General features: G+C 44.5%; 2 protein-coding genes across 4 annotated transcripts; one reads left to right on the plus strand and one right to left on the minus strand.

Moving 5' to 3' along the window:
- Window positions 1–3,638: 3,638 nt before the first annotated feature.
- On the minus strand, window positions 3,639–183,127 carry UBA6 (ubiquitin like modifier activating enzyme 6). 2 transcript variants are annotated; one of them, XM_077476136.1, is made up of 33 exons: window positions 183,024–183,127; window positions 174,887–174,945; window positions 167,804–167,898; window positions 165,758–165,786; window positions 165,578–165,672; window positions 165,206–165,317; window positions 164,867–164,947; window positions 156,287–156,409; window positions 150,580–150,703; window positions 146,729–146,832; window positions 146,550–146,612; window positions 145,121–145,197; window positions 143,146–143,212; window positions 136,221–136,364; window positions 109,821–109,888; window positions 106,607–106,685; window positions 105,378–105,458; window positions 103,491–103,568; window positions 94,029–94,210; window positions 89,913–90,018; window positions 79,281–79,370; window positions 77,776–77,856; window positions 77,074–77,202; window positions 68,964–69,015; window positions 67,566–67,629; window positions 66,342–66,411; window positions 65,485–65,556; window positions 52,929–53,046; window positions 50,566–50,759; window positions 32,707–32,834; window positions 30,133–30,220; window positions 12,608–12,702; window positions 3,639–8,723 (listed from the first exon to the last, which is right to left on the minus strand). In XM_077476136.1, the coding sequence occupies exons 2-33, from the start codon at window positions 174,925–174,927 to the stop codon at window positions 8,588–8,590; spliced, it is 3,066 nt and encodes a 1,021-aa protein (XP_077332262.1). In that variant the 5' UTR covers window positions 174,928–174,945; window positions 183,024–183,127; the 3' UTR covers window positions 3,639–8,587. The 2 variants fall into 2 exon arrangements, with proteins under 2 accessions (XP_077332262.1, XP_077332263.1); XM_077476137.1 differs by having other exon boundaries at window positions 183,019–183,116.
- Window positions 183,128–202,684: 19,557 nt separating this feature from the next.
- Window positions 202,685–214,926, plus strand: METTL18 (methyltransferase 18, RPL3 N3(tau)-histidine). Of its 2 annotated transcripts, none has more exons than XM_077476138.1 (2): window positions 202,685–202,796; window positions 213,749–214,926. In XM_077476138.1, exon 2 carries the CDS (start codon window positions 213,818–213,820, stop codon window positions 214,895–214,897), a length of 1,080 nt encoding a protein of 359 aa, XP_077332264.1. In that variant the 5' UTR covers window positions 202,685–202,796; window positions 213,749–213,817; the 3' UTR covers window positions 214,898–214,926. The 2 variants fall into 2 exon arrangements, with proteins under 2 accessions (XP_077332264.1, XP_077332265.1); XM_077476139.1 differs by having other exon boundaries at window positions 202,769–202,820.
- Window positions 214,927–288,358: the final 73,432 nt, after the last annotated feature.

Here is a 288,358-nt window from a genome sequence, read left to right on the forward strand (position 1 = left end):
TCTCTAAAATACAAGTGTCCCAGTTGGCATTCTTATCCTGCAGAGTCCTTTCTGTTTTACACAATGACAAGACCTTGGTGTCGAGACCCAGCACTTCCTTTGTAAGGTAGTCTCAGCCTTTCATCGCAGCCAGAATACCGTTTCTCTACCCCTCTGTGTGGCTCCAGTTTTTAGGAGACTTTCTTTCATTGCCTTGATGTAGATCAAGATGTGCACATTTTTCTCTCAGCCACTGCCCAATAACGTTTCCAATTTTTGTGGATTTTCAATGAAGGGTTATTACTTGCAAGTGTTAGGGAAGTTCCATCTTATTAAAAATTTACCAGATAGTTTTCCCCTCACAATCAGAAAAATGTTTCAAATATTCCCAAGACATTTACAAGTTACGTCTCTCCCATTTGTCCTATTATCCTCGCTTAGGATATTTACCACAGTACTGGGAGAAGCACTAGCAGCCATCAGATAGCAGGCCATATTGGTGCTACCATATTTGGGCAACCTTTCTTTCTCAAAGTTAAGCAGTCAGGTAGGGATTGATCCTGAAATGATATTACAGCCCTTATATTCTATAGGATGTGTCCTAAACCTAGCAAAATTACAGCTGATTCTTGACCTAAGATATCTAATGGATTCAGAATTTTTCTTTTTTACCAGAAATTGAGGTACAAGTCACAGAGTACAAAACTCAGTAAAGTGATTGGACCAATGTTGGCAGTGCAGTGTAGAACTACATTAGAGACGGATCCAAATTTCTTCTTGACACACAGAGAGGAAAAGTTAGAATCTTTAGATTCAAATATTATTCTACCCCACCAAATCTGTTTAAGCATTGAATGGTAGAATAACAATGGATACCTCTTCAAAGGCGGAGTTTAACATCCAATCCAACAGTTGCAGCTGACCTGGATGGGGACCATCTTGGAATAAACTGTGGTGGAGGGCACCTGGCACTAGCATAGTCCAATGTGAGGGAGCTGCAAGCAGTGGTTGAAGCCATCAAGAACTTCAGTAACCGGGCTGCCAATTTTAGAGTCTGATGGTTGATTGGAACACAAACTACTGAAAAGAAAAGGCAAATCCAAGATAGTGATCTCAACTATACTGGCTAGTCATAAGAAGGTAACATCAACGAATTACCTCAAGGTATGGAAAACATACTTCTTATGGCTACGGAGAAACTAGAATCCTTCCCTTTTAGGCTTGGGTAAGGTTTTGGACTTTTAAAAAACAGACACTGACAATATCCTTCTGGTAAGCAGGCCATTGTATTATTGTTTATTCTTGTAAACACAGGTGAGCACAAGAACATGGTTTAGAGATTCTTCAAATCCCTCAGGCCTGATTCACACTTGTGAGAACAAAATATGCAAATAAAAACCGATATGCAGTCACCTGCATTTTTATGTGCATTTACCTGTGTTTTATGCATTTTTTAAACTTGTATTGTGTTTAGCTGCTTTTGTTTTCTGTGAGTTTTCACATCCATGTCATCATGTCCTTTTCGCAAAAAATAATAAAATTATTATTAGTGGAGACAAACATAACTTACAAGATTCCTTCTAACTCTAAAAGACAAAGCTGTAGTGGGGTAATAAATAAAGCTGTGTGTGTGAATGAGGTCTTGGGAGAGGAGGAGAAGCTGCATTTCAGTTGCTTCATGGAGAGACATACAGGGTGATAAGTTCTTGTAATTGTTATCGCCACTGCCACCCCCACCTCGCGCCAATCACCCTCGACTATCCATTGGAATACCTCTGTGGCTGTTTATCTGTGGAGCAGTGCGGAAAATTGCAGCAGTGTTGCAGTTTTCTGCACTGCAGGTGAGAGCTGCCGGGAAGTGTGCTATGGGCACACAGAAAACCATTGGTTTTCTGTGTGCACTTGCAGAGAGCTGAGTTTTGCTTATGCAGAAAAACACAGCTTTCTGCTACAGTATGAATGGGCCCTTAAGAGGAACTTACCCCCTCATTATAAAAATTACAACAAAGGCAGCTTTAAACATGTTTTGCAATGGCAATCTTATTTTCATGGTGACCATTTTTACTAAAGCCAGATAAATCCATCTGCCTTTACTTCCTGGAACTCCTAGAACTCTGGGACTACCTCCTCTAATATATGACATTAACTTCCCAGGATGCATCTGTACACCCAGAGTGACATTACCAGTGTCTAAAAAAAATAACAGGAAGTAAAAAAAAACATTAATTGGAAGCAATAGCAAAAAATAAAATGTAAGATAATTTCATATGGATCTGTATGCTATTGTAATTTTTAGCAAAATGGGGAAAAGGTGAATTTTTTAAGAAACCAAGGCAACCAGTGATTTCTACAGGGGGATCTCCAAGAAATTATATGAGCCAATACAGAAGGCTCAAAAAAAATAAAGAAAAACATGCAAAAGAGCCACTTTAATGGCGCTAGGGTCAGAAAGTTAGTGAAATCCAAGCGCTGTCCATTGCAGAATTATTTTGTACCATATTCCTGTACAAAATCATTTTGTATAAGGTGGTATCTAGATTTCCCCAAGCACAGGACATGGTCTATTCATCCTTCTTCCCTAATTCTTCTAACACTGAAGGATCATTTAATTCCCTGGGCGTCACAAGGTGCTTCTAGAAATCACAAAAAAGAAGGATTTAACAGTAATTTTGCAGTTATTTCAGGTCCACAAGGGCTTAAATTCTCAAAAAACTAATCTAATCTAAAACTCAATCGTGAAAGCCCATGGAGTTCTAAGACAGCAAGGTCCTACTGGTGTAAAAGTACATTTACCAGGACCTTAGCCACTTTTTGGGCAGAACAAGCCAGAGCCTTAGCACGACAGATCTGCAAGGTGGTGAAGTGGCAGGAAAGTCTTGCAGGTTGTCCCTAAGGCTGGGTTCACACTGCTGTATGGAGTGACTCACAGCAGGGGTCCGGTACATCCCTGTTCACCATTTTAAGTCTGATTTTTGCTGAATTCGGACCTGAAACAGACCGGAAGACTCACAGGACTCCTGTGCAATTTTCTCTGGAGCACTTTTATTGCTGCCACATGAAATGTAGACATCTTTGTGACAGTTTTTTTTTTTAATGGAGAGATCAGGGGTCTATAAGACCCCAAATACCTCGTATGCACTTGAAAGCATTCAAAATACCAAGATCGGTGCTTTTGAATGCTTTTAAATTTTCAAAAAAAAATTGTTTCCATGCTGATTGTTTCCACGTAAACCTGAAGTGATGTCATGTCATCGCTTCCAGGCTATCAATACAAACAGCTGATCAAAGGCAATCCTGGCTTTACTTGGCTGTCCGGCCAGCCAGCAGACGCACTTGGCTGGTCACTCAGGTCTCCCTTTGGAACGGGAGAACCCCAGAGAGTGCTGCAGGGGCAGAGCAGATGGCATCTGCTCACAGAACACTGAGAACTAAGCAATCAGCGGCTTTTGATCGCTCAGTTCTCAGTCTTAGAGCAGCAGGGGACTGATGCTGCATTCACCTAGGCAAGTACAACTTTTTTTGACCCATACTTTTTCTTTTTTTTTTTAAACATCACACACAGCAATGCACCTCAACATTTTTAGCTGAAAATATCCTTAATATATACATTTTACTGGCGATATAAGTAATAATGCAAGAACTACTCTGAACAGTTAGAATATATTTACTGTTCTTTTATTCAAATATTGACTACCTTAGTTGTACTATGTACTGAAAAAGGCAGTCTTTCAACCAAATATTACATATTTAAAAACACTTTATTTTAGCTGCAGACTTGTCATTGTTGCAATGGTCTTGCTTGCATATGGCAACGGACACCCCTGAGCACAAAGGAAATAAAAAAATAATAATAGATACAAGGAACACATATTAAATGATAGTCTCTGGCTCATGTATTTGCTATCCATGCTGAATCCCTGGACTGTTCCAGTAGTGAAAAAATTTATTAAATTCAAGTGACAAGCAATTAATAAAACAGCAACCTCAATGTGCTAGTTACAAAGAGTAATCATTTAAATACTAGACAAAAAGTAGTATGATACCAGCTGTCATTGTCTTTCAATTAGCAAAGAAATGCAAATAATTTAGTTCAGTTGCATTCCGGTAAATCCTGGGAATCTGCCTGTTGTCTGCACAGAACAGTCCATGAATTACAGCAGTCAAGGACTGAGCTTATAAGAGAAACATGGAGGCTGCCACTTAGGATTTCTATGTCTAAACATACTAGTTGCCTGGTTGTCATGCTGACCCTTTTGCATTTGTTTCCAGTGCTTTCACAGCCACAGAAAGTGAGGGTCAGTATTTTCAGAAAGAGATGAACAATGGCAGTCAAAATACTAGATTCTCTACTGTTCTTGTATTGAATCGTATATTTAAATACAAAGAACCAGTAATCCTAAAATGCATGTGACTTTTATAAAAGGGCTGCTCAAAGCAAGCAAAAATATGTGGGTAATGGCTCACTTTTTCGGTTTAACGGTTATTTTTTAATTTAACCAACTGCTTTTAACCTTTCTTTATAGAAAACTGATTTGGACAAATGTCATTACATATCTATGGCCTGCATTCTATAAACCTGCAGACATAGGTAATCCAAACTGAGCATCAAAATAATGCAAAGTAAGAGTCTGCCATTGGTGGAAACCACATTTCAAAAATTATCAGTTTATAGTCAGCTGAGATTATAGTGAAACTTTAAGGCTGGGTTAACACCTATGTGAATTAGATGCAGGTTTCCCCTGCATCAAATTCACATGACAAGAGATTGTGACTGGCTCTGTATGAAGCCGGCTCACATATCTGTTGTGGCTTGCACAGGAACGCTTCATTTCAGGGCCAAATTTAGGCAAAAATTTGCTCCTGAAACGGAGAACAGGGACACACCAGATCCCTGCTGGGAGCCGCATCCGTCGGAGGTGTGAACCCAGCCTCAGCTTTGTTGTAAATGCAAGCTTGACCCCCAACCCTTCTGGCTCAAGAAACGTACGATTGTTTAGTGAAGCCTCCCAATACTAGAAAGTAACGAAAGAGAGGCTTGGGGAGTGGAAGGGATGAGGTCTACCTAAACTTTTACAGGAAATGTTGAGATGTGCATTTAAGATCATCTGCTTACATCTGATTATTGTGACTTGTAGTTTTTACTAAAGAAAGTCTGCTATTGCAGTGTTTTCACCATAGACTTAAGGGCCGTACACAAAGGGAGCATTAGCCAGTTCAATATAAACCAGCGGACATTCGGCTTGTGTATGGCATGGCCGAAAAAGGTCTGCAGATCAGCATCCAATCAGCGCTCTCGGCCAAGTGAGCTGACCGGTGTGTTCTGACGGGGACTGACACCCTATCAGAACACAATAGCTCAGAGTGGCACATCGATGTACTAACATTGCATAGTTAGTGCAGTGGCTTCCTCCAAGCTCTTCAGGTTTGTTTTTTTCTGTTCAGTCCGCTGGGTTTAAAAAAACAAACAAAAAAAAAAAAAAAAACGAATAGTGTGTACTAGGCTTAAGTTTCCATTGCCCATGTTTTTGACTACTTCAAAGGAAACCTGTCCTAAAGAAAAAAACAAAACAAAAAAAAAAAACCCAGTAGCACTCTACATTTGCATCTGAAAAGAAATTCTAGTTCTTGGCTGCAATAATAGCACAATGCCCTGAGTACACTCACCCAGAAAAAAAATAACTTTGTTCTTCTGATTTCACTATCCTTATGCTCATTACATGCCAGTGACTCAAAATGTGGAACACAGACAGCAAATCATCAAGTATAGAAGTTCAGCTTCCATATAATGTTGCTCTTGGTACAAGTTTCCTTTATGGCTCAGCATACAGAACATTAGCACATGTCACCGTTTTATAATGCAAGAGCTGCTTATTAAACTAGCTGCACTGTAGAATACTACCATAACATTTGTCACCAACTTTTTACTGCAAGGAAAATCCAGAACAAGGTCCTTTAGCACCCAAGGGGAAAAGACCATAATGTGTCTCCACCATGAGCTGTATGTGAATGAGCTCACATAACACAAAGGCTTCTGTGATTGTGCAGAAGTAGGGGAGAGGCAGGCATGGTGGCTGCATTAATTCTGAACTTGAAGGAGCCAAGACCAGAATGTCCATGGTTTGAGCTCAAGAAGTCATCTGTCTGGAGCACTATAAACCTGTCAGGTGTAAATTAAAAGAGACTTCACAAGGTGGCATGCACCTCATTGGACTTAACCCATAGTATGCCTGCCCTTTTTACAAAAATGGCTTGGCTTTAAAATAATTTACTATAACAAGAAGCAGGGTAGCCGGAATAACACAGGTTTCACTACAGATTCCTGTAAAGCACCTGAAACGTCTCAATGAACAGTACTGTGCAAAAGTCTTATGGCAACCATACACTAGACGAAAAATCGTTTGAAAATCTGCCATTTGGCCAGTTTGCTTGTTTTTCGTCCAGTTAATGGGCACAAATCTAAAATCGGTTGTGACGTTCTGACTCCAAAAAAATTAAAGGCCAATTTTGAAAAACTTCAGCCGATCAGATGATACATTGAAAGTTTAATGTGTTTCTCGTCTGTTAAAAATTAAACTGTTGGTACTGTGCATATGTGATGCAGGAGCAAAAAACAAGAAACTGATTCATTTATGTCCAATGAAGAATTTATCGTTAGAAATTCAGCCATTACATGATGGGAATTATGTTTGCTCCCACGACCATGTGTCCCTTTTTCGACAACGGATTTGAACGACTAGCATTAGACAGGTGCGAAAAAATGCTTTAAGAAATAGAAGTATAAATAGATAATTTTTTTATCAATTAACAGTAAATGAAGAGTAAACGAACAGAAGAGAAACCCAAATCAATATTTAGTGTGACCACTCTTTGCCTTCAAAACAACATCAATTCTTCTAGGTACACTTGCTGAGTTTTTGAAAGAACTCAGTGGGTAGATTGTTCAAAACATCTTGGAGAACTAACCACAGATCTTCTGTGGATGTAGGCTGCCTCAATTCCTTCGGTCTCTTCATGCAATCCCAGAACTTCCTTCTGTGTAAAGAAGAACAAGGAGTCCTGGATGCGATGGTTTGGCTCACGCAGAGGCCAATCTCAACATCTTCAAGTCTGTTTGGGTGTACATGAAGAGACAGAAGGATTTGAGGCAGCCTACATCCGGAGAAGATCTGTGGTTAGTCCTCCAAGACATTTGGAACAACCTATCTGCCGAGTTCCTTCAAAACATGTGTGCAAGTGTACCTAGGAGAATTGATGCTGTTTTGAAGGCAAAAGGGTGGACACCCCAAATATTGATTTGATTTGGATTTCTCTATTGTTTATTTACTTTCCATTTCATGTATTTCTGAAAGCATTCTTAATTTAAAATAATTTTTTCATACCTGCCTAAAACTTTTGAACAGTACCATACATCTATAAATACTACACAATGATATAAAATGGTTCTTTTGTACAAATCACACTGCAGTTTAGGTTTACTGGTCCTGTAATGGAGAAATTAAATGTGACAAATGTAGAAAAAAAAAAAAAAAAAATTGCCCTTTTAAAAGGCAAGACTTGTACTGACCACAAAAAAGTGACATTTTGAATGAAACAATTACAGTATGTACCAGTGCTGAATAACTCAGAACATCAGAAGACCTAACAGATCAACAAAGCTGAAGGCAGCAAAAGCTTGTGGGCTGATGCAGCACAGCTCCCATCCTATTTTAGCAGCCAGCTGAAGGCGCAATGTATGCCGACACAAATGGACACCTTGGCTAATGGTCTTCTATTACCAAGAAGTGCATGTTATCCATGTAAATATAAGCTGTACTGAAACCACTTAAGCATTTATCAAAATCACTGGAAAAACTATATAAAGGGTGCATGTTTTGCAGAAACATACTTAACGGTCAGACATACAGACCAACATTGCATCACTTGCTCACATCTTAAGATACTAAGGCATTGTATAGATCAGTAACTCTGCTTATAACATTATAGCAAAGGTTACATTATCTCACTTACACCGTTTCCAGATTGGAAAAGTTTCCCCTAAGGTAGCAATATCAAAAGAAGAGGGGCTTACATTTCCCATTCAGGAAACAGGGTACATATGAAATTGATACATATTAGTTTAAACAATCAAAAATACATACATACACACACACACACACACATACATACAAAGCAAAGAGCTCTCGTGTGCGCATACTTAGAGATAAACCTACTGCAAGGCACACAGACTTATTAGTACTAATATATACAATATTCTTCCACTTATCATTGCAGAAAAGGAGGTACAATAAGTTGAACTTGAAAATAGTCTTCTTGGTCCTCCATTCATTTTTTTTTCTTTTGTTTATTCATTTAACTTTTTTGGGGTTATAGCATGGAGTATTGCATCCAAAAAATGTTGTATTCCAGTCCACTGGTAACAAAGAAAAAAAAAAGAAAAAAAAAAAAAAAGTACAAGAAAGTATGAAGGAGACACTATATATATATGCAGTCTTTGTTATGCAAAATATTAGTGCAAATCACTACTTCCACTTGTTTCTCTTCATTAAGGCTTCACCTAGATGTGACAAGTAGTACCAACACATAGAAGATAACACCCGCACTTGTGCCATTAATTGCTCTCTTGGTTAAAGTGGTATCTCACAGGAGGCCCAGGTAAATCCTCATCTTCATTAGATTCAGGGGCAAAAGAGACCGTCAGATCGACATATTTTTTATCGGCTCCTGGTTTCACAAGCTTGTGCATTCTATACAGGGAATGAAAAAAAAAAAAAAAAAGAATAGATAAATTTGATTTAAAAAACAAAACAAAAAAACATTAATTGGATGTGACCAGCAGGTGACATCTAAATTTTGTGCTGCAGCCAAGAAATGCTATAACTCACCAAAAGATCCATTGTACAGTGTGTTTAAAAAAGAATGACCCAATTTTAAAACCTTATATCTGTGCAACCACGCACCACCAATGAATGAAACCTGTACTACTTGATCGGGGTGTGGCCTAGAATTTCAAATGGCGACTAGATACCACTACTGGCACCCAAATAGATGCCAACCTCAATCGCTAACAAGATGGCATCTATGCAACAAAAGACGTTTTGTGTTCTCCAATTTAGCAAAATGGAGTCTTAACGGTGCAGCGTGTGTTTCGACAGCATTTCAGGATTGCTCCACCAGTGGCAAATTACATTCGTTGTCGGTATAAACAACTTGAAGAATCAGGGTGTTTAAGTAAGGGCGACTATTCAGTTCAGAGAAAATGTGCAATGAATTCAAGAGGCTTTTCAGCTTGCACAGGTCTGTTCGTTGTGCTACCCGAGAACTTGCAATACCTCATACGACTGTTTGGGGTGTGTTAAGACGACATTTGCGTCTGAGGCAATACAGATTACAACTGGTGCAAGCTCTTTGTGTAAGTGACAGGAAAAAAAGGTTTGGATTTCTGCCATATGCTCTTAGACAGCATGAAGGAAGGCAGATTCTTAGAGCTGTTAATTTTTAGAGATTAACCGGTTCCCGACCAGCGCACGACGATGTACGTCGACAGAATGGCACGGGCAGGCATATTGGCGTACATGCTCCCGCGCTGGTTGGGACCCCCGTGAGTCCAGTCGCGGGACCCGCGGACTCGATCGCCGCGGGCATCCCCGCAATCGTCTCACGGGACGGCTGAATGGAGGAAATGCCGTGTAAACAGCATTTCTCCATTCTGCCTAGCAACTAGTGACGCTGATCTCTGCTCCATGTGATTGGAGCAGAGATCAGTGTTCACTAAATGAAAGCCCAACCCCCCCACAGTTCGTAACACACCCCTAGGAACACTTAACCCCTACACTGCCACCCACTGGTTAACCCCTTCACTGCCAGTGTCATTTACACAGGAATCACTGCATTTATATAGCAGTGATTACTGTATAAATGACAATGGTCCCAAAAATGTGTCAAAAATGTCCGATGGGTCCCCCACAATGTCACAGTCACAATAAAAATCGCTGATCGCCGCCATTACTAGTAAAAAAAAAAAAATGTGTTTTTTTCAATATCGTCGCTCTATTTTTGTTTATAGCGCAAAAAATAAAAACCGCAGGGGTGATCAAATACCACCAAAAGAAAGCTCTATTTGTGGGAAAAAAAGGACGTCAATTTTGTTTGGGAGCCACGTCGCACGACCACACAATTGTCAGTTAAAGCGACGCAGTGCCGAATCGCAAAAAGTGGTCTGGTCTTTGACCAGCAGAATGGTCTGGTCTGTAAGTGGTCAACCCGGAGTGCGGCTATCCAGAGTTTTGTCCTGTTTCTACACATCTGTAAGTGGTTAAGCAACGTTTCAAACAACAGCTGCGGTGAACTTTGGAGTTTTATTATTATGATACTTTGTAATATTTATGTTATCATCATGCTGTATTATTATCATTATTACCATTATCATGCATTGTTTATTACTTTGTTTATCATTGTATTTATTTATTTCTTGTAAATCTAATTGCAACGATCAATAAAATTCCTATTAGTTCACCTTGTACTCTCTTGCTACCACATACTTCATGTAAAGTCCCAATGTCCCCCTTGTTCCCCCCCCTCTTTTTTTGAACGTTTCAAACAAGCGGCAAAAGTTTTGTGTCACAATGTTCACATAAGGGGACTTGAGAAGCCATACGAACTTGTACAGCATAAACGAGATTCACCAAAAATGAATTTGTTATGTGTGGTTTCATTGACAAAGATTTATGGCCCTTTCTTTTTTGCGGGAAACATGGTTATGGGACATTTCTATCTTGAAATGCTCAAGGACTGGTTTTTCCCCACTACTTATTGAAGACTCTGAAGATTATTTTTAAACAAGATGGAGAACCGCCACGCTGGCACAATATTCGTCGGTTTCTAAACTATACATTGCCTCAACAATGGACCCAAAGACTTGGCACTACACTCTTGGCCCCCCAGGATCTCCAGACATTACATCCTGTGACTTTTTCTTGTGGGGAATGGGAGAACATGTTCCACCCTTACCCGCTGACTTGGATGAGCTCAAAAACAGAATCACGGCTGCAGTAAACTTCTGTGGAAGACGCGTTGAGGACAAATTCAGCTATTGTCTTGATGTTATACGTTCAGCAGGTGACAGTCACACAGAGCATTTATAAAATGTTGAGTGAAACTCGAGGACTTGCTTAATAGTTTGTAATTCATTATGTAACTGACCCGATTTCAAATAATTATATTTAATAATGAAAATGTGTTATTCTTTTGAAAGCACATTGTATTTCAATGGCGGAGTACAACTGGTCTTGTAATGAAAGCGACAGTAGATGCTTGTCTACAAGGGTGTTTTGGGAGGTAGGGTCACTTGCATATCCCTTTATAAACATCTGCTGAGAAAATATGGAGGATTCCATTGCCTTTAATAATTCTGAGTCATTGGGCAAACATGCAAATCAAATGTTAGGATTTTTCTTCTGACTTTACTAGCTGCATGCTTGCTGCAGGCAAGTGACTTCAGAATTATTGAAGACACACCCAGCCAAACAACTAACATTTTCAGGAGGTAATGACAACTAACATATCTCTCTCAGATTTTGAGGCACTCCAACTATGAGAATCTCCCCAAGCCTGGAAATTAGGGGGTGGGCTTTATATGATTTTTATTTATATTATATGTTCACAGTGCTATGAAAGCAGACTAAGCATTATTACTACAGGAGAGAAGACTATACAATTGTGGATGACTGAAGTTAAGGCTGGAGTTCAGCATTAAGTGTTTAACACTTTAATATACAAGATAGTTCCTCACTGTATTATTCAAAGTGATGTCGAGAAGCAGGGGTCGCTTTAGCGCCTAGGCCAACAAGGTACTTACACTGTACTTTATACTTTTTTTTTTTTTTTACAGTATTATTCAGCTTTAGTCTCAGAAACCCAATGAATCTAGGACTTTCTAAGATAAGAGTTGACTATTGAGGATGACTAGCCCCCTCAGCAACTAATTAGCACTACGCACCTTACATGTTCCACCAATTTTAGGGTGGAACATGTAACATGTTCCCAATGCTACAGCCGCTGCCCAATCCCCCCTCCCTGTGACTGCAGTATGGGAAGAAGTTCCCTGTACCAGCTGTCAGTTTTTTAAATAAGTGCAGGTCTGTGTGAATGAGCTACAAGCCCCAACATCCTTTGCAGCTGTCAGTTTGTAGTTCCTATTGAACTACCACAGTGATGTGGAGAACTGTGGCAGTCAATTTATTCTTCACGTCAGTGTCTCTGCTTACCCATACGAAATGTACGGCCACACAGATAAACCGACAGATCTGCTGATCGCTGCTGCAATGCTCCACAGGCTCCAAAATAAATAAATGCACATATTACCTACAAAAAAATGCATTTTTTTTTTTTGTTTTTATAGTGAACTTAACCTTTAGCTCACTTAATTAGAAAACCTTTAACATTTCTCAAAAGTGGTGACCAAACTGGGTCTGCAACATTTCAAAGCACACAGGAGATATCATAAAGAGCCACTATGTCTATAATTAGATTTGTACACACAGCACCAAGGGGTGGACAGGCAGTTATGTTCAGTCACAATATGTGAAGTAAAATGTATCACACAAAGACTATTATTTTATAATATACTTACGTAAGTTTCAGTCTCTTTGCATGACCAGGCATAACAGGAACATACAGCATTTTCACACCTTGCACAACCATTGTTGGTTCAATTCCATACTGCTCCTATAAAATGCATGGGATATGGCCATTTTATATCTATCATTTTATATTAATACTTTTATACACAACACTGATTATGCTGGAAAAAATATTTACACAATGAAAATTATAACCTGGAAAATAAATTAATCCTGGCTGTCAACCTTACATTTTATTATTATGTTTTAGGTTAAGACCTAGCATAACCCAGTTATGAACCATACTAGTAAATTTTAACAAATTTTCTGAATATAACAGCCAATTTCTTCTGTACCACCAAATCTAATTCTTCATACAGGTAAGGAGAAAAATATTGTAGAGGTCATTGGTAAACAGTAATTGGGCAAGTGAAGACATTTAAAAATTTAATTCTCTGGTAAACTGAACAGAAAAAGTTTCCCTCTAAAGTACCAGTAAAGTTATGCAAGTATTTCACAACCACCATAGAGTGAACATTAAGGCTCTGCAGGAATTTCCCAATTCGCTGGGCAGCACAGTAATATATGCAGGAAGTAAATGTTTTTTTTCAGTATCGAGACAAGGAGCTTTTTTGCCATAGTGACATATTCTAAAAACAATGTTATATAATTATATCAACTGCATTCATTAGAATAAGTGATGTACATAAACAGATGCGTAGTAAGCCTTCTCAAGCTCAAAAATATTCCTTAAGGTTTGCCAAACCCCCTGATCCCAAGGAGTCTTTAAAGCATCCAGCCCATAGGCGAGTGGACCCCTTGTCCTTGAAACAATGTTGTCCAACCTCTTGTTGAACTTAGAAATTAATAGATCTATGTCCGGGGGTACCCCCTTTCTGGCATATGGCTAGAAAGACATCGGGATGTACAGACTATTCTCCAGGGCGGATCAGAACAATTTGCCTGCCAATTCTCTACCTCTGGGTTAAAGATTGCAGATGGGCAAGGAACATATTCCTCTGCCCAAGAGAACATGGTTCACCTCCCTCTGGGCTGCGTGAGTTTTTTGGTGCCCCCTTTTTGACGATTGAAATAGGCCACTCCTGTGGCATAGTAAGACTATATCCCGATCGGACCATTCCGCAACCTGAACGTCCAGGCTATTAGAGCCAGACGTACTGCAGGAATCTTCAGGATGTTGGTGGGCAAGGACTTTGTGGACTCTGACCATTTCTTTTGAACAATGGTCTCTTCTAGGACTGCTTCCCAGCCCCATAGGCTGGCATCCGTTGTTACTATTTTCCAAGTAACCGGAATGAAGGATATCACTTCCTGAAAATCCCTGGTTATCAACCACCAACTGAGACTCTGGAGGACCCTTAAGTCCAGATTCACTGGATAATCCAAGGCTTAGGCCTTCCTGTTCTGAGCAGACAGAATACTGTATTGCACCAATTTTGAAACTGGACATAGGGACCTGCTTTGAATGAAGCCAGCATCTTTCTGAGCAAACTCATGCCAAGGCGAAGGGAAGAAACCTTCCTCTCCTTGACCACCTGGACCAGCTTCCTTATAGCCCTGATTTTGCCTGGGTCAAAAATAATCCTTACTGATCGCATGGATTTCTCTAGGTTGAGAATCCAGCCCAGGTGTTCCAGATTACCGATTGTACTGGACACCCTTGGTTTTATTGTGCCAGTGACAGATGACCTGCTGCTGTAGCTCAAGGTATGCCATTACCACTATACCCTTGCCTCTTAGTCTTGCTAGTACTGGGGACAGAACTTTTGTAAATATCCGAGGAGCGGTGGCTAACCCGAAGGACAAGGCCACAAACTGAAAGTGGTGCTGTTCCATCGCAAAAAGCAGAAATTTCTGATGAACAGGAAAAATTGGCAAATATAAATATGCATCTTTGAAGTCTATTGATGCTAAACCTTTTCCACCCCGTAGGGTGGATACGACTGAACTGACTAACTCCATGCGACAGGAGCGGATGTTTAGGAAGCAATTCAGATCTTTAAGATCTAAAAATGGGTCTGACATCTCCAATCGATTTCGGTACCGTGAAGAGATTTGAATAAAACCACATACCCCGATTCTTCTGAGGGGGTGTCTGTGATTACACCCTGCGACATCAATCCCTCCTAGACCGTGAGAGTCCAGGCCGGACGTCCCTCTCACAAAGGGCACTCGGGCTTGAGGCTTCCAAACCTTCCGAACCTCCTCCACCCCCTCCCGAGTAAGGGGCGGCAGGGCCCAATGCAGTACCCGGCTTGGTCTGCCGGTGAGTGGGTTCCCCTTTGCTGGAGGGGTGGGCCGCTCGAAGAGATTTAGTGCCAGACATAACGGCTTACCTTCATAAGGTCTTTGGGGAGTAGCCTAGAGCTACCACAGAGATGACTGATCCGTCAAGGATCTCTGCTTGCCAAGCCCCTGAAAGAAACATAGAAGTCTTCTTCCGCCTTGATTGAGCATGGGCGCCCCATCGTAAGGAGGCCTTGGGACTCTGTTTTGTAGGCTTCTCCACTGAGGCAGTTCAGTAGTTTTATGAAAATAAACATAAGAAAATAAAGTATCTCACAAAAGTGAGTACATCCCTCACATTTTTGTAAATACTTTATTATGTTTTCATGTGACAACACTGAAGAAATTACACTTTGCTACAATCTAAAGTGCACAGCTTGTAAAACAGTGTAAACTTGCTGCCCCCTCAATATAACTCCATTAATGTCTAAACCGCTGGCAACAAGTGAGTACACCCCTTAGTCAAAATTGACAGAAAAAAAAGTGTCAATATTTTGTGGGGCCACCATTATTTTATAGCACTGCCTTAACCCTCTTAGGCATGGAGTTCACCAGAGCTTTATAGGTTGCCACTGGAGTCCTTTTCAACTCCTCCATGATAACATCACAGAGCTGTTAAGAGACCTTGCACTCCTCCACCTTTCGTTTGAGGATGCCCCACAAATGCTCAATAGGGTTTAGGTCTGGAGACATGCTTGGCCAGTCCATCTTTACCCCAAGCTTCTTTAGCAAGGCAGTGGTCATCCTGGAGGTGTGTTTGGGGTAGTTATGTTGGAATACTGCCCTGCTGCCCAGTCTTTGATCATGCTCTGCTTCAGTATGTCACAGTACATGTTGGCATTCATGGTTCCCACAATGAACTGTAGCACCCCAGTGCCGGCAGCACTCATGCAGCCCCAGACCATAACACTGCCACTACCATGCTTCACTGTGTCTTTGTACTCACCTGGTTGCCACCACACATGCTTGACACCATCTGAACCAAATAAGTTTATCTTAGTTTCATCAGAACACAGAACATGGTTCCAGTAATCCATGTCCTTAGTCTGCTTGTCTTCAGCAAACTGTTTGCGGGCTTTCTTGTTCATAGGCTTTAAAAGAGGCTTCCTTCTGGGACAACAGCCATGTAGAACAATTTTATGCAGTGTGTGGTGTATGGTCTGAGCACTGACAGGCTTACTCCCCACCACTTCAACCTCTGCAGCTAGGCTGGCCGCACTCATATGTCTCTTTCCCAAAGGCAACCTCTGCATATGATGCTAAGCACATGTACTCAACTTCTTTGCTCGACCATGACCAGGCCTGTTCTTAGTGCAACCAGTCCGGTTAAACCACTATATGGACTTGGCTACCATGCTTCAGCGCAGTTTCAGGGTCTTGGTAATCTTCTTATAGCCTAGGCCACCTTTATGTAGAGCAACAATTATTTTTTTCAGATCCTCAGAGAGTTCTTTGCCATGAGGTGCCATGTTGAACTTCCAGTTACCAGTATGAGAGAGTGAGAGCAATAACACCAAATTTAACACACCTTCTCATTCACACCTGAGACCTTGTAACACTAACGAGTCACATGACACCGGGGAGGGGAAAATGGCTAATTGGGCCCAATTTGGACATTTTCACTTAGGGGTGTACTCAACTTTGTTGCCAGTGGTTTAGACATTAATGGCTGTGGGTTAAGTTATTTTGAGGGGACAGCGAATTTACACTGTTATGCAAGCTGTACACTCACTATTTTACATTGTAGCAAAGTGTAATTTCTTCTGTGTTGTCACATGAAAAGATATAATAAAAGATTTACAAAAATGTGAGGGTGTGCTCACTTTTGTGAGATACTGTAGTTCCAAAAGAAGTACATACGTATACAGTTTTAATGTATGCAGCATGTATGCAATATGCCTTTATGGAAGCGTGCATTCACGGAAGCATGGACCATACAAATATGCTTTTAGGCAAAAAATGTAAAGTGCACCCTGTAAAGCCGCATCCATGTAACACTTGCCATGGAACAAGCATCTTTTGCAAAGTAAGCATGCGTTTATGAAACATGTTATGCCACTTTACGCAACACGTATCTATGCAGACATGCATTCCTATGCGAACATGAGGAATCCTGTATATTTTAAGTGAACATGTCATGACTCATTATGCAACCATGCATGTTTAGGCGTTCAAGCAACTTTTAGGCGATCAAGCCTCTCTGCATGATCAAACATCCTTGTGAGATCAAGCACCTTTGGCCTCTGAAGCATCTTAGGTGATAAAACATCCTTTTGCGATCCAGCCTCCTGTGCTATCAAGCACCCTTGTACGATCAAGCATCTTATGCAATTATGTAAATACCACGCATATCCATCCAAACATGCATTTATATGATCATGTGTTTTCATGTGATCACTGCTGCTCCCTTGCTTGAGGGCCCGGTGTGGGGAAGGGAGATCTATTGAATTTCTTTCCACTCCGGGAAGAGGATGTGATTATACAGCTCACCTCTATAGTAATCCAACCAAAGCGGAGGACAAACTTCTTCAGTTTGAAGCTGCAGTAAGGTGCTAACTTTTCATGGAATATCCAAGAATCCCCCCCCCCCCCCCCGTAATATCCTCCCGGTGGCTGGGACTAAGCATGATGTCTGTTGATGACACAGGACGAGATCTGAGGAGCATGAAAAAGGTATGTGCATTTTTCCCCTCTACTAGAGAAATTAGGCATGACAACATTTACTCACAGAAGAAATCCATATGTGGACTTAAAAGTTCCTAGGATTCCTCACTTGCCTGATCCCTGCTGCATGATTCTGCCAATATCAGACAGATCCAACCTTCACCCATCACGGCGGGCTGCGTTTAGTAAACCTTCAAGGACCGGGTACCTTTTTATCGGGGTCCCACTCCCTTGGACCTGTATAGCACCCCGTCAGGAAAACTTTATGGTAATGTGAGCATGACCAAAGCACTGGGTCCCAGGGTCCAGCACTCCAAAGAGAGGCGTTACAGGCAAAACCTTGTTCTTCTAATAGGAGGCCCAGGTACCATCCACTTTGGCCTCAGTGGCCCTTTGGATGGATCCAGTCTGTAGAGGCTGTTTAAATTCAGTAAGGATCCCTCCAACGGTGCTCCCAGTAGAGCTGCACAATTAATCGTTAAATGATCGCAATCTCGATTCACCCCCCTCCCCCCCACGATCTATATTGCAGTGTTTCCTGATTATCTTAGGCCACGTACACACGGGCGGACTGTTCGCCCAACTAAGTTCGTCAAACAATCCGACAAACAGTCCGTTCAAAATTAGCATGAACGGACTTGACCACACACGATGAACGAACAGTCCGCTGAAAACGTGCGTGATGACGTGTACAGCACGTACGACGGGACTATAAAAACGACGTCCTATACACTGCAATGCAACCTTCGGCCGTGTAAACCTTTTCTGAGCATGCGCGATACTTAGTCCGTCCAACTTACCTACACACGAGCGGACTGTCCGCTGAAACCAAGTTTGGACGGACAAAACCAAGTTTGAACGGACTGTCTTACGGAAATTCCGTAAGACTTTGTTCGTCAGACTGTCCGCTGAAACAGTCCGCTGAAGCCCACACACTAAGTTGGGCGAACAGTCCGCCCGTGTGTACGCGGCCTTACAGTTAAAATAAGAAAATTGTTATAGAAAATTTCTTGGAACTCCCAAATTATACATGCATACCAAAAAAATAAATAGCGATTTTCATTTTAGCCAGAATCATGCAGCTCTATCTCCCAGTATGGGAGGGGTTATATAGGGAGTGAACTTCCTGTCTTAAGTGTCCATTACCTGAAGGTGGCCTATAACCAACACAGAAATTACTATGCTGCTCTGTGTCCCGTGATGTAAGATAAAGAAATTCTATTTTTTTTTCTCATTCTTTGAGGGGCAAAGGAAGTTTTATACTTTCGGCAAGTCCAACAGCAGTCCAAATGAGGGATGGGCAACTCAGCAAACAATTGCTAACAGATTCACAGTATAACACACAGGCAAAACCGTCCACATATTAGAATTTAGAGAACAGAAGACCAGGATGCTGCATTGATAAGCTACCTGATGCAGCAAGAGGCACTCAAAGATATAATGGAGTAACAGGAAAGGGAGGGAACTTGATCCTTGAGACCATAAGCTTGAATGATTGTCTGAGCCATCCAGAGATGGAAGAATGAGGCGCGGGGGGGGGAATGCCCATCCAGACTGACAAAAAGTCTTTCTGAAAAAAGTGGAGGCTGATAGATTTGCACAGCTCAAACTACATCCAAGCAATGGAGAGAGATTTATTTTTGATGAACCGGAGACAAAGGGATGAGTGGGTGTTTTTTTATTAAGCTTGAGGGTGCAAAATCTGGTGCAGCTCTGCATAGAAACCAATCAGCTTTTGGGGTTTTATTGCCAAAGCTTTATTAAACAAGCTGAAGTTGGAAGCTGATTGGCTACCATGTAGCTGCACCAGATCTTGAGCCCCCCGTTTTTAGTAAATCTCCCCCAATGTCTTGGTTGAGGTGAAAGACAAAAAAAAAAAAAAAAAACTATCCTAGGCCCGAAGGAAGTCCTGGGCCTAAACACCACCTTGTGCAAGACAAAAAAAGGCTTCTTTGTAAAATAAGGCTGCCACTTCAGACACTCGCACTGCAGAGGGTATGGCTATAAGGAAAACTACCTTGTGGGTGAGATTAGGGAGGAATGTCTCAAGTGGATTAAAACTGCAGGCTTCTGAAGCATAGATAGAATCAGATCCCACAAAAGCAATAGGGGACGGATAGGGGGAGCTACATAGGAAACCCCCTGTACCAAAGTCTTAAATCGGAGAATTTGAAATAAAACGCAAAAAGGGCAGAAACAGGACCTTTGATAGTGTTGAAAGCGAGGGACTGGTCCAGACCCAACTGTGGGAAAGGAAGGGGTCTGAACCAGGGAGAAGCTCCTGGGGTGAAAGCCTCAGACTCATACAAAGTAAACTACGGCTTCCATGTCAAAAAGCTAGAACTAGTGGAAAGAAGTTTTCCTAGTCTTCAACATTGTAGAAATCACAGACCACAATAAGCAGGATGGCAAACTGGCCCTTGGGACAAAAAATACAGACTAACTAGTGGGGCATGGTGCGGATGCCAAAAGTTTTACCATGTTTGCATAGCACATCTGCCTGGGCCTGGGAAATGAAGAAAATGGGAATTTCCATCTCAATCCTGTGGAGCGGGCAAGGAAGATGTTTCGGAGAAGGAAAAGCATAGATGTGTGCTTACCATGTATCTACTGCTACCACCTACTCCCTGCACCTGGATACAAATGTGTCCAGTTTGTTGTTGGACTGCATTCAGCGTCCTTGCACCCGCGTCCCCGCATTCAGCGTCCCTGCACCCGTGACAGACCCTGAACATCTCCAGGTGTAGAAATGCCCTTCCTGGGTCCAGGAGCTACAGGCACAATCTGCTTGCCAGTTGCCTACACCAAGAATGTTCATGGCTGGAACATGAAGTTTTGCCCAGGACTGAATCCACTCTACCTCTCCTGCAAAACCTCTAGTTCCTCCCCAATGATTGATATGCGCTACCGCAGTGGTGTTAGATTATATACAAAATTGGATGGCCCTCCAACAATTTGGTCCAACACTGAAGGGACAGCCAAATTGCTTGAAGCTCCAGGTTGTTTTAATATCAAGGGACAAGATTCCTGCTATGACCAAGTGCCCAGGACTCCAAAAAAATACTTCCTTGATTCCACACCCGGATTCCTGAGCCTCCAAGACCGGGACAGCCTGGTCTTTGGCTTTAAGCGAACCAGGGCCGATTTGCCCATTATGACAGAATGTTGCAATTTTTTTTCCTGCTAGTCTGCTCAGAAAGCTTAGAAGTGAGAAAGAAAGGAGGAGGCAGGGAACAAAACTCACGTTTGTATCCCTGCACTGGAATACAAGTTGCCTAAGCATTTGCAAATGTCAGCAGCCATTACCCAACACTGGAAAGTGGGGATGCCTTTCCATGCAGAGGAAGGCTTGTCTGAAGAAGATTTGGCAAACTTGGAGTGCCAAACTTTGCAAGTGGGCAGGGAGCAAAGCTTTAGCAGGCCTCAATGCTGAAGGTAAAAAAGGCAAAAGTGGTTGTAAAACCTTACATATAGTGAAGTGACTGGCCTCAGTTGATACACAGAGATTAAACAAAATCTCCCACATAAGACGCGTTTGTTTATCTGCAGTCTTCTCTACATCCATTCAAAGTCCAGGATTTTAAAGCTTGTCTACACAATCAGACAAAAAGGGGGCAAAGAGCTAAAGTTACACTCCGCAGAGATCAGTGATGAGCGCTCTGGGAGCTGACCGGAGGGGAGGGTAGATGACACCCCCACCCCCTTCACACAGCAACAGTCCTCCACCATCCCCCTTTCACTGATGCTGTGACCGCCTTGTAGGATAGTGTTCTAAAACACTGGGATGTCCAAAAGCAGTCCAACTGAGGGGTGCGTAATAACAAATAAAACAAGGAACTAATCAATATGTAAACAAGGGTGGCTTGAGGGAGCCTACATCTCTGCCTGAGGAACTTCATTATCAAAGCGAGCATAGGCACAAACATTCACCTAGGAAAACATAACAAACGTGTGAATTGGACACCAGGTAGCAGCCTTGCAAATCTGAGCAAAAGAGGCCCAATGTGAAGCCCATGAAGCACTAATCTAGTGGAGGGAACTTTGGTAAAAGGGGAACGTTTCCCCTGAGGTCATAATCTTGAATGATGAGCTGAAGAATTTACCTAGCAACAGTGGAATGAGAAGCAGGCTGTCCCCAAAGGGATCTTCGGGAACAACTAAGAGAGTCAGACTGATGATAAAGTCAAACAGCATGCACCATCAATCGATTTAGAAGGTTTAGAAGCTGGACAGATACAGTACAATGTCCTAGTTAAGGAAAAAGGAAGAAATCCCCTTGGAAAGGAAAGACCCTGGTCCTCAAGAAAACCAGAAACCTTCTAGGTTTGGCCTTCGATGCCTAAATAAAACAAAACTGGGCTCTTTTCAGTTTTACAAGCAGGGGTTTTGCCACTAAGATTCTTGCCTTTTTTGGGCAAAAGGGCTTTTTACCCACTTTCCCCCATGATTTCCTTCATAAAGACGTCCAGGGATTCACTGAAAAGGCATTCCCCTGCGAAAGCCTTAAGAGACTGAAAGCCTTTAAGAGACTCTTCTTGGCAGATTGACATGGCCACAACAGCAGGTTGTATGGCATGGTCTGCAAAGGTGACCAGAGCTTTAGACCCCTTTCACACTGGGGCGTTTTCAGGCGCTTTAGCGTTAAAAAAAAAAAAAAAAAAAAAAAAAAGGGCCTGTAAAGCGCTGGAAAGAAGCCTCATCTGCAATCCCAATGTGAAAGCCCAAGTGCTTTAAGAGCCCTTTCATCACAAGGGCTTTCATAAAGCGCCACCTAAACTAGCAGCTCTTTACCAGCATTTTTCGAGCGCTATTGGGGCTCTTTTAACCCCTGCTAGTGGCCAAATAAAGGGTTAAAAGCGCCCACAAAGCACTGCTGCCAAAAGCACTTTGCAGGCGCTTCCCATCAATTTCAATGGGAAGGGGCGCTTTAGAAGCGGAGTATTCACCGCTCCAAAATCGCTACAAAGAAGCTGCTTGCAGGACTTTTTTTTGATGCCCTGCCAGCGCAGCGCCTCAGTGTGAAAGCACTCAGGCTTTCACATTGGGATTGCAGTTGAGGCTTCTTTCAGGCACTTTACAGGTGCTTATTTTAACGCTAAAGCGCCTGAAAAACGCCATAGTGTGAAAGGGGTCTCCGTGTGAAAGCACTCTGGCTTTCACATTGGGATTGCAGATGAGGCTTCTTTTAGGAGTTTTCCATGAGCTTTTTGTAACGCTAAAGCACCTGAAAAACGCCCCAGTGTGAAAGGGATCTTCTAAAGAGCTGTGAATCATTTATCCACAGGGTCCTCAAACACAAGGATATCCCCAATAAGGACAATTAAAGTGGACCTTAAGTCACTTGTTCAACTTTCCATCTATTAAATCTTCTGCCCTTGTTGTTTTAACTTTGGATAGTAAAAATAGGATTTTTTGTACTCACCATAAAATCCTTCTCTGTAATTCACCGACCGACACAGCTCCTCTCTTAGCCATTGGGTTGTTATGCCCACCTTTAGGAGAATACTAGGCATTACTTATTATTATGGAACACTAAGAACTTTACAGTTCCGCCCAGGGGGCGGTCCCTTGGGCAACAACCCTCCAGCCTGCCATGCAGTCATCAGTACGTCAACAAGCAGTATAATGGAAAGAGAAAAAGGAGGGGCGGGTGCTGTGTCGGTCGGTGAATTACAGACAAAAGGATTTTACGGTGAGTACAAAAAATCCTATTTTCTCTTATATTCACTGACCGACACAGCTCCTCTCTTAGCCATTGAGACGCCCCCAAGCAGTGCCAAACGAGGGGTAGGAAAACAGCATAGAAAACTTCATTCACCATGGCAAGTGGGAACTAGTGAAACTTTACCCACAAAAAACAGTGCGTGGAGGAATCCACCACAAACCAGGGTACCCAAAACAGGAGTGACTACCCACAACTGCACCAAAACTGTGGAATGCAATGCAACCATGCATTACCAACGGTACTGCATTTTTATTGAAAATAAAAAATTATATTATATATATACACATTATATATACACATACATACATACATACATACATACATACATATATATATATATATATATATATATATATATATATATATATATATACACACACACACACACACACACACACACACACACACATTAATTTGCAACTATATGGCCACCTGCAAAACTTTGCGGCCAAAACAGGCATCAGCTGATGCACTGACGTCTACCTTGTAGAACTTGGTAAACATGTGGACAGACGACCAGGTCACCGTTTTACACACTTGAGTGACAGATGCTTGATGTCGGAAGGCCCAAGACGTTCCGATTGCCCTTGTGGAGTGGGCCGTGACCGGAAAGGGGGGCACCTGCCCCTTCAAGGAGTAGGCCTGTATTACAATCTGTCTGATCCACCTGGAAATGGTGGCCGACGAGACCGCCATGCCTTTCTTTGACAAACAGTGAGTCTGACTTCCGAAAGGGAGAAGTGGCAGACAAATACGCCTTAATGTCGCGTACACACGATCGGAAATCCGGACAGAAAAAGACTGATGAGAGCTTTTCATCGGAAAATGCGATCGTGTGTATGCTCCATCGGAATTTAGCTGTCCGAATTTCCACCAGCCAAAAATTTATAGCATGTTCTCAATTTTTCCCGACGGAAAAACTTTCTATCGGTAATTCCGATCGTGTGTATGCAATTCCGACACGCCAAAAATCATGCATGCTCAGATTCAACTACGAGACAGAAGCTATTGGCTACTGGCTATTGAACTTCCTTTTCTAGTCACGTCATATGTGTTGTACGTCACCGCATTATAAATGATCGGAATTTGATGTGACCGTGTGTAGGCAAGACAGCTTGAGCCGAATTCCGTCGGGAAAACCATCAGAGCTTTTTCTGATGAGAATTCCGATCGTGTGTACGCGGCATTAGAGCCCAAACCACGTCCAGAGCGTGAAGGGCCACTTCCTTAGGGTGTTTCGGCTTAGGACAGAGATGGCAACGTCCTCATTGATATGAAAAGCCGGAACCTTTTGGCAGAAAAGTCGGTTGTGGCCGCAACACCACCTTATCCTTGTGGACAATCAGATAAGGCGACTTGCATGACAAGGCCGCTAATTCCGAAACATCCTAGCCGATGCGATGGCTACTAGAAAGAGCACTTTCTGGGAAAGAGTCAACAGGGTAATCTCCCTGATATTTTCAAATGGCGGTTTTGGAAGCGCTGACAACACCAGGTTCAGATCCCACGGGGTTAATGGTGGACGCACCGGAGGGACTACGTCGCACCCCCTGAACAAAGGTACTCACTAAAGCGTGAGATGCCAGGGGTCGCCGAAAAAAAAAAAAAGACAGCCAAGGCTGACATTTGCCTTTTAATGCCAATTTCTGGTCTACTCCTTGCTGAAGAAACAGCAGGATCCTGGATATAGCAAAGGAGTACGGATGCCACCCTTTCTCCTCACACATGGAGATGTAAGCCTTCCAAGTACGATGAAATATCTTCGGGAAAGAAGATTTCCATGCCCTCAGCATAGATGGGATCACAGAGTCCGACAAACCCCGGTTCCTCAACACCTGGCTCTCAATAGCCATGACGTTAAAGCAGGATGGAGAATGAGACCTTGAGATAGAAGGTCCTCCCGTAATGGCAGTCGCCAAGGGGTGTCTGCCACCAGGTGCACTAGGTCTGCATACCAAGGCCGCTGAGGCCAATCTTGGGTGACCAGAATCACTGGGTTCCCCTTGACTTCAACTCTGTGTAGCAGACGTGGTAACAGTTTTGGTGGAGGAAAGGCGTAAATCAGCTGGTACTGATCCCACGGAGCAACCAGCTCGTCTGACGCGTCTGCCCAAGGATCTCTTGTCCTGGACACGAATCTTGGCACCTTCCGATTGAGATGAGAGGCCAGAAGATTCATGTCTTGTGTGCCCCACCGCTGGCACAGTAGCCCGAATACCTCCGGATGCAACGCCCATTCTCCTGGGTCCAGCATCTGGCGACTCAGATAGTCCACCTGCCAGTTCTCCACTCCCGAGATGTAAATGGCTGACAGGGCCGGTACGTGTCACTCTGCCCACCAAAGTATGTGAGCGACCTCCCATGCGGCGGCTGCTCTTCTTGTTCCCCCTTGATTGACGTATGCCACAGCCGTGGCGTCGTCTGACTGGATCCTGATCGGATGCCCCTGTAGTCTCATCAACCATGTGGAGAGGCATAGCCTGACCGGTTTTAGTTCGAGCAGATTGATCGGCAACTTAGATTCTTCCTTCGACCAGAGGCCCTGAGCCGACCGAAGCCCCATCACTCCACTCCAGCTGAATAAGCTGGCATTCGTTGTGATCACCGTCCATTTCAGAGATAGGAACGACTTCCCGGACAGAAGCACCAGGGACCTCAGCCAGGTCAGGGAATCTTTGACTGCCTGGCTCACCTGGATCTGCTGATCCAGGGACAACTGAGATTTGTCCCGTTTTGTCAAAATTTCCTTCTGCAGGACTCTGGTGTGGAACTGGGCATATGGTACTACCTCGAAGGAGGCTACCATGAGTCCCAGGGCTCGCATGCAGAAGCGGAGCGACGACCACTTGCGGTTCATCAACAGTTTTACCGTGGATCTGAGATTCTGCAGCTTGTCTAAAGGTAGAAACACTCTCGCTTCCCTGGAGTCCAGCAGCAAGCCTAGGTACTCCAAACGCTGGGTCGGTATAATAACAGACTTTTCTTGCAGAGTCTGCATGGTGATCGCCACATCCTCCTCTAAATCTGAGATGGAAGATGCTCTCAGGAGGAGATCGTCTAGGTATCCCACGATCGCGATCCCACGTTGCCGCAGCAACGCCAAAACTGCAGCCAATACCTTGGTAAAGACTCGGGGGGCTGATGCCAGACCAAAAGTGAGAGCCACAAATTGGTAATGGGCTTCCCTGACTGCAAACTTCAGAAATTTTTGATGCCGGAGGCATATGGGTACGTGCAGGTACGCATCCTGGATGTCCAAGGATGCCAGGGAGTCCCCTTGATGGAGTGCAGCGACTACTGAGCGAACTGATTCCATTCTGAACCTCTGCACTTTCACAAAGTGATTGAGGGGTTTTAGGTCCAATATTGGACGTACCCCTTCCTTCTTGGGAACTACAAACAGATTTGAGTAGAATCCCTGGAAATGCTCCGATTTCAGAACAGGTACAACCACCCCGCAATTCAGCAGGTCCCTTAACGCCCCCAAGAGGGCCTCCCGGAAAGCCAGGGATACGGGTATGCTGGAGGGGAAGAACCTGTTTTGTGGCCAAGAGAAAATATATTGTAGCCTGAAGAAATCAGATTGCAGACCCTTTGGTCGGACAGTCGAGATGACCACCGGGCAGCAAACTCCCGAAGGCGACCCCCCACCCGAGTCATGGGTGGGGGCAAACCTTTATGTGGTAGCACTTTTGTTCGCAGGCTTGTGGTTCCAGGGACATTTCTGTCCTTCCGTGGTCGTCTTGTCTGGCTGGGGGCGTTTAGCCAAAGTTACGGGCGGATGAAAAAGCAGTTTGTGAGCGGAAAATGAGGGCCCTTGCCTACGGCGTGGCTCCTTAGCCTTCCAGGCCTGTGGGAGTAGAGTACTCTTACCACCTGTGGCATTCTTAATAATGTCATCCAACGTGGCTCCGAAAAGCTGGTCGCCAAGGAAGGGAAGATCCCTCAGGGCTTTTTTAGATGCCTGGTCAGCCGACTAGCATTTTAACCAAATCTGAAGCGCTTCAGCACCACTGCTGACAATGAAGTCCTGGATAACAGGGGGAAAGTATCCAGGGCCATGTCACAAATGTTCTTAAGGCCTTGCACTAATTAGTCTGCTAGTTACATGCAGACAGGAGAAGCCTGTTCTCCCAATTCGCGTTGCAACAGTTTTGCCCATTCAGTGTATGCGACACAAGTGCGGATGCCAGTACTGGTCGCACGGCTGACCCCACAACCGTAAACAAGGAACGAGGCACTGCCTCAGCCTTCCTGTCTGTGGGATCCTTAAGTGCAGGAGTCCTCTCTACTGGGATCCTGGTTACTTTATTTAACCTGGATACTGGGGGGTCCACGACTGGAGGAGCCGACCACTTTTTGAGAAGGCTCTCCTCAAAGGGGTAGCGCACTGCCATGTATTTGGGGACTGAAAAGGTCCGTTGCGGGCGACCCCATTCCTTGTAAATTAACTTATGAAAATAAGTCAGATACGGGAACACCTTAGGTGAACAGGCTGGCTTACAGGACCCAAAAGGGACAGCTACCTCAGCAGAGAAATCTGCTGGCTCCTGAATATTCAGGGTATCATGCACAGCTGTGATAAGTGCTCCAACAAGCGATTTGTTGCGCACGGACCCGGACGGGGACTCAGCCTCACTGTCTTGGTCAGCATCATCTGACAAGACAGAACAGGGGTCATCAGCCTCAGTGGGCCTGAGTCTGCGTCAGAGCTCTCCCCAGAGGACGGGGAGCACATTTGCCCCCACGCACCGCCTCCATCTTGGCAACTAATGAATTAAGGACAGCTGACAAGGTGTCCATGGGCACTGCGCAGTCCGCAGGCGACCCGGTTGCAATTGCCTGGATTTCAGGGGAAGAAACACCAGTTTCTGAAGCCATGCTGACCCTACCCTGTCTGCCACCTGAAGGGGACTTAGGACAGTGACAGTCCCACCCTCCTTACTGCTGCTGGATAAGGGGCTCTTTCCCGCAGGACTCACCACCCTGGGGGGTTCTGTGCTATCCAGCAGGTAGTGCCTATAGTCTCTGTTGGTTTCCCGGTGCTGAGGAAACCGCTCTTTCAGTGGAAGCAGCTGCTAATGGTGCTGAAACCGCTCTGTAGTGTGCTCAGGCGCAAAGAAAATGGCCATCCAGCGTCCAGTATAAGGAATAAATCACAGGGAAAATAGCTGCCAGAGCACAGGAGCACATGCTGCCACTAGAGAACATGAAAAAACGTGTTCATGCTTAGAGAAAATGGCCGCCGGCGTCCTGTATAGGGACAATCACAGAGAAAATGGCTGCTGAAGCCCAGAGGAGCATCCTTTCATTTGCCCACACCTAAAATGGCCATCCAATGCAAGAACCCTGAGGGACAGAGAGAAACAATGGCGGTGAGCACAGGACACAAGCCGGCCTCACAGACACCTTCCAGGGACATGAAAAACAGGACCCAGGACTCAGCCAGCCAGGGCCACCCCCCTCCCAGATGAGAGCCGCCCCCGGAGAGCCCCTGCACAGACACACACACACACACACCGCTCAGTAGCATCCCCCCAGGGGGGGGAAGGGACAGGGAGAGAAGAGGGAGGTGAGGGACCCCCGAATGGACCTCCCCGGGAATGCCCAGCTGCTCAGCCCCACCGAAGCAGGGAGAGCTGTACTTACCAGTCCTGCAGAGCTGGGAGACATTCCATCACAGACTCACTTACTGATCGGTACAGAGTGGCTGTTGGCCTGGCACAGTGACACAGACATCAGTAGCCCGGTCATGTGTGTGCCCCGGAGCATAAAAGCTCACGACCACCTCTGGAGCTGAGGTTTTGTCATGGCCTGCCTAGCGCGGAGCTGCGGCCCGCACACGCTCGATGGCCAGACTGGGGAGACTACAATGATAAGGGTATCCAGCCTGTCACCCAGCCGGCTGTTGATAGCAGATCACAGGATCAATCATCTTGCGTAAAAAGTCACGCTTCTGCAGAAAAAAAAGCACGGATCGATGGGCCTGCAGGGTTCCTAGGTCCTTCTCCTTCACTAGGCAAAATAAAACTGATGACTGCATGGGCGTAACTGGAAGGTTCTGAGTGTTACATAACAAGTAATGCCTAGTATTCTCCTAGTGGTGGACATAACAACCCAATGGCTAAGAGAGGAACTGTGTCGGTCGGTGAATACAAGAGAAACATTTTTTTTCTGCCAGTAAATACTTTATACAGACCACTTCCTGTTTCTCGTCTGGTAAAAAGCCTAGGCTTATGACATCATGCACAGTTCTCTCACTCTTGTGAGAGTTTGCCATGAAGGGACATGGGATGGGTCATACGAGGGCCAATGAGAGCTGCAGAGCTGGAGGTGTGCCTCTGTGTAAATCTAGGAAGTGAACAGACAGCAGCTTCCGATGCCCACAGTTAAAATGGTTGCAGCCAGACCATGGAGGGAGATTTCTGCAGCATATTTGTAAAGTACAGAATTACAGTATATATAAAATAATATGCAAAGTGGTTGGAGGGAAGCTTCAGAATGGCAACAATGTTTTTATAACAAATTATGGGAGCAGACTGCAGTTCCTCTTTAAGGTCTGGCTTTAGAGATGGGTTAGCATTCTGACTCTTCTCATGCATTTCAGAACCGGACAAAGCACTATCCTCATCTTTCAAATGCAGGAAAGTGATGCACGTGGGTATACAATGGTCTTTTTATACAATCTCAGGAGGAGGAGGATTTGCACAGACTCTTTCATTGTATGTTTGTTTTACCTTCATAATTTCTAGCAATGTTTGGATCAATCACACAGAAATTCTGGTAAGATACAGAGTTTACATACAGAATAAGGAAATGTGAATAAGGCAAGACAATTACCCTGACACCATTGATGAAGTCCAGTAGAGTGAAGTCTTCCTTTCCATAGATTGTCCACCTGTCCCAGATCGTGAATGAAATTCCATTTCTGTGGCACAAATCATAACGAACATTCAGATTCATATCCACAAAGACCTCACACCACTCAAAAAGGCCCCAGTCACTTCCCTCTACTTCAGGAAACACTAGGGGCTGGCCAATGACCTTGTTGACACTCCATACAAATCCAATGTGAAAATTAGTGGGCTACACACCAGTGATGTCTTTTGGAACAAAATTTACGGAGTCAAATGGTACATGATGCAAATTGAAACCTGGAGACATCAGTCACAAAAGGTGAAACATATCAGAGAGGGGCAATCTTCAAACAGGGATGTGCAGCATGTCTGTTTAGCTCAATGTTTCTTTCAAAATAGTGACATCTTTGGTGTACGACATGCTGATTTTCACATTGGATTTGGTTTTTCTAGTCGGTGTTCAGTTTACTTTTTATATAGCCAGGTTGGCATGATTTGTAAAAACAAAACACTTAAAGTTCCTTATATTAAATTTAGGAAAGCATATGATCCATAATTGGTTTAACAGAATAGTAAACTGTGGACCCGGAAAAAATGGATACTTCTAGCACCTTAACATTTTTTTATTAATCACAAACTGATAAGATAGTAATGTTGGTAAATAGCCACATTCAAAAGTCAATCGCTCTTATTACCAGAGTGCACATTAGAGGTCATGCATGGCTGCTAGAGGACCACTTTCAAGTGCCAATAGCTCTTATTAGAAAGCACATTAGAGATCTCACTCTGTTAAAGCTGCAGGGCACTGGAGCTTCTAACTATAGCTATATAATTCTATAGCCATTTCCTAACTATACAGTTCCTATAGCTTTACCAACCGAATTTTGTTATAAAAACAGTATTGAAACAATTACTTCAAAGCTGGCTCACACTCGTGTGCATTGGTAATGTGCTGGACAGCGCAGTTCCAACAAAAAATGAGGTAAAAACCTTGCTCCCTACATGGCCACTGCACATCATCAGGCTGTAGTGGTGTACACTGAAAAAGTACTGCATACACTACTTTTGGTGCAACACAATCTACTGCCTTGTACTACCCTGGTGTGGTATTTTTTATCTGAAGTATATGATGGTCTTGTGGGTAGGGCAACATATTCTTTGATTACATGGTTGGGGGATCACTATGGTGTAGCAATGTTAACTTTTAAATAAGCTTTACCCCACAATGCTGTGCAGGAAACCTGTGCTTTGTTCCGGTTTCCTGCACCATATTCAGACTGCACTGCCCTTGAGATCTGCAGCGGGTGTCAGTGCAAAGCTAACGACACTCCAAATGCAGGTCACAAACAGTTTGCCTGCACCTAATCGTATGGTACAAAACTATGCAATCTGGTCGCAGTGCGTTTCCAAAAGTAGTGTATGCACAACTTTTATTGTGGTGCGATTCCATCCCACTGAAAATGAATGGTGCTGCGTTCGCACTGCACAGAACCTCATGTAAATCGCACAGCATTCCTGGGAGATTTACATGCAGTTCCTAGTGTGGATGGGCCCTAAAACAAACATACTAGGCGGCCAGCAAAAAATACTCATGTTTACTTACTGGGTGTTACAGCTAAGACAGCAAAAAAATGTGTCATAACACAACAGTGATCGTTACACTTGACTTCGGGAAGTGGAATTATTTTACACTGCAGACAAGCAGAAACAGAAATGCCTAACATACATAAAAGTACATATAACAACATTCTTCCACCACAAAAAAAAAGAAAAAAAGAAAAGAAAAATCACCATTGGAAAGCTAATAGCTCATTTAGTCTAGGGGCAGAGGATTAAGGCGTAAATGCTTACCTTACTCCAGTAAGCTTCCCCTGGCATTGTGACATTGTTTGCCCTGCAGCCTGCTCTCTAAAGGGGTCCATAGATGGATCTAAATTCGGCCAATTCTGCAGGGGCCAGTCAAATTTTAATCCATGTACCGGCACTGTGGTTGTACACAGAGGGAGGATTACCCCACCCACCTCAAACGTGTGGAGGTGGAAACTGGGTCAGTTTTTTTGTTCAACCATCTGAAAACGGTTAGAAAAAATAAAATATAAAAATACAAAAAAACTGACTCATTTATGGGCAGATTAAGCTGTGGTTGGTTGCACTCCAGTCTCCCAGCATGCTATGCAGGGTTAATGTTCCTGTATTGTACGCAATGATGTTCAGACTCCCGCCTACAGGCTGAAGCTTCAGACAGTGGGGGGAGAGTGTTGGAGCCAGCAGGAGCGAAGATGCAGGTAAGTGATAGAGCCCCTTGTGAAACCTCCAAAACATAACAAACCATCACTTCAAGTGTGCGGGAAGGTCCACTGCAAGGGTGGATTTTTTCCTTGAGGGGACATTAAAATATGACAATAGTAATTACACAAATGAAACAAATGTAATTGAAGTAATTACTTCAATGTCTCTTATAAGATCTGATAATGAAATATAAATGAGAATTCATATAAAATGCCTAATGAAGGGAAAACAAAGAATATGCCTTTATGACATTTGGTCAATACGTTACCTGATATGTGTTCTTTTTACTTCTGCTGTCTCTGTGAACACAATGATTGGAATTGCAAGGTTAAAGAAACAGTTCTTGTAAGCTTCAAATGGATGTCCGCCAACCAATTTAATCAACTCCAGGGCAACCTAGGATGGAAGTTAAATAAGAAGGCTGAGTAAGAATTGATGATTTGCATTTCCCGGCTAATACCTTCTTGTGAATGAATTATTTTGACAAAGAACAATAGACCAGTACAGATTTTAAAATAAGATATTACAATTACAACAAACATTAACATAAGGTCAGCTGCAGCTTAACCAAACTATGTCCCTTTAGTCAAATATCCCTGTACTTCAGGACATGGACTTCAACCGGCAAGCTGTCAAAACTAGCGATCGTAAATCAGGATGGAAGATTGGACCCGTGGGCACAGATCTGGTTGATCTGGAAGAGCCCATGGCTCGTCTGCCATGAGATTTACGATGTCTGCATACCACATTCACCTTGGCCAAGTTGGTGCGATCAAAATCATCAGAATGCCTTCCACCTTTATCCTGCATAACAAGTGAGGAAGAAGCTGCAGCAGAGGAAAGACGTAGATCAGGGAAGAACTGACACCATAGAGGTATCGGGGCATCCGCCACAAGTTTGAGGATCCCTGGTTTGGGACCAGTAGCATATTATCCATGGCTGCAACGTGCTCATTGCACACAGGCCCCAAGGGGGGTGGGGGCACTGTGCTCTGACATATACACTACACCCATGGATGCCAAGATGGGGGAGCAGTAACATGCACCTTAACCTGTGTAGCGGGATCCCCTAAACACCCGACCAATGGCACAGTGAGTAGGGGGGAGGCTGGTCCCAGAGAGAAGGTAGGAGTGGGGCGCTCCCTCACTAATGAGAAGCGCTCCTCATTTGAGTGGCGGGGATCCCAGCCTGTAGGTGGGTGGCTGGTGATCCATGCAGAGTGCCCTGCCACCTGGACGGAGTGGGGGGTCAGACAGGAGACAGCAGGGAGGAGGGTGCTGGGCATCGGAGGTGAGCATGGGGCACAGAGCACATGGCAGGATGGGTCTTGTGGCTTAGATCTCTCTGGCATGTCACATTTCAGTCAGGCTGGGAGAAGATCGGCAGAAGGAGTGGAGCAGCTGGACACCTGCCCCAAACCCTCTGCCTCTTGACCACCGCCATCCCTGTGGTGACCCCACCCCCCCAGCTTATCAGCACCTCTTTAACCCCCACGCTCAACCCCCTAATGGTCAACGTCAACCGAAGTTACTGCGGACTGAAGTGTTGCCCCAACCAGAGAGAAGGATGCCTTAAAGAGGGCCTCAAACATCTGTAATGTCTTGGAAGACCAGGACCATTAGTAGGAAATGGCTGGCTGGGTCAGCAGCTGAAGAATCCCCTTTTTGTAGAATTCGTCCTCCATAGGTACTGCTGAGAAAATCGCTTCAGGTGGAAACACCATCTTTGGTTGAACCCAATCATCATACATTAAATTCCTGCAAATGAGGATGCACAGGAAAAGATTTGGGGTTCTTAGGCAGTCGCTTGAACCCAAATCGAGTGACTGTTGGGAAAAAGAGCACCCTGGAAGCAGCAACTTCGAATTTGCGTGTGCCACGTAGGCCAGAAAGCCCACCATGGTCTTTTGCGACTGAGACATCCCCAGTGAGGATTCCCAATCCTCACTGGTCTTTATGGCTTCCACTTTCCTCTCATACTTGTTCAAAAGATGTTCCTCCAACACCTCATGCTATTGCAAAAGGGGGGTGGGGGGTGGGGGGGGGGTCTGTACAACATGGGATTGGTCTTCCAGCTGAGAGGAGCATCTGGCAAGAACCAAGACACCTGATTGTGACGCAAAAACCCCTGCATTTTGGTGCTCCGACAGTACTTGTGGGCTCTTATCAGTCGATGTAGCTGTATGTTAAATTTAACATGTGACTGCTGTAGGAGAAGAGTCTTTTAGGCTTGATTCACACCTATGCATTTTTGGTGCTTTTTGTATTTTGCAGGTTTGCACTACAGTCAATTTAACATGGTTTCCTATGGAACGCGTTCTGTGGTGCAAAGCTGCAAAATGCACTAAAACAGCATAGGTGTGAATCCAGCCTCAAAACACGTTCGGTATACACGTGTCACAACAGACCAGACTCAAGAGGACACCCACACACGTGTGGCTTTATGTCAGATAGCTGCATGTACATGATCCCACCTTTCCCAAACACCACTACAGCAGTATAGTGGCTCCATCATCCACACAGTACACCCATCCAACAAACCGTATACTAAGCACCATCTAGCACACTGGGAGCACTCTGGGGATCACCACAGTTACATAACTGGTAGGGACATTGCACATAGTACAAAAATCCTATTTTCTCTTTCGTTCATTGACGAACACAGCTCTATTAATCTTGACCGTAGGGATGTCCCTAATCAGTGTCATAACGAAGGGTGGGAAAAGCAAACATAACTTCACCCACAACCAGAGGTGGTCCCCAACGGAGGAGACACCCTCTGAACCAACCGCATCAGAACTTGCTGCTAACATATGCATCAAAATGCATTCACAATGTCACCCTTCATGGCCCAGGGGGTGGATGGATTACAGACCCCCACAGTATCACCTCCAAGTTCAGGGAATTTTTTGCGGATCTATACAAAACAACAGTGACACACCCGACGGACGTGCAGACCAATTTCCTTCACAGCATCACCCTCCCCCAGTTGACGAAAGATCAAGTAGAGTCACTTGAGGCACCCCTTACCACGGAAGAAATAGATACTGCGATCGCAAGTTTCGCCAGATCCAAATCTCCTGGATCTGACGGTCTCCCTGTTGAATTTTACTCCCAATTTAGAGAACTACTAACTCCTAAACTGCTTGCATTATTTAATCAACTATTTGAAAACTTCATCCTGCCCCCCTCTATGCGGGAATCGACGATAGTCCTTATCCCCAAACCGGGGAAGGACCCGGGCTACCCCGAATCCTATCGTCCCATTTCCCTACTACAGGTGGATATAAAAATACTAGCCAAGGTACTGTCCCTTAGATTAAATCAAGTTATTCTGTCCCTCATACATGTAGATCAAGCAGGATTCATGCCAGGCCGTAACACTTCCTTTAACCACTTTCAGACCGGACCATTTTGCTGGTAAATGACCAGAGGTCTTTTTACACTTTGGCACTGCGCTGCTTTAACTGGTAATTGCGCGGTCATGCAATGTTGTACCCAAACAAAATTTGCGTCCTTTTCTTCCCACAAATAGAGCTTTCTTTTGATGGTATTTGATTGCCTCTGCGATTTTTATTTTTTGCGATATAAACGTAAAAAGACCGCAAATTTTGAAAAAAAATGATATTTTCTACTTTTTGTTATTAGAAAAATCCAATAAACTCAATTTTAGTCATACATTTAGGACAAAATGTATTCAGCCACATGTCTTTGGTAAAAAAAAAGTCAATAATTGTATATTTATTGGTTTGCGCAAAAGTTGTCACATCTACAAACTAAGGTACGTTTTCTGGAATTTACGCAGCTTTTAGTTTACGACTGCCTATCTCATTTCTTGAGGTGCTAAAATGACAGGGCAGTACAAAACCCCCCCAAATGACCCCATTTTGGAAAGTAGACCCCCTAAGGAAATTGATAAGAGGCATGTTGAGCCCATTGAATATTTTATTTTTTTGCCTCAAGCGATTGAATAATGACAAAAAAAAAATTTTTTTTTTTTTTTTACACAAAGTTGTCACTAAATGATATATTGCTCACACATGCTATGGGCGTATGTGAAATGACACCCCAAAATAAATTCTGCTGCTTCTCCTGAGTACGGGGATACCACATATGTGGGACTTTTTGGGAGCCTAGCCGCGTACGGGGCCCCGAAAACCAAGCACCGCCTTCAGGCTTTCTAAGGGCGTAAATTTTTGATTTCACGCCTCACTACCTATTACAGTTTTGAAGGCCATAAAATGCCAAGATGGCACAAAACCCCCACAAATGACCCCATTTTAGAAAGTAGACACCCCAAGCTATTTGCTGAGAGGCATGTTGAGTCCATGGAATATTTTATATTTTGCCACAAGTTGCGGGAAAATTACAAACTTTTTTTTTTTTTTTTTTTTTTTCACAAAGTTGTCACTAAATGATATATTGCTCATGCATGCCATGGGCATATGTGAAATGACACCCCAAAATAAATTCTGCTGCTTCTCCTGAGTACGGGGATACCACATATGTGGGACTTTTTGGGAGCCTAGCCGCGTACGGGGCCCCGAAAACCAAGCACCGCCTTCAGGCTTTCTAAGGGCGTAATTTTTTGAGTTCACTTCTCACTACCTATTACAGTTTTGAAGGCCATAAAATGCCAAGATGGCACAAAACCCCCACAAATGACCCCATTTTAGAAAGTAGACACCCCAAGCTATTTGCTGAGAGGCATGTTGAGTCCATGGAATATTTTATATTTTGCCACAAGTTGCGGGAAAATTACAAACTTTTTTTTTTTTTCACAAAGTTGTCACTAAATGATATATTGCTCACGCATGCCATGGGCATATGTGAAATGACACCCCAAAATAAATTCTGCTGCTTCTCCTGAGTACGGGGATACCACATATGTGGGACTTTTTGGGAGCCTAGCCGCGTACGGGGCCCCAAAAACCAAGCACCGCCTTCAGGCTTTCTAAGGGCGTTACAGTTTTGAAGGCCATAAAATGCCAAGATGGCACAAACCCCCCCCCCCAAATGACCCCATTTTAGAAAGTAGACACCCCTAAATTTAGGGGTACACTAGTGAGACTAGGTAATAAATGGCGGGTGCCCTGAAACTATAAAAAAATAACTAACCAACCAGCGTCACCTGTAACAGTTATATGGTGATCACTGGTGAAAGGGTTAACTAGGGGGCAATCAGGGGGCTTTATGCGGTAGTATATGGGGGTCCCTGGCGCTATAAAAAGCTGCGGCGAACCTAAATACCTACCTGCCTAACTAGCGTCACCTGTGACACTAATACAGCGATCAGAAAAACGATCGCTTATTAGGCTGGGTTCACACTGGAGCGATGCGGGAACGCCACGAATGCGCGGCGGGTTCCCGCATCGCATGCCTCCCGGCGGCAGTTCACACTGCCCTATGCGAACTGCTGGGAGTGTCAGTGAAATGTTAATGACACCCCCAGATCAGTTCGCATATCGCAGTGCGATCTGCAAACTTGGATCGCATGGTGTGAACACCCATGCGATCCGATTCTGCTGCGGACCAAAAAAAGGGTCCCGTGCGAGTTTGCGGCGGGTGCGGCGGGTGCGACACGAATTCAGCCATACTATCTGTATAGCTGAACTCGAATCGCACAGAGATCGGATGTGATTTGCACTGCAGTGCGGTGCGAATCACATCCGTTCTCATAAACCGCTGCAATGTGAACCCAGCCTTAGTGACACTGGCGACGGGGGGTGATCACGGGGTTAAACCTTTATTGGGGGGGTTAGGGGGGTACCTTAGAACTAAAGGGGGCTAACCCTAACTGCCCTAACAGTTATTAGTCACAAATGACACCTGCCGGGTGATCAGGGGGTTAAACCTTTATTAGGTAATAAATGGCGGGTGCCCTGAAACTATAAAAAAATAACTAACCAACCAGCGTCACCTGTAACAGTTATATGGTGATCACTGGTGAAAGGGTTAACTAGGGGGCAATCAGGGGGCTTTATGCGGTAGTATATGGGGGTCCCTAGCGCTATAAAAAGCTGCGGCGAACCTAAATACCTACCTGCCTAACTAGCGTCACCTGTGACACTAATACGGCGATCAGAAAAATGATCGCTTATTAGGCTGGGTTCACACTGGAGCGATGCGGAAACGCCGCGAATCCGCGGCGGGTTCCCGCATCGCATGCCTCCCGGCGGCAGTTCACACTGCCCTATGCGAACTGCTGGGAGTGTCAGTGAAATGTTACTGACACCCCCAGATCAGTTCGCATATCGCAGTGCGATCTGCAAACTCGGATCGCATGGTGTGAACACCCATGCGATCCGATTCTGCTGCGGGCCAAAAAAAGGGTCCCGTGCGAATTTGCGGCGGGTGCGGCGGGTGTGGCGGGTGCGGCGGGTGCGGCGAATGGCTGAACTCGAATCGCACAGAGATCGGATGTGATTTGCACTGCAGTGCGGTGCGAATCACATTCGTTCTCATAAACCGCTGCAATGTGAACCCAGCCTTAGTGACACTGGCGACGGGGGGTGATCACGGGGTTAAACCTTTATTGGGGGGGTTAGGGGGGTACATTAGAACTAAAGGGGGCTAACCCTAACTGCCCTAACAGTTATTACAGTCACAAATGACACCAATGCAAAAAAAAAAAAAAAAAAAAAAAAAAATGACATTGGTGTCACTGTGACTGGGGGGCAGGGGTAATTGGGGGGGTGATCGGGGGGTAAAGGGGGGGTGTGAGTGTGCCTGGCATGTTCTACTGTGTGTGGGATGTGTTGGTGCAACTCACTGATCCGCTCTCCTCCGTGTCGGAACGAAAAATACCGACACGGAGGAGAGAATACATCACTTCCTCTCCTGTGTTTACATTACAGGAGAGGAAGTGATGTCACCGGGGATTTCCATTCGTCGGGAGCGATCGCGAGGGGGTGGCCATGAATGAATGGCCGTCCCCTCGTCCGGGATCGCTCCCGAACGAAAACCGACCGCCGCAGGCACCGGGCGGGGGCCCGATCGGGCCCCCGACCCGCGGGAGGCAAATCACGTACATCTACGTGCTTATGCCTGCCCGTGCCATTCTGCCGACGTACATCGGCGTGAGGCGGTCGGCAAGTGGTTAATCTACGCAAACTTTACATCAACCTACAGGCTACACACGCAGAAGTTGGGTCACGGGTGGTGGTGACATTGGATACAGCAAAGGCGTTCGATTCAGTGGAGTGGGGCTCTCTCTGGAGCTGCTTGGAGGGATATGGCTTTGGACCACGGTTCATTAAATGGGTGCAACTGTTGTACCAGGCGCCCCCGGCCAAGGTGGTGGCTAATGGCTGGCCATCTCGAATGTTCGACCTCAGTAGAGGCACGAGACAAGGCTGCCCTCTTTCACCACTATTATACGCCTTGGCCGTGCCCATCTGAGCTAACCCAGAGATCAGGGGATTGAGCCATGGCGCACTAACTGAAAAGATCAGCATGTATGCTGATGACACACTGTTATACCTGGCAGACCCGGGCCCCTCTCTGCACGCGGCTCTCCAAACAATTGAAAGGTTCAGGACCTTCTCCGGGCTAAAGATCAACTGGGGGAAATCCCAAATTCTTCCACTTGACAGCTTCCCACGACTGAATTTCAGGGCAGTTTGCAATTACAACGAGTCAGCATTATCAAGTACCTAGGGATATGCGTATCCAGATCACCAACGGATTATATACATTTAAATTTAATCCCTCTAATTTCCCACGTTAAATCCAAACTACGGGCCTGGGCCTGTCTACCACTGGGGGTTTGGGGCCGGGTAAACCTCATCAAAATGGTTCTGCTGCCCAAGATCCTCTATGTTCTCTGGCACTCCCCGATATACTTACCCTTGAAGCATTTTAAATCCCTTGAGGCCCTTCTTAAACCCTTTGTATGGGGAAACAACAGACACAAATTAGCTTGGCAGGTGCTTAACCACTTGCCGACCGCCTAACGCCGATGTACGTCGGCAGAATGGCACGGGCAGGCATAAGCACGTACATGTACGTGATTTGCCTCCCGCGGGTCGGGGGCCCGATCGGGCCCCCGCCCGGTGCCTGCGGCGGTCGGTTTTCGTTCGGGAGCGATCCCGGACGAGGGGACGGCCATTCATTCATGGCCACCCCCTCGCGATCGCTCCCGACGAATAGAAATCCCCGGTGACATCACTTCCTCTCCTGTAATGTAAACACAGGAGAGGAAGTGATGTATTCTCTCCTCCGTGTCGGTATTTTTCGTTCCGACACGGAGGAGAGCGGATCAGTGAGTTGCACCAACACATCCCACACACAGTAGAACATGCCAGGCACACTCACACCCCCCCTTTACCCCCCGATCACCCCCCCAATTACCCCTGCCCCCCAGTCACAGTGACACCAATGTCATTTTTTTTTTTTTTTTTTTTTTTTTGCATTGGTGTCATTTGTGACTGTAATAACTGTTAGGGCAGTTAGAGTTAGCCCCCTTTAGTTCTAATGTACCCCCCTAACCCCCCCAATAAAGGTTTAACCCCGTGATCACCCCCCGTCGCCAGTGTCACTAAGGCTGGGTTCACATTGCAGCGGTTTATGAGAACGAATGTGATTCGCACCGCACTGCAGTGCAAATCACATCCGATCTCTGTGCGATTCGAGTTCAGCCATTCGCCGCACCCGCCGCACCCGCCACACCCGCCGCACCCGCCGCAAATTCGCACGGGACCCTTTTTTTGGCCCGCAGCAGAATCGGATCGCATGGGTGTTCACACCATGCGATCCGAGTTTGCAGATCGCACTGCGATATGCGAACTGATCTGGGGGTGTCAGTAACATTTCACTGACACTCCCAGCAGTTCGCATAGGGCAGTGTGAACTGCCGCCGGGAGGCATGCGATGCGGGAACCCGCCGCGGATTCGCGGCGTTTCCGCATCGCTCCAGTGTGAACCCAGCCTAATAAGCGATCATTTTTCTGATCGCCGTATTAGTGTCCCAGGTGACGCTAGTTAGGCAGGTAGGTATTTAGGTTCGCCGCAGCTTTTTATAGCGCCAGGGACCCCCATATACTACCGCATAAAGCCCCCTGATTGCCCCCTAGTTAACCCTTTCACCAGTGATCACCATATAACTGTTACAGGTGACGCTGGTTGGTTAGTTATTTTTTTATAGTTTCAGGGCACCCGCCATTTATTACCTAATAAAGGTTTAACCCCCTGATCACCCGGCGGGTGTCATTTGTGACTAATAACTGTTAGGGCAGTTAGGGTTAGCCCCCTTTAGTTCTAAGGTACCCCCCTAACCCCCCCAATAAAGGTTTAACCCCGTGATCACCCCCCGTCGCCAGTGTCACTAAGGCTGGGTTCAGATTGCAGCGGTTTGAGAACGGATGTGATTCGCACTGCAGTGCAAATCACATCCGATCTCTGTGCGATTCGAGTTCAGCCATTCGCCGCACCCGCCACACCCGCCGCACCCGCCGCAAATTCGCACGGGACCCTTTTTTTGGCCCGCAGCAGAATCGGATCGCATGGGTGTTCACACCATGCGATCCGAGTTTGCAGATCGCACTGCGATATGCGAACTGATCTGGGGGTGTCAGTAACATTTCACTGACACTCCCAGCAGTTCGCATAGGGCAGTGTGAACTGCCGCCGGGAGGCATGCGATGCGGGAACCCGCCGCGCATTCGTGGCGTTCCCGCATCGCTCCAGTGTGAACCCAGCCTAATAAGCGATCGTTTTTCTGATCGCTGTATTAGTGTCACAGGTGACGCTAGTTAGGCAAGTAGGTATTTAGGTTCGCCGCAGCTTTTTATAGCGCCAGGGACCCCCATATACTACCGCATAAAGCCCCCTGATTGCCCCCTAGTTAACCCTTTCACCAGTGATCACCATATAACTGTTACAGGTGACGCTGGTTGGTTAGTTATTTTTTTATAGTTTCAGGGCACCCGCCATTTATTACCTAGTCTCACTAGTGTACCCCTAAATTTAGGGGTGTCTACTTTCCAAAATGGGGTCATTTGGGGGGGGTTTGTGCCATCTTGGCATTTTATGGCCTTCAAAACTGTAACGCCCTTAGAAAGCCTGAAGGCGGTGCTTGGTTTTCGGGGCCCCGTACGCGGCTAGGCTCCCAAAAAGTCCCACATATGTGGTATCCCCGTACTCAGGAGAAGCAGCAGAATTTATTTTGGGGTGTCATTTCACATATGCCCATGGCATGCGTGAGCAATATATCATTTAGTGACAACTTTGTGAAAAAAAAAAAAAAAAAAAAAAAGTTTGTAATTTTCCCGCAACTTGTGGCAAAATATAAAATATTCCATGGACTCAACATGCCTCTCAGCAAATAGCTTGGGGTGTCTACTTTCTAAAATGGGGTCATTTGTGGGGGTTTTGTGCCATCTTGGCATTTTATGGCCTTCAAAACTGTAATAGGTAGTGAGGAGTGAAGTCAAATATTTACGCCCTTAGAAAGCCTGAAGGCGGTGCTTGGTTTTCGGGGCCCCGTACGCGGCTAGGCTCCCAAAAAGTCCCACATATGTGGTATCCCCGTACTCAGGAGAAGCAGCAGAATTTATTTTGGGGTGTCATTTCACATATGCCCATGGCATGTGTGAGCAATATATCATTTAGTGACAACTTTGTGAAAAAAAAAAAAAAAAAAAAAAAGTTTGTAATTTTCCCGCAACTTGTGGCAAAATATAAAATATTCCATGAACTCAACATGCCTCTCAGCAAATAGCTTGGGGTGTCTACTTTCTAAAATGGGGTCATTTGTGGGGGTTTTGTGCCATCTTGGCATTTTATGGCCTTCAAAACTGTAATAGGTAGTGAGAAGTGAACTCAAAAATTTACGCCCTTAGAAAGCCTGAAGGCGGTGCTTGGTTTTCGGGGCCCCGTACGCGGCTAGGCTCCCAAAAAGTCCCACATATGTGGTATCCCCGTACTCAGGAGAAGCAGCAGAATTTATTTTGGGGTGTCATTTCACATACGCCCATAGCATGTGTGAGCAATATATCATTTAGTGACAACTTTGTGTAAAAAAAAAAAAAAAATTTTTTTTTTGTCATTATTCAATCGCTTGAGGCAAAAAAATAAAATATTCAATGGGCTCAACATGCCTCTTATCAATTTCCTTAGGGGGTCTACTTTCCAAAATGGGGTCATTTGGGGGGGTTTTGTACTGCCCTGCCATTTTAGCACCTCAAGAAATGAGATAGGCAGTCGTAAACTAAAAGCTGCGTAAATTCCAGAAAACGTACCTTAGTTTGTAGATGTGACAACTTTTGCGCAAACCAATAAATATACAATTATTGACTTTTTTTTTACCAAAGACATGTGGCTGAATACATTTTGGCCTAAATGTATGACTAAAATTGAGTTTATTGGATTTTTCTAATAACAAAAAGTAGAAAATATCATTTTTTTTCAAAATTTGCGGTCTTTTTACGTTTATATCGCAAAAAATAAAAATCGCAGAGGCAATCAAATACCATCAAAAGAAAGCTCTATTTGTGGGAAGAAAAGGACGCAAATTTTGTTTGGGTACAACATTGCATGACCGCGCAATTACCAGTTAAAGCAGCGCAGTGCCAAAGTGTAAAAAGACCTCTGGTCATTTACCAGCAAAATGGTCCGGTCTGAAAGTGGTTAAAAACCCCACGGACCTGGGGGGCATGGCCCTTCCAGATTTTAATCTTTATTACATTGTGGCACAATTATCCCAACTGTACCATATAGACAAAACGGACAGAGGGCGGTTTCTCCAACTGCTATGCCTGAGGTGGGCTTGATGCACCGAAGATTCAATTTACGCGCTGGCGATGGGCCTTAGCGGGGCGGGCCTGGGGGACAACAGACAGACTTTGTTATACCATTACAGACGCATATGGGACTTAGCTTCTGTCAAGCTAGGGATACCACTCTATAATGATTACACTCCATTATGGCATAATAAAGCTCTGTCAGAATTTTTACAACTTCCCGATGCAGACCTCTGGTCTACTCATGGTATTCTCTATATGCATCAATTGTTTGTTGACGGAACCCTTAAAACCTTTGCCACGCTTAGAGAAGAATTTTCACTCCCCAGATACATGCTCTTCCGATTTTTACAGGTGAGACGTGGCCCGGGCTCAGTTTTTGGAATCCATCCCGCAGTCAGCCACTAATGCACTAATGGCCATAATCAAGAGTACTGACCCCCGCAAATTAACTTCGTCCTATGACATGCTCACTACCCCCGTTTCCACCAACCTGGCACATAATCTCAGGCCCCGGTGGGAGAGAGAGATAGGCCCTTTGGAGGATGGGGAATGGGAGGAGGCTTTGGAATCCTGCAAGGCTGTCGCACCCAAATTTGCCGATAGACTGACCCAAATTTATATTATCCACCAGGCATATCTCACCCCCCTTCGGGTTGCCAGATACAGAAGCACTCAATCTACCCTTTGTCAGATGTGTGGGAGTGAGGTGGGTACGTTCTTTCACTTAATCTGGTCATGTCCTAAAATACAAGGCCTGTGGGCGCAAGTTATAACATTCCTGCACGATCACCTTAGACCCAAAACAATGCCTACTCGGGGTGCTTCCAGATCAGATACTATAGACAAATACGCTAAGATGTTCCTGCATGAGACCTTGTTCTCGGTGCGGAAGGTCATATAAAAAGGTTATGTATATTAACAGGGAATGCCCGGCCAAATACGACAGAATATGGGATCGTTGGTTACAAGACTCCGATACTTGTACGTAAGGTATTTTGAATCTATGTTGCCAGTTAGATGGTTTGCCCCTGTGTGTTTTGGTTTAGGTCTAGCTGACCCACATGGTCGGGACCAGCTACTGCTCTCTCCCTGTTTTTGATCCTTTTTACAAATGTTTGTTATTCATGACACCGGTTTTGAACCGGCTGTACTCTACTTACTGTACACCCTTCTGATATCAGTGACACTTTGGCTGTATGTAATATGTATGCACCTTTTCTTGTTTTATTTTTCTTTGACATAATAAAACTTGGTTATGGAAAAAAAAATGCATTCACAATCAAAATGTAACTTCCTCTAACAAGAAAGAGTGTATATTGCAACATTACATGGCTGTCTGCAAAACTTTGCGGCCACAGCAGGCATCAGAAGATGCGCTTACATCAACTTTGTAGAACTTTGTGAACATACGACCAAGTCGCTGCCTTACACACCTGGGAGACAGACGCTTGATGTCGGAAAGCCCAAGAGGTCCCAATTGCCCTGGTGTAATGGGCCGTGACAGGAAAGGGGGGCACCTGCCCCTTCAGGGTGCAAGCCTGGACCACAATCTGTCTGATTTACCATGAGATGGTGGTCGACGAGACCGCCAGCCCTTTTTTTCGGACCAGCAACCGAAACGAACAGATAATCTGACTTCCGGAAGGGAGCAGTGGCAGACAGGTATACCCTTAGGGCCCAGACCACATCTAGGGAATGGAGGGCCACCTCTATAGGGTGTGTCGGTTTAGGACACAGAGATGGTAACACAATGTCCTCATTGAGATGGAGGGCCGAAACCAGCTTCAGCAGAGAAGAAGGTTGTGGGTGCAACACCACCTTATCCTTGTGGATAACCAGATAGGGTGACTTGCAAGACGAGGCCACAAGCTCAGGAACCCTCCTGGCAGATGTAATAGCCACTAGGAAGACCACTTTCTGAGAAAGAGTCAACAAGGGGATTTCCCTGATGTTCTCAAACTGCAGCATCTGAAGCGCCGATAGCACCGGGTTCAGATCCCACGGAGGTAGGGGTTGTTGCACCGGAGGGACTACATGTCGAACCCCTTGCACAAAGGTGCTCACTAATGAGTGAGATGCCAGGGGTTGTTGGAAAAAAACACCCAAGGCTGATATCTGCCCCTTGATGTTGCTCAAGGCCAGCTTCTGGTCCACTCCTCGCTGAAAGAACAGCAGGATCCTGGAAACGGAATAGGTGTGTGGACGCCACCGCAGATCCTCACACATGGAGATATAAGCCTTCCACGTACAATGGTATATCTTCCGAGAAGAAGATTTTCTTGCCCTCAGCATCGTGGAGATTACTGAGTCAGACAAAGGGAAGGCGTAAATCAACCGGCACTGCTCCCATGGAGCCACCAACGCGTCTGACGCGTCCACCCAAGGATCTCTTGTCCTGGAGACGAACCTGCGCACCTTTCGATTGAGCCAAGAGGCCAGAAGATCCACAACTAGTGTGCCCCACCGCAGGCAAAGAAGCCTGAACACCTCCAGATGCAATGACCAGGATGCAATGACCAGGGTCCAGCATCTGGCGACTTACATAGTCCGCCTGCCAGTTTTCTACTCCCGGGATGTATATGGCTGACAAGGCCGGTACATGTCGCTCTTCCCACCGAAGAATGTGAGCGACCTCTCATGCTGCAGCCAAGCTTTTTGTTCCTCCTTGATGGTTGACATATGCTACCGCAGTGGCGTTGTCTGACTGGATTCTGATCAGACGCCCTCGTAGTCTCATCGACCATGTGGAGAGGCATAGCCTTATCGCTTGAAGCTCAAGCACATTGATCGGTAACTGGTATTCCTCCTCAACCAGAGGCCCTGGGTCGATTGTACCCCCAGTACTCCACCCCAGCCGGTCTTGTTGGCGTCCATTGTGATCACCGTCCAATGAAGAGGCAGGAACAATTTCCCGGACCGAAAGGCCGGAGATCTGAACCACCAGAGAAGAGAGAGTCCCTGACTGACTGGCTCACTTGAATCTGCCGATCCAGGGATAACGGAGATTTGTCCCATTCGGACAATATCCCCCTCTGCAAGACTCTGGTGTGAAATTGGGCGTATGGTACCACCTGGAAGGAAGCTAGCATGAGGCCCAGAACTTGCATGCAGAAACGCAGCGACGACTACCTGCGGTTCATCAGCAGCTTCACCGCAGCTCTGAGAGTCTGCAGTTTGTCTGGAGGGAGAAACACTCTCGCCTTAACGGAGTCCAGCAGTAAGCCTAGGTACTCCAGGTGCTGAGTCGGCACTAGTACCGACTTTTTGAGGTTCAACACCCACCCAAACTCCTGTAGAGTTTGCAGGGTGATCATCACATCCTCCCTTAATTCTGCGGCAGAAGCTGCTCTCAGAAGGACATCATCCAGATACCCCACAATTGCGATCCCACGTTGTTGCAACAACGCCAAAATTGGAGCCAGTACCTTGGTAAAGACTCGGGGTGCTGAAGCCAGGCCAAAGGGGAGAGCCACAAACTGTTAGTGCTCCTACCCCACTGCAAATCGCTGAAATCTCTGATGCCCGAGGTATATGCAAGTACGCGTCCTGGATGTCCAAAGATGCCAGGGAGTCCCCCTGATCAAGTGCACTACGGCTACGGAGCGAACTGATTACATTTGGAACTTTTGTACTTTCACAAAGCAATTGAGGACTTTTAGGTCCAGGATTGGACGTACCCCTTCCTTTTTGGGGACTACAAACAGATTGGAGTAGAATCCCTGAAACCTTTTACGGTTTTGGAACAGGCACTATCACCCCGCCGCTGCGCAGGTCCCTTTCTGCCTCAAACAGGGCCTTCCGGCGACCCGGGAATAAGGGTATGCTGGAGGGGTAAAATCTGTTTGGTGGCCAAGAGAGGAACTCTATCTTGTAGCCTGATGAAATCAGTTTGCAGACCCATTGGTTGGGCAGGAGGTCCACCAAGCTGCAAACTCCCGAAGGCGAACCCCCTCGTGTGTGTCGGGCGGGGGCAAACCTTCATGCGATAGTACTTTTGCTTGCTGGGCTTGAGAGACCAGGGACGCTTTTGTCCCTCCACAGTTGTCCTGTCGGACTGGGAGCGCTTACCTGAAGCCCCAGGCGGATGAAAAAGCCTCTTGAGCGAAAAAGGAGGGCTCTTGCCTGTGGCATGGCTCCTTAACCCTTCTTGGGCTGGGGGAGAAACGTGCTCTTCCCACCTGTGACATTCTTAATAACATCATCCAGCGAAGCTCTATATAGCCGCTCACCAAGGAAGAGCAAATCCGTCAAGGCTTTTTTAGATGCCTGGTCCGCAGACCAGCATTTCAGCCAGATTAGGCGCCGTAACACCACTGCTGACACCAATGCTCTGAAGAGCAATGGGAGAGCGTATCCAGGGCCGCATCACAGACATACTTAAGCCCGTGCACCAACTGGTCTGCTAGTCCTATGCAGACTGAAGGAGACTGTTGCTTCTCCAATTCACGATGCAATCGTTTTTCCCACTCAGTAAGGGTCTGCGACACTAATGCCCTGGCCAGTACCGGTCATAGTGCTGACCACACCACTGTAAACATGGACTGGGCCACTGCCTTGGCCCTCCTGTCGGTAGGGTCCTTAAAGAGGGAGTCCAGCGAAATTATTTTTTATGTCAGCAGCTACAAATATACTGCAGCTGCTGACTTTTAATAAATGGGCACATACTTTTCCTGAAGTCCAGGCCGAGCAATCGTTAGGCCATTCTTGGTGAGGGAATCAGGAAGTGAAGCGTTGCGGCTTCACTTCCCGGTTCCCTACTGCGCATGCGCGAGCCGTGCAGCTCAATGGGAATGGTCCGCGCTGTCTCTGGGACCCGTGTGCCCCCCAGCAGACAGCACGCCGGGACAGGAAGAGGCATAGACTCCCGTGGGAACACCTTAGGTACGGGCTGGCTTACAGGACCCAAAAGGGACCTCCACCTCAGCAGAGGATCCTGCTGCATCCTGTATTTTCAAGGTATCACGCACAGCGGTTATAAGTGCTCCAACTAGTGCTTTTTCCTGCGCAGACCCAGACAAGGAATCATCCTCACTGTCCGAACGGTCCTGTCAGCGTCCTCTGACACATCAGAACAGGGCCCGATTCTGAACCAGAGTTCTCCCCAGACGATGGGGGGGGGAGTGTTTTTTACCCCTTTGCACCTGCACACCACCTCCAGCCTGGCAACAAATGTTTCAAGAAAGGAAGAAACGCCAGCTTCTGACGCCATGCTGGCCCACCCTGTCTGCCACCCTTGGGGACTTAGGACAAGGTGCTCAATCCCACCCTCCTAGCTGCTACAGACTGAGGCTCCCCACTGCAGGACTCAGCACCCTGACCAAGTGCTGCACCGTGCTGTCGCTGAGTCAGCTCACAAGTGTCCAGGAAAAAAAAACAAAAAAAAAAAACGCAATGTTCTGAGGCACAGGAACCAGCACTGGGGAAAAAAACCACGCTGAGGCTACAACAAGCCGGCCATCCTTGTAAAGAAAAAAAATAAAAAAATCACAGGGAAAAAGGCCGGACCCCGAGAAAATGTCAGCCGACCATGCTTCTCACAGAGGCTAACAGAAAATGCCCAACAATCATGAAAATGGCGGTGGTCAGCACTATGGCGGTAGCACATGCAGAGCCCGTGCAGAGCCCCAAGACACCAGCAAGAGACAGATGAGACCCCAGGGACACAAACAGCCAACGCAGCCCCCAATCAAGGATCGGATCCCCCCGGAGGACCCCCGGCCCAGGTGTACACACCACAGTCACGTAGCTAGGGCCTGCACACGCTTGATGGTCAGGCTGGGGAGACTACAAGGATCTATATTATCCAGCCTGTCACCCAGCCAGCTGTTGATAGAAGATCACAGGACCAAAATCTTGGGCAAAAGGCAAAAATCCAGAAAAAAGCACAGGACCGATGTTCCCGCAGGGAGCCTAGGTCCTTCTCCTTCACTAGGCAGAAAAAAACTGCGCTGCAGGAAGCAGGCTGAGGGGTTATTGCCAGAGGGACAGTCCCCTGGGCGGAACTGTACAGTTCTGTTTTTCACATGTATTACATGTTCTGCCTAGTCCTCTCCTGAAGGTGACGTAATAACCTTACACAGTCAAGATTAATGGAGCTGTGTCCGTCAATGAACGAAAGAGAAACTGCATTTGTTTTGCCAATCCATTCACCTGAAAAGTGACAGCATAACCTAAGTAGTCATGAACATGAAAAACCCTGTGTTCTGTGATGTACAATTAAAAAGATCATTCTTGAGTTGGCTTGCAGCAACACATCAAACTTCCCACCTACTGTCTACCTGTATGGTGGCTATTGGGAAGTACAGGTTTTTTCTTTGATTTTACAGAACCCATAAAAGTTCCAATAGTCTTTCATGTTGGGTTACAAGCATATTTCCACTTACCAGGCCAGAGACAGCAGCTGTGGCTGTAGCAATAGCGGGGATGATCTTTCCGGCAATACGCTTGGTCTTCAGTCGGTCAGCTGGCTCAATATTATACATTTTGGCTCTCAGGTTGGAAGCTGCTGTGATGAAGTTGATATGTTCATTGCGGTCGTCATCTTTCTCAAATGATAACAGCTTCATATGGAGGTCATCTAGCAGAGAAAAAAAAGCAATTGAGATGTAAACAGAACAACCAATTAACAACACCCTCTATCAGTACAGTTCAATAATCCCTGCACTTATGCTCAACAAAAGTCAACAAATTGTTGCTAGGAACAAGCAAGCCAATACTATGTCATAAACATATGACTAAAAAGAGACCACCAGTTTCCAACAAATCAGTTTGGAAGTATGAATAATACCAACATTTTGTGAAGTAAAATTATATGGTCATATGTGGACTTTAACAGGTATACTCCAGAGCAACTTTTACATTTTGGCTATAGGCCTTTAAAAAGGTAAGTATATTAACTAATCTTTTCACCCATAGATTTGGATCTGCTTTAAATATATAGACATCTGGTACAAAAAGTGACAAGGGTATTTTCAAATGGTGTTTTTCAAAAATACTTTTATGGTCTGTGTCCTATTGTAGAGACGTGTTATTAGGTTTAATTAGGAATAATAAGGGGGATACATCCCTAGTGCTGGCATGTGATGTGTGGACCTCAGCAGTCTGTAGTGAAAACGCTGATTAGGAGTAATAGCAGTGATTTCTACTAGCTTAATGTAAAACATCTCCAAATGTTGTACTGTATTCTGCAGCATATCTCTAGCCACAAATGTAGCATGTCTGCAGTCTCTGACTATCATTTCCTATATTGGGTCTGCAGTCTGACAGCCCTCTTAAGCATTACATATATTGAACATTATGTGCGGCCCTTTGGTGAACTCAAGGCTCACATATGAGGCCCCCTAAAGCCCATAAATCAATAACCACTGGGTTGCATATGTCAAGTCCTCATCATTTGGTAGAAATCAGAATACTTAAACTTGAAAAGGACCTATGTATGACTACTTGTTATGGCTAGTGTTGCACATGAAAAGCAATTAAAGTGATTATAAAGGATTTTTTTTCAAATAACAAACATGTCTATACTTACCTGCTACATTTTTTACCTTAAAGGAATGCATTAAAGGTAAAAAATGTTTAGGCATTTAGAACCACTTTAATGCCGCGTACACACAATCATAATTTCGGCCAGCAAAAGACCGATGAGAGCTTTTCATCGAAAAATGGGACCGTGTGTATGCGCCATCGGAATTTAGCTGGCCGAATTCCTGCCAGCAAAAATTTGATAGCGTATTCTCAATTTTCCCGATGGAAAAACTTTCTATCGGAAATTCTGATCGTGTGTATGCAATTCCGACAAGCAAAAACGCACGCATGCTCAGATTCAACTACGAGATGGAAGCTATTGGCTACTAGGTATTGAGCTTCCTTTTTCTAGTCCCGTTGTACGTCACCGCGTTCTTGGCAGTCGGAATTTGGTGTGACCGTGTGTAGGCAAGACAATTTGAGAGGAATTCCGTCGGGAAAACCATCAGAGCTTTTTCCGACGAGAATTCTTTGCAGTTTTGTGATATTTGAGAATTCCGATATTGATTGTAAATTTTTGCAGTTTACAAGGTTTTTTTGTGATATTTGATCATAACTGAACATTAATTTTAACTTATCTATAGCTGCACATTAAAATCCTGGCGGGTTTATGCAAACCAAAAAGCAGAAAAAACCTCATTATTGTGAATTTCCAACACACCAAGTGACATTTACAGTTTCACAGTCTGTCCTGCTCCTGGAAGCAGTGTCAATAACTCATTCCATCAACATTTCCAAGGCAAACCCAAAAAAACAGAGAGGGTGTTTCTGAAAATTGCAGCTGGCAGCGCATACTGATAAAGCACTCTGGATTATCACAACACATGTTCATTTTGTTAGTATGCATGCAAAACATAACATTTGTAGACATATCCAGCTATTAGATAAAGGCCAACCAAGCATGTAAAGTAAATAAATGGTTTACAAATGGACACATATAATAGAGTTGTGTTTTACTAGCAGGGATTGAGTTATTTTGCTCCTTAACATATATACAATTCTCAATGTAAAAGTATACATTTGCTATGATGGAACATGGGTGTATCTAAGCCGGGAGGGATAAGTGTCTAAACAAAGTTTAGCCTTTAGTTGTGCAGCATGCCTTCCAGTGGCAAGAAGGGGGCACACCTTAGTCATCTCTAGTGCCTAAACATTCCTTTCCATTCCTTGCAGAGATTTCTTCTAATTTCTTCCACACAAAGAATCAAAAAGTAGAAATTACCTTTTGATGCCCGGTCTTCTGCAAGGACTCTTTCAAGTTGTAGAACTGCAATCCTCTCATCTTCACTACTTATTTGGATCTGGTCAGGCTTTTTTGCAGTTTCATCTGTTTCAACAACCTAAGAAAAAAAAAAAAAAGGACTCCTATTCTAAGTGCAATGTTAACACTTTTATAAAACTGAAAAATGAACAGCTCAAGGTCATTTTTGAGACTGCAATAAAGTTAATGCATACTTTGTGTACACATGAATTATAAAGGCCTCATTCACAGGCAGTTGAAAAACCTCCTCTGAAAGCTGGAAATTGACAGCTGATAAACGACAGTGAAAAACCTCCATTTAACAGCTTTTAAATACAGAGTTTAGCAGCAGGTATCAGCAGTTGAGGTTAGAAGCATTTTTTAAAGATAACCTCTGGAGACCCTCCCAAATGTCCACAATGCAAGAAAAACATGTAAATTATTAGCTTTTTCAGCCATTTTGTGAGAGAAGAGAGCAGTGTGCTTTAACTATGGATTCTCTCTCTCTCCCCGTCTCTCTCTCCCTCTCTGCCTGCCTCTCTCTTCCCCCTCCCTGCCTCTCTCTCCCCACCCCTGCCTCTCTCTCTCTCTCTCTCTCTCTCCCCACCCCTGCCCCTCTCTCTCTCTCTCTCTCTCTCTCTCTCTCTCTCCCCCCACCCCTGGCGATTTCCCTGCTCGTTTTGAAGGCTGCCGTGCCATATAAACGTCATTCGTACGTTAAATGTGCCTCTCTTTCCTATGCGTTTCATGTTTTTGCTGTGCTACATGTATAAGCTTCTACCTATAACTTGATGGATGTATTTGTACCGTCAGTCCTAGGCTGCTTACGCAGTCCCACTTGTATTGTGTTAAGCTCAGCTTCCCCAGTCTGGGGATGTGTGCTGTCAGTTCGTTTGTTTCCTTACATTTTCCTGCCACCTCCATTAAATGAGCTTTGTTGCCTAGCATCCGCTGGCTACATAGCAAGAACATGCAACAATGTGCATATGGGGACGACCCCTTGGACTGGTTTTTGTTTCTTCTCTTTTTTTAAATATGCTGGCTGCCGTTTATATTCTGCCCACCAGGTGGCCTCCCAGACCCTTTTTTCCACGCTGTCTCGCATACACACAGTGCAAGGTAGGTGGATGACGTAATGTTCCCCGTATCCGCCTTAGCCCTATCTGCATTGGGAGGAGCTTCAATGTGTCCCTGCCATCACTTCCCCTTGACGAGCAGGGAATCTCTTTCCGCCAGTGACGCTGTCACACCCATATGGGGGCGCGTCTCCGCGCCAGAGACACGTTTCGAGTTCCACCGCCAGCTGTTTGCTATAGAGCCGATTAGGTGGAACAGGGAATCTGATTGGCTCAAGCCAGTCGGTCTGGACATATAAGTGCTGACGCTCGGTTTTGAGTCTCTCAGTTCACTGGCTGCTGCCCCAATGTCAGCACCACCCACAGTCTCATTCAAGGTAAATTTAATAGCTATAGCAGGCATATTGAGCTCTTTGCCTCCTTGCCTGTGAATATCTTTATACTCCTTTACTCTCTTTTAAACTATATATTTTTACAAGAGGAGGACTGATTTAATCGCCTTACTGTCACAATTGTCCCCACAGTACAAACTTTGCCGCTGTTGGTAAATCAGGCGTCTCTTGTGAATGCGCGCCTACGACTGGCCCGTGGATACACAAACAATCCCATCTTGTCATGTGTATATGGACCCATGCAGCCAGCATGTATTTTCCTCTGCTGTTTATTTTTATCTTGAGCGAATCTAATATATGTGCGTACCTTTGGCCTTGTTATTTTATTATGATAAAAAGTCTCAGAACATAGTTTTTTGATGCTTTTCATATACATATACACACACACATATACATATTATATATATACATACATATACATACATACACACACACACATTATATATATATATATATATATATATATATATATATATATATATATATATATATATATATAAAATTTGCCCTGATGAAGGAAAAAAAAAAGTACCAATGAGAATTTCCAAAACATGTCAGGATGTATACATAAATCTAATCAACTGATCTCAAGCTATTTTGAGCAGCAGTCTGGATTATTAGCTTTGGGTATTTTAGGCATACATATGTCTTATTGATAATCATTCATTGGTGTACTGTCTATATTTCTTAAATGATTTATGTTTCTACATAATATAATTTTCTATTTTTGTATATCAATAAAGTTGGCACCTTTGTGCATTTTTTTTTACATACATTACCTCTTTATTGCTCTCCTCTGCCCTTTAAAGTCCAAGGGGGTGTCCCCATATGCACGTTGTTGCATGTTCTTGATACGATACAATATAGGATGCTGGCAGGCTAGCACACCATCCAATTCTCATTTTTTCGCCATCAGCTGGTTACACTGTGGAGTGTTATTTCAGCAGGAATATAGGGGATATCTGGGTGCAAGGTGTCTGTTTGCAGTGCTAGTTTTATATAAAAAGACATTTTACCACTGGTACACCTGCCATTTTCAATCTATGCCACTCTTTGGAACCATTGTTGCATAGTCAGCTAGGGGTGCTGAATGCTTAGAATATGGGGGGGGGGGACCCTTACTCTCCTACCAGTCAAGTGAGGTATTTGAAGCAAGTTACATGTTGTCATGTATAGCACCTTGACTCCTAAGTGTTAATATTTTAGGGGATGTTAGTGCCTCCTTAGCGAGTACATAGTTTCATGTTTTGTATCTTGTTTGTGTCCTGTTTGTCTGTAAAGGAAAAAAAAAAAAAAAGTAACATATAGGATTTTTTTTTCTCCTCTCTTTATGCATAAGTTCATAGGCTGCCGGAGGTACATATATGAATTTGGTGTACTTCCATGAGCCACGATTCCATCCCTATCACTTTCTTTTTCAGCTTGATTTTAGTATAGAATATCCTGACACCCCTTTTCAGGATTTGGTACAACCAAGTTTTTGTTATTAATTTATCATGATCCGTTGATTAGGTTGCGTGGTTTCGCATAGTCGACAACGTTAAACCTAAGCTCAAGTTGCCTAAATCAGTTCTTTGTTGGCCGGGCTCCATTATGAGTCTTTTTATCGTTTGTGGTGGCCATCTCGGAGATCAGCATTTCCATGTAAATGCTCGAAGCCTCATATCAGTTCATGCGAGTCATGTCATGCAAGCCACGTTTGTCTTGTTCACCTTACTGTCATCTGTAGAAGTACACGTGGTGTATTCGCTTGTCCTCATCTCCATGTCTGGTGCTGGGTGTATGCCCTCTTGGATTTCGGTTTCATTTTACTTCGTAAGTCCCAACCCTTCTTCAGGACAAATTGTCACACGTTTCAGACTTTGAAAACGCTGCCACTATTCCTGCTTACCCCGGAAGAGCCTCGGAGCAAGGCAGGGTGTCATCTTTATGAGCCTGGATGATCCCTAAACTTACGACACTACTCCACTGGCGAGCTATTCCCTATCCAGCCACAGCTAGGAAGGCAGCATTGTTTTGCCTGCTGTACCCTAGCCAGGCAGTTGCTAGTCAAGAGCCCATATCAAATCAGTCCATGGCCAAATCCTTAGCCCAGATTCACACCTTATTAAACGCTAGGTCTACCTCCATCTAGAATATTCAGGATAGGTTGGACATTGTGGAAGGCTCATAAGCCTCCCAGTGGCCCGTTACATCCTAGATGGTATAAAGTACTCATGTGGCGACATTTTCATCAGTATGAAAGCCAAGAATCCTAGCTTCACAATAGTGAATGGTGCTCAATGCTACGTTACACATCTGTTCCCTCCAAGTCCGTGGTCATTTCTGGAACTGCTGTGGTTCCTTCCCCATTACAATCCCCTGCAATAACTTTAATCACGGGGCGGACAGTTTGTGTAAAACGCAGGCTATTGCATATCTGCTCAGTTTGTTTAGGGCTCATTCTAGAACCTTATGCCCCAAGGTGGTTTGGACATCTAGTTCCTGACTAGGCAGTGTGCACATCAATTGTCTTGATTTCTGCTGAAATAGTCACCCAGCCCCGGGCTTGGCAAATTTTCTTTGCCAGGGGTTCATCTCAGGTTTCCACACGGGGTTGCTCGCTCTCCCATATGAAACATTTTAATGCAGGAATCTGCTTTTAGCCATATTGGATTCAGGTTCAGTGGACTTACTGCTTAATACAGAAGTGGACAAATGCTTCCCGATTGGGCCTTTCGTAAAACCTCCTTTCGATTCTTGGAGAGTCAGCTCGATTGGCGTAGCTCTGGGTTTTAGACATATGCAGTTCATTAAGTTTGGAAATAAATATCTGGCTGAAGTTTTGATTATTTGGAGATTTCGATTTATCCAAATACCGGAATTACACAGTATAAAACAAAGTTTACCGAATTCAAACTGTAAACATGTTTCCAAAATCAAAGACTGTGTGTGTGTTATTAGAGTACCATTTAAAAAAAAAATGCTGTTTTAGTTAAGACAAAGGGCTATTTAAAGGAGTGATTGTAATCATTTGATGAAGGTTTTTCTTTTGTTTGTTCAGTTTGCCTTATTGGAATCGGGGGGAAAAAAAAGCATCTAAAGTTTCTAGCGTTATTTAAACTTTTTCTGTCTGGTTCCATATTCCATAATGCACAGACATTATATTATATTTACTTATGGACACCATTATACCCATGAGTGTCTGCACATATATGGTTATAGAGTAATACAGTTTTATGGTATCTTTTTATAATATATATTTTTTTTTTTATTTTTTTTTTCCCCCCATTCATTTTTGGATATCAAGAAGGTGGCCACTAAGAGTATTCAGCTAACAGCTTCAAGAAAAGGGCCACCGTACTACTTTTCTCTTTTTTTTTTCTATTCATTATGGGCTATAATTTTATAAAATATATAATTTTATATAAATAACTATTAATTTTATGTAACCAAAAAATGGCTGAACTGTTATTGGAGACATGGTCTTAAAAAAATGGCCGTCGACCAACTTCCTGTTACTGCATATAAATATGATCGCTTGAGATCCAATCCAGTTCCCCTAAAGTCACGTGACATGATGTAACACGTAGGGCATGGCCGGAAGTAAAGCGTGGACTGGAAGCGGGGTAAGAGGCGTCTGTAACGCCGCTGTTTCATTTCACATGTGTTTTTTAATCCAATTTATGCAAGCTTCGATTTGGCTTTTAATAAATCTTTAGTTGTTTAAACGTTTTACGCTATAGGAGGCATTTATTTTATTCTCACATGGTATCTGGAAACCCTGAGTGACATATTAAGACCTGGTAGCTGGGAGCCTAGAAATGGGAGTTCGCCATTACCACAGTTATCCTGAAGGCAGATTTACCATTTCACAGAGGTGAGAGTTCTGTGAGCACTAAGCAGTTGTGTGAAGTCACTGATTGTTTGCACAAAAGTCTAATTTGAAGGACTGTTTGATACACTCCTGGAAGAATCTTTTTTGACTTTTGTTATGTCACTTTTGCACTTTATTGGTTGTGACATTTAGGTTGTGGAACGTCACTCATATTTGATAACTTTATTTCAGAATTTATACTTGTAATTTAGAGAGTGTGCTGATCATTTTAGATCTACATCTAAAATTTCTGATTCACAATTTATCGATTTGAACGCTTCAAATCAAAAATCGGTTAATTAGAAAAAAAAAAAAACTTGGAACAAATTCCGAATACGAATTCAATGAATCAACCAAATTTAACGAAACTAAAACATGTTTCGTCATGCACAGGTCTAACGTGCTTTCTTCAGGAGTCCCGCTCCAGCTCCCAAGTTTGCAGTCCTCAGACTAGATTCAAAGGCCTTAAGGAGACTGCAGGTCACTTGATTGGCGGTTCACTAGCTTCCAGTACATCACGCATGTATAGGTTAGCCTAGAGAACTTACACCCAAGTTCATGATACAGTTCCCATCACCATTGCCACATTCTATTAAGCACAGCCTAACCTTTGCTACTTTTTGCCACCTAAACCTTAAGCTGTCTCACGCTACCATTAGGGCATATTTAGCAGGTGTACAACACCACCTATCGCTAAACGATCCAAGCAGGCTTACCCTATTCTCCTCTCATCCAGTTAAGGCTGTTTTAAAGAGGTTGTAAACCCCTGAAGAAAAATGAATAAAATAAAAACCTGTAAGACACAGGCAAAACAAGCTAGTATACATCGCATATTAGCTCATTAGGAAATACTTACCTTAGAATGATGCCCTGCAGTGCTGCCCTCACTCCATTCCCATGGCTGACATTCACAGGAGTTACTTCCGGGTTCGCGGGCTCCATTGCTGTAATTGGCAAGAGCCACAATGACATCAATCCCGCGCATGCGCGTGGGTGCTGCCGGTCACAGCACGGGTACAGGAGATATTTATAGTACCTAAAAAGGCTTACCTGCAGGTACAAGTAGTGTAACAGTTTACAACCACTTTAAAAGGGCATTCAGAAGTGCCAAGGTTAAGCTAACATTTATGGTTCCTATCCCACCCCCCCACCCCGACATGTTCAAACAGCTTGTGGTAACCTCTAACTGGGCGGTACAAAAATTTAGTCTTGAAGGCCACCATGTTCCTGGTTTATTACAGCTTTCTCAGACTGAGTGAAGGACAGCGGGGCCTTAATTATTACCCAATATGTATGCATGGTACCTTGTAGCCGTTTTTGATGACCTGCTCTCTCTTACACACCATCTACCCTCAGGTAGCCCACTCTTGCCTTTCCCCATAGAACCCATGTCCACCATAGTGTTCATGTGCCATGTACGAACTTTCGCCCCTAGCGTAGGGATTAGACCCACACTAGGACATTCATTTAGGATTGAGGCGGCTTCGGCAGTCTCCAAACATAAGGTCCTCCGCATAGTGTTAAGAAGTTGGGTAGGTGGAAGTCCATCTGTTATGTTAGGTATATGCCCGATCCACAAATGAAAATAGCCAAAACGTTTAGTAGACTCGCAGAATAAGGTGTCCGTTTATTAATAAATCTTTAAACCATTCTGGTTCTGTCTCATTTTTGCCCCTTTCAGGCATACCTTCTTGTCTAGTCAGGGCATGCCTCAGGCCATATTTTCGTTACAGTGAGTATACCCGACCACAAGTTGTAAGGCTGAGGTAGTTATCCTGTATTTGTGGGAGGGGCCTATTCATCTTTTTACACCCCCAGACACTACCCTCTAGTGGTCACTGTGTTATGCCCCCCACCCTTTCAGGCATACCCTCTTGTCTACGGTCAGGGCACACCTCAGGCCATATTTTCGATAAGATGAGTATACCCGACTTAGTGTACACATGAATTCTAGTTGGCTGTTCTGTTACTGTACATAATGGCATTTTTGACTATTTTACAGCTATGTAAAAAAAATAAGGGAACCACTATGTGTATAACAGCACACACCTATTTATATCAAAATTTCTTTATGCTGTCACATAAAATATTGTGGAGATGCGACCCCATGTCACAGGTGCATATGTGCAGTGCATGCCTGATTTTGGCAGGAATACTAATTGCACACCTGTGGACTGGGTTCCTAAACTTCCCAGGAAGAGAAGTCATTGCTCAGACTTGGAGACAGCTCCGCCCGGCAGACAAGAAGTCTGGCCAGGATGGTTCCAGTAGGAGACGGCTCCAGGAGAAAGAGACAAGAGGTCTCGGAGTCTAAGACTGCAGGTGGCAGTCTGTGTGTATGTCTGAAGCAAGCAGGTGTAGCCTGTGACCAAAACAGCACGAAGCTGACAGTGAGTAAGCCAGAAGGCTATCGTTTGGTAATGCAGTGATGGTGGAACCCCCTACAAGGGAAGGTTACTGCTGCGTAAGCCAGGAGGCTAAGCAGGTAGATGTGGCCTGTGACCAAAGCAACACGAAGCTGACAGTGAGGTAAGCCAGGAGGCTATAGTTTGTTTATACAGTGATGGTGGAACCCCCTGTGAGGGAAGATTACTGTTTGTTTGAACTTTTTCCTTTCCTTTAAATAAAATGGGCTGCAGGCACCACTTGAACCTAATCACACCGGATCGTCACAATGTAGACAGTGCTAAATCTCTACGTTTTTTCCACACACACACACACACACACACACACACACACACACACACACACACACACACACACCAGCATTACTTACCAGTGGGTTTTAAAACACTACTACTTTGATCTTACTCTAAAATCAACTTAATAGTAAGCTGCAATGAAAGAGAGCACACTGCACATGTGCAGAGATTTGACTGAGGAACCACACTTGCTCAAGTAATGTTGGTGGGAAAAATACAATGGTTCTGTGTCCTAGCTACAGGACATGATGGGGTTTAGATAGGTATGTTGGTTTATCGATCAGGCATTCAGGGAAAACACCCCACCATATGGCATTTCCATTTTTAAAATTCTTAGACGTACAGTTTTTTAATTACCTCCTGGGGCCCATTAACTGCATAGTTTATTTTCTTTAAAAGGTGAACTTGGCCATTAATATTGCTGAGAGCTAAATGCTGGCCGATAACCAGCTGCAGAAGGAAAGGATTTGTCCCATGGAGAATCTCCTATAGTAGAAGCCCAGAGACTCACACAAGTGAAGTATACTTAAAATATACATGTCCAATAAATGATCTTGCAGGAAGTAGGCTTCCTAGCTTTTGGCATCAAAGGAATCACAGACTGCAAGTTGCCCGTCCATTAGAACTTGAGCATCAACAGCCATGCCAAAAAAGTCAGTGATCATGAGCAAGGATTGTAAATCAGTCTTCGAGACACAAGAGCTGTCAAAGCCCACTGAGTCTTACCAGGTCAGGGCACTACATTTGCCGGGACCAATGAGATTCACTGGAATGCCCTCCCCCTTGAGCCTGTGAACCAGATGAAGAAACCTCAAGGGAAGAAAAACAAAGTGTACTGATTCCATAAAGCCACCAAAGCTTTCACTGCTTCCACCAGAAGATCCCTGTACCTGGAGACAAAACTGTCCAGTCTATTGTTGACTCTGGAGGCCCACATCCGAAACTCCCATCTGCAACACCAGTCCTGGAACATTTCCTCAGGTATAGGCAGGGTCAGCTGAGAAAGTCTGCCTGCCAGCTGCTTACCAAATGTTGTTATAAATGTATTGCACGGCACTGGTTCTACGACAACTCTGGGTATCCTCACATAAAGATAAAGACAAAGACAGAGGACACTGGAAAGTGCAGGTAAAACCGCTTTAATAATGAAAAATTTAAAATTGCACTTACATAGAAGTAACTTGATCAGTGCACATCACCAGAAAAAAAATGAGAAATGTCAGGTCCTGTAAAGGTGCATTAGGAAGCTGATGACAGGAGAGGAAGCAATCGGGATGAATATTCTGAGGCATACACTGGAGAAAGCAAAAGGAGAGAAAACACAAAAGCATCCCAAGCTGGGACCAAGGGGTGAACAGAGTCTGCCTATGAGGGGATGCAGTACCTCCACTAATATGACAGTACATGGCATGAACCCATAAACCACAGATAGCATAGTCCTTGGCCTCAACTCAATCAGCCTGTCCACAGACAAAATATTGCATTATGGAGGCCTAGAGTGAAACTGGGCTACCAATATTATTATACAGGATTTAGATAGTGCCAACAGTTTGCGCGGCACTTTTGCAATATAAAAGGGAGACAATACAGCAACAATACAATTCAATACAAAAGAGTTAGAAGGGCCCCCTCCTCCTAACTCTCAGGTCCAAGGGCTCTCATATGAAAGTAGGAGAGTTAGAAGACCCGTGACTGGAGACCTTGAATCTGGGATTGACAAGACTAAAGTTTCTCCTGTGGGAGAAAGTCTTTGGACATAGATCAGGCCAGGGTCTATGTTCAGATACTACAAAGGATGAGCCAGGGCTGATTTCTGAATGTTCAGGATCTACCTGAACTGCTGTAATGGCTGGACCATCATAGCCAGGTTGTCTACCAGAGACTGGGGAACTGTACCCTCAACAGGAGGTCATCTAAGTACCCGACAATGGGGATGCAATGAATGTTCAGCAGGGCTAGTACTGGAGACACTACTTGTGAACTCAACACTTGATGTGCAGATTCTAGGCCAAAATGTGGAACCACAAGCGGGTAGTGCAGGGGCACCACAGCAAAGCGTAAGAAATGTTGATGCACTGGGAAGATGGGGTAAAGCAAGTACACGTCTGATGTCCACAGAAGCCAGATAGTCTCCCTAGAGAAGAAGGTGATGGCAATCAGATACAAACGCAAGGTGAGTAGGCACGGAAGCATGTGTCTGGGCCTCCATGGTCAGACTCAGAATTGGCAAGTGACTAGGTAATTCGGGCCACAATCTTTCATGACTGAAGTGAAAACCTAGCCAAAACGGCAGAAGAACAGGCCTCACCTGACAGACGCTAAAGAGGACTGATAGAAAAGACTGCAGACATTGGCACCATCAGTAGGCATGCTGCAAGCAGTCCCAGAGTGGTTCTTAGAGTGTGAGCTGGGACACCTGTTACACTGGTATAGAAATAAAGTAACAAGCTGCGGCTCAAGATGTTATACGACACCAACACAAATATACAAAAAAATGAGCTGGGCTAAATATGTGACCACACATTAATTAAACCAAAAATGGTAAAAGTGCTGCAAATATTGAATGGTAACAATGAATGAAATCTCAAAACGAATAAATTATCAATACTGAGTGAGAAAGTATATGTTATATAGTGATCGAAAAGACATATCATAAACTTAATATAAAAACGTGACTAAAGGAAAATCCACATATATTAGTGATCACGTGAATTAATGTGATAAAATGATAATAAAAATTGTCCTTATGAAGTTCTGTGCTTCTTGAATAATAGTGTAGCACCCAAACTTCCACACAAAATGACTTGTGAAGCACCTCCAAGTAAAACACACTGCCGCTTACCAGAACGAGGTGGTCCCTTACTACAGGGGGACCCACTGCGCGGATGGCTATAATCCCAGCCCCGGATAATTATGGCACCCAAGAGATTCCTCAGCTTCAATAGAGTGATCTGCAGATGAAACGCCACAACTTAACAGTTCACTGACACCAAAGGAGTTTTGGTGTTAGTCAGCTGGGAAATTCTTTTGGTGTCAGTCAGCTATTAAGTTGTGGCGTTTCATCTGTGGAGCACTATTGAAGCCGAGGAATCTCTTGGGTACCATAATTATCCCGGGCTGGGGTTATAGCCATCCACGCAGTGTAGTAAGGGATCATCTCATTCTGGTAAGCGGCAGTGTGTTTTTCATGGTGGAGGTGCTTCACAAGTCCTTTTGTTTGCTACACTATTAAAGAATCACGGAACTTCATAAGAACAAATTTATTATCATTTTATCATTAATTCACGTGATCACTAATATATGTGGATTTTCCTTTAGTCACATATTTATATTAAGTTTATGATATATGTCTTTACGATCACTATACAACATATTTTATCACTCAGTATTGATAATTTATTTGTTTTATTGAGATTTCATTTATTGTTACCATTCAATATTATTTGCAGCACTTTTACAATTAATGGTTTAATTAGTGTGTAGTCACATATTTAGCGCAGCTCCTTTTTGTATACCTGTTACAGTGGGATTGCTCCCTTTTTGTCTAGAAGCAGCCATGTTGCGCCTGCATGGTGATAGGGCTCAGGGTGCCAGGTAAGGCCTTAGGTCTTTCCACTTGGCACCTGCATGCAACACTCTACCTAGTGGAGGATGACGGTGCTCAATTCCACAACATTAATGCCCTCCACACAGAAAACCAGTAGGAAGTGGAAAATGTATGGGTGCCAAGTGACCAATGTAAAAGGAGAGGACTCCCAATGCCCATCCTGACTAGCCTACTCATGGAGCGAGTCTTCAAAAACAGTGCAAGCATTGCCAGCAGCTCTGAACCTGCAAAGCTCCTTATGTGGAACCCAATGCCCACAGATCACTTCCAAGTTATCCCCACACTGTGCAGTCCAACAAGGTCTGGACAGGACACTCCAAAAGACAGCTTGAGAACTGCTGCATAGGATGGCTGCAATCAAAAAGATAAGCTCAAACAGCAATGTAGAGAAGAGTCTTGAATAAAGCACCTTGCACACTTGTGCGACCTGAAAGTCACGCAACTTTGCAGTGACTTTGATGCAATTTAAAGTAATGTCTGTGTAATCTTGAGGTCTATGGACCTCAAGTCGCATCCAAGTCAGACCAAAGTATGCCAGGACTACCTTGAAGTTGCACAGATATGAATGGTACTCATTTTAAGTCATGGGGTAAGACTTGTCATGTGACTTTGCAGTCCCAAGTCGCAGGACATGTTGCACAAGTGTGAAAGGGGCCTAAGGAAAACATTTTTAAGAATAACAACAATTGGTGCTAATAAAAATAGGTTAGGTTAGTCTTTACACAGCTGAAGAAAAAAAACACAACCATCTTCCTAGGACACTAGAAACAAAACACTAAGACATGTATTTTCCGTGTAGGCAGCAGCATAACCTCAATAGAAAGAAAAAGGTTTTACAAATTGGATCAACTCGGCCCGCCATTTTTTTCAGATTTTGTCTTACAGGGAAAAATTAACATACATACCTTGTTGGAAGGTGTGAAATCTTTGATGGTCATCCCTGCTATAATGTTCTGGATGACATCATGTGTCACATCCTGCCAGTACAAAAAAAAAATAGAAGTAATTGATTATGAAGTATATGACAAACTGCAGACGACAGCTATCCTAAAATGTCAGAAAATTAAGTCCAGGGCACCAAGTCCAACCCCTTCATGATGAAGGTAAAAACAAATCCTAATGCCTGAACGCAGTTTTGCAACTTTTACATGTTTTAGTAAAAGTGTACTGTACAAAAAACTACTTAATTTATTCAGGTGAATTAGATCTTGATCTTTTCAGGACAAATTGGGCTTTCATTTGCTGCTAAATTGTAATGGATAAGTCCTGTACATAGGTTAACTTATAAATACAGATTTTTCATTTTTAAAATACAAAAAAACAATAAAAAAAACTTAGTTGTATTTATTTCTTGCCATTACCAAAATCTACCACCAAAGAACAACCCAAAATAAAGTCTACTACTTCTGATGATCACAGTGACACCACATTCATATAGATCATTTGTTTTCTGTACCCTTCGCAGCGCCCAGAAATAGCGTACATTTTTCTTTTTCATCCTACCCTAAACACACCGACACCAAATAAAAAAAATGCTTTATTTTTTTTATTTCTACCTAAAATACACTGACTCAGATTTTGACTTTGAACATAACCCTAAACCTTGACCCTCAACCCCAAATTAAACCCTGATCTAGCCATTTTCGTGTGTGTTTACTTATAATTTTATAGGTTATATACTGACTTTACCTAACCCAGTAGTTATTGGATGTCCAATTCTACCTGCAGTAAAAAGCATTCTCACTTTATTTTATACATTTACCTTTTCACTGAGCTGGATTTCATGGACTTCTGAAAACAGTTTCGCAGCGCTAATTATAAAACTGAGATGTCTAAAAATAAGAGACAAGCGGCATCAGAACACATATATATTTAGGACTACTATCTTAATATGAATACATAAGGGCATCTTTGTAAAGCCGTGAATGTCACAATCACTAGTACAAGTAAATCAAATCACTGTAATGTAAAAAGACTTGTAGCAGGAACATGAACATTCATTGAATGTTTGGCGAATGTCACATTCACTATTTTAACCACTTCAGCCCCAGAAGATTTTACCCGTTTCCTGACCAGAGCACTTTTTGCGATTCGGCACTGCGTGGTCGTGTGACGTTGAACCCAAACAAAATTGACATACTTTTTTTCCCCCCACAAATAGAGCTTTTTGGTGGTATTTGATTGCCTCTACGGTTTTTATTTTTTGCGCTATAAACAAAAAAGGGAGTGACAATTTTGAAAAAAAAAAAAAAAAAAAGCACTATTTTTTACTTTATGCTATAATAAATATGCCCCAAGAAAAAAAAAAAAAAATAAATAAAAATAAAAAAGATTTTTTTCCCCTCAGTTTAGGTCAATACGTATTCTTCTACATTTTTTAAAAATTTTTTTAAACCCAAATCACAATAAGCTTATATTGATTGGTTTGCGCAAAAGTTATAGCGTCTACAAAATAGAGGATTGTTTCATGGCTTTTTTATTGTTCATTTTTTATTTATTTATGTATTTTTTTACTAGTAATGGCATTGATCTTTGACTTTTATCAAGATGGACATGTCGGACAATTGTAACACCATTTTTACAGCGATCAATGCTATAAAATTGCATTGATTACTGTGAAAAAGTCACTGGCAGTGAAGGGGTTAACCACTAGGGGGCAGTGAAGGGTTTAAGTGTGTCCTAGTACATGTTCTAACTGAAGGAGGGATGGGGCTGTGCAGGGGAGATGACGATCTGTCTGTTCTCCCCGCAGAGAACCGGAAACTGTGTGTTTACACACACAGATCCCGGTTCTCGGTGTGCGCAGAGCAATTGCGTGAGAATCGCTCCGTGGGTGAGCAGGGGGCGCCTGTTGTACAGATGTACCATGACAGCGATTCGCGCAGCTGAGCCATAACTGCGGCAACTGGTCAGCATGCAGTTAAGTATACCGTACCCCTTATTGTTACAGTGTGCAAACCATTAATAGAAGAAATCCTGTACTTACAATGGGTCTGTTATATCAAACTGTACTGGAGTAGGGGGTCGCTTTGGAGATTGCCAAAATAAACCTGAATAAAGCAAAAGTATAAGACATCCACAAATGTTATTATAATTACAATGTACTACTAGAACACTATTTATATTCCAAAGGGACTTAAAATGATTGTAAAAGGAAACATTTTTATTAAAGAAAAAATATGTTATACTTACCTGCTCTGTGCAATGGCTTTGCACAGAGCAGTCCCGATCCTCCTCTTCTCGGGTCCCACACCAGCGCTCTGGACCCCCCCCCACCTAGTGCCCCCACAGTAAACTGCTTGCTGTGGGGGCACTCGTGTGTGCTCGCTCCTCAGCCGGTGTTCTGGCAGATAGTGTCCTGCCATCATATAGTGTCCGCCCCGTACTGCAGAAGGTTTGGAAAATCTCCGAAGCTGAACGGCGCCTGCTCCGTGAGTGGAGGTGGCAGCCCCACCACCCAAGCGGACATAGGGTTGTGAAAATTGGAGGGCCCCTCGCGGGCGAGCTTCGTTTGCCACGCTGCGGGCTTGGCCTCGCTGCGCTCGCCACGCTGCGGGCTTGGCCTCGCTGCGCTCGCCACGCTGCGGGCTTGGCCTCGCTGCGCTCGGCTCTTTTATATTCCTACTCTATATCCACTTGGATGGTGGGGATGGAACCTGGACTCACGGCGCAGGTGCCGTTCATCCTCGGCTATTTTCGGAATCTGTGTTGCTGTGTACTGCGCATGCACTATCCGATGGGGGACCATATATGATAGGACACCGGCTCTCTGTGTCCATAAGGACACAAAGAGCATGGCTCTGCCCCGCCTCCCCAGCCTCTCTGGATGCGATTGACAGCAACGGGAGCCAATGGCTCAATCTCAGCCAGTCAGGTGAGAGAGACTCGGGAGAGCCTCGGGTCTCATGCACATCTCTGGATCAAGATCAGGCATTAGGTGGGCAATAGTGGGGCTGAGGGGGGAGCTGCACCAAACATTTTTTTACTTTTATACATAGAATGCATGAAGGTAAAAAACCTTCAGCCTTTACAACCACGTTAATACTGATATATTGTAAACCTACAGACTTGCACTCACCACCTATAGACACACTTTTCAAAACCCATTTATACAGCTCAAAACATGTATAATTTAAATAGTTTTAGCAAAAAACATATTTAAAAAAGGAGAAGTAGGCATGTTGCTCAACTGATAGCAAGAGACAAGATATTATTAAATGGCATCATCATTACTTCTGCAATTATTAAAGTTCAATCATTACGAAGATTAACAACATCCCCTACTCCAATCAAAACAAAACGCAACAAAAGGAAAAAAAAAAATAAGAAGAAAAAAAAAAAATAAATTGTCCATAGTGTCACTGTTCCTATTTCCACTACTTACTTCCATCTTTTAATCGTGTATCCAGAGGGAATGAATGCAATAGTTGCTGAGCCTAGGATAAAAAAGGAGAATAAAGTGAGATCCTTGATCAAATATATGCGAGGGTTACAATACCCACACAAAACACAAGAATTTAAAGCCATATAATAAAAATCAAAAGAAAACTCTCATACGAGACACATTAGGATTTTAATAACAGCTTACCTGTAAATTTATTTTCTTGGAGTACATCACGGGACATAGAGCACCAGAGTAAATCACTATGTGGGTATATAGACTTGTATAGCTTCAGGTGATGGACCCTGGTATACCCAATACAGGAAGTTCACTCCCTATATAACCCCTCCTCCTACAAGGAGTACCTCAGTTTTTGTAGCAAAGCAATATACCTAAACCCCAGAAACCTCTGTGTCCCGTGATGTACTCCAAGAAAAGCATTTTACAGGTAAGCTGTTATAAAAATCCTATTTTCTTTATCGTACATCACCAGATACAGAGCACCAGCGTAATCACTATGTGGGATGTCCCATAGCAATGCTATATGTGGGGAGGGAGACAAAACCCGTAGGGCACCCCCAGACTTGAGGACCTGTACTGCTGCATGCAGCACACTGTGCCCAAAGGTGATATACTCAATGCCTTCTTACATCCACCTGATAAAACTTGGTGAACGTTTGTACTGAAGAACAAGTTGTAGCCTTACAGATCTGAGCCATGGAGGCCTGGTGACGCACTGCCCAAGAAGCACTAACCGCTCTGGTAGAGTGCGTTTTGGCTTGAAAAGGTGGAATCTTACCCCTTAAATCATAAGCCTGAATTATAACTTCCCGAATCCACTTAGTGACAGTGAAGTTCGATGCTGCCTGTCCTTTCTTAGGAAACTCTGGCAGTATAAATAAGACAGGCGTTTTATATTGTAGTCCTGTAATTCTTAGAAATAATTCACTTAAATCCACCCAAACAAGAGTCTAAAGCCGCGTACACACGGGCGGACTATATAGCCAACTTAGTCCGTCAGACAATCCGACGGACAGTCCGTCCTACTTTCGAATGAACGGACTTGACCACACACGGATGCACAAACAGTCCGTCGAAAGTTTGCGCGATGACGTGTACAGCACGTACGACGGGACTAGAAATAGGAAGTCCAATACACAGCAATGCAACCTTTCGCCGTGTAAATCCTTTCTGAGCATGCACCATACTTAGTCCGTCGAACTAGCCTACTCACGAGCGGATTGTCCGCTGAAACCAAAGTACGACGGACAATATTACGGAAATCCCGAAATACTTAGTCCACCAGGCTTCACGCTGAAAAAGTCAGCTGAAGCCCACACATGAGCGGACTGTCCGCTGAAATGTGTTTCGACGGACTAAGTTGGCCAGACAGTCCACCCGTGTGTACGCGGCTTTAAGTCCTTGTACACACGGTCGGACATTCCGACAACAAAAGCCGTCTGATTTTGTCCGAAACTTGTGTTGCATACACACGGTCGGACAAACTTGTCGGAAAATCCGATGGACCGTAACGTAGTAGCCAATAGCTTTGGTCTAGGAATTTGATCTGAGCATGCGTGGCACTTTGTCCGATCGGAATTCTCTACACACAATCGGACAAAGTCAACTTTGTCCGTCGGATATTCCGATGGAAACAGTCCGATGGAGCCCACACACAGTAGGATTATCCGACAACGCGGTCTGATCGGACATTTTCCGTCAGAATGTCTGACCGTGTGTATGAGACATCCCGGGTATGATAAAATTAGACATCTGAAATCATAGTATAATAAAATAAATAACAAATAATAATATAATAAAAATTATTCAATAATGTAATCAAATAAAAAAAACACTGAAATATGCAGAGTTGCAGAATTGTCGCTGTCATTACTTTTAGTGTTTGATGACGAATTTCCCCACAAATTACTATCGCTCAATTCTGCGAGTGATTCTAATTTATTATAGCCGTTTATTAGTTGGTCTATAACCACTTTTGATGTAAACTGAAATTTTTTTGGTTGCTATGGACAATCTCCAGTTTCCTGGCATAAAGAACAGTATTTATAATATAAAACTGCATGCAGGACACTGGAAAAACCACTAGGGACAAAGGGGATGTGTAATTATATGATACAGTACTGTAATCTATACTGTGTCTTTTACTTTTTGAATTAGGTGCCGAACTCCATCCCTGTACATCGCAATGCTCGCAGGGAATGGAGCTCTGTGCTGCCACAGGTCGAGCCAGACACGGCGGCTCGCTGATCACAGCAGGGAGACATCGCTGTATCCAAGGGACAAGGTAAGTAACCCCCTACATGGATCCAGCGATTCGATCCAGAGTCTGGCTCGGAAATACCACTTATGGTAATTAAATCTCACCCCAAGCCAGACTCAGGAATACCGCCAGGGAGGCTACATAGTCTTTGACCACTCTCACCACATCAAGACAATGTAGCGACTTCTCTTCCCTGGAACATGGTTTTGGAAAAAACGATGGCAGGACAATATCTTGGTTCAGGTGAAAACCAGAGACCACGTTTGGCAGAAAACCTGGACGAGGGCACAACCCCACTTTGTGCACGTGAATAATTAAGTATGGCTCTTAATGAGAAAGAGCAGCCAATTCCGAAAACCCTTCTTGCCGAGGATATAGCAACCAAGAACATTAACCTTGTCAGAAGGACTAGGGAATATGCTGTATGGGTTCAAATGGCTGTTTTTGTAACACTGACAAAACTAAGTTCAAGTCCCAAGGGTTCAAAGGTGATTAACTGGCGGATTAAGCCACATCGTCCCTTGCATAAAACCCCGGACTAAAGAACGTGAAGCAAGCAGTCTTTGAAATAAGAACGATAAAGCCGAGACTTGGCCCTTAATGGTACTCAAGGCCAACGTCATCTCTACCCAATTGTAGAAAGGCAAGAATTTTGCCTATGATATACCTCAGAGGGTGCTAACCCTTGGATTCACACCAGGAAACATAAGCCCTCCAGACTCTAATGTATAATTCTGGAAGCTGGCTTCCTTGCATTAATCAAGGTAGAGATAACTGACCCGGAAAGCCCACGTTTCTTCAGAATGTGGATTTCAATATTCAAGCTGTTAAATTTAGAGTTCGTAAGGTAGGATGGACTATTGGCCCCTGTGAGCGTAGGTCTAGCCGTAGCGGAAGGGACCATTGACCCTCCACAGACATCTTTGCGATTTCTGCATACCAGGACCTTCTGGGCCACGCTGGAGCTACCAGAATTACCGGCTTTCTTTCCAGCTTGATCCTGCAAAGAAGTCGTGGCAGCAACTGAATAGGGGGAAAATGCATAAATCAGTGAGAACTGAACCCACAGGGTCACCAATGCATCTGTTCCACATGAGAGAGGATCCCTCATCCTGGACACAAAGTTGGCCAACTTCGCATTGAACCTGGACACCAGAAGATCTACGTCCGTAGTCCCCCATTTCTGGCAAACAGCTCGAAAAATATCAGGGTGAAAAGACCATTCCCCCTGGAGCAACTGCTGGTGACTCAAGAAGTCCGCCTGACAATTCTCTACTCCCGGAATGAAAACTGCTGATAGGTACGGAACATTCCTTTCTGCCCAAGTTAGGACATGGTTCATCTCCCTCTGTGCTTTGAGACTTCTGGGTGTCCCCTTGGTGATCGATGGAAGCCACAGCTGTGACATTGTTGGATTGGATCCGGACAGGACAATCCCGTAACCTGAATGTCCAGGCCTTTAGAGCCAGACCCGCTGTCCAGATCTCTAGGATGTTCATGGGCAAGGTTCTTTTGGTTCTTGACCACAGTCCCTGGAAAGTTGTCTTTTCTAGCACAGCTCCCCAGCCTGAAAAAGGATGGCATCTGTCATTACCACCTTCCAGATAACTGGTCTGAAGGATTTTCCCTTCATCAGCTGAGGCTTTGGGACACCCTTAGGGACAGCCACATTAGCAAGTCTAAAGCTTGAAACATTTTGTTCCAAGCAGACAGGATACTGTTTTGCAACAGTCTCGAATGGAACTGGGCATATGGAACCACTTCGAATGAAGCCACCATCATTCCTAACAACCTCAAGCAAAGGCGAATGGAGGGATCTCCTTTCGACCTGACCATCTGCACCAGCTCTCTTATAGAGTTGATCTTTGCCTGAGGCAAGAACACCTTTTTCTGAGCTGTGTATGATCAGACCCAGGTACTCCAGCCTTTTTAGCGGTTTTAAGAGAGACTTATCTAGGTTGAGAATCCAACATAGACTTCCCAAGGTAACTGGTTGTAATGCGCACGCTTTGCTACAAACGAGCCACGACTGGTCTATTAACAATAGATCGTCCAGGTACGCCAAGACAGTTAAGTCCTGTGCCCTTAACCTGGCTAGAGGTGGGGCCAGACCTTTTGTAAACACCTGGGGTGCTGTAGCTAGCCTGAAGGGCAAGGCTACAAAAACTGGAAATTATGCTGTTCTACCTCAAACCGCAGAAACCTTTGGTGAGCAGGAAATATAGGGACATGCAGATATGCATCCCTGATGTCGATAAGATGCCAGAAGTTCTCCTCCTTGTAGGATAGAAATCACTGACCTGATCAACTCCATGTAAAAAAGAGCAGATCTTCAGGAATCGATTTAGATTCTTTAGATCTAGAATGAGTCTGACATCTCCATTCGGTTTTGGCACCTTAACGAGGTTTGAATAAAACCCCAAACCTTGCTCTTCTGTGGGTATTTGTATGATCACCCCCTAAGCCAGTAATCGGTCTAGTGCCCGAAACAGAGATTGCCTTATCCCTAGATTTTTTGGGAAGGTTTGACCTCAGAAAACGAGACGGTGGAAACTCCTGAAATTCTAGTTTGTACCCTAGAGACACTGTGGAGATGACCCATCTGTCCTGAATTTCCTCATCAGACTTCTGAGTATTGCAGAAATCTTCCCCCCAATCTGACGAAGGGGGACACCCCTTCATAATGAGGTTTTAGAATTCTGCTTTGCAGGTTTCCTCCCCAGGACTTCTTTTGTGCCTGGGCCTGACCTTGAGGCTTTCCTCTAGAGCAGGGATATGCAATTAGCGGACCTCCAGCTGTTGCAGAACTACAATTCCATGAGGCATAGCAAGACTGACAGCCACAAGCATGACACGCAGAGACAGAGGCATGATGGGACTTGTAGTTTTGCAACAGCTGGAGGTCCGCTAATTGCATATCCCTGCTCTAGAGTTTGACAGGAGAGGTTGTCGCTGATGTCCCTGGCACAGGAGAAGGAATTCGCTTAAATGGAGTTTATTCCTTCTCTTGACTGGCAAAAGAGGACTTTTCCTACTAGAAATCATTTGAATGTATTTGTCTTAATAGCATATTCCCATGAAAAGCAAACCCAGTCAGGAGCTTCTTGCATGGTGCTTCGGCTGACCAATTTGTTAACCACAGGATCCTACACATGTGTACTAGCACAAGCGCAAGGCAGGACGCCTGGTGAATAGACTCTTTAATGGCGTCTATGGCAAAACATAAAGCTCTTGGTTTTTCATCCAAATCCTGGGCTTGCTGTACAGGAACCTCTAAGGGCCTGTCTAAACTGATCATTTAGGGATTGACAGATGCCGATTGCAGCGACTGCAGGCTGAGTAACAGCACTTGCCAAGGAAAAAAGAGGATTTTAACAGGAATTCCAACCTTTTATCTGTTGGATCCTTAAGCATTTGTGCATTGTCTAATGGACAAGTTAGACTTCTATTCACACTGGAAATCGCAGAGTCAACTACTGGTACATTCCATCTTTTGGTGAATTTCTCCTCCATGGGATAGAGAGCTGAGAATCTCTTTGGAGGGAGAAAATGCTTATCCGGGTGATCCCATTCAACAAAAATAAGCTGTTCTAATAATGCATGTACAGGAAACGCATGCAAAGGCTGTGAAGGTTTTAAAGAACCCAAAGAAAAAACAAAAACTTTCAGCTGACTCCGTTAGGGGTAGCTTGAAAGTGGAACGAACCATCTCCATAAGAGTTTACACCAGTAATTTTTCATATTCAGAGGTTGAAAAGGGTTCATTCACCGTTGTTTCCTCTGTAGAGGAGTAATTGGTTTGTCTTTCCTCCTGATCGCCTGAGGGTAACATCTCATCCTCTACCCACTGTCTCCTTGGTAAAGGGTCTAAGGTGGGGGATGGGGATCTAACACGCTTCCTATCCTTTTGGATGGAGGATGCGATTAAAGCAGCTAATTTTCCTTCCAAGCCCAGCAGGGTGGAGGAAAATGCATCTTCAGTCACATATACAGGGGCTGAGATGTGAGAAGCAGCTGCCCCACCAATTAGTTACAATGACTCACCCTGGCTTGCCACATCTGGTATTTCAGGAGAGGATGACAGTGTGGAGGAACGACTGGAGTTCCCAGTGCCTGGGTGGAATTTTTGGTACCTTTTTTGTGGTGTCTTTTTTGGGAGCCACAGTGCTAAGCACAAAAGCAGAGGCACTTAGTAAATGCACTATTTGCTGAGCATAAAATGCCGCTATAACATTCAGCTTGGTGCTGAGTAAAATGTATTTCCTGTACTGGAAATGCCTGTATGCTTTGCCTTACATGCCCCCTGCATGCCTGTGTGTCAGACATCCATTTCTCCAGCTCCTTGAGGTTTTTAATGTCTCAGTTGCGAGGCTCTGCTTGGCGTCCCCTGCGTCTGCGCCACACACCAAGCCACGCCCCCTCCACTCATTAACCCATCCCCCCCCTCTTATTTAAAATTAACAGCAGTCCGCATTCACGGACGTAATTCGGGTCTGCCAGTGCAGACCCGTGAGAGGGGAGGAACAGGGTAGGCTGGGGAGGCGGTAATAAAGTATATTCACACACACACACACAGAGTCCCACCACAGTACATATACTGTATGTCATGGTGCCTACTAGGACTAAGGGGGATGCTGCATGTCTGGTGATTTATGTAAAAAAACAACATGGGGAAGCAACCGCTGTACCCCCCCCCATCACGGCAGGCTGTGTTAGAAAACCTTTAAGGACCAGGTCCCTTTCTATCGGGGTTCCACTCCCTTGGACCTGTATTAGCACCCCACCTGGGAAATCTTTAGGTAATGTAAGCATGACCAAAAATCCCTGAGTCCAGCCCTGCAAGGAGAGGCGTTATAGGCAAAATCTTGCGCTTTGTACTATTGGGTACTATCCACCTTGGCTTCAGTGGCACTTTGGATGGATCTGGTCTATGGAGGCTGTTTAAATTCAGCAAGGATCCCTCCAGCGGAGCTTTTCGGAGCACATCTTCATTTGTGACCAACACCTTAGACACTGGCGAGAAAACTGAGGTACTCTTGGTAGGAGGAGGGGTTATATTGGGAGTGAACTTCCTGTATTGGGTATACCAGTGACCATCACCTGAAGGTGCCTATATAACCACATAGTGATTACTATGGTGCTCTGTGTCCCGTGATGTACAATAAAAGGGGCATTTTTCATATCTTTTTAATATATATTATATAAAAAATTATATATAAAAAACACACACACACTTTAAAAGCTAGGTAGTACATGACATTCAAAATATAAAAAGGATAATTCCGTGTTTCCCAAAGTAGGTATGTGTAGCAATGGTGATGCTTCAAAGAATTGGCCATGTGATTCTTTGCAGGACAACCTTGTAGGAGATGGTGTTTGTTCTAGAATCAACTACCATCAGCACTAGAGGTTAAACAGCGATTTAAATTGCAGGACTACTAGTATTTTTATGTATATACCTCAGTGCTAACTTGGAGAAGACATGTTACTGGATGCGGACATGGAGGGTAGAATGTTTCTATGAAGAATGTGCATATGAGCATACTCAATTTCAGAAAAATATCAAACTGCATTAAGGACTTTTAAAATGATGTAGAAAAAAAATCGTTTTTGTATTTTAAACAGCCTAAACAAAAAAAACAAAAAAAAAAACTCCATTATCTCAGGGATAACTATGAGCTTTAAAAGGGGTATGTATACTCAAGAGTATACTGAAGGGATGGTCAAATTAAATATACAAGCACAAACACACATACATGCACCCAAAAAAAGAAAAATTCTAAAAATTGACTCTAATTTACTGAACATATATACTGTTATTTGTTCACTAACCTTGTGATTAAAATACTTTTCAAACTTTAACCTTGCTAATTGCACACAGTGAGACCAATTCCTGGGTTTCCTGCTCAGTAGCTTAACAATATGGAAGCAGCCTTCTAAGCTTTCGCCATTTCGTATTCTCTGCAATAAAGAATAAGCAATAAGGATGCAATTATTACATAGAACTGGCAGCAACACTAAAATAAAAATAAAAAAAAATCTGCTTTTTCATGCACATATATGCATTAGGATACTAGAAAACCCAATAATGTAAATATATAAAGCAATCTATGCCCTCATATTAATAAATACATAATTCAGCTACATGCATTGTTGCAGCTTGTTGAATGCTTGTTGTAAAATATGGACATTAATATGAGTGCTAATCAATGCCCCAGTACCCAATATAAAATACATAAATAATACAATTAACACATTTTAAATATTCAACAACCACTAAATTCATTGATTTGTTCAGTTTTAGGTCTCCACTAGTCATCTGTCTTTGTACAGGGATATCACTAAATTCAAGTACTTGTACATGTTACATTCTGTAGACATATTTTGGTTATCGGTACCAATAATTGGGAGCACTGTATTTTGGCATTACAATTTTTGTAGTTCATAAAATGCAGAGCAATACAAAATTTTCATCATCTTGAGAATTTATTTTGATAGGATTATGGCAACCTAAATACCATTTTCTGTACATACCTGTAGAACATCTTCTACAGAAGCATGCGTCTGCCAGAATTTGTTGTACAATGAAGGCTTATGTGAAAACGAACTCTCAAACTAATCAGAAAAGCAGAAAAAATAAATAAAATAAAAAAATCAGGTTAAAAGGCAGAAGATAAAGCTGAGTTTCAAATGAGTTGAGTTTTCATTTCATACTAAAGTGGATGTCTGCTTTAAACCCCTCCAATAACTCAACTGACTATTCCATTCCTTTCTTTCAGATCGGATAGCATTTATAAGCACCCAATTAGGCAAGCTGTAAAACGGATATGCATTAAAACTTTTTGGGGGGAATTTACTAAAACTGGCACACAGAATCTGGTGCAGCTGTGCATAGTAACCAATCAGCTTCTAGATTTTATTGTCAAAGCTTAAAAGAGAAGTATGGGTTTTCTTTTTGCAACCTTACTTACCTAGGTGGATGCTGCATCTGTCCCCCACTGGCTCCAAGACTCAGAACTGAGAGATCAAAGAATGCTGATCGCTCAGGTCTCAGTGCTTTGCGTGCGGTCTGTTCTTTGACAACGCATAAACTCCTCCGCCCGGGTGAGCACTAGGCTGTGGAGGGGGCAGGATTGGCTGGCTCAGGCCTTCAGTGGCTCGCTAAAAGGCTGAGTCAGGTGGATCCCGACCATATGGTCGTGATTTTACCCCAGCCTGGACTGGCTCTGTAACATCAGCCAACAGCAGGCTTCAGCCCGCTGTTGGCTGAAACAGGTCACAGGAGCGCAGAACAAACTGCTCTCCTGTGATCCACAGAAGTTTGGCTGTACTTCTTTGATTAAACAAGCTGATGTTAGAAGCGGTTTGGTTACTATGCACAGCTGCACCGGATTCTATGTGCACCAGTTTTAGTAAATCTCCTCCTTTGGGTCTCAGGAGAATATTGGAGCTTGTAACGAGCAGAATCATCGAGCTGCTAGACAAGGGTGCAGTTATAAAATATTGCAATATTCCTATGGAGTTAAAAAATAAATAAAAATCAAATAGAAAGGTGCCCCCACTAAGACACTTTCGGAACTGTTATGCAAAGAAGGCTGATCCACCCACAATATGATTTTGAAAAAAAAAAAAAAAAAAAAAAAAAGAAACATTACCACGCTACCATTATACAAAGAAACTTATAAAAACAAAAAAAGAGTGCACTTCTAAATTCACTAAAGCCTGGGAAGCATGTCTGGAAAACCCGTCCATAGAAACAGACTTAAAATTAGCCTAATCCCACCAACCAACAATGGGATTACACCTCTATACAATATCTTTTCCAAGAATATCAGAAAATGTTCCATTACTGAATATACCCTGGGACCTGTAATGGCACACATGAAAATATAGGGATCTACCTCCTTCATAAAACCATAATACTATTGGTGGGAGGAACTAAATATACCCCACTTCAAGGTTAAGTCCTCTAGGAATGGTTCTTTATATACTTTGACAACAAGATTTATAAAAAATAAATAAATAAAAAAATTGAATACCTTGTCTCTTGCCCACTGAATTGTGTGCTCAATGATTGCTGGAAATGACTTTAAAGTGCAAAAAGGAATTTCTTCATCTGGAGGATCCCGCTATGTTGGAAACAAGAAAATCAGTAAAGTTGTTTAACAGGGAGCCAAGATGAAGATATGATCTGACATTTCAGTGATAACACACAGATACAAATGTGGACACATTTTTGCTACCCTTAATCATAACAAGCATCTAGTGATATAGTAAGGGGCAATTCACACTGCAACGTCTGTTAAATTGGAGAGCAGCCAGAGTATTTCAGTGTTCCGGACACTCTTTTGCCTAGGCCTAGGGAGCAGTGTGGTGCACGATTCTGCACACCGCACCATCCTGTGTTTGTACCAGCTTTTTTTGAAGTGTAGAAAACGCACACTTCATTCACTGTAATGTCGTGAGGCACGCAGCACTGGGATGTTGCAGCACAACTTGGCCAGGTGTGCTGCGAAAAAAGTGCAGCATGTCTTCAATTTATCACGGCACGCAATAAAATATCTGTCACCCCACATTGTGTAAATTGGCCCCCAGTGTCAAGAGCTTTGAACATACAGGAGGCATATTAAATTTGCATCAGATCATGCAAGCTATGATTAGGGACTGCGTATACTGGAGGCGATATCACTGCTCCAAATGATAATGGTCTTTTGGCTAAATGACACACAGGAGCACCACAATGTGTAGCGTGGCATCCTAAAGTAACAAACCAGAATGCCTTTATTTTTCACAGAAAAGTGATTAGAGTCTGGATTACATCAAAATCTGTACTACGCTAATATTTAGACTGAATGCTGTAAGGAGAAGAAGAGTTCCTTTATAGCAGGTTAAACAGCATACTGTTTGCACGGTCTAATTTGTCCCTTCTATGCTATATATATTAAAAAAAATAAAAATAAAAAATGGTTGATCCTGCCTGTTCCTGTGTCTGCCTATGTAAACTGACCAAAGTAATTATGGCTGCTGATCCATGATACTAAAGTCAGTTTACGTGCCTCCATCATCCCACTGCTCTCCTCTCTCCCTCTTCTCTCCCTGCCTGTCAGCTACTGTGTGTGAGCAATCTCTTCCCAACCCCTCCGCTCCTGCCACTATTAGTAGCTGGCAGTAAAGTCAAAGAAGGGTTACTGCCAGCCCCACTGTTCTACCAAGCTATACTACACAATTTAAAAGTTTGTATAAAATTATGCAGCTAAATACCTTATTTCATATGGTTTGTTTGGTCTAGTGACTTCCGGCTGCTCTCCTTCCCCAATCTAAGAGTCCATTCACACAGGGGCAACACGACTTGTAGGCGACTTGAGTCAGGCAACTTGGACACGACTTGAGTTAAGATCACAGCGCGACTTGGGACGACTTCAAAACGACTTGTGATGACTTCAAGCGCGACTTGGGACGACTTACAAGTCGCCCCAGGCCAGGCGACTTTTGCCGTGGCCAAGCAGAGAATGAGCTCAAGGGGGAACTCCACGCCAAATTTCTGAAAAAAATTTGGCGTGGGTTCCCCCTCCGAGAGCATACCAGGCCCTTAGGTCTGGTATGGATTCCAAGGGGAACCCCCTACGCCGAAAAAACGGCGTGGGGGTCCCCCCCAGATCCACACCAGACCCTTATCCGAGCACGCTACCCGGCCGGCCAGGAAAGGGGGTGGGGACGAGCGGGCGGCCCCCCCCTCCTGAGCCGTACCAGGCCGCGTGCCCTCAACATGGGGGGGTGCCTTGGGGGAGGGAGGGCGTGCGCCCCCCCACCCCAAAGCACCTTGTCCCCATGTCGATGAGGACAAGGGCCTCTTCCCGACAACCCTGGCCGTTGGTTGTCGGGGTCTGCGGGCGGGGGGCTTATCGGAATCCGGGAGCCCCCTTTAATAAGGGGGCCCCCGGATACCGGCCCCCCACCCTATGTGAATGAGTATGGGGTACAATGTACCCCTACCCATTCACCTGTGAAATAAAGTACAAAAAAAAACACAACACAGGGAAAAAATATTTTATTGCACAGCTCCGGGGGTCTTCCGTCTTCGGGGGTCTTCTCGTCGGACTCCTCCGCTATCTTCTTGTAGCTCTTTTGCTAGCGGAGGAGTCCGGCTTTCTTTCTCCCCGCAGCCGGCCTCTTCTCCCGACTTCAGGGGTCTTGTCCCCCTCTTCGGTTCTTCTGCCGGGCCACCGCGCCTTCTTATAGCTCTTTTAGAGGCGGTGGCCCGGTCTTCTGTCGCCGCCGTCGCCGCCGCCGCCTTCCGTTCTTCTCCTTCTTCTTCTCCTGGAGATGTTGACTCGACGAGCTCTCCGGCCACAATGCCAGGGACGCGCTCCGCTGCCACTTATATAGGGACAATGGGGCGGTGTCACATGGGTTGATGTCACATGGGTTGGTCACATGGGTTGATGTCACATGGTGACCCCGCCCCCTTACCATGTGACATCAACCCATGTGACCAACCCATGTGACACCGCCCCATTGTCCCTATATAAGTGGCAGCGGAGCGCGTCCCTGGCATTGTGGCCGGAGAGCTCGTCGAGTCAACATCTCCAGGAGAAGAAGAAGGAGAAGAACGGAAGGCGGCGGCGACAGAAGACCGGGCCACCGCCTCTAAAAGAGCTATAAGAAGGCGCGGTGGCCCGGCAGAAGAACCGAAGAGGGGGACAAGACCCCCGAAGTCGGGAGAAGAGGCCGGCGGCGGGGAGGAAGAAAGCCGGACTCCTCCGCTAGCAAAAGAGCTACAAGAAGATAGCGGAGGAGTCCGACGAGAAGACCCCCAAAGACGGAAGACCCCCGGAGCTGTGCAATAAAATATTTTTTCCCTGTGTTGTTTTTTTTTTTGTACTTTATTTCACAGGTGAATGGGTAGGGGTACATTGTACCCCATACTCATTCACATAGGGTGGGGGGCCGGTATCCGGGGGCCCCCTTATTAACCACTTCAGCTCCGGACCAATAAACACCTTAAGGACCAGAGGTCTTTTTGCAATTTCGCACTGTGCTGCTTTAACTGGTAATTGCGCGGTCATGCAATATTGCACCCAAACGAAATTTGCGTCCTTTTCTTCCCACAAATAGAGCTTTCTTTTGATGGTATTTGATTGCCTCTGCGATTTTTTTTTTTTGCGATATAAATGGAAAAAGAGCGAAAATTTTGAAAAAAAAAGATATTTTCTTCTTTTTGTTATAAGAAAAATCGAATAAACTAAATTTTAGTCATACATTGAGGGCAAAATTTATTTAGCCACATGTCTTTAGTAAAAAAAATGTCAATAAGCGTATATTTTTTGGTTTGCGCAAAAGTTATAGCGTCTACAAACTAGAGTACATTTTCTGGAATTTACACAGCTTTTAATTTATGACTGCCGATCTCATTTCTTGAGGTGCTAAAATGGCAGGGCAGTACAAATCCCCCCCAAATGACCCCATTTTGGAAAGTAGACACCCCAAGGAAATTGCTGATGGGTATGTTGAGCCCATTGAATATTTATTTTTTTTGTCCTAAGGGATTGAATAATGACAAAAAAAAAAAAAAAAAAATTTTTTTTACAAAAAGTTGTCACTAAATGATATATTGCTCACACATGCCATGGTTATATGTGGAATTGCACCCCAAAATATATTCCGCTACTTCTCCCGAGTATGGCGATACCACGTGTGTGGGACTTTTTGGGAGTCTAGTCGCGCACGGCACCCGAAAACCAATCACCACCTTCAGGATTTCTAAGGGTGCAAATTTTTGATTTAACTCCTCACTACCTATCACAGTTTCGAAGGCCATAAAATGCCAAAATAGCACAAAACCCCCCCAAATGACCCCATTTTGGAAAGTAGACACCCCAAGCTATTTACTGAGAGGCATGTTGAGTCCATGGAATATTTTATATTTTGCCAAAAGTTGCGGGAATATTACAAACTTTTTTTTTTTTTGCACAAAGTTGTCACTAAATGATATATTGCTCACACATGCTATGTGCAGAAGTCAAATTACACCCCAAAATAAATTCTGCTGCTTCTCCCGAGTACGGGGATACCACATGTGGGGGACTTTTTGGGAGCCTAGCCACGTACGGGACCCCGAAAACCAAGCACTGCCTTCCGGATTTGAATATAAAATGCTATGAAAAACAAACTAACCAGAGTCACCCGTAACACTTATACGGTGATCAGTGGTGAAAGGGTTAACTAGGGGCAATCAGGGGGTTCAAATTTTTATTAGGTAGTATATGGGGGTCCCTGGCGCTATATAAAAACCTGACGGGGAACCTAAATAACTAACTGGCTAACCAGCGTCACCAGTGACACTTATACTGTGATCGCTGGTGAAAGGGGGTGAAAGGGTTAACTAGCAGCAATCAGGGGGTTAAAACCATTATTGGGTAGTATATCGGGGTACCTAGCGCTATAAAAACCTGGCGGTGAACCTAAAAAAATAACTAGCTACCTAGCGACACTAGCGACACTGATGCAGCGTTCAGAAAAATTATCGCTTAGTGACACTGGCAAAAGGGGGTGAAAGGGTTAACTAGCGGAAATCAGGGGGTTAAAACCATTATTGGGTAGTATATCGGGGTACCTAGCGCTATAAAAACCTGGCGGTGAACCTAAAAAAATAACTAGCTACCTAGCGACTGTAGCGACACTAATGCAGCGATCAGAAAAACGATCGCTTAGTGACACTGGCAAAAGGGGGTGAAAGGGTTAACTAGCGGCAATCAGGGGGTTAAAACCATTATTGGGTAGTATATCGGGGTACCTAGCGATATAAAAACCTGGCGGTGAACCTAAAAAAATAACTAGCTACCTAGCGACACATGCAGCGATCAGAAAAATGATCGCTTAGTGACACTGGCAAAAGGGGGTGAAAGGGTTAACTAGCGGCAATCAGGGGGTTAAAAACATTATTGGGTAGTATATCGGGGTACCTAGCGCTATAAAAACCTGGCGGTGAACCTAAAAAAATAACTAGCTACCTAGCGACACTAGCGACACATGCAGCGATCAGAAAAATGATCGCTTAGTGACACTGGCAAAAGGGGGTGAAAGGGTTAACTCTAGGGGCAATCAGGGGGTTAAATCTTTATTGGGGGGTGATAGGGGGCTACCCTGGACCTAACACTAACTGTCCTGACAGTTTTTACTGTCACAACTGACACTGAATGCATTGATCAGTAAAGAAATGATCAATGCAATCAGTGACACTGTGACTGGGGGGGGAGGGGGGGCGGGGGGGGGATCGGGGGGCGATCGGGGGGGGGATCGGGGGGGGTTTGTGTGCCTGTGTGTACCTACATGTCAGTGTAGTGTTGGTGCACACTTACTTTTACTGTTCTCCTCGTAGTCCGGTCAAAAAGACCGCCCCGAGGAGAATGACATCACTTCCTCCTTCCTGTGTAAACAATACACAGGGGAGGAAGCTTCTCATTGGCCAGGAGCGATCCAGAGGGGGTGGCCGAAAACCAACGGCCATCCCCTCATCACGGAGCGCTCCTGGACCGAATCGGACCGCCGTAACCAGCGGGAGGGGGTCCGATCGGACCCCCCACCCGCTGGAAGGCAATCACGTAGATGTACGTGATTATGCCTGCCTGTGCCATTGTGCTGACGTACAATGGCAATACGGCGGTCCTCAAGTGGTTAAAGGGGGCTCCCGGATTCCGATAAACCCCCGCCCGCAGACCCCGACAACCAACGGCCAGGGTTGTCGGGAAGAGGCCCTTGTCCTCATCGACATGGGGACAAGGTGCTTTGGGGTGGGGGGGCGCACGCCCTCCCTCCCCCAAGGCACCACCCCATGTTGAGGGCACGCGGCCTGGTACGGCTCAGGAGGGGGGGGGGCGCCCGCTCGTCCCCACCCCCTTTCCTGGCCGGCCGGGTAGCGTGCTCGGATAAGGGTCTGGTGTGGATCTGGGGGGGACCCCCACGCCGTTTTTTCGGCGTAGGGGGTTCCCCTTGGAATCCATACAAGACCTAAGGGCCTGGTATGCTCTCGGAGGGGGAACCCACGCCAAATTTTTTTCAGAAATTTGGCGTGGAGTGCCCTCTTGAGAGCTGATAATTCTGTCAGAGTCGCCTCCGTATAGACGGAGATCCGACTTGGAGGCGATCTCCATTGAAATCAATGGGTACCGGTCGCCTACAAGTCGGATAGAAGTAGTACAGGAACCTTTTCTGAAGTCGGAGCGACTTCAGTAGTGTGCATTAAGACGGCTCTCATTCACTTACATTGCTTTTTAAATGTTGTCCGACCTGAGGCGACCTGAAGTCGGATCAGGAGTTGCCCCTGTGTGAATGGACCTTAAGGGATACAGCGGGAGGGGCTGAGCGGTCATGTGACCCCCCAGCCAATGTCAGAGGGGGATCTCAGCCCTTTCCGCTGTAGCCCTTTGATCAGGGGAGAAGAGTGGCTGGAGGTCATGTGGCTGAACAGAAACAATCTGAAATAAGGTATTTAGAGGTATAATTGTATACAAACATTTACACTGTAGTATGGCTTGAGAAAATAGAGGGGCTGACAATAATCTTTGACTTTACAACCACTTTAAACTGGTTCCTGACCGGCTCATGCAGATATACTGTGGCAGAATGGCTCTCCTGGGCGAAATCCCGTATGGGTATGTCCTTCCTCTTTTCGGGCCATCATAAAGCGTGCACTCACTGCGTGGCGGGGGGACCTGATGCGCGTAGCCAGCTGTCGCGGACGCACGAGCGCCAGAACAGATATTTGTGCGTGTAAACACACAAATCCCTGTGCTCAGAGGAGAGGAGACATGTTGTTTGTTCTTAGTAAGTAGGAACAGCAATAGGTTTCCTCTCCTACTTAGTCCTAACCCCATACAGTTAGAACACACTGAGAGAACACATTTAACCCCTTGATCACCCCCTAGTGTTAACACCTTCCCTGCCAGTGACAGTCACGCATTAATCAGTGCATTTTTATAGCACTGATCACTGTCTAAGTGTCAATAGTGCCAAAAATGTGTCAAAAGTGTCCGATCTGTCCAAAGCAATGCCGCAAAAAAAAAAAAAAAAAAAAAGGCGCATGCGCACGAAACATGCAAGTTCCAGTCGGCATGGCAACCTGTCCCTGTATGAGGTTCTCTGCCTAAGATTAGCCAAGCGGTGGTTGCGGATATTACGCTGGCCGTTCGGGTCTCCCCTCACGCTGGCTTGTGCAGTATCGAGATCTCGGGCCGGATCTAGATCTCCCAGTGGGCATAACGTCATCTCTTGTAGACGGTGACCATCCCGAACAGTATCATTTTACATCTTAATGTTCCCCACTGGCTTATCGATACGGAGCAATCCTCTGCCTCTTCTGACAGTGAGTGCTATACAAAGATAGCTTTCCACTACTGGCTTTTTTGTGAGCATCAGACCTTGCTTTTTTAGCTCGTGCTGTCACCCCACTTCGGACACTGGGAATCAAGAGAGTATTAACCCCTTGTGTCCTGGTTGCTTGGTGGTATTGTTTATATTTCAAGTTGAAGTTCTATCTGCACAAGGTTTGATAATTACAACATGGACCTTATTTTATCTTTCTTCAGATTGACAATTGCTTTTTAGATCCCAGGATGGATTTGATCTTTGTGAAAGTGTTTTTTCATAATATTTAATAAATGACTTTTTCATTATATAAAGGTCCCCTTGGACCTAAGCTCCAAGTGGTTAACAGCTGCACAACGGTACTGAAGTAATTACATCAACATTATAAAATGTTTTTTTTTTTTTGTTTTACAGCAAACCATTCTTTGACAAAGACAGTTCATGCGAGCGCCGAAAGACTTGTTTTTGTGCAAAATTATTCGTCATTATAGCTCAATGGCAGAGGAGCTACCACAATGCTAAATAGATGAGCAGGTCTAAAATAATAGGATTAGTTATAATTTTTTTATTTTTTTTTTTGGAAAGGGGGAATTTCCGAATTGTAAATCTGCAGCAAAAAAGCTGTGTGGTAATCACTTTGGTCATTCAAAAAAGACAACTCGACATAAATGCATGTAAAGGTTCTCTGTTTGATAAGCATCTCAAAATTCACCTTGAAGGCTTAAATATGCAAGCATGTACAAATGTCTGCAGATAGAAATTACAGGTAGTGCCAGGCACTGTAAGATGTCAGCTGTTCACCTCCAAGTAGTTAGCTAGCATTCAATAACGACACCAATTCTCCCAATGCCTTTAAAAGGTCAAGTTCACCTTTATAAAAAACAGAATACATGCATATATTTTTCCAGGTAAAAGAATGTGCTTTTTTTTAAGCCTGTAGAGCATTGCACTCACAATCAGCAGATCGCGGATGCAATGTCAGGCTCCTGCAGAATCTCAGTATGTACTAAAAAGCAGGAAGGAAGATCAATGAACTATTAGCTCACCAGTGCTCTCGCAGTTCACCAAGAAATACAAGCTGACTGCTGCGGTGTCAGATGGTAGTTTTAGTTTATTCACTCACACACCGCTGTAATTGAATGACACAGCTGTGTGGGCTGAACACCGCACAGCAACGCTCTGTAAATTGTGACCAGTGGGTGCTGTGAGAAGATATCAGAGGGGTGCAGGCAGGTGTTCTTTGATAACAAGAAACACCCTTAAAGCGTTGGTTACCCCAACGTTTCTTATTCCTGATATGTGGCTGCTGTACCATGTACTTGTATGAAAAAGTATGGAGTTCTTTTGTATTGCTTCCTTTGTGTGAAATCCCTGGTGTTCCCATCTGCTTTCCTATTAAAACCCAACCCCACTAAACAGAACACACCATGGTCAGTTTTCTAGCTATGCTGGAAAATCTGTGCTCTTCTCCAATGATCAGACTTGTCCCGACACGCCCCACCCCAGCCATTCACTGGGATGCTCAGCGTGCTGCTGCTGCTTCTCCTCCCCCAGATTTTATGCAGCTGAGAACAGAGGGAATGTGATCAAAAGGTAACAAAGCACACTTTCAGGAGTTACAAAAGAAAAAAAAATGTATTTATAATGTATTTTTATATCTATACAAACGTTTTTTTTTTTTCAATTCTATTTGAAACTGAATGGGGTGTTTTACAAGGTGATCGTTTACAAATCTCATTAATACAAGTGTACCATGTAACGTTACCAAAAGGTGAACTTATTCTTTAACTGTCTGCAAATGCTTTACTAGCAACCACCCCCTCTTTTTCATTTCAATCTTCACAGCTGAACTGTATTTTCTCAGAAAAATTGGGATTCTAAAAACACACCCTCTTCAGACAGAGATGTGAGCATGTGAAGACCATTACAGCCATCCCAAATGGTCTACCGAATCCGTGACGCACCAAATCCAATTATTCTGTAATACTCAGTTAACCCAAACTCAAATCTAGTTGTTCCAAGTATGTTAGATCTCCCACCAGCTTCATTGAGCTGGCTATAGACATTATTGTCTTAAATGCAAAGACAATCTATATAAAAATATCTTCTTTTGGCAGACCACCTTCTTTAAGGCTGGGTTCACACTGGAGCAATGCGGGAACGCCGCAAATCCACGGCGGGTTCCCGCATCGCATGCCTCCCGCCGGCAGTTCACACTGCCCTATGCAGACTGCTGGGAGTGTCAGTGAAACCTTAATGACACCCCCAGATCAGTTCGCATATCGCAGTGCGATCTGCAAACTCGGACAGGAATCGGATCGCATGGTGTGAACACCCATGCGATCCGATTCTGCTGCGGACCAAAAAAAGGGTCCTGTGCAAGTTTGCGGCGGGTGCGATGTGAATTCAGCCATACTATCTGTATGGCTGAACTTGCATCGCACAGAGATCGGATGTGATTTGCACTGCAGCACGGTGCGAATCACATCTGGGTCTCCCAGCCGCAGCAGTGTGAACCCAGCCTAAAGGAATACTCTACGTAAACAAATGTTCTTGGTTAAGTTCTCATTTACATCAAAATGTATTCCATGCGTTGTTCTCACATAGCAGGTGAATGTGCTGCCCTTGAAAGTTGCATGCTGGTGTCACTTAGGCCCCTTTCACACATGCGGAACGTATGTCCGTATTTCATCCATCCATTTGCGGATGAAATACGGACATGCATGCATTCCTATGGGATAGCGGGTGTCTGCGGATGAACATCCGCAGACACCTGATATCGTCCGTCTCCGCAATGGTTCGATTCTGCAGACGGAGGAAAATCATATTTTTCTATCCGTCTGCAAAGCGGATTGGATAGACACGGACAGATGGTCCGTGTTCATCCGATCCCCCAAAAAGGAGAGCGGAGAGCTGACAGGGTGGTCCCTGCACAGTGTGCAGGGACCGCCCTGTCATCTGCCGGCTCAGCAGTGATGAATGGAGCGATCCCTGCTGGGGAAGCGGATCATCACAGGGCGGATCATTGCGGATCCGTCCCGTGTGAAAGGGGCCTTAATCAGCCCTAAAAAAAAAAAAAAAATAGAAGAAGAAGGAGGAGGAGGAGCACACAGACTGCCTGTGTGCAGATTTTCTTGGGGTAGACCAGATCGGTTTTCAATATGGAAAATAAAGCAGGAGCACGGAGACTCCGTGTAGAATGAGTAAGAAGCATATTATCCTTGTGGGGACAGCATACTACCGGAGTACCTAAAAATCAACAAAAGATTCAAATTACTGCAAGTGCAATTCAATCCTTTACTACTTACATAACTGTTGTAGGATTCTGTTAATCGAGGCACAATCACTTCTGTGTGTCCCTTCGTTCCCATTGTTCCTGAGTCAAGAAGTGGACGCAAGTTGGACACTGCCCGACTGTAAGAAAAAGCACAAATCCATAACTTACATCATTCAACTGGTGTGTATTGATGAAGCCTAGATGTATAAGGGAATTCCTGTATAGCAAAAGGTCTGGTACTAGACCTAGAATTATCATTAGGCCTCCTACAATTTAAACTTTAGGAGGGATTCAAATTCAACTTTTCAGTTAATGCGACTTTTATCTCTACAAGCAAACTTATACAGGAGCTCTGTACAATCTGCTTTCAGGATGTACAATATATTGTATTTACTGCATGCAAGTATGTGATCAGCTAAATGCTAAGAATATTGTCAATATGGCGAAGTTTTATTTTTAGGATTTTCATGTACATGTATGTGAGGTTCCCACCAACTTCATTTTATCAAGCCTCTGTTGGGAGCCTTGTAGATTGTAGAGCTTTTCAAAGTAGTAGTAGCCAGAACTGGCCAATGATCACAGTGGTAGTGTGGGGTTTCTCGTTACTTAGTCTTTTTTTTAAATGTAATCTGTTCGCAACAGCCGGTGAATTACAGACATTGTACTAGAGAATGAACCTAACTAAAAAAAAAAAACAACACACATTATGACGACATTTGGGGCCCTTGTACTCAGGACAAAAAAAGAAAATACTGTGGTAATAATTAAAGCAATATTTGTTATACAAAATATGTTGTCAGCTTATAAAAAAAAAAAAAAAAAAAAAAAAAAAAAATATTGAGCTGGTTATGTTGTTAAAAGCCTTAAATGTACCTGAAAAAGCAAGTAAAATTACTATGGTAGGCAAAATACATTTATTGTAAGAAAGTTTAGAAAGAGAAGAATTAGAACCCTTGTCAGGCTTTTATTGCGGTCACTGCCACAGTTAGGAATACCCACTCTCTATTTGCCATTATCAATGAAAGCGAGAGTAAAGAAAATCCCAAATTTTGGATAGTCCTCAGAACAAGAATTTTAGTGATATCTTCTAATGTTATCACTAGCTCTGGTGACACACACCGTAATGCCCTCACATTAAAAGGGATTTTCTCTTACTTCTCCGATCTCCCCAATGGGACACAGATGGGAAAAATAAACCTTAAATGGGGCCATTAACATCCTCCCTTACTCTATCCAAAAAAAAAAGAAAAAAAAAAAAAAAAAAAAAAAAGTTCTAGGACTCTTTTTCTAGGAAAAAAAAAAGATCTACTGAATGCATATTGAAATTTCTAAAATTTTGCCTGAACATCCAGATTTTAATGGCCCCTGGTCAAGGGTGAAGCAATGGAAAGGAAAGGATTATTTTTGTGGGCTTTTTTTTTGAGCATGATGGGCTGCAGTGTGGATACATTCAGAGTGTTCCAGAGTGTTTATTTACAATGGGTGACCTAGAGTATAAATAATTAGAGCTGGGCATCCATATGGAAATGTTACCTGATCCCTATAGTTTCAGCCTTATGCCGTGTACACATGACCCGACTTTCCAACAGACTAGGTCCGCCGGTCTTCCCAACAGACTTTTGGCAGAGTTCCAACGGAGCAACAGACTTGCTCACACACGAACAGACCAAGTCCGTTCGAAAGTCTGTTCGTTTTGAGCGTGATGACGTAAGATGGGACTAAAAAAGGAAGTTCATTAGCCAGTAGCCAATAGCTTCCCTTGCGTCGTATTTGGTCCGACCTGCATACAGATGAACAGTTTTCCCAATAGGAATTGAGTCCGTCGGACAGATTTGAAACATGTTCTATTTCTAGGTCTGTCCGATTTTTTTTTTTTTTATGAAAAACTATCGGATTAGCCCACACACAATCAGATTGTCCGACAGACTGATTCTGTCGGACCTAGTCCGCCAGAAAGTCCGGTTGTTTGTACTCGGCATTAGTCTGGGCATAGGTAGGTCTTTTTTTCTTTGTCTGAGAAAAAAAAAATACTGATTCCCCCATCCACACAAGCGAGGTGGATGAAGGAATGGCTGTGCCATTGTATTCTGACAGCTGGGACTACTCTGCCATCTAAATACACCGATTGACGCTGCAGGACTAGGGACGGCTATAGATGGATCAAAATCTGGCTGGTCCCTACTAAACTGGTTAGAATTTAAATTCTTCTATGGCAAGCTTAAGGTTTTCCCAGAAACTATTACAAATCACCAAAGTACCAAACCATTAGCAATATTAAATATTTAGGCTTTGGGGAATTTACATGCTCTGTTCTTTGTTCAACTGCATGTCCAAAAAAACAAACAAACAAAAAAAAACAAAAAAAAAAAAACTTTGCCCCTTAATACATTCTACAGCTTGTACTTACTAGAAAGTATTCAGTTGAACTCTGTTGTGCTCTAATGGTTGTAGTGAAACTATACATTTCAGCACACTTTCAGGAGTTACAAAAGAAAAGCAAAAAATGCATGTAACAATAGTACCATTATCCATGGCAAACAAACACATTTCTTATTAAACCTGACCTGTGATTGAGCCCCTATGACTAGGGGTTTTTGTCCTGATTTCCTCAACAACTGGTTCTTCAACCCCAGGACAGAGCGGACCACATATACAGTATATTTCAGTAAATTGTGTAAGCACTGACATACCTGCAATTTGCTGCATAAAGATAGATTATTAATAGGGGAGATGTAGGCCTCATTCACACTGCCACCCCTGTGTTTGGGTTTTTCTAAATGCAGAATAAGTTATCTGGGAAGTATAACCTTTTATATCTCCAAGATCACTTTTCCCTGCATCTAGATCAGGATCTCCCTGCTTTACAGCAAGTTTAGAGGAGTTTGGCCACATTTACATGCCTTTAGCCGAGTGTCTATTTGAGTCCTGGGTGCACAGAATTATATTTTCCCTAAACATAGCCAATTCTTTTAAGCAAACACGGCAAAAATATACAATCCCATTTGTGCATCTTTCTCATACATCATATGTAAATAGTAACAGCTGAAGTAAAAGCAAAATTGTGCACAACCATTTATGCATCTTCTCTTTGTGTCCAATGTCAATAAACTAGAGAGAAGTTTGTGTTACTAGATACATAGATGGTGGAAGTGGATGACCTAGACGGGCAGGGTGGGTGGAAGTAAGGAATAGGAACTGGGACAGGAAGGTGGAGAACTAAGCTAATCTATAGTTCTGATGAGTGAAGGAAGGTCAGTGGTATATGCTCATACAATGCATGCTGTGCTTACTATAAAAGACAAAATACAATGTTTGACAGCTGATAGGTGGAAGGAAGCGGATGATCTGCAAACCAGAATTTCATGAAAACTATGGGAATGCCAAATACATTGTAGTGCGAGTTGCACACAGCCTACAGTATGATACACTGCCCAGGTCACTGGTTACTAACTTTTCCATGATGAGATGCAGTAAGCCGCAAAATTTAAAAACAAATATTTTCTCAAAATGTACACAGCTTCATAGCTCTGCTTAAGACTGGCCTCCTCTGCACAACCTGGGTGTCGGCCATCATAGTCTTTTTCCACTCTTCACTGAAAATATGAAGAAAAAAAAAAACAAATCAGCTGCACTCCAATTAGAGCTTCTTGAAGCCCTTCTAAAAATCGGCGATTTGCCCGCATACAGTGATGTCTCCAGAACCAGCCTTCCTTGAAAAGTTTCACCACTTCTGGCTCACTCACAAGGATAGGGGGAAGGAAGGTTGGGTTTGGGTTGGAGACATCACTGAATGTAGTCAATTTACGAATTATTAAAAACGCTCCAAGAACAGCCAATTGGAGTATGGCTGATTTTTTTCCCATCTTCTCAAATGTGTTTTACTTAGACAGGCCGTGGCTCTTAACACGATCAAAGTCTTCTAGTTTATTTCTGAATTTGGACTGTTGCCAACTATACACACTGTAAATCTTTCCACTGTACCAGTTCAGCATGAATGCCGACTACAATTGCTGCAAATCTCTCCAAAAATTGTGGAAATAAAAAATATGATACAAAATATAGATACAGATATCAAAACATTAAAAACATGAATTACACATATGAATGAATTGGTCATCTCGGACATAAAACATCCACAGTATCTTACCTGTCTACATATCTTCTGGCCTCCACATTGTCCAGTGCATTCACAATGACGTCTTGTCTGAGGTAAAACTCATCTCTATAGGTATTCTCTGTGGCAGGACACACCTTATCCAATCGCGGTTCTATTTTCAACTCCGGGTTGATGTTTATGGTTGCAGCAGCAGCAGTACAACTTTTAGGTTTCTAGTACGGTGGAGGGAAAAAAAAAACAAAAAAAAAAAAACAAAAAAAAACAAACCCACAGTTTATATTAAGTTAACATGCAGAAAAACAGTTTTAAAGAATGTGGTGGTGTCAACTTTAAAGCCCAACACTGGGCCCTTTTTATTTTTAATTTTTTAATAATTTTTTCTGAAGTCTTCACTCCTGCGCATTGTGCTATGTGCATTTTGTGTTTTGCACTTTTGCATTTGTTGTGCAAAAGCACAGGGCAGCCCATTCACTTAAATGAGCTGCCCTACACATGACAAACATGCCAAAGTAGCCCCTGTACCTTTTTTGTGAGGGCTAGGCATTTTATCACATGTCGGCTAGCTGCATTTGATGCAATGCCGTTTCTGAAGCACTCAGGTGTGAATGGAGCCTTGAGGATAGCCATGTATATGCAGGGACTTTTTTTTTTTTCAATATGCCCCTGAGGTGAGCAGTCCTAGATAAAGCAAAGGTTAGCACTGGCATGATGAGGCTGTCAGTGCTTCTCTCTGCATCATTATACTATAAATGAAGGGCATCACGGTGATGCCTTTCCCCCAAAGGGTGATAGGGCCATGTCCCCGCATTTACATGATCACCTCAGTCGTCTTGGCTGAGTGGCACTGGGCAGCAGTCAACCCACCTTGTAGTAAAATAAGTACAGTGTGTGTTTTATTAAAATTAGGCTAGCCTATATATCAGTATAGAAAGGTTCACCATCAATAGTGATGTACCAATACTGGTATCGGTGCCGATACTAGGCATTTTCACGTGTATCGGTACTCGTGAAAATGCTCCAATACCGAAAACCGATACCGGAAGTGACATCAGCTGGGGGCAGGACGCCTCCGCCTCCCCTCCGGCAGTGGGGATCGAAGCAGTATGTGCCTTACGTCACCAGGACAAGGGGACGGGAAACTCCCCAGCCCCCGGCTGTCTTATTATGCAGCTCCGTCACGATCCTGCCTCTAAACAAGAGGGTGGGTGATGTCATAACTCCTCCCTTACAGGGGAGAGCGAGAGCTAGAGAGAGCAAGATGCTAGCTACGTTTCTATAGTGTGAGGCATCTGGGGAATCCCTGGAAGCAGAACTGAGTATTGAGGGGAGCAAGTCCTGCAAACAGGTTAGTGTAGTATGTACAGTACAGTGTCAGCAGTGTACATACCGGTCTTGTACAGTAGCACCATACAGTATATACAGACCAGTCTGTCCACTGACACTGTACTGTATATGTTATACACACACAGTCTGTATATAATGTACAGTACTGTGTCAGTGTTCAGAGTGGTCTGTACCTAATGCCTTGTACTGCACCCTCCTAACTCCCTGGTACTGTGCCCTCCATCCTGTGTTGCCTCCTACTTCCCCTACCTCTGCCCCCGTGTCTCCCAATGACCCTCCCATCCCCCCCCCCCCCCCCAGTGATCACTGCCCTTTTCTTCTCAACTCTCCCACCCCACAATCCCTATTTCACCCCATCCTCAACTACCCTGCCCTCGCCCAACTCCCCAGTGGTATCGGTGCAACCCTAATCATCAACTAAATATATAAGCACATATATAAGGGATAAAAATACAATTAGTAATAAACATTCAAGTGCAACTCTGTCAATGTTACCTAGCCTGACAACAGTAGACCTACAGTATAATAAAATTATACATATATGAAAAAAGACAAATGGAATGTTTATACACATGTTGCTTTATTGACATAACAAAACAACTCAACACTTGCCTCTGAAAAATACCCCTGGGAGTTATTTACAAAGGCAATGATGTCTCCTGACCACCAATCACGTACACCTGCACACTGCAACCACATTGGAAAATGTATCGGTACCAATGTAAAGTGCTGCTGCAGTCTACTGCACATCTATCAAGACTAAAAAAGTGAAAGTTGGCTAAAGATGCTCCATCGCAATATGATTAACAGCTTCCATGGTTTAAATCACAATGCCAGGAGTGAATCCCGCTATTCCCGGCTGAATTCACAGTAACATGTGTCAAGTGTTTACCCTACTTTAATGTGCACAAATCATGATTGCACAAGTTCAGCATAGCAATGCAGATAACAAACAGGCCACAATATAAAAACTATGTCAGCAGTAATGTAGCTACAAGTAATAGGGATTGACTGATGATTGGTTTTGGGCGATATCAGGATTTTTTTCACAAAAAAAAATAAATCGTTATCTGTTGCAAACTAGACCGATATTGCTCTCCGTGGCCATCTTTTTGGGGTCTAGAAGCCTGCAGAGTGCAGGGGTGTGTGGGACACACACACACACACACACACACACACACACACGTCATTACGCCACTGGGCCCGTCGAGTCTGACAGCTTCCCTTTGCCTCGACAGACAAACGGACATGACAGCCAGCAGAAAGCCACCCACCCACAGTAAAGGTGCCAGGCCACTGGTGTCAGCCAACAAGCCCACCCACAGCAGGGTGCCAACCAGCAAGCCCATCCACAGCAGGGTGCCAGCCAGCAAGCCCACCCACAGCAGGGTGCCAGCCATTTTTAACATTACTTGAAGTTTAAGTTTCAGTGCAGATGGATGCAAACAGAAAAAGTGTAGTCTGGGACTACTTCTCTTCTCAAATATCTCCAGGAAAAGCAGAAGTGTGCAACATGTGCACAATGTGAGCAGGGTGTCAACAACTGCAAAAACTAAAAAATACGTCAAATCCTTGGGCCCATTTAAGTGGCTAAATTCGTATGGAGGATCCAAACAGCTGGACAAAGAAAATCACAGAGATGATGTTTACGGATAATCAGCCATTTATAATGGTGTCCGACTCTGGATTTAGGGCGGTTGATGTCCATAGCTGAGCCCAGGTACCCACTGAAGAGTGAAAGGGGAAAGTGTAGGGCGTCGGCGCCACAATGAAAACCAAAAATAGAAAAATAACAAATTGACTATACCAACGCTGCACATAAAGTTAGTAGAAACTAATACACATTGAAGAAATTATATACAGTGTGTGTGTGTGTGTGTGTGTGTGTGTGTGTGTGTGACACAAAGGGAACAATAAATGAATTAACCTCTTGCCGACCAGCTGCCGTAGTTGAACTGCAGCAACATGGCTCGGCTGCGCGTCTCGCCGTCATGTTACCTCCCTTCTTTCTGTGGCCACGAGGGGCGTGCTCCCGCTCGTGACGCAGCAAGAACCAGGATCTCTGTGTGTAAAACACAGAGATCCCGGTTCTCTGAGGGGAGAAGAGACTTATTGTGTGTTCATACAAAGTATGAACAGCGAACTGTCATCTCCCCTACACAGTCCCATCCCCCCTTCAGTTAGAACATGTAGCAGGGAATACAGTTGATCGCCCCCTAGTGTTAACCCCTTCACTGCCAGTGATATTTTTACAGTAATCAATGCATTTTTATAGCACTGATCGCTGTATAAATGCCAATGGTCCCAAAAATGTGTCAAAATTATCCCATGTGACCACCAGTCACGATAAAAAGAAATAAAAGAAAACGCAGATTGCCGACATTACTAGTAAAAATAAATAAATATGATATAAATCTATCCCCTATTTTGTAGACGCTATAATCTTTGCGCAAACCAATCAATATACGTTTATTGCGATTTTTATTCCCAAAAATATGTACATATCGGCCTAAACTGAGAAAATAAAATTAGCTTAAAAAAAAAATAAAAAAAATTTATGGGGATATTTATTATAGCAAAAAGGTCAAAATATTGTGGTTTTCTAAAAATGGTCGATTTTTTTTGTTTATAAATACCACCAAAAGAAATCTATTGTTTTCTATTCTATTTGTAAAAAAAAAAAAAAAAAAAAAAAAAGTGTCAATTTTGTTCAGGCACAACCGCGCAATTGTCAGTTAAAGCGACGCAGTGCCGAATTGCAAAAAATGGTCTAGTCATTCAGCAGCCAAATCTTCTGGGGCAGCAGCAGTTAAATAGCAAATAAATCATATACAATGTGTATCTGTTTCATTCATTTTATTGTGCACTTTACTAATTAATCAGAAATGTCCATAATAAACATAGGTGATCAAATATTCTTGTGTCTACTCCAACACCGTGAATAATAAAGTGCAAACGTGCTTCAATAAACTTGCTTAAAGTGCTTCACCCGAAGTGATAACAAAATGCGCTCACCGGATCGCCTCGGCCACAAAGCATGACTTTTAGGAAGGAATCCTCAATTCAATGCTGTATCTCCTTCATGTATCCCATTCCAATCAAGCAATCATGTATGGAGGAAGCCAAATCCCAATCCACTATGCAGGTAATGAATGTAGGTATCGTCACCTTATAACAGCTCTCCACTGCATATATCAACTTGCATAAAGTATGTCTGTGAAAAAGTCCCATAACAAAGAGCCACAGAAGGCAGGATATAGTAATACCGTTTTATGGCTTAAAAAGGGCACTTACATAGTCCATGTAAAGGGAATTAAGCTGCACTAAATACAAAGTGACCTTTCAATAAACATATAAATGCGTGTATCACAAACACACAGTTAAGGGTGTAACAAATATTGTTCACCTATAATCAAACTAATAAATAGATAACAAAAAATTTCAAACAGTGAAATCCAGCGTTAACCAAATAAGTTGCAATGTTCCAGTATCTTCGACATCAATGATATAGACTGTTTCTACATTCATTTATCAAGATGTATTTATCCATATGGCTTATTTCACATTATAACACCTCATGTCAGGTCTTCAAAAGGCCTCAGAATGTGAATCCAGCACCGCACAAAGTCAAGGCTTACCAGCTATACAAGTTAGGTTAGCTCGTCACCCAACCCTGTGAGAAGGGCGTTCACCAAATCCCAGCTCAAAACGAGAGGTTGATCCGCGTGTGTCCGTGTTAACCAACACTCTGCACCTGAGAGGCTTGCTGCTGTGCCTGTGACTGGAACGGTCTCTCAGTGAGGGTCAACTCTCTTACTGCTGGTCTTTCCTCTTTTGCAGGGCTATAGCTACCACCAGATTACAGGTGTGTTGGATTAACGTGTCTCACACATAGCCAAGCATGGGATCACAAACAATTTGCTCAAGGGGAAGCAGAAGCCTGTCTGACGCCGGCATAAAACTCGAAAAATGTGCGGTGCATCTCATCTGTGCAGACAAAAATATAGGGCTCCTGTGGTTGTAGGTGTCAGGCCTCACTTCTATGCTTTTCACGCTAGAGCGTGCATCATCAGGAAGAGTGAAAAGTCTTACTGAGCCAAAATGCTGGGAAAGATTCACAAAAAGGTAGTTGAAAAAGTAAAGGCCATGCTGCAACCAGAGCATGCTTGCGACTCACTCTCATTCACGACTGACTGCTGGTCTGAACCAGAGTCAATAATGAGTCTTACATGCCACTTCATTGAGAGCGGATGGGCAAAAGGGCAATTGGTGTTGAATACAAAGGCGATGCGGGGATCCCACACTAGGGAGGGAGTACAATAGAGAAAATGATTCTAGACATGCCTGGAGAATAAAAAAAAAAGGCTGAGTAATGCTTGCGCTTCGTGACAGCAGCGCAAACATGGTGAAAGGAATGAGGCTTGTTGAAGTGTCAGACCTCAGCTGCATGGCAGACACCCTGCAACTTGTGGCAAATGATGGTCTCTCAAGCCAAAGAGCTTTGATGGATATAATTGGCATGATGAAGAGGCGCGCAGGCCATTTCCACCATTCAGTCCTTGCCAAGCAGCGACTTAGGTGCATTCAGGCAGACCTTGGCCTACCCAAAAACAACCTAATTCAGGCTGTTTCAATACTTCACATGCTGCAACAAATGCTGGAACAGAAGAGAGCTCTGAGCATCTATTCAGGCGAACATGGAGAATATAGTTGTCCTACTGCCGATTAGTAGGACATTGTAGCCAATGTAATTGAGACCCTCCTCCCCATAGAGGAAATTAAACTAGAGGTGAGTCATTACCACTCATCTGTGTCATCTGTTATCCCATGTGTGAGAGTGCTGAAGATGCTCCTTCAAGAGAATGAAGGACTCCGACACACGTGGCATTAAAACGTTAAGGCAGGTCATGAGGGATAGCCTCAAACGCTTTGAGAAGCGTGAAGAAAATAAAAATGTTTTGCTGGCATGTCTTTTGGATCCTCGATACAAGCATCATGCCTTCTCTTTTGATGATGTATTAGCCAAGGAAAAACAATGGCTGACAGAAGATCATCAAGAGCTGCTGAAGGTTCCTGCCGAAAGGTCAAGTGAAGAGCATGTTATTAATGTGCAAGAGCAGGATGCTGAAAAATCGTGGTCGAATTGATGCCACGTTCAGCCTGTTATTTGGGCCTCACGGAGGATTTTTCTGAATGTTCATCAATAATCAGCCTGGATGATGAACTTCATCTCTATTTGAAGGAACCAGTAATTGACAGAAGTGGTGATCCTCTTTAACCACTTCCCGACCAGCGCACGACGATGTACGTCGACAGAATGGCACGGGCAGGCATATTGGCGTACATGTACGTCCAATATTCGTTGCCGCCGTGCCATCGGGAGCGCGCCGCCGGCGGTGCGCTCCCGCGCTGGTCGGGACCCCCGTGAGTCCGGTCGCGGGACCCGCGGACTCGATCGCCGCGGGCATCCCCGCGATCGTCTCACGGAGCGGCCGAATGGAGGAAATGCTGTATAAAACAACATTTTTCCATTCTGCCTAGCAACTAGTGACGCTGATCTCTGCTCCATGTGATTGGAGCAGAGATCAGTGTACACTAAATGAAAGCCCAACCCCCCCACAGTTAGTAACACACCCCTAGGAACACTTAACCCCATACACTGCCACCCACTGGTTAACCCTTTCACTGCCAGTGTCATTTACACAGGAATCACTGCATTTATATAGCAGTGATTACTGTATAAATGACAATGGTCCCAAAAATGTGTCAAAAATGTCCGATGGGTCCCCCACAATGTCGCAGTCACAATAAAAATCGCAGATCGCCGCCATTACTAGTAAAAAAAAAAAATTATAAAAAATTAATAAAAATGCTATAAAACTATCCCTATTTTGTAAACGCTATAACTTTTGCGCAAACCAATCAATAATCGCTTATTGCGATTTTTTTTACCAAAAATATGTAGAAGAATACGTATCGGCCTAAACTGAAGGAAAAAAATGTTTTTTTTTATATATTTTTGGGGGATATTTATTATTACAAAAAGTAAAAAATTATGCGTTTTTTTCAAAATTATCGCTCTATTTTTGTTTATAGCGCAAAAAATAAAAACCGCAGGGGTGATCAAATACCACCAAAAGAAAGCTCTATTTGTGGGAAAAAAAGGACGTTAATTTTGTTTGGGAGCCACGTCGCACGACCGCGCAATTGTCAGTTAAAGCGACGCAGTGCCGAATCGCAAAAAGTGGTCTGGTCTTTGACCAGCAAATTGGTCCGGTCTGAAAGTGGTTAATGGTGGAAAGAAAAGGAGTCACGCTACAAAACACTTGCCTCTCATGCTGGAAGATACCTCTCTGCTCCTCCATCTGTACCAAGTGTTTTTAGTGAAGTGTCAGCAATATATGAAACAAACAGAACCGTTTAACAGGTGAACATGCTGAAATGTTATGCTTTCTGCACTATAATATTGTTCTACTTAACTGGGAGTATTGAAGAAAGTGTTGTAGTGTCAGTGCAGTGGGGCAGATTTTCCAAAACTGGAGCAGCTGCGCATGGTAGCCAATCACTCAGCTTCTAACCTCAGCTTGTTCAATTAAGTTTTGACAATAAAACATGGAAGCCGATTGGTTTCTGTGTAGAGCTGCACCAGATTTTGCGCTCTCCAACCTTAGTAAATCTCCCTCTGTGTGTCCTGTCCACGGTCTAGCTTTTTGCCCTGCAGTAAGTGTTATACTTTTTCTATGTTTTGGGAAGCCATTTATGAAGTTAGCATTTTTTCAAGCACTCTATTTTTCCCAGTTGTTTATTTTAAGATCTCGGTGGTCACACCATAGTGCACTGCAGACAGAGATGCCAGTTTTGAAATCCGTGTGCGTTTTTCTTGCAGGTATGGTGTGAAGACTGAGCCCTTAATGTTCAGTTTTCAATAAAGCTCAACATGTTCAGTTTATACATGATGATGTTTGAACAAAATTGGTGTTATTTCGTTATAAAAAAAAAAAAAGAAAAAAATCAGCTAATAATAATAATAATCGGCAGGAGAGGTGGCCGAAATATCGGCATCAAAAAAGATATCGGTCGATCCCTAATAAGTAATATATAGAATATTTCCAAAGCTAGTAGCCATACTGGATGCAAAATCCTGCTTCCAACAGACCTTATTTTTAAAGAGATCAATAGCAATTAACTAAATCGAACTTCAATCCCAATAACCCTTTCATGGCCGGAGATCACTGAAGCCTAGATGCCCACACAATATTTAGTAGTTTACATAAGCATTGGTTAACTTAACAATGCTAGGCAACACTTTCCAACCCAATTTTTTTTTTTGTATAAAATAAGTGGAACCTGTTGGAGAGATATCCATCATGTTCTGTCCTTGTAGCAGCTATTGCAGGGACAGGGGATGAGGGGTAATTCTAGCCAACCTGGCACACACACCAACCTAACAGAAGTTCTAATTCATCCTAATTCTCAAAAGTCTATCTATTGCTGTGTGATCTTTGGATTAAGCCTGGTACACACTACAACCTGCTGGGTTGCACGAAAAAATAAATAAAAAGTCAGCTCCGGTCAGAGAAAAAAATTGTACAAACCATGCAAGGTTAGTCCAGTGATCTCCCCTGCTGAGCTGTCGTGTTCCGACAGGGGGACAGCCCCCCGCCAGAACACTCCGATTAATGCTCTCTGCCATTGGCTGACAGCGCTGATCAGGAGTCGGTCGCTACTGGTTTTCCAGCATGAACTGTCAGACAGACCGACGGCCGTTTTTTTTTTTTTTTTTTTTGAAACAGCAAATATCTCCTGACATTCTGCTGGTGTGTACAGGGAATTACCGTCGACTGCAAAGGACCAAAAAGTAACAGCCTACAGAAAAACTGGCTGCTGGGAAAATTAAAAGCATGAAAAATCAGGTAAAGCCTGACTGGACACTCTACAGCTTCAAAGGCACAAAATACCTTTTCATTAAGAGATAACAAGAGCAAAATAGGTCAGGATATACATGGTCAGTAAATCAAAATAACCAATCAAGCTGTGTATTTATTGGTTTGCCTTGCGCTCCAGCATAAAAAGACATTGAAAACAATAATATGGCATCAATAATAAATGTGTTAACAGCTCAACAAGAAGTAGTCAATGTAAACATACCTGAATGTGGTGAGGTCGGAAGAGAAACTGCCTGTTCAAGTTTGATTTTTCAATCAAGTCAGGGTCAGTGACTGTGATCTATAAGCAAAGCAAAATAACTGAATATAATATTCAACTTACATTTTTTATTACTGGTGCATAAAGAAGAGATGTAAAAAAAATATATATATATATATATATATATATTATATAAGAAATTCAGAAGTTTAGGGGTATCTGAAAATACATGCTGAGCAAATACCAGAATATTTATACTGCTCACTAATGAGTTTCAAGCAAAAAAATAAAAATAAAATAAACACAAACACCATTAAATCAAGTATGAGCCTTTAAGTAACGCGTTACAATTCATATATTTTAGCTTCTCATATCATCAACGCAGACAATGGTCAGAAGTGGCCTTCTCTATAAACTAGTGTTTATAGAGAAGGCCACTTCTGTGTAAAATGTTTTCATCAGGTAACAGAAGATATTGTTTGTAGATGTACAAAATTGCTAGAAAAGCTGAAACGCATTAAAATCGACTTCATGTATATTTGGAATGGTCAATTTTTGCATGCTGTTAACTAAGGAGTGAATACAGATACTGGTGATTCAGTTCCTGGAAATCCTCCACATCACTACTATATGACTGCTACAGAAAGTGCAAAAGATCATGTACTACCAAACTCCGACTTCCCCCTTTACATCATCCACTGCTATATCATATTACATATAACTATGGTGAATGATATACTACACACATGTCACACCAATTCATTGATCTCAACATAGCCCCAAAAAGTGGTAAATGTAGAGATAATATGGTTCATTAACTAAAAGATAAATTCACTGTTCACCTTGCGAGTGAAGTTGTGCTCTGCATGTATATGTAAATCACAAACAGCCCCTCTATTATAGTTAGGCATACCACACTGTATAAGTCTTTCATAAAAACAAGGCATCTATATGTATTTTTTTTTATAGAGCGTCAGGTCGGTCACGTGACTCGCACCCGATGTACACCTACGATACATGGCTACTGCAAGAGGGGCCGAGATCTCCCTCTGATGTAAGCCAGGGAGGTCACATGGCCGCTCAGTCCCTCCTGCAGTAGCCCTGGAAACTGGCCTATATAGTCACATGACCTGCCTGAAGATTTCTCTAAAAAGATAGATATTTACATGCCTCGTTTTTATAAAAGACTTCTACAGGTTGGTGAGGGGGAGAGAGGAGAGCAGAGGAGAGCTGAGAATTGACAGCCCTGATTATCGTGGTCAGCACAGGAGGGGGGGGGGGGGGGAGACACAGAAAGTGGCAGGATCAGCCAGGTTTATTACAGTTTAGCGAGGGGCAGGTTACACAGCAAAAGCACCATGCGGTTTAATATGCTTTAAGGGAACAGGATCTCTATTTTTTAGGTTAACAAGCACTTTCAATTTTGTAAAGAATACCCAATCGTGTGCAGGGAAAATGTAAAAAAAAAATATATAAAAAAAAATTCATTTTTCCTTGCACATGATTGTAGAATGAAGGTCAGCAGAGCTCCCCTCATTCACTTATTTCTGGGGCCAATTGCCTTGCAGAGTCAACAGCATTTGCCTTTAGTAAGTAAACCTCAAGAAGTACTCCAAATATAAAAAAGGTGCTTATTGTCACTAATCTCTAGCAGTGGACTCTGGGTCAATAAGCAAAGGAAGCAACAAGATGAAGAATCCTTAAGAGAGATGGGTTTTGAAAAAAATAAAATAAAAATAAAAGCTACACAGAGGAAACAAAAAAAGTTATATGAAAGATTTTGGTTTTAGTAGAAATCCCCTTTTAAAAAGACACATAAAAAAAGTGTGTAATGGTCCCATTTATACTAAAAACCAAAACAAGGATACCCTCTATGGGTCAAATGCTTACCAATCCTCTCTCCGAGCCACAGCCAACCCCAAGAAGTGCAAAATTTTTCAGCATTTCACAACCAATAGCACCACATCCAACCTGTAAACAAAAAAACAAACCCCCCCCCAAAAAAATATTTAGTAGTTCTACGGGATGCCAAATCCTTCTTGAAACAGACCCTATTTAAGGCCAGCAATAGCAGTTAACTAGATGAAATTTACATGCCAATTCACCCTTTCATGATCACAGGCCACTGAAGCCTAGAGCCCCACACCATATTTTAGAGTTTACATAAGCATTGATTAACCTCACAAGAACTCTGATAATTATTGTTTACTTAAATCATTTTTTTTTAAAAAGACAATACACCTTCATTTGGCACATGGTTTTAATAAATATGCTCCTCTTTTTCAAAAAAGAGAACATGTACAAAAACAGTACAGCCTTTAAAGTGGTTGTAAACCATTACAAACCACTTTGACCTACAGGTAAGCCTAGATTAAGGCTTACCTGTAGGTCCAAGAAATATCTCCTAAACCTATACGGTTTAGGAGATATTTGCCCGAAGACGGGCACCGCTGTCTAGGCGCATGCGCCGTAGACAGCGGCGCGCAGGCGTACTGAGCGCGGCATTTCCAACAACGGAGCATGCGCACGGGAGTGACGTCATCGCGACTCCGCCGAATGACAGCGGCGGAGCTGCGAGACCCCACCGAAAAGATTGAATGTGCCGGACTACAGGGGACAGCGGTGACATCGCTGGTTCCTGTGTCAGGTAAGTGACACATAATGGGCTACTAAGAGATGCATTATGCTTTGCCTTTGCAGGGAATCAAAGAGGAAGTAAACCCATCAGGGTTTACTTCCTCTTTAAGGCATCAATATACAGATTGCTATATGACCAGCACAGCATATCACTTTTAATAGGAGGCACAGTATCACATGTAGTAAAAGATGTATACTGATGCCATAAATCATCTTTTTGTGCAGAAATGACAGAACATGAGAAGAGCAACCGGCCCTTTGATGTTAAAGCCTGACCAGAGTGGAGTTTTTTTTTTATAACAATTCATAATTAATATAATAGGATTTTTCTCTAATCAACATTTGTATTAGCCATAAGGCCATGGGGTTATTTCTTGTACATGAAATTCTATACAATATTTGAATTCAAGATTTAGGTTGTTTCATATATATGATTAATTTAACAGTACTAATTTACAAAAATAAATATATAATCTACATACCATGAAAACATTCAAGTTGTGAATCTTCTTACAAAATGTGTCTCCAATGCAAGCTCTGAGAGCATCATATCGATCTCCCCTACATAAACAATATATATATATATATATTACAATATCAACAATCAACTAAATGTATTTCTGTTCAATGATTTTGATTATTTTCAAATGGTAGCACACTACAGTCCAGAGCAAGATATATACATAGTGGGTTAGCAAGTAATGCAGGCAAGTCAAAAAGTAGACGTGGTAGACAAGATAATAGACACAATTTGACCAGTATATGAGAAAGGGACTGAGTAAAAAGGAGTAAGAAAAGAGGGAAATAGAGCGGGAGAGGGTCATAGGGTAGGGGAGGAGCATCAGAGAATATTAGATGATGGTTAATCAGCTTAAGGGGGATTGAATGGTCTCTCACAGGTCTAGAAGGTGGCGATCAAAGTCTGAGGGCATGAATTTTGACATTTATTGGTCCCTTCATTTGTGGAAAGTATGCATGGTGTTGGCAAGTTTGGCAGTTAATGTATCGTTTGTGAGAATCCAGTGAATTTTAGATTTCACAGCTTCAAGGAATAAGGTGTTAGTCAGCCTCTAGGAGTATATGTAACATATCATGGATCTGGTTCTACAAAGCATTAACAATTGGACAGGTTAACCATATGCGGTCACAAGTGCCCAACTCTGACTAGTCCCAGAAGTAGGTCCCAGCACTACGAGTAGAATGTGCAACTCGAGTCAGAATTAAGCACCAGCAGTAAAGTAATTTATAATTCATTTGGAGAGCGAGTATGTTATTGGAGCAAAAGTTAGTAGTTTCATATATTTGTCGCCATTGTGGTTCAAGGGTAATGTGGAGGTCCGATTCCCATTTCTGCATATACGTGTAATGAGGGGATGTGGAAGCAGTAAGTGAGTTAAGAGTACAGGCAGGAGTTCAAGCCTGGGGGAGTTGTGGGTTGTTACAACAATGCCTTTCAAAAGACGTCATGGATGTCACTGTGATATTAAAAAAAAAAAAAAAAAAAAAGATTAGAGACTGCTTAAAATGTTAAACTTGCAGGTAGCGAAACACGCCGTTAGGGCCACACAAGGTCAGGAGGGCACCTAAATGTATTTTAAAAAGGTTATTACTTGGACGATTTCTGCCCTAAGCAAAAATATTCACAATGCAGGATTTTTCTTTCAGCCCAGCTTAATCAACATGATTAGCAGATTTATCATCTCATGTGATCCAAGTAAGTGGCAGTCTGGTAAAACGAACTGTTTGTGCTTTCCTAGATAAAGCCTTACAAATAGGATTTGTGTAATAGTTGTTCTGCAGTCTACCACAGTTTATATGCATACTGGTAAAGCTATACAGAAGTTACCCATATGGTTTTTATTAACCTAGCCTCATCACGTGCCATGAACGTTGAAACTGAATTTTGCCATTCAAAATTATTATTATTATTCAGGATTTATATAGCGCCAGCAATTTACGCAGCGCTTTACAATATAAAAAGGAGACAATACAGTTACAATACAATAAAATACAAGAGGTTTAAGAGGGCCCTGCTCAGAAGAGCTTACAATCTAATAGGGTGGGGCAGGTGGTACAAAAGGTTATAACTGTCGGGAATGAGCTGATGGAAGTGGTAGGAGATTAGTTTGAGACGTGATAGGCTTCCCTGAATAGATGAGTTTTCAGGGATCGCCTGAAGGTAGCAAGAGTAGGGGATAGCCGGACCAGTGGAGGTAGTGAGTTCCAGAGGATTGGAGAGGCTCTGGAGAAATCCTGGAGGCGAGTGTGGGAGGAGGAGACGAGAGAGCTTGAAAGTAGGAGGTCTTGAGAAGAACGGAGGGGACGATTTGGGTGATATTTGGAGACAAGATTGGTGATGTAGCTCAGGGCAGAGTTGTGAATGGCTTTGTATGTTGTGGTTAGCATTTTGAATTTAATTCGCTGGGTGATTGGGAGCCAGTGTAGGGATTGGAGGAGAGGGTTGGCAGACACTGAGCGGTTGGTAAGGTGGATAAGTCTGGCAGCAGCATTCATGATAAACTGAAGAGGAGATAGCCTATGGAGAGGCAGTCCAATGAGAAGGGAGCTGCAATAGTCAAGGCGAGATATAACAAGGGAGTGAATGAGGAGCTTGGTAGTTTCATTTGTTAAAAAGGGGCGAATTTTAGAGATGTTACGGAGGTGAAATCTACAAACTTTTGACAACGATTGGACTTGGGGCTGAAATGACAAGTCAGAGTCTAGGGTTACACCTAGTACCTTGGCGTGAGGGGAGGGCCTGATGGTTGCATTGTTGATTTTGATGGAAAAGTCATGGAGGGGGGCATGTGCAGGGGGGAATATTAATAGCTCAGTTTTAGAGAGGTTTAGTTTAAGGAAGTGGTGTGACATCCATGCTGATATGTCAGTTAGTAAGTTAGTAATGCGAGAGGAGACTGAAGGAGTGAGGTGAGGAGTAGACAGATAGATTTGGGTGTCATCGGTGTATAAGTGGTATTGGAAGCCGTGGGCGGTAATCAAGTGACCAAGGGAGGAGGTATAACTAGAGAAGAGAAGTGTCCAAGAACAGAGCCTTGGGGGACGCCCACAGAAAAAGGCAATGGAGAGGAGGAGACAGTTGTACGTGACACTGAAGGAGCGCTGTGATAGATAGGCAGAGAACCAGGAAAGAGCAGAATCTCGGAGGCCAAGGGAATGTAGTTTATTGAGGAGGAGCGGGTGGTCAACAGTATCAAAGGCAGCAGAGAGGTCAAGTAGTAGGAGTATGGAGTACTGGCTGTTGGTTTTAGCAGTTAGTAGATCGTTAGTGAGTTTTAGTAAGGCAGTTTCCGTGGAGTGCTGAGAGCGAAAGCCAGACTGTAATGGGTCAAGAAGGTTATTTTCACTGAGGTAGGAGCTAAGGCGGTTGTAGACTAAGCGTTCTAGAAGTTTAGAGGTGAATGGGAGCAATGAGATAGGTCTTAAGTTGTTCAGGTTGGTGGGGTCCAGTGAGGGCTTTTTAAGTATGGGAGTGATCTGCGCATGTTTTAGAAGGGAGGGGAAGGTGCCACTTGAGAGGGAGAGATTTGAGTGAGGGAGCATAGGATAGAATTAAAGTTTTACAACCTCTTCAGTAGTAGCCAATTCAAAAGAGGAGAGTGTTGAAATTGCTTTCAATAGTACCCAAACACAAGCTCGTACAATCCAGCAGATAAATGAAAAACCCAAAAATGGTACCTTGGAAGGAATTCTTCTTTGCTGATTACTTCCAGTGGTTTGACAATCTCCAGGACATCCAGAAACAGCTGAAGAAACACCAAGCAATGCATCTAAATTAACCAAGTACTACAAGCTAAATGTATAGGAAGTATATGTGAGTAAGCAAGTGAATACATAGAAAAAAAAAAAAAAAAAGATAAACACAAACCTCTTCTACCTATGCAAAATTGGTACTTTTATATGAAGTTTTCTTGCAGATTAAAGCGACACTGTAATTACGTACATGATCTAAATCTATGAAAAGTTAATTTAACCTCAGAAGGATATTTACCTCAATAGGATTTTGGCTATGGCAACAACGAAAAAAATAAATGCACTGAAGCATATGTGCCTTTTAGGTCTTGGTCGACATGCAAAACATTGGGATTGCCAGTCAGGTTCAATGCATCTGGTCTTTACCAGAATGCAGGATATAAGGACTATGGGGTATAGCTATAATTCACGTTAAAACCCAACTCAAGAGCTGTCCCCCACAATATTTCTCTTGCAACAAGATGTCTGGGGTCGATAGATAACCAGCATCACTCAACCTGGGGAATGGAGAACTGAGTGTGCTGCATCATAAGCCTGGCCTCTAGGGGGTGTGATGAACGTATCCTTCATTCACTGTGCAATTAAGCAGCCTCTCTCTGCACCATCATCAAGGACTCAAGAGGCCTACCCAGCGAGTTATGTGACAGACCTAAAAGACTTTTAAAAAGCAAGCATAAGGGAAAAAAAATTAAATAATCAAACATGTTTTTAGGGGCCTCCAGGGTATGGAGGCTGGGCTTTAGGAGGATAAGTTCACTTTTTAAGAAAATAAATAAATGCACATTTTTTTTGGTAAGGGGAAAAAAAATAGCTTTTTTTTTAGCCTGTAAACCATTGCCCCACCGATCAGCAGATCGCTGGTGCTATGTAGGTCTTCTGCAGATCTGTCAGTGTATCTGTGTGACTGTACATCTTATACGGGCAAGCAGATACAATCTGACAAGAAGAATTGATGAACTAACACCGCACCATGGTTGTTCATGGAGATCTCACAGTTAGACTTTAGTTTTCATCAAATAAGATGTGTCATGTGAGGAAGAGGGCAGTTACATGGTGATGGATTAAAAGTAGAAGCAAAACGCAAAACTCCCCCCCCCCCCCCCCCCCCATTTTGGATAGAGCAAGGAAAGGTTATAACTGCAGTTTTGTATTGTATGGTTACCAATGTGTAATTTTTTATTGGAACTTTGATGTTTAAGCTTACTTTTTATCTTTACAATTTGTAATAAATATAGGATTGTTATAACAGCTTACCTATAAAATCCTTTTCTTGGAGTAAATCACGGGACACAGAGCCATAGTAGTAACTATATGGGTATAAAGGCACCTTCATATGATGGACACTGGCATACCCATTACAGGAAGTTCACTCCCTATATAACCACTCCTACCAGGAGTACCTCAGTTTTTGTAGCAAAGCAATATACCTAAAGACCGGAAAGAGGGGAGGGACCTCTGTGTCCCGTGATGTACTCCAAGAAAAGGATTTTAAAAGGCAAGCCGTTATAAAAATCCTATTTTCTTTATCATACATCACGGGACACAGAGCCATAGTAGTAACTATATGGGATGTCCCTTAGCAATGCTATTTGAGGGGAGGGAGACAACCCGTAGGGCACCCCCAGACTTGAGGACCTATACGGCTGCCTGCAGCACACTGCGCCCAAAGACGACATCCTCATGCCTTCTTACATCCACCTAATAAAACTTGGTGAATGTATGTACTGAAGACCAAGTTGCGGCCTTACAGATCTGAGCCATGGAGGCCTGGTGACGCACTGCCCAAGAAGCATTAACCGCTCTGGTAGAGTGCGTTTTGGCTTGAAAAGGTGAAATCTTACCCCTTAAATCATAAGCCTGAATTATAATTTGCCGAATCCACTTAGTGACAGTGGATTTCAATGCTGCCTGTCCTTTCTTAGGACCTACGGGCAGTATAAATAAGACATCAGTCTTCCGGAACTGAGCAGTCGTCTTTAACCACTTCACCACTGGGCACTTAAACACCCTTAATAACCAGACAAATTTTCAGCTTTCGGTGCTCTCACATTTTGAATGACAATTACTCAATCATGCAACACTGGACCTATATGAAATTGTTGTCCTTTTTTTCACACAAATAGAGCTTTCTTTTGGTGGTATTTAATCACCGCTCGGTTTTTTATTTTTTATGCTATAAAAGAAAAAATACAGAAAATTCTGTAAAAAAATGAATTTTTCTTTGTTTCTGTTATAAAATTTAGCAGATTAGTAATTTTTTCTTCATAAATTTTGGCCAAAATTTATACTACTACATATCTTTGGTAAAAATAAGTACAAATTGGTGGATATTATTTGGTCTTTGTGAAAGTTATAGAGTCCACAAGCTATGGTGCCAATATCTGAAAATTGATCACATCTGAAGGACTGACGGCCTATTTGAATTCTTGAGACCCTAACATGCCAGAAAAGTACAAATACCCCCCAAATGACCCCTTTTTAGAAAGAAGACACTCCAAGGTATTTAGTAAGAGGCATGAGTTTTTTAAAGTTGTCATTTTTTCCCACAATTCTTTGCAAAATCAAGATTTTTTTTTACTTTTTTTTTTTTCCACAAAATTGTCATATTATCAATTTATTTCTCACACACAGCATATGTATACCACAAATTACACCCCAAAACACATTCTACTATTACTTCCGAGTACAGCGATACCACATGTGTGAGACTTTTACACAGCGTGGCCACATACAGAGGCCCAACATGCAGGGAGCACCATCAGACGTTCTGGAGCACCCAGGACAATTCTGACATTTCTCTCCTACATGTAAAAATCATAATTTATTTGCTAGAAAATTACATAGAATCCCAAAACATTATATATGTTTTTTTAGCAAACACCCTGGAGCATACAATGGTGGTCGTTGCAACTTTTTATCTCGCACAGTATTTGCGCAGCAATTTTTTGAATGCTTTTTTTGGAAAAAAAATGTTTTGTGCTTAAAAAAAAAAAAAAAAAAAAACAGTAAAGTTAGCCCAGTTTTTGCATAATGTGAAAGATGAAGTTACGCTGAGTAAATAGATACCCAACATGTCACTCTTCAAAATTGCACACGCTCGTGGAATGGCGCCAAACGTCGCTACTTAAAAATCCCCACTGGTTATGTTTTGAGTTACAGAGGAGGACTAGGGCTAGAATTATTGCTCTCGCTCTAATGTTTGCAGCGATACCTCACATGTGTGGTTTGAACACAGTTTTCATATGTGGGCGGGACTTACCTATGCGTTCGCTTCTGCATGCGAGCACATGGGGACAGGGGAGCTTTAAAAAAATATATATATATTTATTGTTCATTTTACTTTATTTATTTTAGTTTGACATTTTTTTCCCCAAAAATAAATTTTTTGATCACTTTTATTCCTATTACAAGGAATGTAAACATCCCTTGTAATAGGAATATGGCATGACAGGTCCTCTTTACAGTGAGATATGGGGTCAATAAGATCCCACATCTCACCTCTAAGCTGGGAAGCCTGAAAAAAAAAAAAAAAAAAAAAAAAGAAGAAGATTCTGGCTTTGATCGTATTGGCGAGTCGGGAGAAGCACCGGAGGGCGGCGGGAGGGGGGAGGGATGTCTACGGCTGGGTATTACCGACCATGGCTGGGTATCTCAGAGCATGGCTGGGTATCTCAGAGCATGGCGTTGCAGAGTATTGCGTTGCAGAGCATTGCAGGGTATTGGCGGGTGTTGCAGAGCATTGCAGTGTTGCAAGGTATTGGCGGGTGTTGCAGAGCATTGCAGAGTGTTGCAGGGCATTGCAGAGTGTTGCAGAATGTTGCAGGGTATTGGCGGGTGTTGCAGAGCATTGCAGAGTGTTGCAGGGTATTGCAGAGCGTTGCAGAGCATTGCAGAGAGATTATCAGGGTATTGGCGGGTGTTGCAGAGCATTGCAGAGTGTTGCAGGGTATTGCAACGTAATGGCAGGGAATTGAGGGGTTAATTTTCGGTGAGCAGCGATGTGGGCACTGCAGATGCAGCCCACAGCGCTGCTGACACCGATCTCTTCCCCCTCCGCTGTACCGATCGGTGCAGAGAGGGGGGAGGGAGGAACCGGCGTCATAACATGTTTACAAGTGATCACTCCGTCATTTGACGGAGCGATCACGTGGTAAACGGCCGCGATGAGCGGCCATTTACCGTGATCCGCTGGGTCCTGTAGACCCGGCGGTCACGGATGCTCTCGAGTGCGCGCCCCAGGGGGCGCGCGAGAGCGGAATTCTGGGAGGACGTCATATGACGGCCTCCCAGAGTTAAACAACCGCCCTGTAGCCGTCATTCGGCTATGGGCCGGTTGTTAAGTGGTTAAATAGACTTTGACCACTCTCACCACATCAAGACAATGTGGTAACTTCTCTTCCCTAGAACAAGATTTTGGAAAAAACGATGGCAGGACAATATCTTGGCTCAGGTGAAAACCTGAGACCACTTTTGGTAGTAAACTTGGATGAGGACGAAACAGGACCCTGTCCTCATGAATAATCAAATATGGCTCTTTACAAGAAAGAGCAGCCAATTCAGACATCCTTCTTGCTGAGGATATAGCAACCAAGAACATTAATTTCCTTGGCCGAAGGACTAAGGGAATATGCTGTATCAGTTAAAATGGCTCTTTTTGTAACACTGACAAAACTAAGTTCAAGTTCCAAGGGTTCAAAGGTGGTCTGACTGGCGGATTAAGCCGCATCACCCCTTGCATAAAACACCCCGACCAAAGAATGCGAAGCAAGCGGTCTTTGAAATAAGACCGATAAAAGCTGAGACTTGACCCTTGATACTAATCAAGGAGAGCTTCATCTCTACCCTTATTTGTAGAAAGGCAACAATTCTGCCAATGTTGTACTTCCGAGGGTGCAAAACCCTTGGACTCACACCAGGAAACATAAGCCCTCCAGGCTTTATAATATATAGTTCTGGAAGATGGCTTCCTTGCATTAAACCAGGTAGAGATAACTGACCCGCAAAGCCCACCTTTCTTCAGACTGTGGGTTTCAATAGCCAAGTCATTAAATTTAGAGTTCGTAAGGTAGGATGGAAGATCAGTCCCTGTGAAAGTAGGTCTGGCTTTAGTGGATGGGACCATGGATCCTCCACCGCCATCTTTACAATTTCTGCATACCAGGAGCTTCTGGGCCATGCTGGGGCTACCAGAATTACCATTTTTTTCCAGCCTGAACCTGAAAAGAAGTTGTGGAAGCAACTGAATAGGAAGGAATGCATAAATCAGTGAGACCTGATCCCAAGGGGTCACCAACGCATCTGTTCCACGTGCAAGTGGATCCCTCGTTCTGGACACAAAGTTGACCAACTTCATGTTTAACCTGGATGCCAGAAGATCTACGTCCGGAGTCCCCCATTTCTGGCAAACTGCTGAAAAATGTCAGGGTGAAGAGACCATTTCCCCGGGAGCAACTGCTGGTGGCTCAAGAAGTCCGCCTGCCAATTCCTCTACTCCCGGAAAGAAAACTGCTGATAGGCACGGAACATTCCTTTCTGCCCAAGTTAGGATATGGTTCACCTCCCTCTGTGCTGCAAGACTCTTGCTGCCCCCTTGATTGATGTAAGCTACAGCTGTGGCATTGTCGGATTGGATCCTGACAGGACAACCCCATAACCTGAATGTCCAGACCTTCAGAGCCAGACCTGTTGCCCGAATCTCTAGGATGTTTATGGGCAAGGTCCTTTCTGTAACTGACCACTGTCCCTGGACAGTTGCCTTTTCTTGCACTGCTCCCAAACCTGAAAGGCTGGCATCTGTCATTACCACCTTCCAGATAACTGGATCACCCTCTGAGCCAGTAATCGGTCTAGTGCCCGAAACAGAGAATGCCTTTTCTCTGGATCTGTGGGAATGTTTGACCTCAGAAAACAAGACGCTGGAAACTCCTGAAATACTAGTTTGTACCCTAGAGTTACCGAGGAGATGTGACCCATCTGTCTTGAATTTCCTCTTGCCAAACTTCTGAGAACTGCAGAAGCTTTACAATTCTGTTTTGCAGGTTTCCATCCCCAGGACTTCTTTTGTGCCTGGGCCTGACCCTGGGGCTTTCCTCTAGCCTCTCTCGCCACTGCCTAGAGGTGGATGCCCCTGAAGCAGGAGAAAGAGTCCGCTTAAATGAAGGCCATTTATTCCTTCTCTTAACTGGCAAAAGAGTACTTTTCCCACTTGAAATCTTTGGATGCATTTGTTGAAATCATCCCCAAATAGCCGATCCCCATTAAAAAAAAAAAAACAGAGGTACGCTGTTTAACATAAAATGTGCAATTGTAAATATTTATGCCCCAAATGAGAATGCGGATACATTTTAAAAAAAAGTCTTGAATAAAATAGGTTTCAAGAAGGGGAAACTAATTCTAGCGGGTGACTTTAACCACTTCAGCCCCGGACCAATTAACAGCCCAAGGACCAGGGGTCTTTTTACAATTTTGCACTGCACTGCTTTAACTGGTAATTGCGCGGTCATGCAATGTTGTATCCAAACTAAATTTGCGTCCTTTTCTTCCCACAAATAGAGCTTTCTTTTGGTGGTATTTGATTGCCTCTGCGATTTTTATTTTTTGAGATATAAATGGAAAAAGACCGAAAATTTTGAGAAAAAAAAATATATTTTCTACTTTTTGTTATAAGAAAAATCGAATAAACTAAATTTTAGTCATACATTTAGGGCAAAATGTATTCAGCCACATGTCTTTAGTAAAAAAAAATGTCAATAAGCGTATATTTTTTGGTTTGCGCAAAAGTTATAGCATCTACAAACTAGAGTACATTTTCTGGAATTTACACAGCTTTTATTTTTATGACTGCCTATCTCATTTCTTGAGGTGCTAAAATGGCAGGACAGTACAAACCCCCCCAAATGACCCCATTTTGGAAAGTAGACACCCCAAGGAAATTTCTGAGAGGCATGTGGAGCCCATTGAATATTTTTTTTTGTCCCAAGTGACTGAATAATGACACAAAAAAAAAAAATAAAAAAAAAAAAGTTTACAAAAAGTTGTCACTAAATGATATATTGCTCACACATGCCATAGTTATATGTGGAATTGCACCCCAAAATATATTCTGCTGCTTCTCTTGAGTACGGAGATACCACATATGTGGGACTTTTTGGGAGTCTAGCCGCGTACGGCACCCCGAAAACCAATCACTGCCTTCAGGGTTTCTAAGGGTGCAAATTTTTGATTTCACTCCTCACTACCTATCACAGTTTCGAAGGCCATAAAATGCCAAAATAACACAAAACCCCCCCAAATGACCCCATTTTGGAAAGTAGACCCCAAGCTATTTACTGAGAGGCATGTTGAGTCCATGAAATATTTTATATTTTGCCACAAGTTGCAGGAATTTAAAAAAAAAAATATTTTTTTGCACAAAGTTGTCACTAAATGATATATTGCTCACACATGCTATGGGCATAAGTCAAATTACACCCCAAAATAAATTCTGCTGCTTCTCCTGAGTACGGGGATACCACATGTGGGGGACTTTTTGGGAGCCTAGCCACGTACTGGACCCCGAAAACCAAGCACTGCCTTCCGGATTTAAATATAAAACGCTACCAAAAAAAAAAACTGTTAGCGATCACAGGGATCAGGCCTGACTCTGCGAACGCTGCAGTTATGGGTTTAGTGTTTTGTAAGTGACAGTGATCGATCGATACTGCACTTGGGTGGGCTGGGCGGAGGGGCAAAACGCAGGTGCTAGCAGGTATCTGGGCTGATCCCGCTAACAATGCGTTTTTTTGGAACCCTAAACTGCTGGGGACGCTAGTATAGATCTGATCAGATATTGATCCGTTCAGATTCTATACCACTACGGGAGGTGTATGCTTTGCGCATGGGCGTTAGCGGTACTGGCACTAACCTAGCGCTGCCTGGGGCGACGCAGACCCTGACCCTAAAACCTAATTGATATCACCCGCCGGGTGATCAGGGGGTTAAACCTTTATTGGGTAATAAATGGTGGGTGCCCTGATGCTATAAAAAGCAAACTAACCAACCAGAGTCACCCGTAACACTTATACGGTGATCACTGGTGAAAGGGTTAACTAGGGGCAATCAGAGGGTTCAAATTTTTATTAGGTAGTATATGGGGGTCCCTGGCGCTATATAAAAACCTGACGGGGAACCTAAATAACTAACTGGCTAACCAGCGTCACCAGTGGCACTTATACGGTGATCGCTGGTGAAAGGGTTAACTAGGGGCAATCAGGGGGTTAAAACCATTATTGGGTAGTATATGGGGGTACCTAGTGCTATAAAAACCTGGCGGTGAACCTAAAAAAATAACTAGCTACCTAGCAACACCAATGCAGCGAGCAGAAAAATGATTGCTTAGTGACACTGGCAAAAAAGGGGGTGAAAGGGTTTACTCTAAGGGCAATCAGGGGGTTAAATCTTTATTGGGGGGCGGTAGGGGGCTACCCTGGACCTAAAACTAACTGCCCTGACAGTTTTTACTTTTACAACTGACACTGAATGCAGTGATCAGTAAATAAATGATCACTGCAATCAGTGACACTGTGACGGGTGGGGGGGTGGTTTGTGTGCCTGTGTGTTATTTAGTGTCAGTGTAGTGTTTGGTGCAGACTTACTGTGTCCTCTCCTCGTAGTCCGGTCAATAAGACCGCCCCGAGGAGAATGACATCACTTCCTCCCTGCCTGTGTATACAATACACAGTGGGAGGAAGCTTCTCATTCGCCAGGAGCGATCAAGAGGGGATGGCCAGAAACCAACGGCCATCCCCTCACCACGGATCACTCCTGAAGCGAACCGGACCGCCGCATCCAGCGGGAGGGGGTCCGATCGGACCCCCCACCCGCTGGAAGGCAAGCACGTACATGTACGTGCTTGTGCCTGTACATGCCATTGTGATGACGTACAATGGCATGCGGCGGTCCTTAAGTGGTTAACTGGAGAATGAATCCTAAAATAGACACTACAGGGGGAGGGCTCAGGACATCTGAACTTAAGCAGAGAATGTTTCTAAGGGCTTTGGCTTCATATCAGTTACAGGATACCTGGAGGGCGCTACACCCAAAGGATAGAGATTACACGTGTTTTTCCCCGGTCCATGGCTCCTTCTCTCGAATAGATTATATTTTTTTGGAACATTTGTTCCTGACGGCACTTAAGAAGGTGGAAATAAAAATAAGAACAGTGTCAGATCATGCACCAGTAATGATCCAGTTGGAGATAGAGGAAGATCATGGACCGAGGATGAACACAAAATATGCCGGAGGACATTGTGAACACGTTTTATGTATATTATAGGGCCCTTTATAATATCGGTCAGCTGGACAATGTAGAGAACAGAGGACAAGATGAAATAAAGGATTACCTGAAGGGGATAGATATATAAAGGGCCAAGCAAATAGAAATGGAAGCATTAGAAGTCCCAATATCAAATGAGGAAGTTGAGAGAGCGATTAAAAATACAGCTATGGGAGGATGCCCTAAACCCGACGGGTTCCCGATCTCATATTACAAGAAATTCCAGAAACAGCTAGTCCCAAAACTATGCGATTATTTTAACGCAGTGGGGAAGGGTCAAAAATTCAGAGAAGAGACACTGACACATGTGGTACTGATCTTGAGAAAAGCAAAGGACCCGATGGCAGTGGAAAGCTACAGGCCAATTTCTCTATTAAACTAAGATATTAAACTGTTTGCAAAAATGATTGCTTAACGATTAGGACCCTATGTGCCAGAGTGGATACAGAAGGACCAGGTCGGATTTATTCAAGGGAGAGAGGGGCGAGATAACATTTTAAAGACCATTATGCTAAGCCAAGAAACTATAAGGCAGGGTGCTCCCACGGTACTCATGTCTATAGATGCTGAAAAGGCATTTGACAGGGTTAGCTGGGGGTTCATATTTGAAGTGCTGGAACGGTACGGATTAGGGGAGAGGATGAGGGGCTGGATAGAAGCCCTGTATGCCCACCCTAAAGCCAAAATAAGAATTAATGGGGCCCTGTCCTGCCCCCTTGAACTTTTCAATGGGGCAAGACAGGGTTGCCGCTCTCCCCATTATTACTTATATTGTCGTTAGAACCCCTCCTGGCGGCTATTAGGAAAAATCAAGATATTCAGGAAATACGGGTGGACGTGAGGGGAGTATAAGATCGCTGCCTTTGCAGATGATCTTCTGCTCTATATCTCTAACCCCCGGACCTCTATTCCGGTGATCATGGAGGAATTGTCAGAATTCAGGAAAGTTTCCAATTTTAAAGTCAACATGACCAAATCTGAAATACTAAAATTTAAATATACCAGCAGAAGAACAGAGTATTCTCCAAACTAAATTACCTTTCAGGTGGTGTCCGAAGGAATTAGCTTATTTGGGAATAAGGTTGACGGCAGGGATGGGAGAACTGTTTGAGGTCAATTATATTCCCCTTCTGAACAAAATTAAACAGCACTTGGGAAGGATTCAATATAAAGCAGGCATGTCCAAAGTCCGGCCTGCGTGCCAATCGCGGCCCGCGGTCCGGTTTTGAACGGCCCGCCTGGTAATCTAAACATATATATCTTTTGTGGCCCCCGACGATCTCCCAGTGCCGGGGCCACAAAAGATATATAGTCTGGCTGCATTGGAGATAGGAGGCTGTACGAGCGCTGTGCACACAGGAGTATTTCCTGTTTACACTGCAGCCTCTGTAATAGGAAGTCCCATCTCCGCCATTGGACGACTGTTCTGTCCATCAAAGGAGGTGGGACTTTCTCTTAAAGAGGCCGCTGTGAAAAACAGGAGATTCTCCTGTTCTTTGGCGCTCGTCCAGCCCCCTCCATGTCCCCTCCAAGGCTGCACTAATGGCAATGGTAAGTACATTCCTGGCTAATAGTGAGTGAAATCCTGGCTAATGGTGGCTGCATTCCTGGCAATAGTATGTGAAATCCTGGCAATGGTGGCTGCATTCCTGGCAATAGTGAGTGAAATCCTGGCAATGGTGGGTGCATTCCTGGCAATAGTAAGTGAAATCCTGGCAATAGTGGCTGCATTCCTGGCAATAGTGGCTGCATTCCTGGCAATAGTATGTGAAATCCTGGCAATAGTAAGTGAAATCCTGGCAATAGTGGCTGCATTCCTGGCAATAGTATGTGAAATCCTGGCAATGGTGGGTGCATTCCTGGCAATAGTATGTGAAATCCTGGCAATGGTGGGTGCATTCCTGGCAATAGTATGTGAAATCCTGGCAATGGTGGCTGCATTTCTGGCAATAGTGAGTGAAATCCTGGCAATGGTGGCTGCATTCCTGGCAATAGTGAGTGAAATCCTGGCAATGGTGGCTGCATTCCTGGCAATAGTGAGTGAAATCCTGGCAATGGTGGCTGCATTCCTGGCAATAGTGAGTGAAATCCTGGCAATGGTGGCTGCATTCCTGGCAATACTATGTGAAATCCTGGCAATACTATGTGAAATCCTGGCAATGGTGGCTGCATTCCTGGCTAATAGTGAGTGAAATCCTGGCAATGGTGGCTGCATTCCTGGCTAATAGTATGTGAAATCCTGGCAATGGTGGCTGCATTCCTGGCTAATAGTGAGTGAAATCCTGGCATTGGTGGCTGCATTCCTGGCAATAGTGAGTGAAATCCTGGCTAATGGTGGCTGCATTCCTGGCTAATGGTGGCTGCATTCCTGGCTAATTGTGGCTGCATTCCTGGCTAATGGTGGCTGCATTCCTGGCTAATGGTGGCTGCATTCCTGGCTAATGGTGGCTGCATTCCTGGCTAATGGTGGCTGCATTCCTGGCTAATGGTGGCTGCATTCCTGGCTAATGGTGGCTGCATTCCTGGCTAATGGTGGCTGCATTCCTGGCTAATGGTGGCTGCATTCCTGGCTAATGGTGGCTGCATTCCTGGCAATGGTGGCTGCATTCCTGGCAATGGTGGGAGCGCAGATGGGCACTGACCCTTATTTTGCTTCAGAGTTTTTTTATTTAAAATTTTAAGTTTTTTTTTCCTGAAACTTCCCTCTTATTCGCCAATAAATACGGTATATCCAAATAACACGCCCAAGCTCATCTCTTCAACACACACAGCCACAAAGGCAAGAGAATTCTTGTTGGGCCATGTATTAGTGCTCGAACGAACACACTTAGACCGATTTTTAATGGTTCAAAGAATGTCAGGCAAAATGGTCGGCCCTCGTGCATGTTCACTTTATCAAATCTGGCCCTCTTTGAAAAAAGTTTGGACACCCCTGATATAAAGCTTTATCATGGGTAGGGAGAATAAATGTAGACAAAATGTTTATCTTACCAATATTTACATATACAGGTCAAATGGTCCCAATATTATTACCACAAGCATATTTAAATAAACTAAAAACCATGATTAAAAGATTTATAGGGAAAAAATAAAGCGGCGAGGGTGGCTTTTTACACTCTGACAAGAAGAAAGGACGGAGGAGGGTTGGCAGTGCCCGATTTTAAAAAGTATTAGGAGGCAATAGCAATATCACGAATCACAGATTGGATTCATAATAAAAAGGGGAAGGACTGGGTGGAACTAGAATTTAAGTTAAGTAAAAAAGGAAATAGGGGAGTTAATATGGATACCTGCAAGATATAGAGAATTAGGGCATAGCACAAGTATATTGACAAAAAGTTCACTTCGGGTCTGGGACACAATAAATAAGAGACATAATTGGGAGCACAACTCACCATTAAATTCCGTTACTGGACACTAAATTTTTCACACCAGGACAAGAGGAATACATATATTTTAACAGATGGGCTAAGAAAGATAATATTAAATTACAGGATGTTATGGAAGGAAATAGATTATGCACATATGAGGAAATTATAGGGAAGTGGGGACATAAGCCATTAGACAAATGGAGATATTCACAATTATACCATTTCACTCAGTCTTTACCACAGCCATTGCGGGGTAAGGAGCAACTCAGACCCCTGGAGAAGCTACTAGTGAGCCGTCAATGCCTTGAAAAAAGGATCTCAAAAATATATAAAATCCTAATAGATGTAGTAGATCATAATTACCCTTCCTATTTAGAGAAGTGGGAAAGAGAAATTGGCCCCTTAAGTAATGACCATCAGGAGTTTGTATCTGCCATTAAAGTTGCGCGGAAGTCGGATAGCGAGGACGTTGAGGAGTTGGCGCTTCGGGAGCGACGGGAGGCAGAGGCGCATGCGGATTCTCATTCTGAGGAATCGTATGGGGCCTTGTTGACGGCTAGGAGAGCTGTGTCCTTACATTTTACGGGACAGGCCAGGGTGGAATTGACGAAGACTGCTCAGACGGTGTTCGCGGAAGGGGATAAAAACGGAAAGCTTTTGGCGATGCTGGTGGCGGAGCGTCCTCCCCCTACGTGTATACTGGCAATCCGGGATGGGACGGGGAACTTGATCACCGTCCCTGAACAGATTCTGCGGGAGTTCGTGTCTTATTACTCCGGGCTATATTCCCCCATCCCTCCCTATGATCCTGTGGCCTTGGGGGCTCTGCTGGAAACCCTCCCGATTCCGCAACTATCCACTGTAGACAAAGAATTTTTGGAAGCTAAGATAACTCTTAAGGAGATTCAAGGGGCAATTTTTACATTTCCCCCCAATAAAGCGCCGGGTCCGGATGGTTTTCCAGCGGAGTTCTACAGGGCCAATGTGGAATTATTAGCTCCCAGAATTAACTCCCTTTTAGCCTACTGTCATGACAATGGTGCTCTCCCACAATCCATGATGGAGGCCTACATGGTCCTTCTACTGAAACCGGGCAAGGATCCTACAGAGTGTGCTTCATATAGGCCAATAGCGCTTCTAAATATGGATCTCAAAATTCTCACCAAAGTACTGGCCACTAGGCTGGCTACGGTACTGCCCACTATTGTTAATATTGACCAAACGGGCTTTATGCCGGGAAAGTCTACGGACACAAATTTAAGAAGGTTGTTTACGCACTTGCAGATTTCCCCACGGGACACTGGGTCGAGGGTGGTGGTTTCGATTGATTTTGAAAAGGCCTTCGACTCTGTGGACTGGGTATACATGTCCGCGGTGTTGAAGGCCTTGGGTTTCGGCCCTCAATTTAGGAAATGGGTGTCTATGTTGTACCGGAGTCCGAGAGCGGCTGTCAGAGTGGGCTCCTCCCTCTCTGGGTTTTTCGAGGTAGGTAGGGGAACCAGACAAGGTTGTCCCTTATCCCCGTTTTTGTTCGCCCTGGCCCTGGAACCCCTGGCGATAGCCTTGCGCACCTCTCCCGAGGTTGTTCCTATCACTGTGGGCACGGTGAGGGAGACCTTAGCACTTTATGCAGACGATATGCTGCTTTTTCTTAATGACCCGGGAGCGTCGCTGAGGGTGGCATTACAACTTATTGACCGCTTCGCTGGCTTCTCAGGGCTCAGGGTGAACTGGAGTAAATCCTCTATCCTGCCAATAGATCAGGGGGCCCGGGGGAGGGCGGATCCCGCGTTACCGTTGCAGTGGGTCGAGTCAATGAAATATTTAGGGGTGAGACTCTCAGCCAATGTCCGGGACTATTTGTCTTTGAACTTACTCCCTCTGATCCCATTACTCAAGAAAAAGGTTCAGGCCTGGGCTAAATTGCCGTTGTCCCTTGCAGGGAGAATTAGTCTACTGAAGATGAAATTTCTTCCAATTATTTTGTACTTCCTTAGACATGCTCCTGTGTGGGTTCCGAAATCGTATTTCCAAAAGATTAATAGCATTGTCACGTCTTTCATTTGGGCCCCCGGGACCCCAAGGGTGGGCATTGGAGCGTTGCAGGAACCGACTGACCAGGGGGGACTAGCGTTACCCGATTATCATAAATATTATTTAGCTGGTCAGCTGGTGTTTGCACATAGATGGCTGACAGCCGATGAGGGGGATGCTGCAAACGTGCTGGAGGCTGCTCAGCTGGGTTCCCTGGAGAGTCTCCGGTTCGCCCTGTTTAGGGGTCTCCGGTCTGAATTGCCCCTAACGGACACGATGAAGGCCACCATTAAGGCATGGGGGGCGGCGGTCAGGTTGGCATGCCCATCCTTCCGGGGGGTGTCCCCATCGACCCCTTTGTGGATGAACCCCACACTACCCCACTTTTATAACTTGCCGGATCCTATGCTATGGGCGACGAAAGGTATTAAAACGGTAGGGGACATAACCACGTTTGGGGAGTTGCTTGCGTTCCCTCAATTGCAGGCAAGGCATGACCTCCCTAATAGGTACTTATTCAGGTACTTGCAGATCCGACATGCTTATCAAGTTCAGTTTCGAGTGGTGAGAGTGGAGTCGCTCCCTTCTTCGCTCGAGACTCTGATACGGAGCGAGAGTCTGATAAAGCCTCTATCGCTCACGTACAAGGCAATGTTTGCATCCACACCTCGGGCGATTGTTAAATGCAGGGATAAATGGGCGGTGGAGGTCCCGGAGGTGAGGGGGGAGGACTGGGACTCTATGTGGCTCCAACCGTTTAGGCACTTGGTGTCTGCTCGGGATAGGTTAATCCAGTTCAAGTTCCTGCATAGGTGTTATTTTACTCCGGCCAGATTGCACAAGATTTACCCGACAGTGTCGGCGGAATGCTGGCGCTGCACCCACACACCTGCAGATGCGGATCACATCTTCTGGGGATGCCCTCAGATACAGAAATTTTGGGAGGTGGTAGTCTCTTGCATAACTGATTTAATACAGGTACCAGTCCCCTTAACAATCCGTGTGTGTTTATTGGGGTTGGTGGAGGAGGTAGTCCCTTCCAGGGCTATGCGCACAATGCTGAATGTGTTATTATTTTATGGCAGGAAAGCCATACTGCTGCATTGGAAGAAAGCCAGGGCTCCTGAGGTCTCCTTCTGGAAGGGTTTGATCAACTCGATGCTGCCCTTTTACAAGGCCACCTATATGGCTAGGGGGTGCATGAAGAAATTCGACAAAGTATGGCACACGTGGTTCAACGCTGAGTCAACAGTGGGATGAGAGGGCCTGAACTCACATGGTTGCTCGGGTGCTGGGCGTGTTACTGTTGAGATGGCTGGGTGGTGATTTCGTGACTTCTGTATCACATCTGGGGGAGTATGACAACTGAAGGTATGATACTGAGGATACCTTGCTAGGGTGATGTCAGACAACGGATAAATCCGTCAGATGATCGAGCTGTGACCAGGGGGGGAGGGGGGGTGGGGGGTTTTTGGGGGGATAGCTAGTTGTACGTTGTTAGTTAACGGCGGCCGGCCGGATGAATGCCTCCAGTTGAGGTGTTCACTGTTTGTATTGTATAAGTTTTATGACGAAATAATAAAAAGAATTTTATAAAAAAAAAAAGTAATGACCATCAGAGAAATAGGATTATCAGACGAACATACTCGGTCGCTATAGACTCACAAACAAGAGAGATGTCGTATAAACTTTTAACAAGGTGGTATATAACTCCACAGCAAGGAAATAAAATTAGTGGTGAGAACCCCTCAAAGTGTTGGAGAGGTTGCTCGGTACCTTTGCACATATTTCATGACCCTGAAAAAGGGGAGAGAGAGTATGGGCACTCTCTGATCCCTTGCTTATTGAACTCTGCTAAGGCATTGATACCGCGAAGATGGAGAAAACAGGATCCTCCCTTGATGAAGGAGTGGGTAGAAAGATTAGAAAGGATACGAAATATCGAAGAGACAATATACAAATCGGATTATTCAGAGGAGAGGTATCGGAATAAGTGGCGGCTTTGGATACAATTTGAAAAAACTGAAAAGTTATTTGAAGATGCTGTAATGTTAGTAAGAAATACTCGGGGAAGGATCGAGTGAGAGATGGGGGGGGGGGGGGGGGGGGAGAGGCTGGAGGGAAAAGGAAGTTTTTCTTAAAGAAACGATGTTGTATTAATTATGGTATATTGCTTATATTTTTTGTAAATGAGCGTAAAACCTGGAAAATTTGGAAAATAAAGAATAAAAATAAAAAAATAAAAAGGAAAACCAGTCAGGAGCTTTTTGCATGGTGCTTCGGCTGACCATTTTTTTTAACCACAGGATTCTATGCATGTGTACTAGTACAAGCACAAGGCGGGATGCCTGGTGAATACAATCTTTAATGACGTCTATGGCAAAACATTATGTTCTTGGTAGTTTTCCAAATCCCGGGCTTGCTGTACAGTAACCTCATTAAGGGCCTGTCTAAACTGGTCCTTTAGGGACTGATAGATGCCTATTGCAGCAATTGCAGGCTGAGTAACCGCAAACCTGCCAAAGAAAAAGATGATTTTAACAGGAATTCCAATCTTTTATCTGTTGGATCCTTTTTTTTTTATAAATTTATTTTTATTAACCACTTGCTTACTGGGCACTTAAACCCCCCTCAGTCCCAGACCAATTTTCAGCTTTCAGCGCTGATGCACTTTGAGTGACAATTACGCGGTCATACAACACTGTACCCAAATGAAATTTTTATCATTTTTTTCCCCACAAATAGAGCTTTCTTTTGGTGGTATTTAGTTACAGCTCGGAGTTTTATTTTTTGCTAAACAAACAAAAAAAGATGCAAAAAAAAAAAAAAAAAAAAAATCATGTTTTAATAGTTTGTTATAAAATTTTGCAAACGGGTCATTTTTCTCCTTCATTGAAGTGCGCTGATTAGGCGGCACTGATAGGCTGCATTGGTGGGCACTGATGGGCTGCATTGGTGGGCACTGATGGGCTGCACTGGTGGGCACTGATAGGCATAGTTAAGGCGGCACTAATAGGCACAGATAAGGCGGCACCGATGGGCACAGATAAGGCGGCACTGATGGGCAAAGATGGGCACAGATAAGATGGCACGGATAAGTGGCACGGATGGGTGGCACGGATGGGCACTGATAGGTACCACAGATAGATGGGACTGATGGGCACTGATAGGTGGCACTGATAGGTGGCTCTGATAGGTGGCACTGCTGGGCACTGATGGGCGGCACTGCTGGGCACTGATGGGCGGCACTGCTGGGCACTGATGGGCGGCACTGGGGTGCAGCACCTTTGAGGCAGATTTTTGGTGGCACTGCTGGGTGGCACTGTGGGTGGCACTGTGGGCACTGCTGGGTGGCACTGTGGGCACTATGGGCACTGCTGGGTGGCACTGACAGGGGGGCACTTACTTTATTTCAGGATGGCACTGCGGGTGGCAGGTGGGCACTGGCAGGGGGCAGGTGTCCGTTTAAATTGCTGGCCGTGATCGGGACTGATGTCCCGAACACGGCCGCCGGCGATCGGCTTTTTTTTTTTCTCCTCGCGCTGTCAGCGCGAGGAGGAATACTAGCCGATTACCGGCTCCGTTTTATCACATGATCAGCTGTCATTGGCTGACAGCTGATCACGTGATAAGGGGTCGGGATCGACCCCTTACACGGATCGGTGATCAGGCGAGTCTCACGGACTCGCCGATCACAGAGCGCGCCGCGTGCGCCCCTCAGGGGGCGCGCAGGCCGCTCGTAACCGGGACTACGTCAATAGACGTAGTCCCGGAAATGTGGGTCCGCGCTGTTGCCGTCATTTTGCAATAGCGCGGATCCCAAGTGGTTAAAGGTTTTCAATACATTAATAACAAACAAACATACCAAACATACCAAACGGTCCCAAAAACCTTCCCAACCCCCCCCCCCCCTCCCTTCCACCCTCCACCTCCCCCCACCCAACCAACCTCCCGCCTGTGCAGCCCTCCATCCTTCCGCTTAGTTCAGTCTATAAACATCAACAGTACCACATATATAAGAAACACATAGCCCGTACCGTAACTAAATAAAGAACCACTTAAAATGGGGAAATCCGAGGGAAAGCACCTCCCTGCCCCGCCCCTTGCCCGACCCACAAGGAGAAAACCCCTCGCCTAGCAATTAATTCACAGTATCTGCGGCATCAAGCCAGCACCGCCACACCCTCTCAAATTTGTTAGGGCACCCTCTGCTAAGATAGGTGGCTTTGTATAATGGCAAAGCTTTATTAATTAAACCTTTCCAATAAGAAACCGTAGGAGGTTCGGGTTTCTTCCAACACAACAGGATAGCTTTGCGTGCATAGAACAGCGCCAGAGAAATCAGAGTCCTCTGTGCCCTTCGAGGTGCCAACCCCTCCACCAGTCCGAGCAAACATACCGCAACTGTGACTGGAATCGGCACCACAAGGACAGATTGTATAACCTGTGTCACTCCCTTCCAGAACTCCTCAATCCGCGGGCACTGCCAAAACACATGGTCAAAATCAGCTCGGTCAGCTGTGCAGCGCCAGCACCCCCCCGCACCAGTACCGTAAATCCTAGCCAGTCTGGCTGGGGTATAATATACTCTATACAGAATTTTAAACTGGATAAGTCTGTCTCTAGTCGATACTAGGGTCTGAAACGGGTGTCCCCACATGTCGTCCCAATCCTCCCCTCCAAAGTCAGGTATTAAAGCACTCCAAACCTCCCTACAGTTCTAAACAGGCTTCGGCCTGTCCGGAAACAGCATGCTATACACAACGGAGAGAGGCTTTTCCAGGTCCTCTGTCCGCAGCACAGTCTCCAAAGGCGAGACTCCCACCCGCAAAACCCCAGGTCCGAACTGAGAGAGAAAAGCGTGCCGCAACTGCAGGTATCTAAAAAAATACCAGTTTGGAAGATCATGATTAACCTTAAGCTGATCAAACGTCAGGAGCTGCCCCCCACTCACCACATGCTTCAGTTGCTTAACGCCCACCCAGGCCCATATCACCGGATCTGGTATGCCCCCAAAATGTGGCAATTTAGGATTAAACCATAGAGGAGTGTCAGGAGACCAACTCCCCTCCGGCTGTTTCAACAAAGTCTGCGCTTTTTCCCAGGCCCGTATCGTTGCCCGCATAGAGGCCGTCAGAGCTAGTGAGGCCCCGGAACCTCTATACACCAGATAAGACAGGCTCTCATAGGAGCCCAAAAGGGCCGCCTCCAGTACATTCGCCGAATCCCCATCCTCCCGTGTCAGCCACCGTCTAGCGACCACCATTTGCCCAGCCAAATAATATTTAAAAAGATCCGGCAATGCCAAGCCACCTTGACCCCATGGCTCTTGCAAAACCCGGAGACTTATGCGGGGGTGCGCAGCGGCCCATAAAAAGGATCCGAAGAGACTATTAACCCTCCGGAAAAAAGAGCAAGGAACCCAAATAGGGGAATTACGTAAAAGGTAAAGGAAAACAGGCAGAACCTTCATTTTGAGCAAATTAACCCTACCGATGAGGGACAGCGGCAGATGCTTCCAAGCATCCAGCTGTCCTTTCACCCTGACCAGCAAGGGAAGGAGATTCAGAGACATAAAGTCGCCCACTTTTGGTGAGACTCTCACTCCCAAGTATTTAAATTCTTGCACCCAGGCGATGGGAACCCTAGTAGTCGCCGACTCCCGCGCCTCCTCGTCAATAGCCAGCACGTTGGATATCTCCCAATTGACCCGGAGCCCGGAGAACTCAGCAAATTTGTCGAGCACCCCAAACACCGCCTCTAAAGATGGCCCTGCATCCTTCAAGAAGAGAAGCATGTCGTCTGCATACAGCGCTACACATTCCCTAATGCCCCCCACCTCCAGTGCTCCCACCCCAGGTGATAGCCTCAGGGCTATAGCCAGCGGTTCTATCGCCAAAGCAAATAAGAATGGGGATAATGGACACCCCTGACGTGTGCCCCTGCGAACGCCAAATTGGGGTGAAACTGAGTTAGCCATCTTGATACCCGCCCGTGGAGAACTGTAAAGCAAAGAGATCCAGGTCACATAGATCTCCCCAAAGCCCATTTTCCGCAGAACTGTCAACATGTATTGCCAGTCTACTGAATCAAAGGCCTTGGCCATATCCAGGGAAACTACCACTCTAGATCCCCTGTCTGCATGTTCAATCTGTAGGTGGGCAAACAATCTGCGTAGATTAGTATCAGTAGATTTCTGCGGTATGAAACCCGTCTGATCTATATCCACCAGAGTCGTGATAACCTGAGAGAGTCGGGTAGCCAGTACCTTGGTTAAGATTTTTAAGTCCTGGTTCAGCAGTGCAATCGGTCGATATGACGAGCATAATAGGGGGTCCTTGCCCGGCTTCGGCAGCAAGATCACCTGTGCCTCCAGCAAAGAAGCCGGGAGACACCTGTGCTCTAAACAGTAGTCATATAGGTTTTTTAGTCTAGGAACCAATTCTTCAAGATGCTGTCTATACCACTCTATGCAGAAGCCGTCAGGCCCTGGGGACTTACGGGGAGGAAAGGACCTAATAGCTTTTTCAATTTCTTCCGTCGTTATGGCAGCCTCCAAAGAGTCCCTATCCGCCTCAGACAGCCTCGGTATCTGCAACGATGCCAACACCCCGTCTAACTCCGCCATGTCATAAGTCGGAATGGGTGCGTACAGAGTCCTGTAGTACTCCACAAATGTGTCCAGTATGTCCGTCGGGTTTGTCAACAAGTCACCCTGAGTGTTCTTGATACAGGGGATATTAGTCTGTACCCGTTGCTCAGCCACCAGCATGGCCAACAGTTTACCGTTCTTATCCCCTTGTTCAAAGATGGATTCAGCCATTTTTGTCCTAGATGTGTGTGTTAGATCAGAGTAATGAAGTGCCAGAGCACGCCTTGCCTCCAGCAGTGCGCCATAAGTGACATCAGACTGATTATTCGCGTGCTCCATAGCACACACCCTCTCCCTGTCCTGCAACTCCTGATCTATCTGATTATGGGATTTAATGGCTGAAATATAGTGCCCCCGCATGCAGGCCTTAAAAGCATCCCAAACTATGGCGGCGTCGGCAGACCCCTCGTTATCCTCCCAATAATGTGCAAAGTGTGGCGCTACATGAGAGGACACCTCCTCCACCTCCAACCACCCCGGGTTTAATCTCCACCCCCTCCCCGTAGGACCAACAGCGGATCCTATATGAATTGACAAAGGCGAATGGTCTGAAATACCCCCCGCTAGATATTGTGCCCCCCCCACTAATTGCAGCATAGAAGTATTTGCAAATGCTAAATCAATTCTCGAGGAGGATTTATGAGTTTTAGACAAATATGAGTAACCTCTGGTGACAGGGTTTTTCCAACGCCAAAGTTCCGTCAGGGAAGCAACCGCCGCCCAGGCAGAGAGATCGGCCGACGCCACCCTAGAGGCATTGGACGAGTCCAAGGCAGTAGAGAGGATAGCATTAAAGTCCCCGGCTATAAGGAGAGGGAGATGCATATAAGGCGCCAGTTTACCCAAAAGGTCATATAGGATCTGGATCTGAAAGGGGGGTGGGATATACACATTCACCAATACCATTTTGCACGCACCCACATCCGCCACAACCACCAAAAACCTACCACCCGGGTCTGAGATCACATGGTGAATGGTGCACGGTACCGCCTTACTGATTAAAATTGATACTCCCCTGGAGTAGGTAGAGTAGGTAGCATGTAACGCTCTCTGCACCCAGGCCCTGCGTAAGGCCAGCACCCTGCTCCCATCCAAATGCGTCTCCTGCAAAAACACCACATGAGGATGGAACGTTTTTAGATATTGAAACATTAAAGCTCTACGGAATTTATCATTAAGACCTCTAACATTCCATGAAATTACATTAAACCCCGATCCCGCCATCATTCCCCATATAACTCGTTAGACGGTGGATACAGTACCAACAAAAGCAGTAATACATACACCGGCAGACTGAATTCAGAGACAACATCAAACATATAGATAAACCATTTACCTTGGAGGGCTGCACCTATTACACCCATTACCCCGTAAACCCCAAAAACACCCTGCTGCCGTGTAACAACACAAAAAAACATGTACACGCAGCCTAACCCCAAACTGAGTCCAAAAACAGTCCCGGAAGGCATAGCCTTGATGGGTCAAAAAGGACCACAAGACAAAAAGTAAGAAAACCCCTATAACCAAGAAAAAAGAGGGGTCAAGAGTCCAAAATAACACGGACATAGTGTTCATGTGCCTGGAGCTCCAACTCCCTTCACAGCCCGTCCGACCCTCAGTACGGGTATCCGGAAAGCCCGTGCCGCCCAGATGGGGGTAAGCACAAAAAATGATAGAGGCGACCATGACAGGCTGCCCCACCCGAGGAAGGGAGCCTGCAGGAAAATGTATGGAAGAAGCTGCCTCCGACCGCCGCCCCCCACCCTGGCCAAAGTGCGTCATGCTTCTTGGTAGAAATCAAGGATATTCCAGCCAGGGACATCAGTGTAGAGAGGGCAGGCCCCCCCGACTGGGGGTACCAACCATACACGGCAACCACGAAGAAGAAAAAGAAAAAAAGAGGAGTAAGCAGCTACAAATCAAACCGCCACTTAATGATCAGGAGTGTCATGGCAGGCCAGTTACAGAGATTGCAGCCATTGATCCACTTCTGCGGGAGACTCAAAGAATTTCACCGATCCTCCATGTTGCACCCGTAACCGGCTGGGATAAAGCATAGAATATTTCATCTCACGCTCACGGAGCCTCCTCCTGACATCTGTAAAGGTCTTGCGTCGTCTCTGAAGATCCGCAGAGAAATCAGGATACAAGTGCACCACTGTGTTTTCAAAAGGCAGAGTCTGGATGTTGGCGGGCCTCACGTAGGATCCGATCCCGGTCCCGAAAATTGAGAAAGCGTACCAAAAACGGTCTGGGGGGGGCCCCCGGAGGACCCCGACTTGTCGGGACCCTGTGAGCTCTCTCGACCACATACGTTGGAGGGACATCAGTCAGATTAAGCAACGATTTGAAGAAACCTTCAGCGAATTCAGCCGGACGGTCCCCTTCCGCCCCCTCCGGTAGGCCCAAGACCCTGACATTGTTTCTGCGCAGGCGGTTTTCGGCGTCATCGGACTTGGCCACCAGAGTCTGGACCGTGCGCTGCAGTGCTTGGATGGCCACATCGTGGCGGTTAGTGGTGTCCTCCGTCGCAGAGATGCGCGATTCAGTCTCCGAGAGCCTGCCCCGGAATTTATCAAAATCTGCTCTTATAAGGTTGCATTCCTCCGCTAGGTGATCTATACGCACCAACAAAGAAGTTCTGCTTTGCTCAATCGCTGCAAGAATAACTGTGGTATCATTAGTGGGAGGTGCCGTGGGTGCAGATGCGTTAGCCTCTGGTGGGGCCGCCTGCTCCATATCTGCCATGAGAGCCTTAAATTGATTTAGAAAGTCACCAGGGGTCTGTAGCTGTAACGCTGCTTTCTTAGCTGCAGACTTGCCTTTGGAGGGCATGAGGAAAAGATAGCGAGTAAGCTGGCTGTAAATACACTGGTGAGTAGAGAGGGTGGTGCGGCCCTTTAAGGATAGGTAACCACTGGGATGTAGCAGTGAATGATGATGACAAAAAACAACACAATTCTTGTAGCCCACGAGCCACTCACTGTCATAAACAGAACTGGACAGAAAGCATACAGTCTTGCCAGATACAGGGAAGGTGGAGTATGGCCCTTTAAGACAGACAGTCAATGCAAGGCAGCTGTGCAGCAGGTTAAGCAGCAGAAAATGTCACCAGGGCTGCTACCCTCTCCCCCTCTCCTCTCTCCACCGCTTCTCGTGCAAGGAGCAATGCCCCCCAGTTAAAGACTCACCGGCCAGCAAAGTGAACACAGGGCCCCCACACAGCAGACAGTCCTCCCCGCAATGCAGGCGCCGCTGCGCGGCCGTTTGGGACGGATCGTGGCCTTCACAGCATCCGTTTTCGGCAGTGAGGCCCAAGGATGGTTCCCCTTCCCCTTCGTGAAGCGCGCCCGTGCGGCCGATCCCCGCACTCGGCACTCCACCGCGGCAGGTCCGGAGGCTCCACAGGCCGCAAGATGGCGGCCGGACACCGCAGAGCAGCTAGGCCGCAAGCCTTGAGGCCGCCTGGGACACCGCTCGCCGCTCCAAGAACGTCTCCCCGCAGCCCAGCGGAATGTCAGCAGCGGGCAAGAAACACTTTGGCCGTCCCTAAGGGCAGACAGGCGAAGGATGGCACAGGATTAACAATCAGGATGGCAGGAGCTCCAGCACCACACGTTCTCCTCGGTCTACATCCGGCCACGCCCCATCTGTTGGATCCTTAAGCATTTGTGCATTGTCTACTGGACAAGTTAGACTTTTATTCACACTGGAAATCATAGCGCCAACTGCTGGTACATTCAATTTTTTGGTGCATTGTTCCTCCATAGGATAGAGAACTGAGAATCTCTTTGGAGGGAGAAAATGCTTATCCGGGTAATGACATTTAGCATATATAAGCTGCTCTAGTAATACATGGACAGGAAACGCAAGCAAAGGCTGTAAAAGGTTTTAAAGGAACCCAAAGAAGAAACAGAACTTTCAGCTGACTCCGTTAGGGTTAGCTTGAAATTGAAAAACCATCTCCGTAAGAGATTTTACCAGCAATTTCTCAGATTGTGAGGCTGAAAAGCGTTCATCCACTGTTTCCTCCGCAGAGAAGTAATCGGTTTGTCTTTTTTCCCGATCGTCTGAGGGTAACACCTCATCCTCTACCCACTTTCCCCTTGGTAAAGGGACTAAGATGGGGGGATGGGGATTTAACATGCTTCCTATCCTTTTGGATGGAGGATGCGATTAAAGCCGCCAATATTCCCTCTAGCCCCAATATGGTGGAGGAAAAGGCATCTTCGGTCACGTATAGAGGGGCTGAGATGTGAGAAGCAGCCACACCAACAATTGGTTTCAATGATTCACCCTGGCTTGCCAAAAACCATAGGTGGACTTTCATAGTTCCTAGGCTTTTTCTCTTACCTTATCTTCGCCGCAGTATTCTGCGGATTTAACAGACAGATCCGACCTTCACCCATCATGGCGGGCTGTGTTTAGCAAACCTTCAAGGACTGGGTCCCTTTTTATCGGGGTTCCACTCCCTTGGACCTTTATTAGCAACCCGCCAGGAAGAACTTTAGGTAATGTAAGCATGACCCAAGCCCTGGGTCCAGCCCTGCAAGGAGAAGCATTACAGGCAAAACCTCGTTCTTTTTATGCAAAGCCCAGGTACCATCCACCTTGGCCTCAGTGGCACTTTTGAATGGATACATTCTGTGGAGGCTATTTAAATCCAGCAAGGATCCCTCCAGTGGAGCTCCTCAGAGCAAATCTTACCTTGTGACCAACACCTTAGAAATACTGGCAAAAAAAAAAAAACGGAGGTACTCCTGGTAGGAGGGGTTATATAGGGAGTGAACTTCCTGTATTGGGTATGCCAGTGTCCATCATCTGAAGGTACCTATATACCCGTATAGTTACTACTATGGCTCTGTGTCCCATGGTGTACGATAATCCACTTTTTTTTTTTTTTGCACTTATCAAAAGGATAAACCCAAGCAAAACCTAGAAAAAAAAAAACATACCCACTGCTGCAAAGGTGAAAACTTTCCAGTTACTGCTTTCAAGGCTTCTTGACTGGCAATTCCTCCCATGGCAGCTGCAAGGGGAGCCAAGAAACCTCTAGATGTCCAGGACAACCATTTAACCAACTGCTCATCCAACACAGGCTGAAAGACAGAATGTACATATTAAATGTTTATATACTTTTAAGGCTAGGTTCGTAGCTGTGTGGCTGGGGAACACCTGCAAAAATCACATGTCACAGGACCATGCAGTTCAGTGTGAAATGATTAAAAAAATAAATAATGGCGAAGGATTGGGGAATTCTTTCCATGCATTTCTCTTGTGTAGGGCAGCACTTTAAAATAAATGGGTTGCTCTACCTGAAACACATGTGCAAACATGCATGCATATTTGTGAACAAAGCCTAAGAGTCCATCATCTTTATTTTATTATGTACATAGGTTTTCTGACAGTCTTATTAGAACAAGTAATAAAAAAAGGAATGAGATGCATACGGTTCCTGAAGAAAATGCTTCTCCAGCTTTCCTCCAGTGCTACTGTTAGCATTTCATACCTTTTTAATGCACTTTATCCATCCCAGCAAGACTGACAACTTCACTTTACGCTAACCTGTAGAGATCCTCTTCAATGTGTTTAAAAACTTTACTTGCTAAGGGTGAATTGGTTATTTGCAGTAAAGTGTCTGGCATCCCAATTTTTTTTTATAAAATTCTGCCTGTGCCTACCATCTCCTCATGCTGCCAAAGCAGTTTTCATCAATCAGAATACTGGAAATGCCTACTGCATTACAGAATGGGAGCACCCATGGCCTTAAAATTACCTATGGATTGAGATCTCTACTAAGGTTTAACTAACACATCCAGAAAACAAATGTTAAAAGACGAGAGAAAAATCTGAATACTGGATTGTATGGATGGCTGATAGGGACATACGGAAACAAAACAGAGGAAATCCTTATAATGGGTAACAATTCTTCTAAGATACTGGGGTTACGCTATGCAGTCAGCTTGAATAGCATCTGTGCTTAGCCCTTTGCCCTTAATATTTAAGGATCTTTCCTTTCTGCTACAGAAAATTATATATAAAATAATAATAATAATAATAAAATAAATACACAGGTGTGTCTCAAAAAATTTAAATATCAAAAAGTTAATTTCAATAATTCAATAAGTGAAAACTCATATTATCGTATTTATGGACGTATAACACACACATTCATTTTAAGAGGGAAGTTTCAGGAAAAGACAAATTTTAAAGAAGACAGCTAAAATTGAAGTATTGGCGTATAACACGCACACACTATATGCACCCGATTTTCATGGTGAAAACGTGTTATACGCCAATAAATACAGTACCGTATATACTCGAGTATAAGCCGAGATTTTCAGCCTCTTTTTTGAGGCTGAAAGTGCCCCCCTCGGCTTATACTCGAGTCATCGCTGTCTGCCCGCTCGATCAGCGTGTCGAGCAGACAGACAGCGGCCATTCTATTCAAAAGCCGCGCCTCCGGCTCCGCCTTCGCCTGTGATAGGCGGAACACTGAATTTCCCAGCAGCCTGTGTTCCGCCTATCACGGACATCGTATCATCCTCGTACTACGGACGAGGATGATACGACGTCTGTGATAGGCGGAACACAGGCTGCTGGGAAATTCAGTGTTCCGCCTATCACAGGCGAAGGCGGCGGCGCAGCTTTTGAATTTTACAATGGCCGCCGACGAAGAGGGCACGGGACGGAGGCAAGGCAAGGCACGGCACGGCACGGGACGGGACGGGGGCAAGGCAAGGCACGACACGGGACGGATGCAAGGCACGGCACGGGACGGAGGCAAGGAGGCAAGGCACGGGACGGAGGCTCGGGACAAAGGTAGGCTGGACACACACACACACACACACACACACACACACACACGGATGGATGGAGACACACACACACACAGGGATGGATGGATGGATGGATGGAGACACACACACACAGGGATGGATGGACACACACACACACACAGGGATGGATGGACGGACACACAGGGATGGACGGACACACAGGGATGGACGGACACACAGGGATGGACGGACACACACACAGGGATGGACAGGCATGTCTCACCCTCGGCTTATACACGAGTCAATAAGTTTGCCAGTTTTTTTGGGGGTAAATTGGGGGCCTCGGCTTATATTCGGGTCGGCCTATACTCGAGTATATACGGTATATAGATCCATTACACAAAGAGTGATATATTTCAAGCATCTTTCTTTTAAATTTGACAATTATGGCTTACAGCTAGTGAAAACCCAAAATTCTGTATCTCAGAAAGGTAGAATATTGTGAAAAAGTTTAATATTGCAGACTCATGGTGTCACACTCTAATCAGCTAAATAATTCAAAACACCTGTAACGGTTTCCAGAGCCTTTAAATATCCTCAGTCTGGTTCAGTAGGTTACACAATCATGGGAAAGACTGCTTGGCAATTGTCCAGAAGACAGTCACTGACACCCTCTACAAGGAGGGCAAGTCACAAAAGGACATTTCTAAAGATGGCTGTTCACAGAGTGCTGTATTCAAGCTTTTTTAATGGAATGTTGAGTCTAAGGAAAAATTGTGTTAGAAAAAAGGTGCACAAGCAACAGGGATAACCGCAGCCTTCAGAGGGTTGTGAAGCAAAAGCCATTCAAGAATTTGGGGGGGGAGATTCACAATGAGTGGACTACGGCTTGTGTCAGTGCTTCAAGAGTCACCACACACAGACTTATTCAGGACATGGACTACAACTGTTGTATTCCTTGTGTCACGCTTCTCAACCAGAGACATCAGAAGCATCTTACCTGGGCCGAGAAAGGACTGAACTGTTACTCAGTGGTCCAAAGTCCTCTTTTCATATCAAAGTAAATTTTAATTTAATTTCATTTGGAAATCAAGGTCCCAGAGTCTGGAGGAAGAGTGGAGAGGCACAGAATCCAAGTTGCATGAGGTCCCGTGTGAAGTTCCCACAGTCAATCAGTGATGATTTAGGGAGCCATGGCATCTGCTGGTGTTGGTCCACTGTGTTTTATCAAGTCCAAAGTAAGCACAGCCCTTTACCAAGAAATTCTAGAGAAATTCATGCTTCCCTCTGCTGACCAGTTTTATGGAGATGCCGATTTAAATTTTCCAGCAGGACACGGCATCTGCTCACACTGCAAAAAAACGTTACACTTACACTTAAACATCCTTTTCCAGGAGTCCTTCAGGACAGCCACCACAGAGAGACCTTGGCTCCTCTCATCTCAGGAAACACTGCCTTATACTGCAAGATTTAAGCCTCAACGTGCCGCCGGCCCCTCAGTTCTTCAAGAGTAGCTCTGGCCAGCTGGGGAGACACAAGAATAGGTCATACTAACCTTTATTTTACCTGGCGGTCTTATGTGATGTGCTCTCAGGGATGGCCAACAATTTGGATGGGTACCAGTGCTGTCCTGAAAGACTCCTGGAAAAAGGACGTTACCGGTAAGTGTAACTCAATTTTTCCCCGGTTCGTCTTTCAGGACAGCCACCAAAGAGAGAGGATAAGCGAGCACCTTACCTTAGGGTGGGACAACTGCCTGCAGCACTTCACGCTCAAAGGCTTGGTCTTTGGCCGATAGCAGGCCCAACCTGTAGTGCTTCATGAAGGTGGCAAAGCTGGACCATGTTGCAGCTCTGCACATCTGCTCTGGAGAAGCACCACCCCCTCTGCTTGAAAAGTCGCCATTGTCCTGGTGGAATGTGCCTTAATACCCTCTGGGGGCTCCAAATCCCCCCCGAACAAATAACCACATAGGCTAACCTCAACCATCTGGCTATTGTACGTCTAGATGCTCTGGACTCTTTCCTAGCTCCTGAAAATAACAAAAAAGGAATCGGATTTCCTAAACGGTTTTGTAAAAAGTACTGAAGGACGCACCTTCTAACGTTCGGGAAAATCTGAAAAAAAAATAAAAAAATAAAAAAAGGTGCCCTTATGGAGAGGGCTCCAAGTTCACTAACCCTCCTTGCAGTAGTTATCGCCACCAAAAACACCATCTTGAGGTTGACCAATTTTAAGGCACAGAACCCCAGCGGCTCAAATGGCTCCACAGGGAGGGCCTGTAACACTAAGGAGAGATCCCACACGGGGAAGGGAGGTGTTCTGACTGGTCTCTGCCTAAGGCTTAAAAAAACCTGGCTATCCATGGATCTGTTGCTAGCAGCTTTTTCTGTCCTTTCAAAGTGCTAAGGGCTAACCCCTTGTCTCCTCCTGACTGCAGAAATTCCAACACTGCTACTGAGCTGCGCACGTCAAAGGAGCCTTCTATGCACCAGCTATTGAAGCATCTTCACACCTTTAGGTAGAAAGCCTGCATCTCCTATTCTGCAATCTAGGAGCGTTGTCACTATAAGATCAGAGAAACCCCTGCCCCTCAGCATTTCCTCCTCAGTAGCCAGGCTTCGAGATTCCACCACTCCACCTGGGGACAAACAGATCGCTCCCTGAGAAAGAAGATCCTCCTGGATAGGCAGAATCCAGGAAGGTTCCACAGCCAGGTCCCTCAAGATGGAGAACCATGGCCTCCTAGGCCAGTGTTGTGCGATTAGAATGAGAGTTGCGTTTTCGGACTGAAATTTTCTTAATACCGCAGGTATCAGTACAGGAAGAGGAGACATAACATCTGGAGAACCGCCAGCTCTGAGCCAGTGTGTCCACTCCGACTGCCCCATCATCTGCTCAGGGAGAAGAGGCACGCCTTTGTGTTCTGCCTCGAAGCAAAGAGTCCACACATGGCACGCCCCACTTTCGAGTGACCATCTCGAACATGTCCTGGTTCAAAACCCAGCCTCCCTCAGCATTTTACTGCCGAGAAAGTCTGCTACCTGGTTCTGTTCCCCCTTCAAAATGTACCGCAGAGAGGGATAGATCGTTGGCTTTGGCCCACTTGAGGATGGTTTCCGCCAGGACCCACACTGATCTTCTCCTGGTACTCCCTTGCCTGTTGATATAGGCCACAGCTGAGGAGTAGTCTGAGCGGACCCACACGTGCTGTCCCTGGAGTTCTTTCTGAAAGGCTCTGAGTGCCAAGGCTATTGCTCTCAGCTCCTGTCCGGAAGGGCTAGCCAGTACCCAAGATGGCGGCAGAAGAAGACAACCTGTGACCTCAGCCCCTGTCAGAACACCTCTGGTGCATCTGCGCATTGTCAGGAAGGGCATGCCAGTACTCAAGATGAGAATCCAAGACAGCTTATTTCCTCAGTCAGATTGCCGCCAGTGCGCCTGAGCGTGTCTTTGCGTGCATTAGCACGCACCCTGTGACAGCTTTTGGCACCCAACAGGCTATTTAAACTCTTCTGGTGCAGACTCTGTGCTGTCTGCTCTACAGCGTTCCTGTGTGTTCCTGTTAACTGTATCTGATACCTGTTCCCCAACCCAGCTTGCCTCTGATGATTCCTGCTATTTGCCAGCACCTGACCCAGCTTGTTAGACCACCGCATCTGCCCGCTCCTTCTGCTACCTCGCTGTCAGCCCATCACATACCCAGCTTGTATCCCGACTACTCTTCTGCCTCCACACCTGCTCCCGACGTGTCTGCCAGTGTATGACCGGACTGCCAATACCTACCCTCTCTTCTGCCTGGAGAATCCTGCTGCACTGTCATTTCTCCTGTCTACTCTACCAGGGGGCCTCGAGTCAGAGGTGTAAGAGAGGCCGTCTGCTGCATATCAGGCTCTACCGTCCGGTACGTGACAGCTCCCACCAGTTTGAGGACTTCTTTGCGTCCTCTCTCACCCAGATACCTTATACCATCAAGGAAGCTAGGTGCGCCCCCCCCAACCTGTGCCGCTCGCATCGGTCGTGACCGTTCTGGGGACCGGTAGGACCCACTCCAGGCCCTGTGACAGATTTGCCACCTTTCTCCACCACTAAAGGGACCTCTTGACTTGACTTTTCGGTGGAGTTCCGACGGACCTTCCGAACAAACTGACTAAGACGGGACTAAAAAAGGAAGTTCAATAGCCAGTAGCTTCCCTTGCGTCGCATTTTGTCCAGACAAAAGGTTTTCCCGATAGGAACTGAGTCCGGCAGACAGATTTGAAACCTGTTCTATTTCTACGTCAGTTGGAGAAGCCATAAATGCCTAAGCCCACCAGCGCTACCACAGAGGACCACCAGAACTGCACCCACCCCCCTCCCCGGGTTTAAGGTTTATCTGGAATTGATGCATTTATTTGTATTTGACAGGGTAATTAATTGGTGACTATTCAGTAACTAATCATTTCGCGCCCCCCCCCCCCCCCCCCCCATCACATTTATTTTCCACAGGCTGATCACCTCAATGCCATGCCGTATTGATGCAGTAATTCATGCAAAAAAAGAGCCCCGACCAAGTAGTGAGTGCATACTATTCTGTACATGGACATACTTTTCAGTAAACCAGCATTTCTGTACTGAAATCTTTTTTTTTTTATTGGTTTTATGCAATATTCAAAATTTTCTGAGACACTCACTCAATTTTGAGTTCTCACTAGTTGTAAGCCATAATCATCAACATTAAAAAGAAAGAAATGCTTGAAATATATCTGTGTGTGTAAAGAATCAATATAATATTAGGAGTTTCACTTTTTGAATTGAAATAGATCTATATTTTTTGTAACAAAAACAAGATGCTGCATTATTTGTATTTACCAAAATATGACCAGATTAGGCAGTCCTATTAGGCATACCTTGCTTGTTATTTACTTCCAAGCAGTCCTTATTACAGCAGGGAAGCCATGTACATTTCATCAATAAAATAAAAGTGTGACCTAACATTCTTTCGCCTATTCATTTGTAAATGCAACAAACAAAATATCACTTATAAGAGAAGGGATTAAAAAAAAATCAAAACAATAAAGCCTTTAACCTGGGGAGGCAGTCTCTAGGCTGTGAAACCTACTTTACTCTGCAGAGTTTCAGTTATAGATGCTGCGAATTTCTGCATCTCTTCAGCATCCTGAAGGCACCTATAGAAACAAATATCAAAATTACAAAATCAAATATGAACAGAGTGTTATTTAGATGTACTTATTATAAGATATCCAGAGATATAAGATGTTAGCTGGACATATAGATACAAGCTTTTCTTGTTCTACCAAACACTGACGAAAAGGAATATACAAATATAATTATAGCATGACTACTCAGATTGATCAGGGGAGCCACATGGAAAACGCCTTGCACAAAAGTCCTGATCAGAGCCAATGGTCTCTGTAAAATGAATGGCAGAGATCTGGCCCTTGATAATCTAATGAGCAAATGTCAGTCCAGACGAAAATGCAAGAAAGGGATCTTGTAGGGTTTAAGCCTCTGGACTCACATCAAGTCAAGCAAAAAAATGAGGATCCAGCTTCTCCAGACACACTGATAGCTACAGCAGCTTAGGCTTCACAAGCCTTCTGGCATCTCCACTTCCAACGTCCTAGCCACTCTCATCTCATTACTGTCAGCAGCTGTTCCTCCCTGGACTCCTGCGGTCCCATCCATCTGTGACCATGGACTGACATATTGCGACATGACTGCTTTGCGCCATTTCATGTGAGTGCATATCATCACTTTTTATCGTAAATCTAATAAACTGACTTGCTACATTTCGGGCTCCCTGGCACCTCTCCCTCCTATCCCTATATACACCAAGCAAAGTAAGCCTTCCAAGTACAAGGAAAGGCCTTGTGGTAAGTAGATTTCTTAACATTGATCACTGTATGGATAACATCTCTAAAAAAAAACAAAAAAACCTTCCCATAGAGCCTGTTTTTTTACAGCCATTCCATTAACCAATGTGAGACAGCCAATGGGAGACTTATCAAGCTATGATAGTTAAAGCCAGGCATGAGTGAGGGGTGAGAGCTTCCGGTGCTTGGCACAAACAGCCTACTCAGATGAATGAGTCTTCAGAGACAGAGCAACAGCAGAGGGAATGCTAACAGCTCTGGACCTGGAAGGTTCTCTACAGCTAAATCAAAACTAGTCTGGAAAGGAATGAAATTGGTCCAGTGACCAAAAGTCACTCCCAGGTTCATCCTGCTATGTCCAATCCAGCAGGGTCCAGTCGAGACTACGAACAACTGTGCTGGATAGCTATAGGAAAAAGGAAGAGACTTCCTGCAGCTACATGGTGATGAATCTTGATTGAAAAAAAAAATAAAAATTGATCTTTATGAAAGAAAAAAGTGGCTAGGAAAAAAATAAAAAAAAAAGTAGGTCAAGTCTGAAATCAGAGGAGCTTTCAAAAGACATCAATCCTCCTCGGAAACTAGCAAAAATCTTAGGCATGCTGGCAGAACAGTTTTTGCTGTCTGTGTACCATTGGGTAAAATTAATCTTCTTTCTTTCCAAATATGCAACAGGAAGTTACAGGAAATCTCCCAATACAAAGTTTGGATTTCTTCTCACTTGTTTTCTGGGAGGAGACAATGGTCACCAGTATAAATTAAAATGCAGGTTGGCTCTCCCAAATGAGGATCGATGGTAACAAATAAAATTAGGTTCTGTCCAACTATGGGTTACTTCACATATATACATACAAATAAAAATAAGTTATGCTGTAAACAGCCAACATAACACATAGTTCTGTCAACATTCAATAACACCTCTGAAAAACAAAAAGTGAAAGTGGTCACAATTTCAGAATTTTAGGTTCAATTCCCAAATTTTTTTTCCTTTACATCCACATTTTCTTCACCAATCCAGTTTATCAATTTACCTTCTCCTATGAACAACCCAAAAATATAGTTATATGTGTACGCATTGCTGTAAAATACAGCAGAATGTGTTAGCACTATAAAAGTAAAAGAGCATCCTAACAAGTCCATATTGCTTTGTAAAAACCACATTCACAATGTTACCACTGAAGAAGTGAAAATAATTATTACCTTATGTTAGGCAGACGACTGTGCATCTCTTGAAAATGATCCAATGCCAATACTGCTGTGTGAATGTTCAGAGGTGCCTTGGAAATCAGAAAGAATAAGATTTCATAATCTCACACAAATATTAGCATGTTACTCAGTTTAGTACAATCTACTGCATGTACTTGTACAGAAGGTGCCAAAGATCGAAAGGGGAAGGAGGAAGGAGGGGGACTAGCCAAAAAATACACAAAATCAACAGTAAACGAAGCACAAAGAAGCATGGAGGACTGAAGCACTATGGTGACTACAAACCTATCACCAGCACACCAAGGAGCTTCAAAATAATGTCCAAAACGTTTAATAAAGCGTTCAGATCACAGTTGTGAAAGCGCACTGTTTTGGAGCTTCGCAAGACCCCCTTCATTTTGGAAGGTTAGTTAAAGATGCCAAATGAAATACATAAAAGCGGTTGCAGCTGGGGGTAGATTTCACCGTTTGTGTCCCCAATGAATCTAGCAAGAATCTGGTAAAATAAGCAGCATCTGCACACTCCGTTATTTCACTTTAGTCAAACGGATGAAATTGAAACAGACTGTTAAAGTAGGCCAGTGCTTTACCTGTACAGGAAAAAGTAACACGTTTACTTTATTGACACAGCAGCCTCAGAAGCTGCATTTCATCATTCCTGGTTGAGGAAAAAGAAGGCAAACCCAGGAATATAATATGCTGCTTGGAGATGGGGCTTTAACCACTTGCCTATCGGGCACTTTCACCCCCTTCCTGCCCAGGCCAATTTTCAGCTATCGGCACTCTCACACTTTGAATGACAATTGCAGTCATGCAACACTGTACTCATGAAATTTTTACGTTTTCCCACACAAATTTATGGTGGCATTTAACCACCATTGGGTTAAAATTCAGAAAGAAGGATTTCTTAGTTTCTGTTAAAAATTTTTGCAAACAAGTAATTTTTCTCATTCATGGATGGGCAGCACTGATGGGGCTGCATGGATCATCGGGACACTGGTGATCAGTGCCCTGATTATCAGGGTAGATGTCCCCTGTCACACTTGCCAGTTACCGGCTCTCCTCTCACTGACAGCAAGTGAGGAAAGGAATGCCGATAACCGGCAGATGTGTTTACATTGTGATCAGCTATTATTGGACACAGCTGATCACATGATAAAGGGCCAAATGTGCACCGCAGTGGGCACAGGGGGGAGAGGTTCTGGGAGGACATCAAGAGAAGCCCTCTCAGAACTGGACAACCGTGATGTAGCTGTCATTCAGTTATAATGCTGTCAGCAAATGGTTAAAGTGAACCTGTTGCTTTACCATGCAAGGGAAAGCATTGAGAGGAGAGGATAGGGATTTTTACCACTGAACCAATGCATTCTGCTAAACACAGATGAGATAATCTATACAACAGCATTATGAAATGTTTTTCTACCTCTGGCTTACTGAAGTCTGCGGAGAGATACTGTGGATCAATCAACTGCTTTTCCAATCTTTGCTAAAAAAGAAAAAAAAATACATCTTATCTCTGCTGTACAGGACTAGGTGGAAAACCCTGACAGAGCTAGATGGCAAAACAGCTTGCCACATACATTTAATAAAATTGCTACTTACAAAGCAGAAAGACTTTGGCATTTTAATCTGCATAGCTATCCCCCCATGTTGATATGGTTCCATGCTTGATGTATCGCCAATGCTAAAGGAATAAGGTGATGTAACTGAAAATAAAAATCGATAAGCGGAGGTTAAGTTAGTTCACAGAAACATAGAATTTCATCAAGAACTTTTTTTACTTTAGCATTCAAGAAAAAAAAAAAAAACGGGGCCATCAATTTAATTACTGTGCAGTCAGTTGTAAGATTTCATATGCAATATACAGTAGAATGTAATATTTTAAGTCTCAGAAACCACAATAAAACTTGGCAAATAAAGTGATGTATAAGCCAATGGGAGGAACCACAGTGTGCTGCAAGGGAGCAAGTACTCCACAACCTCAGAAGTGTGAAATACTTGCAGAGGTCAGGAAGCAGCATAAAGGTTGAGTTTTGATGGGATGCCAAAAAGATAAGTATAGAGCCTCTTCTTTTACCGGTAATTATGCTTTCTGTTTTGGCCCTGCAGGGGCAATTTTTAGCCACTTGCTGATCACTGTCCATAAAATGTGTGCAAGTGGTTATTACAAGATCATGGCCACCTCAGAATGCACCGAGATTTCTTCACGCACAGGAGAGGGGAGGAAGATTTCATGTTCTTCTTTGTGACGAATGAAGCCGGAAGTGCCTATGATTGTCACTTCCAGTTTCATTCCCTGGCTGTTAAGTCAGGAAAGCAGTGGATTATCACAATCTGTGCTTCATTACAGTGATGGAAAAGGGTATTTGATCCCCTGCTGATTTTCTATGTTTGCCCACTGACAAAGAAAGGATCAGTCTATAATTTTAATGGTAGGTTTATTTTAATAGTGAGAGACAGAACAAAAAAATCCAGACGCATTTCAAAAAAGTTATAAATCGGTTTTGCATTTTAATGAGTGAAACAATTATTTGACCCCCTTCGCAAAACATGACTTAGTACTTGGTGGCAAAACCCTTGCTGGCAATCACATAGGTCAGATGTTTCTTGTGGTTGGCCACAAGGTTTGCACACATCTCAGGAGGGATTTTGTCCCACTCCTCTTTACAGATCCTCTCCACATCATTACGGTTTCGAGGCTGAGGTTTGGCAACTCGAACCTTCAGCTCCCTCCACATACTTTCTATGGGCTTAAGATCTGGAGAATGGCTAGAGCAGTGGTTCTCAACCTCAGTCCTCAAGTACCCCCAAACAGGTCATGTTTTGGGACTTACCTTGAAATAAAATAGTTCTCAACACCACCATGCCATTGATATTGATTTAAAGCAGCTGTGCAAAGTAAAGTAAAACCTGAAAACATGGCCCGTTGGGGGTACTTGAGGACTGAGGTTGAAAACCACTGGGCTAAACCACTCCAGGACCTTAATGTGCTTCTTCTTAAAACACACTCCTTTGTTGACTTGGCCATGTGTTTTGGGTCATTGTCATGCTCTTATACCCATACACAACACATTTTCAAAGCCCTGGCTGAGGGAAGGAGGTTCTCACCCAAGATTTGTACGTGGCCCTGCCAATTGTCTCTTGAAGTTGTAGTGAAGATTGCAGTCAAGTTGTCCTGTCCCCTTAGCAGAGAAATTACCCCCAAAGCATAAGTTTGCCACCTCCATGTTTGATGGTGGGGATGGTGTTCTTGGGGTCATAGGCAGCATTCCTCCTCCTCCAAACATGGCGAGTTGAGTTGATGCCAAAAGAGCTTGAATTTGGTCTCATCTGACCACAACACCTTTACCCAGTTCTCTGAATCATTCGGATGTTCATTAGCAAACTTCAGATGGGCCTGTTCATGTGCTTTCTTGAGCAGGGAGGATTTCAGTCTTTTTACGGTATAGTGTGTTACCGATTGTTTTCCTGGTGACTATGGTCTCAGCTAGAGATCATCGACAAGGTTCTCTTGTGTAGATCTGGGCTGATTCCACACCATTCTGATGATCATTGAAACTCCATGAGGTGAGATCTTCAGTGGAGTCCCAGACAGAGGGAGATTGACAGGTATTTTGTGTTTCTTCCATTTGTGAATAATCACGCCAACTGCTCTCACCAAGCTGCTTGGCAAAGGTCTTGTAGCTCATTCCATCCTTGTGTAGGTTTACAATCTTGTCCCTGACATCCTTGGACAAATCTTTGGCCATGGTGGAGAGATTGGAATCTGATTGATTGCCTCTGTGCAAAGGTGTCTTTTATACAGGTAACAAGCTGGGATTAGGAGCACTCCCTTTAAGAGAGTGCTCCTAATCTCAGCTCATTACCTGTATAGAAGACACTTGGGAGACAGAAATCTTGCTGATTAATAAGGGATAAAATACATCTCACTCATTCAAATGCAAATTAATTTATATATTTTTTTAAATGCGTTTTTTCTGGATATTTTTGTTTTTATTCTGTCTCACTGTTAAAACAAAACCTACCATTAAAATTATAGACTGTTAAATTGCTTAGTCTGTGGGCAAAAGTACAAAATCAGCAGGGGATCAAATACTTTTTTCCCTCCCTGTAGCTGCTTTGGAGGGCGGGGGGTAAATTGTGTGTCTAACAAACCCCTGTCACTGCCCAAAGCCATTGCATAGTGGGCTTGTTAGCCCCCCTGTAAGAACAACAATAAAATGGAAAAAATAAAATAAAAAAAATTTACACGCCTGCACACCCGCCTCCAGCACCAATACATACACACAGATGTAAAGTGCATGTAGGTATCATATGCCGAAGTAAACATAGTTTGTACCACACGTTCAGCATCACCGCAAACGTTAGCGTAAGGCCCGTTTCACACAGGCTTCAGCTTGTATAGCAATGAACAGCAAGCTTTGACAAAACATTTGCAAATCTTTCAGCAAACTCTGTTGAAGCTCCTAAAGAACCAGTCAGCTCCAGTTTGTAAGCGTTAAACACATATCCAAAAGGGAGTGCTGATTACCACTTTAAACATGCTGCAAGCAGACTTCATAACTTCATGAAACTCATTGAAAGCTCGCTGAAGTCTGCTAGCAGCTTGTTTAAAGTGGCAATCGGCATTCCCATTAGGACCTGTATTCAAAATTGTTTAAACTGGAGCTGAATGGTACTTTAAAAGCTTCTGTATAGCTTGCTTAAAGCTGTGCAGAAGCTTTGTCAAAGCTTGATGTTCATGCTGCTCTTTTACAAGCTAAAGCCTGTGTAAAAAGGGACTTCGAGTAATTATAGGGCCATTATTAATGATTAAAGGAGAACTCTTCCCTCCCCCCCATTTGGACAGAGTAAGGGAGGGATATAACCCCTGTTCAGTTGTCAGGTCAAAGTAGTTTTCTAGTAAAAAAAAAAAAAAATGGCAGTTTTAAAGTCTGAAAAATATAAATAAAATACCTCGGACAGCAATCGGTCAATATCTGGCTGCAGTTTCACAATGACCTGTGTTTAACATCCCTGAAGTGGAGCTAAAGAGTGACTTAACTTCAAAAAAGCTGCATGAAGCTTGCCAAAAGCCCTGCAAAAAGCTTGCAGGACACACCCTGCTTTTCTGCAAGCTTGCACATAAAAGTTCCAAGCACTAAGCATTTTGGCTGCACAATTCCTTGTATTGATGACTGTATAAGGATACACTCACACGTTCATACAGGGGCGGCCACAAGTGAAAATGTGATTCTTGTTGGTAGCTCTAAATGCCACAGCTAGTGTGCACTTCCAAGATCAGCGTTTCTGCTGATTTCTGGCCACAGCTACTCGGTTTCCAAACACTGCAAACTATCCACACTCATGCAGCCATGTAAAAGTAGCCTAAATGCTGAAGCTTAGTTACATGCAGAACAGTCACTGTGTAAATAAAATTTATACCAAGCTTTTGAATTGTTCATGCGATTTACCTGAAACCTGATGTGTGGACCCATTTAAGCCAGGCATTCCATGCACTTCACGGAAAGTTACGTATTGTCCAGATTCAAGGTTGTGAGACCGGTTCTCAAAACAAGTGACCACTCCAGGATTTGACTGTCAACAAAAATGGAGATTAGCAAAAAAAAATTTTAGCAAAATGTCAAAACACGTATAAGGCCTTGTTCACACGGGCTTTAGTATAAGAGCAGTGAGTAACTGCTTCATGTTAAATTTTGGCAGCAAATTTCGATTTCGTTTTAGTCTTAGGACTAAAATGGCATTTTAGTATTGGTCCCATTTTAGTCTTCTGCAATTGTCAACTAAAATCTCCAGCACATTTTAGTTGACCAAAACTCATTTTAGTCATCCAAAATCTAATAGGTGTAATTAAAATTGTAATGCATTAGTTAACATTTCTCTACAATTTCCAAACTCATTATATACTGCTGGAGTGAAAAATTGAATATGTTAATTATGGCATTGAGGTATGAACATGCACTACAGACCAATGTTAATTTTTGAAGTCAAATTTCAAACTTAGTTTTTGTCTTAGTCTTTTGACTAAAATGTAATTTTAGTTTTACTTGTATTTTAGTCATCTCAGTTGTTTTAGTCATATTTTAGTCAACTAAATCCATATTCATTTAGTCGACTAAAATGTTTTAGTCGACGAAATTAAGTGCTACCAAGTTTTCAGCAAGTTTTTTTTTACAAAGAATTTACAAAGCTTTCTGCATGCTTCAACTGGAATTGCTAAATCACTTCAAGAACTCCTCAATGCCAGCTTGGGAATGTTAACACATCTTAAAGCTGAAATCCAGGTAGAGAAATTTTACATAGTTACATTGGTACACCACTGTAGTTCTATATGTGCCATACCTTTGGGATCCCTCAAATCACTATAAAATAGTCTTGCCGATCTCAACTAGCTACATGGTCCCTTCCTGCACACAGGAGGTCAGGACACCATTCAGAGATCACTTTGCACTTCAGCGGTCACTGGGGTGCCAGGCTGTGCAGGGGGCAGGAGCAGCTGGCTTAGCCTCTCAGTGGCTCACTCTACACGGCGCCTCTCAGTGGCTCAGTGGCTCACTGAGAGGCTGAGCCAGCTGCTAGTCCAGGCATATGGGTGGATCTCAATATTAAAGTTGTGAATGCTCCAGAGCACGGACTGGTTGAGCGATGTCTGCTGACCAGTGCAGAGCAAAAAAGTGCTTTGGCTCCACTTCCCCTTTAATAATGTGACACATTAACTAAGCAGATAAACCGATTTCAGGTCTCCCTCTACCACCCAAGCTAATTTTTGTTTCACAATGAAAACAGAAATTGGCACAGAGTCCACTCCGAATTAACAAAAGGGAGTGCAGTGTACATATATAGAAAACCGGCCCAGATACCCACCAGAAAGGACCCATGTAAAGAATGCGAGCAGTACAGTCTCCGACAAGTCTAGTGAGCTGGTCATTTCTACCCATATGGCGGGACTGAAGTATTTATTTTATGCATTGATGCAAGTGTATGCATATCATGTGAGGTTTTAATCTTCATTTTATATAAGAAATTTGTCAGTAAGCACTATGAGAGGTTTTTGTCTCTATATGTACTGTATTTGTTGAAACAACGTGTGGAAGTTTGTGAAGGAGGCCAGACTGTCATTCTAATCCCACATGGTAATACATGCGCTTCTGACATCAAATGCAAGGCAATTTCTTTAAAGCAGAGTTCCAGACATTTTTGAGTTTATTAAAAAAAAAGAAGTCAGTAGCTACAAAATGTGTAGCAGCTGACCTAATAAACATCCACACTCACCTGTCCCACGGTACAGAGATGCGGCCGCCTGAACCCTTGGCTCTCTCCCTAGTCTCTCCCCAGCACTGCAATTGTGGGCACCCGGCTTTGACAGCTTGCAATTTCACAGCTGGGTGCACACGGCGCAAGTCGCGCTTCGCCTCCTCAATGGCCGGGCAATGTTCTGGGACCTGTGACGTGTCCCAGACGATCGGAGGGAGGGGAGAGGAGGACGTCCAATCAAGCCGTCTAGGTGGCCAGAGTAAAAGTGGGAGCAAGTACCTATCAAAACTAGGTACCTGCCCCCCCCAAACAAAAAAAATAATAATAATATTATATGCCAAATGTGGCAAAGAGTGCTTAAAGCGGAATTCAACTTTTAGGTGGAACTCCACATTATGGGGTTACTGCAGGAGGAGTTCTCTTCACTGTTTGTACCTGGATTGGGGTTTTATTTTAGTTTTTGGTCTGTGATTCACCATTTATAGAGTGCATGCACTGTATATGGGCTTTTTTTTGTTGATTTATTGCATTTTACACTTTTTCACACATATCTACTCTATATCTAATCAGTAATTAGTCAGTAGCACTGCATGGTTTGGTTATTAGATTTTTGTTTTAAGGTGGAGTGATATCAATTTTAGTGTGAGCTTGCTTCTATTAAATAAAATATATATATATATATGTATGTGTGTGTGTGTGTGTGTGTGTGTGTGTGTGTGTGTGTGTGTGTGTGTGTGTGTGTGTGTGTGTGTGTGTGTGTGTGTGTGTGTGTGTGTGTGTGTGTATATATATATTTTTTTTTTTTTTTTTGGGGGGGGGGGGGGGTGCTGGTTGATTTTTTTGTTATTTTTTTTATTTTGTTATTTTTTTTTTACATCTAAGAAGTGGTAAGCTGCAATATAATAAAGGTTTGCTTGTGGGTTTAATAGCACTTTAAAGCGGATCTTCACCCAAAAAAGGAAGCTCCGCTTGTTTCCTTCATCCTTTCCTCTGCTGCCACATTTTGCACCTTTCGGGGGGAGCAGGTACCTATATTTGACTTTGGGCCACTTTGCTGCAGCGAGGTCCCCTGGAAGTTCAGCCCCCCTACTCCTTCCTCCATCGCCAGGCCATTCACAAAGTGCAGCATGCTTCACACATGCGCAGTAAGGAACCAGCTGGTTTCCCTTACAAGGAATGCCGGTGTCCCGTCGAGAAATGTCCCCCATTGGATAGTGTCTGCCCTATACTGCGCTTGCGCAGTACGGAGGACAAAGGTGACACCGAAAGAGTCTCCAAAGATGAACAGCCGATAGTCAGCTCTACACGGTGCCTGTGCACTTAATACTACATTCTGCCCCGAGTCTAGGTTCAAGCCTCACCATCCAAGTGGATATAGAGCTAGATTATAATTATGCCGAGCAAAGCGAGGCTGTGGCCGAAGCGTGGCGAGCGGCCCTGTTACAAAGTGGTGTCTTACAACATCGGGAGCGTGTGACAGAATGTACTATTAAGTGCGCAGGCGCCGTGTAGAGCTGATGATCAGCTGTTCATCTTCGGAGACTTTCAGCGTCTCCTTTGTCCTCCGTACTGCGCAAGCGCTGAGCCTGCGCAGTATAGGGCAGACATTATCCGATGGGGGGGACCTTTTTCGACAGAACACCAGCAGTAGCGCTCGAGAGCTGATTACAAAATCGGTTGGGGTGCCAACATTGCGGGATCCCTGCATCTACAATATTTGTAGCTGCTGACTTTACATTTTTTGATGGGGCGGGGGCCTGAAGCTCCATTTTAAGGCTTCTTGCACATGGTACTGATGTTTGAGCATCTGGTTTCCTGGACGTAGTTTCAGGCGTTTGTATTTTTCATATATGCACGTTCGTGTATTCCTGTGCACAACACAATCCATTAATAATTCATTAATATTTATTCTCATTCAGTGCCTTGCGAAAGTATTCGGTCCCCTTGAACTTTTCAACCTTTTGCCACATTTCAGGCTTCAAAACATAAAGATATAAAAAAAAATTTTTTTGTGAAGAATCACCAACAAGTGGGACACAGTTGTGAAGTGGAACGAAATCTATTGGATTTTTGAAACTTTAACTAATAAAAAAAAAATGAAAAGTGGGGCGTGCAAAATTATTCGCCCCCCTTGCGTTAATACTTTGTAGAGCCACCTTTTGCTGCGATTACAGCTGCAAGTCGCTTGGGGTATGTCTCTATCAGTTTTGCACATCGAGAGACTGAAATTCTTGCCCATTTTTCCTTGCAAAACAGCCCGAGCTCAGTGAGGTTGGATGGAGAGCGTTTGTGAACAGCAGTTTTCAGCTCTTTCCACAGATTCTCGATTGGATTCAGGTCTGGACTTTGACTTGGCCATTCTAACACCTGGATACGTTTATTTGTGAACCATTCCTTTGTAGATTTTGCTGTATGTTTGGGATCGTTGTCTTGTTGGAAGATAAATCTCCGTCCCAGTTTCAGGTCTTTTGCAGACTACAACAGGTTTTCATCCAGAATGGTCCTGTATTTGGCTGCATCCATCTTCCCCTCAATTTTAACCATCTTCCCTGTCCCTGCTGAAGAAAAGCAGGCCCAAACCATGATGCTGCCACCACCATGTTTGACAGTGGGGATGGTGTGTTGAGGGTGATGAGCTGTGTTGCTTTTAAGCCAAACATATCGTTTTGCATTGTGGGCAAAAAGTTCGATTTTGGTTTCATCTGACCAGAGCACCTTCTTCCACATGTTTGGTGTGTCTCCCAGGTGGCTTGTGGCAAACTTTAGACAAGACTTTTTATGGATATCTTTGAGAAATGGCTTTCTTCTTGCCACTCTTCCATAAAGGCCAGATTTGTGCAATGTACGACTGATTGTTGTCCTATGGACAGACTCTCCCACCTCAGCTGTAGTTCTCTGCAGTTCATCCAGAGTGATCATGGGCCTCTTGGCTGCATCTCTGATCAGTCTTCTCCTTGTCTGAGCTGAAAGTTTAGAGGGACGGCCAGGTCTTGGTAGATTTACAGTGGTCTGATACTCCTTCCATTTCAAAATGATCGCTTGCACAGTGCTCCTTGGAATGTTTAAAGCTTGGGAAATCTTTTTGTATCCAAATCCGGCTTTAAACTTCTCCACAACAGTATTACGGACCTGCCTGATGTGTTCCTTGGTCTTCATGATGCTCTCTGCGCTTTCAACAGAACCCTGAGACTATCCCAGAGCAGGTGCATTTATACAGAGACTTGATTACACACAGGTGGATTCTATTTATCACCATCAGTCATTTAGGACAACATTGGATCATTCAGAGATCCTCGCTGAACTTCTGGAGTGCGTTTGCTGCACTGAAAATAAAGGGGCCGAATAATTTTGCACGCACCACTTTTCAGTTTTTTATTTGCTAAAAAAGTTTAAATTATCCAATAGATTTCGTTCTACTTCACAATTGTGTACCACTTGTTGGTGATTCTTCACAAAAAATTTAAATTTTATATCTTTATGTTTGAAGCCTGAAATGTGGCAAAAGGTTGAAAAGTTCAAGGGGGCCGAATACTTTCGCAAGGCACTGTATATAATATATTATATGTGGGAATGCAGTGGTGAAACCTCGTCAATGGCGTTCCAGCACAATCCCTATAGCAACGACACCACTTTCGCTATACTCTCCAATTGTTGTCATAAGGAAAGGAAGCCAGACAAATATCTACATCATCATAAGGGCTGCAGGAGAAAAGGATTTCAGCCTGTAGGTTGCAGTAGTCCATTTAGTACATGACTATCAGTTTTGGGTGGACTTTTATTTAACTGAATCAATTACAGGACAAAAGATCCTTAAGGCGTGTCAAGGTGCATTCTTATTGTGCAACAGAATCATACTATATACAAATATATAACAAAATAAAGTTAGAAGAAATGATTATGCTTTACCTGTGTTATATTGGAAATAAAGATCTCTTTTGGCTCTTCACCTGTAGTATCCAACACCTCAAACTCTTCTCCAAAATCGCAGAACAAATAGGAACATATGCCATAGACATCTGAAGAAATAAACTGAAAAAAAATAAATAAAAAAAAGTGTCATCGACCTTTTTAATGTAATTAGACAAACCTCTGTACAAGCTAGGGAAGGTCTAAAGCCGGTACACACTACAGTTGCATGGAAAAAAAACTGACAGCTCTGGTCGAGTTTGGTCCAGCGGTCTCCCCCGCTGAGTTGTTGTGTTCTGACAGGACACCCCCCTACCAGAACACTCCAATCAACGCTCTCTGCCATAGGCTGAGAGTGCTGAACAGGAGTCAGTCGGTTGCTGTTTTTTTAGCATGCACGTCCGACATGCACACGGAATGTCTGTTGTCTCCTGACATTCGGCCCATGTGTATGGGGGCTTAAGGCTGCATATATTTACATGAAATATATAGTACTTTACTTTTTTTTTGTTGTTAATGACAAGCAAAAACTCCGGAGTAAAATCAGGAACGTGCATGCTTAGAAAGTGCATGTTACAGCTTGCACAAACTTCCAACCTGGATTAAAGACTACCGTAATCAATCATTTTTCTACACAGGATTACGAGTCCTGCAGCTGGAAACATTTCTCTGCATGTCAATGGGAAGGCATTGAAAAACGCTGATCATATACTTACAGTGCTGTTGATATGGTTTTATCACAATGGCCTTGTAAGAGCCAACAATTTATTTCTACCACTGCTCATCAATTTCAAAGGCATCACAAACTCATGTTAAATGCATCCTAAACACATCTCTGTACACATGTTTTTAGAGATATTCGTTTAACTGGGTCAAGATTCTTTAAATCTTGAAGTCGGTGTACAATATCTATACAACTGGCCAAACGCTGTCCAATGGTCTCCACTGATGACAATCAAGGGAGTATATGAATTTGTGAGCAATCTAACAGATTCTTAAAAAGTGTTTAAATTATCAGCTCTTTCCTGTAAATAGTTGCAAGATGTTGCAGACTGACAATAAAATGTGTAATGCAGACCAGTATATCACATGTAGAGCATTACTTGCACTTGTAACTATGGCTGTATATGAGTTGAGGGGCAAAACTATAAGCCTGTAATTGGAAAATACAGAGAGGGCCACTGCTGACCTCTTCTCTGCCTGGCTATCATTCCGTTTTTTTTTTTTAACCAAAGTGAAGTTTATTGAGCATAAAAGAAAAAACATGACATTACAATACTCAAACAAAAATTAGGCGCAACAGGCGCCTCACACCATGAAAAGGGATACACTCCATGTTCGAAGTGACAGGTAGAGAAACACAGCGTAAACAAAAATCATGAATACGGGTAATACATGTATACACATAGTAAAGTGCCCATACAGAGTTGGTAGAGAGGATTGTTGCCACCCCCCAATATACATCATCTACCCAGTGCAGCTAAGGGGAGTATCCAGCCACACATCCCATATTTTATGGAACTTGGCAGGGCACCCTCGGTTGGAATAAATAAGTCTTTTGTAGGGTATAGTCTGATTAACAGCTCTCTTCCACTGCTGGAGCGTCGGGGGGTCTGGTCTGAGCCACAGTCGGGCAATCTGCATTCTAGCCGCGAAAAGAGTCTCTTGTAAAAGTATCCTAAGGTATTTACGTTCGTCCTGAAGGGGGAGAAGGCCGAGGATACACTGTCGTGGGCAAAGTGTGAGGGGGGACCCCATATGGTCGTGCAGGAATTGGATTATTTGAGCCCAATACCTCTGAATGGGGGGACAAGTCCAGATGAGGTGATAGAACGTACTGGCTGGGTCGCCGCAGCGGGGGCATGCAGGATCAAGTCCGGGTTTGTACTTAGCCAACCTTCCCGGGGTGACATAGGAGCGATGGAGTATATACAGGTGAGTCAGCCTATCCGACAGTCTGGGGGAGACCTCCGTCGACACCGACAGCATCTCACCCCAGTGCTCGTCTTCTATCGGTCCAATGTCAGCCTCCCATCTAGGTTTAAGACTATAAGCATGGGCCGTAGCCCGAGGAGTGAGGAGGTGTGCATAAATGGTGGAAGTAAGTTTATACGAATCACTGCCAAGAGCCAGGCTCGCCAGGGGGGTACGCACCAGAATCGGGGGCGCAGTACCAAACTGAGTTTGCAGTGCATGACGGACCTGCAGGTAGCGGAAAAACAGATGGTTCGGGAGGCCAAACTCATCCTTGAGAGCCTGAAAAGTCTTAACATCGTGACTCGCATAAAATTGAGACAGGTATATGACCCCTTTACATATCCATATTTTGTAGTCCGGTATACCCAGCAGCTCCGGGATATCGAGGTTGTCCCAGAGAGGTGTATGTGCATGCAAGGGGGGGGCCCCAGATCTGGACTGCACCACCCGCCACAATCGGCAGTGGTGCGCAATCATAGTGTGCTTATAAGACAGGTAGGGGACAGCTCTATGCCTGCAAAAGAGTATTTGGAAGGGATGCGCAATGACATCTGTAATCACGGCACACACCAGGAGGGAGTACCTTAGTTTGTCATACGTGTTCAAATAATAAAAGTGGGAAAGCTGGGAGGCCAAGTAGTACAGCTCCAGGTCGGGGAGGGCAGCGCCGCCAAGACGAACCGGACACTTGAGGGTCTGCCAGGCCAACTTATGCCTGGAAGAGCCCCATACAAAGGAGTTGAGAATCGATTCCATATCACGGAACAGTCGCGACGGTATATGAAGTGGGGCATGCCAAAAAATGTAAAGGAGTTTAGGGAGTAGAATCATTTTAACGAGACCCAGGCGGCCCATGACCCCGAGGGGGAGCCTGGACCACACCTGGGTCTTCCGTTTCAAAAGGGGGTAAAGGGGCTCAAGGTTGAGGCCAACATAGTCCGCGGGGGAGCGAGAGCAGTGTACACCAAGGTATTTAATGCGGTCCGTACACTCGAGAGGTAATAAGGTCTGCGCCCTAGTGGGGGCTGTGATATCGATGGGGAGAATTTGGGACTTGGACCAATTTATGCGGAGGCCCGAAAAAGCACCAAAGCTGCGAACCACCTCCAAAACCGCCGCCAGGGAGGGGCCAGCGTCCTCCAAATATAGCAACATATCATCCGCATAGAGGCTGATAACCTCCGATAACTGACCCACGCGGAGGCCGCGGATACCCGGGTGCGCTCTGATGGCAATCGCCAGGGGCTCCACCGCCAATGCATACAACATGGGCGAAATGGGGCAGCCCTGTCGCGTGCCCCTCGCCAGGGAAAAAGGGCTGGAGATCTGGCCATTGACAAGAACTCGGGCAGTGGGGGCCTGGTAAAGAAGCTGTATCCAACGCACAAATTTAGGGCCAAAGCCAAAACTGTGCAAGCATTCCCACAAATACCCCCACTCCACCGAGTCGAACGCCTTAGCAGCATCCAAACTAACAACAACCCTAAAGCCAATATTGTCGTGAGAGGCCTGTAGGTTCATAAACAGTCGTCTTAGGTTAAAGGCAGTATTTTTCCTGGGCATGAAGCCTGTCTGATCCGTGTGTATGAGATGGAGTATTACCTTGTTGAGTCTGAGAGCAAGAATTTTGGCCAGAATTTTAACATCCAGCTGTAGGAGCGAGATGGGTCTGTATGATTCGGGGGAGAGGGGGTCCTTACCCGGCTTGGGAAGAAGGACAAGCAGCGCTTCGTTCATGGAGCGAGGGAGTACGCCGGTATCAAATATGTGGGTGTATAGCAGATGGAGCTTGGGGATCAGGGCCTCTTGAAACTGGGTGTAAAACTCCCGAGGAAGGCCATCTGAGCCTGGGGCCTTAGAAGGTGGCAAGCAAGCTATCGCTTCTGCTATACACTCCTCTGTGATGGGAGCCTCCAGAATCTCCACCTGGGAGTCCGTGAGAACCGGGAAGTCAACCGTCTGCAGCAGGGCACGCAAGTCGTCCAAGGAGCCATCGGCTTCAGAGGTATATAATTCGGCATAAAAGCGCCGAAACTCCTGAGCCACCTCCTGTGGATCCGACAGCGTGACTCCCGCCGCAGACAGGAGCTGCACCACAACCGGAGGGCTGTGGTCCAGATGTGCCATGTAGGCCAGCAGTTTCCCAGCCCTCTCTCCATATTCATAAACTCTTTGCTTGCTGAAAAAGACCTTCCTCTCCGCCCCAGCCAGGTGCAGCTGATCGGTGAGTCTAGACTGTAGTCTCAGTTTAGAGGAGTTGGAGGGAGTGGGATGCGCAAGAAACGCGCTCTCCAGCTCCCCCAGCAACTCCTCGGCCTGCTGCAACGCCAGTCCCGAGGATTTCTTAAACTGATTAACACGAGTAGACATAAACATGCGGGCGTGCAATTTAAAAGCTTCCCAAACCAGCCCAAACGGTGCAGAGTCCATATTAGTCCGAAAATAATGAATCCACTCCCTCTGAACGGCCTCCAGATCAGGAAGGACCGTCAGCCAGAACGGGTTCAACCTCCACAGGCGGGATACCGAAGCGGAGGGTAGACGAAACCGGGCCCAGCAAGGTGAGTGATCGGACAAGACCCTAGTCCCAATCCCAGCATCCAAAAAGCAGGGAAGCAGGGTAGGGGAACATAGGATCAGGTCTATCCTGGACATTGCATCATGCGCTGGCGTGAAGCAGGAGTACTCCCTACGGGTGGGATAACTATACCTCCACACGTCTGTCAAGGCAAACTCGGCAAGAAAATTGCCGAATCTAGTCCGACCCGAGGGAGAAGAGGGACCAGGGGAGCGGGTAAGTCTATCCAGGACAGGGGACACTACAGAATTAAAATCACCCAGCCATAGAGTCGGCAGAGAGGGATGTTGCAGCATAAAATCAATTCCCTGCTGGAGGGCCTCAAACTGAAAAGGTGGGGGAATGTAGAAGGCTAACAACAAAAATTCAAGACCCCCGATCGTGACATGCAAAAATAGAAAGCGACCCCGTCTATCGGATTGTAGATCATGTAGGCGGAATTGGACAGATTTGGCCACCAGGACAGCAACACCACTAGAATTGTTAGTATAGGGAGCATGATACATCCATCCCACCCACGGTTTTTTAAGGGATAACTGCAGCTGGCCCGTGATATGCGTCTCAGTCAGAACCATTACATCAGCCCGTAACTGTTTAAGGTGGGATAGCACCGCAACCCTCTTTGATCTCTCCCGCAGGCCACGCACATTCCACGTGACTACCTTAAGGGTCGCCATAGCAAATGGAAGGCACAGTGCAGGATAATGAAACAAGTGGTACCCAGAGTGCCCCAGCCACCCGCCCGTGGGAGCCCCCGCGAGGGGCGGCATACAGGGTGAGTACACCACCACCACCCATCACGGGGGCTATCCCCAGAATACAAACACATACCAGAGGTAGCACAGGCAATACATGAGATACATGAACAGGTAGCAGAGTATCTGTCAGACATGGATTGGTAAATTCAAACAGAAAAAAAACATGGTGTGTTAGCAACAAACAAGAACTGAAAAAAACAAAGAATAACAGTACAGTGCCTACACTGGACCGGCAGGGCAAACCAAGTGCACAGTAGCCCGCAAAACATAGGGGAACTGAGGCCGGCCAGGGAAACATTTCTTGAAATGGCAGTGGGGAGTGCGCCCGGCCACCATGGGTAGCAGGAGAGGCGTCCAGGAGCGTAGAGCATATGTGACCGGGCACCTTCCCAGCCAGGATTGGGGGCGAACAGAAGTCAACTGTGCAGTGCGGCCGGGTAGGAGGGTTCGGCATGGAAGGGTCTTCGCCAAACACGGTGTCCATGTCCCCGGCTGCAATAATGTTTGTGGGACGAGGGGACCCAGGGAAAGCAAAGTCAGGGCGACATGCAGCACATGCAAGGGCATGCAAAGTACAAATAGAAGCACGCAGGCTCTGTAAAGTAGCAGGGGAGAGGGGGGGCCCAGCGTGCCAGGGGAGGGTGACAAGGAATCAAAGGTACTCACGGCTAGTGGCGTGGTTGACGGTTAACTGTTGCAGAGAAGGAACAACTGCAGGGCCACATAGATGTCACACAGAGACCAGCAGGGTCAGGCAGGGGCATCGTCCGGGCGCTGCTCCAACCAGGAAAGAGCAGCCGAGGGATCTTCAAAAAAGTGTGCCTTGCCATCACGCACCACGCGGAGCCGAGCAGGGAACATCATAGCATACACTAAATGACGGATGCGGAGTTGGCGCTTGACTTCCGTGAACTGGGCCCTCTTCTTCTGAATCTCTGCGGAGAAGTCCGGGAACACCGCGATACGTTTGTCATCATAGGGGATATTACCCTTCTCCCTGGTGAGGCGCAGGACCGCGTCCCGATCGCGGTAATTGAGCATCTTTGCGATGAATGTTCGCGGTGGGGCACCTGGGGGCGGAGGTCTTGAGGCTAGGCGATGGGCGCGCTCAACAGCGAAGGTGGACGAGAAGGCCTCCCGGCCAAAGTTGGCAATTAGCAGGCGTTCAAGGAATGCGGGGGGGTCAGAGCCCTCCGCCTTCTCCGGCAACCCCACAAAGCGAAGGTTACAGCGTCGCATCCTGTTCTCGAGTTCGTCCTGTTTGCACAGGACAGCGGTGAGCTGGTGCTGCAGTCGTTCAGTGGAGATCTGAAGGGGAGGGATGTCATCCTCCAGCTGGCCCAGCCTGCGCTCCGTTTCACCGACCCTCTCCCTCAATTTGTGCATATCCTGGCGGATGAGGGAGATGTCGACCTTCACCTCCTCTATCCTGGAGGTGAGGGAGGTTCGGCAGAGGGTTACGGCCTCAAGAATGCGCGCCGTGTCGCCTGAGGGAGGATTCTCGGCGGCCGGGCCCGGAGCGGCGCCATCTTCCTCCACGAGGTCCGGAGCATCCGCGCGAAACTTTCCCAACTTAGCAAGGGCTCCCTGGGATTTCTTTGGCGGCGACATGAACGCGGGTGGTTCTCCCGAGGGAGGCAGAGTAGTGTAGCGGGTAAAGGAGTCTCTCGGGTCCGCAAGGATGGTAGAAAGGATGATAGGCAGCCGGAGCTCACAGAAAGAGCGTCCTACACCATGCAGCAGCAGGCCACGCCCCCGCTATCATTCCGTTTTAGTTGCTTCAGTATACTCAGTTTGTTCTGTGTCAGTGACAATGCAAAGAAGCCAGAGAGAGCCGGGTAATAACTGTTCTTAGACAGATACACCAATGCCAGTCTGGCATCTCTTACATCAGATGGAACCAAGCTAATTGCTATTTTTCCTGTGTAGAAGGGCCGGTTCACACCTGATGCAGTCCAGTGCATTTTTGGCTGCATCAAAAACGTACAGACAGTAGGTTATATGGGTTCCAATGGCCTAGTTCACACCAGTGCAGAAAATAAAAAAAATAAATAAAAAGGAGAAATGCTGCATTTTTTTATGCACAGAAGTGTATTGGATCATGGTAAAATGCATCAAAAACATTAGGAGGAAAAAAAAAAAAACAAACACAAAAAACAAAACAAAAAAAAACACACACACACACATTGAAAACAGGAGGCACTCAAAGAAGAAGAGGAGGAGCTAGGAGCACTGGCAGGGGGACACCAGAAGAGGAGGCTTGGGATGCTCTGTGCAAAACCTTTGCAAACGACAGGCAAGTATAACATGTTTATTTTAGCAAATAAATAAGTAATAAATAAGTAGAAAAATCCAACCTTTAACACCTTCCCACCCAGCCTATGGTAAAAGTAGAAGGATGGCAAGGCGGGTGTTCTGTTATCCTGACTCGACATCATATGACGTGCAGCAGGATAAGCCACTCGTGCATGAGGCTATCCTGACGGGGGGGGTCTGCACTGATAATCATTAGTACTGCCCATCAGCGAAAAGGGGCGGGGGGCTGAATTACCGCTCCAAAACCAAATCCTCTTAAAGGCAAAGGCCCTGCTGGAACACTTCAGGTGCAGGCTGTGCAATGGATCAGAGAACAAAAAAACAAGTCCTGGATGGCCGCACATAGATGAGTCACTTTTATTGAAGATTAAAAATCCAAAAACAGACAGTTCATGTTGCAAAGGCAGGGAAAATATCTGACACGTTTCACACCATAATTTGGTGTTTAATCATAGCTATAATAGATTTGTTTTTTCTTCTCTGATCAGTGTAATCAGCGCTGCCCATCACTGCAGCCTCATCCGTGAAGGAGAAAACATACTTATTTACAACATTTTTATAACAGAAATGTTCTTTTGGTCTATTTGTTTAGCAAAAAAGAAAAAACCCAGTGGTGATACCACTAGAAGAAAACTCGATTTGTGGGGAAAAAAAAAAAAGAAGAGCATAAAAACGTCATATAGGTACAGTGTTGCGACCGTTAAATTGGCCTAGGCAGGAAGGGGTTGAAAGTGCCTGGTTTTGAAGTGGATAATATCGCTTTGACCATTTGGGAAAGGGCATGGCTATGATCTGTTCCAGGTGGCCAGAAAAAGGAACAGCAAAGAAAAGGAAGAGATGAGGTGAGTTATGTGCAGAGAGACAGGAGGCTGCATTTGTATATACAGCTCTCTATCTAGCTCTGTTTTTTTTTTTTTAAAGAGCTAGCATTTGTAATATTGAAAGCATTACCTTTATAGGTGGTTGTTGATCATGACAAAAGTTATTGATCTTTTTCCTTAAGGAAAGCCTTGTTTCAGTCAGTATGACACACTAAGTAAAAAGTAAAAATACAGAATTAGCAAGTGAACGCCACATACATATTTTTATATATATATATATATATATATATATATATATATATATATATATATATATATATATATATATATATATATATATATATATATATATATATATATATACACATACACACACACACACATACATATATATATATATACACACACACACACACACACACACATATATACATACACATATACATACACACACTGAAAGCTTATATACCTGATACTGCCTCAGGAAAGAAATATCAGCGGATTCATCCAGTGGTGCTGTAGATAATGTCACTTGGACATAAGGGTTAAGCTCTGAAATGTGGTGAAGGCATGCTTCGGCTCTGCAATAAAGGATTATAACTAGATTTGTTTCAAGATGGCTTTGTTCACAATACAAATATATTCTAAAACATGGAGTTATGAGGTATCCAAGCCAAAGCACGCTTGCACAACTGATTTGAATGATAAAAGGCTTTCTAACTTCGTTAATTGAAGCCTGCTAACTGCTAAGCACAGGCAAAATCATGAAGTCTGTATTTAAGACCATTCTAAGCCCATACCTGTAACAAACGTACAAGATAAGATATTATTGTTTTCTGACCTAGTTTTTTGATTCTTGACATCCTCCTCTTTGATAAAAAAATTTGTTCCAAGATCCCATAGTTCACAATGTTTGGTGTCATGGATTGTCAACGCCTGATAAAATAAACATTCCATTATAACCATCATCACCCAATCCATTTGATTAAAACTAAAAGCAGGCACATATGAAACAACTTACCTTTATCCCCGCTAAAACAATGTTCTTGGCTAAAATGAGAAAGAAAATCAGTTATCTGACTTATTAGCTATAGTGAAGCCAAGAAAAATCAGTATTACAAAATATTTAGAACTCATGCAGTGTCATAAACCAAGACAGGTGGCCAGGTGGCTCCCAAATTTAGCATACTAATGGCTGGTATTGTTTCAAATCCTAGCTTGAAAATGCAAATTGGCTGTTCAGGATGGAGATTCTAAAATGGACTTTGATAACCCCATTAACAGATTTATTCTGGCTGAGCTGATTACAACAAGGATTTTTACGGTTTTATGCATTTATCTCTAAAAGCAAACCAGTCCAAGCAAAAGAAATGCATTAAGCCAAGCCAGGGATTTAATCCATGCATGGGTAGCCTGACTGCACCCAAGTCAATCCATCGATCAGCTTGTGTACAACCAGCAAGTTGCATTTTTAGGATGAGATTATTGCCAGTGGCTGTAGCCGCCAGCAATAAGCACTGGTTTCTCCTGGGAGGGACAGCTCCCTGCTCCCCTGCATCCCTGGGAGAACACAACAGCTCCACGGGAGGGATTCTCCCATCAACACTGGCCCGTGGTTGCAGAAGAGAAAATCATATCATCTATGGCCTGCCTAACTTGGGGAGCATAGCTTAGTCATTGTGGTTAGCTTAACTCCTGTTACACTTTACATAGTTCTAGGTCACTCACTAACATGTGAGGCCACTCAATGTTTGGTAAAAACTGTACGTAGCTGAGGCTACATACAGGATACAGGACTTTGTTCCGGGTTCGAACCCAGACTTCCAGTCTAATACCTTGAACACAGTAGAGTCTATCTGAGCCATTTAGAGAAAGAGATGCATTCTATAAACGAATACAAAGATTCTTCTAACTGGCCATGTCAGAGGTTGTGACATTGTCAACCTGTCTCTGACTAAGCCATTCAGAAGAAGCTTTGGATTCATTGATAGGATACATCACTTTCTCTGAATGGCTGAGTGTCAAACGAACATGTAAAAGTGTAACAAAAGCTGGAGTTGAGCTTTAAGCCTCCTTTCACAGGAAAGATCCCAAGTAAAAAATAAATAAATAAATAAAAAAAATGAATTTGGTCCATATAGTGCTTGCATTTACATGCGCACAGAAGGATAAATATTCCAGAATGCTTCTTGTAGGAAGTGTGCAATTTTTGAAAGTATATATACGTAAAACACAGGCCAAATATTTATTTTACTGATCTGAAAATTGTGCTAGTTTAACGACATTGATGCGCAGCACAAAAAAGAAAAAAAAAAAAAACCCCACCACATAACAAAGATCAGTTTAAAAAATAAAAATATACATTTTGTTTTTCTTAAAAGCCTGAACAATGTTGCATTTTTGGTGCTATATGCAAGAGCCCTTACTCAAAACGAACTTCTAAAAAAGTTAAATATTGCAGAATAGCATTTATCAATAACATTCCACAACCATATATAACTTACACCTTATTATCTTTATATCTAATAACTTTTTACAACACTGCTACTAATTAAAGCGGGGTTCCAGCCTAAAGTGGAACTTCTGCTCATCGGAACCCTCCCCCCCTCCGGTGTCACAGTTGGCACCTTTCAGGGGGGAGGGGGGGTGCAGATACCTGTCTAAGACAGCTATTTGCACCCACTTCCGGGCATAGACTCCCACGTGAGTCTATGCTTCTTCCTGTCCCGGCACGCTGTCTGCTGGGACACAGAGGTCCCAGAGACAGTGCGGACCATTCCCATTGCGCTGCGCGACTCGCGCATGCACAGTAGGGAACCGGGAAGTGAAGTCACAACGCTTCACTTCCTGATTCCCTCACCTAAAATGGCAGTGGCAGCAGCCGAGAGATCGATCGGCCTCGGCTGCTGACATTGCTGGACCCTGGGACAGGTGAGTGTCCATTTATTAAAAGTCAGCAGCTGTAGTATTTATAGCTGCTGGCTTTTAATATTTATTTTTCCAGTGAAATCCCTCTTTAAGAAGGGTAGGGATAATAAAAAAATTAAAAAAAAACACACAACCTTACCTATCTCAACGCCAAGTCCTCCCATTCCACAAAGGAAAACATGGGACTGGGCCATTTTCTGCATGGCTGTGTCTCCCAAGACATACCTCTGGCGGCTAAAATGACAAAATAAAAGTCCCAATACACTCAAAATTATAAGTAGATATTAAAATACAAGATACAAGAATGAATTGAGCTTATCAAAAATGTAGTAGGGATAAAAAATAAATTATAATAATAGTTTACTTCCTTGTTTTAGGTTACGTTTTTAGACCTCATGCGCATGAGTTTCGGAAAATAAACACAATTTTTTCTTCCAAAATTGGATTTCGAAAGGGCGTAGTGTTAATTTACCTTTAAAAAGGTGAGCTTACACTTTAAATGACTCTGTGCTGGAGTGACAGAGGCCAGAGAATGGGAGCACAGTGTGCAGGGGGGACACAGGCATGTGGTGCTCCAGTAAGACCCCTTTCACACCACACCGCAACTTGCGTCGGCGGTAAAACGCTGCTATTTTTAGCGGCGTTTTACCGCCGGATTTGCGGTGCATTTCGGCCGCTAGCGGGGCGCTTTTACCCCCCGCTAGCGGCCGCGAAAGGGTTAAAACCGCCGGCAATACGCCGCAATAGCGGCGTTTTGCCGGCGGCATTACAGCGCTGCCCCATTGATTTCAATGGGCAGCAGCGGTGGAGGAGCGGTAAACACACCACTCCTTCACCACTCCAAAGAAGCTGCTGGCAGGACTTTTTTCTGACGTCCTGCCAGCGCACCGCTGTAGTGTGAAAGCCCTCGGGGCTTTCACACTACACACAATGGTGCAGCTTCTTTAGGGCGTTTTGCAGGCGCTATTTCTAACGCTATAGCACCTGCAAAACGCCCTGGTGTGAAAAAGGTCTAAGGATTGAATCCTGATGAGTCATAAAGGCTGCAGTACTGGAACAGAGGGAAGGAAGGAGACAAAGGCTGCTGTAGGGGTGAGCAAAAACAGCTCTTGCAAGCAAGTTGCATTTGGGTTTTGCAATGTGAATGGCAAGGTTGCTTTAAAGAAAACATGTTATATGAGAAATAGGTAATAAGACTCATTGTCGACCTCCTCTTAAACATGCTTGCTGCCTGCCTGGCTTTCATGCAGATCCCATGCCTTTAAGATTTTAAAAGTCACGGGCCCACAATAAATATGAAGCGAAGGTAATCAAACTCCTGTACACTTCTTCCACTTCAGTGACTCAGAACTCAAGCCAGAAGATCAGCATGACAACCAGGCAATGGACATTTTCAGAGGATTTTCAGCAAGGGGAAGTTCATTTACTTCTGCTATGAAAAAAAAAACAAAAAAAAACAAACAAAAAAAAAAAAAAAAAAAAACACAGAGTTCAACTTAACGGTAACTGTTTCTAGGAACAGCACTAGAGAGGATTAATGAGAACTTACCAGTTTGGGGGGTGGCCTTCCGCCTGGAAGACTTCTCTCCCAAACGCAGGTCCAGTCTATATGGCTTCATGAATGTTGAGTAGCTTGACCCTGTTGCCGCCCAGCACATTTGTTCTGGTGTCGCCCCAGCTCGCTCCACTCAAGAGGCAGATGCGTGTGTGGAGTGAGCCATCAGTGAAAAAGGGCATTCCTTCTTTAAAATCTTGTAAGCTTCCAAAATAGCTTGTTTGATCCACTGGACAATTGTGCCTTTTGAAGCTTTGAACCACAATTTTTCTCCAGAATGTAAAAGTAATATGCCATTTTATTTTCTAATGCCTTTAGACAATTCCAAATAACACAAGACTCAGGCCCTCACATTGGTGGAATTCCGCTTCTTTTGGAAGAAGCACAGAAAGAAGGCAAAACGATCTCCTGAGTCGTGTGGAATTTAGAAACCACCTTAGGCAAGAAACCCGGTTCTTTCTTTATGCATTATCAGTCTGTCCTCAAAAATTTGCAGGAAAGGCTCTTTAACAGACAGTGGCTGCAGCTCATTAATGCACCTGGCTGTGGAGATTGCCACTAAAAAAAAAAAACAGCTTTGAGAGTGGCCCACTTTAAGGATAGCTCTTCCTCTTGTGAATGTTTTATCCAACTTTGCAATACTACCGACAAATCCCAGAATCATGAACACAATGGGCCCAATTCTGGCTAACCCCTTAAAAGAATGTGCTGACTAGTGGGTCTAACACCAGAGGTTGCTAAAAAACAAAAACACAGACAAGGCCGATACCTGAACTTTCAATGTACTAATAGCCAGTCCTCCCCCTCGCATGGGGGGGGGGGGGGGGTCTCCCACCAGGCAGAACAGTGTGGAAAACCAAGGCCTTCGGCCAATACGGGTCCACTAGGATCATTGTCGACCTCTGGAATGCCCTATTTGTCTGCCACTAGCTGGAAGACACCCCTGTTCAGTGACCACTCTGATTCGCACACTTTGTGTTGACTCACAAAGTCTGCCAGATGTCTGTCCACTCCCTTTAGGTGTGCTGCACAAATTGACCTCAGGTTCCTCTCGGCCCAAGTAAAAAATGGCGCTTACAAGCCTGATTACGGAAGGACACAGTGTCTCCCCTGTTTGTTTATATAAGACACCACCATCACACTGTCCGAGAGGACTTCTAGGTGGTGCTTCTTCAACTCTTTGGCGAATGCCCTTAGTGCCTCCCAGATCGCCTGCAACTCCCTCCAGTTGGCTGATATTTGGGACTGTGTTTTGGCCCAGTGCCCTTGGGCAACTTTCAACTCCCAGTGGGCCCCCCCCCCCACATTCCCAAGGAACTGGCATCTGTGGTGATACCGACAAACGCCAGAAGAGACCACTAAAGACCCCACACCAGGTTTTCTTCATCCCTCCACCACCACCACACAGACCTCTTGGTCTTTGGGGATAGGTGGGAGGTCATGTCCAGCGATTCCCGTGTCCCGTCACAGCTGCTCAGGATATTGGCCTGGAGGCACCTCAAATGGGCCCTTGCCCACGGTACTGCTGGGATTGTTGCTACTAAAAAACCTAGACCCGACATGGCTGCCAACAGATTGTCCTGAAAATAGGCTGCTGTTCGCATTTATCATTACCACCTTCTCCTTCATGAGATTTATTTTTGCTTCATCTGGTTCACCAAGAAGCTTAAGTATCACAGAGCCTGCGCTGGGATTAGGTTTGATTTGTCTCCATTTATCAACCACCCCAGATCTTCCATAAATGAAATGGCTCCCGCAGATCCCCATGGAATTGGAGTGAGGAGGGGGCAAAAAATAAAAAGATCCTCTTAGGCTGCATTCACACCTGAGCGTAGCGTTTTCAAGCGTTTTTGCTGCGTTTATTTCAGCGATTTGTGGCGTTTATTTCAGCGATTTGCAGTGTTTTTTACCGCGATTTGCCGCAAATTTGTGCAGGGCAAAAGTTCACCAATGTTAAAAGAAGAAAAACGCCCAAATCAGCCAGATTTGCGCGACAAAAAAGGGTCCGGAACTTGTTTGAGCTTCAGGCGTAGGGCTTCAGGCGACTTGGAGTGGAGATGTGAACCATCTCCATAGAGAATAATGGATTTTTTCCCCTCCAGCGTTTTGTAGCTTCAGGCGTCAAGCTACAAAACGCTCAGGTGTGAATGGGGTCCAAGTATGGGATGACTGAGATCCTTTTTAGTCTCCGGGGGGCCAGTGCCGGGGCCTTCGTACAACTCCTGGGGGATGAGGACAGGCCGAATGGCAGGACTCTGAATTGGAGATATCGGACCTTGTTTCTCCACTGCCACCCTTAAAAACCTTTGCAATTCTTTGTGGATCGGGATGTGCAAATACGCGTCCCTCAGATCAAGGGAAGCCATAAAGCAATCTGGGGGAAGAATTGACTTTGCTGTAAATATCGTTTCCATCCAAAACCTCTTGTAGATCACCCATTTGTTTAGTGACTTCAAGTTCAATATTAGGCGGAACGTTTCTGAACCACAAAAACGTGCGAATAGAAACCCTGGTTTATTTCTCACTGCGGCACTGGAATAAGGAACCGCTGGTCTATCAGGTTGCCAATTTGGGACAACCATACTGTCGCCTCCTGAGGATCTTTTGCAGGGGAGGTTATGAACGTCCTTGCGGGCAGAGTGCCTTTGAACTGAATTCAGTAGCCTTCCCCCGATTACCCTCAGTATAAAATTCATTTGGGGTAATCTTTTCCCACTGTGGGAGAAACTGCTCCAACCGCCCTGCCACGGGGACTAAAGCCAGGTACACACAATCAGATTATTGGACAAATTTCCGTCCATTTTATGTATGCTGATAGTCTCACATTGAAAGTGAAGAGGTTTATTCACCATACGAAAATTCTCGCAGGACAGAATTAAACGTCATATGTGTTGAATTGTTTTTTTTATATGTTCTTTCGTTTCTGAGAATGCGTAGTCTTGCTCTTCCATTTTTTTTTTCTGCCGAAAACTGTATTAATTAAAATAACTAAAATCGGACGTTGTGTTCCCATCCAACGAAAATTTTAGAGCCTGCATATCCAGTTTTTGTCATCTGAAAATTCGTAATCGAAAGCATCATACTAATGATCAGAAAATCAGCAGATTGTTCAACGGACAAAATGTTACTTCCGATTGTGTGTACGGGCCTCAAGTCATTGGGACTTTGTGGTTTTCTTAGGAGAGGAAAACAGGACACCTTTCGGCTTCCCCCTCCCAGTATCTGGCCAGCAGAGGAATCCACTCCCCGCGCCACAAGTGCCGCACGGGGAGCAGCCAGCCCTCCCCAGGCTCACCTGGAGAAAAAATAAAAAGCACCGGCTTCCAGCCTGCCATCAGCCTGACCGGGGGACCCATGATCTGCCCACACCCACTGCAAGGTACCTGCCGGGGGGTGTGGTGGAATAGCAATATTTGAGTTCTTAAATTTGGAGAAATCTTACATTTCTCCCCAAAAAAAAATTTTAAGCACTTTTTGCGGGGGTGGAACTCCACTTCAAGTTGAATTTGTATACAAGTCAGAACAGGTATATTTTTTAAAGAGGTTGTATACCCTCTTGTATGATTTGTACCTACAGGTAAGCCATACTCTAGGCTTACCTATGGGTACTGTAAATATCTCCTAAACATGCATTATTTTAAGAGATATTTACTGTATACTCTTCTGAAAGAACGGTCGTTCGTGCCATTTCTTCAGGAGCGTGTGCAGTGATCGGCGGCTCCCACGAGCATGAGTGATATCACATGGCTCCAGCCAGTCACACAGCCAGAGTCCACGGCCCCAGAAGGAAGAAGGGCAAAGATGGATGTGGCCTGCAGCAGGGAGGACGCGGGCTTCATTTGCAGGAAAGTGTCATGTACTAGCGCATTATGCCTTTACTTTTGCAGGGGGGAAAAAATAAAAACAAAAACAGAGTATACTTCCTCCAGCCAAAAAAATTATGTTTAAGCTTTAAGCTTTTTGGATGGCATAGAGAAGGGTTAACACCCTTTTAACATTTGTTTTGCTGTCTGTGCCCCTGTTCAGAAGATTTCACCTCACTTTCTATCCCTGTGACAATTGGATTTTGAAAATGGTGGGTTGTTGTGGAAACAAGGATTGGTGATAAAGCAATCTTTTCCCCCCCCATGATAACTCTCACAGAAGTGAATATCCCTTCCTAGGGGTAGATTTACTCACTTCCTGTTGTCTCCCTCCCTTTGTAAGTCGGATGTTTGTAACCTGGGGACTGCCTGTAGTATCGAAACGTACACTTCAGGCTCTGTTCACACTGCTATGATTTGTCAGGCGACTTGAGAGTTTAAAGTCGCATGACAAGTTGTACCCCATTAACTGCAATAAAACCACCCTAATCGGCGCAACTCAATTCGCGGCAACTGACAAAAATGTTACTACACTACTTTGGGGCAATGTCATCACGAATTACACTGACTTCTGTTCATGAAGTCGCAAGCAAGCGGCAATCCAGTCGTGGCATTGTGAACCCAGCCCCAATCCAAAGTACAACAGTGAATTATCACAGTCCTAATGCTGGCTTTGTTTCTATAAATTTGATTTTTTTTTTTACGATCTTAAAAATGTTACCTTTGTTTTTATATAGTACTTCACAAAAGACTATAAACTGTTAGCATGTCATTTCCTTCCAAACCTAGCATGAACATTACTAGAAGTTCAATTTTCCCATTTTAACAACTTCCCGACTGATGCACGCCGATGTATGTACGTATGCAGAATGGCACGGACGGGCAAATGGGCGTACCTGTACGTCCCTTTAAATTTACCGCTGTGCCATCGCGCGCGCCGCCGGTCGGGACCTCTGTGAGTTGGATCGCGGACTCGCTGTCATCGGGAGCAGAGATCAGCGACGTGTCACACACAGCCACGCCCCCCCCCACAGTTAGAAATACACCCCAGGACACACTTAACCCCTACACTGCCAGTGTCATTTACACAGGAATCAGTGCCTTTGCACAGATTGCTGTATAAATGACAATGGTCCAAAAAAAAAAAAAAAATAAATAAAATAAAAAAATCTCTGATCGCCACCATTACTAGTAAAAAAAAATATTAAAAAAAAATTATAATAATATATATATATATATATATATATATATATATATATATATATATATATATATATATATATATATATATATATATATATATATATATATATATTTTAATAAAAATGCCATAAAAAAACTCTCCCCTTTTTTGTGTAAACCAATCAATATATAATTTTTACCAAAAATATGTAGACGAATACGTATCAGCCTAAACGGAGGGGGAAGAGAAAAAAAAAAAAAGCTTTTTTAGATATTTTATTTATATTTTTGGGGGATATTTAGTAAAACAATGTAAAAAAATAACGCTTTTTTTGTTTACAGCGCAAAAAATAAAAACGCAGGGGTGATCAAATACCAGCAAAAGAAAGCTCTATTTGTGGGGAAAAAAGGATGTCAATTTTGTTTGAGAGCCACGTCGCACGACCGCGCAATTGTCAGTTAAAGCGAAGCAGTGCAGAATCACAAAAAGTGCTCTGGTCTTTGGCCAGCAAAATGGTCCGGGGCTTAAGTAGTTAATAAACACTAAACATTTGTGTATTGCATTAGTGAATAACCTTTTAGTTTGTGACATCAAACCACATACAGTATATACAACACTCACCTATACAGCCCGTCATCAATTTCCATTGAGTCTGCAGCCATTCTGACTTTTTCCTTGCTCTGCAAAACATTGACATTAGAGGGCAGTGAGATAACTGCATGGTCATACCAAGGCCTGAAAATGAGATTTACTTTAACAGTTCTGTGACTTCTATTACCAAAATTATTCTGAAAACCAATTTTGACTGCAACCCGTGTATTTTGTCATATTAAACAACCCTAAAATTAAACTGATGACAAAAGAGTCACAAAATAACACCTTTTTTCTATTCAATTGTTAAATAGCTATTCGAAAAAAAAAAAAAAAAAAAAAGACAACACACAAATATCTCACTTTTCTAGATAAAATTTACAGCAATAATGTAGATTTAAAAAAAAAAAAAATAATAATAATAATAATAATAACGATCACTGCCAGCTTAAAAAAAAACTAAAATAAAATTGTATTTGTCAGGTTTTAATATAAAATCAATCAAAAAAGCATTTGTTTTACTCAGATCAGTGATCACCCAAGTCTCGGTGACTCGGTGATCACAGCACGTGGGAGCGTACACAGGGGAGGCCGTCATATGACCCAATTCACATCCATGCTGTGGCCATAATTCGAACATAGCGCGGATGTCAGGTGGTTGAAAAAAAGCAAACAAAACATTTTATACTTACTTGCTCTGTGCTATGGTTTTGCACAGACCGGGCCCTAGCCCACTATTATCAGGTCCCTTGCCTCCCTCAGCTGAGTGCCTCCATAGCAAATCCCTTGCTATGGAGGCACTCATGTGGGCTCACTTCTGTGTCACGTTCTGTGTTTCGATTGGCACACTGGGCTCAGCCCTGCCCCCCGCTCTCTGCTCACTGGCTCCTGCTGCTGTCAATCGGAGCCAATGGCTCCAGCTGCTGTGTCTGAGCCAGTGACGAGAAAAAAAAAAAAAAAAAGCAGTGATCCTGCTCTCATCCACAGCGCTGGATTGACATTGGCCTCTGGGAAGTATAAGGGGGGAGGGGACTTACTGTAGAGAGAAGGTTTTTTATCTCAGACATGAAGCATGAACAAAGCATATCCCTCTATAGTGTGAACTTGTCTCAATCCGGAGCACCAAGTGTGATTTTTGTCTGCTGCTTCATTCCTCTGTTACCACTTCTGACAAGTTTTCCTGACACAGAAATATTGTGGCAGGGGAGGAAGCTCCAGCTGATCGACAGCCTTAGCTCTGTTTCGGTGTGTAATGAATGTGTCCCTTTCCTCAAATCAGCTGTCAGAGCTTTCCTCAGGGAGCTGTGCAAAGTGCAACTTCAGCTCTCCGGACCCTTTTTTTTCTGACAGCTTAGACAAGCTTCATACATTTTGAACTTTAAAACGGATGTAGGGAAGAGAAGACCGCAGGTAAACAGGTACAACTAAACAGTCAAGCTGTCAAATGACTGGTGTCATAACTGATCACACGTGGAATACAATGGCAACAGCAGAGGACAGGATGGCAGCTTACCTGACTATAAAGGGTAGAAGGGTTTAGTTTCCACTTTTTTTTACCTAAAATAAGAGACAGATTATACTTACCTGCTTGGAGCCCTGCCCGCCTCCCCCCCCCCGCTCTCAGGATTTGACCATCACCAGCAGTGCCAATGGCTCCCTCTGCTGCCTCTGTGTCCTGTAAGAGCGGGGAGAGAAGACATAGCCGATGCAGATGGGCAAATCACTGGATCGTGCGAGATCCTATGATGGTGAACAGTAAGAGCTAGGAGTCTCTTAATAACATACTAGCAACAAGGAAGGACAAAATGATGTGATCTCTTGTCAGTCAGGCTTTCTGAGGTATGTAAATGGCCTACACCTATGTTGCCATATGTATGTTGGGTGGGTGACAGATAAGGATCCCCCTTCCCTTACCATTCAGGGCTTCTTCTCCCCACAGCAGATATCAGAACAAATCCTGTCTGAAACCACGAGAGGCGGACTTGTAGTTCTCAACGGAACACAAATATGATGATCAACGCACTTGTAGTCAACGGGTCCTTCCTCTTGCACTCTAACTGAAAATCCATTCCTCTGTACTAGCATAGCGCCAGAGGAAGGGTATGCAGGAGCCTAGCATTGCACCCGCCATCCATTGATCATGGGTGCAATGCCCTGCAGGCTCATTAATAATAATAATAATAATCTTTTTTGTGCATTTATATTTTTTTTTGCGAAAAGGTGGACTTAGCCTTTATGGATTTATAAATGAACACCTACCTGCATGAATTGGTGGTTCTCTTTATATGCCTGGAGTTTAATTGTGGGGTTTTTAAAGCTAAAGATATGGGAAAAGGTCTCTTGTCACTCCTTAAATTTACCCAACAGACAAAACATTTTCAGCTATTGCATCCATTATAAAAAAAAATATTTACCTTTTGATTGAAACCGGTCCACCTACACCGCTATGTCTCCCGGAGTTATTTCCAGGTTTGCAGGCTCCGGCGTGTGATTGGACGGAGCCGCGATGGTGACGAGAACCACCGTTCCAAAGTAATGCTTGAGGACTGAAGCTCTGTCTCCTATTGATGAGCCCCAGGTGCTGACCATTAGGCCGCGTACACACGGGTGGATTGTCTGCCCAACTTAGTCCGCTGAAACGTGTTTCAGCGGACAATCCGCTCGTGTGTGGGCTTCAGCGGACTTTTTCAGCGGACAGTCTGGCGGACTAAGTCTTTCGGAATTTCCGTAATTTTGTCCGTCCAAACTTGGTTTCAGCGGACAGTCCGCTCGTGTGTAGGCAAGTTGGACGGACTAAGTATGGCGCATGCTCAGAAAGGATTTACACGCCGAAGGTTGCATTGCAGTGTATTGGACGTCGTATTTCTAGTCCCGTCGTACGTGCCGTACACGTCATCGCGCAAGCTTTCAGCGGACTGTCTGTTCATTCAAAAGTTGGACGGACTGTCTGTCGGATTGTCTGACGAACTTAGTTGGGCAGACAATCCGCCCGTGTGTACGCAGCCTTACACACACCATGAGCAAACAAGCAGGACAAAACTCTGTATAGCCGCACACTGGAAAAAGACTTGAAATCCCATCTTTAATTGAAACAACGTGGGTCACATCAAAACAAAATCAAAAAATCCACAGCAAAAGAATAACAGGGTACAGGAAACTGACGTGTTTCGCACTGTAATCAGTGCTTACTCATAGATTTTCCTGTACCCTGTTATTCTTTTGCTGTGGATTTTTTGACTTTGTTTTGATGTGACCCACGTTGTTTCAATTAAAGATGGGATTTCAAGTCTTTTTCCAGTGTGCGGCTATACAGAGTTTTGTCCTGTTTGTTAGCCACCGCTCACAGCACAGGCCCTTTAGAAATGGCACAATTGAGCCATTCCTTGAGTGCTCATGTGACGAAGACGTCAGTCCACGGGTATATGGTAAATATCTATCAATAAAATTCATGAGCTATTAAGGTGCCAAAAAAAACACTATAAAAAGACACCCAATAGAGAGCGAGTAAAAAACTTGTCACACAATGAATACAGTCCATACAGTTCATAAGCTGATGAAAGGCGGAATACCGCTGTGAGAAAACACCCGGCGCACGCCACACTTAGTATTATAACATCTCTGTGGTAATTCCTCCACCATGTAGATAGGGTACTCTTACCAAATACGTAGGACCACTGAATGAACAAATGGTCAGAAAAGCTTGTTTCCACTCATAAGTGAGGGCGATGCTCCAATCCAGGAAAAAAAAAGCGTTCCCAAAATCAGCCATATAGAAAAAGAAAAGAAATGATCTCAGTGTAGACGGTCGCTGACGAAGTCCGTTCGGACGTAACTTACATACGGGGGAGGAGCTACTGATCATGGTCGTCACCCACGTAGCATCTGGAGCTTTTTTGCACTTGTCACCTTCTTAACGCTGCTTTTCAAAATACTGTATGCTGTGGAGCAATATTGGAAGCACTTTACTTTCCCAGCCGTTCGTTTGTTTGCTGCTATTTTTTATTAATAAATCGATTGGTACAGTCTACACTGAAATTGTTTCTTTTCTTTTTCTATATGGCTGATTTTGGGAATGCTTTTTTTCCTGGATTGGAGCATCGTCCTCACTTATGAGTGGAAACAAGCTTTTCTGACCATTTGTTCATTCAGTGGTCCTACGTATTTGGTAAGAGTACCCTATCTACATGGTGGAGGAATTATCAGAGATGTTATAATACTAAGTTTGGCGTGCGCCAGGTGTTTTCTCACAGCATTATTCAGCCTTTCATCAGCTTATGGACTGTATTCATTGTGTGACAAGTTTTACTCGCTCTCTATTGGGTGTCTTTTTATAGTGTTTTTTGGCACCTTAAAAGCTTATGAATTTTATTAATTGAATGAATTTTTATTTATTGCGCTGCACTTTTTCCATTTCTTTTATCAAATTCTAAGGATTCGTGATTTGCCTTATAGTGTTCAGCTTGCAATTTGTGTGTGTATTTTAGGATTTCGTGTGCGCTGATTGTTTCTTTTTATATCATATGGTAAATATCTCCTAAACCATGCACGTTTAGGAGATATTTACAATACCTACAGGTAAGCCTATAATAAGGCTTACCTGTAGGTACAAGTGGTGTAACAGGGTTTACAACCACTTTTAGTGCTCTGGAGTAAGACAAGTTCACACTATAGAGGGATATACTTTGTTCATATTTCATGTCTGAGGTTTACAGCCACTTAGTGCTACATTGTACATGGATACAGACTCTATTAGGCCCCTTTCACATGGGTGATCCGATCAGGTCCACCTATACGTTTTTTAGGTGGACCTGATCGGAAGGTCCATGCATTACCATGGATTGGTGGGTGTAAAGGGACTTGTGTCCATTTACACCCTTTCTACCTCTAGGTCCGATACAGTTTTCTATAAAACTGCAAGCAAATACAGGGGAAAAAAAAATAAAAATAAAAATTAAAAAAAAAACACATGGAAGGGGATCCAACCTCTTTGGTTTAGGTGGATCTGATCAAAGGGCAGTCGGTGTATTATTATTAAGGTAAATATATAGTGCCATCAATTTACGCAGCGCTTTACATATACATTGTTCATTCATATCAGTCCCTACCCTTAAGGAGCTTACAATCTAAGGTCCCTAACTCACATTCATATACTGGGGCCAATTTAGACAGAAGCCAATTAACCTACTAGCATGTCTTTGTCATAAACAGACAGCTCCCGGCTGCCCATAGTTAGGAGTGGGATCTGTCCGTGTCCATTCTGCAGAAACTGAGCCGACACTGATGGGTCATTTGCCCACTCTGATCAGCAGGGGATCTGTGAGGTGATTGGTGAATGGAGTCCACCCCATGTGAAAGGGTCCCAAGATTACAGTCACACTGGCAATTAGGGCCGGTGCAAACAGTAGCGGCAAGAATCAGATTCCCGCTCTGGCTCTCAGCCGCCTGACCCATTCTCTTCAATGACACATCACTGGTAGGTGCAGTTATTTTGAGGATGTCTGCACAGCAAGCGATTACCTGCAGTGCTCACTGTTGGCCTAGCTGTGGCCGCCAGCAACTTGTCATTAAAGAAAATGGGGCTTTAGGTCACATATAGAGATTCTTGCTGCAGCTATGAGTGGCCGCCAGCCCCATTCTCTTTAATGACAGGTTGCTGGCGGCAGCAGTTAGTTCAGCAGCGAGCACTGCAGGTAATCGCTGGCTGTGTGGACAACAGCAAAATAGCTGCGCCTACATGCAACCTGTCATTAAAGCGGATGGGGCTGGCGGCCACCCACAGCTGCAGCAAGAATCTCTGATTCCTGACACTATTATTTGCGCCAGCCCTAATCGCTGGTGCAAACGTAGCCTTAAAGTGATTGTAAACTCTTTTTTTTTTTTTTAAATAACAAAAACACATATCATAGTTACCTCCACTGTGCAGTTCATTTTGGTCCTGTACCTAATCATCTGGGGTCCCCTAGCGTCGCTCGTGTCTCCTCCTTGCATTGGTTAACCCCCTGGGAGAAGCGTTCACCTTGGGGGAGGGGTTACTTTGCGGGTGCGCTCCCGAGTCCTGCATTTGCGTGCATAGACACAGAATGCCGGACTCGACCCCAACCCCCCAGGTCACTGGATTTGATTGACAGCAGGAGCCAATGGCTGCGCTGCCATCAATCTATCCAATCAAGAGCCGAGAACCCTGGGCCGAGAGGTACCACACGTCTCCGCTGAGGGAATGAACGGGCTTGGGTGAGTAAAACGGGGGTCACTGCCAGAAATTGTTTGCACCTTAAAGAGGTGTTCCCATTATAAAAACAAAACAAAAAAAACAAAAAAAATGAAAAGTCAGCAGCTACAAATACTGCAGCTGCTGACTTTTAAATAATCAGTCACTTACCTGTCCCAGGGTCCAGCAAAGCGGGGGATCGAAGCCCTGTTCATCTTCCCCTCCGTTCGGCGGTGCCGGCACTGTAACTGCGGGCGCCTGGCTGTGGCTTCACAGCTGAGCCACGATTGGCTGTGCAATCATCTGGGACCTGTCACATGTCCCAGATGACTAACAGGAGGGAGGGGGCAGACCTGAGCCCTTCCTGCGCCGAGGGGAAATGACGCCCAGGCACTGAAGGAGGCAGACTACGAGGGACCCCCTAGCAATTCATGAATTATTTTTTTCGGGGGGGGGGGGGGGGGGTGGAACACCACTTTAATGCATAGGATGCATACAGAAGAATGAATGATCGTCTTTTTTTTTTTTTGCATGCTAGTCTCATATCCAAAACCAAATAGGTTACTAAAGTTAAAGAGGAAGTAAACCCTGATGAGTTTACTTCCTCTTTCATTCCCTGCAAAGGCAAAGCATAATGGACTACTATGCATCGCATAGTAGCCCATTATGTGTCACTTACCTGACACAGGAGCCAGCGAAGTCGCCGCTGTCCCCTGTAGTCCGCCGCATCCATCTTGTTGGTGGGGTCTCGCAGCTCCGCCGCTGTCATTCGGCGAAGCCGCGATGACGTCACTCCTGCGCATGCGCACGGGAGCCGACACGCGCGCGGCAGCTCCGTCGCTGAGAATGCCGCGTTCAATGCCCCTGCGCGCCGCTGTCTACGGCGCATGCGCCGTAGACAGCGGTGCCTGTTTTCGGGCAAATATCTCCTAAACCATATAGGTTTAGGAGATATTGCTTGGACCTACAGGCAAGCCTTAATCTAGGCTTACCTGTAGGTCAAAGTGGTTTGTAAGGGTTTACAACCACTTTAATAAAATTTTTGTATAACAGAATACAACTTTGTATGTGACTTAATGTATTCTGTCGTTTCCAAGCATGCGTGGTCTTGGTCACGTGAATTTCTTTTCTTCGTACAAATACCATACGAATTACACAGAAACCATTCATTCTATTATTGTACAAGAATTTTTTTCCTTGGATATTTTTGCATGAACAGCTCTCGAAAGGAGCGTGCTAACTATCGGATTATGAGACGATCGCTGCGAAAGCGGTATATTTTATCCGATTTTTTCAGCGTGTGTATTAGCCATTAGGGATCATTCATATGGGCACACACTTCCTCCATGATAGAAAGGTTCTTGCCGGCAGAGCTACAAGATCCTGCTTAAAATACGTGCCTAAAGCGTTTGCATTTATATATGTAGATGTGTCAAAAAATAAAAAAAATTTAAAAAAATCTGCAGCTGTGTCCTAACATTTGTGCACGGCTGAGCGCAGCACACGTTTTTGTGTGTACGGGCACATTGATTACTATAGTGCTGCGTTTAGAGGCGTACAAAACCATCTGTTGTATGGATCAAAATGCAGAAACGCTGCCCAGGTGAATGGGCGCTTCCTTATGAATGACAAGTCATCTTCTCGTGTTTAAATGTCCCCAAGTCAGTGAAGTGGAAGACAAGTTGGGATTTGTGAGAAGTCTTCTAATACAGCACAATGAGGAGGACTTCTCATCCAGCAATGACACCCAAGCACACCCACAATCCCGTTTCCTTCCTATTCTTGTGAAGGAGATTCACCCCCCATTGAAATGTGTCAGCAGGTTTGTGCTGCTCTGCACTGACAAAGCTATCCATACAGAGGCTGCTGTCCATACAGAGGCACTCCTCCACTGTCACACACATCCCTCTAAACTGCACCATCCCGGGCGCCCAAACAATTACAAGCTACTCACCTCACCTACTACTGCAGCTTCTACAGTTCCTTGTCGGCCGGGAGAGAAAACCTTTCCGAAGAGAGAGCGAGAAAGATGACAAACTACAACTCCCAGAGTGCCTTTCACCGGGGAGGAGGAAGCGGAAGACGACCAAGCCAACACAGCTTTATTAGAAGAGAGCAACAAGACACTTTTTTTTTCTTTTTAAATCTTTCAGTCCAGCGTTAGGAGAAGCTTGGCGGGTTTTCGTGGTTTTAGTTCTGTTTTATAGGTTATAAGGACGCCTGTAATGATGTTAAAGTGGTGTTGCCACCAACAAAAATAAAACTACTTAAAATTCGTAAAAAAAAATCAAAAAAAAATAATTGGCAAAAAAAAAATGTTTTACTCACCTCTAAATACCGGTTGCTAGGGGGTCCCTCGTAGTCTGCCTTCTTCATTGCCCGGGCTGGTGACATCACTTCCCCTCGCGCCGCACATTCACCTGGGACCTGTCATGTGTCCCAGGTGACTGTACGGCGTATCACGGCGCCCTGCGCCGCTCGCGCATGCGCAGTGGGTGCCCGGCTGTGAAGCCACAGCCGGGTGCCCACAGTATGCATGACGGCGCCGAGAGCGGAGCGGGGAGCGAGGGGGGGCTTCGTTCCCCCGCATCGCTGGACCCTGGGGCAGGTAAGTGTCCGATTATTAAAGGCCAGCAGCTGCAGTATTTGTAGCTGCTGACTTTTAATTTTTTTTTTTTTTAGGGGGTATGTTTTTTTACTTATAATAATTCATTTTTTTACATTTTAATTTGTTTAAAAAAAATTCACATTGCATTTTTAATTTTTTCACACTTTTTCACTTTTTTTACATTTTTTTTTATTTTTGGGGGGGCTTTGGTGAGAGCTCAGGGGTCTAAACAGACCCGTGACATCTCCCCTTTGAGGCAGACAAAGGGACTGAGGACACAGATTCCCCAGTCCCTTTCCCAGCACTAAAGATGAATGAACAGGAGACAGAGGCTCCTGTCCATTCACAAACTGAGCACAATAAACACAGTTCACTCTGCTCAGTTATCACAGGACACAGGAGCCATCTCACTCACTGTGTCCTATTGCTAGTTCCCCCCCCCCACCCACAGCTGGCGGGAGGGGAGCCGGTTACAGGGGACAAGGAGTGGCAGAGAAGGACACGATGGGGGAGGAGTATACAGAGAAGCTGGGATTGATCGGTGCGCAGCAGGAGGGATAGCCGCTGCACCGATCATTCCCAGGAGGCACTTGGGGGTGTGCGGGCGCCACCGCAGAAATGCAGGAGTAAACTTTCCCTATTCTTTGTACCTATAGGTAAGCTTAAAATAAAGCTTACCTATTAGGTACTGTAAGACGCCTTTCTCACTGGTGCCGCCTGTGTGCGTTATCGCTAAAGTGCTGCTCGTTTTAGCGACGATTTTCGGCCGCTAACGAGGCGCTTTTAACCCCAACTAGCGGCCAAAGAAGGGGTTAACCACTTCAAAATAGTTTTTTCCACACAAACAGAGCTTTCTTTTGGTGGTATTTGACCACCTCTGTGGTTTTTATTTTGTGCGCTATAAACAAAAAAAGCAACAATTTTGAAAAAAAAACAACAATATTTTTTACTTTCTGCTATAAAACATATCCAATAAAATAATGTAAAAAAACAAATTTCATCATCAATTTAGGCCAATATGTATTCTGCTATATATTGTTGGTAAAAAAAAATCCCAATAAATGTCTATTGATTGGTTTGTGCAAATGTTATAGCATCTACAAACGGTAGGATATTTTTATAAAATTTTTGTAGATTTTTTTTTATTTTATTTTTTACTAGTAATGGTGGCAATCAGTGACTTATAGCGGGACTGTGACATAGCGGACAAATCTAACACTAAGTGACACTTTTTGGGGACCAGTGACACTAATACAGTGATCAGTGCTAAAAAATATGCACTGTCACCGTACTGATGACACTGACAGGGAAGGTCAGCATCAGAGGCATTGGGTCACCCGGAAGCTCGACCCCTTCCCCCCCCCCTCCTTCCCCCGCCACCAGGCCATTGAGAAAGCCCAGCGCACTTTGTGCATGCGCAGTAGGGAAATAGCTGTGAAGTTGCAAGTCTTCACTGCTAGGTTCCTTTAGGAGCAATGCTGGTGGCAGCACCAGAGAGCCGATGGAAAAATCGGCTGGGGTGCTGACATCGTTGGATTCCAGGACAGGCAAGTGTCCTAATATTAAAAGTCAGCAGCTGCAGTATTTGTAGCTGCTGATGTTTAATTTCTTTCTAAAGGAGCCTGGAGCTCTGCTTTAACCACTTCATTACTGGGCACTTTTACCCCCTTGTTGCCCAGGCCAATTTTCAATGCTGTCACACTTTGAATTACAATTTTGCGGTCATGCAACACTGTACCCATATGACATTTTTATCATTTTGTTCAGTAAATAGAGCTTTCTTTTGGTGGTATTTAATCACTGTGTTTTTTACTTTTTGCTAAATTAATGAAAAAAATTAAATTTTGAAGACACATTAGTCTTTGTGTTATAAAAGTTTGCAAATAAATATTTGTTCTTCATTAATGTAAGCCAAAATTTAAGCCATTCTGCTGCATTTCTTTGGTGAAAATAATGCAAATCAGTGTATATTATTTAGTCTGTAGGAAAGTTATAAAGTCCACAAACTAAAGTATATATATATATATATGAAAATTGATCATTCCTGATGTACTGATGGCCTATATCATTTCTTGAGGCCCAAAAATGCCAGGACAGTAGAAATAATCCCCAAATGACCCCCTTTTTGGAAAGTAGACAGTTCAAGTTATTTAGTAAATGGCGTGGTGTTTTTTTTTTTTAAGTTGTAATTTTTTGGAAAATTAGGAAATAAAAAAAATCATATACATATATATATTTTTTTAGATACTGTCACCAGTGCAGTACAGCATCATCATAATAACGGGTCATATAACATTCTTTTTTATTACATTTTGTGACCAGAGTAATATAATGTTACCATAGTAATATTGTACTACTCTAGACACTTAAAGCGGGGTTCCACCCTAAAGTGGAACTTCCGCTGATCGGAACCCTCCCCCCCTCTGGTGTCACAATTGGCAAAGACAGGTATTTACACCCACTTCCGTGTATAGACTCCCATGGGAGTCTATGTCATTTCCTGTCCTGCCGCGCTGTCTGCTGGGACACACACGGGTCCCAGTGACAGCGCGGACAATTCCTATTGCGCTGCGTGACTCGCGAACGCGCAGTAGGGAACCGGGAAGTGAAGCCGATTCGCTTCACTTCCTGATTCCCTCACCTAGAATGGTGACGGCAGCAGCCGAGAACAGAGCGATCGATCGGCCTCGGCTGCCGGCATCGCTGGAACCCGGGACAGGTGAGTGCCTATTTATTAAAAGTCAGCAACTGTAGTATTTATAGCTGCTGACTTTTAATATATTTTTTTTTAGGTGGAATCCCTCTTTAAGGACGAGCCTCTTTCTGGGATTTGGTATTTACAAGTTAAGAACTGCTTTTTTTCATTTTTTTGCTAGAATTTTTTTTAGAACCCCCAAACCTTATATATTTTTTTCTAACACCTAGAGAATAAAATAGCGGTCGCTGCAATACTTTCTGTCACGTCGTATTTGCGCATCGGACTTAAAAGCGCACTTTTTTTTGGAAAAAATACACTTTTTTAATTAAAAAATAAGACAACAGTAAGGTTAGCTCAATTTTTTTTATATTGTGAAAGATAATGTTATGCCGAGTAAATTGATACCCAATATGTCACACTTCAAAATTTCGCCCGCTCGTGGAATGGCTACAAACTTTTACAGTTAAAAAAATCTCCATAGGCGATGTTTAAAAAAATTCTACAGGTTGCATGTTTTGAAATACAGATGGAGTCCAGGGCTAGAATTATTGCTGGCACTCTAACGATCGCGGCGATACCTCACGTGTGGTTTGAACACCGTTTTCATATGTGGGCTCTGCTCATGAGCTCAGCGGGACGGGGCACGTTTAAAAATATATATTTTTTCTTATTTATTTTACCTTTTATTTTTACACTGTTCTTTAAAAAAAAAAAAAAATTGTGTCACTTATTTCTATTTTAAGGAATGTAAACATCCCTTATAATAGAAAAAAAGCATGTCAGGACCTCTTAAATATGAGATCTGGGGGTCAAAAAGACCTCAGATCTCATATTTACACTAAAATTCAATAAAAAAATAATAAAATGTCATTTGAAAAGAAAAATTAAAAAATGTTGCTTTAAGAGCTATGGGCGGAAGTGACGTTTTGATGCATTTCGCAACAGCATCTTGCACGTAATCATGGATTATAGGCGCTTAGATTGCTATTCCCAGTGTGGCGAGCCGTCATCGGGGTCAGTGTTATGCTAAACTAATGGACACAGCGAAAACCATCTATAGCTATTCAACGCTCCGCCGGATGCCTTAAATGTCTGTGACTTCTGACATAGCAGAGGAGAGTACTACCTGAACGGAGATTTCGAAAAATGCTGACAGCCGACCAGTATCATACTGAGACATCGGCCAAGTGAGATCAACTACTACACCAATAATTGTCTGCATATTGGCTGATTGGATAGACCAGTGGTGGCAAACCTTGGCACCCCAGATGTTTTGGAACTACATTTCCCATGATGCTCGTGCATTCTGCAGTGTAGTTGAGCATCATGGTAAATGTAGTTCCAAAACATCTGGGGTGCCAAGGTTCGCCATCACTGGGATAGACTGAGCAGCGTTGCAGTGGACATTGTGCTACCCTCTGTAAATTTGAAGGGTAAATGAGGATGTTTAATCACGGCTGCTTGTCGGCAATCAAGCAATGTTCCGTCAAAGTGGTAAGGTAACAAAATCTTGCAAAACGAAATAGCTGAAAGTGAATTATGATGGTCACAAGATGAATGATATATAAAGTCATTGTTTCTACAGTTTGCTACTTTGTTTGTGATTAAGGACTTGAACTCTGATACAGGAGACACCTGTGGAAGCTATCTGTGACTTTAAATTTATCTTTGTTTACAAAGGAAAAAAAGGTTTCTTTCCCATCAGTATCTGAATTAGACATTGCTCTGTCTTAATATTGTTTATAAAATCTTCAATGAGATAATATACTTCATGAAATATTAGAACTTTAGAAAGATTTGGTGGAGAGTAAAGTGACCTGTTCAAGTGGTATGAGTCCATAAGCAACACCTGACATTAATCAATTGGCTGCTCCGCTAACCACGCTATATATAATAAAATAAGCCTGACTTTTTTTAGATATTTATTTTGAGAAATCACTCACACACTGAGCTCTTTGTGATAACTAAAATTATTTAATCTTGCTTATAAGGGAGACTACTCCCATCAGGGAACTCAGTGTGTGAGTGATCTGAGTGGCGCCTCGTCCGTTTTGTTTGTCTTTTATGTGAGTCTCTGTGTTTAAATGTATCTTGATTATTGGTTGTAGAACGCACTAAGGGTGCACGTGTTGGACTTTTTGGCGTGTCACTATCTGAGGCCCAGCAGGGTCGGATGTATTTTAGTCATAGGGCAATGTGATTTTAGATTTATATGGTCTTTTTGTATTAATAATTAAGTTTGAACTAACTGCAATTACTCTATATTTGTCCACTTTAACCATAGTAGCTGTCCTTTTCTTTTTTGGACATGGTTAACCTTTGACCGTACTTGAAAGAGAAAAAAAAAATCCTTTTTTTGTATGCTGTTTTTGGCTACGGCCGTAGCCTCCAGTAAATGGAGGAGAGACATAATAGAGGGCACAAAATATGACCAATTTGATTGCTGTAGCGATGATAAGAGTTCCGATTATCTTTTTTTGTAAGTGAAAAAAACTAGATAGTAGATAATTCAGTTTATTTTCTTCATTAACCAATGGGCAGGTAGACTGGCTAATGGAGGTTATTTGTTCAGGCACTATAACTTCAGTTGCTGCAATTGTTCTTCTAACTTTGTTAGGACAATTAACTGTGTCATGACCAGAGTCCCCACAGTAAAGACATATGTTCTCAGAATGTCTTGCTTCTTTCTCCTGAATGGAAATGGATCTCGTAATAGCATCAACCTAGTGTTAGAATCTGGAGAAACTTTGAAATCCTTCGGAACAAATGTACTAGCAGAGAAACGCATGCCACCCTTACTTCCTAACATTCCCAGCTTCTCCTTCCTCCTTTCTGTAAGTCTCTGATCAATTCGAATACATAATGATCTTGAGGTCTTCATCTACTCTGGCAAGTTCATCCTTTACCTATTCAGAAAGCCCTTGGTGGAACTGGCTTTTGCGCTGCTGGGTTCCAAGTGGTATCTGCTACCCAACATCTGAATTCAGATATGTACTCAGTGACAGAGCATTTACCCTACCGTAAACTATGAAACTTTGCTTCAGCACAGCTGTTGGGATCATCGGAAACCTAAATCATTGCAGTCAAAAAAATCTGAAAATGATTCAAAGTGGCATTATCTTGTTCTATATATATATATATATGGGGGGGGTTAAGGTTAGAGCTTCCCCAGTCAGAAGTTTGAGAATATATGTTTCCTTTCTTTTCTTGTAAGGAAATATAGCACGAACCATTTGGAAATATAAACAACACTGATTAAGGAAACCCCTGTAATGGCAGCGGTCTCCATTAGGCTGGCAGTCTCCATTAAGCTTAGATGGTTGAGGCTGAGGCATATGTGTGTGTTAGAGCTGCACAATTAATCGTTAAAGAATCAAGATCGTGATTCCCCTGTGAGCTTAACACAGGATTTTGCCTATTCAGTGCAGAGAGTTCTCTACTCACAGCTGACATCGGTCAAAAAGCAAAAAAAAAAAAACAGGCAGTCTGCCAACTTTATCACAACATCACTTAGGAGGAGATAAAGAGAAACATTTTAACATTTCATTCCTTAGATCAAGGGAATGAACTTCAGTCTGTAAATTAGGTCAGTTTAACCACCTAAAGACTAAACCCTTTTTCTGACACTTGTTGTTTACAAGTTAAAATCATTATTTTTTTGCTAGAAAATTACTTAGAACCCCCAAACCTTATATATATATATATATATATATATATTTTTTTTTTTAGCAGAGACCCTAGAGAATAAAATGGCAGTAGTTGCAATATTTTATGTCACACTGTATTTGCACAGCGGTCTTTCAAATGTAATTTTTTTTGGAAAACATGCACTTTAATGAATTTAAAAAAAAGCTAAACAAGTTAGCCCAATTTCTTTGTATAATGTGAAAGATGATGATGATGAAAGAATCACGATCTTTATTCCAAACAAAAAAATCGTTATTCTCATTTTGACCAGAATCGTGCAGCTCTAATATGTTAGTATCACCTCGGTCCAGCAGTTGCCTCTGCAGAGCATGAATCTCCTCTTGTTGCCTTTTCACTATACTTTCTAGTTTGGCAATGGTGGGCCACACCAAATTCTTGTAGCTCAGCAGTTTTCCGCTTAAGAGTAGCCACAACATTTGCTATAGCGGCTTTCATGTTTGTACTAGATTATTCTGTCTTGATCAAGGTGTCAGGCTTGGAGACCAGTTGCTATGGTAGTGGGAAGCTCACACAGAAACAAGCAGGATAGGAAAACAATCAGGTCACCTTTACGGATGACACGGGCTCACCTGAAATGCGAAGTCTATGTACTAACTGGTGCTCACCAGACCTCCTAATGGTGGAGATAGATTTCGCTGCATGTTAGTACCAGGTCACGGTCCTCAGGGTCACGGCACGTCACCGCTCGTTTTTTAATTTTTTGTGCTATAAAAGAAAAAATACCGAAAATTCTGTAAAAAAATGAATTTTTCTTTGTTTCTGTTAGAAAATTGAGCAGATTAGTAATTTTTTCTTCATAAATTTTGGCCAAAATTTATACCACTACATATCTTTGGTAAAAATAAGTACAAATTGGTGGATATTATTTGGTCTTTGTGAAAGTTATAGAGTCCACAAGCTATGGTGCCAATATCTGAAAATTGATCACACCTGAAGTACTGACGGCCTATTTCAATTCTTGAGACCCTAACATGCCAGAAAAGTACAAATACCCCCCAAATGACCCCTTTTTGGAAAGAAGACATTCCAAGGTATTTAGTAAGAGGCATGATGAGTTTTTTGAAGTTGTCATTTTTTCCCACAATTCTTTGCAAAATCAAGATTCTTTTTACTTTTTTTTTTTTTTCACAAAATTGTCATATTATCAGGTTATTTCTCACACACAGCATATGCATACCACAAATTACACCCCAAAACACATTCTGCTATTACTCCCGAGTATGGCGATACCACATGTGTGAGGCCGCGTACACACGGGCGGACTGTTCGCTCAACTTTGTCCGCTGAACAGTGTTTCAGCGGACAGTCCGCTCGTGTGTGGGGCTTCAGCGGACAGTTTCAGCGGACAGTTTGACGAACAAAGTTTTTCGGAAATTCCGAAAAACTGTCCGCTGAAACTTGGTTTGAGCGGACAGTCCGCCCGTGTGTAGGCCACTTTCGAAATGAGCAAACTGTTCCCGCTCGGAGGAAAGTCTGCTCATTTCGAGCGCGTGTGCAGGTAGGCGGGGCCCGCGAAGGAGACGTCGCGGGCCCCGCCGCCTGGTATGGACTTAAAGGGGAACCCCCAACGCCGAAAAAAATTGGCGTGGGGGTACCCCCAAAGTCCACAACAGACCCTTGTCCGAGCACGCTACCCGGCCGGCCAGGAAAGGGGGGCGAGCGAGCCCCCCCTCCCGAGCCGTACCAGGCCGCGTGCCCTCAACATGGGGGGTGCCTTGGGGAAGGGGGGGCCGCGCGGCCCCCCCAACCCAAAGCACCTTGTCCCCATGTTGATGAGGACAAGGGCCTCTTCCCGACAACCCTGGCCGTTGGTTGTCGGGGTCTGCGGGCGGGGGGCTTATCGGAATCCGGGAGCCCCCTTTAATAAGGGGGCCCCCGGATACCGGCCTCCCACCCTATGTGAATGAGTATGGGGTACAATGTACCCCTACCCATTCACCTGTAAAATAAAAGTACCCAAAAAAAAAACACAACACACGAGATAAAATATTTTATTGCACAGCTCCGGGGGTCTTCCGTCTTCGGGGGTCTTCTCGCCGGACTCCTCCGCTATCTTCTTGTAGCTCTTTTGCTAGCGGAGGAGTCCGGCTTTCTTCCTCCCCGCCGCCGGCCTCTTCTCCCGACTTCGGGGGTCTTGTCCCCCTCTTCGGTTCTTCTGCCGGGCCACCGCGCCTTCTTATAGCTCTTTTGCAGGCGGTGGCCCGGTCTTCTGTCGCCGCCGCCTTCCGTTCTTCTGCCGGGCCACCGCGCCTTCTTATAGCTCTTTTAGAGGCGGTGGCCCGGTCTTCTGTCGCCGCTGTCGCCTTCCGGTCGCCTTCCGTTCTTCTTCTTGTTCTTCTTCTTGTTCTTCTCCAGGAGATGTTGACACGTCGCTCTCTCCGGCCGGAATGCCAGAGCCGCGCTGTGCGGCCACTTATATAGGGACAATGGGGCGGTGTCACATGGTATATGTCACATGGGTTGGTCACATGGTGACCCCGCCCCCTTACGATGTCATAGTCCCCATGTGACATCAACCCATGTGACCAACCCATGTGACATATACCATGTGACACCGCCCCATTGTCCCTATATAAGTGGCCGCACAGCGCGGCTCTGGCATTCCGGCCGGAGAGAGCGACGTGTCAACATCTCCTGGAGAAGAACAAGAAGAAGAACAAGAAGAAGAACGGAAGGCGACCGGAAGGCGACAGAGGCGACAGAAGACCGGGCCACCGCCTGCAAAAGAGCTATAAGAAGGCGCGGTGGCCCGGCAGAAGAACCGAAGAGGGGGACAAGACCCCCGAAGTCGGGAGAAGAGGCCAGCAGCGGGGAGGAAGAAAGCCGGACTCCTCCGCTAGCAAAAGAGCTACAAGAAGATAGCGGAGGAGTCCGGCGAGAAGACCCCCGAAGACGGAAGACCCCCGGAGCTGTGCAATAAAATATTTTATCTCGTGTGTTGTTTTTTTTTTGGGTACTTTTATTTTACAGGTGAATGGGTAGGGGTACATTGTACCCCATACTCATTCACATAGGGTGGGGGGCCGGTATCCGGGGGCCTCCCGGATTCCGATAAGACCCCGACAACCAACGGCCAGGGTTGTCGGGAAGAGGCCCTTGTCCTCATCAACATGGGGACAAGGTGCTTTGGGGTGGGGGGGCCGCGCGGCCCCCCCTTCCCCAAGGCACCCCCCATGTTGAGGGCACGCGGCCTGGTACGGCTCGGGAGGGGGGGCGCGCTCGCTCGCCCCCCTTTCCTGGCCGGCCGGGTAGAGTGCTCGGACAAGGGTCTGTTGTGGACTTTGGGGGGACCCCCACGCCGATTTTTTTCGGCGTTGGGGTTCCCCTTTAAGTACATTCCAGGCGGCGGAGCCCGCGAGGTCTCCGTCGCGGGCCCCGCCTACCTGCACACGCGCTCGAAATGAGCGGACTGTTGCCTCGTGTGTGGGCGAGTCCGTTTATTTCAAAAGTTGCGCGGACTTAGTACGACGAACAAAGTTTGCCGTATTTGTCCGCTCAAAAAGTGCCGTGTGTGGGCGTGTTCGTTCATTCAAAAGTTTGAGCGGACTGTTTGACGAACTTAGTTTCGTCAGACAGTCCCCGCGTGTGTACGCGGCCTCAGACTTTTACACAGTGTGGCCACATACAGAGGCCCAACATGCAGGGAGCGCCATCAGGCGTTCTGGAGCACCCAGGACAATTCTGACATTTCTCTCCTACATGTAAAAATCATCATTTATTTGCTAGAAAATTACATAGAACTCCAAAACATTATATATGTTTTTTTAGCAAACACCCTGGAGAATACAATGGTGGTCTTTGCAACTTTTTATCTCGCACGGTATTTGCGCAGTAATTTTTCGAATGCTTTTTTTTGGAAAAAAAACAGTTTTGTGCTTAAAAAACACAGTAAAGTTAGCCCAATTTTTGCATAATGTGAAAGATGAAGTTACGCTGAGTAAATAGATACCTAATATATATCACTCTTCAAAATTGCACACGCTCGTGGAATGGCGCCAAACGTCGCTACTTAAAAATCCCCATAGGCGACGATTTAAATTTTTTTTACTGGTTATATGTTTTGAGTTACAGAGGAGGTCTAGGGCTAGAATTATTGCTCTCGCTCTAACGTTCGCAGCGATACCTCACATGTGTGGTTTGAACACCGTTTTCATATGTGGGCGGGACTTACGTATGCGTTCGCTTCTGCATGCGAGCACATGGGGACAGGGGCGCTTTAAAAAAAACATTTTTTTTTATTGTTCATTTTACTTTATTTATTTTAGTTTGACATTTTTTTCCCCAAAAATATTTTTTTTGATCACTTTTATTCCTATTACAAGGAATGTAAACATCCCTTGTAATAGGAATATGGCATGACAGGTCCTCTTTACAGTGAGATGTGGGGTCAATAAGACCCCACATCTCACCTCTAAGCTGGGAAGCCTGAAAAAAAAAAAAAGATTCTGGCTTTGATCGTATTAGCGATTCGGTAGAAGCACCGGAGGGCGGCGGGAGGGGGGGGGATGTCTATGGCTGGGTATTGCAGGGTATCACCGACTATGGCTGGGTATCTCAGAGAATGGCGTTGCAGAGTACTGCATTGCAGAGCATTGCAGGGTATTGGCGGGTGTTGCAGAGCATTACAGAGTGTTGCAGGGTATTGGCGGGTGTTGCAGAGCATTGCAGAGTGTTGCAGGGTATTGGCGGGTGTTGCAGAGTGTTGCAGGGTATTGCAGAGTGTTGCAGGGTATTGCAAAGTGTTGCAGAGTGTTGCAGGGTGTTGCAGAGTGTTGCAGAGTGTTGCAGAGTGTTGCAGAGTGTTGCAGAGTATTGCAGAGTATTGCAGAGTGTTGCAGGGTATTGCGGAGTATTGCAAGGTGTTGCAGAGTGTTGCAGGGTATTGCAGAGTGTTGCAGGGTGTTGCAGAGTGTTGCAGGGTATTGCGGAGTGTTGCGGGGTGTTGCAGGGTGTTGCAGAGTATTGCGGAGTGTTGCAAGGTGTTACGGAGTGTTGCAGGGTATTGCAGAGTGTTGCAGGGTATTGCAGAGTGTTGCAGGGCATTGCAGAGTGTTGCAGGGCATTGCGGAGTGTTGCAGGGCATTGCGGAGTGTTGCAGGGCATTGCGGAGTGTTGCAGGGCATTGCGGAGTGTTGCAGGGCATTGCGGAGTGTTGCAGGGCATTGCGGAGTGTTGCAGGGCATTGCAGGGCATTGCAGAGTAATGCAGGGAATCGAGGGGTTAATTTTCGGTGAGCAGCGATGTGGGCACTGCAGATGAAGCCCACATCGCTGCTGACACCGATCTCTTCCCCCTCCGCTGTACCGATCGGTACAGAGAGGGGGAGGGAGGAACCGGCGTCATAACATGACCCCGGCTTGTTTACAAGTGATCACTCCGTCATTTGACGGAGCGATCACGTGGTAAACGGCCGCGATGAGCGGCCGTTTACCGTGATTCGTGATGCGCCGGGTCCACTGGACCCAGCGGTCACGGATGCTCTCGAGAGCAGAATTCTGGGAGGCCGTTAATTAACGGCCTCTCAGAGTTAAACAACCGCCCTGAAGCCGTTAATCGGCAATGGGCGGTTGTTAAGTGGTTAAAGGGAATTACACCCCCCCAGCAGCAGCCTATTCACTAGTTTTAAGCACTTAATTTTATAGCCATTTTTCTTACCTAGGACATCAGGTCCTCAGGATCTCCCCACCAGGAGGTGAGCAAGCCACGGTCCAATAGCCAATTAAGCAGGTAGGGATCAAACAGAAGTGTAGTCAGTAAATAAGCCAAAAGGTCAGTAATGAGTAGTTGCAGGTCGAGATTTGGCAGAAGCATAGTCGAGCACCAAGCCAATGGTTGATAATGAGTGGTAGCAAAGTATGGACAGCAGCAGGGAAGACAAGAGCAAGATACTGGCTGAGAGAGCACAATAATCTGGCAAACAGAAACATGGCGTAAATCAGGAAGTTCATAGAAAGAGCAAAGAGTTCAAGGTTCAAGACAAACCAGATTCAACTCAGGATCATTCAAGTAATTGTCCAGGGAACTGTCCAGCATTCCAGGTGGCTCAGCAAGCAGTCATTGCCAAACACAGCAGAGGTCCCAGGTGCAGGTACAGGCCTTGACAACCACCTACCTGATAAATAAGTGATTATATAATAAATCAGTATTTGTTGAAAGGAAAATATGTGGTGATATTGCAGCCACCTTGCTTCAGTTGAAGCGTGCACGTCTTAACAAGGCAATATTCAGACATGCACACTTCAATTGAAGCAAGATGGCTGGATCTGTAGACCTAGAGTTGAAAAAAGATGGATCAACCATGACTGGATATGCACCTGGCATTTGGAGTTCTCCTATTCAAAGGGATTTAACATGCACATTTGGCCATACTATATGATGGTGCACAGGATCCAGTAAGAGGCTTGTGTATCTGGTGTCATCCGGTGGTAGAAGCACTGCAAATTGGAAACGTGAGGACACTAATGGAACAATTGGATTGCAAATTGTTTGTCCCTTTTTGAACTTTGTTTTTTTACGCTATTTCCTTTTTTTCCCCCTGTTATTGGGCTTTTAGGGACTGATTACTTTTGTCCCAAAAAAGTTTGCTGTCACTTTTACATTTTATGTTTGTCACAAAATTAGTTGAATGTCACTATATTAACACATATTTTGTTTCAACAAATATTAGCTTAGGATATATTCACTTTATCAAGCTAGCGCTGCTTCCATACAGTATTATAATGTACAGTATATGCAATAAGTAACATCTTCCTTCTATTTTTATCTGAACAATAAAAAAAACGTAAAATTGTTAGTCCCTAAAGGTTAAATGAGGGATGTGGTTTAGCCAATGAGGCCTACAATTGATTTTTGAAATCCTGAGTATGCAGTGTGTACTTTATTGATTCTATTATAATCTGAAAAAATATAAACCTAAAACATAAACTTATAAAGTGTTTTTTTGTCTTACAAAGGTAAATTATAGATATAGTTTAGTCAAGTAGGTTTACAGGGGATTTTGTAAATACTGTACATTTATTGTATAACGTATCCCTTTCTATTTCAAAAATACTAACTTTATTAAAAAAAAATTGTAAACTCTCGTGTTTTTTCACCTTAATGCATCCTAACTTCTGTCACTGACCAGCCCCCCCGTTTCTCCTGAGCCCGTTTGTTCCCTCAGCAGAGACGCGCTCTACCTTTCTACCCAAGGTTCTCGGCTCTTGATTGGATAGATTGATAGCAGCGCAGCCATTGGCTCCTGCTGCTGTCGATCATATCCAATGATGCGGGTGCCAGGGGCGGGGCCGAGTCTTGCATTCTGTGTCTATGGACACAAATACTGGACTCGGGAGCGCGCCCACAAGGTAACCTCCAGGGAGAGTGCTTCTCCTAGGGCAGTGGTTCTTAACCTGGGGGTCGAATGATGATTTGCCAGGGGTCACCGAATCCTGGGCTGTTCCTGAAGCTGCTGCTGCTGCGCTGCTCTCCCAGGCTTTTGTGGCCATCCAGCGGGGCTGTTCCTAGAGCCCATGACCGCCCACTCAGCCTCTTCGCAGCTGCCCATTCAGTTCACGGCGTGGCTGAGGGACAGAAACTAGAGGTCAGCTGAGTAGTGAGGAATGTGAAGTGGGAGGGACTGGAGGAGACCCTATCTCCGGATTTTGCCATAGGTGTCACTGCTACGAGACAACACAAAGTCGGAGAGACGGTTAGTAACACTACCTGTGATTATAGTTTCCATTAAAAGTCCCTACTACAGTTCTCAGATCAGCAGATGACCTTGATCAAGAGCACCTAAGTTAGCTGATCAGAACTCCCCCCCAGCACTGCCACTGATCCCATTCCCCCCACCAGCACTGTCACTCCTCCCAACTTCCAGCCAGCACTGCCATTCATCCCATTCCCCCCACCCCCTCCACCAAGGAGTAAGAGAAGGAATAAAAATTGAAAATACATGGAAGGGAGAGGAAAAGAGGGGGAGGAACTAAGAAAGGGGGAGAGAAAGAATAAGAGAAAGAACAAGAAAAACGGCTAGGGGAACAAAAAAAACAAAACAAGAAATTAGCATAGAGAGAGATAAAAGGGAAAGAAAGGAGAACAAAGAGAACAAGTGGTAAATCATAAAATGTACCATAAGGGGTTTTAATACTGTACGAGTGGAAGGACTCAGGGAGCGCTAAATGTTTGTGGGTTAGGGGCGCAAAGTACTTGTCTTGCCTTGGATACTGACAACCCACGCTACGAAACTGTTAGGGGTCCCCACAACTTGGAAAATTTTATCAAGGGGTCACGGCACAAGAAGGGTTGAGAACCACTGTCCTGGGGGGGAGCCACGAGCGCTGTTGGGGGGACCACAGAAAATGATGATCAAGGCCACACTGTGCAAAACGAACTGCACAGTGGAGGTAAGTATGATGTTTGTTATTATTTTTATTTTCTTAAAGCGAGGGTTTAGTGTCAGTTTAGTGTGTCAGAGCAGGTTTACTGCAGTATATTGAAGTGTGTAAGTGTAAAGTGTCAGGGCACTTTTACTGCAGTATATTGAAGTGCGTTAGTGCACTTTTACTGCAGTATACTGAAGTGCGTTAGTGCACTTTTGCTGCAGTATATTGAAATGCGTCAGGGCACTTTTACTGCAATATATTGAAGTGTGTTAGTGCACTCTTACTGCAATTATTTTACTGCAAATGTGCATCGCCACTTGCTCATTGACGATGCACAGACGTTACTTGATTCTAATGTTCCGAGATTGAGGAAGGCAGGAACATGAGCCTACAGAGAGGGGGAGTCCCACTATAGGGTTACAGTGTGAAGGCACCACCAACACTCAAAGCCCAATTTTTCAGCACCTGTTACTTCTATCCAAAGTTTGTAAAACAGACACCATGGATTGTATTGTATTGAGGACGGGAGCACAGTTAGTGGAAGCAACCTCTCAATAGCTTCCAAAATGGCTCCGGTTTCGGGAGGAGCAGGGGTGAAAATTATAATTTTTTCTGATTACTAAGATCTGTTTTAAGCTTTCTCTGCAAGACTGTTCATTTCAGTAGAATATTAATACACATACTTGTGTATTGCACTGTGCACTTCTTAGACCCCGCACACACGGTCGGAAATTCCGATGGTCCGATCGGATTATATTGTCGGAAAAACCAATCGTGTGTGGGCTCTATCGGACTTCTTCCGTCTGAAAAAATTTCAGAGCAGGACCTAAAATTTTCCGCCTGAACGTAGTCCCGTCGTAACGAACGAACGTCATCACGTTCTGAATGATCGGATTTTCCGACAACTTTGTCTGACCGTGTGTATGCAACACCAGTTTCGGACAAAATCCGTAGGAAAAAATCTGACTTCAGCATTTCAGGATTTTTCAGGATTTTGTTGTCGGAATGTCCAACCGTGTGTACGGGGGCTAACCCCGAGCTCTTCATAGTGTATAGAGTATCCATGTGTAAAACTATCCAGTTTCCAGTAGGAAGTGAGATGAGTGGATGTAGAGCCCAAAAAGACTCCTGCAGCTCCTGTGACTAATCTGGGAAGGATCCATGTCAAATGTCAAAAACTTTATAACCAGCTGGGGATGGACTGAGGAAAAGGCCACAAACAGCCTATGTTGACAGCTGGCTGTCCCTGCTTGCGGGCATAGATTCCTCTGGTCTGCCTGCCTTCCTGGCTCCTTCCCACGTTGCAGATACCATTGCTGCTGTTTGATAGACCATAGCCTGTTCTTATGCAAGCTATTAGTTGCCTTTTCCTTGGGCCATCCAAAGTTTTTGACATGTAAGATGTGTATATATATATATATATATATATATATATATATATATATATATATATATATATATATATATATATATATATATATATATATATATAGTGTCCAACTCTACCAGGTAGGGGGTGCGCATGCACACTGCTGGCAGCTCACTCCTGCTGTGTTTACACACAACAGGAGCTGATAGGCAGGTACCATGGACTCAAAGTCTGCCATCATCAGGCAGGGATGCAGAACTCTGCCTTTGTGAATAAGGCAAATTGCCATTCTGAAAGGAGGGAAGGGATGGAATTTGTGTCCTTGCAAAGGAATGTAATTCTGCAGCCCCCCCGAGTCCCCAGTGTCTTGGGTCCTGATTGGATAGATTGATAGCAGCACAGCCATTGGCTCCCCCTGTTTGCAATTAGATCCAATGACGCGGGTGCCAGGGGGTGGGGCTGAGTCCTGCTTTCTGTGTCAATAGAAGCAGAAGCAGGACTTGTTAGCACACCCGCACGGGTGTCCCGAAGGAGAGTGCTTCTCCGATGGGACACTCAAGAAGAGGAGGAGCTACTAACACCGCTGAGGGACCCCAGAAGAGGAGGATTATGGCCACTGTGTGCAAAACCAACTGCACAGAGGAGCTAAGTATGACATGTTTGTTATTTATTTAAAAAAAAAAACTGAAGCTTTACAACCCCATGAACCGCCCCTGATGTTAACCCCTTCCCAGTCAGTGTCATTGGTACAGTGACAGTGAATATTTTTTAGCAATGATCACTGTATTAGTGTCACTGGTCCACAAAAAGTGTCATTGTCAGAATGTCTGCCGCAATATCGCAGTCCAGCTATAATGCCCTGTACACACGGTCGGATATTCCGACGGGAACGGTCCGACCGGATTATGTTGTTGGAAAATCCGATCGTGTGTGGGCTCTATTGGACTTTTTCCATCAGAAATTCAGATGGAAAAAGTTTGAGAGCTGGGTCTAAAATTTTCCAACAAAAAAATCCGATCTGACTTTTTCCGATCGTTTGTAGAGAATTCCAATGGACAAAGTGCCACACATGCTCAGAATAAATTTCAAGACAAAAGCTATTGGCTACTGGTCTCTACGTAGTCCCGTCGTACACATCGAATGTCACCGCGTTCAGAGCGATCGGATTTTCCAACAACTTTGTGCGACCGTATGTATGCAACACAAGTTTCGGCCAAAATCCGCCTGAAAATATCCGACGGATTTTGTGGTCGGAATGTCCGACCATGTGTACAGGGCATTAGTCACTAATAGCCGCTATTACTAGCAAAAAAAAAAAATCCCATAGTTTTTAGACTCTATAACTTTTGCGCAAACCAATCAATATACACTTATTGGGATTTTTGTGTGTCGAAATTGTCCGACATGTCCGCCATAATGTCGCAGTCCCAATAAAAGTCGCAGATCGCCGCCATTCTACCAAAAATATGTAAAAGAATACCTATTGGCCTAAACTGAGGAAAAATATTTTTGGGGGCATATTTATTATAGCAAAAAGTAAAAAAAAAATATTTTTTTTTCAAAATTGTCGCTTTTTTTTTGTTTATAGCACAAAAAATAAAAACCAAATACTACCAAAAGAAAGCTCTACTTGTGGGAAAAAAAGGGCATCAATTTTGATTGAGTGCAATGTCACACAACCGTGCAATTGTCAGTTAAAGCGATGCAGTGCCGTATCACAAAAAATGGCCTGGTCATGAACAGGGGTAAATCTTCTAGGGCTAAAGTGGTTAAAAGAGAAGTATGTTTTTTTTTTGTTTTTTTACCATCATACTTACCTAGGTGAATGCAGTATCTGTCCCCTGCTGCCTCTGCACTGAGAACCGAGCCGCCGAACACCTCCGATGGCTCGGATCAGAGAGGATAGCTGCTGTCAGTCAGCAGTTCTGTGCTCTGCCCCCTCACTGGAGCGCTGAGCTGTGGAGGGGTGGGAGGTATAGAAAAGCACTTATTGATAAAGAAATTAAAGCCGAGATAATGTTCAAGAATTATATTTTTCATCAACATAATGTAGCCGAGGATAATATCTTTAATAAAGGTGTCTCAGGCTCTCAGCGAGCCACTGAGAGCCTGAGACACCTTTATTAAAGATATCCTCGGCTACATTGTTTTGATGAAAAATATAATTCTTGAACATTATCTCGGCTTTAATTTCTTTATCAATAAGTGCTTTTCTATACCTCCCAACATTTTGAGATGGGAGTGAGGGACAGCTACTAACAAAGGTATGAAGGCATAGGACACACCCTCTGCCACACCCCCTTAAAGGGAAATTAACCCAAAAAAGGGTTAATTAAATCCACAAGGACTTTTTTTTTTTACCACTACTATTGCTTTATATTGGCTCTTAAAATTTAAAAATGCAGCAGTTTAGAAATTGGATGAAAGGTTTAGCACTGGGAAACACTTTTTCAAAGATAAAAAGTGAATTTTATATACAACTATATAGATCAGAGCAAAATGAGGGACAGATGAAGAGCAAAGAGGGACAGAGGGACATTGCTCCAAATCAGGGACAGTCCCTCGAAATCCGGGACAGTTGGGAGCTATGGCGTTTAAGGGCAGTTAAAAAATACCCAAACTTACAAAAACATAAGTTTCATGCCACGTACACACAACTTTGACGGACTTGGTCCGGCGGACAATCCGACGGACTTTGCAGCTGAGGTCCGCCGCTATGCTTTTCGTCTTTGTCATTCTATTCCTAAAGCATTTAGTCTATTTTTGAGTTGCCCTGTCAGTACTTATAGTTCAGCACAAGATGGCGATATTGCACGAATTTTGTATATGGATACATTTCTTTGTGGCGCGTTGTTTATCGAGGATCCATAAGATGGCGCTGTGCTCTCTGAGATGTCCCCATGCACTTATCGTTGTTTATTTCATGTTGTTGGTTTAACATGGAGTCGGGACATGCTTGTTTCTGCTGAAAGTTCTTGTCTGTGTAGGTGATTTGGGGTATTCTAAGGTGCATTTACATTGTATTGGGTGTCTGTTTTTTCAATCACACTGTAGCTTCAGTAATTAGAAAACAGAGAAGATTGATTATCAGTACAAAGGTTTATTGGGCTCAGACCACGTGTATACTGATAGCAGCTTTTCTTACCAATCCAGAGTACAGTGTTTACATAAGAATATGTTCTCTTCACTTTGTTAGCTTTGTAGGTGTTAGTTATGTAATAGTTTTATAAACCGTAAAATCTAAATCACACTTATGTTTTCTGCACTGTATGGAACCACATGTCAATGCACAGCAATGCAATACACCACACTGCTGAACAGAGACATAGTATTAAAAAAATAATATATATATATTATTAGGGTTGTAGCGATATCGCTTTGTTACCAGCTAGTACGATCACTGGTACTTACAGTCAAATATAGATACAGAGTACTGCTATGTTTGTGGTGTGATTTGAGCCCATACAAAACAAATGGGCTCAAATCACACTGCAGAGGATCAAATGCGATTTGAACAGGAATGTGGTGCAATTCGTGTTCGAGTCACATGTGGTTTCTACCACCGCTCCTGTGTGATCCCAGTATAGAAAGACAGAAAGAAAGCTCCAGTTAAGAAGTGCAGCAATGGGATAACAAACGTGATTGTAAAGGCACACATTTTTTTTTTTTTTTTACTTTTATGCATTAAGGCCCCTTTTACACTGGGGCGGGAGGCGCTTCGGCGGTAAAACAGCGCTATTTTTAGCACCACTTTACCTTTGTTTTAGCGGCAGTATTCGGCCACTAGTGGGGCGGTTTTAGCCAAGAGTTAAAACCTCACCAGCACTTTGCCAGCGGTATAGCTGCGCTACTCCATTGATTTCAATGGGTAGGATCGATGTATACACCGCTCCAAAGATGCTGCTAGCAGGAATTTTTTTTACCGTCCTGAAAGAGCACTGCCCCAGTGTGAAAGGGGTCTAAGGTTAAAAACAAAACAAAAACACACCTCTGTGCAGCAGCCCCCTCTCGATCCAGCAATGTCCACTAGTCTTGCCTCTCTGGGACTTGCACTCCTGATTGGCTTTTGGTAGCAGCTTCTGAGTCCACCAGGAGACTGAGAGGGCGGGGCCGAGCCACAGCGCGTGGCTCGGGAGCACGCCTGCTTGGTTGCCCCAGAGCAAGCTGCTTGCTGTTGTGGGGCAGGAGGGAGAAGCGCCAGCAGGGGGACCTAAGAAGAGGGTGATCTAGGCTGCTCTGTGCAAAACTACTGCACAGAGCAGGTAAGTATAACATGTTTGTTATTTTAAAAAGAAAGAAAACAAGGCTTTACTATCGCTTTAAGATATGACACAGCTCACATGTTAAAAGTGCATAATATATGTGAAATCCAAATCCATGGCCTCTTGCGGTGCTCACAGGGCTGAAGGAGATGTAGGAAATAGAGATGGGCTTTGGCGTGTTCAGGATCCTAGTCCCAACCCACTTGCCTTATCCTACTAGGAAGCCGACATTTCCCATTCCGCAGCTGCACAGACTGGTTAATGTCTCACTACCTGTGATTAGCGGTGTGCAGTGTCAGCTTCCTAGCACAATCGGGCAAGTGGGTTGGGACTAGGATCCTGAACATGAGCCCATCTCTAGTAAGAGGTTCCAAGACCCCTGTGGTATAGGGCGGAAGTGATGTCAGCTTGGGCGCGAACCGCCCATGCATCTCCTTGAACCCTGTTGGCCTCCAGGTTGCCATATCGCATTGAATTTTAAAGAAAATTGCAGCACCACAGATTGAAAAGGAGAGATCATTTAGTAACAATAAATTACAATGTGGGTTGTGTAGTAATTGTGTATGAAATTTTATTATTATTTTTTTCACAAAAGTGGAGTTACTCTTTAATGTCAGCATCCAAGCACATACATACTCCACACTTGAGCATTGGCATAACTTTGTACACCAGCTCAGAGCTGGTCCTGATTACAGTCAGTTTCCTAATCTTTGAGCTGGCCGTAGTTCTTTAACCCCTTGCCACCCATGCCAATTCTGACATTTCTCTCCTACATGTAAAAACCATAATTTTTTTGCTAGAAAATTACATAGAACCCCCAAACATTATACATGTTTTTTTTATTTTTTTACCACAGACCCTAGAAAATGCAATGATGGTTGTTGCAACTTTTTATCTCGCACGGTATTTGCGCAGAAATTTTTCTAACATGCTTTTTTTTGGGAAAGAAACAGTTCTGTGCCTTAAAAAAAACAAAAATTCAAGTTAGCCCAATTTTTTTGCATATTGTGAAAGATGAAGTTACGCTGAATAAAAAGATACCTAACGTCATCCTTCAAAATAGCTTTTTGAAGTCACACTTGTGGAATGGTGCCAAAGTTCGGTACTTAACCACTTCAGCCCCGGACCATTTTGCTGGCCAAAGACCAGACCACTTTTTGCAATTCGGCACTGCATAGCTTTAACTGACAATTGCGTAGTAATGCGACGTGGCTCCCAAACAAAATTGACGTCCTTTTTTTCCCACAAATAGAGCTTTCTTTTGGTGGTATTTGATCACCCCTGCGGTTTTTATTTTTTGTGCTATAAACAAAAATAGAGCGACAATTTTGAAAAAAACGCATTATTTTTTACTTTTTGTTTAAATATCCCCCAAAATAAATATATAAAAAAAAACGTTTTTTCCCCTCAGTTTAGACCGATGCGTATTCTTCTACATATTTTTGGTAAAAAAATCGCAATAAGCGATTATTGATTGGTTTGCGCAAAAGGTATAGCGTTTACAAAATAGGGGATAGTTTTATGACATTTTTATTAATAATTTTTTGTTTTACTAGTAATGGCGGCGATCAGCAATTTTTATTGTGACTGCGACATTATGGCGGACACATCGGACATTTTTGACACATTTTTGGGACCATTGTCATTTATACAGCAATCACTGCTATACAAATGCAGTGATTCCTGTGTAAATGACGCTGGCAGTGAAGGGGTTAACCGGTGGATGGCAGTGTAGGGGTTAAGTGTTCCTAGGGGTGTGTTAATAACTGTGGGAGGCTGGGCTTTCTTTCAGTGAACACTGAACACTGATTTCTGCTCCAATCACATGGAGCAGAGATCAGCGTCACTTGTTGCTAGGCAGAACAGGGAGATGCTGTTTACAACGGCATCTCCCAGTTCAGCCACCCTGAGACGATCGCGGGTATGCCCGCGGCGATCGAGTCCGCGGGACCTGCGACCAGACTCACGGGGGTCCCGACCGGCACGGCAGGGCGGCATTTAAAATGGGATGTACCTGTACACCAATATGCCTGCCCATGCCATTCTGCCGACGTACATCGGCGTGTGCCGGTCGGGAAGTGGTTAGAAATCCCCATAGGCGACTCTTAAATTTTTTTTACATGTTTTGAGTAACAGAGGAGGTCTAGGGATAAAATTATTGCTCTCGCTCCAGCGTTCGCGTCGATACCTCACATGTATGGTTTGAACACCGTTTTCATATGTGGGCGGGACTTACGTATGCGTTAGCTTCTGTGTGTGGGGACAAGGGTGCTTTAAAACTTTTTTTTTTTATTCTAATTATACTTTCTATTTTTTATTTTGACACTTTTTTGCAAAAAAAATTTTTTTGATCACTTTTATTCCTATTACAAGCAATGTAAACATCCCTTGTAATAGGAATATGACATGACAGGTGCTCTTTATAGTGAGCTATGGGATCAATAAGACCCCACATCTCACCACTAGGCCTCCGACGACCATCTGGTCCGCCGGAAATCTCTATCATCAACATCCGGGGCCAGTGGATCCTGTGTCCGACTCACCAATCGTAACGGTGAGTCGGTAGAAGCATCGGAGGGAGGGGGGAAACGTTCCTCCTCGCCTCCCGTAAGAACGATCAAGCGGCGGAACAGCCGCTATGATCATTCTTATGGTGTAGGGACTCGCCGGCTGAAAACGGCAATATCTGAATGTCTGTAGCTACTGGCATCATTCAGATATCCCCGCTCAAAGTCTGTCACATCATATGATGGCGAGTGGGGCGTGAGGCAGTTAAGAATGTGACGCTGCCACAGCGACAGATTCTCAAAATGGCAGTAGTTTTACCTGAATTTGTACCCTGTAATGGTACTGAAACTGACAAATATGCTTGCCTGAATTATGTGCAGGGAGTTTTAACCACTTGGGATCCGCGCTATTGCAAAATGACGGCAATAGCGCGGACCCACATTTTCGGGACTACGTCTATTGACGTAGTCCCGGTTACGAGCGGCCTGCGCGCCCCCTGAGGGGCGCGCGCGGCGCGCTCTGTGATCGGCGAGTCCGTGAGACTCGCCTGATCACCGATCCGTGTAAGGGGTCGATCCCGACCCCTTATCACGTGATCAGCTGTCAGCCAATGACAGCTGATCATGTGATAAAACGGAGCCGGTAATCGGCTAGTATTCCTCCTCGCGCTGACAGCGCGAGGAGAAAAAAAAAAAGCCGATCGCCGGCGGCCGTGTTCGGGACATCAGTCCCGATCACGGCCAGCAATTTAAAAGGACACCTGCCCCCTGCCAGTGCCCACCTGCCACCCGCAGTGCCATCCTGAAATAAAGTAAGTGCCCCCCTGTCAGTGCCACCCAGCAGTGCCCATAGTGCCCACAGTGCCACCCAGCAGTGCCCACAGTGCCACCCAGCAGTGCCCACAGTGCCACCCACAGTGCCACCCAGCAGTGCCACCCAAAATCTGCCTCAGGTGCTGCACCCCAGTGCCGCCCATCAGTGCCCAGCAGTGCCGCCCATCAGTGCCCAGCAGTGCCGCCCATCAGTGCCCAGCAGTGCCACCTATCAGAGCCACCTATCAGTGCCACCTATCAGTGCCCATCAGTCCCATCTATCTGTGGTACCTATCAGTGCCCATCCGTGCCACCCATCCGTGCCACTTATCCGTGCCACCCATCCGTGCCATCTTATCTGTGCCCATCTTTGCCCATCAGTGCCGCCTTATCTGTGCCCATCGGTGCCGCCTTATCTGTGCCTATTAGTGCCGCCTTAACTATGCCTATCAGTGCCCACCAGTGCAGCCTATCAGTGCCCACCAATGCAGCCCATCAGTGCCCACCAATGCAGCCCATCAGTGCCCACCAATGCAGCCTATCAGTGCCGCCTAATCAGCGCACTTCAATGAAGGAGAAAAATGACCCGTTTGCAAAATTTTATAACAAACTATTAAAACATGATTTTTTTTTTTTTTGCATCTTTTTTTGTTTGTTTAGCAAAAAATAAAACTCCGAGCTGTAACTAAATACCACCAAAAGAAAGCTCTATTTGTGGGAAAAAAATGATAAAAAATTCATTTGGGTACAGTGTTGTATGCCCGCGCAATTGTCATTCAAAGTGCATCAGCGCTGAAAGCTGAAAATTGGTCTGGGACTGAGGGGGGTTTAAGTGCCCAGTAAGCAAGTGGTTAAAGAGATCTACCCTTGTTTACAGGGTGTTCCATTTTTCGATACCCAAACAGAGAACCCAGCTTTGTCCAGCTGAGATCCTCTTGTTCTCTGACACTCTTGGTCCCTCAACGTCATCATGCGGCCCCTGGCTCTTCCTGGTTCAGCCGCCATGCCTCCTGATTATGCAGCACTAGGCCCACCCTCCTTCCCTCCTTTCTGAATGAGGCACTTTACCTCCTGGGATATGCTTGTCACATATCCCAGGTGGCAAAATCCCTTGTTTAGAAAGGAGGAGGGGGGCCGGCCTAGTGCTTCATCATCAGGAAGGAGCACAGTGCAGGAAAATGATGTGCAAACGGGGGACACGCTTTTTTTTTTTTTTACCAAAAAGTTAATAAAAAATAAAAAAAGACAGCCCTTTTCTGCTAGTGGAGGGGAAGAGGGGTGAATAGGAGGCAAGTGTCTTGTAAAGGGGGAAGATCGGCTTTAAGGCTTTATTGAATCCCCCTGATCTTACTATAGGAATATACTGTATTTATCTGTGCATTTTGGACTGTCATATGCACTGGAGTGCTTACATGTAATAACAGCTGTATTCCTAACAAAACTGTGAAAATGTGAGCTAATGAGCTGTGTATCTGTCAGTGGGACCTTGGAGGAAATCTGTCACTTGGAAGCTACAACCACAGGGGTTGATTTACTAAAACTGGAGAGTGCAAAATTGGATGCATCTGTGCATGGTAGCCAATCAGCTGCTATCTTCAACTTATTTAATTAAGCTTTGACAAAAAAAATGGAAGCTGATTGGTTTCTATGCAGAGCTGCACCAGTCTTAGTAAATCAACCCCTCAGTCTTGTAATGAACACTGGGAAATTGCAAAAATGTCTGTTTTTAAATGAATGCTGCAAATGTCAAATAACCAACATTGGTAAATCTTCAGTTTTTGCTCTTTTAATTTAAAAAGGTTTGCAGAAAGCTGTGTACAAGCTTGTAGTACAATCAGAAACAATGCTACTGCCCTGACCCTGGACATTGGAAGTACTTTTGTGAGATGAATGTGTCCAGAGCACATTATAACATATTAACATTGATCCAGTCTGACTGCAGAAGCACTTCAATACTGCTTCGTGTCTAGTTAAACTGTTGAAATGTTTTACAATTCACTATAGCATTAGATTTTAGAAGAAATTGTTAGTACCATATGTCTTTGCTTTCATTTGTTGTATGTAAATGAAAGCTCTAAACTTTGCTCAAAAAGATTTGGTTAAGTTTTGAGCAGTGAGATGGGGTAATTCACACAGGCGCTCAGTCCCATAGAGCCATTTCTTTATGTTTCTGCACTAGCGCTGAGCTCCGTACATTCAGCCCACTCTAGGTTGAACTGGCATCAGCTATACGGACTCAGCTGCACAGCTGAGTTTGATAGATACACAAGGATAGTTGCATGGAGCCATATGCAGAGCCTGTGCGTCTTCATAAAGTATCACTGATACAGTGGAAAGTGACCCTGGGCTAGTGCAGGCAGAGTAATATTCAAGCGGGCTGAGTAATTACTAACATATTACCCCGCCCGCAGTAGCCCAGGGTCACATCTTCTGCAGGATTGAAGTCCAATTGATCTATGACTAGGGATGCACCGAAATTTCGGCCGCCGAAACATATCGGCCGAAAATGGCCCTTTCGGCAAAAAGCCGAAAGAGAATTTCCGCCGATACTGGTGCCGAAAATGGGGCGGGGCTTGCGGGGCGTGGCCCCGCCCCCGGTGCCGCCCATCACGGGGGGGGTGTCCTTCTATCCTTAGCTCTCTTGGTCCCCTCCCTCCTCACCTATGCTGCAGTCAGCCTGTGGGGTCTCGCTCTGAAGTCCCCCTCTCCACAGCGGTGGCTGTATATGTCTCCTCAGCCGATGTGTAAATCGGCTGTGCAGGAGCTGGGCACGATGTTCACTGTGAAAGTGAAACCAAAGCAGAGGCGTCTAGCAGTGTGTGCTGTGCTCTCTGCCTCCCCCTAGAGTGCAGTACCCAGCATGGAGATTAATGAAGAGCTGCAGCTGCCAATTTAAAAAAAAGACTGTCTATATATGTTTGTATGCCTGTGTGTTGTGTGTGTTGTATGTATGTGTGTTATATGTGTGCATGTATGTATGTGTGCATGTATGTATGTATGTATGTATGTATGTGCATGTTTATATGTATGTATGTATGTATGTGCATGTTTATATGTATGTGTGTTAAGTGTGTATGTGCGCATGTATGTGTTATATGTGTGTTGTATGTTTTATATATGTGTGTGTGTGTGTGTGCACGCGTTTTTATATGTGTATGTTTATATGCACTGGTGAGGCACAGGCAGGCTACATGGCGGGCACTGGTAGGCTGCTGGCACAGTGAGGCTGCATTGATCTCCTGTAGCATGTACGCAATCTCTGACCAGCTCCTGTAGCATGCCTGCAGTCTCTGACCATCTCCTGTACCATGTCTGCAGTCTCTGACCATCTCCTGTACCATGCCTGCAGTCTCTGACCATCTCCTGTACCATGCCTGCAGTCTCTGACCATCTCTTGTACCATGCCTGCAGTCTCTGACCATCTCTTGTACCATGCCTGCAGTCTCTGACCATCTCCTGTACCATGCCTGCAGTCTCTGACCATCTCCTGTACCATGCCTGCAGTCTCTGACCATCTCCTGTACCATGCCTGCAGTCTCTGACCATCTCCTGTACCATGCCTGCAGTCTCTGACCATCTCCTGTACCATGTCTGCAGTCTCTGACCATCTCCTGTACCATGTCTGCAGTCTCTGACCATCTCCTGTATCATGTCTGCAGTCTCTGACCATCTCCTGTACCATGTCTGCAGTCTCTGACCATCTCCTGTACCATGTCTGCAGTCTCTGACCATCTCCTGTATCATGTCTGCAGTCTCTGACCATCTCCTGTATCATGTCTGCAGTCTCTGACCATCTCCTGTACCATGCCTGCAGTCTCTGACCATCTCCTGTACCATGCCTGCAGTCTCTGACCATCTCCTGTACCATGCCTGCAGTCTCTGACCATCTCCTGTACCATGCCTGCAGTCTCTGACCAGCTCCTGTACCATGTCTGCAGTCTCTGACCAGCTCCTGTACCATGTCTGCAGTCTCTGACCATCTCCTGTATCATGTCTGCAGTCTCTGACCATCTCCTGTACCATGTCTGCAGTCTCTGACCATCTCCTGTATCATGTCTGCAGTCTCTGACCATCTCCTGTATCATGTCTGCAGTCTCTGACCATCTCCTGTACCATGTCTGCAGTCTCTGACCATCTCCTGTACCATGTCTGCAGTCTCTGACCATCTCCTGTACCATGTCTGCAGTCTCTGACCATCTCCTGTACCATGTCTGCTGTCTCTGACCATCTCCTGTACCATGCCTGCAGTCTCTGACCATCTCCTGTACCATACCTGCAGTCTCTGACCATCTCCTGTAATATGTCCTCAGTCTCTGACCATCTGATGTATGAAAATATTTTTTAAAAACAGTCATTTTCGGTATCGGTGCTGTTTCGGTATCGGTTTCGGTTTTCGGCCTAGTGTATTTTTCATTTTCGGTATCGGTTTCGGCACCAAAAAACCCATTCGGTGCACCCCTATCTATGACACTGTTCAGGAACATGCAAGCTGGGCCAGGTTTTTTGCTGAGGGCATAGAGTTAGTGAGCTGTTCAGAACTGGAGATATGCGATGTAACAATAAGAGGGCTTTGAGTATTGCAGGGGAGACACATAGCCACATGACCTTCAGGCATCTTTCTGACATGCATCGGAAAGCATCTTGGCCATATATTGGATTATAGCAGAATGTATAGACTGCAGCATATGTCAGTATTAACAGCATTGAGCAGCGGGGACTATTTCTCGTGTGTCTGACTCAAGTTTTAGCCCACTTACAGCTGACCTCAGGCGGGAGATATAGGGCATAGGATTTAACTTGGGGCAGTGTGGTTTTATTGGGAGGGTTCAGATTTGGGGGGGGGGGGGTGTAAGAGTGGGAATGTAGGGGGGTATAAGAGTGATTTCATTCTGGTCCCATTGGAATTTTGGTTTGTCCTACCATATATTCATACAATTTGTTGAATAAAGATTTTTGTGGTAGCCTTGAGTAGGTGTCATATCCTTGGGTGGATGTTTTAGTATGGCTGTATTTTTGGAGACAGCTCTCCTTGACAGTATATAGGGTTGTAGGCCAACTTTCCTTCATAACAGCCATTCCCATATCGAAATATATATATTTTTTTATATGCATGTCTGTAGGTGTCATACAAAATGTTTTGTTCTCTGGTCCTTAGATGTGTAAGTTCACTTTTACAGAAAATCTGTAAGGTGACCTTACACTGGACCCCCCCCCCCCCCCCCCCCGGGTTCCGTTGTAAGGTAGTCCCATGATCCTGCTCTGTTGGACCAGAATGCCGCTTCACCGCTCTGGGGATTTGAAATCCTTCTGGCTTTCTCTCCTCTCCAGGCAGCGCTGTCAATGTGACTGTGCTGACCAATTAGAATGCCTCCTGTCTGTACACGCTTAGAAGTGCAGAAAGGAGATTAAAGCGGGGCTCCACCCTAAAGTGGAACTTCCGCTGATCGGAACCCTCCCCCCTCCGGTGTCACAATTGGCACCTTTCAGGGGGGAGGGGGGTGCAGATACCTGTCAAAGACAGGTATTTACACCCACTTCCAGGCATAGACTCCCACTGGAGTCTATGCCTCTTCCTGTCCCTGCGCGCTGTCTGCTGGGACACACACGGGTCCCAGAGACAGCGAGGACAATTCCTATTGCTCTGCGCGACTTGCGCATGCGCAGTAGGGAACTGGGAAGTGAAGCCGCAGCGCTTCACTTCCTGATTCCCTCACCTAGAATGGTGACGGCAGCAGCCGAGAGCCGAGCAATCGATCGGCCTCGGCTGACGGCATCGCTGGAACCCGGGACAGGTGAGTGTCCATTTATTAAAAGTCAGCAGCTGCAGTATTTGTAGCTGCTGGCTTTTAATATTTTTTTTCCACAGTGAAATCCCTCTTTAAGCTTCAGGGATTTAAAATCCCCCGACCAGTAAAGCAGCGTTCTGGTCCCTGACAGAGCAGGGTCTCAGGACTACAGTACACTAGGACTGGGTGGGATGGGGAGGGGGTTCAGTGTAAGGTCACCTTACAGATTCTCTTTAAGGCTCGGTTCACACGGGGCGACACGAGGCGACACGACTTGCCATGCCGCGACCTGACAAGTCGCCCCCGTTCTGTACTACGGAACCGTTCTAAGAGGAGCGACTCGAGTCGCTCCGACTTAGAAAAAAGGTTCCTGTACTACTTTTGGGCGACCTCGGGCGACTTGCATTGACTTCTATACAGAAGTCATTTGCAAGTCGCCGCTGAGGTCGCGGCACGGCAAGTCGTGTCGCCCCCTGTGTGAACCGAGCCTAATATTCTCTCTGTATTTGTGGATAGTTTGATCTATGTATATAAATGTATTCATTTTTTATTTATTTATTTGTTTAGGGTTGTGAAAGGCTTTTCTTCCAACTGAGTTTTTGTAATTTCTCTACAATAAAGCTGGTTAGGTGAAAAATGTCATTTCAATTCAATTTCTGTATTGAAGAAGACGGTACAGTGGAATGTACTGGACTTTCAGACCCAAAAGAAGAGAAACCAGAGAATAGTATGCACCTCTCAGGAGACGAAGCAGCACAGATTCAATTATCTACTAAAAATAAAGAGAAGGAAATGGAACTGAAATCTTTCTTCTGTAAAAAAGATGTATTAGATGGCAGCAATATGAGCGAGGATAACAAAGCTGAAGAAAAAATAGTTTGCTGTAAACCAGCCATCGAACATAAAATGCCACAAGATGTTAACAAAGTGCTAGAAAATAAAATAGTTGAACAATGCTCAGATCTACAGTTTGTAAATGTATCTGTAGTGGAAATGACATTGTCCAATGAAGATCTGCATGGTGAAAATATAGTGAGTAAAAGTGTTACAGCTAACTCTGATCTGATTTCTGGGGTGTATGAAGGTGGTATGAAAGTTTGGGAGTGCACATTTGATCTCCTCAGATATTTTGAAAATGAAGATGTCAGCTTCAAAGGAAAAAGTGTTTTGGATCTTGGCTGTGGGGCTGGTTTGTTGGGAATTGTGGCTCTGAGGAGAAAAGCCAGAGAAGTGCATTTTCAGGACTACAACAGCACAGTGATAGAAGAGATCACTATACCTAATGTATTGGTCAACTGCGACAGTTCTGATGAAAACGAAAATGTTACCAAAGAACCAAGCAAAAAAAGACTCAAAAAGTCAGAAACCCATGCAGGGCTTCTATCCAAGTGCCGCTTCTTCTCTGGTGATTGGTCAAATTTCACACTGTTAATGCAAAATCAAACTCCATCTGTGAAATATGATATTATTCTTACATCAGAGACCATATATAATCCTAATTACTATGATGCACTGCATGATCTCTTTCAGCATCTATTGGCTGACAATGGGACTATATACCTAGCTAGCAAGTCTCATTACTTTGGTGTAGGAGGGGGTGTCCTGTTGTTTGAGACTTGTATTAAAAAGGGCAACCGTTTCAACATAAATACCCTCAAGACACACGATGATGGACTTCAAAGAATGCTTCTGAGTTTGTCATTTAAAGACCGTTAATAAAAAGTCTATTGGCTTTTTGTAATAAACTGATGCCTTATTTTTTTTTTTTAAATACAGAATTTGTAAATTAGCCGTTTGTATATGCACTGTTCTGTGTTCTCCCTAGAAACTTTTCTCTTGGGTGGGAGATAAAAAAAATGGCTATATGGTTCATTAAAATTAAGGGCAACATAAAATCACTGAGAAATTGAAACTTTGCAAAAGTTATCAAAGTGAGTATAGCTAAAGCTGAACACTGTCGGGCCAATTCACTTAACAATTATCGTATGCAATGTTTGTGCTTTTTACAAAATAGTGCATGCATCTTTTGTAATTGTGATTGTAATCTCTAACAAGCAGGACCCGCTGATTCCTCCTGTGTTGAAATTAAACTTTACTGTCTGCCCTAACACTGTAAACCCTGTGCAACCTGTTGGCTCTATATAACTGAATAATAATAATATTTAAAATGTCAATTCACTACGGTTAAATACTGCATTTGCAGTCATTTATTGCAGTAAATTTTGCCAATAAAATGTGATACTACTTTAAAGTCAATCCCCCCCCCCCCCCCCCCCACACAAAAAAACCCTTTGGTAATTATATTCTGGTCTAGCCACTTGCTATTTAATAAATATAACAAAAAGAAACTGGAGACCTTAAGTAGTGGTATTATTAGCACTGCTATATGTGAGAGCTCCAGCCTAGGGATGCTGACTGGAGAAGTACAGGGAGGAGAGGAAAGTACATTCGTACCTGCCTCCCCTCTGTGATGAAGAAACCTGGAAGTAACTTGGATTTTGTCACTTCTGGTTTTGGTTTGTTATTTACAAGCTGTTGCCGGCTTGTAAAGCATCTGATCAAATCAATCTCAGTTTGATCAGATGCTTCAGAGGCTAGAGGTGGGATCTGGGGTCCAGTAGACCCAAGTTCTATCCATAAAGAGGGCCTGTCATGGCACATGCTATCATCCCTTATAGCAATAAAGTTGATAATAAAAAGTTAAAGGGACAGTGTCAAATTAGTTTTCAAATAATAACCACTTGCCAACTGCAATATATATATATATATATATATATATATATATATATATATATATATATATATACATACATATATTGTGTGTCCACATATGTGGTGTGTGTGTATATGTATGTATGTATGTATATACAGTGGTATGAAAAAGTGTTTGCCCCCTTCCTCATTTCCTGTTCCTTTGCATGTTTGTCACACTTAAGTGTTTCGGAACATCAAACCAATTTAAACAATAGTCAAGGACAACACAAGTAAACACAAAATGCAATTTGTAAATGAAGGTGTTTATTATTAAAGGTGAAAAAAAATCCAAACCATCATGGCCCTGTGTGAAAAAGTGATTGCCCCCTAAACCTAATAACTGGTTGGGCCACCCTTAGCAGCAACAACTGCAACCAAGCGTTTGCGATAACGTGCAATGAGGCTTTTACAGCGTCCTGGAGGAATTTTGGCCCACTCATCTTTGCAGAATTGTCCTAATTCAGTTACATTAGAGGGTTTTCGAGCATGAACGGCCTTTTTAAGGTCATACCACAACATCTCAATAGGATTCAGGTCAGGACTTTGGCTATGCCACTCCAAAGTCTTCATTTTGTTTTTCTTCAGCCATTTGGTGGTGGACTTGCTGGTGTGTTTAGGATCATTGTCCTGCTGCAGAACCCAAGTTCGTTTCAGCTTGAGTACACGAACAGATGGTCGGACATTCTCCTTCAGGATCTCTTGGTAGACAGCAGAATTCATAGTTCCTTTTATCACGGCAAGTCTTCCAGGTCCTGAAGCAGCAAAACAGCCCCAGACCATCACACTACCACCACCATATTTTACTGTTGGTATAATGTTCTTTTTATGAAATGCAGTATTCCTTCTACGCCAGATATACTTGGACACACACCTTCCAAAGAGTTCCACTTTTGTCTCATCGGTCCACAGAATGTTGTCCCAAAAGTCTTGGGGATCATCAAGATGTGTTGTGGAGAAATTGAGACGAGCTTTGATGTTCTTTTTGCTCAGCAGTGGTTTTCTCCTTGGAACTCTGCCATGCAGGCCATTTTTGCCCAGTCTTTTCCTGATGGTGGAGGCATGAACGCTGACCTTAACTGAGGCAAGTGAGGCCTGCAGTTCCTTGGACGTTGTTGTGGGGTCTTTTGTGACCTCTTGGATGAGTCGTCGCTGCGCTCTTGGGGTAATTTTGGGCGGCCGGCCACTCCTGGGAAGGTTCACCACTGTTCCATGTCTTCGCCATTTGTGGATAATGGCTCTCACTGTGGTTCGCTGGATTCCCAAAGCTTTGGAAATGGCTTTATAACCCTTTCCAGACTGATAGATCTCAATTACTTTCTTTCTCAATTGTTCCTGAATTTCTTTGGGTCTCGGCATGATGTGTAGCTTTTAAGGATCTTCTGGTGGACCTTACTGTGTCAAGCAGCTCCTATTTAAGTGATGCCTTGATTGTGAACAGGTGTGGCAATAATCAGGCCTGGGTGTGGCTAGAGAAATTGAACTCAGGTGTGGACAACCACAGTTATAGTATGTTTTAAAAAGGGGGGCAATCACTTTTTCACACAGGGCCATGATGGTTTGGATTTTTTTTCACCTTTAATAATAAACACCTTCATTTTACAAATTGCATTTTGTGTTTACTTGTGTTATCCTTGACTATTGTTTAAATTGGTTTGATGTTCCGAAACACTTAAGTGTGACAAACATGCAAAGGAACAGGAAATTAGGAAGGGGGCAAACACTTTTTCACACCACTGTGTGTATATATATATATATATATATATATATGTGTATATATATATATATATATATATATATAATGTGTGGTTCATCTTGGTTATGGCTGAATCTATCAGCTATAACCCCGGTATTTTTTTTTTATTATTCAGCCGGCGATTCTCTTTCTCATGAAAGCGGCCCAAGCAGCTTATTTGCCGCTGGATCACTTTCAGAAGCAGCTGGAGTGGTCACCCTCTCACCGCTTACCGCTTTTACCAATGAGCCCGGGAAATGATCTGATGGTTGGCCATAAAAGTTAACAGAGACCAGATAATCTCTGATGTTGTGGAAATTTTTGCACGCTTTCCCGGCATTATACCAGAGAGCTATGCTTGTGCTTATTAGTGCATGGAATTATTTGCTTATAGGCAAAGCTTATCATTTCCATCACAGAATTGTTGATTCTCTGTCCATTGTATGGGGTAAGAACCTTTTTGTTTTTTTTGTCACTTTCTGTATAATAGCGGTACTTTAATTGTAGGTTACATTTTTGTCGATGTAAGTAGGTCTAGTAATTGGGGGAGTACCTATGTTTAAATCCTCTATAGGTCCCATAAGTAACTATGCTGTTTGTATGACTGAGCAGGCTGATAAGAAACTGTATGTTGTGATGTACCATATTTATCGGCATATAACACGCACTTTGTGATTGGACACAGTCGTCATGTGATCAGGAGGGCCAATCACATGGCCCTCCTGTTGTATTCTGCTCTCCAGTCTCGGAGTCTCAGGCAGATCGGGATCACGCCGCTGCGCGGGCACGTGGCGGCGCAATCACTGGTTATCTGCCACCCATCCCCCTTTGTTTACGTTACGATGGCTGTGATTAGACACAACCATCGTGTGGATCAGGAGGGCAAATTACATTGCCCTCCTGCCGATCCGAGATGCGGCGTGTGCGGGGGACACGCGTGCATCGGGATCGCGCCCGCTACTTTGACAGGACGTTCAGGAACGTCCTCTCAGGAGTAGAGAGCTCCCACCCGGCCGTTTATATGCAGTGGCCGGGTGGGAAGTGGTTAAGTGTTCATTTGGTGTCTCAATTCTGTAGTCAGTTTTTGTGGGAAGAAATTTGGGTTTTGTAGTGAATAAATATTGGTTTGTGTTGGTTCTGGCGGGATAAGCGACTGCATTTCATGTTTTAATGCCACCATTTTGTCATGGTCCGATTTGTCATGGTCCGATTTGTCGTCAGCCATTTTGTTGTAGTCCACATTTCATCACCATGTGGTCGTGGTCCGATTTTTGATTGTTGCTACTTCCATTTAGTTTCTGCTGAGTTTTGGTTCTGGTGGAATTGCTGTGCTTTTGGGCCAGGTTTCAGTGTTTAGTGAGGATGAGTCATCTGACTGCCCAGGGGATATGGGAGTTGAGGGAGATTCCCTCCCATTTGTAATATGGGGGTTTATCCACCCTCTCCTGGACAAAAGTTCTTTAGTTTCTTATATGATGTTATAAAGCCCAGAGGGGGTAGCCATAGCTATTCCAGGCTTCCCCTCCCCCTCACCCTTTCTGTCCATGTAAATAAACCGGTTGGAGGAGTTTATTTATTTTTTTAGAGATCAGCAGCAGTGGCGTAGCATGTGAGGGTGGCCTAGGCCCTGGGCGCAACATTTTGGGGGGGGGGGGGTGAAATCCCACACCAGTATGTGTCACCCTCGCTCTATACTCCTAATTTAAATTTTCTGTGACCCCGCGCTCCGAGTGCCATGTTTTAGTCTGAGACTGGCCCCTGACACCCTGTGATTGGGCGAAAGAGGTCATGTGGGGCTAGCCTGTCCTCAATCGCGGGGGAGCGGGGCAGGCAGTCTGGCAGTGTGACAGGCTGCGAGGCAGAGCAGATGTAACAAATAAAGGTAAGAGACTCACTCGTGAGTTTTGTTGCTGGCCCGGGAAGAGTAGATATGATCTGGGGAGAGGGAGCAGCCAGAAAGTCAGTGTAAAGGGTTGTGGATAGTGTGTGTGTGTGTGTGTAGTGTATTGGTCTGTGGGTAGAGTATTGTGTAGCGGTCAGTGTGTAGTGTATTATGTAGTGGTCTGTGGGTAGTGTATTGTGTAGTGGATAGTGTCGTTTTTTTTGTAGTTTGTGTAGTGGTCAGTATTGGAATTAGGTAGGTTAGTGTGTAGTGTAGTGTAGTGTAGTGGTCTGTGTGGTGTGTAGTGCAGCTTCCTCTATAGGAGAGCTCCCTCTGTGGATGACAAGGTGGTCACAAGTAAATACAAATCCCACAGAGGGGACACATGTAAAATGTTAGGTACCTTCTCTTGTGGAGGGTGTCCATATTGCCAATAGACAGGCGTAAGGATATAGATCTAACAAACGGACATCACTTTCATCCTAAGCATTACATTAATTGTAAGACTCCTGGCGTAGTAAATTTACTGAGATGTGAATGTGGGTGTTACTACGTCGGGAAGACAATCAACGAGTTCTGGAAAAGAATATACCTACATATATCCACCATCTGTAAATGAGACCTGGAGGTACCCATTGGGCGACATATGGCCCTGGTACATGCAGATCCAATCCCCAGGATTTATTTCCTGGGACTTGACCGTAACCACTTTCATTCATGAGGAGGCGATTTTAATAAGCGCCTCCTCCAATGTGAATTAAGGTGGATATTTCATCAACAGTCTACTCTACCACCTGGATTAAATGAGGCCTTCAACTTTGGATCATTGCTTCCAGGATTTACTTCTGGGGTCTCTGAACTGAATCTTTGAGGTTCGGGAGTCCGAAACAGACTTGTCCTTGCAACCTTTTCCCCTTTCTTTTTCTCCTGTATGATCAGTTTTTTGACATGTTCTAATACAGCCATGTCTTTTCTATCTGGGTACTGGTGTATAAATATAATAAATAGTATAGTAATTGTATAAATCTATAATGAGAAATTAAGGTTCCAGGAATGTTATGAGATCGTCTTCTCCTGGCCATAATACATATATATATATATATATATATATATACAGTACAGACCAAAAGTTTGGACACACCTTCTCATTCAAAGAGTTTTCTTTATTTTCATGACTATGAAAATTGTAGATTCACACTGGAGGCATCAAAACTATGAATTAACACACGTGGAATTATATACTGAACAAAAAAGTGTGAAACAACTGAAAATATGTCTTATATTTTAGGTTCTTCAAAGTAGCCACCTTTTACTTTGATTACTGCTCCGCACACTCTTGGCATTCTGTTGATGAGCTTCAAGAGGTAGTCACCCGAAATGGGTTTTCACTTCACAGGTATGCCCTGTCAGGTTTAATAAGTGGGATTTCAAGCCTTATAAATGGGGTTGGGACCATCAGTTGTGTTGTGCAGGAGGTGGATACAGTACACAGCTGATAGTCCTACTGAATAGACTGTTAGAATTTGTATTATGGCAAGAAAAAAGCAGCTAAGTAAAGAAAAATGAGTGGCCATCATTACTTTAAGAAATGAAGGTCAGTCAGTCCGAACAATTGGGAAAACTTTGAAAGTGTCCCCAAGTGCAGTGGCAAAAACCATCAAGCGCTACAAAGAAACTGGCTCACATGAGGACCGCCCCAGGAAAGGAAGACCAAGAGTCACCTCTGCTGCGGACGATAAGTTCATCTGAGTCACCAGCCTCAGAAATCGCAGGTTAACAGCAGCTCAGATTAGAGAACAGGTCAATGCCACACTGAGTTCTAGCAGCAGACACATCTCTAGAACAACTGTTAAGAGGAGACTGTGTGAATCAGGCCTTCATGGTAAAATAGCTGCTAGGAAACCACTGCTGAGGACAGGCAACAAGCAGAAGAGACTTGTTTGGGCTAAAGAACACAAAGAATGGACATTAGACCAGTGGAAATCTGTGCTTTGGTCTGACGAGTCCAAGTTTGAGATCTTTGGTTCCAACCACCGTGTCTTTGTGCGACGCAGAAGAGGTGAACGGATGGACTCTACATGCCTGGTTCCCACCGTGAAGCATGGAGGAGGTGTGATTGTGTTGGGGTGCTTTGCTGGTGACACTGTTGGGGATTTATTCAAAATTGAAGGCATACTGAACCAGCATGGCTACCACAGCATCTTGCAGCGGCATGCTATTCTGTCCGGTTTGCGTTTAGTTGGACCATCATTTATTTTTCAACAGGACAATGAGCCCAAACACACCTCCAGGCTGTGTAAAGCCCCGTACACACGAGCAGACTTTTCAACATCCAAAGTCTGACGGAATGATTCCGGCAGACTATTCGATCGTGTGTGGGCTGCAATGGACTTTTGATTCGCAAAAGTCTGACAGACTTTAGAAAATGGAACATGCTTCAAATTTTTCCGACGGAACTCCGCCGGACCCAGTTCCTACCGAAAAATTTGCTCGTGTGTATGCTATTCCGACGGACTAAAACCGAAGCTAGGGCAGCTATTGGCTACTGGCTATGAACTTCCTTATTCGAGTCCAGTCGTACGTCATCACGTTCGAAACCGTCGGAGTTTGGTGTGATTGTGTGTGGCCAAGTCCGCTCATTCGGAAAGTCCGGCAGAACTCCTTCGGAAGTCTGTCGGACCTAAGTCCTGTCGTGTGTATGCGGCATAAGGGCTATTTGACCAAGAAGGAGAGTGATGGGGTGCTGCGCCAGATGACCTGGCCTCCACATTAACCGGACCTGAACCCAATCGAGATGGTTTGGGGTGAGCTGGACCGCAGAGTGAAGGCAAAAGGGCCAACAAGTGCCAAGCATCTCTGGGAACTCCTTCAAGACTGTTGGAAAGCCATTTCAGGTGACTACCTCTTGAAGCTCATCAACAGAATGCCAAGAGTGTGCGGAGCAGTAATCAAAGCAAAAGGTGGCTACTTTGAAGAACCGAGAATATAAGACATATTTTCAGTTGTTTCACACTTTTTTGTTCAGTATATAATTCCACATGTGTTAATTCATAGTTTTGATGCCTTCAGTGTGAATCTACAATTTTCATAGTCATGAAAATAAAGAAAACTCTTTAAATGAGAAGGTGTGTCCAAACTTTTGGTCTGTACTGTGTGTATATATATATATATATATATATATATATATATATATATATATATATATATATATAAACTTTCCACCTTCACTTCAATCTTTTTATCAAAGATTATGACAATGCTGTTTGGCAATTTTAATATCTGCCACCTTTGGCTCTTCTTGTTATGTATTTTTGATGCCTAACATATGTTTTATGTAATATTACTGTATATATCTTTGTTAATTCCCTTTTTCTTTTTCTTTTCCATGTAAACCTGCTGGCTGCCATTATCTTTTTTTTCCACTATGTGGCCTCCAGAAACTAGCAGTCTGGTGAATGAGGCTCCCATCTCAGATGCTAAGAACATTTTTTTCAGGTGTTCCAGGTATTACACCCCAGATGGTAAGCCACACTGTCAGAAACCATGAATCAGACTGAGACAGTACTACAGTTAAATCACACTTGTTTAATAAATAAAAAAAAGGTAAACGGAGTAAACATAGCCAGAGTTCAGGAACTGGAACGGATAGTCAGACAAGCCAAAACGTCAGGGAGCCAGAGATGAGCGTAGTAGAACAGCAAGCAGGATATGGAGCCAGAAGGAATGTCAGCCAAGCAAGTCTTCAACAGGAACACAGGAGAGCGTCTCTACAGATGTGAACAAGGCAAAGGCAGAGATCATCTGGACTGGACGGCTTAAATAGGCAGGACTGACGATCAAGATATCAACAGGTGAGTCACATTGGAGAGATCGAAGCTGGCAATTAGCCGACAGCCGAGCGGCCAGCTTTGAGATGCACAGGTTATGTTGTGACCACAGTCATTGAGTTCCCACATGTCTGGGTGATGTTCATATTGGTGTGAGGTGTTTTGACAAACCATATGAGGTTTGTTTGGAGGTCAACCAAAAGCAGGGTTGTACTTTCCTCAGCAGTTGTCGCCTACATTCTTCCACTGATGGGGTAGTGTCATGGTCCCTACCGTGCCATGCAAACGGTCAGGCGTGGTCATGCCCCAAGTGGCTCAAGGAGGTATTGCCCCCATGACTTTCTGTTCACTGCTGAGTCACACCTCAGTTCATTATTCAGCCTGGTTTCCAGCTCTACTTTGTCCTGCATGCAGCACTGAGGGCTATTCTCTGGATCTTGCTTTGCAGTTAGTACCTGTCACTCCTGGTTCAGCTGAGGCAGTTTATCTAATCAGCTGGGTATAAAATACTGCCTCACTCTGAGGGCTTTGTCAGTTCTTTGTTTCTTGTATTGCCAAAGGTTCCTGTGCTCTTGTTTTCAAGTTGCAGCGTTCTTAGGCTGACGGCTTCTGACCCTGGCGTTTCATTCATTGTTAACTCTGACTTCTGGAATCCCTGACTACGGCTTCATCTCGACAATTATTTGGTATATTCCCTATCAAGCCCCCATGCACAGATTCACAGCCCAGGTAGCTTTTTTCCTTGTTACCGTGGGTTGTGTGTATTTGCAAGGGTGAGCATACATCTCTGAACTATGGACTCCAACCAAGGTAAGCCCTTACAGGTAGGTGCAGTCACTGCAACATGAACTTCAAAAGGTCCACCACAGGGTTCATGGGTCCCTCCTGTACCCTGACACAATAACCGGTTTACATTCTTTCCACCCAGGTGACTGGGTCATTGTAAAGAAGCTTGATGGATGAGACAACTGGATCCACGCTGGCCACTGCAAGAAGCTGCTCAACTACACCAAAGGATGAGGAATATCTTTTGTTTATTTATATTTTTTAGCTTAGTGTATTCTCCAACTAGCTAAGAAAGTAAACATAACCAATTGCTGGGTCTACTCTGAATTTCTACTGAGCTTTAGTACCCTAACGATGACAGTGGTACATGCTATATTTGATGTTCATATTGGTATGAGGCATTTTGACAAACTAGTGAAAACTCCAAACAGACACTTGTCAATAGAACTTAACGATCCACTTCTAGAGGGTAAAATTAGTTATAGTTTTAACAATCACTCTAGTTCTTGCCAGTTTGGGTATCGGGACAACTAGGTAGTCCACAAGTCTGTTTCAACTTTAGTTTGGTACTTATGTGGGTCTACAGCTTATAAAGTAATTCTCCCTAATGCGAGAGGTTCATGTGTCCTGGTGAAACTTGTCCCAGCATCTTATGTGGTGGCCGATCGTGAGGATCTGATGGAGCAAGATAAGGTAAGAATGGCAGGAAAAGCTAGAAGGGAATTGTTCACAAGCCCTGACCAGGTCTGGGCATAGTTTCCTGCTTGTACAGGATGGGGGGGTTTACCATATGTAACAATTGAACAATTTCTCATCCAGTGTGTTCAATGTAACTGTTGAAGCTGCAAGGAAGATCCTACAGGAACAATGGTAGAGCAAGACCCTTCTATTAAAAGATGGCCCATGGTTATCTGTTGGCTTCCAGGGGGGGTTTCTGTGAATTCATAGGTAAAGATTGTTGTACCTGGATCGGGGATACTAGTGACAAAGTTCAGGTCCATATGGATAAGCTTAGATCCCTGCAAGGCAAAGCCACAGCTATAGATATTGAGGGTTGGAATCCTTTTAAGGGTCTGGGAATCTTTGGGAATTTTTTTTATTTTCAGCAGATCATGCTTCAAGGAAGTAGGGGTATATATACTCATGTTGTGTTTCTATTCTGTATGCCGTGATGAGGTGCTAGTGTTGCCTGATTGGACAAGTGAACAGAGCCCTAGCAGATGACCACATCTTCCTCACTGAGATGAGATGCCCACAGAGGCTCCGAGGCCGACTGTCATTCCTCCTGAAGAACAGAGTCTACAAGTCAAGCCGTGTTATGAACTCATATGGACCAATTAATTTCCAGTTGTAAGAAGATCAAGATTCATTGAAGGACACATAGGAGCATATGACAAATAGGAGGGACTGTTGTGAAAATTTTTATTAATATATGTTGTCAGATGTCCCCCATTGTCAGTTTTGCTGTAATACTGTGTAATGTGTATTATTATTATTGTAATATGTGTATTAGCACATACAGACGTTGGGGGAAGACCGTTAGCTGCGGAAACCGTCCTGTGGACACGGCAGATCTGTTTGCTCTTTTAGGGATGATTGTTTATGCCTCACCAAGAGACTGCCCACTTCATGGTGATTGCATTAACGCTTCTAGCAAATGGCTCTGCGTACATGGGAACAATAGCATAACCATACAAAAATCATGGCCCACTGAGCCATATTAGAGTATGGCTCGCATCATTAGTAGTGATGGGAATCTGCACACGATCGTGTTCAGAGCCCTGTAAGTAGTGTTCAAATTGTGAGACCGCATGGCTCTGCACACGACCATCTGCACACGACCATCTGCATACATCACTACTGGAATTCTGTTTGAATATATACATGTGTGTTTGATTGGTTCTTTTGAAAGAATACAAGTGTCTGGCTGATTCTGAAGCCATCACCTTCCTTTGTTATTCACGTTTACAGTATAAATAAAAGCAGGAGAACATTGTAGTCAGAATTTTGCTAAGCCCAACATGATACCAGGGTCTGTCTGTGTTACTTTGAGATAAACAAGCACGCTTTCCCAGCATTATACCAGAGAGCTATGATTGTGCTTAGCGCATGGAATTATTTGCCTTATAGGCGATGCTTATACTTTCCATCACACTGATCGTCTCTATGATCTAGGAGGTCCAGAGTACTCCAGTCAAGGGCGGACGTAAACTTTTTTTTTTCTTAACCACTTCCTGCGTGGCCTATAGCAAAATGACGGCCGGCCAGTTGTTGTCCTGACTGGGCGTCATATGTTGTCCTTCAGGATAACAGCCGCAGCGCGCCTTTGGGGGGGGGGGGGCATTGTGGCGATTGGTGGTATGGGGTGTCACTCTGACACACCGCTACACCGATCTTGGTAAAGAGCCTCTGACAGAGGCTATTTACCACGTGATCATCCATGTCCAATCATGGCTGATCATGATGTCAACAGGAAAAGCCATGGATCTGCTTTTTCTCACTTGCGTCTGTACGATTGGCGGCTCTCCTTACAGGGGGGTCTGCGCTGATTATTATTTTTTTTGAAAATATTTTTATTGAGTTTAAGACAAACAGACAGGCAACAGTAAACATGCCACAGCATTGGGACTAGACCCACGCAGGGGTCAGCGGGCTACTTCCAACATTATTAATCTACAGCTGTAGATCGTCCACAAGAACAAACAAACAACTAACTTAGTGCTGGGTTGGCTCCCACTCAATTGAGATAACTAAGGACCAAATTCTTTAGTCGGGCCCCAAGGGACTATAAAAGGATGAACTAAACCCATATCAGAGGCTACAATATATAAAAAAGAAAATAAAGAAATAAATCGATACTATTCACCTACTGCAACAAAATCACATCCACCTGTAGAGTGGCATTATGTACATGCTCAGTTTGCGGACGGTGTGGAGGCCTCAGCCAGCCACCTGGCCCACACTCTCGTGTATTTTTTGGGGCATCCTCTATTATGGTAGGTTTCCTTATAATGTAGTAATACTTTATTGACATGTGTTTTCCACAATAATATTGACGGTGGGGCCTGCTTTTTCCAGCATAGAGTGATCATTTTCCTGGCATAGAAAAGTAGGAGTCCTATCAGAGTTCTGTCTGCTATCCTGGGGGCTAACTCCTCTACTAAGCCTAGAAGGCATATCCGCAGGGTTTGGGCTACGTCTATTCCCACCACTTCTTGAATTACAAATAGAACCTGTGACCAGTAGTTTTTAATTGCCGGGCAGGACCAGAAGATGTGTATGAAGTCGCCCGGATCCCCAGTACATCTCCAACATTCCGAGGACAGGGAGGTTCTCATTTTATGCAATCTATACGGGGTAATATATGCCCGGTGTAGTATTTTGTATTGTATGAGATGGTCTCAAAGTGAGACCAGGATTTTGAAGGGGAAGTCCCACATGTCCTCCCAGTCCAGATCCGGGATGTCCTGTGTAAATCTTTGACGGAGCTTTGACAGATCTGGAGAGGAAACCCTAATGAGGTGCGCATAGAGAACCAAAGTCGGCTTCCTGGTGCATTCATACCTTGTGACTTTCCAGATCGGATTGCACTATTTGCGTGTCATTGGGTAATATTTCGGCTTTAAATGCATGAGACAGCTGCATATATCGGAATACATGCGAGGGGGGTACATTATTGTGGGATACCAGGTGATTGAAGGGGTGTATAGTTGTGCCGGTTGTGAGGTCCGATATGAGTTTAATACCACATTTGGCCCATATTTTGGGGTCTGGTAATGAGTAGAGATGGGGTAAGGTAGGATTGTTCCATAGGGGGGCGTGTGGGGAGATTGCATTCTGTGGAAACCCCTCAAGTCCCAGTCCTGCCCTCCAGGCCCTTAGAGTCGTGTGCATGGAGGGTGTCAAATCGTAGGGGGCTTTGGGACCCCGCAGGGGTAAATGTGTTAAGGCCTCCACAGAATGAACCACTGCAGCCTCCAGAACCGCGTCAGGGTTGGACACGTCCGGTACCAGCCACCAAACTACCATGACCAGCTGAGCTGCCAGAAAGTATTTCTGGCAGTCTGGAAACGCCAACCCCCCCCCCCCCCCCCCGCAGCACCGGACGCATCTGTGTGGACAGTTTAAATCTATGGGAGCTGGAGCCCCAGAGGAAGGAGGAGAACATGCGGTTCAGTTTTCTAAAAAATGAGGAAGGTATCCATTGTGGGGAATTACGGAATAGGTAGGTACATTTAGGTATGATTTTCATTTTAATTAGGTTAATGCGGCCTAATAAGGATAGAGGAAGGTTTTCCCATGCTTTTAACTTGGCCTTGACTCCTTGGACCAACGGATCTAGGTTAAGGGGGATAAAGCTGGATGCATCTCTTGAGACCCTCACCCCCAGGTACACCATTTCTTTTACCCATTGCAGTTGGAGATCAGGCGGGGCTAGTCGTTTTGCCTCAGGGTCAATAGCTAATAACTGGGATTTCGTCCAGTTCACCCGCAATCCTGTTATTTTGGAGAAGTCAGTCAGTACTTGTAGCGCTCCTCTAAGGGAGGGGTCCGCGTCATTCACAAAGAGTAGGAGGTCATCTGCGTACAGTGCTACCCTCTCCTCCAACCACGCTATTTTTAGTCCTTTTATGTGGGGCGAGACCCGCAGTGCCTCCGCCACCGGTTCCATAGCTATGGCGAATAGTGCCGGAGAGAGAGGGCAGCCCTGCCTGGTACCTCTGGACAGCGGGAAGGGAGCAGAGACATCACCCGCCAGTCTGATGGCCGCCTTTGGGAATTTGTATGTTTGTAGCCACCCAATAAAAACCAACGGAAATCACATCCTCCGCAGAGTTTCCCAGAGATATGGCCACTCGATTGAATCGAATGCCTTTTCGATATCAAAGGAGGCAACCGTTCTAGTGCCCACATTGTCATGTATGGCATGCAGATGAATAGTCTGCGGAGGTTGATATCCGTCGATTTCTGGGCCATGAACCCAGTCTGGTCTGTGTCTATAATGGAGGGTAGAAGTGGGTTGAGTCTAACGGTAATTAATTTAGATACAATTTTGAAGTCAGTGTTGAGAAAAGCAATGGGTCTGTATGAGGCGCACTGTTTGGGATCTTAATTGGGCTTAAGAATTAGAATAATATGTGCATCTGCCATGGAGGATGGGAGTGCTCCCCCCTCCAGACACTGGGTATACAGGTCTGCCAGCAGGGGGGCCAGAAGATCCGCGTGGGACCGGCAGAACTCAACAGGCAGACCGTCCGGGCCTGGGGCCCTCCCAGTTGCCAATGAGTTAATAATAGCATGGACTTCCTCTGCAGTAATAGGCCTGACCAGATGGGATCTCTCCTCATCTGAGAGCCACCCCAAGGCCAGGGGGTCCAGGAGAGGCGCCATCTCGCCAGGATCTACATCCGGAGGGAGCGTGGTACTGTATAGTGTCTGATAGAAGGTCTGAAACTCTCTTAGGATACCCTCCCGGGATGTAATAGATTCCCCAGTAGGAGAAACCAATTCGGGGATCAGGGTCATAGGAGTGTCGTGATGAGACATCATTGCCAGTAGCCTACCATTTTTATCACCCTGCTCAAAGAACCTTTGTTTAGTGTGAAATACCTCCAAACGTGTGACCTCAGTGAGGGAGTTGAAGATTCCTTTTGGTGGACTGTAGCCACTCAAAATTGGAAACCGAGGGGTCAGACCCATAGACAGCGGATGCCTCCTCGATCTCCCCCTCCAACCGTGTTGTATTGGCCTGTTGATTTACCTTTACTGCCTTAATTTCTGACATATAGTACCCTCTGGTGAATGCTTTGAAGGCGTCTCAGACTGTGGGAGGAGAGGATGACCCCGCGTTATGTTCCCAATATTCTCGCAATGTTTGTGGGATTCGCCCCGCTATCTCTTCATGGGAGATCCAGTGGACCCCGAGGCGCCACGTGGAGCCGCTGCGCCTTTCTTTTGTCTGCATAGTGATCTTGAGGGGGGAATGATCAGACAGCCCACTAGGCAGGTATGTTGCCTCCACTACGTCAGTTAACATAAGTTGATTTGCAAACTCATAATCAATTCTAGAGGAGGTTTTATATGATGTAGAGAAGCATGAGTAAGCCTTAGTGTGTGGGTGCAGCCATCTCCACACCTCCGTAACCCCTGCCGAGTGTGTCCACCCCAGCAGGTCCCCCCTAGAGGACTGTGATGGCATGGGCCTATCAAGATCAGGGGAGAGGGTGTTGTTGAAGTCCCCTAGGATTAGCAATTTAGCTGGACAGTACGGGGTAATCCTCTCCAAAATAGTGTACAACACTTCCGACTTAAAAGGTGGCGGGATATACACTCCTACTATAATATACCGTTGTTGCCAGGCCCTGAATACCACAATTACAAATCTGCCATGGAGGTCCGTGTGGACAGCCTCAACCGTACACAGAAAGGATTTGTTTATCAGGATTGAGACCCCCCTGGCATATGAGGACTACGTGGCATGAAAAGTTTTCTGAACCCAGTGCTTTTTTAAAGCCATCAGTTTGCTCCCCATCAGGTGGGTCTCCTGTAGGATCAGTATTTGTGGGTTGTGCTTCTTGATATACTGGAACATCAGTGCCCTTTTAAACTTGGAGTTGAGGCCTCTGACATTCCAGGATATCACCGACATAGTTCCCTGATCACGTAACGCCATGATTCCAGGGGAGAATTTCTAACGTTAGGATGACTGAGTCCCACCGGAGTCCCGCCCGATAAGTATTTTTAGAGCAAGAGCCAACCACACATAACATACACCAACCATAAAAAACAATACAACTTCCCAAGCACTGGGTGCATTTCCTACCGGTACCCCCCAAAAACACTGGGGGTGGACCAGGAACCGGTCTATACCCAAAACTAAACGTAACATTTTGGAGTGATAACCTAAAAACTAGGCCACACTACAGTCCTCCGCAGAACTGCGGACTCAACCTTAGAGTTGTTTACTCGGTAACAGTTCACCGGTGTGCATGAGAACTATGGAAGTTCTCTGAAGGGCCAGAACAACCCCCCTTGATATACCGAGTTCCCCTAAGGTGGGTCGGGGGGACTTGTATCCTCCCACGGCAAGAGGGTCCGGTGATGTTTCCTCTAGATGGATGGAGAGCATTTGGTTCCTAACTTCTTGTGGATGAACCCAGTCGTGGGGGTTCAATGTGGATCACTTGTCCAGGTACTTGTGAGGTGGCTCCGGTATTGACAGGAAGTTTTCACAGACGAAACAGGCAAGGGTAGGGGTAATCCACGCATCTGATGTCTTTACGAGGATAGGCCATCAATGCAAAGTGGTCAGCCAGTCGTCCGCATCCGCTGGGTTGTCAAAGAACCGGATTGCTCCAGCATGTTGGACACGCGGCTAAGGTAAAGCATGCTATATTTTATGTTCTTGTCCCTGAGCCGTCTACGAACATCGTTGAAGGTTTTTCTCTTCCGCTGCAAATCAGCCGAGAAGTCGGGGAAAAGATGAATGGAGGCGTTACCATAGTTGAGAGTGGGATGTTTGCGGGCTTCAGATAGAACTTTGTCTCTGTCCAGATAATTAAGCGGACCAGGAAAGCGGACCAGGAAAGGCCTGGGGTGATTTCCCGGGATGGCGCGGCCAGAGGGCACCCGATGGGTCCTTTCAACCACGTAGGTAGGAGGGACATCGGTAACACCCAAAAGATTTTTAAAGAACTCCTCCGCAAAGTCAGCCTGGTGGTCCCCTTCTTCTTTCTCAGGAAGCCCCAGTACTCTAACATTATTGCGTCTGAGTCGGTTTTCGGCGTCATCTGATTTTGCAACAAGGGACTGTACCATGCGCTGCAGCTCAGCGATGGAGGAGGCATGCGTGGCGGTAAGATCTTCGGTGGCGGATACTCTGGTCTCAGTTTCAGTCATTCTCCCTCTTATTTTGTCAAGGTCATTCCTGATAAAGTTGCACTCCTCTTCAAGGTGGTCGATGCGCACAAGTAGTGAGGTTCTACTCTGCTCGATCGCAGCGAGGATCGTGGCCGTGCTATCTTGCGACAGTGGGGCCGACCCCTCAGCCGCCGGAGCCTCCCCGGGACCCATCTCCAATTCAGACAGCAAGGCCCGGAGTCTCCCCACCAGAATGTGGTCCGGTTGGCTGGGATCTGAAGAGAGTTGAGGCTGACGGGGTGAGGAGTCAGTCTCAGCAGCCCTTGAATGCTTCTTCCCCTTTCTGGAAGGGGGTGACATCTGATGAGACACAAAAGGGGGGACCCCTACAGAGGAGCAAGAGAGACCGCTATGTTCAGCCCAGGGGAGCAACGGGTACCCCGCCAGGGAGGGGGGGCACAGTCCAGGCGGGCAGATAGCAATCACTCGCAGCCCCCCCACAGCAAGCACCTAAGCAGAGGCAAATTCAGCAGGATGGACAGCTGGGAGAATGATCAGGGAAGGCCCCAGGTAGGGGGGGATCAGGAAGAATGGTGGTGGAGACACCAGGCCACTGTGCACCTAGATCATCCCCCACAGCGGCCCCCACCGCTCAGCACACTCAGTCACTTCAGGGAGAAGGGTGGATGAAGAGGCAGGTATAGGCCGATAGATCCCCGTGCTCGGTTTAGGGCCGGGCCGGCCGCGACGCACTTCCGCGGGGCAGCCGCTCAGGAAACAGCGGTGTCCGGCAGGCCTCACTAGGCCGCGGCTGCCGCGAGCGTTCCCGGTGGCCCAGGAGGCCAGTGAATCACTTCAGGCAGGCGGAGGGGCAGGCAGGAGGGAGGATGGGGCACAATCTCCTGGAAGGATGGTAGTCTCTTACCCCAGGCCGGGAGCAGTTTGTTCCAGCCGATCCACAAGATGGCGGCGATTGCAGGCCCGAGTGGTGCGCGGCCTCCCACGGCCGAATCTCGTCACAATTTCACCCCAGGGCTCTGGAGGGGACAGAGAGGAGCAGATGGCAGGGTTGCTGGGGTTTTTTAAGCTGGTAGATGCTGAGATGGCAAAGGATGGAGTATAGGATACCCGGGGGTCCTCTCAAACACTTCTGCTGCTACTCACCCTGCGCTGATTATTTATCAGAAGGAGGAGAAGACCAGAGGATGAAGATGCGGGAAAAGATGGAGGAAGAAGATTAATAAAAGACTTGTCAAAAACTGTCTACTGTATTTTTTAACACTACACTACTTCTCCCCCATACTCACTGGGCAAGGGTTGTCGGGAAGAGGCCCTTGTCCCCATCAACATGGAGGCAAGGTGCTTTGGGGTGGGGGGCGCAGAGCCCCCCATGCCCCAAAGCACCCATCCCCCCATGTTGAGGGCATGCGGCCTGGTATGGTTCAGGAGGGGGGGGGCGCTCGCTCGTCCCCTCCCTTTCCTGACCTGCCGGGCTTCATGCTCGTATAAGGGTCTGGTATGGATTTTGGGGATTAAAAAAATAAAAATAAATTGGCATGGGGGTCTCCTCCAAATCCACACTACCCATGGACCTGGGGGGGACCCCACGCCATTTTTATTTTAATTTTTTTCATTCAGCGGGAAGTCAGCTGAGAGCTGATTACTCATTGGTTGCTAAGGATGCGGTGGTCAGCCCTCTGCTTAGCCACCAGCTATATACAGTGTAAAAAAGGAAATAAAAAATTGTGGTAAAAACATAGTACTTGCGTTTGGGATGCGGGTCCATTGAATTCTATTACATGCAAAAAGCTGTATTTTGCAGGGTAAAAAAGTCCCCGACCATTTCCAAAAACGCAGAGGCACTAAAATGCATTGATGTGAACATGTTCCATAGGAACCCATGTTAAAAAATTTCCCTGCATTTCTGCAAAATGCATCAAAAAACGCATTAGTGTGAATCAAGCCTTATGGGTTTTAAGTATATTGCTTGGCTACAAAAACTTAGGTACTCCTGGAAGGAGGAGGGGTTATATAGGGGAATGAACTTCCTGTATTGGGTATACCAGTGTCAACACCTGAAGGTGGCCCATAACCCATTAGGTAATTACTTAAAGCTCTGTGTTCCATGATGTACTCCAAGAAAAGGAGCTTACAGGTAAGCTGTTATAAAAAAATTTGTTGGTCTTTTTTATAGCGCAAAAAATAAAGACCACAGAGGTGATCAAATACCACCAAAAGAAAGCTCTATTTGTGGGGAAAAAAGGGCGTCAATTTTGTTTGGGTACAACGTTGTGACGCAGTGCCGAATCGCAAAAAATGCTCTGGTTAGGAAGAGAGTATGGAAAGTGGTTAAAGCATCTCCTATGGAAAATTTGGGGTATTGCAGTTTGTCATCATTTCAAGGGTGTGTGCAATTTTAAAGCGTGACATGTTACGTATCTATTTACTTGTCATAACACCATATTTTATATTTTACCAAAAAATTGGTATTTTATTGTGTTTTTATGCATTAAAATTCATTGATGTGTTTTTGTTCCTGTGAATTTACATTTTAAAAATCGCTGCACAAATACCATGTGACATAAAAAATTGCAACAACCACCATTTTAACCGGTTCCCAACCAGCCGCTGCAGTTTTACACAGGCCTGATCCCTGCCAATGCTAACAGTTTTTTTGGGGTAGCATTTGAAGTAGTCGCTGATAGTCAGGTTCTCTTTATTTCCTGTGAGTCTCGTTAGTTGTATCAGTAAATTTAGAGGCCAACATGTCCAATCGAAGGTACACTAGTGAAGAGGCCTACACATTTCTGAGCATGACAGATGAGAGTGAAGAGGAACTCACCCATCTGTCAGATGCAGGCTCAGAATATGAAGCTGTAGACAGCAGCCGCACCCTGACAGATAGCTCTAACGACGGAGTAGTGGTCCCTGCCAAGGTCAGGCGTACCCCACCCCGTTCTTCTGCTCTTGTTGAGGTGCAAGAACCACAGGGCTCTCATATGGAGCAGAGAGCCAGTATTAGTGCCTCTCATCCTGGTGAATTGGCAAGCACCAGTGGCCTAGTACATTCTGGTCGTACATCCACCACTGCAGTAACACTTGGTGACATGGCAAGTCCCATAAGTGCAGTTCAAGCTTGTGAGGTGGCTAGCACAACTAGGGGCACCAAGAAGACAAAGACAGGCCTGTTGAGCCCATAGTGCCCTTCCTGCTGCATTTGCCAATCCAAATTGGGAGCCCACCACTTCTGCAGCACCTGTACTTTCCCATTCACTGGCCAACCTGGAATTCAAGTGGAAACAGTTGATTTTACATCACTTGATTTTTATTCACTGTTTTTCACGAAAGATCTTTATAGAACTATTGTGGACCAAAGCAATTTGTACGCCGGTCAATTCATCGCTGCTAATCCCCAGTTGACCCATGCCAAAGATTGGAGACCTATTACGGTCTCCGAATTTAAGACCTTCCTGGGCTTATCCCTCCTCATGGGCATAACTAAAAAAAGTGAGTTGCAGTAATATTGGTCCACTGACCCATATGCCCTTGTTCTCTGCCTCCATGACCAGGACATGATACGAGCAGATCTTGCGGTTCATGCATTTCAATGCAATGAACTCTGCTGTCCTCGAGGTGACCCTGAATACGATCGGCTCTACAAAATTTGGCCCCTTGAAAACCACTTCAACCATCAGTTTTGCAGCCTTGTTTACTCCCCATCAAGTTGTCTGCGTTGATGAGTTCCTGATTAAGTTTTCTGTCCGTTTGTCGTTCAAACAGTATGTTCCCAGCAAGCGTGCCAGATATGGGGTCAAGATGTATAAGCTCTGTGACAAAAACACTTTAAGCAACAGACAACATGGATTCATGAAAGACAGAAGTTGTCAGACAAATCTGATTTCTTTTTATGAGGAGGTAAGTAAAACCTTGGACAGAGGGGTGGCGGTGGACGTGGTATACTTGGATTTTGCAAAAGCGTTCGATACAGTTCCCCACACACGGCTCATGTGTAAGGTAAAGTCTACAGGTTTGGAAATATCAGTTTGTAAATGGATAGAAAATTGGCTAAAAGACAGAATTCAGAGAGTAGTGATTAATGATTCTTACTCTGAATGGTCTAAGGTTATCAGTGGTGTACCCCAAGGTTCAGTGCTGGGACCCTTACTTTTTAACATCTTTATAAATGATATTGGGTCTGGGATCAAAAGTAACATTTCTGTCTTTGCAGATGACACCAAGATATGCAGTGGAATAACGTCCTTACAGGATGTCTCCAATTTACAAGCCGACCTCAATACACTGTCTAATTGGGTGACTATGTGGCAGATGAGGTTTAATGTTGATAAATGTAAAGTTATGCACTTGGGGGCTAAGAATATGCATGCATCATACATGCTAGGGGGAGTACAACTGGGGGAATCCATAGTGGAGAAGGATCTGGGGGTTTTGGTAGATCATAAGCTCAATAATAGCATGCAATGCCAAGCTGCTGTTTCCAAAGCGAGCAAAGTCCTTTCTTGTATTAAGAGAGGTATGGACTCCAGAGAGAGAGATATCATTTTACCCCTGTTCAAATCATTAGTAAGACCTCATCTGGAATATGCAGTTCAGTTTTGGGCACCAGTTCTCAAAAAGGATATCGGGAAACTGGAGAAAGTGCAGAGAAGGGCAACCAAACTGATAAGAGGCATGAAGGAACTCAGCTATGAGGAAAGATTAGAGGAACTGAATTTATTCACTCTTGAGAAGAGGAGAATAAGGGGGGATATGATCAACATGTTCAAATATATTAGGGGTCCATATAGTGAACTTGGTGTTGAGTTGTTCTCTGTACGGTCAACCCAGAGGAAAAGGGGGCACTCTTTACGTCTAGAGGAAAAGAGATTTCATCTTCAAGTACGGAAAGGTTTCTTCACAGTTAGAGCTGTGAAAATGTGGAATAGACTCCCGCCAGAGGTGGTTCTGGCCAGCTCAGTAGATTGCTTTAAGAAAGGCCTGGATACTTTCCTGAATGTACATAATATAACTGGGTACTAACATAGGTAAAGTTGATCCAGGGAAAATCCGATTGCCTCTTGGGGGATCAGGAAGGAATTTTTTTCCCCTGCTGTAGCAAATTGGAGCATGCTCTGCTGGGGTTTTTTTCGCCTTCCTCTGGATCAATTGTGGGCATAAAATTGGGTATTTGGATTGTACGATTATTTTTTTATTTTATTTATTTGTTTTTAAGGTTGAACTGGATGGACTTGTGTCTTTTTTCAACCTGACTAACTATGTAACAATGTAACAGGGAAACAGGCTATACATATAGTTTTATGGTGTACGAGAGAAGAGATGGTTACATAGAGCCGGAGAACTGCCCAGACTACATAGGGAGCGCTGGTAAAATTATGTGGGACTTGGTGTCACCCTTATTCGGATAGGTGTACCACAATTATTACACAAGGGTACCACTTTTTAGTCACTTGTTTGATCATGGAATTGGAGCATGTGATACCATGCGATCTAATCACCAGGGCTTACCCCACCGGCTTGTAGATTCTCATCTTAGGCTGGGGAGAGAGCTTGCTTGAGATGTAATAATTTGCTTGCTGTGAAGTGGAGGGATAATAAAAATGTTTTCGTTCTGTCATCCCTTCAGGCAGACACGATGGTCCACATTCAGATGGTGACTGGTGTTGTGGAGAAACCGCTCTGTGTCCACGAATACAGCCTTAACATAAGGCCAGATGCTGGTATAAAAAAATGTGTCTATTCCAATTGGCTCTGCTGAATGTGCTATACAAAACTTCAGGACAAACTGGATCCTTCCTTAAATTCCAGGAAGAGATCATCACAGCCCTTCTGTTTCCAGATGGTGCTGTGGCCCAACTTCCCAATCCAAATGCAGTGAGAGGCATTTTCCGTATGTCCCCCCTGGTACCCCTACCCAAAGAAATCCCCAAAGAAGATGTCATGTCTGCAGAAAACGTGGATATAGGCATGACACTCACTTTTATTGTCTCTCCCGTCCTGACCAACCTGGTCTTTGCACTCGTGAATGTTTCGAATGCTACCACACACTAGTGGAGGATTAGCGTTGGGTACAGCAGTGCACAGTGCTAGGGCACACTTACACAGGGTCTTGAAAGATGAGATGGCCATCACATTTTGAAAGACCCTTATCTGGAACGTTTACAGTTCATATAAAAGTGCAAAAAAACACACAAATAAAAAAAAGCTAAAAATATTTGTGGTTTTATTTTTCTTCTCTATTGTTCTCTCTCTTATGCCTTGTACACACGACCGGTTTTTCCGTCGGACTAAACTCTGACGGTCTTTCCGACAGAGTTCCGCTGAAACTGTCCTGCGTACACACGATCACACCAAAGTCCGTTTATTTAGAACAGAGTGATGTACAGCACGTACATTGGGACTAAAAAAAGGAAGTTCAAGACCCAGTGCTCCACCCCTTGGGCTCTTTCTGCTGATCTCGTGTTAGTAGAAGTTTGGTTAGAGACGATTCGCGATTTTCATACTCTGGATTATTCTGATCTTTTTACTGCTATTCAGTTTGTGCTTGTTGGTTTGTATCTGGTTTCCAGTGCATGTTGGTAAGTTCGTATCAGTATTCCAGTGCGTTCTGGTCTGCTCGTGCATGTGGCAAGCCATCAGAACAAAGTCTAGTCGCCACGTTGTGGTACTTGGTGATTGGGAGAAGTCTACAGAACCTCAAGTTCTCGACAGGCTCATTAATCCAGAGACCTCTTCTGCCATCATTCAGGTTCTGCAGAAGGACTATATTAAGGTAAGTTTATCCTTTAACATCACATTATATGTATTTAATGTTTGCTAATGTATTGTATTTATTTCATCATTCCCTAATTACCATGATTGGAATATGCTGTGGATGTCCCCTTTATCCTCATGCATGCTGGTAGCTTTTTTAATACTCCTTTCTTGGCCTACATGCATATTTGCCTTCACTAACCTCCCCAGCATGCTATCCTGGGCCATATACACCTATATAGTCAATATATTGTCAGCTCTATTGTACTGCTTTCTCCGAAACACCCCCTAAAATCGGTCCAAATGTAATGTGTCTCCTTAAATTAATTTAGAACCCTCCCCCACCCCCTAAAATCTGTCCAAATGTAATGTGTGTCCTTAAATTAATTTAGAACCCTCCCCCACCCCCTAAAATCTGTCCAAATGTAATGTGTGTCCTTAAATTAATTTAGAACCCCCCCACCCCCTAAAATCTGTCCTAATCTGAGGCTTTTATTTTTGGGCTCCCAAAGTCACCTCAACCCCCCCCCCCCATACAATTTTATCAATGGGCCATCAGAGGGGGTGAGGAATCTGATAAGTGGGCCTTATATTTTTGTCTTTTTAAATACTCCTTCAAAAAAATGTAATACCGATGTTGTGCGAGAATGTTTTTGTATAATCGGCTTGCAATGTTATGTGCAAAAGTACTTTTTTTTTTTCTTGTTTGACTCCACAGTTTCCTCCTACGCCACAGGAATGGCAGACTGTGGCCTCCCATTTTGCTGCCCATTGGGACTTTCCCAATTGTGGAGGGGCGATAGATGGGAATCATGTCCACATTGTGCCACCACCCCATTCGGGGTCTTACTATTATAACTGTAAGGGGTTTAATAGTGTAGTGTTAATGGCGGTGGTGTCGGCACACTATGAGTTCCTCTATGTGGACGTGGGGAAGAATGACCGAATGGAGGAGTCTTCGTCCAGACTGAAATTTTACCAACATCTCCAGACTGGTGGCCTGGCATTGCCTCCTGATGCGGACAATGTAGAAGGACATTCCCCCAAAGGACCCTCACCTCGGAGAGGAGGGTTTTTAACTACCGGCTGGCCAGAGCAAGAAGAGTCATTGAGAATACCTTTGGGATAATGGCCAGCCGGTTCTGCCTGTTTCTGACAGCAATCCATATGGCGGACTACAAAATCAACCACATCCTGTGCTGTTGCATCCTGCATAATTATTTAAGGAAACATTCTCCTAATTATCTACCCTCAGTTGGGCCTGAAGCCGGACTTATTCCTGAAAATTCACTGACAGGCCTGGATACTGGCTTGGCACCCCAAAGCCCCCGTCAAGTTCAGGAAAGATATGTGAATTATTTTATGGGTTGGTGGGGTCATTGCAATGCCAGACAAAGTCTAAAATTTATATTAATTAAAAAAAATTCTGAATTCTGATAAAATCTTGAATTTTCTTTATTACTTTTCTTTTTGGCTGTCTTCTAGGTTCTCCTAGTGCACTTGTAGTACCAAGTGTATTTTCCATTAGTAAAATAGCCCCATTGTCACTGTAAACACAAAATGACTTACAAAACTGGTATTGAAAGAAAAATCCACACATTGTTGTATTTCAAAAGGTTTACTATGTGCACATTCACACATGTACATTTATAAAATGTGTTTAAACATTTTTGAGTTTTTTCTCTATTTTTTTGGTATTATATTTTTTCACCCAGATTTATTTATTTTTTGTTTTTCACAATTTTTTTTTTTTATTCATCAATATATTATTATTATTATTTTTAATAAACAGGCATGTTTTAAAACATAGCATACACAACTCTGGAGCTTACAAAGTTCAACGTATAAAACTTGAAGGCCTTCATCAGATGGGGTAATGTCACTCCTGTAAAAGCCAAATTTTGAAGATGCACACAAATTGGGAGTCCAAATGGGTAATGTCAACATGTGCTATCTCCCATCATGGGGGATCAGTGGACGTGTTTTGTGGGTGCAATCCCTTCCTCTCACCTACTAACATTATGAGGAATGGGTTGCACCCACAAAACGCATACATTGAGATCCCCTGATGGCAGATTGCACATGTTGACACACCGTGTGCATCTTCAAAATTTGGCTTTTAAAATTTAAAAAACTTAAAATCACAGCATGTGGTCATCTATAAAGGAAATGAAGAACATGATCGATTTCATTTTAGGGAAAAAGGGATTAGAGTCTCCCCAAAACATCGATCATGTTCTTCATATCCTGCTGCATGATGTCCCGGCGCTTGCGCATTGCATCGATCTCCCCATTCCAGGCCATGATCTTGGCAATGAGTGTTTGGGTGCTGGCGCTTGTAAATGGTTCTGCTGCTTCCCCTTCCACAACCAGAACATCATCTAAAATTTATGAAAAAATATGTATTTAGAAATATGCAGGCATGCATACATAGATTACCCGAAGCTGGGGTGTCAGAAACTCACCTGTTGGGGTGCCCATGTTGCCCACTTCCTCCGCCTCTCCTTCCTCCACATCCTCGGGGGGCTGGGGCTTAATTCCCATTCAGGTTGGCGAGGTCGGGGGTCCCTGGGATCCTGTTGTCTGAGTCTTTTCTCCCCTATGAGATTGAAACAAAAGGTATACTTGGCACACGGATATTTGAGTCCAGAAATAGTATGAAACATTGCTTAGAAGTGGTGTTCAATTGTCTGTTTGGGAAGAGATCCAAGTTGAAGACATGATTAAAATTCCTTTTCAACAAAACTACAATACTTGCCTTTTTTGGCCAAGTTTCACAGATGGAGACACCCCAAGTATCCCCTGGAGCCCCTGTGTGAGTTACCCTAAAAAATGTTCTCTGTTGTCCCACACTAGTGCTCCTGAGTCCAGATGTGTAAAGTGCTGAGTGTCCTCTACTTACAGTGCCTTGCGAAAGTATTCGGCCCCCTTGAACTTTTCAACCTTTTGCCACATTTCAGGCTTCAAACATAAAGATATAACATTTTTATTTTTTGTGAAGACTCACCAACAAGTGGGACACAATTGTGAAGTGGAACGAAATCTATTGGATTTTTGAAACTTTTTTAACTAATAAAAAAATTAAAAGTGGGGCGTGCAAAATTATTCGGCCCCCTTGCGTTAATACTTTGTAGAGCCACCTTTTGCTGCGATTACAGCTGCAAGTCGCTTGGGGTATGTCTCTATCAGTTTTGCACATCGAGAGACTGAAATTCTTGCCCATTCTTCCTTGCAAAACAGCTCAAGCTCAGTGAGGTTGGATAGAGAGCGTTTGTGAACAGCAGTTTTCAGCTCTTTCCACAGATTCTCGATTGGATTCAGGTCGTCCGGACTTTGACTTGGCCATTCTAACACCTGGATACGTTTATTTGTGAACCACTCCTTTGTAGATTTTGCTGTATGTTTGGGATCATTGTCTTGTTGGAAGATAAATCTCCGTCCCAGTTTCAGGTCTTTTGCAGACTCCAACAGGTTTTCATCCAGAATGGTCCTGTATTTGGCTGCATCCATCTTCCCCTCAATTTTAACCATCTTCCCTGTCCCTGCGAAAGAAAAGCAGGCCCAAACCATGATGCTGCCACCACCATGTTTGACAGTGGGGATGGTGTGTTGAGGGTGATGAGCCGTGTTGCTTTTACGCCAAACATATCGTTTTGCATTGTGGGCAAAAAGTTTGATTTTGGTTTCATCTGACCAGAGCACCTTCTTCCACATGTTTAGTGTGTCTCCCAGGTGGCTTGTGGCAAACTTTACATGAGACTTTTTATGGATATCTTTGAGAAATGGCTTTCTTCTTGTCACTCTTCCATAAAAGCCAGATTTGCGCAGTGTACGACTGATTGTTGTCCTATGGACAGACTCTCCCACCTCAGCTGTAGTTCTCTGCAGTTCATCCAGAGTGATCATGGGCCTCTTGGCTGCATCTCTGATCAGTCTTCTCCTTGTCTGAGCTGAAAGTTTAGAGGGACGGCCAGGTCTTGGTAGATTTGCAGTGGTCTGATACTCCTTCCATTTCAAAATGATCGCTTTCACAGTGCTCCTTGGGATGTTTAAAGCTTGGGAAACAGTATTACGGACCTGCCTGGTGTGTTCCTTGGTCTTCATGATGCTCTCTGCGCTTTCAACAGAACCCTGAGACTATCACAGAGCAGGTGCATTTATACAGAGACTTGATTACACACAGGTGGATTCTGTTTATCACCATCAGTCATTTAGGACAACATTGGATCATTCAGAGATCCTCGCTGAACTTCTAGAGTGAGTTTGCTGCACTGAAAGTAAAAGGGCCAAATAATTTTGCACGCACCACTTTTCAGTTTTTTATTTGCTAAAAAAGTTTAAAATATCCAATAGATTTCGTTCCACTTCACAATTGTGTCCCACTTGTTGGTGATTCTTCACAAAAAATTTAAAGTTTTATATGTTTATGTTTGAAGCCTGAAATGTGGCAAAAGGTTGAAAAGTTCAAGGGGGCCGAATACTTTCGCAAGGCACTGTGCATTCCACTGAAAGAAGTTTGCTATTCATTCTAGTTTTAAAGACATCTACACAACAATATCCTAAACTTCTTTTAATAAGATAAATTATCATAACCAAAATGTAGGTATAAGCCTGTACCAGCTAAAAACATCATATTTATTGGCAAACGAACAATGTTTCCTACAACGATTACTGTGGCCACGAACATGAAAGTTGCCATTTCGAACTGTACCACAGTAAAGAAAAGCACATGTAGCAGCATGCAAGTTAATTATCATAATAGGAACACATGACAAGTACTTACTTTTTGGAAGCACCTTCTTGATTCTTCGATACTGATCCAGCTCCCTCAGCTTAAGGTCGGACCAGCGCTTTCTCAATTGGTCTTTAGACTGCCATACCCCAAAATGCAGCTCCGAGTGGTCACAACTGAGGACATTTAGTCCTCCTGCAAATTGGGATCTGTGTACGGACCATTTTTGCCATCATAATCCTCCCTCCTCAAGATGGCCACCATCTCCACCATTTCTTCAAAGGCCATGTTGGTGGCCTTCAATCTCCTCCTGTACCCAGATGTTTGAATCTCAGAACTTTGTTCCGCGCTACTTCCTGAAAATCTCTGCCATTTTTAATGATATACTCCCACTGCGCACCGAAGAGAGAAGGAGCGGGGAATAATCGTGAAAAAGAACAGGGGCGGATGACGCAGGCGGAGTTTGACATGTGCGCAGTGTACATAAAGCTAATGCATCTGTCGTATGTCCGATCTGTGTGGCAAGCGTCCTAAACTAAGGTTATATTTGAACTTGGCTCATCACAGTGGCCTATACTGCTTCAAGATTGAGGCTTATATTGGAATAAGATAATGAGAGTTTAGACTGACATGGTTTTTTATTAGCACGCTAACACACGTCATATGTCCGATCTGTGTGGCAAACGCCCGGCAGTGGCGAGCATCCTAAACATAGGTAACATTTGAACTTGGCTCTGGCCTATAGTGCTTTACCTTGGAGGCCTATATTGGGATAAGATAATGAGCGTTTAGACTGACATTTGTGTTTTTGTCTTGTGTATTGTCTTTTACGGAAAAAATGAATCCGTTTAACCAGTTGCCGACCGCCCCACAGAATGGCATGGGCAGGCATATTGGCGTACAGGTACGTCCATGCCTGCCCATGGGTGGGGGGCCGGATCGTGCCCCCCGGTGCCTGCGGCAGTTGGAATCCATTCAGGAGCGATCCGGAATGAGGGGGAGGCCATTCATTCATGGCCACCCCCTCGCGATCACTCCTGATGAATAGAATGCTTCCTCTGCTCCTGTAATGTAAACAGGAGCAGTGGAAGTGACGCAATCTCTCCTCGTGTTGGTCTTTTTCATTCTGGGGAAGAGAGAAGATCACAGTGAGTTGTACCAACACAACACATTACAGTAGAACACTCTAGGTACACTAATCATCCCCCTGCACCCACAGTCACAGTGACACCAATTGCAGTTTTTTTTTTATTGATTCATTTGTGACTGCAATAACTGTTAGGGCAGTTTGGGGCTAGCCCACTTTAGGTCTAGGGTACCCCCCAATAAAGGTTTAACCCCGTGATCACCCCCCCCGTCACCAGTGTCACTAAGCAATCATTTTTCTGATCGCTGTATTATGCCGCGTACACACGATCGGACTATCCGGCGGAAAACCGCCGGACTTTCCACACGAGCGGACCTGCCCACACACGACCGGACTTTTCCGGTGGGCTATGGTGGGAGTGGTGAGAAATAGCTACTTGCCTAACTAGCGTCACCTGTGACACTAAAGCTGCGTACACACGATCAGACTCAGCCAACACCAGGGGGGATTGTCCGGCGGAATTTTTCTTTCCAAAAGTCCGGCGGATTTGGTATGAAGTTTTGACTCAAAATTCTGAGTCCGGCAGACAATCCGCCCGTCTGTGTGCTAGTCCGCCGGACTTTTGAAATGAACAGACTTGCCCACATATGGAGAAAAGTCTGTTCATTTTGAACACGGCTCCAGGTAGACGGAACTAGCGAAGGAGGTCAGTGTCGCCGCCTCCATCGGCGAGATTGACACCTCGCTGGCCCCGCCACCTGGTATGGATTTAAAGGGGAAGCCCTACGCTAAAAAAACGGCGTGGGGGTCCCCCCAAAGTCCATAGCAGACCCTTATCCGAGCACGCAGGCCGGTCAGGTAAGGGGGTGGGGACGAGCGAGTGCCCCCCCTCCTGAGCCCTACCAGGTCGCGTGCCCTCAACATGGGGGCGCTGAACGGCGGCGGCAATGACGAAGAAGAAAGCCGGGCTCCTCCGCTAGTAAAAGAGAAGATAGCGGAGGAGTGCGGCGAGAAGACCCCCCAAGACGGAAGAAGAGAAGACCACTGGAGCTGTCTAATAAATTATTTTAAAAAACTTGTGTTGTTTTTTTATTTACACTTTTTTTCACCAGGTGAATGGGTAGGGGTACATCGTATCTTATTAAAGGGGGCTCCCTGATTCCGATAAGCCCCCTGCCCGCAGACCTCGACAGCCAATGGCCAGGGTTGTCGGGAAGAGGCCCTTGTCATCAACATGGGGACAATGTGCTTTGGGGTGGGGGGGCCGCAGAGCCCCCCTTGCCCCAAAGCACCCATCCCCCCATGTTGAGGGCATGCGGCCTGATATGGTTCAGGAGGGGGGGGGGGGGGGCGCTCGCTCGTCCCTTCCCTTTCCTGACCTGCCGGGCTGCATGCTCGGATAAGGGTCTGGTATGGATTTTGGGGGGAACCCCACACCATTTTTTCTGCGTAGGGCTTCCCCTTTAAATTCATTCCAGGTGACGGGGCCAGTGAGGTGTCAATCTCGCCGATGGAGGCGGTAACATTCACTTCCTTTGTTAGTCCCGTCTACCTGGAGCCGCGTTCAAAATGAACGGACTTTTCTCCATGTGTGGGCAAGTCCGTTCATTTCAAAAGTCCGGCGGACTAGCACACAGATGGCGGATTGTCTGCCGGACTCGGAATTTTGAGTCAAAACTTCTTTCCAAGTCCGCCGGACTTTTGGAAAGAAAAAGTCTGCCGGACAATCCGCCCCTGTGTGGGCTGAGTCCGATCGTGTGTACGCAGCATTAGTGTTACAGGTGACGCTAGTTAGGCAGGTAGGTATTTAGGCTCGCCGTCAGTTTTTTATAGCATCAGGGACCCCCATATACTACCTAATAAAGGTTTTAACCCCCTGATTGCCCCATAGTTAACCCTTTCACCAGTGATCACTGTATAACTGTTACGGGTGACGCTGGTTAGTTAGTTATTTTTTTATAGTTTCAGGGCACCCGCTGTTTATTACCGAATAAAGGTTTAACCCCCTGATCACCCGGCGGGTGATATAAATAAGGTTTTAGGGTCAGATAGGGTCTGCGTCACCCCAGGCAGCGTCAGGTTAGTGCCAGTACCACCAGGCCCGTTTTTAAGGCAGGGCAAAAGGGGCAGCTGCCCTGGGCCCTGTCATTGTTGTGGGGCCCAAAGCAGCTTCCTCATACTTCCCAAAGATCCTGGTTTAAATTCCCTTGTCCCTTGAGGTTTTAGTCCTGTGCTGTGTCTGAATATCTCAGTGTGAAGTGCTGCTATTAATGCTGCCCAGCTCTACCCTATTGTGGTGTACAGATGATTTACATGTAAATTACTGGAATTCATATGTAAATAGCGGTAGCATTCATATGTAAATAGCGGCGGTCGGCGGCATTGATATGTATATAATGCCCCCCTGAGGTCATATACACAGTAATCTGTAGCAACTAATCAACAAGCAGAAATCATGTGCTGTACCTCTAGCAACTAATCAGTGAACCGTAATGTGTGCTGTACCTTTGGCGACCAGTCAGTGAGCGGTAATGATACACTGTAACCACTGGCAACCAATTGCAATAGCTGCCTGATCTGATTTTGTAAACTGAATTTGAGTCTAGTTGCTATTTATTGTATGTCTCAGAGCAGGTGGAGAGCGAAACTGCATGGGGGGGGGGGGGCAAGAAATTTTTTGCCCTGGGTCCAATCAATATTAAAGACGGCCCTGAGTACCACTAACACCCACGCACGCAGCATACACCTCCCTTAGTGGTATAGTATCTGAACGGATCGACATCTGATCAGATCTATACTAGTGTCCCCAGCAGTTTAGGGTTCCAAAAAACGCAGTGTTAGCAGGATCAGCCCAGATACCTGCTAGCACCTGCGTTTAGCCCCTCCGCCCAGCCCAGCCCACTCAAGTGCAGTATCGATCAATCACTGTCACTTACAAAACACTAAACACATAACTGCAGCGTTCGCAGAGTCAGGCCTGATCCCTGCGTTCGCTAACAGTTTTTTTGGTAGCGGTTTGATACAGTCGCTAACAGTTTTTTAGGAGCTTTTTTTACCTGTACCACTAAATTTAGAGCCCAAAATGGCATATCTAAAGCCCCATACACACTATCAGATTTTCTGCTGATTTTTGTCTTCAGATTTACCAAAACCATGTAGTGCAAGGGCCTGCCTGATTGAATACAATTTGAAACTCCTAAGGTTTGACCTCATATTATATGGTTTTGGTAAATCTGAAGGAAAAAATCAGCAGAAAATCTGATAGTGTGTATGGGGCTTGAGTTTCTGAGCATGACAGATAGTGAAGAGGAAGTCACTCATCTGTAAGATTCAGGCTCAGAATACGATCCTGTAGAGGAAAGAGGCTCATGACAGAAAGCTCTGATAACGTTGATGTGGTCCCTCCTAAGGTCAGGCGTACCAGACTCCGAACTTCTTCTGTTGTTGATGTGCAAGATCCGCAGGTCCCTCGTATGGAGCAGAGCAGTTCTAGCACCGCTATTCCTTCTGGTGAACTGGAAAGCACCAGCGGCCTAGTACACCCTGGTCGTACATCCAGCACTTCAGTAGCATATGGTGATGTGGCTAGTCACATAAGTGCAGTTCAAGTTGGTGAGGTGACAAGCACAAGTAGTGTCCCGCTGCCACCAAGAAGACAAAGACAGGCCTGTCGTGCCCATAGTGCCCTTCCTGCAGAATTCACCAATCCTAATTGGGAACCCACCACTTCTGCAGAACCCGTACTTCCCCCATTCACTCGCCAACCCGGAATTCAGGTGGAAACAGTTGATTTTCCGTCACTTGATTTTTATTCGCTGTTTTTCACTGAAGTTCTCTATAGATCTATTGTGGACCAAAGCAATTTGTACGCTGGTCAACACATCGCCACTATTCCCCAGTCCTCCCTTGCCAGACATTGGAAACCAATTACGGTTTCCGAATTTAAGATCTTTCTGGGCCTTTCCCTTAACATGGATATAACCAAAAAGGGTGAGTTGCGGTCATATTGGTCCACTGACCTAATTCACCATATGCATGTGTTCTCTGCTTCCATGACCAGGGCATGATACGAGCAGATTTTGCGGTTCATGCACTTCAACGATAATGAACTCTGTCGTCCTCGTGGAGACCCTGAATATGATCGGCTCTACAAAATTCGACCCCTCATAAACCACATGAACCAACATTTTGCAGACTTGTTTACTCCCCATCAAGTTGTCTGCGTTGATGAGTCCCTGATTATGTTTTCTGGCCACTTGTCATTCAAACAGTACCTTCCCAACAAGCATGCCGGATACAGGGTCAAGATGTATAAGCTCTGTGACAAGGCCACAGGCTATACATGTAGTTTTATGGTTTATGAGGGCAAAGATAGTCACATAGAGCCGGAGAACTGCCCTGACTTCATAGGAAGCGCTAGCAAGATTGTGTGGGATGTGGTGTCACCCTTATTTGGAAAGGAGTACCATTTGAATGTGGACAATTATTACACGAGCATGCCACTGTTTAGTCATTTGTTTGATCAGCAGATTGGAGCATGTGGCACCCTGCGACCTAATCGCCAGGGCTTTCCCCAGCTGCTTGTAGATTCTCGTCTTAGGCTGGGGGAGAGAGCTTGCTTGCAGTGCAATAACTTGCTCGCTATTAAGTGGAGGGATAATAAGAATGTTTTCGTTCTTACCCCCCTTCATGCAGACACGACGGTCCAAATTACTACGGCGACTGGTGTTGTGGAGAAACCCCTCTGTATCCACAAATATAACCAAAATATGGGAGGGGTGGACTTCAATGACTAGTTGTTGGCACCGTACCTAGTTGCCCGTAAGGCCAGACGCTGTTACAAAAAAGTGTCTATTTATTTCAATTGGCTATGCTGAATGCTCATGTGCTACACAGAGCTTCAGGACGGACTGGATCCTTCCTTAAATTCCAGGAAGATATCATCAGAACCCTTCTGTATCCAGACAGTGCTCAACCTCACCTTCCCCAACCAAATGCAGTAAGCCGGCTGCATGAGAGGCATTATCCTTATGTCCTCCCGTGTACCCCTACTCAACAAGCACCCCAAAGAAAATGTTGTGTCTGCAGAAATGCGGATACAGGTGTGACACCCATTATTATTGTCCCTGCTGTCCTGACAATCCTGGTCTTTGCATTGCTGAATGTTTTGAACGCTACCATTCACTAGTTGAGTTTTAGAGTAGGGTACAGCATTGCACAGACTAGGCACACGTTCACAGGGTCTCCCAAGGTTCCATCGCATTTTGAGAGACCCAAACTGCTGGAACCGTTACAACAGTTAGAACTGTTACATTTACATAAAAAAGTGTAATAAAAAAATAAAATAAATAGTCGTTTTATTGTTCTCTCTCTCTTCTCTCTCTATTGTTCTGCTCCTTTGTACTGTATTCTATTCTGCAATGTTTTATTGTTAACCATTTTTTGTTTTCAGGTACGCCATTCAGCTGCAGCACAGATTTAATTATCTTGACAGCAACAGCGTTTGCTCCCACGATACATAAAGCCATGACTCCAGCGCGGTCAGAGGTGATTTCACCACCACAGTTAAAAAAAAGAGCATATATGCCGAAGCATGGGGGTAGCAGAGGTGGAGGAGCGATTTGCTCCTACCTTTTGCGGGAGGATGCCTCTATGCTTCGGCATATATATATTTTAGGCATTAAAAAATGTTTTATTTTTTGTTATGTTTTTTTTTGTATTTGCTTTGCAGGTATGGTAAGTCTTACTGTTATACTGTAATGTTACTTTGTTTTATTGTTAACCATCATTTGCTTAGCAGGTATGCCATTCAGCTGCAGCGTGGATTTATTTATCTTGACAGCAACAGCGTTTGCTCCCACGATACATAAAGCCATGACTCCAGTGCTGTCGTAGGTGATTTCACCACCACAGTTAAAAAAATAGCATTTATGCTGAAGCATGGGGGCAGCGGGGGTGAAAGAGCAATTTGCTCCTACCTTTTGGGGCGGATGCCCCCATGCTTCGGCATATATAAATGGTGCATGTATGCCCACCATTAGAAGTGGGTGGATGAAGGGAGGTATTCTAATGGTGGGCATACCCACCGATAAATATCTTTTTTTTCGTTCAGCCCACAGGCTGCATGAAAAAAAAGATTACAATATATGCCCAACAAGGACCAGCAATGTACTGGTATGTTGCTGGACTTTGAGTGGTTATACCAGAATGATGCCTGCAGGTTTAGGTATGATTTTGGTATCACTCTTTTCAGCCAGCGGTCGGTTTTCATGTAAAAGCAATCCCAGGGGCTAATTAACCTCTAGACTGCTTTTATAAGCAGTGGGAGGGAATGCCCCCCCCATCCTCTTCCATGGTTTTCTCAGGCTCTCCTGTCCCAACAGGGAACCTGAGAATGCAGCGGGTGGTTCCGCCAGCGGACCATAGAGCTGATCAGAGACCAGAATGGCTCCAATCATTTCTATGGCCTAAGAAACCAGAATCTACGAGCATTTCATGATTTATATTTTGTTTTCCACTGACTTGATGTGTACCCTGGGGGCCAAAAGGCTTCACAAACTCCAAAAGTTTCTCCAGCGTTGCCTTCCTCTTTATTTTGTTAACCAGAATAAATGGATATTTTTTTCACAAAATACTTTCCTATGTGTTTTTAATCAAAAGAGACAGTTTGTGAGTAGGCAGGTACATTTTAAAAAGACTATGGGGGTTCTTTACGAAAGGAAAATCCACTTTGCACTATAAGTGCAAAGTCCACTTGAAATTTAACTGCAAGTGCACTTGGAAGTGCAGTCGCTGTAAATATAAGGGGTAGTTCTGAAATGAGGGGAAACTCTGCTGATTTTCTCATCCAGTCATGTGCAAGCTAAAATGCTGGTTTTTATTTTCCTTGCATGTCCCCCTCGGATCCACAGTGACTGCACTTCCAAGTGCACTTCCAGTGCAATTTCAAGTGCACTTTGCACTTGTAGTTTGCACTTGTAATGCAAAATGAATTTGCCTTTCATAAATAACCCCCTATGTCAAATTAACAAGGGACACCAACCACCTTAAGGTTAAGAAAACATACAAGATAATAATGTTATTGTGGTAACTTGAAACTCCAAAAAAAAATTATATGGAGATCACTAGAAAATAATTGTTAAGAAATCGTAAAATAAATCTTGATGAAATAAAAAATGATAAAAGATGACTATAAAAAAATAATTGTAAACATTATTTATGGAGATTGGGCTTTTAAAAAATAGAATATTATTCATGAGATGAGGATAAATAATGAAGAAAGAAGTTTGTGAGAACTCTGTGTGAATATGAGCAGCAAAACAACTTAATTCCGCTAGCATTCTAAAGAAGAAAATAATTTGCTGTATTAAAAGATCACAGAATTAGCAGCGTGAGGAATGTGCTAGCTCCAATACAAACGGTAGTTTTACCACACCAAGCGCGTCCGTCTCATCCTTGCTTCAGAGCAAGAAAGATTTAAAACATGTTCTATTTCTAGGTCCCTCAGAATTTTCAAAAAAAAAAGTTCCTCTGGGGCATACACACGATTGGAATGATTCCGTTGGACCTTTTCTGCCGGAAAGTCCGGTTGTGTGTACGCGGCATTATGTTTGCTCTCTATTGTCGGCTCTATTGTTCTATCTCTATTGTTCTCTCTCTATTGTTACTATATTTTAGAACTGTAATGTTTTATTTTTACAATGTTTTATTTTATTTGCTTTGCAGGTATGGTATGTCTTACTGTTATACTGTAATGTTACTTTGTTTTATTGTTAACCATCATTTGCTTGGCAGGTACGCCATTCAGCTGCAGCATGGGTTTATTCTGACAGCATAGACGAATGTGAAAGGGGGTAGTTATGGCGCTCTCCTGTTTTTGTATCTACTAGGTGTCTACAATAGACTCATCTAAATTATCCACTAGTAGCTGACATGTGAGAAGAAATACTAAGGAAAAAATGAAAATAAACATACAAATAAAATATGAAAATAAAAATAAAAATCCTTATGTGCAGTTATACAACTAACAATATAAACCGTGCTTCAGAATATATACCAAAATAACTATTTGGAATGCATTTCTATATACTAATATACAATTACAATATGCATCTTATAGAAGTACTTTTGTGCGTTTTTAATGTGCGTTTTTGCTGCTCATATAGTGAGTAAGGTGCTAGGTGCCTAAAATAGTGCCACAACTTCTATAAGTGCAAATAAAGTGCTACATGCTAATTTAAATACATAAGTACAGTGCTTTGTATTCAATAAATATAAAAGTCGCTACCAGGAAAAAATTACAAAAAGTAAAATAAAAAATAAAAAACCGCTATAGGAAAAAAGTTCCAAAAATGCAGATGCAAATTAATACAAGTGTCCAGCAGCAGAAAAATGATATCAGAAAGTCCTATCTGGAAAAAAAGTGACCATGTGCTTCAGTGCTTGGTGGATTTTTGGGTAGTGGCAGCCCCTCATTTCCACGTCAATTGTCATTTGTTTTAAAGGCCTCACACAACGGGCCCAATTACATTTTACGTCCATAGCGCACCTTGACCCCCCCTTTTTCTATTATTCTGACAGCAACCCACGATACGTAAATCCATGACTCCAGCAATGTAGGAGGTGATTTCACCACCACAGTTAAAAAAAGAGCATATATGCCAAAGCATGGGGGCAGGGGTAGAGGAGCGATTTGCTCCTAACATTAGAGGCAGATTGCCCCTATGCTTCAGCATATATTTTTTAGGCACAGATTACGTTAAAAAATCAAGTTGTTTTATTGATTTAATGTTTTATTGTTACTATTGTTTGCTTTTCAGGTGTGCCATTCAGCTGCAGCACTGATTTATTTATCTTGACAGCAATATCATCTGCTCTCACGACATGAAAATCAGCGACCCCAGCGCTGTAGGAAGTGATTTCACCACCACAGTTAAAAAATAAAATGCTCCTCACAGCACAACACAAACATGAGAAATATGTGAAAACCTGGACCCAATGGAAAATCTTCATCTATTCCGATGAAGGGACTGCACTGCTGCATCCTAATTGATTATGCACTTCCTGTGTCCTCCGAGACCTGCTCTAAGTAGTGTGGTGCTCGTCCGCACCCTGGCTGCTGTCAGCCTGCCCCAACCTTTTCCCTTCCCAACCCCCCTCTCTATTTCCCCCCCCCTCTTTTTCTTTTTTTTTTTTTTTCTTTTTCCCTTTCTGTCCTCACCCGCTCTCTCGCTACTTTCACCGGAAAATGGAAAATGTGGGGAGGGAAGCCGGCTACCATCGAAGCTTAGAATACCTAGCTGCCCCTCTGTTGCCGCCCAGTTTCCTCTTCCTGTATGTAACATGACTTGTTTTATTGCTCCTGGATAAACATCTAATGTTTTGGGTGACAAGCTATTTATTCTCTGTCTGTACTTCTGTTTATTCATTATGTATTGCTGGGATTCCTTCCCTTTGTTGGTGCTTAATAAAATTATATTTGAAAAAAAAAAAAATGCATTTATGCCCATTATTAGAAGTGGGTGGATGAAGGGCAGTATTCTTATGGTGGGCATACCCACCGATCAATCTCTTTTTTTTGTTCAGCCCACAGGCTGCATGAAAAAAGAACATTACAATATATGCCCAACAAGGACAAGGATAGCAATGTACTGGTATGTTGCTGGACTTTGAGTGGTTTTACCAGAATGATTACAAAGAAGGGGAAGGCGCACTGACCTAGTGCATTACCATAAAACAGCTTTATTTAAAATTGAATCAAATAGCAAAATGGCTACTCACAAACGAGTATTGATCACAGGCAAAATCAATACAAATAAATCCATCGCACCAAACGTTTGGCGACTCCAGACCAGATGTCCGAGGAATTTGATGAGTACCTCTACGGAAATGGGCTGAGCCATTTCCGTAGAGGTACTCATCAAATTCCTCGGACATCTGGTCTGGAGTCGCCAAACGTTTGGTGCGATGGATTTATTTGTATTGATTTTGCCTGTGATCAATACTCGTTTGTGAGTAGCCATTTTGCTATTTGATTCAATTTTAAATAAAGCTGTTTTATGGTAATGCACTAGGTCAGTGCGCCTTCCCCTTCTTTGTATTCTCTCTTTTTAGTATTTGAACACCCAATGTTCTAAAGGGGGGCTGCAAGACGTAGTGACTACACCATTTTCAAACTGTCTATATCACATCTAAAGACCAAGAAACCAGAGCGCAGGAGAATTTGCTGTTTTTTTACCAGAATGATGCCTGCAGATTTAGATCTAAAAAAAAAGAGTACCTGTCACTACCTATTGCTATCATAGGAGATATTTACATTCCCTGAGAATAAAATAAATACAAATGATAAAAAAAATGAAAGGAGCAGTTTAAAAATAAAAAAAAGCAAAATAAATAATAATAAAAAAAAGCACCCCTGTCCCCCTGTGTTCATGCGCAAAGCCGACCGCAAGTTTCGGTCTGGTGTCATATGTAAACAGCAATTGCACCATGCATGTGAGATATCACCGCAAAGGTCAGATCGAGGGCAGTAATTTTAGCAGTAGACATCCTCTATAGATCTGAAGTGGTAACCTGTAAAGGATTTAAAAGGCTTTTAAAAATGTATGTAGTTTGTTGCAGCTGCATGTTTGTGCGCAATTTTAACGCATGTCGTGTTTGATATCCATGTACTCAGCATAAGATCATCTTTTTTATTTCATCAAACATTTGGGAAATATAGTGTGTTTTAGTGCATTAAAATGAAAAAAAGTGTGTTTTTTTTTTTATTGCATTTTTAAAATTGCTGTGCAAATACTGTGTGAAAAAAAAATTTGCAACACCCACCATTTCCATTTTAATCTGTAGTTTATTTTCTAGCAAAAAAAAATAAAAATGTTTTTTTCATGTAAACAAAAAGAGTCAGAAAGGGCTTTGTCTTCAAGTGGTTAGAAGAGTGGGTGATGTGTGACATAAGCTTCTAATGTTGGGCATAAAACACTAGGACAGTTCAAACTTCTTGTACAAAGTTGTCACTACATGATATATTCAGGCTTTCTAAGAGCGTAAAATTATGATTTTACTTCCTCATTACCTATGACAGTTCCGGAGGCCATGAAATGTCAAGATAGAACAAAATCCCCACAAATTACCCATTTTGGAAAGTAGACACTTCAGACTATTTGCTGAGAGGCATGTTGTGTCCATGGAATATTTTATGTTTTGCCACAAGTTTTGGGAAAATTACAATTGCCTATTTTTATTTATTTTTTTACACAAAGTCGTCATTAAATGATATATCATTCAAACATGGCACTTCCTTACTACATATCACAGTTTCGGAGGCCATGAAATGTCAAGATAGCACAAAACCCTCCCAAACGACCCCATTTTGGAAAGAAGACACTTCAAGCTATTTGCTGAGAGGCATTTTGAGTACATGGAATATGTAATATTTTGCCACAAGTTTCGGGAATTTTTTTTTTTTTTTACACAAAATGGAGTCATGGGGTGGAGGGGGGTTGCAGTTGTGCTATCTTGCCATGTTATGTTCTTCGAAACTGTGATAGGTAGTGAGGAGTGAAATTAAAAATGTACGCCCTTAGAAATCCTGAAGGTAGTCTTAGTTTTCCAGGGGCCTGTACTTGGCTAGGCTCCCAAAAAAGTCTTACACATGTGGTATCTCCATACTCAGGAGAAGTAACATGTGTGAGCAATATATAATTTAGTGACAACTTTATGTCTAATTTTTTTTTGTCATTTTTCAATCACTTATGACTAAAAAAAAAATATTCAATGGGCTCAACATTCCTCTCAGCAATTTCCTTGGGGTGTCTACTTTCCAAAATAGGGTCATTTGGGGGGGGGGGGGGTTGGATTGCGCTGCCATTTTAGCACCTCAAAAAATAAGATAGGCAGTCATAAACTTAAAAGCTGAGTAAATTCCAGACAATGTACGCTAGTTTGTAGACGCTATAACTTTTTGTGCAAACCAAGGTAAGTAATCTCTTCCGGGATCCAGCGATGCAATCCTGAGTGTGGCTTGGGGTTACCGCTAATGGTCCCGAACTCTCACCCAGAGCCACACTCAGGAATACCGCCAAGGAGGTTAAACTGAACTTGATTTTTCAATGTGCTCTAACTCCTTTTGGTTGTTGAGTTGATCCCTAGCGGCATAGAGAAGACTATTTCAGTATGCTCTGCTATATAACACATTAGTGTACTGTACTGTGCAGTATCCACTGTACCATTGTGATGCTTATGTTCACTCTGCATATTGATTATTGTACAGAGATGGAGGTGACGTATTAAACACCACACTAATATAGTGGTGTTCCTGTATAGTACACAGAATCTAAGTCTAGAACTATGTAGAAATATAGTGATATTACCTTACAGTGCATTTAGGGAAATTAGAGAACAGTACACAGAACCATATCATATTAGGGTACTGTTCTATAATTCATATCAGTAAATCACCCTCCCTTTTACACACACACACACACACACACACACAAATTATGTGCATGTTATCAGGCCAAAATCACCAGGGTATGTAAACTTTTGATCAGGGTCATTTGGGTCGTTTTTGTTGTCATTATGATTTAAAAGGAGCAAAAACACAATTGATTCATAATAAATGGCTTCAGCCAAACACTAACCATAAGTGAAAGAAAAGTTTTTGTGTTCTCATTCATAATCTCTGAAAAATGGCCAACAAATCATAAATTCAGCCAGGGTATGTAAACTTATGAGCACAACTGTGTGTATATATATATATATATATATATATATATATATATATATATATATATATATATATATATATATATATATACACACACACACAGTATCTCACAAATGTGAGCACACCCCTGACATTTTTTGTAAATATTTTATTATATCTTTATATGTGTCAACACTGCAAAAATTACACTTTGCTACAATGTTAAGTGGTGAGCGTACATCTTGTATAACAGTGTATATTTGCTGTCCCTTCAAAATAACTCAACATACAGCCATTAATGTCTAAACCGCTGGCATCAAAAGTGAGTACACCCCTAAGTGAAAATGTCCAAATTGGGCCCAATTAGCCATTGGCCCTCCCAGGTGTCATGTGACTTGTTAGTGTTACAAGGTCTCAGGTGTGAATGGGGAGCAGGTATGTTAAATGTGGTGTTATCGGTCTCACTCTTTCATACTGGTCACTGGAAGTTCAACATGGCACCAAATGGCAAAGAACTCTCTGAGGATCTGAAAAAAAAACATTTATTGCTCTAAATAAAGATGGCCTAGGCTATAATATTGCCAAGACCCGGAAACTGAGCTGCAGCATGGTGGCCAAGACCATACAACGGTTTAACAGGACAGATTTCACTCAGAACAGGCCTCGCCAATGTTGACCAAGGAAGTTGAGTGCATGTGCTCAGCGGTCTTCTCCAGAGGTTGTCTTTGGCAAATAGATGTATGAGTGCTGCCAGCATTGCTGCAGAGGTTGAAGGGGTGGGGGTCAGCCAGTCAGTGCTCATACCATACGCTGCACACTGCATCAAATTAGTCTGCATGGCTGTTGTCCCAGAAGAAAGCCTCTTCTAAAGATGATGCACAAGAAAGCCTGCAAACAGTGTGAAGACAAGCAGACTAAGGATATTGACTACTGGAACCATGTTCTGTGGTCTGATGAGACCAAGATAGACTTATTTGGTTCAGATGGTGTCAAGCGTGTGTGGCGGCAGCCAGGTGAGGAGTACAAAGTCAAGTGTGTCTTGCCTACAGTCAAGCATGGTGGTGGGGGTTATATGGTTTGGGGCTGCATAAGGGCTGCCAGCACTGGGGAGCTACAGTTCATGAATGCCAACATGTACTGTGACATACTGAAGCAGAGCATGATCTCCTCCCTTCAGAGACTGAGCCGCAGGGCAGTATTGCAACATGATAACGACCCCAAACACCCTTCCAGGACGACCACTGCCTTGCTAAATAAGCTGAGGGTAAAGGTGATGGAGTGGCAAAGCATGTCTCCAGACCTAAACCCAATTGTGCATCTGTGGGGCATCCTCAAACGAAAGGTGGAGGAGCACAAGGTCTCTAACATCCACCACCTTCATGATATCATCATGGAGCAGTGGAAGAGGAATGCACTGGCAACCTGTGAAGCTCTGGTGAACTCCATGCCCAAGAGGGTTAAGGCAGTGCTGGAAAATAATGGTGGCCAAACAAAATATTGACACGTTGGGCCCAATTGGCTTAGGAGTGTACTAACTTTTATTGCCAGCGGTTTAGACATTAATGGCTGTGTGTTGAGTTATTTTGAGGGAACAGCAAATGTACACTGTTATATAAGCTGTACACTTAATATTTTCTATTGTAGCAAAGTGTAATATCTTCCGTGTTGTCACATGAAAAGTTATAATAAAATATTTACAGAAATGTGAGGGGTGTACTCACTTTTGTGAGATACTGTATATACAGTATAGGTCTGTGTTATTTATTCATATAAGATGTACAAGACTTCCTGGGGGGTGTGGATTTGGCATGAGAGTGTGAGATTTTGTGGCAACTGAGCACCGATCTGCCTGCTCTCTTATTCGCATCCACAGCTGTCCCACAGGGGATGCTCTTGTACCAGACAATGCCAAACAGCGGACATCTCCCCAACCCCATCGCATCCCAAGAAATTGCTCCAGCCTGATAGATACTTCCTTGTTGCCAGGAAACCTATCCATGCCTTTCAAAATGGCGCTGACTGCAGATCTGCCCACTTCACAGTAAGCCTCCAACCACGCTGCCTCTCAGATTCCATCTCCAAGGTTGGTGACTGCTTCCTCTATGCCCCCCACCTCCCCCTCTTCATCCAATACTCAGGATAGGGGCTCCAATGTAGGGGAAGTGCTAGGGGATCAAGACTTACGCTCTCACATTTGATCTATCCCCACCAAAAAGGACCTGGAGCAGGTAGTGGGTTGGATTAAGCAGGCCTTCCACCAGGATATTGAGACTTTGCAAGCTGAAACTACACAAGTGGGTTGCGGGGTGGAAATGCTAAAAACTGAATTGGAGGAGATTATTCCATTTTTGCAAGCCCTGAAGTAGAAATGCTCTGCTCAGGATAAGCAGATTGAATCTTTTCTCAGCCAGCTGGATGATTATGAGAATAGAAGTAGACTTGAGCCGAACACACCCTGTTCGGATGGGGCCAGAACTCTCGTACATCACAAAAGTTCGGACTCGAAAACTATTAGGCCGCGTACACACGCGCGGACTGTTTGCCCGACCTTGTTCGTCAAACAGTTTCGGCAAACAGTCCGCTCAAAATTTGCATGAGCGGACTTGCTCACACACGAGCGGACTGTTTCAGCGAACTGTTTGCCAAACAGTCCGCTCAACTTTTGAAATGAACGGACTCGCCCACGTAAGGCGGAGGCAAATCCGCCCATTTCGAGCGTGTGTACAGGTAGGCGGGGCCCGCGAAGGAGACGTCGCGGGCTCCGCCGCCTGGAATGGGCTTAAAGGGGAACCCCAACGCCGAAAAAAATCGGCGTGGGGGTTCCCCCAAAGTCCACACCAGACCCTTGTCCGAGCACGCTACCCGGCCGGCCAGGAAAGGGGGGCGAGCGAGCGCGCCCCCCCTCCTGAGCCGTACCAGGCCGCGTGCCCTCAACATGGGGGGTGCCTTGGGGAAGGGGGGGCCGCGCGGCCCCCCCACCCCAAAGCACCTTGTCCCCATGTTGATGAGGACAAGGGCCTCTTCCCGACAACCCTGGCCGTTGGTTGTCGGGGTCTGCGGGCGGGGGGCTTATCGGAATCCGGGAGCCCCCTTTAAGAAGGGGGCCCCCGGATACCGGCCCCCCACCCTATGTGAATGAGTATGGGGTACAATGTACCCCTACCCATTCACCTGTGAAATAAAGTACAAAAAAAAACACAACACAGGGAAAAAATATTTTATTGCACAGCTCCGGGGGTCTTCCGTCTTCGGGGGTCTTCTCGCCGGACTCCTCCGCTATCTGTGTGTAGCTCTTTTACTAGCGGAGGAGTCCGGCTTTCTTCCTCCCCGCCGCCGGCCTCTTCTCCCGACTTCGGGGGTCTTGTCCCCCTCTTCGGTTCTTCTGCCGGGCCACCGCGCCTCCTTGTAGCTCTTTTGCAGGCGGTGGCCCGGTCTTCTGTCGCCGCTGCCTTCCGTTCTTCTGTCGCCGCCTTCGGTTCTTCTGCCGGGCCACCGCGCCTTCTTGTAGCTCTTTTACAGGCGGTGGCCCGGTCTTCTGTCGCCGCTGTCGTCGCCGCCGCCGCCGCCTTCCGTTCTTGTTCTTCTTCTTCTTCTCCTGGAGATGTTGACTCGACGAGCTCTCCGGCCGGAATGCCAGGGACACGCTCCGCTGCCACTTATATAGTGACAATGGGGCGGTGTCACATGGTATATGTCACATGGGTTGGTCACATGGGTTGATGTCACATGGGGACTATGACATCGTAAGGGGGCGGGGTCACCATGTGACCAACCCATGTGACATATACCATGTGACACCGCCCCATTGTCACTATATAAGTGGCAGCGGAGCGTGTCCCTGGCATTCCGGCCGGAGAGCTCGTCGAGTCAACATCTCCAGGAGAAGAAGAAGAAGAAGAAGAAGAACAAGAACGGAAGGCGGCGGCGGCGGCGACGACAGCGGCGACAGAAGACCGGGCCACCGCCTGTAAAAGAGCTACAAGAAGGCGCGGTGGCCCGGCAGAAGAACCGAAGGCGGCGACAGAAGAACGGAAGGCAGCGGCGACAGAAGACCGGGCCACCGCCTGCAAAAGAGCTACAAGGAGGCGCGGTGGCCCGGCAGAAGAACCGAAGAGGGGGACAAGACCCCCGAAGTCGGGAGAAGAGGCCGGCGGCGGGGAGGAAGAAAGCCGGACTCCTCCGCTAGTAAAAGAGCTACACACAGATAGCGGAGGAGTCCGGCGAGAAGACCCCCGAAGACGGAAGACCCCTGGAGCTGTGCAATAAAATATTTTTTCTCTGTGTTGTGTTTTTTTTTGTACTTTATTTCACAGGTGAATGGGTAGGGGTACATTGTACCCCATACTCATTCACATAGGGTGGGGGGCCGGTATCCGGGGGCCCCCTTCTTAAAGGGGGCTCCCGGATTCCGATAAGCCCCCCGCCCGCAGACCCCGACAACCAACGGCCAGGGTTGTCGGGAAGAGGCCCTTGTCCTCATCAACATGGGGACAAGGTGCTTTGGGGTGGGGGGGCCGCGCGGCCCCCCCTTCCCCAAGGCAACCCCCATGTTGAGGGCACGCGGCCTGGTACGGCTCAGGAGGGGGGGCGCGCTCGCTCGCCCCCCTTTCCTGGCCGGCCGGGTAGCGTGCTCGGACAAGGGTCTGGTGTGGACTTTGGGGGAACCCCCACGCCGATTTTTTTCGGCGTTGGGGTTCCCCTTTAAGCCCATTCCAGGCGGCGGAGCCCGCGACGTCTCCTTCGCGGGCCCCGCCTACCTGTACACGCGCTCGAAATGGGCGGACTTTCCGAGCGGGAACAGTTTGCTCATTTCGAAAGTAGCCTACACACGGGCGGACTGTTCGCTCAAACACAGTTTCAGCGGACAGTTTTTCGGAATTTCCGAAAGACTTTGTCCGTCCAACTGTCCGCTGAAACTGTCCGCTGAAAGCCCACACACGGGCGGACTGTCCGCCCAAACACTGTTCAGCGGACAAGGTTGGGCGAACAGTCCGCCCGTGTGTACGCGGCCTTAAAGTCTATGGGACCTGAGCTTGAAAAATCAAAAGTACCCATTTTGAAGGCAAGTTATTGGCCTTAAAAATGGTATGGGGGTCCGGATGCCCTGGGGGACATGTATTTATGCAAAAAAAAGAAAGGAGCAGTGATTTTAATGATGCTTAAAGTGAAACCATAAAAATTTAAAAAATCTTTTAAATGTAGTGCCTGGGGGGGTCCCCTAAGTCTGCCTACAAAGTGACACATCTTTACCATGTATTGCTGCAGCAAAACTGACAAATAGAAAGAAAAAAATACATTTAAATTGATTTCCCCTGCAAGCTTTCTTTATTTTGTAAACAACGGCCAGTCTGTATGATGAGGCCACAATTTAGTGCACTTGGAACAAGATTCGAGATTTTTTGGATAAATTCTGGTGTCTTATTGGCAAACTTGGGTGCAAATTTTTGCACCACAGTGAGCAAGCCTTATGTGAAGAAGCCAAATTATAGTACACTCAGGCCAAGATTATTTATTTTATTTTTGTTAGATAAAATAAATAAATTTACAAAACTAATTTGGAAATTGCTTTATTCTCTCATCTCGACATTTTTTTCCTCCTCTTCTACTCCTCATATGTAAGATACATTATTGCACATTATTAGAAATTCTCCAATATGTCCGGACAATGCCCCATCAATATACTCTTCTGTATTGGTGAGCGAATTGTTGTGCTTTTAAGGACATTTTCCCGCACAATATTTACTAAGTAATTTTTAACGAAGATATTTTTAAGATACAGAATCAGTCTATATGACACAGTCTATATATGTGAAACGTATTCACGGAGACGAGTGATCATACAAAATAGTTACATTTATTGGTTGACAGAAAAAAAATATTTACATGAAATATTAAAATACAGATTACATTACTTGATCATTTTGACAATTAATAGAAACACCCTCAGACTGGGCGTAGTAGTACCTTGGACACAATTATCACCATTTCCTTTCTCTTTAGAATCAATAACCTTTTGATAATTGACCATTTAAACAGAATGTCTGTGTTTCACACGTCCAACCGTTACTATACTGCAGGTAAGTAAGTGGTTAACAATGTGAAATAAATTAGACATTTGTTTGTCAAGAAAGTTGGCATCTATGCAAAAAGAAATTTATAATGAAAAATAAATTTAGAGAAAAATCTAAAAGGCGGTTATTGATTCGGGAGAAATATTTTCAATAATAAAATATTCAAAATCAATATTTAAGAGAACATAGAATAAATGATAAACATATATTTACCCATTTCCAATATGGCTATTAGTGTGGAGTGTTGGTTACCAGGAATTTTAAGATGGCTGCCGTGGCTTCAACATGGATTCTCTTACAGAGGAATTACTGGGTGTGACCTCTGAGTTCCAAGGAGCAGGGATCTTCATGAATGTAAAAATGTGTATTCAGGCATGTCTTCCAGTATCCCTTCTCAGGGGGGTCCCTAAGCTTCCCCCTGACTCTCTCCCCCCAGCTCTCCTCCGAGCTTTCTTCTTTCTTTCTCCATCTTTCTAGTTTCTTAAATATCCTCTTAAACAAAAGGATCATAAAATTATACTAAGTTCTGCCCAGAGGGTATGTGTTCCCTCCTCATTGGCCGGCCGACTTAATGGTTAGCTTTCCCGTGAGTCTCGTGATTTTAAGGTAATAGCACCTTCCACCACCAGGTGTCTTCACCTGTGTTTGCTGTTTTATTTCTTTAAGTTAATATTTTTCTATTTCTGTAATGTGCGCTCGTTATTTATATATGTTCTAACGAATATATTTTGAGTGTTCACGAATTATGGCATAATATAAAATACTCTTTAACATAAATTTCAATAATCACTTGCATAAATTGTTGATATATATGTATATCAATGTATATCTGTTAATCTTTAGTCCGTTTAGAAAGGACACAGGTTAGATATATCACAAACAATATCACATACAATTATTATCTATATGGATCCATGTATAATTTGGGTATCCAATCAATATTTGTTTATCTAAACATAGGTTAAATTCTTATACAATTCTAATCATGATTATATGTTTTTTATAATACTAATTTGTTGCTAAAACACTTCTACTTATGATCACACTTTCATATATAATCTCTCCATGACAAAGTTCCCCAGATTATTAGATACCAAACCACAATATCTCCTTTTTGTGACCTATATATATAATTTGAATGGCTTAGAAAAATATTGATGATACTGGTATATGAATCTTACAGCAGGTTTTGAGATGAACTCTATAATAAGATATCATATCCCGGCTTCTAATATACGTATATTATGATGTAAAAAAAAATACACAATTTTCAATGTTTCCTCGTCGTGTCTTCAATTGAACAGTGAACATTCATGCATACAGTCCCATTGTTTACTTTTCTAATAGAGGTGTCTTATTGCCCTGTGGGGGAGATCTCCATTTCATATCTTAGCCATTGTCTCATGAGAAGCTAGGACAACACTGACTACTTGGCTTATTGATCTCTCACTTTCTGAGACAATGGGATATTTGTTCTGGTCATTCAGGTTCAATGGCTGTTGGTCACAGGTACTCCAAAGTATAACCCAAACCTTGTCCTATCTATATGCATGGTTGTGTACTACCCAAACAGTCTTTTACTTACGTACAATGGGGTTCTCTAGTTAAGGGTTATTTCCATGTGATAAATACTTATGCAAGTTTGGCCTTCTCACTCTAACCAACAAAATAAGTAAACAGCTTTTTGTTTGGTGACAGAAGATACCATTGTTTCAGCGAGTTTCTGTCCCAATGCATGCTTGTAAAAGTTTTCAATAGTTAATGTAGTGATCATGTATTTTGTGTTCTTCAAGAGGGTAATAGTTCAATGATAGCAAAATTGTAGATCATCTGTTCCTAAGGCCTAAACAATCTCACCTCTTTGACAGAAATATGAATGTATTATTATTATTTTTTTTTTAATGAATTCACAACAGAATGTTCATGTAGCCATTCACAGAGACCAGTTATCCCTTGTATTCCATACCCCACGTCAGTTTCACCATTACTGGCTTACCAGTAAGGCCATTATGGAATGGTTGTGGGTTTAGTGGCAAACTCATTCCACCATTGATCTACAGACCAGTGAAAGGAAGAAAAAATTTCCATGTGGAAAGCTCTAAAAACACTCCGCCAGAGTGTTTTGCTAATCCAGAACTGATTCATTTTGACAAATATCAGCTGGTCAAGGAAGTCTGTGGTTTGACGTATGTCTTTCTCTGCTTCAATGCCTCCAAAACTGAAAATCCTCCTCCTCCCTCTCCTCTGGTGTGTTCTGTGGCATCGCAAGAATGGTGTCTGCATAAAGCGGGCCTTAAAGAGGAAGTAAACCCTGATGGGTTTACTTCCTCTTTGTCTCCCTGCAAAGGTAAAGCATAATGACCTACTATGCATCGCATAGTAGCCCGTTATGTGTCACTTACCTGACACAGGAGCCAGCGAAGTCACCGCCGTCCCCTGTAGTGCAGAGCGTCCATCTTCTTCCGGGTATCGCTGCTCCGGCCACTCACAGTGCCAGAGCAGCAATTACGTCACTTCTGCGCATGCGCAAGGGAGCCGCCACTAAAGGCATATCACTGTTAGCAGCGGCATGCCCAGTTCGCCTGCGCACCTCTGTCTATGGTGCATGCGCCGTAGACAGCGGTGCCTGTCTTTTTGTAAATATCTCCTAAACCGTGTAGGTTTAGGAGATATTTCTTGGACCTACAGGTAAGCCTTAATCTAGGCTTACCTGTAGGTCAAAGTGGTTTGTAAGGGTTTACAACCACATTAAGAGGAAAGGAAGGCCTCCTGTTTCTCCCGCTGCTCTGCCTCCAGTGCCTTGTCCATAATGTCATGCAGAGTATGCTGCAGCAGGAACACAAGATGGATAGTGCTACTGATGCATAAATTGTCACGGCTCACCATCCTTGTCGCCTCCTCAAATGGTGACAGTACAGTGCATGCATTCTTTATCAGCAGCCATTGGTGTGGGATAAAAAAGCCAAGCTCTCCTGACACTGTCATACTCACATAGGTACTCGTTGATGGCCCTCTGCTGCATGTACTGCCGCTGCAGCATTGGCAATTTGAATTGTCACAAATCAGGCAATTTACAAGCAGGTGGAATTCCTGCTGAATTTCAGCCAACTAATCATTGGCTGTGTATGACATCCTGAAATGGCTACAGACTCTTCTGGCCTGCTTTAGAAGATCTTTCAAATCTTGGTACCTGTTTAAGAAACGCTGCACCACCAAATTGTGGACATGTGACACGTGTTAACTTTCCCTGTTGGAGGGTGGAGAAAAGGTTAGTACTAGGGATGAGCCCGATGTTCGCCCCTTCGGTGAATACTGAACATTATGGGGCGTTCGGAGCAAATTAGAGCGCTGCGGAATGCCCCATAATGCACTGCGAGATCGCAGTGCACTGGCGTCTTATGATTGGCCAAAGCATGCACCTGACCTGCATGTTTTGGCCAATCACAGCGCACTCTGCTGAGAGAGCAATAATTGGCCAAAGACAGGGTGCCCTTGGCCAATCATGGCTCAAGGGGCTCATGGCTCAAGTCCACGGCCCACACTATATAGGACTGCTTACTCGACAGCCGTATATAATGTAATTGTGAATGAAGAGAGATTAGGCAGGTTAGTTATTGGCATGCAGGCAGTGTATTTGACACATATATATATATATATATATATATATATATATACATATATATATTTTATACTCATATACTCTGCATTTAGTGTAGACTAGATATTCAGTATAGACTCTATGTTCAGTCAATGCAGGCAGTGTAGTTAAAGTGGCTAAGAGGAACCCTGCACCAAAATTAAAAAAAAAAATGGCATAGCCCCCCCCCCCCCAGTTCCATTCCAGGCCCTTCAGGTCTGGTATGGATTTTAAAAGGGATCCCCGCCCCAAACAGTAAAAAAAAATGCAGCGGGGTCCCCCAAAATCCATACTAGGCCCATTTCTGAGCATGCAACTTGGCAGGCCACAGGAAAAGGGGGGACGAGAGAGCACCCCCCTTCTGAACCATACCAGGCCACATGCCCTTAACATGGGGAGGGTGCTTTGCATTGGTTGTGGGGGTCTGCGGGGGGCTTATCATAATCTGGAAGCCCCCAGATTCCGCCCCCCCTATATGAATGGGTATGGGGTACACAGGGGCGGACTGACCATTGGGCCACTCGGGCACTGCCCGAGGGCCCCGTGCCACTAGGGGGCCCCATCAGGGTTGCCAGCCTCAGTAAAACCAGGGACAGTATGTAAAAATCTGTGTTTTTTTTACATCTCTCTCTGAAATGTCCCTTACCGACATTCTTTTGGTCTAAAAATCCTTAGATTATAGTTACCCCACCTCTCCAGTACCTACCTGTCTGATTGCCTGGGGGCCCCATAATCTCCTATTGCCCGGGGGCCCCATGAGTTGTCAGTTCGCCCCTGGGGGTACATTGTACATTCACAAAAAAAAGTGTCAAAAAAGTACAACAAACGACAGCGGGCAGTTTGACCATTCTTTTATTAAAAGAAAAAAAAGTGTCCCACGATGTAAATCCATCATCAATCACGGCATCTGATGGTCCAGAGAAGAAAAAAAACTGAAAAAGTCTGCCTCGATGCCTATATAACAGCTGTCAAAGCGATAAGATGGCAGTCTGAGTTTTTCCATTTTTTTTTCTGGACCATCAGATGCCGTGATTGACAATAGATTTACGTTGCGGGGCACTTTTTTTTTTTAAATAAAGGAATTGTCAAAAACTTTCTGCTGTCGTTTTTACTTTTTTGATACTTTTTGGGTGAATGGGTAGGAGTACAATGTACAATGGCAGTCAAGGGCTAGGGAAGGAGTGACTGATGCCATTGAGACAAGGGAAGAGGCCACGTTGGCAGGTGCTTTGTTACCAACGTGGCCTCTTCCCTGGGGATTCAGGACGGCTTGGTCATCCACTCTACCAAGTCTTCGGCATGTTGTGGCTCAACACGGCCAGCTGACGGAAGAAAAAGGACAAGCGTGTCCCACAGCCAGGTCAGGTAAGCTTTAGGTGCCCACTGTGCAAAGGACACTAAATCAAAATACTGCAGCTCCCTACCTGTATTTGTATGAAAACACCAGCAATTGTATTCAGGTAAGCTCTAGGTGCACACTGTGCAAAGGACACTAAATCAAAATACTGCAGCTCCCTGCCTGTATTTGTATGAGGACACCAGCAATTGTATTCAGGTAAGCTTTAGGTGCACACTGTGCAAGGGACACTAAATCAAAATACTGCAGCTCCCTGCCTGTATTTGTATGAGAACACTAGCAATTGTATTTAAGTAAGCTTTAGGTGCACACTGTGCAAAGGACATTAAATCAAAATACTGCAGCTCCCTACCTGTATTTGTATGAAAACACCAGCAATTGTATTCAGGTAAGCTCTAGGTGCACACTGTGCCAAGGACACTAAATCAAAATACTGCAGCTCCCTGCCTGTATTTGTATGAGGACACCAGCAATTGTATTCAGGTAAGCTTTAGGTGCACACTGTGCAAGGGACACTAAATCAAAATACTGCAGCTCCCTGCCTGTATTTGTATGAGAACACTAGCAATTGTATTTAGGTAAGCTTTAGGTGCACACTGTGCAAAGGACACTAAAACAAAATACTGAAGCTCCCTGCCTGTATTTGTATGAGAACACCAGCAATTGTATTTAGGTAAGCTTTAGGTGCACACTGTGCAAAGGACACAGTACACCAAATGAAAATACTGCAGCTCCCTGCCTGTCAGTATATAACAAAGAGAATAACAGGAACGGATCTAGCTAAGCTGAATACAGTGTATAAATATATACACAAAACCCAGGATGCATATATATCCTCTATACACTGTAACTGAAGCTAACTGACTCGCCTGCCTACTCTATCTAACTCAAATTAAATGACACTGTCACTCTCTCTCTCTGTCTGTCTTTAACCACAAAGCCACAAAGGTGGCCTTATATAGTGTGGGGCGTGTACTAAACCCCCTGAGACATAATTGGCCAACGCCACCCTGGCTTTAGCCAAATATGGCTCTCCGTTTTTTCTGCGTTGTGATTGGCCAAAGCATGCGGGTCCTAGTGCGCGCTTAGCCAATCATCAGCCAGCTGTCACGTACCTAGTGGTGAGCCCGGAATGCAGAAGGAGACCTCTCTTGCGCCCCCGACTCACGGCCCCTGATGGTGTTGACAGGAGGCATGGGAGTCAAAGGTAGCACGAGTGCCTGGCAGGATCAACAGCCGGAGGATGGATCAGGCTGACTTCAGGAACTGTAGCTGGACAAGCAGGCCTCAGTGGCAGCGGAAAGGAACCAGTAGACAGCAGGAGACCAACAGGAACAGGTAGATCGCTCAGGGGCAGGCACACAGAAGAGTCGGGCAAGCCGGGTCAAACCAGACAGTCAGTACAGGAACAGATGCAGCAGGCAGAGGCATGAACATGGAACAGGCCGGGTCGGTAACGGATGAGCACGGATGGACCAGAGGATGAGACAGGTGCAGAGTCGTAGACAAGCCGGAGGTCAGAGGCAGGCAGAAGGCAGGGAAGGTCACAGGTCAGGCCGGGTCAATACACGAACAGATCAGATTCAGGCAATAGTCTCAGGAACGCTGTAGATCAAGCAGCAAGATCTGAAGGAAGAACTGGGTTTAAATAGCCCGCCTGGCGCCGGTAACCGCGCACACACGCGAACGCACACACCTGTGTGACCGCGATCACGCGCACTTGGGTTCCACTCGAACGCAAAGCTCATCCCTACATGAAAGGCTTTAAAATGAACACTTTTGATTTTTCACGTTCGTGCCCCATAGACTTTAATGGTGTTCGCACAAATTTTTTGTGTGTTCACATGTTCTGGTCGAACGGAACCGGGGGGGGGGGGAGAGGTATGTTTGACTAATCCCTAGTTAGTACCATTATCACACACCACCATTCCTGGCTCAAGCTTCCATAGCGTGAACCACCTCTGGGCCTGCCCCTGCAAAGCTGAAAGAATCTCTGCTCCAGTGTGGCTCCTGTCCCCTAGACAGGCCAGCTGAAGCACTACATGGCATCTTTTTACCTGACTCATTGAATAGCCCCTTGAATGCTTAGGGGGTCCTGGTGGTTCATAGGACACTTCAGCAGAGGAGAGTATGGAAGAAGGGGTAAAGATCACAAATCTCGCATCACCAGCTTCCCTCCCTATTTCTTTCTCTCTCCCTTACTTTCTCCCTCCATCCCTCGTTCATATCAGACTCTAACCACAACCCTTTTGAGCCACACCCCTTTAATCCACGCCCAATTCCCCATTTAAACCACACCAATGCTTTTTGCACCACATTTTTTATTCCTCGCTGCGTCCTACCTTCAAATGAATAAAAATATTACAGCGCACACATGCAAAACTAACATTTACCTCCAGCAAGGATTCTTAAAAACACCTAGACATTTTCAAATAACATTATCAAAAAATATGGGGATTTGGTCACACCATATTGCTATACGGTGCTTAATCTCACTTACTGCGACAAAGTACCCCATGATTAGTGGGTCCTACACTATCCATAGACTAGGAGATCCTGCTTCTCTGAACCATGGGAGCTATACTCTTCTATATGGGAGAACATGAGGTCTCCACCATGACACAGGTGGTCACTAGGGATGAGCCGAACACCCCCCGGTTCGGTTCACACCAGAACTTTCGAACAGACCGCAAATTCGTACGAACGTTAGAACCCCATTGAAGTCTATGGGACTCGAACGTTCAAAATAAAAAGTGCTAATTTTAATGGCTAATATGCAAGATACTGTCCTAAAAAGGGTTTGGGGACCTGGCTCCTGCCCCAGGGGACATGGGTCAATGCCTAAAATGTTTTTAAAAATGGCCGTTTTGCGGGAGCACTGATTTTAATGATGATTAAAGTGAAAAAAAAGTGAAATATTCCTTTAAATACCGTGCCTGGGGGTGTCTATAGTATGCCTGTGAAGTGCCACGTGTTTCCCGTGTTTAGAACAGTCCCTGCACAAAATGACATTTAATGGAAAAAAAGTCATTTCAAACTGCTTGCGTTTTTAATGTAATATCTGGTTCCGGCAATATGGATGAAAATCATTGAGAAAAATTGCATGGGTAGCCCCCCCTGCCCATAACTAGCCCCTTTGGGTCTTGTACGTATTAAGGGGAACCCCGTACCCATATTAAAAAAAGGAAAGACGTGGGGACCCCAGGCCCTATATACTCAGAACAGCAGTATACAGGCTGTGCAAACAAGACAGGGACTGTGTAGATTTGTTGTGTTAAGTAGAATCTGTGTGTAATTTTGAACTGGTACATTTTTAAAGTGTAGCTCCAGTCCAAAAATCTATTTTTAAGCTTTTTGGAAAACATAGGGAAGGGTTATCACCCCTGTATAATTTGTTTTGCCGTCCGTCTTTTTTCATCTCACTTCCTGTTGTCTCCTTCCGTTTGCAAGTAGGAGACGTTTGTTAGTTGGATGTTTGAAAGTAGGGGCCTGCCCTATATGCTCTGCAGAAATGGCGGAACAAGGTGTTGGTGTTGCCACAATATTGTAAGCCCTCAAAGTGACTCTTGGTGGGCGCTGGAGTGCCCTGCTGTGAACGATTGTATCAAGAATTGTAATTACATGCCATTGTTGAACAGTGGTAGAAAAATTTACATTTGGTGGTTGTGGTGCTGGTGCCACTACACTATAAGTCCTCACAGTTACTCTGGGTGGGCACAGGAACGGGCCCTGCTGTGAAATAATATATCAAGAATTGTAATTACATGCCCCTGTTAAACAGGGGCTGAAAAATTGGGCCTTAGGCACTGGTGCTGGTGCCACGACACTGCAACCTCTCCCATATACTCTAGTTGTAGTGCAGGAATGAGCCCTGCTGCAAAGCATTGCATCAAACATTGTAATTAAACGCCCCTGTTAAACAGGGGCTGAAAAATTGGGCCTTAGGCACTGGTGCTGGTGCCACGACACTGCAACCTCTCCCATATACTCTAGTTGTGGTGCAGGAATGAGCCCTGCTGCAAAGGATTGCATCAAAAATTTTATTAAACGCCCCTGTTAAACAGGGGCTGAAAAATTGGGCTGGTGGCATCACCCAGAACCAAAAATGTTCTTCCAACATATCAGCGGAGGAGGAAGAGAATAGACGATCAACATAACAGGACAGTCACTCAGCATCAGCAAAGGTAGTCTTGAAGAGATGTGATATTTAAAAAAAAAAATTATTTGGTTACATCAGGTTCAGGTGCTTGGTAGCTGTGGGTGATCCAAGACTGATTCATCTCGATGAAGGTCAGTCGATCAACTGAGTCGGTGGACAGGCGCACCCTGTGATCAGTAACAAAGCCACCAGCAGCACTGAAGGTGCGTTCCGAAAGAACGCTGGATGCAGGACAGGCCAGTAGCTCAATTGCATACTGTGCAAGCTCTGGCCAGTGATCCATCCTCAAGACCCAGTAAGCCAGAGGATTTTCGGTGGGAAAGGTGTCCAAGTGTGACCTTGCCCCTAGATATTCCTGTACCATGTAAATCAGACGCTGGCGAAGGTTGCTGGAACCGATCATACCTTGGGGCTGCGGACTAAAAAATTGTCTGAACGCATCGGTCAGACAGCCACCTTCTCCACCGCTCCTTCTGACCGATGCCTCAGCAACACGTTGTCCAGGACCAGGAGTTTGTAACCTCCCAGTCTCTGGGAACGCGTTGCACAGACCTTTCTGCAAGGCCTCCCAGAGATGTCTCATCCTCTGCTCCCTCTGCGATGGCAAGATAAGGTCGGCAACCTTACCCTTGTACCGTGGATCAAGGAGAGTGGCCAGCCAGTAATGGTCCCTCTCCTTGATCCGAAGAATATGAGGAGGCAGGCTTTGCAGGATCAGGGAGGCCATGCAGCGTAGGTTAGCTGAGGCATTCGAGTCCTCTGGGTCACTAAGGACAACATGATCCGCGGCTACCTCCTTCCAGCCACGTACAAGTCCACAGGTTTCTTGGGACTGTAAATCATCCCTACAAGACTGCTGCTGAGTGCCAGCCTCCACCTCCATGCTGACACAATCATCCTCCTCCTCCTCCCCCTCTTCCTGTGTGATGGGTGGGACAGCAGGAACATTGTCTGGATAAAGGGGGCCTTGAGAGGCAAGTCCTCCTCTTCCTGCCTCTGTTCTGCCTCAAGTGCCCTGTCCATTATTCCACGCAGCGTTCACTCCAACAGGTGGACAAGAGGTACAGTGTCACTGATGCATGCACTGTCACTGCTCACCATCCTTGTGGCCTCCTCAAACGGTGACAGGACAGTGCATGCATCCCTGATCATGCCCCACTGGCGTGGTGAGAAAAAAAACAAGCTCCCCTGACCCTGTCCTGGTGCCGTAGTTGCACAGGTACTCATTGATGGCCCTCTGCTGCGTGTGCAGCCGCTGCAACATGGCAAACGCTGAGTTCCACCTGGTGGGCATGTCACATATAAGGCGGTTCTTGGGCAGGTTCAACTCCTTTTGGAGCTCAGCCAGCCGAGCACAGGCATTAAATGATCGGCGTAAATGCACACAGACTTTCCTGGCCTGCTTCAGGACATCCTGTAAGCCCGGGTACCTGCCCAAGAACCGCTGCACCACCAGGTTAAGGACGTGAGCCACACAGGGCACATGGGTCAGTTGCCCCTGTCGGAGGGTGGAGAGGTGGTTGGTGCCATTGTCGCAAACCACCATTCCTGGCTTAAGCTGGCGTGGCGTCAACCACCTCTCGGCCTGCCCCTGCAGAGCTGACAAAATATCTGCCCCAGTGTGGCTACTGTCCCCCAAACAAACCAGCGCAAGCACGGCATGGCATAGTTTTGCCTGCATACTTGCTTAGCCCCTGGAACGCCTACGGAGCACCGCTGGTTCTGAGGACAGAGCACTGGAAGAGGCCATGGAGGAAGAAGAAGAGGAGGGGGTGGAGGAGAGAGGTGTGTCACAACCAATAGTAGCATTTTGGAGGCGTGGTGGCGGAACAACCTCCAACAGTGACCCAATGGGCCGTGAAAGACAGATAACGTCTCTGTCCATGCCTGCTGGACCATGAGTCAGCGGTAATATGCACCTTACCGCTGACCGCCCTGTCCAGCAAGGCAAGAACATTGCCTTCCACATGCCAGTAGAGAGCCGGAATCGCCTTCCGTGAGAAAAAGTGGCGTTTAGGGACCTGCCACTGAGCAACCGCACATTGTACAAACTCACGGAAGGGGGCCGAGTCTACCAACTGAAAAGGCAGCAGTTGAAGTGCTAGCAATTTACCCAAGCTAGCATTCAACCGCTGGGCATGTGGATGGCTGGGAGTGAACTTCTTTCGACGGTCCAGCAGCTGGGGCAGGGAAATTTGCCTGCTATAATTGGATGTGGGTGTACTGCTAGCAGAGTGCCCGGAAGCACTTGGCTGTGACACACCTAATTCTACACCTTCATTCCTCTCAGAGCAGGTTTCAGAGAGGACTGAAGGTTTAGTGGGGTTGGAGATCCCAACTGATGAGGAGCAAGGAGAGGTCCGCTTTGTTCTTTGGTGTGGGTCTTTGAGGTACGCTTGCCAATGAGCTGCATGGCAGGTCAACATATGTCTGGTCAAGCATGTGGTGCCCAAGCGGTTGATGTTTGGGCCACGCGAGATACGCTTGAGACATATGTTGCAAATAGCAGTGGTGCGATCTGATGCACTCGTCTCAAAAAAGGCCCACACCAAAGAACTTTTAGAATAACGCGCAGAGGCAGCGCCCTGAACAGGCGGAGCTCTGCGGTGTGATTCAGTCGGTGTGCTGCCCCTAAGCTGGAGGGCATCCTGCCTTGTTGGACATGTGCCTCCTCCTCCTCCTCTCTCCTACCAGGCACCCACGTGGAGTCAGTGCCCTCATCATCCCCTCCCTCTTCATCGCTGGAGCAAACCTGGCAGTATGCTGCAGTTTGTGGAACATGACTGCCAGATTGCTGTCCTTCTTGAGCATCCCCTCTCTCTGCACTCACGCTACTACCTTCCTATAGCTGAGTATCATCATCAGAGCCTACAAAACACTGGGCATCCTCCTGGAGCATGTACCCAACACTGTGCTCAAAGAGTTCAGGAGACTCCTCAGGAGGACGTGGTGGGTCTAGGGAAGGAGTCACTGATGATGACATTGAGAGGAGGGAAGACGATGCATTGGCAGCTGCTTTGCTAGAACCCTGAGCCTGGGTGAGAGAGGATGAGGAGGATAAAGAGGGCTTGGTCATCCACTCTACCAAGTCTTCGGCATGATGCAGCTCAACATGTCCAGCTGCCGAAAAGAAGGACAAGCGTGTCCCATGGCCACGTGCTGATGATGACGATGCACCGCGTCCACGACCAGCACTGTTGTCTCTAGACACAGAGCCTGCTTGCCCTCTTTTATCGGCTCGCGCCTGTCTGCCTCTCTTTGTTGGCCTTCCAGACATGGTAATGGCCGGAAGGGAGATGGGAAAACCAGCAATTGGGTAGTGTATATTGTGCAAAGGTAAGTATTCAATTCCATATAATTATGGAAAGGTAAGTATTCAATATTCCATTTTCCTGGTGCTTTCATGGCAGCATACACATGGTTAATAACTCGCTCACAGGGAGGGTTGTTGCATAAAACATTTTATTTAGATTATACAGCAGACAACTGCAACGCTTTTTCCCCGAAGTCACGAGAAGTAAGCGCAGCTGGATCTTGACTATAGTGGGTCATGAACAGATGACCAACTTTCCGCACGGTAGATAATTTCCAGTGAGACTCGTGCTAATGCCGCCCAAGAAGATGCCATACCCCACGTTGAATGTGCACTGATTGATTTTGGAACCAGAAGACCACTAGCCCGATATACTCTCTGAATGAGACGTACGATCCAACTTGCCAAAATCGTCTTTGATGCTGCCATTTCCCTTCTTGCGCCCTTAGGGATCACAAAGAGACGTTGATCTTTATGGACGGAGGATGTCTAATGTAATGACTGAGAGACCTTGCTACATCCAATTCGTGCAGCTTTGATGTTGTTGAATCTTCCCCAAAGGCTGGGAATACCCATTCTTGGTTCAGATGGTAAACAGAGGGAACTTTAGGGATGAACTGTTGAATGGGCTGGAGAACCACTCTATCTGGAAAGAACATGGTGTAGGGATCCTCGGCTCCCAACCCTTGGATCTCTGAGACTCTTCAGCCGGAGGTAATAGCAACTAAATTCTTCCATAGGAGCAAATGGAGGAGCCACGAGTATGGAGAGTACCAAAGGAAGATCCCACTTTGGATATAGTGGCTTTATTGGAGGTTTTAATCTAAGGACTGCCCTTAAAAAACCTTCTATTAGTGGGTTGAAGGCCCATCTGGTGTCTGTTAGGGCTGATAAAGCCGAGACCTGATCCTTCAGTGAGCTAAGTCCCAGGCCTAGATCTAATATCTTTTGAAGACATAAAAGAAATTTATGGGTTCCTGGTTTTAATGGGTCAAAACTGTTAGCTTCTGCAAATTCCGAAAACTTCTCCCAAACCTTATAGTAGGGGTTATTGGAAGCCTTTCTGGCCTGAAGTAATGTCTGAATTACTCTGTGGGAGCAACCTAATTTCTCCAGCCGTTCCCGCTCAACCTCCAGACCCTCAAATCCAGAACCTCTGGATGTGGATGGAAGAGTTTCTCCTGGGACAGAAGGTTGTGTTTGACCGGAAGTGTTAAGGGGTTGCAGAGGGAAATCCTGGACAGCAGAGTAAACCAGGGTCTTCTTGGCCAGTAGGGGAAATCGTGATGAATTGCAATATGAAGGTACACATCTCTGAGATCTATAGAGACCATCCAATCCTCTGGCTGTACTGCTAGAATTACCGTATTGAGCAATTCCATTTTGAAGTGCTCCAGACTGATGAATTTGTTTAGACATTTTAGATCCAAAATGGGTCTCCAGCCTCCTGTTTTCTTGGGAACAAAAAAGATTGGGGAATAGAACCCCAAGAATTTTTCCAACTCTGGAACTGATATTACCGCCTCCTGAGATATTAGTGTTTGAACATATTGAATAAGAATTTCTCTTTTCTATGGAACTTGGGATCTTGGTGGGCAGAAATGAAGAATGAGGTGTGTGTCGCTTGAACCTCCAGAAGTGGCCGTGGAGGACCGTGGACATAACCCACTGATCTATGCAGGATTCCACCCAAACTTGAGCAAAGGCCTTGAAATGAGCCCTCACTGGACCAGTTTGGGCAGGTAGAGAGTCAAAAAGATTTTTGGTTTTCGGGCGTAGTAGATGTAGATTTCTGCTTTGCCATTTTCAAGAAAGTCACCTGGGAACCTCTCCAGCTTCTTCTATATTCTCTTCCTGGCCTATGTGACCTGGTATCCTTGTTCCTCTGTTGAAAGGAAGGGCGAGCTGTAAACTTTTTTCTCCTGTTCCTATCCTGGGTGATCAGGCCACTCTTTCCTCCTGTCACTCAGTTAATTGCGGTATCAAGTTTTTCGCCAAAAAGTGCTTTTCCATCATAAGGTGTGTGGCACCATATCTGTTTGGAAGAGGGATCTGCTGACCAAGGTTTTAACCAAAGTGCTCTTCTGGCAGTTACTGAATATAACATGGCCCATGCAGAACATCTTAATATATCGATGACCGCTTCAGCCATAAAGTCTGAAGCTAACTTTAGTTCATCAAGGGCTTTGATAATCTCATCTGATTCGATACCCTGTCTGAAGGCCAACTCAATGTTATCTGTCCAAGCTTTTGTCGCTCTGGAAATCGAAGTTAGGGCCACCGCTGGCTTACAGGCCCTACCAACCGCTTGATAAGCTTTCTTGAGGTCTGCATCAATCTTGCGATCGAGCACATCCTTAAACAAAACTGCATCCTCTAAGGGGAGAGTGGTATTTCTCGCCAACCCTATAATAGAGGCGTTTACTGAAGGTAAAGAATCAAAATAACTGAGTGTCTGAGGGATATAAGGCATATGACTTATGAAAGAGCTTATAGGCGACTGGTCTCTTTTCAGTCTTCTGCCATTCCTCTGTAACTACTTCCCTTATCTCTTCCATAAGTGGGAAGGTTGGTGCCTTTTTCTTTAAATGAGGAAAGTACTTCCTAGATGTGGCAGGAGGTTCGGGGGCTTCCTCTCATTGGATCGCATCCTTCACTGCGACTACAAACGGCTCAAATGAGATGCTCCCTTCTAGAGGTACTGTGACCCTTGGACCTCCCATCTGGCGAATTTCTGCGGGATGGACCTCCCATCTGGCGAATTTCTGCAGGATGACTGACGTTGCGGGCTGTAAGAAGAAAAAGACAGGAAACCTGTTTTTTTCTGAGAAAACATACCCGAATGCTCTTTTAATGCACTTACCTGGAGTTGCAGCCCCTTATCTAGTGGTATGCTGAGGATCTTTTTGTGATACTGGACTGCGGGAGGTGGCTGCCAAAGATGAGTTAGACTTACCGCTAACTCCTTTTCTGAGAGTCTTCCAGGACAGCCGAGAAGCCCTAGGTCTCATAGGCTGTCCTGGAAGATGCTTGGAGAAATATATATATATATATATATATATATATATATATATATATATATATATATATATATATATATATATATATATATATATATATATATATATATATATATATATAGGTGTAGGACTGGTCCGGACCTCTGGAGAAGCGTGGGTAACACAGAACCGCAGGATCAGCAGGCAGCAGGAACTTGGCAGAGGAACTGGAACAGCTGGCAGGGAGGAGGTGTCCTGAAGCGCAGAAGAAACCGGAGGCCGGACAACCAGTGGACAGGCTGGAGCGGCAGGTAGCAGCAGGAACACAGCAGACAAGCAGGAACAGCGGATAGCCAGGGATAGTCAAGGTACAAGCCGGGTCGGTAACAGGCGGGCAGCAAACAGTTCCAAAGAGGAGGCAAAAGCGTAGTCAGGCAGGCAAAAGGTCGGAGGCTGGTAGCAAACAGACGTCGTCAGGAACAGGCCGGGTAAACAGGGATCAAGGTAAACAGAATAGCAGGAACACCGGACACGCTGTAGACTGGACAGCAGGGAGGCACAGTAACAGGTTCTCTTAAATAGCCTTCTGGGCGCCAAAAACGGTCGCCCACCCGTGTGTAACCGTGCGCTCGTTCGTGACCTCGCGCACCCGCGTGCGCCCGTTCGTGTAATCGCGCACCCACGTGCGTCCGTTCGTACCAACGCGCACCCACGTGCGCTCGTTCGCGCCAACGTGGCCCCTAAGATAACGGTTAGTCCTTAACATAGGAATTCTTTGTCATGGTCTCCTGCAGAAGCCTATTGTTTGCCTTGAAGAAGTTAAGGTTTTCTTGGACAGCCGGTACCGGGCATTCAGGGAGGTTGTTGGATAGGAACAGAGGGTGAAAACCGTAATTTGCAAAAAACGGGGATTGCTTTGTGGCAGAATGAACAGAATTGTTGTAAGCAAATTCGGCAAGTGGTAGAAGCGAAGCCCAGTCATCTTGAGAAAACGAAGAAAAGCAGCGCAAATACTGTTCCAGCGTCTGATTCGTTCTCTCAGTTTGGCCATTGGTCTGGGGGTGATAGGCAGATGAGAAGCAGAGTTCAATCTTCAGAGTCTCACAAAGTGCCCTCCAGAACTTAGAAGTAAATTGCACCCCCCTATCTGACGTGATATTTGCGGGGACGCCATGGAGCCTCACAATCTCCCTAATGAACGTCTTGGCCTTCTCCGCGGCAGAGGGAGTGCCCTTCATTGGCAGAAAGTGGGCCATTTTGGATAGTCTGTCCACCACTACAAAGATTGTGGAATAACTCTCCGAAAGTGGCAACTCAACAATGAAGTCCATGGAGATCATCCTCCATGGTCTGTCCGGGGCAGGTAACCAAAAATCCAAAAACGGTCGAACGGCGCGACTATGCGCACCCGCGTGTAACCGTGCGCTCGTTCGTGACCTCCCGCACCCGCGTGCGCCCGTTCGTAACGTCGCGCACCTGCGTGCGCCCGTTCGTGTAAACACGCACCCGCGTGCGTCCGTTCGTACCAACGCGCACCCGTGTGCGCCCGTCCGCGCCAACGCGGCCCCTAAGATAACGGTTAGTCCTTAACATAGGAATTCTGCGGGCAGGCCTCCCAAGTACCACTGGTCTACTGGAACGACCATGACAGGAATCCGTTTTCCAGTCACTCCGGTTTGTAGTGCCATTATAGCTATTCCCAGAATGGCACATGGGGGGGCCCGATGCTTTTTTTTTTTTATAGAGTTAAATCGGTCCTGTGGGTTGGTTGGGGGTAGGGGGTATGGATACAGGCAAGAGCAGGCAGGCTGGGTTCAACACAGACAGGGGATGCTGGAGCAGGTGCCAGAAGCAAACAGGTCGGGTCACAGGCCAGGTCAGTAACTGGTGGTCAACGTGGTATCCAAAGGACCAGGCAGGTTCAAGGTCAAAGGTGAGCCGAGGTCAGGTGCAGGCAGAAAGCAAGAGAAGTCCAAAGGTCAAGCCAGGTCATTCAGAAATTGGATCACAAGAGCAGAATAACAGAAGCAGGGGTCACAGGAAGCTGCAGATCAGAGAGCACTGGTCCTGTCTGCATATCCTGTTTAAATAGGCCGTTTGGCACAGAGAATCGCACGTGCGCACCCGTGAACCGGAGCACACAGACATGCACTAGCTCAACCAACAATGTGTCTTCCACGGAGCACTTCCTGATACATAGGCTGACAACAGTCTTCCATTCTCCCGTAAATCTACCACATAGCAGTAGCTGTGCAGCCTGGTTTGTCTCTTTTTAGGTTTCTGACTATCTCCTTGAAGGCCAATCCTTCCTCAATTCTAATAAAGTATAAGTGCAAAAGGCTGAATTGTCAACTTTTGCATATACCACATATATTTTCTGTTCAGGTACTAATGTTGATACCACTGGCTGGATCTGTTCATCTATGCATGTACCAGCAGGGAGGCCCAAAACTAAAGTCTGCTCTTTACACCACTTGGCAGCAGTGATGGGGTCATGATGGCTTGGCTGGTGGAGGCAGTCATCAATTTTTTCAGTCCCAAATTGTAATCCCAACTGTACCCTACTTGTAGCACTACCCCTGGTGGAGCCGCTGAATTATCTTGTGATTTTTATGCATATCTCAAGATGGCACCCCTCACTCACCCAGCAGGCACCTACATACCTTGATATATTTCAAAGAATTCATTAGGCCAAGTGTAGCCTAAATGAATATAGGATTAGCAAGTGTACCTATAAAAAAAAATCAGTGAGACAATAATGTTACTCTAAAAGCTGTGGCTTTTACCTATCAACTGTATTATAGAAAGAGTTCTAATTTGTTATAACAGTCCTCATTTTAGCCCAATGGCCATGCTCATATTTTTTTTTGGGGGGGGGATCGGGGCGGCTCATACTAAACATATTGACACCACCACCCCGAACCCCCTTCCCCCCAGGAGACAGACGACGGCAATCATCTTACAGCTTTGCAATTTTATACAGTCATCTCTTTACTGTAAATTTAAAACTATGTACCCTTAATGGTACAACTCAAAAAACATTACTCCCTTCACACTCCTGTGAACAGTTATGCTTCTGTAAAAAGTGTTGACTTTGCAACAGAAAACAACAACAAAAAGGAAGTGTTCACACTCACCATTTATGGCAGTGCAGTAGCACTTGTCAGTCCTGTGCACACAGTGGACAGCGATGGTGACTTGGCCAGACAAGGGATGCTTCCTGTTTCCATCTGGCTCCATCCTTGGCCACAGCTCCAGCTCATAGTGCACCGGCAGCAGGTGATGGGCAAGCCGGGGGTGGTCCAAGATCCCAGGGGGTCCGAGGGCTCTTTAGGGAAAATGAAGGAGACGGGGGATTCTGTGACATTAGCACTGGAGGAGTCCTCCGGCTCAAGCTGCCCCTGCTCCAATCTGGGCATACGAATCTGCCAGTACGATGAGCCAGGAGCAGGACAGCCAGGAGCGCCGCCCTGCTCAGGTTAAAGCTGGAGGGAGTCTTGGGTCCCATCCTGACACACAGCCTGGTCTGTGTGTGTGTGTGTGTGTGTGTGTGTGTGTGTAGATATCAGTAGTGGTTTCCACTGTGTGTGCCACGCGTCTCCTTCCTCCTCCCCCCTCGCCAATAGGATCGCTTTTCCTTTTGGCCAATCAGGAAATGCGTCTCAGGACCCGCTTCCTGATTGGCCTGGAGGAGAATCAGTGTGACAATAGTGAATATTCATTCTCTATTGTCACACAACTGGGTGGGCTTGGGGCGCAGTGCTCTGCACCTCAAGCCCACCCTTTTTTTAAGCCTTTTAGGGCCTCTGGCTCTAATCACATGCTTCCAAAACAAAAAAAAACATTGGAATCCATGCGTCCAGTGCCCCGCATGTAGATTAGGGGGTTGGACGCATGGAGGGGGGGCGCCTAATGGAGCGAGGCCAGTGAATGATGAAAAAAAACATTGGTCAGCGGCAACCCTGCTCATCTAACAGGTTTGCTAATCTGAAAGTTTGCTGCTTTTAAAATTCAACATCTAAGCAGTCAGAAGGAGTTGTAAGTATTTCACTATATAAACTAACTTTACTGTAAAAATACGTCTAAAATGCAAAACTCCAGTGGGTGTAACAACATGTCCGCTTTCCCCCTTCTTAGTGTATCCTTACTGTGGACGAGTGTGGGGTGTTGCAAGATGGTGGCGACAGAACGTAACGTCTGTAGCAAACTGCGATGGGTCACTGAAAATGTTGTTACAGGGGCAAGTGGACATCTTGTTACACCCACCGGAGTTTTGCATTTCACACTTATTTTTATCAGTAAATGGAGCTTATAAGGTGAAATAAAGTATTTAGAAATCCATTTGCATGTTGAATTATAAAACCAGCTGTGTTCTGTGAGATTAGCAAACCTGTGAGATCAGCAGGTTTGCAGCTGTTTTTAAAACTGAACATCTAAACAATCCGTCGGATTTCTAAATACTGTGTTTCACCTTATAAGCTCTGTTTACTGTTTACTGTTAAAAAAAAGTGTGAAATGCAAAACTCTAGTAGATGTAACAAGATGTCTGCTTGCCCCCTTCTCAGTGTATACTTACTGTGAAGGAGTGCGGGGTGTAGCAAGATGGCGGCAATGGAACGTCACTTCCATTACAAATTCTGATGGGTCACCTAATCTGATGAAACACCTGATCCTGTTTTTTGTATATATCTTAAATGCTGGAATGTATTAAATTCTCCATCAGACAAAAACACAGAATTGTTTTAAAGGAAAGGGTAAAGTTTTGTATTTTTGTTTTAGATACAGCCAATAAGTTACTGTGCCTCACAGCAACAGGTAAACTTACCACGTACAATTGGGCCCTTTCACATTGGTTAGTTTTTGATCAGTTGTTAAGTTAAAAAAAAGTGGAATAAAAATGCATAAACAATGCAACATTTTCCTATTTTCTTATGTGAGCCCTTCATACCGGTCAGTTGTGTTTCAGTTGCATTTTTAGTCCTGCTTGCTGCATTTTTGGTGCATGTTTGGAGTGGTAAAAAACAAAACAAAAAAAAACGCACCTCTCCTTTGAAATTAATGCAAACTGCTGCAAAAATGTATCAAAAACATGTCAAAAATGCATAAAAAAACTCAACGCACTTGTGGGAAGTCTGAATTGCATGACAAGGGAAATCACATTGTTTTCAATGATACCAGTGCTAATCAATGTGACTTCCAGCATTACTTTAGTGCGACTCCAGTGCGATTTCAGCTCTATAGACTCATACTTCTCTATTAGCTCACAGAAGTCGCCTCCGAATTAGATAAGAAGCCATTCCTGTGGGACTTTGATAAGATAAGTGTTTTTGTTTAACCCTCACCTCCTTCCTTGCTGTCGGAAACATGCATTCCCCTTCACGTTTTTATTTTGCCCGTTTTTCATGCGTAAATGTGAATAGCATTTAAGGCAGCCGATTGACTTGAATGGGCTGTCCAACATGCGACAAAGGCTCCAAAGTAGCTAAGGAACCTTTTTGGTTGTGGAGTGTGGCATGTTTTTTCAGTGGGCGTTTTGACGTATTATAACGCTTTGTCACACAACAAACATGTGACAAAATGCAAGTCTGCTAACCACGATTGGGGTGTCACTAACAATTAGCCTGCATTCAAATCTGTGTGTTTCCAAACACGTGGCAACCTGCACAGAAAAGGAGTTTTGGAAACGTGCTGCAACACACATTGTGTTACCATTATGGTGACACAAGCGTTGATGTGGTTTTGTAGCACGTTTCTGAAACGCATGGCAAACTACGCTTCTTCTGTGTGGGTTGCCAATTATTTGGAAACACACAGACGTGAATGCAGATTAATTGTTAATGACACCCCAATCACGGTTAGAATTCCATTATGGTGATGCAAGCTCAACGCGCATTTGCAGTGCGTTTCTGAAATGCGTGGCAAAGTGTGCGTTTTCTGTGCGGGTTTCTACATGTCTGGAAACGCACAGATATGAATTCAGCCTAATTATTAATGAAACCCCAATTGCAATTAGCATGCCTTCTGAAACGTTTGGCAAAGCATGCGATTTTTGTGCATGTTGCAGTGTGTTTGGAAATGTGCAGATATGAATGCATGTCAGCGCAAGCACGATGTGCGATTACAACATGTTCCTGAAATGTGTGGCAAAGCACAAGTTTTCTGTGCGGTTTGCCATGCGTTTGGAAGCAGACAAATGTGAATACAGCCTAATTGTTAAGGACACCCTAATCACTGTTTTAAAAAAGCACAGAAAACATGCCAAAACGCACACTGAAAAGACATATGATGCTCCACGCCCGAAAATGTGAATTGATTACACCATGTGTGACGTGCGCTTACTCGTTTCCGCTATGCTTGGGTGTGAATGGAATGTGCTTGGAAGGAGAGTTTTTAGGCAGCAAAGATGACCTGGGAGTGGTAAGGGTTGAAAAAAAAAAACACTGGTCTTATCAAAGTCTCTCAGGAATTATTCTTATCTACTGTTGATGCAACTTCTGTGAGTAAAGTTGGATTGAAGTCTGATCAAGCAAGTTGCACTACTTAAGTCGACCATTGACAGTCTGAATCTTGGCAGGCTCAGCAAGGACTAGCCAAGATTCACACCATGTATGATCGATTAATCAACGTGGGTACAACCAGCATATTGGATTTTTCCTGTGATTATTGCCAATGGCTAAAGTTGGCAATAATCGCTGTGTGTTCTTGTGGCAGGAACTGAGCTCCCCTTGCTGGGAGAACACAACAGCTCACTCCCCTTGCTGGGAGAACACAACAGCTCACTCCCCTTGCTGGGAGAACACAACAGGAGGGATTCCCCTATCAACACTGACCGTATTAATAGGGAAATCAATCGATTTTCTTTTCAGCAACTTGTGCTTGCAGGAAAAAAAAAATCACACCATCTATGTCCGGCTTTAGTCGCTCTGAAAATTGCATGTAAATCGCATTGCATACGTGATATGGGCAAAGCACAACACAGACACCGTGAAAACGCATCAAAAACGCATTATATGGCATATGTGTTTTTGATTAATTTTTTCAACGGAGCGGTGTGAAAGCAGCATGCAGCGGAGGGAACGTTTGAAGTCTTTGTTTTCAAACATTTGGGTCAGTGATCTAGGACCGATCTAAACTCTTATTTGATAGGGTAGTAGTATGTTGGCTTCGATTTGCACCAAGAAAGAAAAACTACGGTAAGTTTTTGATACACGTTTCCATCATGTACACAGAAGAGTGTAAATCCAGCCTTAAAATATAAAATATTGAAGAATAAGGGTCAGCTTTGGCAGCCAGAACACTAGAATTTCAGAAGCAGAGGTCAGTGATAGCAGCCTCCATATTTTTTCATGACATACCGTATTTATCGGCGTATAACACTTACCCTAATTTTAAGAGAGATGTTTTTAGGAAAAAACTTCAATTTTAAATAATACACTTCGAAGCAAAGTGAGGGTCAGTGCCCATTAATACAGCCTTATCAGTGCCCATCTGCAGCCTCACCATTGCCCATTAATGAAGCCTGATTAGTGCCCATCTGCAGCCTCACCATTGCTCATTAATGAAGCCTGATCACTGCCCATCTGCAGCCTCACCATTGCCCATTAATGAAGCCTGATCAGTGCCCATTTGCAGCCTCACCATTGCCCATTAATGAACCCTGATCAGTGCCCATTTGCAGCCTCACCATTGCCCATTAATGAAGCCTGATCAGTGCCCATTTGCAGCCTCGCCATTGCCCATCTGCAGCCTTGCCATTGCTCATCATAGATAGTCTGATGAATGCCCATTTGCAGCCTTAGCAGTGCCCATCTACAGCCTTGCCAGTGTCCAACATTGTAGTCTGATCAGTGCCCATCTCCATCCTTGCCATTGCCCATGATTGCAGCCTGCTCAGTGCCCATCTGCAGCCTCACCAGTGCCTGTTAATGTAGCCAGTGCATATGTAGACAGAGCCAGATCTCCTGTGTACTCGGCTCAGCTCAGCATTCGGCTGGTAAGGATGAGCTCAGGCGTGTTTGCACAGCCCACGTGCAGAGCCCGCCTGCGCTAATCACACAGTGATTCATTTCCCAATCTCTGCAGCTGCGCATCGGGGCAATGTCTCACTGCCCATGAATAGCGGAGGGCAGTGCCGACTTCCTGGCGGGCTCTGCACATGGGCTGTGCGGACACGCCGAAGCTCACCCTTATCGCCCTTTCAATCCGGGACATGTGGCATACTAGGAGCCATCCAGGAGGCAGGACTGGGTGAGACTGTGAGCTCAGTACACAAGAGATCCTGGTTCTGTCTAATCTGGCAGCTAGAGTTGCCACCTCATGACTTTAAACCCAAACACATATTAATTACACAGGTTCTGAGGCTAATTGAATGCAGGTAAGACACTAAGTGAGTTTAGCATCCACCTTAATCAGCCACGGAACCTGTGTAATCAATATGTGTTTGGGTTTAAAGGGATGAGGTGGCAACCCTGCTGTCAGCGCTCGTGCCCTCCTTCCCCTCTGAGGCAGCACTATGTCAGCGTATAACACTCACCCACAATTTTCCTCCTATTTTCAGGGGGGAAAAGTGCGTGTTATACGCCGATAAATACAGTAATTACATAGTTACGCTGTCTGGTTGAAAAAAGACACAAATCCATTTAGTTCAACCAATAAAAGGGGAAATAATTCAAATCTATACACAATCCTATACAAATGTTACATTGAAATGTATGTGTTTCTATGCTAAAGGCATCTGAACAAACCGAGGTGCAGCTGTGTACACATTGGATCTAATTAATAAATTATAGCTATATTGAGAAAAATAATACAATTTACTTTTTTTTTTTCTTGACAATCATCACAATAACTTTGTCACTAACATTACATATTTTGAGCAAACCTTTTCTGATTCCAAGTGTTAGGGCCCATTCACACCAGAAACTGCACATAACTACGTGGTTTTGACTGCTTGTCTACATGCATTTGAAGTACGCTTAATGTACAATTGACGTACGCTTGAATGCATTTTGCATGTGTTTTCCACTGCATATGCAGTGCATTCTTCTATACTTTTTTGGACCTGGCTTTCTTGGCTTAGGCTGCATTCACATCTATGCATTTTTAGTGCTTTTTGCATTTTGCAGATTTGTACTACAGAACGTGTTCCATAGGAAACAATGTTAAATGGACTGTAGTGCAAATCTGCAAAATGCAAAAATCACTAAAACTGCCTCTTTAAGGCTGGATTCTCACTCGCATTTTGCAGATTTGCACTAGAATCAATTTAACATTGTCTTCTATGGCACATGATCTGTAGTGCAAATCTGCACAATGCAAAAAGCACAAAAACTGCATAGGTGTGAAGCCGAGCCTAAAAACGTACTGAAAAATGCACTGCAAATGCAGCACAAAATGCATCCAAAGTGCACTTCAAGCGCGCTTCAAATGCATGTAAACATACAGTCAAAAACACGCAGTTATGTGCAGTCTCTGGTGTGAATGGGCCCTTAAAAGGGCGCAATGCAGGGC

This window comes from Lithobates pipiens, unplaced genomic scaffold, assembly GCF_037356315.1.
Source record: "Lithobates pipiens isolate NorthernLeopardFrog02 unplaced genomic scaffold, aLitPip1_a1.2 Scaffold_13, whole genome shotgun sequence".
NCBI classification, from domain to species: domain Eukaryota; kingdom Metazoa; phylum Chordata; class Amphibia; order Anura; family Ranidae; genus Lithobates; species Lithobates pipiens.

Bases quoted from the DNA above. Each gene is read 5' to 3' on its own strand.
- UBA6 (XM_077476136.1), bottom strand. From the start codon at position 174,927: ATGGCTGCAGACTCAATGGAAATTGATGACGGGCTGTATAG. The intron at 143,213-145,120 runs GTAATAATTATT...TTGTTTCTATAG, and splicing joins AGTCGTCTGCCTAACATAAG to GTGCCTTCAGGATGCTGAAG. The intron at 90,019-94,028 runs GTAAGATACTGT...TTTTTCTTACAG, and splicing joins GCCAGAAGATATGTAGACAG to TCGGGCAGTGTCCAACTTGC.
- METTL18 (XM_077476138.1), top strand. From the start codon at position 213,818: ATGTCATTTCAATTCAATTTCTGTATTGAAGAAGACGGTACAGTGGAA.